We start from the raw sequence: 286,706 nt of genomic DNA on the forward strand, positions 1-286,706 counted from the left end.
CTCATTATTCAGAATTTGGAAAACTACAATTCATCCATGTGTCAACAGATACCTTTTCAGGATTTATTATGCCTCTGCTCACACTGGAGAAAAAACCAAAGATGTAATAACACACTGTTTACATTCTTTCTCCATCCTAGGGGGTCCCCAAACAAATTAAAACAGATAATGGTCCTGGATAAACATCCCAGGCCTTTAAACAATTTTGTTCCACCTTTGGTATTCAACATGTCACAGGAATTCCCTATAATCCTACTGGACAAAGTGTTGTTGAGTGAGCCCATTTAACACTTAAAAACATGCTTTATAAACAAAAAGGGGGAATAGGGGCATCATACAGATCCCCAAAAGACAAATTACCTGTTGCCTTGTTCATTTTAAATTTTTTAAATCTCGATTCTGAGGGCTGATTGGCTGCTGACCGTCATTCGGAGCCTAATAAAAAAACCTCTACCTCAAGTGCTCTGGAAGGATATTCTATCGGGACAATGGAAAGGCCCGGATCCGGTATTAATCTGTACCAGAGGATCTGTTTGTGTTTTCCTGCAGGCCACACAATCGCCAATTTGGGTGCCTGAAAGATTGGTCAAGGCTTCCTCAATAGAAAATCATGAACAACAAGAAGATGTGGAAGTTCCCCCAACTGCTGTTGTTGATGATCCCTCAATATCCAATCTATATCCTCCTATTCTTACCACTAATTCCACATTAGGGTTACCTACTGTACCCTTTTCTCCTGACTTAGCACCCTTCCCAAATGGCTCCTACGACTTAGCAGATTATGTGGGAACCTCCCCCCAAGTTTGGCTATGCTAGACCAGTAGTCAGAGACGGGTAAGATTTGTGAAGAGCTCTTACCAACCTAAGACAGGGAATGAAGATATAAGCTTCATTTTCCGATGACGGGTAAGGATGTTGCTCTGTCATGGACAACCTAAGACAGGCACGGTCTTTTTATAAACAAACGGGGAAATGTGGGCTGGCAGGGAGCCAAAGGGCATGCTTGGTATGCCTGGAGAAAAACAGGAAGCTATTACAATTGGCTACATGTATGCTTGAGCTCGTGATTGCTTGACCTTTAACAGGATTGGGTGGACATATCTGATCGAAATTGCTTATGCATGAGACTGCATATATATTGAGGGTGAGACTGCTTTTTAGGGATTATTGTTGGGATCTGAATAAAGAAGAAGTTGCTTCATGACAATCTGAGGTGTATGTGTCTTTATGTCCCGCTGGACAGCGACACAATTGTACACTTAGCCTTTAAAGTATGGAGCAGGGCGCAGGAGAAAATAAAGTCACACCTGTAAACTTAAAAGAGGAAACACAGGAGAAAAAGACTTTATATACCCTTAAGCGACTCAGGGCACAGCTTCAGGAGGAAACTCTGGAATTTTCAGCAAAGCTATAAACAGTTAAGACTTTGGGCACTCTTCTTTTAAAAATTTTCTTTAGTTGTAGATGGACACAATATCTTTATTTATTTTTATGTGGTGCTGAGGATCGAACCCAGTGCCTTACGTGTGTGAGGCAAGTGCATTACCACTGAGTTACAGCACCAGCCCCAACTTTGTGCACTCTTGGAGATGTACTAAATATATTTTGCACTGTGACATGTACATGAACCTCTGGGGCCGAGGTAGATGCTGTAGTTTGGATCTGGATGTCCCCCGAAGGCTCATGTGCTATGCAGGCTTGGTCTTCAGTTTGGTTCTATTAGAAGGTGGTGTAATCTATAGGAGGTGGGACCTAGTAGAAGTTAGGCCATGGTGAGCAAGTTCTTGAAGGAAATTTGGGACCCTGCCCCCTTTCTATTGCTCTTTGCTTACTGGCTATACCATGATGTGAACAGGCTTCCTCTACCATACACTCCTGCCACAAAATATCATGCTTCCACAGGCCCAAAGCAACAGGGCCAAGTGACCCTAGATTGAACCCTCTAAAACTGTGAGCCAAAATAAACCTTCCTTTTTTTTTTTTTAAATTTATTTTTATTGTAAACAAATGGGATACATGTTGTTTCAGTTTGTACATGGAGTAATAGCATACCATTTGCATATTCATATATTTACATAGAGTAATGATGTTTGATTCATTCCATTATTTTTTTCCTCCCCCCCCACCTCTCTTTTCCCTCTATACAGTCCTTCCTTCCTCCATTCTTGTCCCACTCCCACCCCCCATTAAGTGTCATCATCCGCTTATCAGTGAGATCATTTCTCTTTTGGATTTTTGAGATTGGCTTATCTCACTTAGCATGATATTCTCCAATTTCATCCATTTGCCTGCAAATGCCATAATTTTATTATCCTTTATAGCTGAGTAATATTCCATTGTATATATATACCACAGTTTCTTTATCCATTCATCAATTGAAGGGCATCTAGGTTGGTTCCATAGTCTGGCTATTGTGAATTGAGCTGCTATGAACATTGATGTGGCTGTATCTCTGTAGTGTGCTGATTTTAAGTCCTTTGGGTATAGGCCGAGGAGTGGGATAGCTGGGTCAAATGATAGGTCCATTCCAAGTTTTCTAAGGAATCTCCACACTGCTTTCCAGAGTGGCTGCACTAATTTGCAGTCCCACCAAAAATGTATGAGTGTACCTTTTTCCCCACATCCTCTCCAACACCTATTGTTGCTTGTATTCTTGATAATCGCCATTCTAATTGGGGTGAGATGGAATCTTAGTGTAGTTTTGATTTGCATTTCTCTTATTACTAAAGATGTTGAACATTTTTTCATATATCTGTTGATTGCTTGTACATTTTCTTCTGTGAAGTGTCTGTTCATTTCCTTAGCCCATTTGTTGATTGGGTTATTTGTATTCTTGGTGTAGAGTTTTTTGAGTTCTTTATATATTCTGGAAATTAGTGCTCTATCTGAAGTATGAGTGGCAAAGATATTCTCCCACTCTGTAGGCTCTCTCTTTGCATTGCTGATAGTTTCCTTTGCTGAGAAAAAGCTATTTAGTTTGAATCTATCCCAGTTATTGATTCTTGCTTTTATTTCTTGTGCTATGGGAGTCCTGTTAAGGAAGTCTGATCCTAAGCCAACAAGGTGAAGGTTTGGACCTACTTTTTCTTCTATAAGATGCAGGGTCTCTGGTCTGATTTCAAGGTCCTTGATCCATTGTGAGTTGAGTTTTGTGCAGGGTGAGAGATAGGGGTTTAGTTTCATTCTGTTGCATATGGATTTCCAGTTTTCCCAGCACCATTTGTTGAAGAGGCTCTTTTCTCCATTGCATATTTTTGGCACCTTTGTCTAGTATTAGAAAATTGAACCTTCCTTCTTTTAAGCTGATTATCTTAGGCATCTTGTCACAGTAATGGATTGCTAACTAACACAGAAGTCCTTGCCATTATACTCCTTATTTCCCTTGGAGTTGTAGACATCACTGGTAGAAACCAAGTCACACATTTCAGTCCTTAGAATATACACTACTGGACTCTTGAGAAGACATTCACTACATCTTTCATGTCTCTGATAGGTCCCACTTAATCATTTTGGTAAACATAATTCAAACAATTCCTTTTCAAATTACTCTCCAACAAACAAACCCCTAAAGGTCTCTTTCTTGCCTTAGACTTTAATCTATACTTATAAGTTTTTGCTTTTGCTCTCATTTTATAAAGAGTGGAGTTTAAATTAAGGGCTTTTGCTTTCCTATGACACCTATACTATAAATTCCCACAGGCTAGGCATCTGCTCATCTGATATGGGACTCATTTGAACCTAAACATACACCAAAACCCAAAAATCTCATCAGGTTCAGCTGCACACCACTCTGTTGACAGTTGATCTTATTCCCACTGGTCTAGGTGCTTTCTTGGGTTTATGATCCTTAGCTCCAAAATCTCCAACTAAGCCATGGCGAAAACTCATGGCAAGTGCTGAGGCCCACATCAATCGGAGTGGGCATCCACCTGGAAAAGATACCGCAGCCTCACAACCCAGATGACGTCACCCAAGCCCAGAAGCTCACTGTAGGAGAGAGGACTAGTGCCTCAGATGACAATCGCACCTACTCAGAACAATACCTTTGGAGATAAGTTCATCCTCTGCTGGAAGTAACTTCAGAAACTAAAACCTCTGCCCTACAAATGCCCAAGGCTGCAACTTCTAAGGCAATATTCCTCTGCCCTCATTAGAGGATCCAGTGCCAGCAAGTTGGGACTGTGCCTGTATCTCAAAACCCATCAAAATTATTCTCCCAAGCCTGTCCTAAAGTGTTGATCCTGACTGCTTCACCTTTCCCTGGAAACACAGTAGAGTCAGTGGCTTAAACCTCATCCTAGCTCCTATTTTCTGAATCTCAATTCCCATGTGTCTTTCCCATGTGTCCCTGCATGACGTGACATGTCTTCTGTCTCTAGAAGTCATGAGTATAATAAACTTTGTTTTTTCTCGAGTCTCTCCCATTTCTTTTATGGCCACACCTGACTAATCATCTCATAAAAATACAAAACACAAGTTGATACATAAAATTTACCATGAGAACAGCACACATATGACGTAAAACACAAGCTGTATGTCACAGAGGACAAAAATCAGACAAACAAATGTTAAATAAATACAAGTGTGCTGTGGCAGAGGGCTTTGGAAATATGACTGAGTTTAAAGTGGCAGAAGCTTCTGAGAATGAGACCAAACTAGTGTTGCTCCAAAATCTGACAGACAACACAGCCTCAAAAGATACACCAGAGGAACCTCTCATGCTGGTTATTCTTGCAGGAGCAGTTCCAGAATAGCAGAGAGCCACCAAAAGAGTGCCCTATTTCCTGCTCAGTGGTTGTGGCCCTCAGTCACCACTGGGTGAAGGTAGTGCAGAGCCCCACATACCATTGTCCTTCTCCAGTCCAGGTGGACGAAAACACAGGAGAAGCAGTTCAGGGGGCAGGGAGACCCCCTCTCCAGTTCCTAAAACCTTAAAACTAGATTCTGGAAAGCTCTATTTTCTCCTAAGGGCCAAACATGGAATAGGGTATGGCTCTTCTTAGGCTCAGTCTGTTGCTGTGTAGCAAAGAAGTGCTGAGATGGGCAAATTCTTTCACCAGCTATAAAATAAAAGTCAAAATAGTTACAGAATGGTCAAACAGAAAGCAAAAGAACCTTTTAAGCCTTAGGAATAGTGGGCAGGATAAGTTCCAGCATAGACCCTGTGTTAAGAACTGAAAAGGAAACAGTTTTTCAGTTCTGTATCAATACCTGGCAGGCCTTGAAAGATCTCAGAACACCAGTCCCTGGTCTTAAAAATTTGTGACCACCTGCATTTCCATCAGTTTCCCACCACCTGGCTTTTTCAATATTTGCTTATCTCCAAAGAATGCATATTCCTGTTTGCCATCAATGCTGCAGCCCTGCTTCATTATATTGGGACACTCAATTCTAACATGAATGTATACATTTCAATTTGCAAATCTATTCTGCATCCAAGTAAAATTATTTTTACTTTCCTTTCAACCTTATGTTATTTTCAGTTCACATTAGTAACAAAGGATCTAGGGATTTATTATTAAAAAAAAAAAACGCAACAATATATATACAAGGATATTATTTACATTTTAAGTAAAAATTAGAGAAAAAAGCAAATATTCATCATAGGGAGATCAACTTAAATCTGTTGATGTTATGATTTGTAATGCAGAATACCATAGACGTTTTCACGTACTTGTTAAAAAAATGATACCTTTCTTTGACTGTGTTAGCATGTTAAGCCTCTTTCTGTGTGTGGACAGCATGAACTATATTATATTCTTTTTCTTAGAACTTTGCAAGTGCTCATTAAGCTTTGCTTTAAAAAAAAAAACATTTTTCATCCATTGACTTATTTTCCCAAATGAACATACATATTGGGGTTCACCTCTCCTGAGCCATTTGTTAAAAAAGAGAAATGAAAAATTAATAGGAGAAAATTAAGCTTCCTACCTAGTAAGTCCCATGAAATATTCTTGGGTTTAAGGTCTAAATGAAATTTCTTCTAATAGAAGTAAAGCAAGGCTCATGCCAATTCCTTCCTGATCCCAAAGGGAGGAAACAGGAAAGAAAAAGAATGAAATGGCACAGACAGAGCCTCTAGCGCCAACCCTCAAAGTTTTCAGGGAACCCAGTCAACTGACCAAACAATGGCTGCACACAGTCAATTATATGTGTACTGATGCATTCTATGGAGTTCATCCTTCAGTCTCTTGTCCCTATTTTCTTTCTCAAAGGCCTGTCATATTTGTTTATTTAGGTCTACGAGTTTCCATTCTACCTGCTCCTGAATTTCTCTTTCTCAGTCTCTTAATCAGAATGTTCTATCCTTTCTGTTAATAATACAAGTCATAGAGCATTCACATGCCAGTGGTTTAGTTTTACAGTAACTTTAAGAGCTGGCCTGCTACTGAAATAAAAGGACTAGTCCTCTAGTTAAATTTCTTCTCACCTCTATCCCCAGTCACATCTAGTCCTTTAATGTTAACCCTTTCTTCTGTCATGAGTTTAATTCATGTTTCAAATATTTGGGGAATCATAAGGGAAGTCTACATATTTCTGCCAGGAAGCTTGAAAGGGAAAAGTAGCAACGTGAAGAATCCCTAAGTAAGGTTTTCTGGATGGACTGGGTAGGGACCTTATGTCTTAAAGTGGTTCCAGAGTATTAGTAATACAGATCTTGTCTGAAAATACAATTATCTAATCTCTAGCAGAGAAAGGCACTTTTATCCAAGGATATGGGGAAGGCACATATTTCAAGAAGAGATTTAAAAAAAATGAAAACTGTGATTAAAAAAAAACCTACAACAAAATAAGTAATAAGAGGGAAAAATAAGCCTACAAAGGAATCCACAAAATCTTCAATTATTTTTATTTTTTGGTCATATTTGAAGCAACCGTATCAACCATGTTAAAAATATCTTTGAAAAATCCAAATAAAAATATCTTCTGGAGAGAGAATTATGAATGGCAGATAGAGCAGAATAAATTACACAGACTGCAACAGAGACTTGAAAGATGGAAATTACAGAGGATGGAGAGTAAAAAGACCTGTTTTACAACTAATTGGAGTTCACAAGGGAGAGACAGAATGAGGCAAAAGTAATTTAAGAGAGTAAAAGTTTGCTGAGCCTGGGAGGATGGCACGTCACAGATTTAAGTGGCTTACCAAATCCCAAACAGGAAAAAAAAAAAATAAAGAATTTCATAACCAGAAACATGCAAAATTGCAGAAATTACTGAATGCACTTCCAAGTTCAGTATCCTAACCTGTGTGTGCGGGGCGGGAATCCTGATATTATCTCTGCACTCCTTCCTTAAAATCTTGAACTTTTCTATATAACTTGCATTTTAACATTAAAAAGATCATCATTTTAAAAAGAACATGACCAGAACACATGCAATTCTCAGAGAGAAATAAACACTAGATCAATAAACAAATGAAAAGATTCTCAATCTAACAACAAACAAATGCAAATTTAAATCACAATGAGTTACAATTTCACAAGTAGTAGAGTGTCATATTTTGGAAGTTTCACAAAATTGAGCACTGACACTAATGGTTGGCAACCAAAATACAAACTTTGGTAGGAGAGTAAATCAGTACAATCTTGAAAACCAATTTGTCATTGTAAAAGTTACGGATGGGAACGTGCTTTGCACTGGCCAATGTTGCTCCTTACTACATACTCTAAGCCTTGAGAGGAAGCCAGCTGAAGCCAGTGTTTCAGTGTTTTTTTTTTTTTTTTTTTTTTTTTTTTTTTAACTCCAGCCCTTACAGTAATTAAATATCACATCCACAAGATATACCAACAAAACGTTGTTTGATTAATATCATACGCATAAGTACAAGAAAATTCATGGCCACACTATAAAAGTAAGTCAAAATTTAAAATTGAAAAAGAAAGCAAAGAACCCAAATACACACCAGTACTAGATTGCTCTGGCTCGTCCATCGCCCCTTTAGGCGGGTTGGACAAAGCCTGACAAACCAAAGCAGCACGTCAGGGGACAGACACGAGTCAGGCTGAGGGTTGGGCGGAGAAGTGAATCTGCCCAGGATAACGGTTACTGTCACCAAGACGCTCGCTGCAGTTCATTATTTCCAGGTTTGGGGGGGTGGGTGGGTGTAAAGCACACCTGAATGGCGGTCATTAGAGTCACAGATGCCTCGTCCTCATGACTTCCGGAAATGTCTCGGGTAGGTGGACTACGCGGGCTGTTGAGACGGTCCGGCCACTGGGCATCCTGGAGGTATACAGTCCAGCGCCAGCGGACGCCAAGTATCCCACACAGGGTGACGGCAATAGTCTGGATGAGAGGACACCCTTCGCGGGTGCCAGCTAGGCATGCCCTTTCCCCGAGAGAAGAGTGCATTCGCTAGCTCACCGATGACCGGGAAGCCGGGGTCGCTGCGCGTGGCTTTCTGGGAAGTGTAGTTTCGCGGTCTGAACGCCGACGCAAGGAGAGCGTCGCCTTTGTTTCTGGGAAGGACAGTACGCCAGACGACGCTGTGTTCTGGTCCCGCTGCGCGTGTGTCCGGGTTGGTCCGCTTTGGGGCAAAATCTCTGGGCGGTACAATTTCCTAGAAAGCCGAGATCGTTTTCCTCGCGGCGCGCCAAGGCCGCAGAGGCTCCCGGGAAGTGTGGCACGGAGGTCCGCGGTTCTCAGTGTCCAGAGCGCCTGTTCCGGACGCGGAGGAGTCTGGACAGGTCGCCGGACTGCGGCGCCAGCTCTCTGCTAGTCTCGCGGCACTGTCCGGCCTGGCTCTGGTTTTCTGGAGTCGGCTGGGAGACTGGGCGGGCTGTTCCCGGGAGGTGGCGGCCTGTGGCGGCCGATGCCGACTCGCGGGCGTCCGGAGCGTCAGGTACGAGGAGATGCTGGCTGCGGACGCCTGGCGGCTTCGGCGCGCGTGAAATGCTGCTGAGGACTCCGGCAGGTGTGGGTCCCGGGAGGGCGGCGGCGGCTCGGGCCCGCGGAACCCGGTGCCGCGCACGACCTCCGGAACTGGCCGACTGCAGGGTCTTCCCGGTGCGGGTCCCCGAGGGCGGCCTTCGCGTCCTTCCCCGGCCTCCACGCTCCGCTCTGTAGAGAGGGAGTGAGACGGCGCTGACCCCCTGGAGCTGCTGGGGAAACGGAATGGGCGAGTTGTGTGCAGTCCGGGCTCAAAACAAATGCCATCTACAGTGGTTTAAATTATTCAGCCATGGCCCTGACGCCTTCCAGTTTTGTCACCCTGATCAAATGTTTTAAATATCTCTGAGTTTCTGTTTTGACATTGTTTAAAAAGTAAATCTAGAATAACGTGAATGCCTACCGTGCGTGACTGTGAAGATTGAACGTGGCGATATTCCACATTATTATTATTGCTTTATGCATCTGTCTCTTACGTGCAAAATAGTTTATTTTCCTCACCGGTGGCAACTGGTAAAGGTTTACTTCCTGTCAGGAAGCACCCCGTTAGTTCTCAGGGACAGATGAGCCCAAGAGAGTGGTACCAGTGTGCTTTTCCATTTTGGTGTGTCACAGAACTCCAAGAAAAGCCTGATTTTTTTTTTTCTTCTTCTTCCCTGCCCTTGCTGTGCTTCTCAGGACACTACCCATCCATAACCCACGAGGCTAGAAAAGGAACTGTGTGGACTATTGGAAATTGTAATGTCTCAGGTAAGTCAGCAGATCCCCAAATCTTTCTAAAACGCTTTTTTTTACCAGTCCTGTAGTGTTCCCTTTGCTGCTTCTGCCAGTTCCCACCTAACAAAGCCCACTTAGGGATTGGGTTTATGGTTCCTTCCATTATAGGAAAGGGTAGAGCCCACAGGAGAGTTCCAAAGTACTGTTCTCTTTCAGCCCTTCCCTGTTCAACCATTTTATGCTAGAAGAATCTCTAGAGTTGTTGGCCAAAAATTTAAAATTACAATTCAAAACTCAAGTTTGGAGTTTTAGGTTGTTTGCTTTATGGTTGTCAGAGCTGTGTTGTGTAGTCTCAGTGGTGTCAGTCCTGCCCATTGCTCAATTCAGGAGATGCCTGGAGTTGTCCTTGATTCTTTTCACTTATTGCTCACATTCAGATACTTTTGTTCGAACTAAAATATAAACAATATACATAAAGTCTGATTTGGTTATCCCACCACTGCCTCGCTGGTCCAAGCTGCCTGGATTATTGCAGTAGCCTTCTAGCTTGATTCCTTGCTTCTGTCTTTACCCTCTTCAGTCTTTTCTCAATAGAGCTGTCACAATGGATCCTGTGAAATCCTGTCTTAAAATCCTGACTTAAAAATTTCCAGTGGCCCCAACTCCTAACGAAAGTCAGTTTTGCAATGATGTATGAAGTTTATACAATTAGTCTCTGATCCCATCTTCTTCTCTGCCTTCTTGTCCCTATGGATGCCAGTTGTTGCCTCCAGGCCTTAGAAGTTACTGTACCATCTTCTTGGAATATTCTTCTCCCAGATATGTAGGAGCTTGCATGACCTTTTTTGTGTCTTTGCCTAATGGTTACATTCTCAGAAAAATTTTAAATCGTAGCCACCTTCCCTAACCTCTTACTTCTGCCTTCATCACTGTCTGGTGTTATGTATGTTCACTGTAGGAATCTGCTCATTGTTTGTCTCTTCCTGGCAGGAATACCTTGTCTTTTTTATTGACTGTTAGATTTTTCAGTATCCAGAGTAATACCTGGCACAGAGTGGAGGCTTAGTAAATATTTGTAGAGTGAATAAAATGAGTGACAAAAAAAAAAAAAAAAAAAAAAAAAAGGTGGGGAAGAATTATGGGGTGGAAGGTGAAACCTTGAGAAAATTAGATTATTAGGAAAACTTTTTGCAGTACTGGGGATCAAACCCAGGGTCTCCTGCATGCTAGGCAAACACTCTACCACTTGAGCTACATTCCTAGTCCTCTTATTATTTTTTTTAATACAAGGAAATGAATGCCAAAGTCATTTATTGATTTATCTTCTAAACAATATGAAGTACTTTTTAGGAAAAAATTGTACCTCAGTTTGGGTGTACACTGACAGTACTTCCTGATGTGGTATAGTACTGTCTAAACTTTTTACATTGGTGGAAGTGTTCTGTATATGTGCTGTCTAGTAGAACAACCACCAACCTCCTGTGACCACTCAGTATAATTTTTAATCTAAATTTTAATTTATATAGCCAAAGTGGTTAGTGGCTACTATACAGAGCAGTGCAGAACTGGGAGAAAGATAAGAAAGCATAAGATATTAAGATAAGTGCTGGGACAAATCTCCTGAGTTCTTTCAGGGACAAAGATAGTGAATACCCAGGCTGCCCAGGCCATTGAAGGGGAAGGAAGGGTTGAGCCACCTCTGGGGAAATAAGGGTACATTGGTTGTGGTGGCTCATGGCATCAAGGAGGAAGCTGTGGAAGTGAAGTTATATTGAAAACACCTGAGTATGGGTACAGAGGCCTAAGCAGGTCTTTCAAGGAGCTACACAAATTTTCTAAAGTGGTGGTTCTCAAGCCAGTGATTTCACCCTGCTCTGACTCTACTCAGGAGACATTTGGTAATGTTTAGACATTTTTGTTTTTTTCTAGTTGTCACAGCTAGGATGGCGGTGAGATGGTATTCCTACTGGCATCTAGTGGGTAGAGGCCAGGGATGCTGTTAAATGTCCTATAATGCACAGGAGGGCCTCCCCACAACAAAGAATTATCCAGCTCAAAAGGTCAATAGTGTCAAGGTTGAGAAACACTGCACTAAATAAAGAAGAGAGACTGTTGTTGAGATTATGTGGATTTTCTTCTTTAAACTATTAGTATAGTGACATTAATATAAATTCAAAACAAAACATGAAATATCTTTGCATTTGTGGAATGAAATGTAATGTTTTATGCATCTGTTATAGTGTTGAATTTTTTATTAGGCTTAACAGATCAGCTTTGTAAAAGCTAATAATTTAAAAACTATTGTGGAAAGTAGGAAAAGATAGAAAACATTCAGTTCCTATATGACTTAATCCTGTAGTGCCCTGGTAAGTGTGAACACAGGTTTAAAAAATAATAATAATTTAAAGAAAAGAATTTCCTCTAATGCCAAAAGGGAGACTCCCCTACTCTTTTCTAGAGTATTTCCTTGTGAAAAATGTATAATTATAAAACCATTCCCCATCCCTTTGAGTATATAAATCTTTTTAAAAGTTAAAAGCCTCTTGCCAGTTTTACTAGTCTTGAAAGTCTTGGAGTCATCATTTTGAAATGTAGACATTAAGGAAGTTAGTGTCCATTTCTGATGTATGTGAGTATTTAGCCTAGGTCCTGGCTCCAATAAAGACCTATTTGTCATTAAATATGAGAAATTTTATTTTTCTTTGGGATAAGTGCAGTTAACTAACCCATGGCCACTCAAATTAACAGGTGAATTTAGGATGAACTATAAGGTACATGTTATTCTGACAAGTCCTCTTAGATGAGGATGAATTACCATTTATTTGAAAACGTGTATAATGGATTGTATCTGCCTGGCTTTGCAAAAGGGTGGGATTTCTTTCTGTCCTTGCAGTCTCATTAGTGGGATGTTTTTGTAAGTGCTTCAGTTTGCTTTACTGCTTATTCAAGAATGAAACTGTTTTCTTTCTTTCTACATTTGTGGAGAGGATCTTCTGCATTGGCAGAAGATTTGATTTTTAATTATATTCTCAGCATTTGTCAAGGGTAAATTCCCCCTTTTAAAACCAAAGATCAGCCACTGGTGAACATTCATATAAAATACTGTACTAGAGTAGTAGAATATTGAATCAGCCACTCTTAGAATGAAAAATTTACCACTGCCAAACCATGTCATTTCATAAGTGAAAGACAGTAACAGTGCCATTTTAAATGAATATATTATAATTTGAATAACCAATAATATGTTATTGAACATTTAAACTTTTTCTAAAGTTTTAAAATATAGAAAAAATTTCTAAACACATCTATGAGCATTCCTTTAGAATATTTTCCCTGATATGTGTCCTTTCTTTTGTTTTTTTCCCCCTTACTTTAAGATCCTATTCAGGTACTACCTATTGGCATGAAGCTGTCCTTCGGTCTTCTCTTCCAGGGGTCTCAAATTATTTTAATTGTCTGGTGACTGTCAATTCAGGGCTTAAGTATATACCATAAATATACTTTCATTTTTTGTTCACAAATTATTTATGCATGTGTCAGTACATTTGTGCTTCTATACAGAATATCACAGACTTAAATAATTTATAAACAGCAGAAATTTATTTCTCACATTTCTGGCAGCTGAGAAGTTGAAGATTAAGGGGCTAGCATCTGGCAAGGGCCTCCTTGCTGCATCATCCCATGGCAGAAGGACAAAGAAACAAGGTGTAGAACTCATCCTTTTATAATGAACTCCCTCCCATCATATCAGTTATCCATTCATGAGGACAGAGCCCTTGTGACCTAATCACCTTTTCAAGGTCCCAACTTTTAATATTGTAACAATAGGAGTTAAGTTTGTAGAACGTGCCTTTTGGGGGTCGTGTTCAAACCATAGCAGTGTGTTTATTGCTCTTTGGTAGAAATATACCTTTTGTCTGAATCCATTGGATCATTCTTTTTTCCTTGAACTTCAACGAATTATCTTTAGTATCCCATGTGAGAGAAATTGCTTTGGCCTTATTTTTCATTACTTATATAGCACTTGAAATACATAAGATTTAACTAAGTACTTTAATACATACTGTCAAACGTTGAATGCTGATTATTAAAATTTTGTATAATTTTATTCTCTTTGATGAAATTAACTCTTCTGAAGCAAAGTTCTCATTTGTGCCTCTCATTCTTACTATATGACAATGCTGAGCATGTAATTATCTAGTTATCATGTAACTGAGATTGGATTCCTGATCATTGTCACAAGTCCTGAATCTTGTTTGCTATATTCCACAACCAGGATAATTTTACCCTTTGTACAGTGCCAGAAGAGGCCTGGGCTGTCATTGAACCTAAATATCTTGCTGTTTTAGGTGACATTTAGTGATGTGGCTATAGACTTCTCTCATGAAGAGTGGGCATGGTTAGATTCTGCGCAGAAGGATTTATACAAGGATGTGATGGTGCAGAATTATAAGAATCTGGTTTCTCTAGGTAAGATATTTCCCCCTTCACTGCAGTAGGGGAAATCTTTCTTTTGTCACTCCAATTGCTGAAGCTCCTCCTAAGTAAATGGCTAAATTTCTGTTCCATGTTCCTAAGGGAATGTGCAGCTCTTTTGTGCCTGAAGCCATCTTCTCATTTCAGTGAACATCCTTTTCAACCCTTCCTTTGGTTGCTCTTGTGATGGCCTCTCATCCTTGAGGAGCACAGCTTTTAAAAGTTCTGTATTCTTCCTATAAGCAGGTCTTTCCATAGCTAAGCCATATGTGATCACTTTATTGGAGGATGGAAAAGAACCCTGGATGGTGGAGAAAAACCTGTCAAAAGGTAAGTTTCTAGGTGATTCAAGTGACTCAAGCAAAGGGAGGTCTTTGTTAATGATGCTTGTTGTGTGAGTGTGGAGGTGTTTTAGGGACACTAAAATGAAATCCCAGAGGCAAACAAAATGGAGGTATCCTTAGCTTAGATTCAAAACAATCACTCCACTCCCAGATTACTCTGTTACTCATTCCATCTAATCAGAGGTAAAGGATTTTGCCATTATAATAATTAAGTTCCTATTCTGTTCATAACATAATAAGACAAATTATTTTTTCTTAAGTCCATTTAAGGAAATGGACTTATGGATTGCTTTAAGCTAAGAAAACTTGTCAGTTAGATGAAAAATCACTTTGTCTTTAACACTGAATGCCCCAGGACATATATGAACATAAATGTTAGTGGAAATAAGAAATGTATTAGACTATATTTCTAAGAATAATATTTTCTAATGTCCAGTAAGTTATATGATTTCACACATACTACATAAACTCAGAAAGTCTAAATCTTTATCACCAATAAGGAGCACATATATATATTTTGTTGTCATTGTAACTGTTTAATGTAGTAGCATAAATTCTATATTTTAAGCATGTTAATCTGGCAGCAAATTGAGATTAACTGAACGTTGCCGAAGAAAACTGTAAAATAGAATGTGATCTTTCATATGAATCTAGGCACAAAATGATGACAGAATGCCTTCTACATTTTCTTCCTAATAGCTTCATATTTTTTCAAATAGTGGTTGCCTACATTTTACCTCTTTCCCTGTTATACTCTGTTCCTACTTCTGTGAGCTGTCTGTATTCTCTGTGCCTCACTTGAGGATTGTTCAGAAATCATTGAAATATATGAATTGTTAGAGCCATCTGTTTTCTAGAAGCTTCTTATCTAATTCTCCTATTTCCACCCTAGAAGTGTCTTCTCAAAAGTATAGGAAAAGTGGGCTGGGGTTGTGGCTCAGTGGTGGAGCACTCGCCTAGCACATGTGAGTCACTGCCTTCAATCCTCAGCACCAGATAAAAATAAATAAGTAAAATAAAGGAATTGTGTCCATCTTTAAAAAAAGTAGAAAAAGCATTGCTGTGCTTTTTTGATATATTTCAGATTGGGAATCAAGATGGAAAAATAAGGAATTATCAACAAAGGATATTTATGACGAAGATTCATCCCAAACAGAAATAATAGAAAAAAACATAAAGCAGCATTGTGAATTTTCAGATTTTAACAAGAATGGGAAATATAAAGAGAAGTTGGAGGGCAAGCATGGACATCAGGTAGAACATTGCAGACCAGTGAACCTCCCCTTCAGTGAAGGCCCCTCTGGGGAAAGTGTTGACAAATACAGTACATCATTTAGAAGCATCTTCCGCATAAAGCCTACTGTTTCTGGACCACAGAGAATTTCTGCTGAAGGGACATCACATAAGCATGATATGTTGAAGAAGAATTTACCAAAAAGGTCAGTTATAAAAAATGAAAAGATAAGTGGCAGAAAGAAAGTTTTGAGTTCTAATGAAAGTGTGCAGCTTTAACCAGAGCAAATCTCATACCCTCACCAGACTTATAGTAGAGAGAAGATTCTATCATGCAGTGAATGTGGGAAAGCCTTTGGCAAACAATCAAATCCTTAATCGTCACTGGAGATTCATACAGGAGAGAACCTTACATTGTCGTGAATGTGGGAAGACTTTTTAGCCATGGTTCATCCCTTACTCGACATCAATAAGCCATAGTGGGAGAGAAGCCTTACAAGTGTATTGAATGTGGGAGAGGCCTTTAGTCATGTCTCTTTCTCTTACTAACCATCAAAGCACTCATACTGGAGAAAACCATATGAAAGGTATGAACTGGGGTGGAAAGTCTTTTAGTCGTGTTTCACATCTCATTGAACATCTAAGGATTCACACTCAAGAAAACCTTTATGAGTGCCAAATATGTGAGAAGGCCCTTCATTCTAGGTCATCTCTTATCCCCATCAGAAAATTCATACTGGAGAGAAGCCTTATGAATGTAGTGGATGTGGAAAGCTTTTTGCTGTAGCTCACACCTTACTCGACATCAAAGAATTCACACTATCGAGAAACAATATGAATGTAACAAATGTCTGAAAGTCTTTAGTAGCCTCTCATTTCTTATTCAACATCAGAGTATTCATACTGAAGAAAAACCCTTTGAATGTCAGAAATGTAGGAAATCTTTCAACCAGCTTGAATCACTGAATATGCATTTGAGAAATCACATTAGATTGAAACCTTATGAATGCAGTATATGTGGGAAAGCCTTCAGTCACAGGTCATCCCTGCTTCAACATCACAGAATTCACACTGGAGAAAAACCTTATGAATGTATTAAATGTGGGAAGACTTTCAGCTGTAGTTCAAACCTTACTGTACATCAGAGAATTCATACTGGAGAAAAGCCATATAAATGTGATGAATGTGGAAAAGCTTTTAGCAAAGGTTCAAATCTTACTGCCCACCAGAGAACACATAATGGAGAGAAATCCAGTAATGCAGTAAATATGGAAAAGTCTGTAGACCATATGAATCAGTATGTATATGAGAAATGTTACAAGAGTGAAACTATATGAAGCAGCATTTGTCAATAAATTTCAGCCACAAACTCTTAATTCAATATCAGAAAAAATTTTGAGAGTAGTCTTAAACAAGTGTAATGTTTATGGGAAGAGCTTTAGTAATGATGCAACCTTTATTGTCTGATACGGTCATGCTGTAGAAAACTAAGAAGATAACAGATGTGGGAAAGCCTTTGTCAGTATTAACCCCTTAACTGACGTAAGTCAAAAATAAGGGAAAAACAAAACAAAAAAACAACCCTATACATGTAGCAGATATGGCCAAGGCTTTGCCATATGAATCTCTTACAAACCCAACAGGGGAAAAGCTAAAGGATTATAGAAAATTTAGAAATTGTGGGTAGTCTTTCATTCAGTGCATCCCTCGTACATCAAAGAATTCACATTGGAGAGAAATCTGATGTAAGAAAGGCAGTATTTGCTAAGGGTTAACTTGCTTGACATCAGGACATTAATCAGAACAACTTGAAGAATGTAGGAATTATGTATGAATCATTGCAGTAATACTATTTGTAAACAATCCTACAGAAGAACAGACAAGCATATTATAAATGAGTATGCATTTCATAGCAGTAGCTTGCAATTTGAGACCTACATAGAAATTATTTTTAGCTAATGGGCATGTGAAGCCAATAAATGTTGAAAATCAAAGATGCAAAAGAATGGTGTTAAAGTTTTTGGTCTATAATAAAATCATTTTATACATAAGAAACTTTCACTGTTGGCTCTATTTCCTGTAGGTTTTTTGTTGTTACTACTTAAAGTTGATTTTAGCCATACCTTAATGGGAGACTGGCAAACTTAGGGAAAAAAGGCCTGGTCTCTGTGCTAAGAATATCATTATTTTGGTGAAGAAAATTTATAGTCCACTCCTTGTTGGCTTTATTTAATTCACATGTTTCGAGATAATTTTTTGAGCATCACTCATGTATTACAGGGCCATAGGCCAGGAGGTTTAGTGAACTTTAGAGATATGTCAAAATCACCAGGAGAGCTCATTCACTTATTGCCAAGCTCCACCTCCAGAGTTTCTGTATCAGTTTAAGGTGAAGCTAAGAATTTGCATTTCACAAATTCCAGGTGACATTAATGCTGCTTGCCAAGAAAAGTACCTTTTGATAACCACTGTAACAATTAACAAATGTATTCTCTTCTTAGATATTATGGCTGTCAAAAGAGAATAGCTAATTTGAAATAACTCAAGTGCTGTGAGAACAATTAAGAAGCAATATTACCAGAGATTAAATTAGATGTGGCTTTGCTGTGGTGTGGTTTTTAATCTGGTGTGGTTTTTAATCTGAATCCTAAAGGATGAGTTACTAATTTTGTAACCAGGCATCCTGGGGGTGTCATGTGCTGGTGGTATTCTAGGTAAAGCAGGCAAGCAAATTCTGTCTTACATTGTAAGGCTGGGCTCTGTTCAAGTGTCTAGTTTCAATTTTTGTTACTTTGAAGTGTTACTGCTGCCCACAGCATTGATAATAGCAGTCATTTTCCCATCCTTGGGTCAAGTTATGGGGGTTTACCTTGAAATCAGTAGTCTAGAAATAGTCCTCATTACTTTTGCCAGCCTGCCAAATTTTGAAAGTATTAACATCCTGTTTTCTTGAAATATTTGAGTATTTGTTTTCTGTACTGAGATCATTATAGTATGTAAGGTGAATGGCTTGACCTATTCTAAGTTCTTGGTAAGAAATGGGATAGTCTTGGTGACTCTGTGGTTTCCTATTTTGTGACTAGAAAGAGCACAGATTAATGTGATTAGGAGTGTATGGAAACCTGCAAGGAAAGGGCAGTTATGTAGCTTATGTTTCAGATTTTGTTCTTTATGGCATTTGGGAGTTATAAGTAAAATATGTTGTTTTAAAAATGAACATTTTATTGATATGACTCAAGTGTGGAATGAGTGGTAGGGTTTCTGATTTTAGGCAAAGTGCTCTCTAATACTGTGCAATTTTAAATGAAAGCCAAAGCAGGGAGCATAGTCCAATAAGCAATGCCCAGTGCTCAATAGAGATGATGGGTTTCAATGGGATGGTAGATTTTTTAAGTGGTTGGTGTTCTTTCTTTTGTGTGTTGGGGGTCAAACAGAGTTTGTTGCATACCAGGCAAGTACTTTGCTGCTAAGCCATAATGGGGTGGTGAATTTTTAATATTCACCAAGGATGTATCTTTGACTTATTTTTAGTCACAAGATTTATTTTGAAATGCTGTGGAATTCTGAAGGATCTTTGAGTTATAACTAAGGAAGTGAGTGAGTGTGTGTGTGTGTGTGTGTGTGTGTGTGTGTGTGTGTGTAGTAAGGGCAGTACCTATCTTTCTCTCATTTTATTTCTTCTACCCTCCCAAACAACTTGCAAAGATGATGTAGTTCTGTGATCATTCAATCCATAGGTTTTATTTTCTTTCACCACACATAATTTTATACCACTTTGACACTTTGTTATGAGAGGAATCATTTAAGTACCAGTGCATACTCATGATAATGTTTCACAATTCCTGAGTTAAAGTGCCTTCACAATGACTCAAAACTAGGGGGACAAGTGGCCAAATATTAAAATAAAGATAGGGTTTTAGAAAAGCAATGAAATGATGTTACCTTATTTTGATAAAAGATTAGGCTAAGATCATGCTGATATGACATAATTGATAGCATCATATTGTTCCCTCAGGTCTGTTAACCACTTCTTGAACATCTGCTGTGGGATAGATAAATAAGACACTATACCCTTCAAGAGCTGAAAGCTCTGTATGTTGTATGTGAGGAACACAAACTCCAGGGTCCTGTTACCTGGGTTTTAGTCCAGGTTCCATGTTTACTGGCTTTGTGTGACCTTGGACAAATTATTCCAGTGTGTCCTGCCTTAGTTTTTCCATCTATACAATGATTAATTATTATGAAGATTAAATAAGTTAATTGGTATAAAATACATCAGTGGCACATCAAAAACATTCAGAATCAATAGCTGTATTCAATAATTTTTCATGACTGCTTCATCATTCTAGTATCAAATGTCACATCTAGTGTGTTTTCCTAATCATTTTTCACTCTTCTACTTACTGTTTCACTTTTTTTGGGGAGAAACCTTATAAAACAACTTCATTTCCTTCTAATGAATTTTCTTTTGGTATCTGAACCATTTTGAGGGGGAACATATTTCTTGCCCCAAATAATCCAAGGACACAAAGAGACCAGGCAGGAGGTGAAACAAGAATGCAGCGGGGATGTGGGAAGAAAAGGGTATCCTACAGATCTGGATAAAGCAAAGAACAAAGAGGGTTCGGTTCCCTGCAGTGAGAAGAGGTAAAGCTTTACCTCGTGATGCCTGAAGCCTGCAAATCTTCAGCATCATTCCCGTACAGGGTCCCCTGGGCTGCATGCAACTGCTTTCTTCCTGAATGATGGTTACAACCGTGTCACTGCACACGGATGCCTGGTGAGTCAAATAGTCGTGTTATTAGATGTGGGCTAGTCAGTTGTGATTACAACCTGTTGCTGAGTCATTAGTAAAGATTCAGAAAGAGGCACATATCTTGTCACTTTCTGGGAGCCTATCTCTGTGATGGGCTCTAAGGGGGAGTCAGACATTCTTTAAACAGGCTGCAATTGTATTGAAGAAAAAAGGTTATGTAGAGAAGTCACTGATGGAAGAAAACAGTGACAAGGCCACAGGACCTAAGAGGTGCAGAACATAAGTGTTACAGAAATAAGGTGAATAGGGAGAAATTACAATAATAATACAATGTTGTTAACAACTGAATCTCCTGAGTTACTATGTGATGGAGGCTTTGGGGGCAGCATTCAAGAAATTAAATATTCCTCCTTCTCTCATATCCCCAACATCTTTGAAACCAAGTACTTTTCATGCATCAGGCTACTGAGGACTGGGACGTTTGGAAAGTATATTATAGCTTTGTATATTCTTTTATTTTTACATTTTTCTTTTTTTTTTTTACTCTTTTTCTACCTTTCTCTCACCTGTTTCTCCAGTCTCTTTCTCTCTTCTCCTACTAATAGCCAACTTATTTGATTCCTGTTTCACTCTTTGTATGATCTAATACCAGTATATTCTCACCTCCTGCCTCATAAACATCACATTATACATCACCCCCAACCTGGTTCTCTGTCTACCATTAGAAATTGTAGGCCCTATTGCAGACCTATTGTTTATACTGTAGATAATAATTGAACACATCATATCTGTTTATTGTGAAAAAAACTGGTAACATCTTAATAGGGGCTATTTGGTTTAAGGCTGCATATTTGCATTAGGTGCTGTTAATATTGATCTTCCCCTTAAAGGCGAGGTATTGGAAACCAGCAAAGACACTATAAATCTATAGGGTAGAAACTGTAATACTTTGAATCCACACTGCTGTAGGGGAAGACACATGAAAAACATGAAAAAAAAAACAAGGGAAGAAAGTGCCCCAAACAAACCAAGATGCTACAATAATAGAATCCATTGACAGCACAGTAGAAGAAATGTCAGAGAAGTTCAGAATTACATAATTAAAATGATCTGTGAAGTAAAGGATCGTATAAGAGAGCAAATGCAAGCAACAAAAGATCATTTCAATAAAGAGAGAAGAGCAAATGCAGGTAGAAAAGCTTACTTCAATAAAGATAGAGATTCTAGGAAAAAAAAATTCTTAAAATGAAGGAAACAAACCAAATTAAAAACTCAATAGAAAGCATCACCAACAGACTAGATCACTTGGAAGACAGAACCTCAGGTAATGAAGACAAAATATATAATCTTGAAAATAAAGTTGAACACACAGTGAAGATGTTAAGAAACCATGAACAGAACTTCCAAGAATTATGGGATAATATGAAAAGACCAAATTTAAGAATTATCAGGATAAAGGCACAGAGATACAAGCCAAAGGAATTTATAATCTTTTCAATGAAATAATATCAGAAAATTTCCCAAACCTAAAGAATGAAATGGAAAAATCAAACATGAGGCTTACAGGACACCAAATGTTCATAGTTACAACAGACCCACACCAAGGCACATTATAATGAAAATGCCTAGCATGCAAAATAAGGATAGAATTTTTAAAGGCTGCAAGAGAAAAGTATCAGATTACATGTAGGGGAAAACCAATTCGGATCTCAGCAGATTTCTCAACCCAGACCCTCAAAACTGAGAGGTCCTGGAAAACATATACCAAATTCTGAAAGAAAATGGATGCCAACCAAGAATTTTTTTTTTTTTTTCAGTACTGGGGATTGACCCAAGGGCCTTGGGCCTTGTGCTTGCGAGGCAAGCACTCTACCAACTGAGCTATATCCCCAGCCCCTGAATCTTATATCCAGCAAAATCAAGCTTCATACTTGAAGATGAAATAAAAACCTTCCATGATAAACAAAAGTTAAAAGAATTTACAACTAGAAAGCCTGCACTACATAACATTCTCAGCAAAATATTCCATGAGGAGGAAATAAAAACCAGCAAAGGGAGGAACTACACTAAAGGAAAAGGCAATCAAAGGAGTATTCAAGTCAAGTTAGAAACCAAAAATAAACCAAAATGACCAGGAATACAAATCATTTCTCAAAAATAATGGTGAATGTTAATGCTCTAAACTCATTAATCAAAAGACACAGACTGACAGATTGGATTTTTAAAAAGACCCAACAAAATGCTGCCTTCAAGAGACCCATCTCATAGAGAAAGACATCCACAGACTGAAAGTGAAAGGATGGGAAAAAACATATCACTCACATGGGCTGCCTAAAGAAGCCAGGGTTTTTATCCTCATATCAGATAAAGTGGACTTCTAACTAATGTTAGAAGGGATAAAGAAAGACATTTCATACTGCTTGAGGTAATTATACATCAACAAGACAAAATAATCATAACCAAACAATGAAGCATCTATGTACATCAAACAAATCTTTCTCAATTTCAGGAATCAAATAGACCACAACACAATAATACTGGGTGACTTTAACATACTTCTCTCACCACTGGATAGATCTTCCAAACAAAAACTAAACAAGAAACTATAGAACTCAATAATAAAATCAATAATTTAGATTCAGCAGACATATAGAGTATTCCATCCATCAATGAGTGAATACACTTTTTTCTCAGCAGCACATGGTGGATCCTTTCCTAAAGTAGAACATGTTATGCTACAAAGCAACTCCTAGCAAATACACAAAATAGAGATACTACCCTGCATTTTATCAGATCATAATGGAATGAAATTAGAAATTAATGATAAAATAAAAATAGAAGCTACTCCAACTCCTGGAGACTAAATAATGTGCAATTGAATGATGCATAGATAGCAGAAGACATCAGGAAGGAGATAAAAAAAATTCTTAGAGGTAAATGAGAATACAGATACAACATATCAAAATCTCTGGGATGCTATGAAGGCAGTGCTAAGAGGAAAGTTCATTGCATTGAGCTCATTCATTAAAAGAATGAAAAGTCAACAAATAAATGACCTCAATTACATCTCAAAGCCCTAGAAAAAGAAGAACAAACTGTCTCGTCCAGCGAGTACAATGAAGACTCGGCTCTCAGATGAAGTTTTAAGGTCTTTATTTTTATGGGAGAGCTTCTGGGCCGAGTGCCTGGTTCTCTTCCTCCACCACCGCTGTCTTCTTTTTCTTCTTCTCGCCACGCAGCTCTCTCTCTTCTTCTTCTCTCTCACGCAGCTGCTCTTTCTTCTTCTTCTCTTGTCGTGCAGCTGCTGCCCCTCCCCACCCCGAAAAGTACGCAGCTTTATGGGATGTAACAACCAATTACCTAACGGGTCAGGCGTTTGGCTCGTGGAGACTTAATGGTGGGTAATGAGGACATGTACTGATCACGAGCTAAGCACAGACGCGGAGGAGATCAGTCAGCCAGTAGAAAGCACTTCCTTAAAGTTGTTTTTCTTTGCAGTTAGGCTTCTTGGCGCCATCTTAGGGTGAAGCCAGCTACCACTGTGGGCCCTACAGGGCAGCAGCCTCCAACAACAAACAAACACCAAAAGTAGGAGAAGATAGGGAATAATTAAAATCAGAGCTGAAATCAGTGAAGTAGAAACAATTGAAAAAACAAAACAAAAAGTTGGTTCTTTGAAAAAAAATAAATAAAATTGATAACCCCTTCGCCACACTAAGAGAGAGAAAACTCAGATTACTAAAATTCATGATGATAAAGGAAATATCATGACAGACGTTATTGAAATACAGAAGATAGTTAGAAACTATTTTGAAAATTTATACTCCAACAAAACAAAATCTTGAAGACATCGACAAGCTTCTAGAGATATATGATCTACCCAAACTGAAGCAGGAGGACATACACAATTTAAACAGATCAATTTCAAGCAATGAAATAGAAGAAGCCATCAAAATCCTACTAACCAAGAAAAACCCAGGACCAGATGGATTCTCAGCCAAGTTCTACAAGACCTTCAAAGAAGAATTAACACCAATATTCCTCAAAGTATTCCATTCAATAGAAAAGGAGGCAAACCTTCCAAACTCATTATACGAAGCTAGTATCACCCTGACACCAAAACCAGACAAAGATGCATCAAGGAAAGAAAACTTCAGACCAATATTCCTGATGAACATAGATGCAAAAATTCTTAATAAAATTCTGACAAATCACATACAATAACATATTAAAAAGATAGTGTGCCATGATCAAATGAGGTTCATCCCAGGGATGCAAGGTTGGTTCAACCTATGGAAATTAATAAATGCAATTCATCACATCAATAGACTTAAAGACAAGAATCATATGATCATCTCAATAGATGCAGAAAAGGCATTTCACAAAATACAGCACCCCTTCATGTTCAAAACACTAGGGATAGTAGAAACATACCTCAACATTGTAAAAGCTATCTATGCTAAGCCCAAGGCCAACATCATTCCAAATGGAGAAAAATTGAAAGCATTCCCTCTAAAAACTGAAACAAGACAGGGTGCCCTCTCTCCACTTCTAGTCAACGTAGTCCTTGAACCTCTAGCCAGAGCAATTAGACAAAAGAAATTAAAGGGATATGAATAGGAAAAGAAGAACTCAAACTATCACTATTTGCCAATGACAAGATTCTATACTTAGAGGATCCAAATAATTCCAACAGAAAATTTCTAAAACTAATAAATGAATTCAGAGAAGCAGGATATAATATCAACACTCATAAAACTAATGCATTTCTGTACATCAGAGATGAGTCAACTGAAAGAGAAATTAGGAAAACTACTCCATTCACAATAGCCTCAAAAAATAAAATACTTGAGAATCAAATCTAACAAAAGAGGTAAAAGACCTCTACAATGAAAACCATAGAACACTAAAGAAAGAAATTGAAGAAGACCTTAGAAGAAGGAAAGATCTCCCATGCTCTTGGATAGGCAGAATTAGTATTGTCAAAATGGCCATACTACCACAAGCATTATACAGATTCAGTGCAATTCCAATTAAAATCTCAGTATCTTTCCTCATAGAAATAGAGAAAGTAATCATGAAATTCATTTGGAAAAATAAGAGACTCAGAATAGCCAAAGCAGGCCGCTGGGCGCGCCCCGGCCCGACGCGCCGGGGCGGAGGCGAGCGGGAGGCGGGACGGGGCGGGGAGAGCGGCGGGGCCGGCGGGAGGACGCGCGGCGCACCGGGAGGACGCCGCAGGTCCCATGCCGGGCCGCGACCCCCGCGCCCCTGCCGCCCGCACCCGCGGCCGCCCCCCGCCGCCCGCCGCCCCGGCTCGCCGCGCCGCGCCCGCGCGTCCTTAGCGGGGCCACCAAGCGATGCCCGCTGGGCGCCCGCGAAAGTTTGTCGGCTCCGCTGAAGGGCAGCGGCGCCCCCGCGCCCCCGTGCCCTGCTCCGGCCAGGAGCCTTCACGTAAATGGGTCCAGTCATGCCTGCCAGTAAGAAGCCAGAAAGCTCAGGAATTAGTGTGTCCAGTGGACTGAGTCAGTGTTACCGGGGCAGTGGTTTCTCCAAGGCCCTTCAGGAAGACGATGACCTCGACTTTTCTCTGCCTGACATCAGATTAGAAGAGGGGACCATGGAAGATGAAGAGCTGACCAACCTGAACTGGCTGCATGAGAGCAAGAACTTGCTGAAGAGCTTTGGGGAGTCGGTCCTCAGGAGTGTCAGCCCCGTCCAGGACCTGGACGATGACACCCCTCCATCCCCAGCCCACTCTGACATGCCCTACGATGCCAGGCAGAACCCCAACTGCAAGCCCCACTACTCCTTTAGCTGCCTCATATTTATGGCCATTGAGGACTCTCCAACCAAGCGCCTGCCAGTGAAGTATATCTACAACTGGATCTTGGAACATTTTCCGTATTTTGCGAATGCACCTACTGGGTGGAAAAACTCCGTGAGACATAATTTGTCATTGAATAAGTGTTTTAAGAAAGTGGACAAAGAGAGGAGTCAGGTAAGGCTCTTGTGTCTGGAACCAGCTTATTGCATATTTTTCTCCACCAAAAATGAACTTATATCCACCACATGCCCAGCTCAGCATGACTTTTAAAACAGTTGAATTCTGACTTTAAATTCTTAGTTTGCGTTTCATGGTTGGCTAAAAGAAGACGATTTTAATAAGTTGCTTTACTTGTGTGTTAAGGAATATAATAGGTGCACCAGAGATAGGAGCTCTGGAAAGCAGTGTTTCCACGGTTAAAATAAATTGCCAGAAAAAGCTCCAAAAAAAAAAAAAAAAAAAAAAAAAAAAAAAAAAAAAAAAAAAGAATAGCCAAAGCAATCCTTAGCAAGAAGAGTGAAGCAGGAATCACCACAATACGAGAACTTAGACTATACTACAGAGTGACAATAACAAAAATGGCATGGTATTGGCACCTAAATAGACAGGTAGACCAAAGGTACAGAATAGAACACAGAGACAAACTCACATAAATACAGCTATCTCATACTAGACAAAGGTGCCCAAAACATACACTGGAGAAAATATAGACTTTTCAATAAATGGTGCTGGGAAAACTGGAACTCCATATTAGAGTAGAAAGTAAAAAAGAATGAAGATAGTGAACAAAGTCTGAGTTTTATGGGAAACCATCCATGGACCAATATATGGAAGTTCCAGGAGAACAGAAAGAGAAGGGACAGAAAAATTACTTGAAGAAATATTTGTTGAAAATCTCCCCAAATTGAGGAAATATATGGATCTACAGATCAAAGTTTGATAAACCCAAAGTAAGATAAATCTGCAGAGATCCATATGAAGACATAGTCAAATGCTAAATGCCAAAGATGAAGAGAAAAACAACAAAAAAATTTTTTTTGTGGTACTGGTGATTAAACCCAGGAGCACTTACTACTGAGCTATATCCTCAACCCTTTTTGTTTTGAGACAGGTTCTTGCTACATTGCCAAGGTTAGGTCCTCAAATTTTCAATTTGCTTCCCTCAGCCTCCTGAGTCTCTGGGATTATAGGCCTCAAACTCCTCAGCTCAAATGATTCTCCTGCCTCAAGTTCCCAAGAAACTGGAACTATAAGCATGCACCACTCTGTCAAGCTTACAAAGGAATAATCTCAAAAACAACAAAAGAAAGGTGACTTGTCACCTACAAGGGATCTTAGTAAGATCATCAGGTCTTTTGCAGCAGAAACCCTGCATGTCAGAAGGCAGAAGTATGATATGTTTAAAATATTATAGCTGTCATGGTAGTGCATGCCTGTAATCCCAGATAAAGCAGGAGGAACTCAAGTTCAAGGCCAGCCTTAGCAACTGAGTGAGACCTTATCTCAAAATTAAAAAATAAAATAAAAATGGTTGAAGATGAAGCTTAGTGGCAGAGCACTCCTGGGTTCAATCCTCAGTACTGATGAATAAGTAAATAAATAAATAAATGTGTTGTGTGGAAAAAAACCCTGTTAATCAAGAATCCTGTATCTAGCACAACTGTCCTTTGAAATGAGGGTAAGTTAGGACATTCTGAGCTAAACAAAAGAATATTCCTTATGAATAGATAGCCCCTTGAGAAATATTAAGGTCCTTCAGATTGAAATGAAAGGAAGCTAGAGAAGTCACATGAAGAAATAAAGATCTCTGGCAAATATGTGAGCAAATATACAAGGCCGTATTTTATAATTGTGGTTTGTAACTCCAGTTTTTATTTTCTAAACAACTTGAAAGAAAAATGCATAAAATAATTATAAACCACAAAAAGGAAAACGCTGTTTGATTTCATTTATGTGGAATTTATAAAAGTTGAACTCAGAAGTAGAGTGTAAAATTGTGGTTAGGAGGTAATGGGGGTGGGTGGTTTGGGGAGATGTTGGCTAAAGTACACATAATTTCAGTTAGAGAGGATAAGTTTAAGATATCTATTGTATAATATGACAATATAGTTTCATGAACCAATAAACCATTTCATTTTTATTGAAGCCATTTAGAGAAGCTTTTATGTCACCCAGAAGTGAGAGCGTTCTACCTGACACACAACATTTTTCCTCAGTGTTTTTGCCTGATACTACTGGATTCAGGAACAGCTACACCCATGCTTTAATCATGTTAAGGAAATTATGTCACCAAAGTACAGCTCTGTTTTCCACCAAGATTGGTTCATAGAGAGACCTCTCCATTAAGAAGCAAGATGACTTCCAGCCTCCTGGCTAATCAAACCTAAGCAAAAAGCCCCTCCTTCCTTGCTATTTGAGATTCTATGTCCAATTGCCTTGCAATTCTAGCAAAAATTCTTAATGCTCATAGATTTGGCTCAGGGAACATGAGCAATTCCTAAACCAGTTGTTGTAGCTGCAGTTAAAATGCTCTGATTGGCCAGGTTTGAGGCATGTGTTCAATAAATATCTGATGAATGAGAGTGTGAATAAATGAGCTGCTGCATGGATATATTTTTCCTTCACTGTTAGCAACAAAGTCCTCTTTGGATATTTCTCCATGTCTATCAGGTCTGCTTAGGACTTTTGAGGCTAAATGATTGTGAGCACCAGAGCCTGATGTGTTAGTGCAAATCTCAAATAAGACAAGAAAATGAAAAAAGAGACCAAAATGGACCCTGTTGCTGACATCCACAAAGCAAGACAACACCTTACATGATGAGTTACTTCAAAGAGTCTGATCAAAGTATCCAGCTGAGGAATATTCTAAAGAGGGTCAACATTGTTCTCCAGGGTAATATGGAAAATTCTGAGTATTCATAACTATTGCAATTTTTTGAGAAAATAATGACTGACTTGATGCCATGAGGACTAAACACATATACCACAGTTAGAAAAGTGCTTTGCTTCCTCAGGTATCCTTTAAGAAGACAAAACCCCTAAACAATAAATCATTGAGCCATTTTCTTTATGTCTGGGTCCCTAAAACAAATACTTCTCTGCACTTTGGAACTGACAGGTACAGCTGTTCTTAGAAACTTCAAGGTGCAGAGGACCAGAGTTCAGCCTGAGGTTCAGACATCAAGAACAAAGAAGTAGGAAGACAATGATGTCAGTTTAAATAAAGGGGATTCAAGTGGTTTATGAAGAAGAGGACATTTCATATAAACTGTTGAAAGGATGGCACTGAGATGTGTAGGTCTGGGGAAGGTGTCCCATTCTGGTTGAGGAAACAGGTAAATGTGTGCTACCACAGCGAGAGGAGAAGCAGAATCTAAGGGCAGTCGGGATTCAGCCTAAAACAAAGGTTAATAGAGCTTTCCTGTCTGTCCATAACATGCACAGTACAAATGGTCAGCACACATGGGGACTTTTTGGAAAACATCTCCCCAAGCCCTAAAGTTAGCTTCTGAGTTAAAAATCCCAGAGATGACCAGGGGCCAAGGTAGTGGAAAGAGTAAAAGGGCTTTTCACTGATTTAATGAAGGCTCTTTTACAAGAACTAACCATGGCTGACCACACAAAGGATTTGAGCTCTGATGATCTATGTTTATCTATATTTATGCGCTTAAGTGTGTGAAACCTATGTCGTTCTTGTAGACTTTTTCTCTGATTCCAGGCAGATCCTCCATGTTGTTTGAAGTCAGGAGTCATACTTAGGAAAAGAGGACCTGAGACCAGGTGCCCAAATACAACTCAGAGTGGAAGAGAGAATTTCATTAGAACTGTAGCACCAATGGCTGGTCAGAAACCTATGTGCAATTCTGTCCCTGGAGATGCAAATAGGTATACTTTCCCCACCACATTGCTCTTAGAATCTAAGATTCCTTCTTTCTTCCCAGAAAGGCCACCTAGGAGTGGTTCTATTCTTATCTGGAGGTCACAACTATTGGCTTAGGGAAGTACCTTCAGCCAGTATATAGATTTTGCCAAATCAACTGTCTTCAAATTTTTATTTTAAAATTAATTTCCTATGTTAAAAATTTTTTTCCAAAGTCAAAAAATTCCATGTACAACTTTGGTTTCTGGTCAAGTTGGAGAAATAGGAACTAGATTTACTCTCCTGCCTCAAAAAGCTATAAAGGCACACACAAGATATGAAAAATAGTTCTCAATATATTGTGTGCCAAGTGAAGGACAATGATCCCTGAGAAATGGGCAACAAAGTAACTGAGCCCTACCACTGTCACACCTTTCTGCTGGAGAACATATTGATGGGCAGGCAGTCCAGATGGAACCTGGAAATCCCCTAAGGTGAATGGATGGATTTACAAATATGGGGAGGGCTGAGGCACATGAAGCTCACAGCCAGAACCTCAAAGAGGAGAAAACTATACATAGTAAGCATCTCAGAGAACTGCAAAGGGTATCTTCCTTTCTTTTCGAGTACCAATGAGTATGAGGAAACTACTACAGAGCAGATAAGTGAGAGTGGGGAGTGGCGGCACATGTCTATAATCCCAGTGACTCAGGAGGCTCAGGGAGGAAGTCACAAGTTTAATATCATCCTGGGCAACTTTGTGAGATTCTATGTCCAAAAAAAAAAAAAAAAAAAAAAAAAAAAAAAAAGGCGAGAAAAATTTCCAGGTAGCACAAATGCCCCCAATTAGTGTCTGTTCTACTATCAAAATAAAAAAACCTCATAATTCATATAGCATCATCATGTTTCCAGAAGAATTTCATCACAGCAATCGGAAAATTAGCCCTAGATGAAACACTTCTCTGGTTTTCCCTAAATGAGCTTAAGTTCAAATCCCAGAAGAATGAAACTCTCCTAATTGCTTAACTGTGGTTCATAACAAATTTCAAGAGTATTTGCAAGCATACAAAAACTCTCAAACCACAATGTCTGACATGTAATAAAAAATAGAGGTATACAGAAACAGGAAAATGTAATCCAAAATGAGATGAAAAAGCAAGCAATCAAAATAGGCTTAGAGTGACAAAGACAGTAAAAAAAGAAAACATTAAAGCAAAAATGTAAAGTGCCCCTGGGTTCAATTCCCCAGTATTGAGGGGAAAAAAAAAGATGAAACTTGCAGATCAGAAAGCTGTAGAAATATTTAAACAATCAGTTCTACACAGGAAAAGGCTTACATGTAAAAGTAGGTATCAATGTTGATCAATACCATTGGCAAATCAACCAAATGGCCTCTGAAGTCCTTGATTTTTATTATTCAAAGATGGTGCAATCTTGGTATTGTGTCAATACCAATGGTGACTCTCAGGTGCAAATCTCTAATGGTGTGTAGAACTCCAAACTCCAAGGAGTTTAAAGGAAAAAATTTGAACTGCACTCCAGTCCATTTTAAGTGGAACAAAAATGTATGAGTGATCTCAAAAATATTCTGTGATTGCTTCTACAACAGTTTCACTCAAGAAGTTAAATGCTGTCTTCAAAGCAAAAACCTTACCTTCAAGGTTTTAATTTTGGATAATGCCCTGTTCCATTGCCATCGAGAACTTGAAAATTCTTACCCCAAACTAGATGTTCTTATCATGCCTGCTAATGCTATATTTGTTATCTAACCTCTTAATCAGCTTCCAACGTATTCCAACATGAGGGAGCTTTATAGTAAGGCTCTCATCACCTTGGAAACCACCCTGACAGACTAATGGAAGTCAGTTACTATGTGTAGTTATTGTGCTGGCAAAGCCTGAGGTTGGCTCAAGCAAGCCACTATCTCTGGTTGTTGGAAAATATTTGACTAATTGGACACATGATACATTTTGAAGGCTTTGAAAGAATTATGAAAAAGTAGGAAGAACAGTTTCAAACAGAATGCACATTGCAAGGCAAGTAAGTAGAAAAGGCCTCAGTGGCATGAAGACATGGAGACATTTTGACAGGAAAGGCTCTAGAACCCATCGATGAAGACATGGATGAGATGTAGATTGAGGCACTGAAGTCAGTGATGACAGGAAAGTGAAAAAGTAGGCCTGATTCCATGAATCTTCTCACAGCAGTTGAAATAACAGAACAAAATTCTGCCTTGGAAAAATGTTCAATGACATATAAGAATATGACCCTATGCTTGAATGCAGCTTCAAATGTGTGTCTGGACTTCACTTGTGTGGAATGCTTAAAGATTTGAGGTGAAAAGCCAAACCTGGCTGATGCAGTTTCAAGCCAGTTTGGGAGGGAAAATTGGTGATAGTGTTAACAAGAGGTGAGTCAAGCTCTTGAGGTAGCACTACCAGATATTATCATGTCAGCCTCAAAAATGTGATCCTCTTCTGCAGAATGCCTTTCATCAACCTCTTTTCTTGGGGCAAGCCAGTTGAGTGAAGGTCATGAGGTCTAACCACACCAAGTGCTATCCCATCACACATCCTGCAGCTCCACTATAAGTACAATTTATATCTTGAATGGATTTCTTCCTAGGACTGTCTTTATTTGCATGGTTGTATAGACCATATACTCAAAGTACCTTTTCCTATGCATACTAGAGTGAACATGTATATTACACACACATATGTATATAATTGAAAGAGTTAAAGTAGTACACTAGTAATACTGCAGTGTATTATACCAAAATACCATAATTAAAATATTTATTGTAAAGAAATTATAAATTTGTACAAAATATATATTAGATTCAAAGCCAGCCTTAGCAACTTAGCAAGCCCTGTCTTAAGATAAAATAATAAAAAAAAAGGGGCTGGGATGTGGCTCAGTTGTTAAGTGCCCCTGGGTTCAATCTCTGGTACCAAATACATATACACATATATGTATTTTTTAAATTAATATGTAAGCTGTCTTTAAATTAAAAATGAAAACTATTATGAATATATTGGTTGATGAAAATGTTTGGACCAGAGGCTTATAAGAATCTAATCCTATATTTTCCCTAACAACAATGGTTTCATATTCACTAATTCAGTGTATTGCAAATTCACAGGACACAACTACTATGAATAACAAGAATTCACTGCAAACAGAGAAGTGTGCATGTGAGTATTTCATGACTCAAGCCTGTGTTTTTCACAAAATTGTATAATACGTGAAGGTAGAAATAAACAATGCTTTTGATAAGTGTTGGCAAAGTCACCCTTAATGCTCCAACTCTCCTGACAGAGGATGAGGCCTTTTTAATCTCTCATCTCCCTTCCTCATGACAAATTATCAGAGATGGAGAGGAAAACTGGAAAAGAATTGTGTCTGCATTTCTTTTTTGTTCTATTCTTTTCCTCCATCTCTTCTTGTTTCTTTAAAATATCCACATTAGACTCATGGTATAAGGAAGAGGAAATTTGTTGCTGACATTTTACCTAAATGCATCATAATCTCCTTGTGGCTTAGGCTGGGCCAATTTCTAGTATAATTCTTTATATGACGACTAATGTCACAGGTATGACAGTTATGGTATTTCTTTTCAGTAAGAATTCTCAGATATTGAGTAAGAAATTTCTATGGCCAAAAGATTTTCCTCAATAATCACATTCAAAAGGAAATGTATTCCACCAGTATTTGTTCCCCCAAGTTGGCTGAGGTGAATGCATGTGCAAAATACCTCCTATCTATTTTTATCAAGTCCCAAGTTTCCAATTCTGTGAATATTTTAATGAAATTGACACAGGTACATTAAAATGGGTTGGAAACCATAATTTAGCGCTTATATTACACACGCACATACACTATTTACATATATGTATGTGTATGGATATATGTGTATGTATATATATGAATGTAAACATATATTTTTCAAATGCTCAAATAATTCACCTATTATTTTTCTCAAAAGAATAAAACCCTAAAAACAATACTTCAGAGTGACCACAGTGGTTGTTCCTCAGTTTGAGTTACTAGGGGCGTTCCACATCTGGGTTGATGATGTTAAAGATGGGTTAAACTCTGGTATGAATCTTACGATGGTGAGTGAAGGATGAACTGTGGCTAAAGGTCTTTCCACACTCACTGCATTCAAAGGGTTTCTCTCCAGTGTGAGTTCTCATGTGCTGAGTTAAGGCAAAGTTGTCACAAAAGGCCTTCTCACACTCTTTGCACTCAAAGGGTTTTTCTCCAGTGTGGATCCTATTATGCCGAACAAAATTTGCAGGTTGGGTAAAGGCCTTTCCACATTCTCTGCAAACATAGGGTTTTTCTCCAGTGTGAATCCTCATGTGTCGAATGAAGGAAGAGCTATAGTAAAAGGCTTTTGCACATTCTTTACACTCCAACGGTTTTACTCCACTGTGGGTCCTATTATGTCGGATAAAAACAGAGTGGTGTGTAAAGGCCTTTCCACATTCTCTGCAAACATAGGGCTTCTCACCAGTGTGCATCCTCATGTGTTGAATTAAGGAAGAGCTGTCACAAAAGGCCTTCCCACATTCTTTGCACTCAAAGGGCTTCTCTCCAGTATGGGTCCTCTTATGCCTGATAAAAGTGGACCGATGGGTAAAGGCCTTTCCACATTCGGTGCACTCATAGGGCTTCTCGCCAGTGTGAATCCTCATGTGTTGAGTGTAGGATGAGTTGAGACAAAAAGCTTTTCCACATTCTTTACACAAAAAGGGTTTTTCTCCCGTGTGGGTCATATTATGCTGGATAAAAGTGGAGCGGTGAGTAAAGGCCTTTCTACATTCATGACACTCATACAGCTTCTTTCCAGTGTGAATCCTCATGTGTTGAGCGAATGAAGAGCTGTAGTAAAAAGCTTTCCCACATTCTTTGCACAAAAAGGGCTTTTCTTTAGTGTGGGTCATATTGTGCTGCATGAAAGAAGAGCGGTGGGTGAAAGCTTTACCACATTCTTTGCATCCGTAGGGCTTATCTCCAGTGTGAACACGCTGGTGCTCTGTGAGGTGAGACCTGCGTTTGAAGGCCTTCCCACACTCAATACACTTGTATGGTTTTTCCCCAGTATGAAACCTCATATGTCGAATGAAGTCAGCCATATAACGACAGGCTTTCCCACATTCATTGCATTCATAAGGTTTTACTCCAGTATGAATCTGTTGATGTCGAACAAGCGCCCAATTCTTGCTAAATCCTTTCCCACATTCTTCGCATTTATATGAACTGTTCCTTTCGTCAACTCCAGTGTCTTTTCCTGGTCTTTTGGAGTCATGTTCATGGACAGCATCTTGTGGAGTGACTCGCTCCTGTAAAACTCTTAAACATACATTATCATCTGTTTCCAAAGCATCATGTTTATGGCACAACTTTCCAGAGCATGTTTCCTTGTAGGGATCTGCTCCTGGTCTCCAGTTCCTTTCCTGCATTTCTGACAGCCTTTCCTCATCTCTGGTTTGCCCCAATCTGGAATCCTTTGAGAACCTCTGTGCCACTTGTTCTTGGAAAGAGGATTTCTCACAAAAGGTCTGTTGAGAAGCAGCAGGCACTGTGGTGTTGGGTTCTGCTTTTTCACCTGAGGGAAATCCAAGATAAAAAGGTGTCTTAGTGATATACACAAACAAAATCACCACTTTAGTGGAAGAATGAAGATGAAAATAGAGCCTCTGATGCCTTTTGCATTTGTACACCTCTTAAAACTAGGTTTGCAATTTCTTTCTTTTCCAAACCTTGGGCTCTTGACATCTTCTAAGGGAAAAAAAATAAGGAAAAGTAGGTGGAGGGGACAGAGAACATGGAGTGGGGATTCTGCCTCACTCTTCAGAAGGGGGGAGGGTGGGCAGAGAGTAATGACACCGTGTGTGATTAATGTGCTCCAAGAGAAGAAGCCTCATGGCACCACAACAAACAGGGAACATGCCTCTAGCTTGGCCCAGGTGGGAGAAAGGGATTAGTGGAGGCTACCCAGAAAAGGAGCTATGTTAGATTACTTCTAAAGAGGAGTAAGAGTTACCAGATGAGGAACTGGGAGAGAATGCACATAAAGTCACATGATTTACTACAGTATATTGTTATAATTGTTCTGTTTTATTATAACACTATAACTATTATAGAGAAGAACAGAGTATCATCTGTTTAAGTTCTTCTTTTGATCACCTTATAATCCCCAAACTCCAAGTCTGATGAACATTACTAAGAGAAACTTTATACATGTACAATGAGGACACATGTATATGAATTTTCATGGCAGCACTGTGAGAACAAAAAACTAAAGTAAATGCCCCTGAAAATGGATGAATAGATTGTGCTATATTCATGCAATCGACTATAGCAGAAAAAAGTGAAAACTGCTACACACATCATGAATCTTAGTAACATCCTGTTGAATAGACTGAAGATATCATTAGACAATACAAACTATGATACACTTAAGAGCAAAATATATAGACACACACAAAAAGTATGAAACAATCTTCTCAATTTTTTTGAGAATGTTGGTCAGTTTTTAATTGTATTATAAAAATATCTATACATCTTAAATTTATTTTTTTGTTTTTTATTTAATTTTTTTTTTCGGTGCTGGGGATTAAACCCAGGGCCTTGTGCTTGCAAGGCGAGCACTCTACCAACTGAGCTATATCCCCAGCCCTAAAAATTTTTTTCATACATGTATATAGAATAATAATGTCTGGCTCATTCTACTGTCTTTCCCATCCCCACCTGCCCCACCCCTTCCCTCACTCCCCTTTGCATAATCCAAAGTTCCTTCATTCCCCCTACCCCCTTCCCACTATGGATCAGCATCTGCTTATCAGAGAAAACATTTGACCTTTGGATTTTGGGGATTGGCTTATTTCACTTAGCATGCCATTCTCTAGTTCCATCCATTTACCTACAATAATTTCATTCGCCTTTAAGGCTAAGTAATATTCCATTGTGCATAGGTACTACATTTTCTTTATCCATTCATCTGTTGAAGGGCATCTATGTTGGTTCCATAGTTTAGCTATTGTGAACTAAGCTGCTATAAACATTGATGTGGCTGCATCACTGCAGTATACTGATTTTAAGTCCTTTGCATATAAACAGAAGAGTGGGATAGATGGGTCAAATGGTGGTTCCATTCCAAGTTTTCTTAGGAATGTCCATAGTGCTTTTCAAAGGGTTGCACCAATCTGTGGTTCCACTAACAATGTATGAGTGTATATTTTTCTCCACATCCTCGCCAACACTTATTATTGCTTGTATTCTTGATAACTGCCATTCTGACTGGAGTGAGATGAAATCTTAGAGCTGATGTAATTTATTTATTTGTTGACTTTTAATTCTTTTAATGTATGAGCTCAATGCAATGAACATTCCTCTTAGCACTGCCTTCATAGCATCCTATATCCCTGATATGTTTTATCAGTATTCTCATTTACCTCTAAGTATTTTTTAAATTTCCTCCTTGATTTACTCTTTTATCCATTCATAATTCAATAGCATGCTATTTAGTCTCCAGGTGTTGGAGTAGTTTCTATTTTTTATTTTATTGTTGTTTTCTAGTTTCATTCCATTATGATCTAACATAATGTAGGGTAGTATTTCTATTTTTGTATTTGATGAGAGTTGCTTTGTGGCATAACATATGGTCTGTTTTAGAGAAGGATCCATGTGCTGCTGAGAAGAAAGTGTATTCAGTCAATGATGGATGAAATACTCTATATATTTCTGTTAAGTCTAAATCATTGATTGTATTATTTAATTCTATAGTTTTTTGTTTAGTTTTTGTTTGGAAGATCTATATAGTGGTGAGAGAGGTGTGTTAAAGTCACCCAGTATTATTGTGGAATGTTTGATTCTTGGAATTGAGAAGGATTTGTTTGATGTATGTAGACGCTCCATTGTTTGGGTCATATGCATTTATAATTGTTATGTCTTGTGGGTGTATGATTCCCTTAAGCTGTATGAAATGTCCTTCTTTATCCCTTCTAACTTTGGTTTGAAGTCCACTTTGTCTTATATGAGGATGGAAATCCCTGCTTGTTTATGTAATCCATGTGAATGACATGTTTTTTTTTTCCCAACCTTTCACCTTCAGTCTGTGGATGTCTTTTACTAAGAGGTGAGTCTCTTGAAGACAGCATATTTTTGGGTCTTTTTAAAAAAATACAATCTTCAAGTCTATGTCCTTTTTTTTTTCTTTGGGTGCTGGGGATTGAACCCAGGGCCTTGTGCTTACAAGGCAAGCACTCTACCAACTGAGCTATCTCCCCAGCCCCAAGTCTATGTCTTTTGATTAATGAGTTTAGGCCATTAACATTCAGCATTATTATTGAGATATGATTTGTATTCCTGATCATTTTGGTTTATTTTTGGTTTTTAACTTGACTTAGGTTTTCCTTTGATTGATCTTTCCTTTAGTGTAGTTCCTTCCTTTGCTGGTTTTCGTAGTTTTTTTTTTTTTTTTTTTTTCATTTCCTCCTCATGGAATATTTTGCTGAGAATGTTATGTAGTGTAGGCTTTCTACACTACAAAGTTAAATTCTTTTAACTTTTGTTCATCATGGAAGGTTTTTATTTCATCTTCAAATCTGAAGCTAAATTTTGCTGGATATTAAATTCTCTGTGCATTCATTTTCTTTCAGAGCTTGATATATGTTATTCTGGGTTAAGAAATCAGCTGAGATCCAAATTGGTTTTCCCCTATATATAACTTGATTTTTTTCTCTTGCAGCCTTTAAAATTTTATCTTTATTCCCTGTGTTAGTCATTCACATTATAATATGCCTTGTTGTGGGTCTGCTGTAATTTTGTACGTTTGGGATCCTGTAAGCCTCTTGTATTTGATCTTCCATTTCATTCTTTAGATTTAGGAAGTTTTCTGATATTATGTCATTGAAAAGACTGTGCATTTCTTTGATTTGTATCGCCACACCTTCATCTATTCCAATAAATCTTAAATTTGGTGTTTTCATGTTATCCCATATTTCTTGGAAGTTATGTTCATGGTTTCTTATCATCTTCACAATGTGTTCAACTTTATTTTCAAGAGTATATATTTTGTCTTGTCTGAGGTTCTTTCTTCCAAATGGTCTAGTCTGGAGATGATATTTTCCATTGAATTTTTAATTTGGTTTATTGTTTCCTTCATTTCGAGGATTTCTGCTTGATTCCTTTTTATAATCTCTGCCCTGTTTTTGAAGTGATCTTTCACTTCCTTTATTTTCTTTCCAATAACATCCTTTATTTTGAAGATCAATCTATGTATTTTCTAAATGCTTTCTCTGATATTTCTTCTACTGTGTTGTCTATGGATTCTATTGTTGGAACATCTTGGTTTGAGGTGCTTTGTTCCCTTGTTTTCTCATGTTGTTTGTGTGTTTTCTCATCTAGCAGTATGGAGATGAGGCAGTATAGATTCTACCCTGCAGTCTTATAATGTCCCTGAAGGCTTCCAGTACCTTACCTTTAATGGGGAGACCAATATTAACAGCACTCAATGCAAATGATATGCCATCTTAAACCAAATGGTTTCTATTCAGGCACTTACAGGTTTGTCACAATAGACAGAAATGAGGTGTTCAATTATAGTCTACAATATAAACATTAAGTTTGCTAAAAGTGTTTACCATTTCAAATGATGGACAGTTAGAGAAAAGAAGTAGTATAAGATGTGATGTTTATGAGGGAGAAGGAGAGAAGACAGAGTTAAAAATTTATAGTAAGAGTGAGGGAGGAATTAATAGCAGTTGGCTGTTAGTATGAGAGAAGTGAGAAAAGGAATCCAGGGAGACAGGTAGTTGAGAGAAAAAAAAATGTACATTTAAAAAAAAAATAAAAATATAAGAATACACAACAAAACTGTCATATACTATTCAGACATCCCATTCCTCAATAAAAATGCATGAAAAACATTTGGATTCAAAGATGGTAGAGGTGTGACAGAGAGTGCAAAAAAAGAAAAGAAAGGAGGAAGGTCTCAACAGAAAATTGAATGATTGCTTCCATTGGCTTTCAAAAATTTTCTCAGCTTCCCTTCTCCACCTGTAGGTGGGGTTGTCTTAAGTTTGATGTTAGCTCTAACCAGTGCTGGACTGACTGGGTGTGTGAGCTGATAGCAAGATGCCCTCACACCCTTTGACAGTCTTCCCACCCATTGTAGCTGGCCCCTTCCATTCCTGCACATGTCAGGACTCACTGAGCTGGAGAGAGCCCAGTTTTCTCCAGTTTCTTCAACCTCTGCTCTGCCCAGGGAACTGCCCCTAGACTCAGCTTTCCACAGGCTTGCCAGACTCAGGCTGATTCACACAAACCCAGCTGCAATCTGATGAACCTGGGCTTCAGTTTCCCCAGGCCCTGTCTTGCTGCAGTCCCAAGATCTCAGTGCCCTTTCAACTTGCAGAGAGACCACCAGGGATGTGCGCATACAAAGGAGGGACCCTGCAAAGAGGTAGCTAGATGGCAGCCACTACTATACCGACCAGAAAGACTCAGGAGCAACCAGACCTGCAGGTACACCAATATATCTCCAGGCCCTGGCCTGAGTTCCCAGGTGGACATGCCCTGAGATGGCTGCAGTCATGGTGGCAAACCTGCAGGCCCTGACTGTTGTCCCAAGATGGAGGCAGCTGAATGTAACCAAACCTGCGGTACTGTGACAATGGACTTCTGGGTAACAGCAGGCAGCAGGTGATCTGGTGGTGGTGTGGGGATGGCCTGAAGACTAACAGTGGATGATTGGCAAGTGGACGTCAGGTGGTGGGCAATGGGTAGGCGAAAGGCTGATGATGGGCAGGCAAGAGGCAGGCAAATGGGAAAATGGCAGATGAAAGGTGGCCGTCAGTGAGTGATCCAAACTCAAAAGGCAGGCCATATGCTAGCCGACAGTGGGTGATTGTGGCAGACGAATGGGCAACAAGGACTGCCTTGAATAGAAACAGTATTTCCTCTGCTTTAATCCCCAGTTACAGAGCAACAAGGAATGCAGTCTCTTTCTAGTCTGCCATCTTGGATCTCCTAAATTTATTTTTTTATTGTGGAACATATGTAACTTGAAATTCACTGTTTTAATTAAGATAAATAATCTGAAAAAGTAATGGGTAAACAAATTAGATAATGTAGACAAATCCCTGAGATGACTCAAATTACTAAAACTGATACAAAAAACAACAAAATATCTGAATAGCCTATATTTATCCAAAACAATGTATTTTCCCATAGAACAAGCATGGGAATAACAAATCCACAATAAAGTGGCATCTAAGCAAGGAAAGAAGTGCAGGACTGGGAAAGGAAGAAGCATATAAACAGAGGTAGGAAGTAGGTAACCTTCTTGTACTTGAGTAAAGGGTTCTTATTTGTTTATTACAATCTTTAAAAAAGGGAATAAATAAATACCTTAACAAAATAAAATAAACGATATTAAGTAGAAAGCTAGGATATGAATTGACCAATGATGATGGTGTGTCATAAATCATGATTTCATAAGTTTTCTAAATCTGCACATCTTAAGACAATTATAAAAGTCAGAAGGTCTACAGAGTATTAGAGCTAACTTTGTGAACTCTGAGTTCCCCAGTTTGAATTTACAGCAATACCCCACACAAGCTCTATCACCTTTAGTGACCCACTTGAATTCCTAAAGTTTCAATGAAAGGGCTGTTGTGAGGATGAAGTGAAATAGCATATATACAGTACTTAGCAAGGCACAGGCACTGGGACAGCATCAGTGTAGATTCACCATCATGTCTGTGTTGAGGGGCCGACCACACTCGGGTTAAAGTTGATGGTAAATGTGAATAAGTATGCCTAGAGAAAGTGTATAGAATAAAAAGAAAGGGCTGTGAATCCAGCGTTGAAGAATGGATGAGAGTCAGAAAACAACAGTGGAGGTCAAGTTAGAAAAGGGAAAGAAGAAACAAAAACAGAATGCACGGGGCTGGGACTGTAGCTCAGTGGCAGAGCACTTGCCTAGCACATGAGACGCATTGGGTTCGATCCTTGGCATCATATAAAAATATAAAAACAAAATAAAGGCATGCTGTCCATCTACAGCTCCAAAAAGAAATGCATGATGTTCATCTACAACTCCAAAAAGAAATTAAAAAAAAAGAGAACAGAATGCTACAAAGCTCTAGCATGATAATGTAGGGAAAGTTTCTAGGGGAACTGAGAAGCAGTACAGCATCATTAGAGTATGAAGCCAGAACAATTCAGCCTCTACCAAGCTAGGTGTTCCTGGAAAATTACCTTTTTGTTAGGAACTGAATGTTTGTATTCTTCCAAAATTCCTGTGTTGAAATCCTAGCTCCCAATGTGATTGCATCTGGAGATAGGGCATTTATGGAAGTAACTAAGGTTATGTGAGGTCATAAGGATAGGGCCCTGATCCATTAGGATTAGTGTTCCTATAAGAAGAGATTGTAGAGAGATTGCACTGTCTCTCTGCATGCATGTACCAGGGAAAGACCTTATGAAAACACAACAAGAAGGCAGCCATCTGCAAACCAGGAAGACAGCCCTTTGCATAATCCAACCATGCTGGCATCCTGACCTTGAATTTGCAGTCTCCAGGGAGAAAAAAAAATTCTATTGGCTATAGTTTTTTGTTACAGCAGTTGAAGCAGACTAACATATTTCTAAGACTCAATCTCCTCATCTGAAAAACTGGAAAATTCTCAGTTCCTGCTTTACAAGTTGTTATGAGTATCACGTGAGAAAAAAACATTCATTTGTATGTCGAGTAAACGTCCAGTAAATTGCAGACCACTACCTATTATCATTATTATAGTTGTTATATTTGGCAACAGTGACCTGAATAAGAACATGTTCTATGCTGTGGTGCTGAGAAACACCACTACTGGGTCTTAGAGTAAAGAGGAAGACACCAACTGCTCAGGTGTATGTGGTGCAATGAAGACTCACAAAGGGCTTGTAGAAATGTGAAATGGTTCAGTTACTCTAAAACTGATGGTTTCAATTACACTAATCATATGGTGACGCATAACTCAGTCCACTCATATTTACATCCCAAATAAAACTGTAGGCTTATATACAATAAAGCTATGATCAAGAATATTGATAGTATTCTTCATAATTTTTCAAAAATAGAGACTGAGTCAAATATCCTTCAATAGGAAAATGGATAGATGTAGTCTATTCATTCAATAAGATATTGTGAGTAATGAACTAACTCCAACTATATGCAACCATATGAATGAGTCTGAGTTGTAAAAGATTTTGAAAGAACAGAGCAAGAGAGTATGTGCTGAGGGTTCTATCTATGTGTCTTTTCAAAACTAAAACATGGTGATAGAGTCTAAATGTTAGTTATTTTGCAAAAGGGACTATTGACAAAGAGGAAGCACAAAAAGCCTGTGAATTGCTGAAAATAGTCTATTTCTTGATCTGTGTGGTAGTTTCTCTAATTTATACATATGTAAAGTTTCAGATATGAACCTTTAAGATTTGTGCATTCACTATATATAAATTATACCTCAGTACAAAAATAAAAGGGAAAAAATAATAAAGGCTAGATCTTGTATAGATGTCTCTTCTAAGAATGAGAAAACTTCAAAAAGCTTGGTTGTTCAGATGAAGTAGAATTAATAATATTTAGATGTTATTGGAAAACCAAGAGCATTTTAAATTTGTTTTGCTTCTCCTAAGTGTCAAAAACTTCATTTTTTTTTTTTTTTTAGGTTGAATAGAGAGGAGGATAGAAGGATAGTAAATAAGAGAAGCCCGTTCCCTGCCGCAGCTCTCAAGATTGTGTAGGGCTTCCCCGATGCCCACCTCATGGTGTTCACACCTATTACACCCTTTTATGATCCCCTCCATTTGAAGATTGGCAGGACTTTGCTTCTACAGAATAGACTGTGCAAAGGTGAAGGAATGTATGTGATAAAATACATCTGATTTTACAAGATTGCAGCATCAGTCCTGCTGGAGTCTCATAGTTGCTTGATTTGAAGAAGTGAGCTGATGTTGGTGAGCCACCTACAACTGTGGCCTTGCCGAGGACCCAGCTAAGTGTGCCTGGACTCCTAAACCACAGATGAGAGATAAAAACTAGTGATACTAAGGCTGCAACGTACTATTATGTGCAGATAATAGTCTGGTGTACCATTACACAGCAATAGATTAGAGAAGGCAGGAGAGGTGTGATCTGGCCTCTGTGGGGGAATGAACCATGCTGGGGTTGAGACTGCCTCCACAAGGTGAGAGGGAAGCTGCAGGGTCAACTCAGTGAGGATGAAGGAGCAAGAAAGACAAGCACGTGGGCTTTGTTTTCATCTTGAAGTAGGTCATAATGCTGAGACATCAACGTCTAGGAAGGTGGTGACGTGTGCAACAGTATGTGAGTGGATGGGGAAGCAAAAATAACACACTGAGCTGAGGTACACAGCAGATGTATGAAAACCAGTTTGGGATCTGTTAGCATCATGCAGGTTAAGTGGCAAAAATAGCTTAGCCTAGAGTGCCACCACTGGAGCTGATGGGATGGGTGAAGGCGATGGATTAGGAGCTATGTACGCTATAAAATGGTCATGATTCAGGGATGGCCGAATGTTGGGTTTGGTGGAGGTTGAGGTGTTTATAGGTTTCCTATGTTTGTTTTTGATCTTATCCACTGATTAAAACTCCAAAAAGCTTGGCTGTTCACTAACTGAAAATGAGAAGGGAGAAATGGACAACATCATGAGGTTCTTTTTAAGCATGATGAATGTAGGTGCCTTTGAGACATTCAAGTGAAGATGTGGAATGGGGGAGAGGGCTGAAGCTGGCCGAGCAGCCTGAAAGAACACTAGAGGGGAGAGACCATGAATCTGCAGTGGTGGCAATCCACACACCTGAAAGTTCCAGCTGCTCTTAGACTGGCAAGGGCAAACACGTCACCCTGAGGTTTTAACAAGACAGCAGGGAAAGAGGACAACAGGACTAGGAGATGCTTCTGAGCATCTGATTGACAAATGAAAGGACAGGCACATACATGGATGGATAGGTCAAGAAATGATTGGCTGGAGAAGGGAAAACAGGAGGGATGCAGAGTACAGCTGGAGCTAGTCAAATGCAGAAAAAGATGAACCATTTTATGAATATGGAAGGAAGATCGAGATGTCACTATTCACTATAACTAATCAAGCATAAATATTAATATAACAGGGAATTTTTGTTGAGTCACTCTGGGTCAGGCTGTGTGTTAAATCATTTCCTGTTATATAGTTCCATTCTCAAACAAGCCAAGGATGCAGAAACTATTATCACTAGCTTTTCCAAATGCAGACCAAGTTTAGCAGGCCAAGTATACTCCTGGGCTCTTTTCCCTGGGCACACAGCTAAACTGCATTTCCCAGCCTGAATGAACATGGAGCCTAGTACTCAGTTGTCATTAATGAGATGTAAACGAAGTGACATATATATGCTAGTGAATATGAGTGCTACCCTTCTCACCTATTTCTCTTGGCCAGGGAAAATTGAAAGACACACGTTGACAACAGAATACAACTAGATCCCTAAATAAATATGTGGTACAAGCTCTCCTGCTGATCCACAATAGACGATGAAAGAATGGCATGAGTGAGAAAAAAAAAATCTGTTGAGCCACCAGTATTTTGGAGTTTATCTTTAGGAGTAGGTAGAATTAACTCAGGCACAGTGAGGTCATGCATCTTCCACAGGATCAAGAGCCCAGTAATTTAGAGCCCAGAGTCTATCTCCTACCTAAGTGTATGTGAAGTTGGTGGGACAGTTCCAAGTGCTCCTTGACCACCCACCCCAGCAAGGCCACAAAAAGAAGCTGTTCATCGATTTCAGATACAGTGATCCTTTGGTTGCCATGATACCCAGAGTGCCAGACTCTTAATCACCTACCTACACAGGTGCTTTGGGAGAGGCCTCTCTTCTCTGTGCATAGTCCCTTCCCATGATCCAATAGGTAAATCAGCTCTGGTTTGGAAACAGGATGCCCTGGTATGAGAAATAAATAGAGCATGGGTATACAGGTAAAGATGAAAGGAAAAGTTTCAAGTTTATAGGAGTATATACCTTTAACATGCCTAAGGACAGAGCACTAGTAGTTTTTAAAGCTTCCCAGGTCATTCTGGTGCCCAGGGATGATTGGAAACACGGGGCCAAATCAACTGATGAATGGCATCTACTATAGTCAATTGTCTGAGGCAGGAAGGTGACCTAAGCCAGCTGCCCATTCTGAAGAAGAAGCTCTTAATTCACATTTGGAGGGGAGAACCCCCGTGGCAGCCTCCTGCTTTACTTGCTTTGGCATCGTCCTGTGGCCCCTAGAAAGGTGCTGGCCTGATGACCTAACCAGGAGAGGAAACAGATGGACAGAGGGCCAGGAACCAGCACCACCTCGGGTTTCTCGTTTGATGAGGTGGTTTTTTTCTTCAGGATGAAACCAGTGTGAGGTGGTCTTCTGTCATACTCAGTCACACACACTTAGCCAAATGTGAAGGCTAAAAGAACACTCTGGAGAGAAGTCAAAGACTGAGGCAAAAGAACACAGAAATATCAACTGGAAAACCTTGGACAGCAGGTCAGAATACATCAGTTGTCACTTAGCCAAGGTTCACTGATGTCTGCTGTTTGCCTGGCACTGAGCTCAGTGATGGTGCAGTGGGAATCAGCCCTTTATGTCTATTAAGGAATCGAGCCCCCTCGCCCCTCAGGGACTCTGCTCAGGTTGTTCCCTCCACCTAGAATGCTGTTCTCCACACCTTCTTTCAATGACTAATCACAACTGTCATAAAATCACAAGAATGTTATTTTATCCTTGTTATTTAACAGGATAACAGTCCTGAGGATGGCAAGACTGGTAGAAGCCTGGCAGAGTTAACCATTTGAACATCTGGGAAAATGGAGACCTTGGGTCTTATTCAGTTCTACTCAGACCAATTTCTGTGTAAAGTGGCCATTATCAAAAGTTTAGATGGGAGAACACTTTGGATTTATTCATTTGTTACACACAACGACCACATGTGTAGAACTTGCTACATTCCCATTTCTCTTCTGAGCACTTTGCTTACTTGCTTTTAGATATTGGTTAAAAGTTACCATAAAAATTATAAAATTAAAATAATGGTATTAAGTCCCAGCAAGCTCATGCTGCCTGCTCAAGGTTGGGAGTTTGAGACTACTTCTTTTTGCTGAGGGAGAAAGTAGGCAATAACCATGGGAATGCAAGAAAGGACCGCTTTCTCAGATGCCCATCAATGCCATTTGATAACCTGTCCATACATCCTCTAAAATCATCTCCTAGACAAGCAGAGAAGCAAGGCGCACACCTTAGGAAATAAGGGTCAGCTGTTTGTACTAGGGATCAAAGAAACCCTTTTTTCTTTTTTTGGCCTGGGGACTGAAACCATGAGTACTTTACTACACAACTAAATTCCTGATTCTTTTTTATTTTGAAACAGGGTCTCACTAAGTTGCAGAGGTTGGGCTCAAACTTGTGATTCTCATGCCTCATTCTTCTGAGTTGCTGGGATTACAAGTGTGTACCACTGTGCCTGGCCCCAAAGAAGCCTTTCGGCTGAGACCGTTGCTTAGAAAGATACCAGTAGCACTGAAGACAAACACCTTCTCATTGCCTGTCTGAATAAGACAGTAAGAACCACCCTTTCTCTGTTAATCCCACCAGCCAGACTGGGGCACTTGATTCAACTATGCTGGGCCAATCACCTTGCTTCATGTGAGATTATGGAATAAGGATGTCAGACTGCATTCAGCTTGTACTAGACACTGAAAGCATTGAGAAGGACATGTCTCCTACACAGCAATCCCTAATGGAGATGCACAGACATCAAGCAAGAGGAAATCAGACCATAAAATGTGAGGCTGCAGGGAGGAGGGAAGTGGGCTCCTGAGGCCTTCTCACCCAGTCATGCCTAGAGAGAGAGGGAGTGGACTGAAAGAGGCTTCCGGTTCCCACCTGAAGATAATGAAGGCTTACCCAGTGAGACCAGGAGCCCACAAGTCTCCAGCATCACCTCCTGGTAGAGTGTCCTCTGGGCCAGGTTCAGATGCTTCCATTCCTCCCCAGTGAAGGTCACAACTACATCTTCTAATGATACCAATGCCTGGAAAGCCAAACAGAGGTGGTGGGATGGTTGTGTAGTTAACAAATGAGATTAAAACCTATTGTTCATTACTGTCAAGAATCTAGAGAGACCCACTGAGCATATCCAGAGAACCTAGCTTGGTACTGGGCCGAGGATGAGGTTGATGGTGCCTTTGACAAAATACAAAGGTGTGGGAGAGAAAAGCTTCCTATATAAGAAGTCACAGACAATGATAATCCCATGTGGACTGTGAGGAGCAGATAATAAGTGCACTGGGACATTGGAAGAGTGAGGAAAAACAATAATTCAAACAGTGTTTACGGTAGCAGCATCTGAGTCCTGTTTGCCTGCCCTTGAGGACTGGGCATGCTGGTTACAGAAACTAAGACTCCAGGTCCCCTGGGGTTTAAATCCAGGCTTTTGAACCAATAATTGCCAGATGTGTGACCTTGGGGAAGTCTCTTAATTTCTCTGAACTTCAATTTCCACATGAATACAACAATAGTTCCTACTTCACTAGACTGTTGTGGGAATAAAAAAGAAAATGTTCATAAAGCAAACATGGCAGAGTCTGTCACATGTCACAGGGATAGATTTGTGTGTTTGCAAATTTTATGATCATCCTATAGCCCATAAGATAAATGCCATCATCCTCTCCATGTCACAATCAGCAAATGGAGGCTGAGTCAAGTCACTCAGAACTGTACATGTAATAAAAAGAGACAGGACTTGAACCCAGATCCTTCTGGTCCAGTGTCAAAGAGTATAATCCTCTCCTCAATTACCAAAGTGAATCCACAGTATCAAGGACAAGAAACATTTCCAACAAAATTTACATTTAAAAGCATTTCAGCCACTCCTGAAAATATATCTATAGATATGGAAGAGCAGAGCCCTTGTCATGTGCCTCACAGAAGAGACACCTGAGCAGGTGCCAACTGCCTGGGGCTTGGCAGGGCTCAAACAAGCTCTCTCTGCCCTCAAGCTATAGCTGGGACTTGCAGGCTCCCTGAAAGATTCCATAGGAATCACCAGTCTATTTTTTGTCTCTCTCAGCCACTGAGAGCACACTTCCCTATGGTGTTGCTCCTGAAGTACCAGGTAACACAAGTGACTAAAAATACTGCAGGTTATGTATCTCAGAACAGGGGCAGCAGCCTTTAGAGCGAGGTCTACCTTGGTTGAGGTTGGAATGATGGGATGTGGATCCAGCGGTCACACAATCTCACCTTTCTGAGACACATTCCATAGCTTATGAGAGCTCTTGACAATCCCCAGGCCCTTTCAAGCCTCCTTGAACAAAACCTGCTTTTGTCATTGTAGCTCTCTTTGCCTGGAAATTTCCCAAAGTCCCCTTTGTTCCCATGGCCACTTGTCAGAGAAAGGCCTGTACTTTTTCTCCTTGCAACGTTTACTTTAGGTGTCACCACAATTTCCAAACCACTGTGGGTGAAGTATTTGTTAAAAATTTTTCCTACTTGTTTCTTAGCACCCTGGGAAAACTCAATGCAGCAAACCTCGAAGGGGCAGTCTCGCAGAGATCTGGTGACAACGTGACAGAGGAAAGGGCAACCAAAGAGACAAAACACTCCCATACACTGTCATGAATCAATACTGTAATGGATTTGCTTTGCCAATACAGATAAATGTGTTAAACAGGAAAACGGATTTACTGAGTCAAGTGGAAAGCAAAATTCACTTGTAACAAATACATGGTATCTGCAAAGATAAATCAAATGATCTTGTCTTATAGCCTGTTGGGGTACTTTCTACTCCTGTCAAAGAGCAGCAATTCCAAAAACGCAGCTCCCAACTCACCACTGTCCTTGAGATTCTCATCCTGTCTCCCAGCTTTCAGTTAGACAGAAGCCTTAGGCGGGGAGGCCAGGGGGCCTCTAAGATAACAGCAGGATCTGAGAAGTTCTTTCCCAGAAATGGCAGTAATGCTTTCTGGGTTGTACCGAGCAATGAAGGGCACGAATCACGAGCTTATCGTCTCCAGTTCCCTCAAAAAACAGAATTAATATTCAGACCCGAGGGAACAGAGGCCAAGGGCAGCGAGGTGACAAGCACAAGGTTAGCGCCAGAAATGGGGAACTCTCCTTACAAACCCCACCTTGATTGAGAATCCTGGGTTGGGAGTGCTTGGTACCCCTGCCCCTTGATGCCCCTCTCCTCCCCCAGGATCTCCAGATCCAAGAACATCAAAACGGAGGGGCTGGCGTTCCAGGATCACCTCCTTCACCGCGGGCCGCGGACCGAGCGCTGCGATCCCGGAGCGCGTGGGCCTGAGGAACCCTCCACTCACCCGCGCGGGCGCAGCCATGGGACCCAGCGGGTGGAGCGAGGCCGTGGGTGGAGGCTACAGAGCTGGTCCTGCGGCCTCCGATGATCCCTCTCTCCAGACCGAGGCAGCCCAGAACCTCCGTCTCTGCGATGTGGAAGGAGCACAAAGCTCCGCGAGCCGCCTCCGGGTGCTGTGGAGACCGGTGATGGCCAGGTCCTGGAAAGCGCTCAGCGGGAACCCTACTGAGGGGCGGGCAGGGGCGGGCAGCTGTTCGCTCAGAAGGTGGAAGTGGGTCTTATTCTCCTCACGGTCCTTCTCCGTTTGGTGTTGAAAGCGGCTTCTTCCCAGCGCGGGTAAGGACAGATCACTCACAACCCAACGACATCCCAAGACAGGACGCCAGCAGCCCCGCCCACGCGGCCCCAGGAAACGCCCCCTTCGTGTTTCCCTCTTCGCGTTACGTCATTGGCTCAGCGCCTACCTGCCTCCGACTCCTGGAGCACTGCCTTCTGGGTAATGTAGTTTCTAACCTGAGCCGGTGGAACTTGGAGCACACTTTCAGTTCTCCGTGAAACTGCAACCTAGGGTTCCAAAGGGAGGGCGTGACTGCGTCTTGTCTTAAAAGGTGATGCACTCACATTCCTGTGCCAACTTGAAGATATGATCTTCAAGAGTCTTTAACAGGTGACCCATGCCTTAACTTTCCTCCCCGTGTATCTCTGCACCAACACTTAATATCGTTGAGCCTTGAAATCGAGATTTACAAGAAAAACATAATTCTTTAACATCATAATATTAAATGTTCCATTATTTAGTGGTTTTCATCATGTCAGTATTACCTGGGCATTTGTTACAAATGCAAGTTCTCAGACACCAGCTGAGACTCACTACATCAGGCATTGTTTCCTCTAGGAGTTTTGATGCTCCGAGTTTTTATTTATAAAAACCTCAGTGGTAGAGTGCTCCTGGGTTCAAACCCAGTAACAAACAAACAAACAAAAAACCCAAAAACAAACAACAACAACAACAAAAACCCAAGACAACAACAAACAACTCCAACCCCTTGAACACTAGTTGTGAGAGTGCTAATTCCAAATGGCTACAATTTGTTATCTCTGTCTACCTACTCCCCATGACCATCCTCATATTGGCTTGAATAAACTCTTAGTTCTCGTAGGTGGTGTGCCTCAACTTGCCTTTTAGGTTGACAATCTCTAATCATGGCATTCATGGCCTCATCCCTTTCCTGCTGCCCTTCCAGCCCACTGGGCATCCAGGACCAGGCACAAATTAGTGACTGTGAGATAGTCCAGCTAATGTCCAATAGTTCAGGGTCAATGAGTCTTGTTCTTATCAAGGCATTGTCAACTCATCACCCAAACAGAGAGCTGGAAATATAGCTCAGTGGCAGAACACTTGTCTAGCATGTGTGAGGCCCTGAGTTCAATCTCCAGTACCATAAAAACAAACAAACAAATAAACATCACCTGAACAGAGCCCATTAAGAAGATAGCAATAATCCTGGGTATTATGATTTGGATTTGGAAGTCTACCAAAACCTCATGTGTTGAAAGCTTGGTCTCCAACGCAGCAATGTTTAGATCATGAAGTGATTAGATCATGGGAGTTCTGACCTCATCAGTGGATTAATCCACTGATGGATTCATAATTTGATAACTTTATTGGGAGGTGGTGGAAATAGGAGATAAGGTCTAGTTGGTGGAAGTAGGTCACTGGGAACATGCCCTAGAAGTGTATGTCTTGTCTCTGCCCCCTTTTCCCCTATCTATTTCCTGATTTCCAAGAGCACATCTGCTCCACCACTCCTTCTGCCATGATACACAGCCTCATCGTAGGCCCCCAAAGCAGTGATTAGCCGAAATCTCTGAAATTGTGAGCCCAAATAAATCTTTCTTCCTCTAAGTTGATTTTCCCAGGTATTTTGTCCCAGTGACAAAAAGCTGACTAGCACATTGGGCATTGTGAAAAGTGAAACCAACAAGTTCAAAGAGACATCTCCAGGATGGAACAGAAATAGAGGGAACAGCAAAGACACAATTTCATAGTCATTTCTGCTCTTATTCCATTGTCCAGAACTCATTCACATAGTCTCCCAATCCAGGGACATGCTGTCCTCCAGAGCAGCAGAAAGAGAAAATGGAACTTATAAGCACCCATTCATTTTCTAGCCTAATGCATTAACGTAACCATTGATATCTGTTTTATTACATAGTCTCCACCTTCTGCACTCTCATTTCCTCCTTACTATGACAAATCAAAACTCCCACCCAGACTCCCACTCTGACTTCATCTAAGTATTAGAATCTCAAGGTGGAGTGTTATGTTATGCCTCCAGTTTAGATTTTGTTCCTCTAAGATTAGAAAGCTCTAAACAGAGCTAAAAATTACCTCTAGCATACCTGATATGGTGAACATAATGGAAAGACTATTCAAACTGCTGGAAGAAAAAAAAAAATCAATCAACCTAACAACAGTCAACTGCCAAACTAGATTATTATTTTCACAGTAAAAATGTCTTCTAAGAACAATGTGAAATAAGACTACTAAAGGCCCCAAACGTGAAATATGATGACAAATAATCACATAAAATGACATCCTAAAAATCTCTTTAAGGTCAAAACAAAGTGATTCTAATTGAAAAACCTATAATGATAGAAAGAATGAGGATACAGGTAGAGATAAAATGGCAGATTTAAACGATCATTAATTAGCTATATAAAATAATTTTATTTCCTGTCAAAGTTAGAATGATGGAATTACTGTGTATATCTTCAATAACTCATAAACTAATATGGGGAAAATGGTTCTAAATCCCCTATATTGTCCAAGTGGAAGATCAAAGAGTTTATAAGTACATTATTTACTGTGTTTTTAAAATCAAATAAATGGAAGATATTTTGTGTTAATGATTTGGAGGACTCAACATAGTCAAAATGTCAATTCTCTTTCAATTGACATATGGGTTTACAGAAATTCCTATCAAAATAACAACTTTTTTTGTAAATATAGACAAGAACATTCTAAAATTTTTGTGGAAAGAAGCTAGAATAGATAAAACAACTTCTGAAAAAGAAAAATGATGTGGGAAGGATCACTCTAATTTTCAAGATTTATTAAATAGCTATAGTAATCAATCCTGTGAGGTACAGCCAGAGAAACTAACACTTGATCAATGGAATAGAACAGAGAACCCAGAAATAGCCCCATGCAAGTATAGAAAACTAATTGGAATTCAGTGGAGGATGGATAGTTGTTTCAATCAATGATGCTGGAGCAACTGGATTTTCAGAGCCTAAAAAAAAAAAAATAGGAATCTTAACAAGATGGGTGTACACTAGACCCTGTTATTGGGGAGGCTGAGGCAGGAAGATTTCTTTTCCCAGAAATTCAAGGTCAGCCTAGGTAACATAGTGAGACCCTCTTTCAAAGCAAAAACAACCTAAAACAAAACCTAAACTAAACCTCACATCTTATACAAAATATATTGCAAAATTAATCACAAACTGATGTAAAATGAAAAACCATAAAACTTTAGCATAAAGGAAGAAATGTTTGGGACATAGGTCTTGAGGAGGAATCTTAGAGATGACACCAAAAGTATAATACAAAGAATGTAATACAGAAAAGAAAAAAATCAATAAACTAGTCTACAGCAAAATTTTTAAAAATTTTGCTCTAAAAAGACCGTATTAAGAGAATGAAAAGATAAGGTATGGACCAAGAGAAAATAATTTCAAGCCACCTGACTGAGTCCTCATAACTTAAAATATATAAATAACATTCAACATTTAAAAACTAGACAATCCAATTAGAAAAACAGGCAAAAGCCAAGAGATATTTCATCAAAGAGGATATACATATAAGCACACAAAAAGATGTTCTCCATCACCAGCTATTAATATTAGGCTAATACAAACTAAGTTCACAATTAAGTGTCACTAGAATGGCTAAAAAGAAAAAAAAAATCCAATAAACTAACAACACAGAATACTGGTGAGATTGAGGAGAAATTACAGCTCTCATTCATAGTTGGTAGGAATGTAAAATGGTATAGTCACTCTAGAAATTAGTTAAGCAGTGTCTTAGAAAACCTAGCAATTGTCTTCCCGAGCAGTTATCCCAAGAAAAAGAAAACTTATTGTAATGGTTAATTAGAATTGTCAACTTGATTGGATTAAGAGATGCCGATGATTAAGAGGCCTCTGGGTGTGTCCATGGGGGCGTGTCTAGGAATGACCGCAATGTGGGATAGTGAACTGAAGCTGAGACCCTCCCTAAGCGTGGGCAGCATCGCCCAGTAGGATGGTGGCTTGGTTGGAATGAGAGTTGGAAGACAAGGAAGCAGAAGCAGATGCAGCTCGGCTCTTCTTGAACGGGTTCTTGATCGCTGCTTCGATCGTCTGAGGATATGGGACTCTCGCTTCTTCACTCTTCCAAAGCGGACTCTGCCAGTGATTCTCCAGGGAGTTTCCAGAAGCCTTGGTCTTGGACTAGGACAGCAGTGTTGATCCTCTTGTTCTGGGGCTTCTGCCTCCTGGACTGTGCAGCTACTGGTTCTTCCGGCTCTCTAACCTGCAGACAGCCATTGTGGACTGTCCAGCTTCTGGTTGCGTAAGCCAATCTAATAAGTCCCCTTTCTATAATCATACTCCCTGTTGATTCTGTTCCTCTAGAGAACTCTGACTGATACACTTATATTCACACAGAAATATTCACACAACTGTCCATAGCAACCTTAGTCATTGTAACCTCAACCTGAAAATGACCAAAATGTCCCTTGATAAGTGAATGGCTAAATAAAGCGTGGTACATTCATACCACTGAATAAAACCCAGCCATAAAAAAGAACAAGTTATTGATACAACTTAAATCGCTCTCAAGGGCATTATGCTGGGTGAAAAAAAGTCAATCTGAAAATGCCCACTTTCTGCTGGGAGTGTGACTCAGTGGTAGAGTTCCTGCTCAGCACAAACACTGCAACCAACAAACAAATCAAAATAGCCAAAAGTCACTTCCTCTTTTATTCTATTCACAAAACATTCTCAAAAGGACAACAGTAAAGATGTAGGAGAAAGGATTCCTGGGTTGCCAGTGTGAGGGGTAATAGGAGGAGATTATCAAGGAGTATAAAGTAAGGAGATTTTCATTTTTTTTTTAGTTGTCAATGGACTTTATTTTATTCATTTTTATGTGGTGCTGAGTCTCGAACCCAGCACCTCACATGTGCTAGGCCTTGCTCTACCACTGAGCCACGACCCCAGCCCCTGAAGGAGGTGTTTGTGGGGATGAAATTCCTATCCCCAGGTGGTTCTGCATCTTCAGTGCAGTTGGTGGTCACCTGACCCTACACATTCTGATGCCATGAGGTGGCTTCACGCACAACCAGACTGCACCCAGGTTAAACTCCTGGTTTTTATAGTATCTCTTAGTTATCTGAGCAGTGATCACTGGGGAGAAACCAAGTGAAGGGGTAAATATGACCTTTCTGCTGTATTTACAACTTCTTGTGAATCTATAGTTACTGCAAAAACAGGTAATATCTCTGAGAAGAGAAAATATGAAATCTGGAAATAGGAATATATCTAAAGGAAGAGAATCAGATTTAGGGTTCAAGAGAAACTCATGAAATATATAAATGAAATTAGTTTTATGCTAAAAATTGAGGTAATATTTTAGACATTTTTTCTCAGTGTTTAAAAAATATTTGTATGACAGGAAATTAGATAAAATACATATTTAATAGGTGAATATCCAAAGTAAGAATACATTTGATTATCTTCATTTTCTATCTTAAGTAATGAAATTTATTTTTTGCATGTTTTTATTTAATAATAATAAAGTGCTGTATTGCCATTAATTATATTTCCACGTCTTTCTTTAACACATCTAAATGTAACTATTGTAAATTGTTTTTATGTAAATTGTGACTTTTTTGAACTTCTTTCATTTGTTCTTTTTAGTTGTGCATGACAGTAGAAAGCATTTTCACATATCATACATACGTGGAGTATAACTTCCCATTTGTTTGGAGTTACATGGGTTGTGTATTCATATGTGAATATAGGAAAATTATGTCTGATTCATTCCACTGTCTTGCCCATTCCCATCCACCCACCCTTTTCCCCCATTGCGCCTGTCTACTCTGGTGAACCTCCCACCCCTCCACCTATTGTGAGTCAGCATCTCTATATCAGAGAGAACAGTCCGCCTTTGGTTCTTTGGGATTGGCTTATTTCACTTAGCATGATAGTCCCCAACTCCATGCATTTACTGGCAAATGCCATAATTTCATTCTTCTTTATGACTGAGTAATATTCCCTTCTGTATATGTACCACATTTTCTTTATCCATTCATCTATTGAATGGCATCTGTTTTGGTTTCGGTAGCTTAGCTATTGTGAATTGAGCTATTATGAACATTGATGTAGCTGTGTCACTATAGAATGCTGATTTTAAGTCCTTTGGGGATGTACTGAGAAGTGAGTAACTGGGTCAAATGGTGGTTCCATTCCAAGTTTTCTGAGGAATCTCCATACTACTTTCCAGAGTGGTTGCACCAATTTGCAGTCCCATCAGTAATGTATGAGGGACCTTCTCCCCCACATCCTTGCCAACATTTATTGTTATTTGTATTCTTGATAATTGCCATTCTGACTGCAGCAAGATGAAATTTCAGTGTAGTTTTAACTTGCATTTCTATAATTGATGACGATATTGATCATTTCTTTAAATGTTTGTTGACCACTCATACTTTTTCTGTGAAGTGTCTGTTCAGTTCTTTTTTCCATTTATTGTTTGGGTTATTTGTTTTTTTTTTATGTTAAGTTTTTTGAGTTCTTTATATATCCTGGAGATTCATGCTCTCTCTGAGATGCAGTTGGCAAAGTGTTTTTTCCATTCTGTAGGCTTTCTCTCCATGTTTCTTGATCATTTGCTTTGCTTTTAGTTTGATACAGTCCCATTTATTGATTCTTGATTTTATTTCTTGCGCTTTAGAAGTCTTGTTAAGGATGTCAGGTCCTAAGCCAACATGATAGAGAGTTGGACCTACTTTTTCTTCTAGTAGGTGCAGGGTTTCTGGTCCAATGCCTAGGTCCTTGATCCACTTTGGGTTGAGTTTTGTTCAGAATGAGAGGTAGGGGTCTAATTTCATTTTATTAATATGTATTTCCAGTTTTCCCAACACCATTTGTTGAAAAGGCTATTTTTTCTCCAGTGTATGGTTATGGTACCTTTGTTTAGTATGAGATAACTGTATTTGCGTGCGTTTGTCTCTGTGTCTTCTATTCTGTTCCATAGGTCTTCATGTATGCTTTGGTGCCAATATGATGCCGCTTTTGTTACTACAGCTCTGTAGTATAATTAAAGAGCTGGTATTGTGATACCTCCTGCTTCACTTTTCTGGCTGAGGATTGCTTTGGCTCTTCTGGACCTCTTATTTTTCCAAATGAATTTCATGACTGCCTTTTCTATTTCTATGAATTCACGCAGTAAACATATATGTTATATAAGTATACATATAAGTATGATACAGGTATGCACTTCATAAGGTTCTGAAGTGCACTTCATATAAGACAGAGACCAAATTAAAGTTAATGGTTTTTGATTATTATTTTCCCATATCAAATAACAATTTTTTAAATTTACTATAGCCATACAATAGGCCACTGTTGTCAATACAAAGCAATAAAGTACTGATACATGTTACAACATGCATAAACCTTGAAACATGCTCAGTGAAAGAAACCAAATACAAAAGATCACATATGATTCATTTACATGTTATATGAAGAGGCAAATTTATAGAGAAGGAAAGTAGACTAGTGGTTGCTTAGGGCTGGGGAGGCCAGGAGTGGGGAATGTGGGAATGGGCTATGACTAAGTGTATGGGTTTCTTTTTGGCAAGATGAAAATGTTCTAAAATGGATTATGGTGATAGTTGTACAGCTCTGTGAACATAATAAAAGCCATTGAATTGAATACATTAAAATAGTAAACCATATGGTATATGAATTATACCTCAATAAAGTTGTTTAAAAAAGAAAAAAAAATAACAATTTTTTGATACTGTGAGTGCATATACCTCAAGAGAATTCCTAGAATTTTAAGAATCAGCTTGATTTTTTTTCAGCTCTTGAATCAGTACAAAAGTTCTGGAGTTTTATGTCCTAATAATCAAAGCAGAGACTGTTTCAACTGGATAATTTACTTTTATTTTTGTGATTCTAGTAGATGAATACAAATTCATCTACCAACCAAATTCCTTAAATTTGATAAGCTGGTCTTGAATTCCTGGGGACAAGCACTCCTCCTGCCTCAGCCTCCAGAGTAGCTGGGACTATTGCTACAGCAAATTCCTCAAAAAATGAATAGAATGACTTATAGTCATTTGTAACTATCATTTTTACATATCATAATACTATACCAACTTGGGAAAATTAAACTGAAAAGTAACTACTAAAATAACACAACAAAGAGCTTTTTTTTAATTAACAGAGGAGATAAAAGGGCATTATAAAAAACAATTACTCCAGAGAAGGCAAAAAACTAGAAAATGGAACAAAAAGTGGCTAGGACAAATGTAAAATAAATAGCAAGATGGCAAATTAAAACCAAATTATTTATAATTATATTAAAAGCAATTGGTATAAACATCCCAATTAAAAAGGGAGACTGTCATATTGGATATTAAAGCAATATCCATCTACATGGTGCCTGCAAAAAACCTAATTTAATATAAAGACACAAATAAAATAAAAAAGTAAACCTTGCTATAGCTAAGCACAGCAGTGCATGCCTACAGTCTCAGCTACTGAGAAGGCTGAGGTAGGAGGGTTTCTTGAGACCAGGAGTTTGAGGTCAGCCTGGGCAACACAGTGAGACCCTACTTCAAACACAACACAACAAATAGACAAGCAAAATATCCCAACAACAAAAAATATACCTTGCTAACAGTAATCAAAAGCAAGCTAGGATGGCTACATCGATATCAGACAAGGTAGATTTTGGAGCAGAGAATGTACCAGAGAAAAGAAGATCTTTTCATTATGATACAGGAATCAACTCATTAAAAGTACATAAGAATTAGGGCTGGGGTTGTGGCTCAGTGGTAGAGAACTCAACTAGCACATGAGAGGCACTGGGTTCAATCCTCAGCTCCACATAAAAATGAGGAAATAAAGGTATTGTGTCTATCTACAACTAAAAATGTTTTTTAAAAAGAACATAAGAATTAAAAATGTTTATTCCCCTCATAACGTAATTTCTGAATATATGAAGCAAAGTCTGAAAGAACTGCATGGAGAATCCAAATGTGGGAGTACATGCCTGTAATCTCAGTAGCTCAGGAGGCTGAGCAGGAGGATTTCAAATTCAAGACACCTCTGCAAAATAAACAAACAAACAAACAAACAAAAAACAAAACAAAAAAACCCGCATATTCAAATCCTCTTCCTTATTCAGATATTTCAACAATCCTCCAAATAATAGATAAATAAATTGATAATCAGTAAGAGTATACAAAACTTAGAGAATACTATTGACAAATTCAGAATCCCACAATCAACAATAGCAGCGTACACATTTGTTTCAGGTGAACATGGAACATATTACCAATGTAATCCATACACAAAGGCTACAAGGTAAGTCTGAGTAAATTTCAAAAAATTAAGTCATAAGGTTTGTCTTCTAACCATAATGGAATTCAATAAAAGTGAAAAATACATGGTATCTTGAAAACTTCCAAACATATGGAATCTAAATAATATAAATTATCCATGGATCAAAGAAATGTTAAAATGGAAATTAGAATATATTTTCAACATCTATTCATGATAAAAATTTTTAGATTAACTAAAAATAGAAAGTCCTCCAACTTCATAAGGAATGTCTACTGAAAAAGTCTATAGGCAACATCAATTTTAATGGCAAAAGAGTAAATGTTTGCCTCCTAACGTTGGGAAAACGGCAAGGATATCTGATCGCACTACTCATTCTTATTACAACTGGAATTCTGGCCATGGCAATAAAGTATGGCAGGAAATAAAATACAAATGAAGAGGAAGAAAAGAAAGAAAACCGTCTACATTTGCAGATCATGGTAATCTATGTAGAAAACCCATGTGATCTGCAATAAAACTATTAAACAAAGTAAGTGAAGGGCTGGGGTTGTAGCTCTGTGGCAGAGCACTTGTCTGGCATGTGGGAAGCACTGGGTTTGATCCTTAGCACCACATAAAAACACACAAATAAAATAAAGGCATGATGTCCACTTACAACCACAAAAAATAATAAAATAATAAAAAGTAAGTGAACTCAGTAAGATTGCAGAGCCTAAGGTCAACACCCAAAACTTGGTTGCATTTCAATGTACTAGCAACAGACATGGAGACACTTGAAAGTAAAAGCACACAATGATTTACGATCATTCTAGAGATATGAATACTTATGTGCAAAATGTGTATTGAATATGTTCGTGAAAAATGACAAAACACAAAGCATGATATCAAAGATCTAAAGGAATGGACAGATACCACTGTCCATGGATTTTTATGCGTCAACACAGTAACAATGTTGATTATGTCCAAAGTGATCTGTAGCTTTAAAAAATGCCCATCAAAATCACTGAAATAATACCAACTCACTTTTCCTTAAATATATCTGGAAAGGTAAAGGATCTAGAATAGTTAAAACAATTTGACAAAGTAGAATAAAACAGGAGGAATCACTCAACCTGATGTTAAGCTCACCATGTAGCTATAGCAACCCAATAATGTGGGGTTGGCTAAGTGACATACACACAGTCAAACTGTGAAACAGACCCCAAAGGACAATCAACTGATTTTAAATAAATGAACAAAAGCAATTAAATAGAGGCAGGACAGTTTTTTTCAACAAAGAGTGCGGGAGTAATTGGGGGACAGAGCTCCACCTAAACCTCATATCTTATATAAAAATTAACTCAAAGTGGAGCACAGACTGAATTGTAAAATATATGACTATACAAGGTTTATGAGAAAGTACAAGAGAAAATGATCAGAACCAAGGCCTAGGCAAAGACTTCTTGGACAAGATACAAAAGCATGAAAGGGGAAAATTCTGATAAATTAAACCTTACCAACTAAAAAATTTTGCTCTTATATGTAAAAGGAATATTATTTGGCCTTAAAGAGAGGGGTTTTCTGCCATGTGCAAGAACAGGGATGAACCCAGAGGGCAGTATAACAAATGCAATAAGCCAGTCACAGAAAGACAGAACTGCATGGTTTCACCCACACAGGATATCTAAAATATTCAAACTCAGAAGCAGAGGGTAGAAAGATGGGTACCAGGAACCAGGAAAAGGGAAAATGAGGAGCTGCTGTGCAATAGATTTTGTTATGGTTTGGATGGATCCTGTTAATTTTGGAATGTCCAGAGGTGAAATGATTAGATTGTGAGAGCTATAACGTATAATGAATGGATTAATCCATTTGGTAGATTTGAAGACAGGTGGGGCATGACTGGAGAATGTGGATCACCAGGAGTGTCCTAATTTGCTTCTCTCTCTCTCTCTCTCTCTCTCTCTGTGCCACACTCTTCTGCGATGATGTTCAGCCTCACCTCAGGCCCAGAGCAATGGAGTTGGCCAATTATGGACTGAGACCTCTGAAACGATGAAGCAAAATAAACCTTTCCTCTTCTGGGTTGTTTTTGTCTGGTTACTTGGTCACAGTAACAAAAAGCTGACTAACAGAGATAAAATTTTAGTTATGCAAGATGAATAAGTTCTAGATCTGCTGCGTGACATAGTACTAGTAGTTAACACTATTGTATTGCATACTTTAAAAATATGTTGAAAGAGTAGATCTTAAGTTAGGTGTTCTTATTGCAAAAGAGTAGGAGGATTCCTGAGGTGGTGGGTATGCTTACCACTTAATTGTGATGCTGGTTTCACAGGTGTGTGTGTGTATGCTCTAAACTTTCAAATTATATACATTAATTGAATGAAATTCCTTTGTTTATCAAGAACACCTCGTAAAGCGTTAAAAAGCATGGGACACAGCTACACCACATTTAAAGGGAAATCTGAAACATTAAACATTCATGAGAAAAAAGTAAGTTCTCAGATCATGGATGTTAGTTCCACATTAAGAAATTAGAAAAAGAAAAGAAACACAGAGAATCAGAAAAAGGATGTAGAGTGTCTCGCTTCCAGCACTTGTGGCTCCGGCTGGTGTTGCTGCAGCTGATTGTGTACTGTGTCTTACCTCCCTCTCTAGACTGTGAGCTCCTTGCGGGCAGGGACTGACTGTGTTCCCTCTTTGTATTTCCAGTGGCACCTAGCACAGTGCCTTGCAGTTAATAGGTGCTCAATAAATGTCTGCTCTAGTGAAAAAAAATTGCTGTGCACAGCAATTCAGAGAAAGTCGGTAAAAGCAACGACAATCTCATCCTGTCCAAGACGTACATGGGTTTCCTGGCACTGCTGTAACAAAGTACCATAAACTGGGTGGCTTAAAACAGCAGATTTTTTTTTGGTCTCACAGTTCTGGAGGCCAGAAGACTGAAATCAAAGTGTTGGCAGGACCATGCTCTCTCCAATGGCTTTGGGGAGAATCCTTCCTTGCCTCTTCTAACTTCTGATGTTGGGTGCCATCATCTTTGGTGTCTTTTGGTTGAAGAGGTGTCACTTCAGTCACAGGGCTGTCTTTTCTCTGTCTTTTTTTAATGATCATTTTTAATTTTTTTTAGATATATATGATGAGTGTATTTTGACACTTTATACATCCTTGGAATATAACTTATTCTAATTAGGATCCATTCTCATGGTTGGACATGATGTGCAGTTACGCTGGTCATATGTTCACGTGTGAACATAGGAAAGTCATGTCCAATCATTCTACTGTCTTTCCTATTCCCATCTCCATCCCTTCCCCTCATCCGTTTTTGTCTAATCCAATGGATTTCTGTTCTTCCCTCCACCCCCTTATTGTGTGTTATCTGCGTATCAAAGAGAACATTTGGCCTTTGGTTCTTTGGGATTGGCTTATTCCATTTAGCATGATAGTCTCCAGTTCCATCCACCTATGGGCAAATGCCATAATTTCATTCTTCTTTATCACTGAATAATATTCCAGTGAGTGTGTGTGTGTGTGTGTGTGTGTGTGTGTGTGTGTGTGTGTGTACCACATTTTCTTTATCCAGTCATCTGCTGAAGGGCACCTAGGTTGATCCATACCTTGGCTATTGTTAATTGAGCTGCTGTAAACATTGATGTGGGTATATCTCTGTAGTATGCTGATTTTAAGTCCTTTGGGTGTATACTGAGGAGTGGGATAATTGAGTCAAACTGTGGTCCCATTCCAGGTTTTCTGAGGTCTCTGTATATCTTCCTGTTTTCTTCCCTCTCTGTCTATCTTGGTGTCCAAATTCCCTCTTTTCATACAGATACTAGTCATATTGGATGAAGGGTCACCCTAATGACCTAATTTCAACTTGCTTACCTCTATAAAGAACGTATTTCCAAGCAAGGTCACATTCTGAGGTACTGAGTATTAAGACTTCAACATCTGTTTTTTTTTTTTTTTTTTTGGTGGGGAGAGGGACATAATCCAACACGATACACCTTTGGTGGTTCCCTCTGACAAGGACAGCACCAACCCGACGCTGAAGACCTTCTTACCTGGCCATGTGGGGCTTCAGCCTTTCAGAACATGCACACGGCTAACATCCTCAGACCCTCTTTCTCCTGTTTCCCATTCTGTCTCTTCTAGTGTCCAGTCACCACCAAGTCCTGACGGAGCCACATGAGGGTGAATAAGCTCCATCATGGGTCATATTGTAATTTGACCTCCATTTCTGCTAAGCCTTAGCACCCCTCTCAAACTGACCCTCCCTGGGACAATCTGGCACTTCGCCACACCCTGACCTTCCCTATGTGCACCCTCTCACCGTTGCTGTCTTCCTGCTATGTGATGCCTGCTACCCCACCAGTTTGCCCAAGCAAATGGCCCCTTTATTTCTACATACTAGCATTGCCACCATTACCAGAAAATTCCTCTTCCTAAATCTACCACACGCGGGCCGGGGGAAAGGCTCAGGGCAACACCGTTCTTTATGTCTTGGCACAAAGAAGTTGGTAGTGGGAGTCTGTGAACGCCTGAGGGCCTGATCTTCTACTCACTCACTGGGCCTGTCAGCACCATGACCACCTGGGAACCAAGTGGATGCAGCAGGGTCGTGACAGGGGAGAGATGGGTGTGTCTCCCAGGCTCAACCCGCTCCCCACCTCGTTCTGAGGCTGATGGGGTGTGCTGCTGGGCACAAGGCCTGTGGCATCGTGGGGATGAAGGGTGGGCGCAGACCTCTGGAGGATCCCAGAAGAACTCCTGTCTTAGGGAATCATGGCTCATACAAAGGTGCTGAGGGAGGACCTTCCCTTGGCACTGTTTCCCTGCTTAGTCCTGACAAAGATTCTCTACTTGACCGGACTCTAGCATGTTCTTCTAAACTCTATTCTCAGTTAGAACTTGACTTTTGGACTTCCATGTTGTCTCTTCAATTTTAGCAAGAATCCTCAATCACTTTAACCTGAATGCCCCCTTATTTCTGATGCTTCCTTTTAGAAATTTTCCATGCACCTACCAGCACCCTTCTCCTTGGCTATAAATCCCCACTTTTCCTTGTCATATTTGGAGTTGAGCCTAATCTCTCTACCCCACTGCAAAACCCCATGACCAAGTGGTCTCTACACCTCCTGCAGTAGTCTCCCTGAATGAAATCTGGTTTATTTTTCCTTCTAAGTACTATGAAATTTTTTAAACTCCTGAAGACCTGCCTGGGAATCAGCTTGACCTCTGTGGAGTGACCCAGCACTGCCAAATGAACATCCCTAACAGCATCTCCAGAAAGCCACTGCCACCTTTGTGGGGTACAGGAAATGCCCTCTTCCAGTGGAGGCAAAGAAACCCTTTTGTACAATGAAGTTCCTGTCCCATATCTGTTTCCCTTGGCAATGGTCAGCCAGCACCCCAAGGGTCTCTGGGAAATAGTGTTGCAAGGTTTTACTGATAAGTCAGGATTTTCCTTCTTTTTAAGGGGTCACATCCTGCTATGCATGACCACCTAGACTAATGTCCCACCCTCAGGTTCTAAAAATAGATGAATTCCTTAACTTTTCTGCCTCTGAGTCCCGAGGTCAGTCTCCTCACCTGTTGGATACTTGGGGAAAAATGAAGAAAATCCTATGCTTTTGGAGTCTTTGTGTGCTAACATTAGGTATTGCTCTAATTCAGTCATCATCAAATCTTTAACAAGAGAACCACCTGATAATTTGTTAAAAATGCAAATTCTACTCAAATTTAGTGAATTGGAAACTCTGGGAGTAGGCCCAGTTATCTGTGCTTCCATGAGTCCTCCAGGGAATTTTGATGCTGGATTCAGTTTGAGAAAAGACACACTTATTAAAACCCAGTGAATAACATAGGTAAAATAATACTACACACTTCGTGGGAAGGGATATAAAAAGTGCTTTCCACGTGGCCTGGCACACATGTAGTATACCATGTTACAGTGCACTACTCACTGGATACGCAATGGCTGTGTCCATGAACCATCATGAGGCGTCCAGGTATACCACAGGTCAGAGACATCTTTGTATAGCATTTGGGATATTTGTTGAAATGTGAAATATAGTCACTGTAATTAAGCAAGTAGCCTCAGTAATCATTCAAAGTTTTGCATGAAAGCACATCTTTGTAACATGTGGCTCCTTTTAAAATTTTATTTTTAAAAACAGATCATGCATGAAGCATAGAAAGGCCTCCTGCCTGTGATGAATTCTTACAGGCTGTGTGATTCAACGCTTGACAACATCCTGGCTAACTGCCCACAGGCCAAAGTGGAGGGTGGAGATGACATGATTTCAAGTATCTGACATCAGTTGACAAGTCTCTAATTCTCAGGAACTTCACCTCCCTCCTGCCTCCTGTCTGGCCTTCAGGGCAGCCAGACGAGGCACAAAAGTTTTGACTGAGAGATTGCAGAGTCTGATGTTCCGTGGTTCAGAGTCACCTGGTATCACCCTCATCAAGATTTAATTATTCCATTACCTGAACTTGCAGTCCTTAAGTGAGAACCAATTTAAGTGTAAGGGAAGCCAGGTCCAGGAAGGGAAAAAGGGACGGTGAGCACCTAGTCAATCCCAAGCACAGCACAATGATTTGGTCAGCAGATAGCCATGTTATTTTCCCTACACACTTAATACTCTCATTCCCTCTTTACTGGCCATGACCATCCTAAGTCCCTCCAATCATACTGCTGTCTCAGTGTTAGGGTCTTCTGCTCCCATCCTAACCGAATATTGAAGGCTGCGAATAAAATAAGTTACCTATCACCACTCTCTCCCAATATATAATTATGATTCAAGGACACAGGAGGGATCAGTTGAAACTACTGAAGAAAGAACCATGAACCTAAATTTCTATACATAGCCAGAATGTCTTTGAAGAAAGCATGAAATGAAACTACTTCAGGCTGAAACAGAAGTTTAATGGAAAATTAATTGCATGAGATGAAATTCTTATTTAGGAAAATTCTACTTCAGGAAATTCTATTTAAGGATGATAAAAAGTGATCTCAGGTGAAATAGCTTCAACAATTGATGAAATGAAGATCTGAGACAGAAGTGCATCTGTGAATTAAAAGCATTGCTCATCAGCTGTATAATATGACTAATATTCCACTGTGAAGTTAGAAAGATGCCATGATATAGTCAATGTACTGAGATGGGACCAATCAACTCATGGGGCTGAAAGAATAGATCAAAGGGCTCCATGGCCTCCCAAGCCCCCAGGGAAGTCACAAGTCCCTTTCCTCTTCCCCAAAAGAGGTCCCCAACTAAGGCGATCAAAGGGGTACAAGAATCTCCCACTTGCCTGGCTCTCAGACACTCACCTGAACAGTAACTTTAGGAGTGGCCTGTCTTCACCATGCAGAGATTTTGCTCATTTTCCGGCAGGCAGATCAGTTCTGGTTTGGGAACAGGATAACCTGATTATGGAGAAATAGGACAGCAGTGTTTTGGTAAAGACAAAACTGAACCTCTATATTCACTACTGTATTCAATATAAGAGCAAGATCTTAGAATGAGGCTACTTCTTCCATCCATGCAAAGAAAATGCTGACCTGTAACCTAGAAACCAAGAGCACAAACAGCATCCTTGTGTCAAAAGTCTGCAAAGGGTAGTGATGGCCCTCTCCATTACACCCACATCCCCGGATCTCCTGAAGAATCTGACTGTTCAGGAACAGCCTTCCTCAGTTACACAAATCATGGGACACCAGGAATGAGACCTTTCATTCAAGAAACTATTTTTCCCCACATTTTTAGAACTGTTGCATGAGAGTTGTATGTACTGATGGGATTTGTTGTCACATATTCACACATGCACACCGTACACAATATAACAACACAATTTGGCCAATATCACTCCCCAGCACTTTATCCTTCCCTCTCCACCTCCCACCCTCGGGACCTTTTCTCTACTGATATCTCTTTGATTTATATGAGATTGGTCCAATATTTCTTTTCCTTTTTCCTTTCTGGAAGAAGCTATTTTCTAATTAACCTACCTGGAAATGTCTGTTTTGGATCATGAATCAAATGGAACAAAATCTCTGGGGATTAGACCTGGACATTAGTGGCTCTAAAAGCTCTCCCAGTGTGCAGGGAGGATTGAAAAGCATAGTTCAAACTATCTATGTCTGACTCTGTTCTTTTTTCTGTTTTATTCGGGGAAGCAGCTATTCTGAAGCTATGGTTTATAAGGATGCAGAGTGAAGTAAAGGAAAAATGTATAAACCAGGGAACATCTGCATCAGTGATCTCAGAAAAGAAAGTAATCTCTGTGCTATGAATTTCTCAAACAGGATGATGAACAAGAGACCCAGCACACAAAGCAGTATACTTTATGTGAATCCATTCATATAATGTTCAAGAAGGGGCCACTCTAATCTGTAGGGACAGAAGTCACTGGAGTGGTGCCTTTGTGGGGAACTGACTAGGAGAGAGTAGGGGAAATCTGTGGTGGGATGAGAATGTTCCAAGCTTGATCCAGGTGGAAATCACATGAATGGATGCCACAGATGAGATGTGCATCCAGCTGGACACTTAGGATCATACATTTTACCAAATATTAGGTATACCTCAAATAAGAATGATAGTAGAGTGAAACAGACATTACCTCAGGTACATGTATGATTGCATGACTGATGTGATCCTACAGTTTGTATAATCAGAAAAATTAGAGATTATACTTCATTTATGTATGACCTATAAAAAAGTATAAATGCATTCTACCGTTCATGTACAACTAATTAGAACAAATAAAAATTAAAAAAATTTTTAAAAAGAAAGCATATTAAAAAAAAAAAACTAATGATAAAAATGTCTTGTCTTGGGCGGCAGATTTTTACAGGGGCGAGAACTGGGTGCAGAGTCCGTAGCTTTAAACAACAACAAAAGGCCACATTTCACAAGGGGTGTTGTGAGGATTAAATCAGTGGGGTGGGGGAGTGACTGGAACAGGGCTTGACACGGCGTTAGTGATCTAGGGACATTAGGGTGGCCATTGCTACAAACTATTTTTCTTTAATCTGATGCACATTTGGTTTACTTAAATAGATTTCTTCAGAAAGGGAATCTTGTATGGCTTATAAATGGGAAAACTAGTTTCACTTTTCATAATTATGTTGCCATCACAATACAACAATGAGATAAAACTAATGCTATAAATTCCAGTAAGCTTATGTGGCCTGTCTTGTGCTATAAGTTAGTGCTACTTCCTCTGTTGAAAAAGAAAATTAGCAAAAGGTAGGCATCAGAGACTCATCACTAAACCAAGACTTTCTCCTTACAACAATCAGAAAGAAGCCTAAAGGTATCCATTCAATGCCATCGATGATATATTGATAATATATTTGTGCACCTTTTAAAATCATATTAACCTAAGTGACACAGGCCTTGTGAATCAAGGATAATTATGTAGACATCAGGTAAAAATAAGTTTAATGGAGACTGTGTAGTATAGAAAGTTGCCAGTTGGCCTGATGGATTCATGGACTCTTTTGAGAACGGACCATCATCTGCGGTCCAAGCAAACTGGGTTGTGGGAACACCTAACCAACAAAGCTTGCCCATTCAGCCTCCCTCTGGTGAGAATCAGGACTAAGGACCTGAGACCAAGGCCAGCCTGAGATAGATATTAGAAATGAGTGGGCTTAGTTCTTGATTTCAATTCCTGTATTCGGCCCCTCACGGTGCCTGAGTAGACAGGGATACTAAGGTAGAGGAAGTGAAACAAAAACAGCAGGAATTTGGGGCAGGAGGGAGAGTGGGCTCCAGAGGCCTTTCCTACCAGCCAGACCTGAAGTAAGAGTGGAAAATGAAGAAGCTGTCCACACATGGGAGAGAGACGAGCCTTACCTAATGAGACCAGGTGCCCACAGGTCTCCAGAATTACCTCCTGGTACAGGGTCCTCTGGGCCAGGTCCAGTTTCCCCCACTCCTCCCAGGTGAAGATCATGGCTAAATACTGGAAGGCCATGGACAACTGAAAAGTCAAAGACAGACATATTGTCCTTGAGCAGGATGAGATCAGAGTCTACTGCCTGACCACTGGTAAAGGTGTAGAGAGACACAAGGCTTGAAACATCAAGCATATCTAGTGCGTGAGCTGAGCTCTGTGACATGCACGTGGAGGCAGATGCTGCCTTTGAATCTTGTGGGGAAGCTGTGGGAGAAATCATTGACACAGGGAACTTCAAGGTGCAGTTATTCTCTGGTATGTCAGAGAATGAGGAAATATTGACAAAAATTCCAACGAAGATAATGGCAGCAGCAGCAACAGATGCTCAGTGTCCCTGGTATGTGTTAGCACCTTGCTGAGGGATTCATGTGTTTGAGCTCTGAAGCCAAACTCCCGGTTTCAGTCCAGTTTCTAGAAACCAAGATTTACTGGGTGCATGATTTGGGGAAAGTCATCACATTTGAGCCTTAACTTCTCCATTGACACAATAATAGTTTCCACATCGCAGGTTGCTAGAGAATTAAAGAGGAAATGTTTCAAAAAACAAATACTGAATTGACTGGCTTATGTAAGAATTTTCTCAGAGTTTCAAAATTTCTTTTTTTTTTTTTAATTGGTAGACTTTATTTTTTATAACAGTTTCATATTTATAGAAAACTTCTGGAGATAATACAGAGATCTTATATTAACACCCTTCCACAATACAATTTCACTTATTGTTAGCATCTGACATTAGTGTGGTACATTTGTTACAGTTAAGAGATCAATATCGAATCATTATTATTAACTAAAGTCCACAGTTTATTCAGATTTTCTTAGTTATCTATTGAATATAACTTTCCTATTTCAAGAGCCCATCCAGAATATATACTGCATTAGTTATGTCTCCTAGCTATTACAGTTTCTCAGATTTTGTTTGTTGTTTTAAATATATATTTGTATATATTTAGGTGTGATATAAATACAGTGAAATTGTTGCTGTAGTCAAGCAAATTAATGTATTCATAATATCACAGTTACCCACTATTTTGCAACAAGCACCTAAAATCTAAATTTTGGGCAAAAAAACAGTATTATTAACAGCAGACCTCACATTGTTTATTAGATCTCTAGATGTCTCATTCTACATATGTACTATGTGTCCTTTGACCTATAGCTCCATATTTCCTCCTTTACTGAATTCTGTGTGGATTGGTGCAGCCATATGGAAAACTGTCTGGTGATTCCTAAACAAATTAAAAATAGAACTACCATATGACCCAGCAATGTTTCTTCTCATTATACCCCCAGAGGAAATACAGTCACCATCTTGTAAAGGTATCTGCACTTGCATGTCCATTGTTGCATTATTTGTAACAGACATGATATGGAAACCACTGAAGTGTTTGTTGACAGATGAGTGGATAAACACTGATACACACATATGCATACACAAAGAAATATTGCTCAGACTTAAAAAAGAATGAGATCCTGCTATTTGCCACAACATGGATGGACTTGGAGGACATTATGTTGAGTGAGATAAGACAGACACAGAAATAAAACTTCTGCATGAGCTGGACATGGTGGCATATGGCTGCCATCCCAGCTGCTTGGATGGCTAAGGCAGGAGGATCACAAATTCAAGGCCAGCCTGGGCAAATCAGTGAGACCCTGTTGCAGAATGAAAGAACAGGGACCGAGGCTGTAGCTCAGTGGCACAGTGCTTTGCCTAGCATGCAGAAGGCCCTGTGTCCACCCCCAGAACAATGGAAACCGCCCCCAATATGATCAACCAACCAACCAAAAAAAGTACTGTAAAATTACTGCATGATTTTCCTTGTATGTGAAATCTAAAAAAGTTAAATACACAGAGATAGAAGGAAAAGAATGATGGTTATCTTGGAGGTAGTGAGGAGATGGAAAGATGGAGACCTTGCTTGATTTTGGTGACTGACAGTTTTGAGGAGTACTGGTCAGGTGTATCGTAGTATGTCCTTCTGCTGGAAATTGTTAGATGATTTTCTCATGATTACAGGTTTTCCTCAATAAGTTATGGATTTTTTTTGATGGGGGGAAGAAGATCACAGATGAAGAGTTCCACTGTTATTACATCATATTAAGGATGCATATATACCAGCAATGTGACTTAATCACCTGGCTGAAACAGTATTCCTCAAATTTCTCTGCTGTGAAGTTACTTTGCCCCCATTGTCCATACTGTACCTTTGAAAGGAAGTCATTGTGTATAGCCCATATTTAAGGAGTGGAGAGTTATAGTTCCCTTACTCTCCTTCATAGAGTTTCTACCTAATTTATTTGGAATTCTGCACAGGAGATTTGTCTCTTCTTGCTGTGAGAAACACACTTACCTGTCCAAATCCAAAAATGAACTAAGAGACACAAGGTACAGTAAAAAGGGTAGCTTTACTTTAATGATATTCTTGCAAGATTGGGTGTCTAGATGGTGGTCAGGGGCACATGGCTTGGCTAAAACCAGCATTTTATTCCCTAGACAGCAAGATCCCTCCCCTGGTTCCTCATTGACTGAGTACTATGGGATGCATAATCTTTACCTAAGTTTTACTGTTGCCTATTGGGTTAAGAAATGTACCTTTAGTTGTTCCCCTTGGATTGAGTGTCTTTTGGCACACAGTTGAGCTCTGTTGGTCAGGTCAGGTCCCTTCTTTCTCACCTCCTGTTTGTCAGGGGCTGTGAATTTTTACACCCTGGTGTTAACTGCTTGTAACTTTCCAGTTGCCTTTCTTACCTCCCAAGTCATTTTACATTTAAAGCTAAATACTGTGTTCTGAAAGTGAACCACCAGACTTTCTGTTTTTCACATTGCTCCTGCGTTAACTTACTTGATCATTATTTATACCTTTATGTACTGATATGCTTTTATATTTTACTCTTTGGGTTATAATGCATTCACACACATAGATACATAACATTAAGTAATATATATATATATATCTGTATCTATTTATATATGCATGCACATACACAGACGCTTATTTATTTATTCTCAAATTATTCCAGTTTTGGTCACAGGAACATTTGGTCCAGTGTCCCATTGACATTTCCCTGTTGTGTATGTAAGTATTTTTAATTTTTGCTTTTTTTGAATTCTTTTTCTGGCATTACAAGATGTTCCACGGTTATGTTGTAGATTTCCTGTCCCAGTCCTAGAATCAGCCATTTTTTCAAGGAACTCTGGTTTATTTTATTAGAGAACTGCATTAAAAATGAAGATTTAGGCACTAGGTGTGCTCATTGCTATTGGGGTGCAATTTCTTTTAGGTCTCCTCAGTTGACAGAGCAAAGAAACATCTATGTATATACTATAATATCATCCATACCATAATTGTGTTATCTGTACTAAATTAAACGTGAGTTCTTACTGATGTTTCTGACTCTAATTCACTAACACATAGATCATTCTAGCATCATCCCCTTGCTTGTCTATAAATTCCTACTCCAATGCTGAGAAACCTTGTTTCCACTATCCACCATCCATTTATTTAATAGTTGAATTAAGTTCCAGCAGTTAACTTGAACTTAAGAGTTCACTCAGTACCAGGATTAGTAACTTGTACCTTCATGGGAACAACTTTGTCAATTAAAATGCATATTTGTAATTCATTTTGCCTTTAGTAAAACAGACTCTACCATTTCCAAAGTTACCTAGGTCACTACATCTAGATTAAAACATGCAGGTAAAAAGACCGTGCCAGCTGTGACATTCTAGGGACCGCCCATAAAGATGACTGATGTGGTTGCTGCATGCCAGAACTGTCTTGCCTGCTCTCAGTGATGACTGGGTGCCGCTAAGGAGCACGTCAAAAGAAGTGATGTCTCTCTTCAGCAATGCCAGAATACAGTGGCCCTTAAGGAACTGAGCAGACACTTCACAGAAGATAGACATTTGATCAACAAATACTTGAAAAACTGTTTAACTTCTCTAGCAATTAGAGAAATGCAAACCAAAACTACTGTAAGATTTCATCTCACTCCAGTCAGAATGGCAATTATCAAGAACACAAGAAGTGTTGGTGAGGATGTGGGGGGAAAGGTACACTTATTCATTGCTGGTGGGACTGCAAATTGGTTCAACCACTCTGGAAAGTGGTATGGAGATTCCCTAGAATATTTGGACTGGGACCGCCATTTGACCCAGCTATCTCACTCTTTGGTCTATACCCAAAGGACTTAAAATCAGCATACTATAGTGATGTAGCCACATCACTGTACATAACAGCTCAATTCACCATAGTTATTGGTTCCATAGCTTAGAACCAATGTACATGCCCTTCAATAGATGAATGGATAAAGAAACCATGGTATGTGTACATGATGGAACATTAGTCAGCCTTAAAAAAAAAAGAATGAAATTATGGCATTTGCAGGCAGATGGATGGAGTTGGAGAATATCATGCAAAGTGAAGTAAGCCAATCCCCAAAAACCAAAGGCCAAAAGTTTTCTCTGATACGTGGATGTTGATCCATAATGTGGGCTGCAAGGGGAGAATGGAGGAATTTTGGATTGGGCAGAGGAGAAGGAGGGGAGCAGAGGTATGGGGGTGGGAAAGATGGTGGAGTGAGATGGACATCATTACCCTTTGTAGTGTATGACTGCACGAATGGTGGGCTCTGCCTTGTGTGCAACCAGAGAAATGAAAAGTCGTGCTCCATTTGTGTACAATGAGTAGAAATGCATTCCACTGTGGTGTATGACTAGTCAGAACAACAATAAAAAGAAGACAGTGCCCCTGTCATGTTATCGGAAGGGGTCAAACATGCATTGATTGATGTGGACACAATTACAGACTTGATGCAAGCCTTCCCAGCAAAAGAGCACATCAAAAGGCAACCATTGTAGGGCAGATCTGGGGCTGGGGGTGTGGCTCAGTGTTGGAGTGCTTGTCTAGCATGTGTGAGGCACTGAGTTTGAGTCTCAGTACTACATATAATAAATAAAGTCCATTGACAACTAAAAGAATTTAAAATATAAAAAATAAAGAACAGATCTGGCTGAGTGCTGTGGAACAGAGTGGTCTGGGGACAGAGGACACGGCTGAGGTTATTGTGCAGCAGATGAACAGAATCTCAAGGTAATCTTTGAGGCTGTCCTTTACCTGATATCTATGGGTAACACAGGGGTATCCCCAGGTCATGTGGCCAATTATATATCTGAGACAGACCACCAAAGGGAAGAAGGGCAAATATATTCCTGGGTCTTCACTCATGACCTGACAGCCATTAAAAGATAACGTAAGTTGTGTTCTCTGCTCTCTCACCTTAACTCACAGCTTATTAGATACAAAAAGCTTGGTATGTGCCTTACTCACCCCCTTATTGGCTGCAGAGACCAGGTACATCGCTAGGGCCAGGATGTTCTTGCCAAGACTCTCCAAGGACAAACAACATAAAGGATAAAAATTGTTGAGGAGCCATTGAAACAGCCAGTGGGTCCCAGGGCCCTTCACTCGCTCTTGCCATGGTTTGTTTTCTTCCATTTCCACCTCTGTGTTCTTTTAACAGCTGCAACAGTCCATCTTTCTCAGAGCATGGTATCATGGTATCAACATGAAAAACTAACATTTGGCTCCAGGATGACCAACTGACCGTGTCTTCCTCAGTGAAGGTGTCCTCATAGGAAAAGAAAAGCATCTTTGGAATGTACCTGAAGACAACCAACATTCCTAAACCTCTGCCTCAAATAGCCCTCTCACAGGAAGAGAACCAGCTCCCCCCTCTGTCTGGGGAGACAGCTTGACACTCTGGCCAGGGCTGCATCTTCCTTCTCTTAGGAGGAGGCCTAATAAAAAGGCTGGCCTGACTGATTTTTGTTTCTGCTGTCACCAAGTCCAAGTCCAGTGGCCTGAACTGGGTTGAAATGGAGGAAAGAACATGGTGCGGGTGGGGTGGGAGATCTGCAGACCCCAGAGTACAGGAGCTGTAAATGTCCATCTGTCTTCAAGATGCTGTTTCCCTCACCTAGGTTGGGCCTCCCAAACTCCAAGCTTAGACTGCCTGCTGAGCCCCTGATCAACTAACCACATCCTAACATCTCTACTGGGGCGGTGACATCAACTGGGGGACAGTCCCCAGCCTTCCTCCCTGAGTGTATACAGCTTTCCTCCAAAACTTTCTACTCTGACTGGAATGCTAGTGTGAATGGCAACACCACCTCCAGGAATCCCTCGCAGGATCACAAGATATCCCTGGCCGTCACTGCCACATGGGATTCCTCCCCAAGGTCTTGCTGGTCATCCTCTAAATACTTCAGGGTCTTCTCTCTTGTGTCTCAATATTCAGCTGTCACGTTATCACAGTTATTATTGTGGACACTGGGGGAGATCTTTAAGGACTGAGTTTCCCGAGTCATCCTGTAGGTCCTGGTGCCTGTGACTGTTCTTCCATATACCCTCTTGCATGTAACCTTATCCCGATGGCTCATCCTCATGCCTCTGGGAAAAATGCAAATAGCTCAACAATGGTTACTAATCTGTAAGAGCACTTCCTATCTCCTGGAACTCTGACCAATCATTCCCCAACTGCAGGCCCACAGGCTAACTTACTCCGTAAAACTTGGATAAGCCCTGCCACTCTGCCCCAGTCAGACCACGCTTCCAGGCCTTCTCGGCCAGCATTTTCAAGGAAAGCTTCCTCTACCCAACTCTGTTTCTTCCCGCAAGTCCTCTTGTGCTCACATTTGATCATTAACTATGGGTGGATCTCTAGGTTTGCTGAGATGTGCGTCCCAGCTTCCTGTTCTCACACCAAGCAGTGAATCATCAGACTTATAAGGATGAATGGCATGTTCTCTTCAAGCCAGAGTCCTGCCTCATCAAATGTGGTCTGTGGGGACTATGTGATGGGTTTGTATGTGATCTACACGCCAGGTTTTGGGACCTCCCTATCACATGCCTGTCTCACAAGTCTCCACAGTATTTGTGTCACCCTACTTGCTGGTGTCAGTTCCTCTCTCCTGCTTCATGCCTCCCTGATACGTTTTGAATATGTCATTTGTTTTGTACTGTTTAATGTCTGTCCTGTTTTCTCTTGTGGATGTGTATGGGTGTCCTGGTTGTTTGGAGGAGTGTTACTGTTTCAATACCTGTCACACAATGTCCCAAGCATGTAAGCTGGGGAACCCTAGCTTGGACACCTAGGTTGTAGTTAGGTATATCACAGACCTATCACCTGGGTCCCCTGATACACATGCATGATGGGAGATTTTGCTGCATGCAGTATTGTCATCACATACCTAGTGCACTGAGTACTTGAAATACTTGTTTCCAGACTGTTCTGCAGTGCACTAACAAAAAATACTGTCACACCATGTGTTTCCAGGTGTGCCATCATCACATACCTGTCAGCCCAGAGCAGACCTCAATTATGCATTTCATCAATACTTGTGAAAGATGGAAGAAAGGTCAGGATGTTAATCAGCATCAGGGAGCTGCAAAAACCCAAATCCAGAATGCAGCAAATTCTAATAGACAAATGACCAAGCAACTGAAATAAGTAAGTAGTGGCTACAAGGTAAGGCACACGAGAGGCATGCCCACCAATAGCAATGTGGGTGCATTTTAGATGTTGACTGCAATGCATCTACCTTAAAAAACAACATTTTGGGGGCTGGAGTTGTGGCTCAGTGGTAGAGCACTTGCCTCACACGTATGAGGCACTGGGTTTGATCCTTAACACCATATAAAAACAAACAAAATAAAGGTATATATTTTTAAAAAGCAATGTTTTGAAACAGTTGAGAAAAATGGGCTCTGATGTCATTTTGACAGGAAGTACATTTATTTCATGTTTTATGTGGCATTCGCATTAGAAATGCATTATGAAGACTTTACAAATTAAGTGACATGATGTTCATGATCGTAAATAATCCAGTAATTACATATATACATAGATGAATAAAGAATGGCCATGAAATGACCAATACTGGAAGACTGGGGAATAGTTTGTGGGGGCTTTGTCCTTTTTTTCAGTTTTATCTATAATTGAAAATACCTATTACAAAAGGAACACTATGTCCTTGTATCAATAATTTTGTGTTAAAAATGTTTAAAAAGAATAGGAGGAATATTTTTGTTTCAGGAGTATAAGCGTGTATCGAAACATCAAACTGTAGGCCTTAAATGTGTTCAGCTTAAGTTCATTTTAACTCAATAAAGCTGTTATAAAGTTCAATCAAGTTATTACTAAAACTGAATAGTTGTCCCTTTGTAATTTTTTACTCTTACCTATATTCTGGGGTTGATTTATGGCTACTTTATCTGTACAGTGGAAACAAAATACAATGTGCTACTATACGTCTCTTCTTAATTGTATGTTCAGTGACATCATATTGGCAGCTTGAAACTGGGCACAGTGGGGACCTGTGGGCAGAGATGAGATGGCTTCTACAATAGTGATATAGGTCTGCTGGGATATTATAACATAATGTAGTTTCATTTCTGTCCATGGTTCCTGCTTCATAACTCCATCCTCAACGTGGATCAGAGAAACTAATTTTCCCCTGCCTCTAGCTGGCCATAAAGAATTTCTCTGACTAACCTTGTCTGATAGAAGGTCATAGGCCCTCAATACAGAGGGTCCTGCCCCACCCCCTGGAGTAAGGGATGCTCAGAGATCAAGAAGAATCTGAATAGACAAGCTTTGTAATAGATAGGACTTGTTTGGTTTTCTCACAGTATATTGGCCTATGCAACGAAAGTTCCATGAAAACCCAAAAGAACAGGTTTTGGAAAGCTTCAGGTAGCTGAACCCACAGAGGCTCCTGTAGGGCATGGGAGCTCTGCAGCCCTTTTCTTACACCTTGTCCTGTGCAAATCTTTATCTGTATCATTTGTGATATCCTTTGCAATAAACCAGTAACCAGAAGCATGGATTTCTCTGGGTTCTGTGAACTGATCAAATTAATCAAGCCTGAGGAGGGGGTTGTGGGATTCCTGATTTTATAGCTAGTTGGTCAGAATAATAGATTAAACCATCTGGGACTTCTGATTGACACTCTGTGGGTGGAGGGGAGAGTCTTGGGGACTGAGCCCTCCATCTGTGGGATCTGACATTACTTCCAGGTGGACAGAACTGAATTTGCTTAGGCACCCACCAGTTGTCCACTGCAGAACTGATTGATGGGGGAAGAAAACCCCATATCTTTGAGGACCATAGAAGTCTTCTGTGCTGACTATAGTCAGAGTAGATGAAAAACGAGCAGTTTGCTTTTGCCAACACAACTAGCAAGGGTTCAGGGCAGGGTTGAAGTTGCAAGGCAGCTCTTGAAAGCTTTCCACAAACTTGAAACTTGTGGGGATCCATCCAGCTGCTGTGCATGTTGAGATGTGTAAGGTTTATTGGGGCAGATTCGTTCTTCACAAAGGCCTTTCTCCAGTGTCATTAATATTAAGGCGACTGCATTCCCTGTACATCCAAGGCATCTCTCATATGTGAACTTTCTGGTGCTCAATGAGGTTAAGAACTTCAGCTGGGAACTTTCCCACATTTACTAAACTCATAAAGTCTTACTGTGTGGACTGTTCTGGTGCCAAATGAAATTAAAGCTCTGGGTGAAGACTTGGCTAATTCACTTGCACTCAGAAATCTTATCCGAGTGAATATTTTGTTCTAAATCAGAACATCTTTGCAGGTTTTACTACATTCATGGGACTTGTCATTTCTTTCTTCATCAGGGATTTTCTTGTGCTGGTGTTTGGCTGAAGGTTTCCCACATTAGCTGCAGATGTACTTTCAGAGGCGACTCAAGAAAATTTGAAGAAAGCTTATCCGCATTTTCTATACATCAGGTTTATAAGACTGGAGCTTGAATTAAGAATTTTGCACTTTTGTTGCATTTACAAGGCCTTATCCAACTGTGAACTCCCTGGTATCAAATGAGTCTGAGCTTGTGGTTAAAGGGTTTCACACATTTGCTGCATTTGTGAGGCCTTTCTGCAGTGTGAACTCTGTTGGTCAATGAAGTTGGAGCCTTAGCTTTGTAATTTCCCGCCGTTTCAATGAACTCCTAAGGCTTTTCACCAATACGAATTCACTGGTGAGGAGCAAGTCTGTGTTTGCAGTGGAAGGCTTTTCCACATTCATGGAACTTCAAAGTCCCTTCTCCAGTTTGGCCCCTTTGGTGTTGAAAAGTAAGGCTTTATCGTTGATGGTTTTTGCATATTTGCCGCATTTGTGAAATCCTGGTCTGCTGTGGACTCTTTGGTGCTGACCAAATGTGTTTGCAATTGAAGGCTTTTCTGCATTCACTGAATTTCTAATGATTTTTTTTTTTTTTTTCACTGTGAGAGGCTGTCGTCCTCAGCGATGCTGTGTGGGGCTTCTGTTGTAAGTGGCCTGGTTCTAGAGAAGGCCTGAAATGATCAGGACATATTTTCCAGTGTCCCCTCAAGTCAAGGATGTCCCTGGTACATGAAATCTGTAGCTCTTTATAAATAAGAACCTACCCACATCCCTTCTGAGGGGTTTCTCTTTGCTGTGATATAGTTGCTGAAGGTTTATATTAAATAATCAATTCCCACATGCCCCATAAGTGTATGGTGTCTGCCTGGGACGTGTTTCCATGTTCTCTGCAAAGGGCAAAATGTCTTTCAAGGCCAAGATGCATATCTCACAGGGGTAGGATTTCTGGGGAAAGGGACTTTCTTTGGGAGTTCTGACCTGTGACACTTCTTCTATAGAAACGTTCTTCTCAGAAGATGGTTCCTCATCTTTCACTCCATGCCAGGGACCTGAAGGTGAAGAAATGCCAATGAAGTGCATGTTGATTTTGGTGAGAAGGGGCAACACATCACAAATATGATTTTAACACCAATGAAAGAAGTCTATGCAAATTCATAGGACCTATGAAAACAGGTCAGGTGGAGAAATCAGCTGCTGTACAGTAATGACCTTCTAAAGGTCACAGCATGACCTTTAGAAAGGCTTCTAAAGCCTCTTCAGGGAAAGGACACAAGGATGGGGTGTGGTACAAAGAGAGGCAGGGCCTAAAATTCTCTCTCTGCTAATGTTTTCCAACACTTCTTATCTGCTGATGACATGTGTGTGCTGCGCAGAAGGGCGTGTCCAGTTCCCAAATGTCCTATTCCAATAAGAAAGCTCACGTTCAAAGTCCATCTAAGAATATGTGCTTGTGGTATCTGTGGGCCAAGGTGGAAGAATACTCAAAGAGGTAGGAGTGCGTAGGAGTAGCTAAGATGTGGATTCCACAGATTTGGGGAGTATCCCTGTGTCAAAAGTCAGAGAAGGAGCAGCAATCTGGCAAAATGTCAAGAAAGGAAAAAGACAGAAATGAGGTGTGGCCACTGGTACTGGCACCAAAACAGTAGTGGAAATAAGACAGGTTCATGGGATGATATGAACACAGACCCAATGCCGTGTCCTCTAACCTGCCACTCAGTAGGACCAGGGCCTTTCTGAGCTCAACTGGTATAGCTGGAATTACGTTCACTCTGAGAAAGACTAAGCTTTTCCCTCCACCCCCAAGTTGAGCATTTACCTGCGTGGTACAAATCCCATGGAAAGGCTGATCAGAGAAGGGCTCAGAGTGACTCAGAGCAACAGACCACAGGGAAGAAAACCAAATATTACAAAAAGAACCACAGAGGATGACATAAATAGTGATCACATCAGTGACTGAAATTCCTGGCTCAGGCAGACACAGGAATATGTCAGCTAGAGGAAGGAGCAAATCTGTGACAGTGAGGTCACCCGGTCAGGGACAAAGAAAGGTGGGATCTCATTGACTTGTGACACTCTGGAGTCCCTTCTCTGGAAGGCTCTGAGGTGACAGGTATTGGGACTTCTTGGGAAGAAAATACGGTAATGCAATAGCTCAGTTCTATTAATCGGTGAACCTACCCAGAAAACCGGGGAGGGAAGCAGTGTCCACTGTCCCAATGTGAAAAGGATGATGCTGGCCCTGGGGGAAGAGAAGAAGGAATCCTGCCCGAGGCATTGGGTGAGTGTGAGAATCTTACCCAGAGAGACCATAAGTGCACAGTTCTCCAGCATCACATCACAGTATAGGAGTTTCTGAGCCTCATCAAGGAGACACCATTCTTCCCAGGAGAAGTACACAGCCACATCCTCAAAAGTCACATTGTTCTGCCATGATTGGAACAGATGAAACCATGAGAGCCTCCTCTCTTCCAACAGTCCCCCTCTTTCTAAATGTCCACCTCATGCTCATACTCTTCCCAACTTCCACACCCAAGAGGAGATATCAGACTCTGGTGCCAGTTGCACTTTTTCTGCCTCATGCCTCCATTAGTCACTGTGCCTAGCCCTCAGCAACAATGAGCAGGTGGGCAGAAGCTGCCACTTAATTTCTGGGCTGTCATGCAGGGGCCCAGAAAATGACTGGGAAATCCTACAGATGGTACCTCCAAACATGATCAAACTTGGGTTTATCCTTTATCCTTAATTCCCTAATAATAAGGTTTTGGGAAGTTCAGTTCACACCCTCTCTCCATGCGCTCATTGTTCTTTACACTGAATGTCTCTCATAACTCAGTTCCCACTGTTACTACGTCCCTGACCCATACAAGATCTCTCCCTGGCCTTATCAAGTGCTATTTATTACATTATTCAGAGAGCACCTGGAAAATTCAGTCAGGCCTTACTACTACCCCAGACCTCCAAAGGCTCCACTGCCAGGGCAACCCTAAATCCTACTATGAAAACAGGACTCCTGGCTCTGTTTCTTGCATCAACTTCAACTATCTATAAGAATATTCAGACTGGAGATCCAGACACCCCTTCCTGCCTGCCTAGTGACTACACCAGATGACCGCATTTGCCCTTGAGCTAAACTACCAGCTTGAGTAAAAAACTCCAGGGTCATCAACAAGTCTTGATGAGTCCATAAAGCTGTGAACAAGCCCCAGCCTCAGCATCGCCTTCCCTCCATTATGCCTGTACTTCTAAATCCATATGAATGTCTAATATTCCCTTAGAAGCCTTGACTGCCCTGCCAGGCTATCCTTTCTCCACGTCCACCCTTCTCAGTCATTTCTCTCTCTCAATTGTGCTTGTGAGGCCTACCACTCTCAACCTGGTGCCCTAGCAAAGACCCAAGCTTTGGGCCACCATCCTCCCCTTCTTGGTCAACTTATAGCATTACCACCATGACCTGAAGATTCCTTCCATCAAATGTGATCCATAGTTTCACCTCAGTCCATAAAATGGCCATCGCCTTTTGGATGTCTCTACCCTGAACCACAACCTAATGTTTCAGACCTTTGTGTCTAGCTGCCCACTTGATGCCTTTTCTCTGGTGTCTGAAACATCTAAAACTCTTAAGAAGGCCAAAATAAAACTGCACACCCTTTCAAATGATTTCTACTACTAATTCCCCCTTGCTTCCATCATAAACCTTGGGGTAATCTCTGATTCTTACCTTTTTCTCTCTCACCCCCAATATTAGAAAATCTGGCAGTTGAACCTACTTAAAAATCAGATCCAGAATCCAACTACTTTTCCCATCTCCAGATGTCACCAGCAGTCCCCTGGATTACCGCAGCAGCCTATCCCTGTCCTACCTCTCCTCCTTTACTTTCAAAGGAGGGAGGCTGCTGGGACCTGGGTCACATCACATCATTGCTTCTATGCCTCCGCTCCCATTATGTCTGGAAAAAACACCCAACTGTTCAGTCATTCTAGGTCTGACTCCTACTCTTACCAGAAGGAAAGGAGAGACTGTGGTTCTCTGAACACTTCATGAGTCACTGTCACCTTCAAATATTTGGACCTGCTGATAACTGTGCATGGGTAACCTTTCACACCTCATTCCATTGGTGGTTAGACACAGAAACTATTCCCTATAAACCCTTTGTTCCAGAACCCTGGGCTTAGTGTTTTTCAGGAGTCCCTAAGCACAAGGACTACAAGAGTGGAAGGCCTTGAGTTCCAAGGCACCACAATCCCAGAAAGATGTGTGTGTGTGTGTGTGCTGTGGGGGAGTTGGGGTGAATGAGGGCACACTCACTCGCATAGGGTCCATAAGCACTTCCATGGATCCTGGAACCTGTGGGAAGAGGGAGACCATAAGAAGCATGCAAAGTAGAAGGGCTCAGGCCTTCAATGTACCTCTGCCCAACTCTGAATCTGTCAGGCTAACTCTGTATCCCCTGGATTGCAGTCCTAATACCTCTTACCTGCTTTGTGACTTTGATCAAGGACTCAGTCTCCTTGTGTCTCACTATTCTCCTCGCTCCTCTTCCAGGCTTCAGTTTTTGGAAAACTTTAAAACTCCTAACTCAGACAGTATTTGTCCCTTGTTTCCACCCCTCCATGGCTCTAACCACCATGAAAGAAGGTACACCTCCTTGCTTGCCATTCCAGGTGTGACTTGGCTTCTCTTCAAACTCTGTTCCATGTAGACACACCATGAGCCCAAGGTTTCCCAAATGCTCCTGACTTGGCTGCTCCTCTGAGCCTTTGCACATGCTGATTCATCTGTCTATAACACTCTTCACACTAGCTTTCAGAAATGGGGCCTATCCCATGACCCTCCCAAGCTACCACATGGTGCTGGACACTAGGGCCTAGGCTGCAGTGACCTGAACAGTCTCCCATAATTTAGAACTTTCTGATTCAAAAGGAGGTGGAAGTGGGTGACAGTCTAAAGGACACAGTACCAACTCGTGCCAGGGCAAACAGCAATGCCTCTACAATTTGAGCCCATGGTGGATTGATGCTCAGAAATGCGGTTGACCAGAACGCTAGCCCTGCCCTGACCCGACCGGGGTCACTGTGGGCAGCTTCTCAGAACCTCTGACTCACCTTTGTGCAATGGGAACGTTTCCTCTCTAATTTTCTGCCGCTGCCTTACCGTTGCCAGTGCTCTTTTCTTGTGATCACGCGAACCAACCTCAAAGCACTCAAAATGACTGCCAAAAAGCAGGACCGTAAGCCCCACCCCTATTTTTCTGCAGCCAATATCAAAATCGCTCTCTCTTGTCTTCTCATTGGATGAGCGCTACTTCACTCCCAGGGCAGAGCATTCTGGGTAGGAGTAGTGTACTTTCCACGACTCCACCTACAGGTGGTGAGGGGCACTGCACGCTATCCCTTCCGTATGGATGAGAAAGCTGTGTTTAGGCTGAGAGAGAAGAAGGAACAGGATTTCTGGACACTGTTGTAAGTAGTTGATCACCAAAAGCGTGGAAACGTCAGTACAGAATCCATCAAGTTCAGCATGCTTGCAGACCAAACGTTATTTTTGATGCTCCCAAAGGCTAAAAACCCAAATGGGATGATCATTCCATAAAAATTCAAATGGATTGATAATTTTTATAGTATCACTGACACTGAAAGTGTGCCCACTTATAACTGGGAATTGGTAAACATTAACTTATTGCTCTTCACATGAATGTAGCATGAACAGTGAATTTCAGTTTGTTGGGTCAGGGATGAGAGAAAGAGTCTCCAGAAAGAGCCATGACAGGGAAGACAGAAGAAAGATGTTGGGTTGCCCTGAAGCAAGTGGATAAGTGTGACACTCAGCCTCTGGTTCTCCAAAAATCATATTCTCTGCCTCTGTAGTGAATAATTGTGTCTGACCCAGTGAGCAGCACCATTTTATCTATATAGTATTTTTCTCTTATATTCTGAAATATGCAAATCCTTTTGGAAATGTGACACTTAAGTCAAACTGAATGACTTCCCCAAAACTATCTAAAGATGGAACATTGGCTACAATGTTCACAATTACAGCATGTATTCAAAGGAGGTATATGAACTCTGAGAGAAAGGTTTGGGACACCAGGACATTTGTTAGAGTTCGGATCTGAAATATCCCTCAAAGGCTCACGTGTTAAAGGTTTGGGCCCTAGATGATGGCAGTATTGGGGGGTGGTGGTGAAAACTTTAAAACGAAGGGCCTAGTTGGAAAAGGTGGGTCACTGTAGGTGTGCTGTTGAAGGGTATATTTTGTTCCCGCAACCTCCCTTTGCCCCCTTTGTCTTTCTTTGCTTCCTGGCTGCTATGAGGTGCATAACCTCCTCTGTCACTTGCTTCTGCCACCATGATGTTCTGCCTCACCTCAGAACCGAAGCAATAGAGCCAGTCAACTATGAACTGGAACCTCCGAAACTATGGGACAAAATAAATCTTTCTTCCTTGAAGCTGAATTTCTCTGGCATTTTGTTATGTGACAAAACTCTAACAGAAAGATTGGTACCGGGAAATGGGATGGTTGCTGTGACTATAGCTGACCTTGTAGTTCAGAAGCATCTGGAACTGGTTTTTCAGGAGGAGTTTAGAAATTTTTGGAGATTCAGGTTAGAGAAAGTTTAGAATATTGTGAGTGTAACCTAATGGATGATTCTGGTGTGAGCAGGAAAAATTAGAATGCCAGTAGGAATGTGGACAGTAAAGAGGTTTCAGAAGGGAATGTAAACTCTATTTGGAACTGAACTGGAGGCCATTCATGTTACATTCTGGCAAACAACTTGTCTACATTTTGTCCATGCCCTGAAACTTTGTGGGAGGTTAAATTTAAAGATGACACACTAATTAATCTGAAGAGAGGAATTTCAAGGCATCACAGCATTTAAACTGTGGTATATCTGACTGCTTTTAGATGGATTTACAGTGAGAACAAAGAGAAAAAATCAGAATGGAAAGATGAAAAAAAACTGAAGTTTGACTAGAAAAGCAGCACATGAAAAGTTGGGGCCAAGGAAGATGTGGCTACTAGAGAGATTAGCATCATTAAAAAGAAGCCAAGTACTTTGAACCAGGACAATAGAAAAAATTCCTTGAAGACAGCTCAGAAAATAGCCAGACCCGACTCATTGCAAGCTCAAGAGTGTAGAAACATAAACTCATTTGAAAGACCTTGAGTACTGACACTCAAGGTTTTTGCTTGAACAAGGCCACCTAGGAAGTTGTTTTCCAGGATTAATTTCACCATATGCAGTCATCCAGGGACTCAGCAGTCACTGAAGCTGTGATCCAAGTGGGCTACTGCTTAAGCTGGAAGCAGACCTAAGCTTCATACACATGATGTTGGTTGTGTAGACAGCAGATTGCAAAAGTTATGGGATCATGAAGGCTTCCACTGAGATTTCAAAGGAAGTCCTGGGAAGCCAGGGCAATGTGTGGACGTGTCAGAATCCTTATGGAAAGTCCCTGTGGGGCCAATGCACGAAACTGTGAGAGTGAAGTCAAAGCTGCAATGGAGACCCCAGGAAGTTAGAGATGGCAGGAACATGGAATGTGTGCCAAGGAAAGTTGCAAGCAATGAGCAAAGTTAATCCAAGAGAATGGCCACGTGGGCTTCAGTAGGCAAGTTTTAGGCAGTGCTGTGGAGCTAACATCATGCCACCATGTGCCCCAGATACCAGACATAGAACTAAAGGTTTAATGTTTGCACTTCTCAGTTTTTATCTTCTTTTGATCCAGGCCTTCCTTGGTATTCTCTTATTCCTTCCTTTTGGAACAGGAATGTTTATCCTGTGCCACTGTATTTTGGCTGTAAAATTAAAATAATACACCAGGAGACAGGTGGTTGGGAAATCAGCTAAATGTTCAAAGACTATGTAGTCAGCAGAGATATTAGGAAGTCAGAGTCAAGAAAAACAAGATCATTAAATCAAACCACTGAGGACAGGGATCTATCCTGCTCCAAAATCAAATTAGGGACTTTCTCAGGTGATAAGAAGCAAATTCCAGTGTGTAAGGGGCAAGTACATGCACAGACCAGTCACTAAAATATCCTACAGTAACCTCTGCCTTGTTAGCATGGTAAAAAATCAACACCCCAGGGCAGAGACCAATGAGAACATGATATTGAGACACAGTTTGCATGAAGAGACCTGATGAGGAAAAGCACAGGTGCAACTGAAACCTCACCTCTGCCTGTGACGACAAGAAGAAGACAGGCTCCCTGTCTATTGTGTAGATGGCATGAAAGCTCATTGCATCTTTCTCCTTTGCTTGAGTCAGCCTGGGATTTCTGCTTTCCTGTGCTGCCTCCCTTGCACTCAAGCTTAAGGACAAAAAGCCACGTTCCCGTGCTGCTCTGCCTCTGTTCCATTCTTCTGACAGCACACGAGCCCATGGAATCAGTAACAAAGGGGTGAGGAGTGAGGTCTGAGGGCTTGGCAGAGGTCAGCCGATGCCCCTTCCCTCGTCTCAGACCAGTTCCATTTCTAACCCATGGGTGTCACATTCAGTTCCAGGCCTGCCATGGAGTCTAGCATCCTGGCTGCACCTGGGTACTGGCAGGTGTTTCGAGATTGTATCCGAAGGTTTGAGGGTATCAGAGGTAAACAAAAATTAGAGATGAATCTCCATGCAAAAAAGAGTTGAGATTTATTCAGAAAAGCAAACAACAGAGCAGGATACAAACTCAAAGAGAGAGGGAGTGTAGGCACTCAACGGTGGGACAAGTTTTGGAGGTCTTTAGGCTTCTTCTTTGAAAGGAGACCTTGTAGGCCAGGTGTGGTGGTGCGTGACTGTAACCTCAGTGGCTTGGGAGGCTGAAGCAGGAAGATCACAAGTTCAAAACCAGCCTCAGTAACCTTGAGTTCAATCCCTGATTCAAAAAAAGAAGGAAAGAAAAAGAAAAAGAAAACCTTGTAAATGGTGAACATGAGAAGCATAAGAGGTGGTGTTAGCCTAATGACCTGGATATCTAAAAGGATATTCTGTAAACCAACAAAGTCACTAGGCAGTAATTAACTGGACTTAAGTACTCTGGGATCTATCAGAACTTTTTAATTTGGCCTGGAGAAAACCAGGCCATAGGGGTGAAAGCTAGGGTGTTCATGGAGTTTTTTGACTTAAACTTACAGTCCCTCTTTCCTTCCCTATTTGTCTCCTTTCTATCCATCCTCATGTCTTATATCCTACCTCAAACCCAGGACCTCATGCAAGCTAGGCATGTGCTCTACCACTGAGCTACATTCTCAATCACTAAATTTATTTAACAAATACTATCAAGATTTCCTCAACTTTTAATGCTGATTTATTTTTAATACATTTTATTTTTCCATTCATTATCTTTTAGATATTTGGGTTGTGTCTACCCTTTGGCTTTTGCAAATAATGCTGTTAGGAACATGAGTGTACAAATATCTGTTAGAATCCCAACTTCCAATTCTTTTGGATACATATCTAAACTGGAAGTGCTGGAAGTATGGTAATTATTTGCAAATTTCAAGAGCCTGCAATGTTTTCTACAATGACTGTAGTGTGTCACATTGTCACTAGCAGTGCACAAGGGTTTCAGTTTCTCCACATACTTGCCTACCACTTTTATTGCCTATTGTTTTGTTGGTTTTTTTTTTTTTACAATAGAAATCTTTTTTTTAATTTTATTTTTTAGTTGTCAATGGACATTTATTTTATATATTTATATGTGGTGCTGAGAATCGAACTCAGTGCTTCACGCATGCTAGGCAAGTGCTCTACCACTGAGCCACAACCCCAGCCTCTACAATAGGCATCTTAATGGGCATCCTAGTGGGTATGAAGTGGTACCTCATTGTGGCTTTGATTTTCATTTTCTTAACAATAAGTGGGATGTTGAGCATCTTTTCAGGTGTTTCTTGACCATTTCTATGTTTTCATCTCTTTTAATTTCTTTGTCCATTTATCAGTCAGTTTTCAGTATAGATATTGTTGAATTCTAGGGGTTCATCATACTCCAAATATTCTGGATATAAACCCATAAATCAGATATATGGTTTGCAAATATTACCCCCCATTCCATAAGATACCTTTTTTACTCTCTCAATAGTGTCCTTCAATAAAAGTCTTAAATTTTGATGTGATTCAACTTTTCAGTTTTTAATTTCATTACCTGTACTTTTATTATCATCCAAGAAACTATTACCTAAATCCCATGCCATGAAGTTTTCCCTGATTTTATTCTAAGAGTTTTAGCTTTTAGGTTTGTGTCTTGGATCCATTTTGAGCTAATTTTTGTATATAATGCAAGTTAAAATTTTACTTCATTCTTTGCATTTGGCTATCCAGTTTTTATGGAGCCATAAAGACCCTGAAGAGATAAAGAGACCTTGAGAAAGAAAAACCAAGCAGGAGACATCACACTCTCTGACTTCAAGTAATATGACAAAGTTATTGAAATTAAACAGTACAGTGCTGGCATAAGACAGACACAAGGCCAACGGAACATAACAGAGACCCCAGGTTTCCTGTGAGGGTTGAACAAGGTAATGAACATTAAGCTGGGCAGCCCAATCCCAGCAGTACAAGTGCTGGAGGTTTACAGGCTTACGGAAAAGGCTCAGCAGGGGCTGGGGCTGTAGCTCAGTGGCAGAGCGCTTGCCTAGCACCTGTGAGGCACTGGGTTCGAGGCTTAGCACCACATAAAAGTGAAAACGAACAAATTAAAGGCATGCTGTCCATCTACAACTACAAAAAACTTAAAAAATGTTCCCTGGATTTTAAGTGCTTATTAGGAGAACAACGGAAAACAAATATTGCTATGTAGATCATCCTCTCCACCATGGTTGCTAAATCAACCAGCCAACCTGGGCATGACCTTGAAGACAGACTGGTCTGAACTTTATGGGTTTTTTCCAGGAAACTTCATGCTCTGCTAAAGGTTTTACAACTAAAACAGGCCAGAGCATAAACACTCTTACCTGTTGGTTACACTCTCTTATGGTTTCTTCCCTGCCTTGCTTTCATCACAATTTCTGCTCTTGATTTGCTTAGCAACCTCCTTTGAGCCAATCTCCTTGGTCTATTTCAGGAACTCTGACTTCTCTCTCTCACATTGGTCCTTAAGTTCTAGTTGTCTGTTGATTTAATCTGCCCACTGGTTGCTTGGACAGCATTTCAAACCCAAACTAAGTTTATTGGAGTTCTGCTGTGTCTCCAAGTTCTTCACCACTGGACCCAACTGGTGCCTAGTACCAGGGCTGACCTCAGGGAGTTTGGAGGGTTGCTGGATGAGTAGGCTGTGAGTCGGGGGACTTGGACACCTCAAGGCCTCAGATTTGGTTTCATCCCACCCAGGAGAATTTGCTCTCTTGTAATAAGGAAGACACAAAGAACCATGGTTCAGCAGAAACTTTCTGGGAGATCAAAATACCACTTCCTTTATCATGTAACATTATTTTTCCTACTGACTCTCATTTTGGTCTTAAGCTATAACTCTCTGATCCTGAGAAACCAAAAACTAGAAAACATGCTAGTTGGGGAAAGCATAGGTGTTGGACAAATGAACCACATGCAAGTTGTGACTGTATCAAGGATAGTGCATTACGAGTTAAACATGTTAACACCCTTTAAGTACGATATCCTTGTTGAGACTCCGTGGATGGTTCCCATTGTGTGGGAGGGGACCTTCAACATTGAGCTACTACATGAGCACTTCCAGCTCCGGAATGTCACCATTGGATTAGCTGTGTTTGCTATCAAAGAACTCCTGATCTTCCTGAAGCTATTTCTGGAGACTGCGGAGGAATACTTCATGGAGGGATACAGGATGAAATACTACATCTTCACTGACAAACCAGAGAGTGTTCCACTCATCCAGCTCAAAAGAGGAAGGCAAATGGTCATCCTGGAGATCCAGAGTCACGCCCACTGGCAGAACCTCTCCATGTACCGCATGGAGAGAATCAGCACTTTTTCCAGGCTGCGCTTTATCAGGGAGGTGGATTACTTGGTGTGCGCAGATGTGGACATAAAATTTTGGAACCATGTGAATGTGGAGATCCTCTCCTCCTTGTTTGGCACCCTTCATCCTGGCTTCATTGGGCACAGAAGGGACTCCTATGATTATGAACGCCTGCCTCAGTCACAAGCCCATATTCCTGTGAATGAGGGAGACTTTTACTACACAGGAGCCTTTTTTGGGGGGTCAGTGCTGGAAGTTTACAAGCTTACCAAGTTTTGTCACCAGGCAATGATGGTGGACCAAGCTCATAACATAAAGAGCATGTGGCATGATGAGAGCTATTTGAATAAGTACTTGCTTTACCACAAACCCACCAAGGTCCTCTCCCCTGAGTACATGTGGGATAAGAATCTATTGAAATTGCCTGTCTTTGCAAAAATGGATGCAGGAAGGGAATTGGTCCAAAAAATCACCAAGCAATCATTGAAGGATAAAGACTTCTAGCAAGAGTTCAACGAGGGACAATGGCCAGGTAGTGTGAGTCTTCCTCCTAACATACTATCTGAAATCGGAGCCAGTTTTAGTAGTAAGGGTACAACCCATCTCCTTTTCCTGTCTAGTTGAAGAAATTGCTGAAGCCTAGGCACACGCCACCTTCATCTCCACTCTGTCTTCAATTTAGTTAGATCTAGAAACCACCCCGCCTCCAACATGCACATTTAGGCAGGCATGATTCCTGGGTGGAGGCGCAGATTCCTTCAGTCACCATTCCCTTGAACGTCTCTTAACATCCCTTCAGGATGGATGACCCTGCTGGTCTCACCCTGTCCTGACACACAAACTATTACAGGCAAGGAGGCTCCCAAACACACAGTTTCCTGCCTCGTGTGGCACTCACAGAAGGGCTTGCTGTGGTCCTAGGTCAAGGAGATGCATGTGTCTTCAGCTTTAAACCAAATTAATTTCTCTTTGGATTCATTGTAAAAACTGAAAGTTTCCTTTAGTGTGCAATCAGGAAAATCATGATACCAAATCAAAACTCTCCTTGCTTATCGCTGGCTTCTTGTCCCTACCAAACCATCGCCCGTTGAGAGCTTTGAAGGTTAATCAACACCACACACCCACTGACTGCTTCCAGAACATTTTCAATTCTTCATGATTTGCCAGATCCCTACTGACTTGATGAAAAATATTTCTAGATGACAACAGGGAACTTGTTTTTGTCATGAAGACCTATCTCTTTTACTTAGAAATGATTTCTGTGCCCTTCAAAGAGGCCATTCAGTGTCCAGAAATCCTGTCGTCTTGGCTGTTTTATTCCTTTTTCTTTTCCCATCTCATGTGCAAAGAGAGAAAGAAGTCACACAGAGCAATCTTTAGCTTTTGTCTGTGGCTGAAAAATGTTCATAATTACTGGGGCCCTTCCTTTCCAAGTGTAATAGACTCCAACTATAAGTTACTTATTTTCTATGTCAATGTTGAGCAGCCACTTTTTACACAAGAACTATTCAGAAAAATATTTTTTCCTAATGCAAAATGAAAATATCTTTGTGGGTCTTGCAGAGGGCTGACTACCAGCCATAGCAGCAGAGCAGGTCCTGAAGTCCAGGTCTTCTCCCTGTCCACACTACCCCATAACCATGGCTGTCCCCTCAAACTTGTAGTTGTCTGTCCCACAGGGGACTTCCCCACCCTTTTTACCCTTCAGTTCAGTTAAAAGGGGACATGGGTGCTGTATATGTCATTTCTTACATGCCGATTTTTCCGTGTTATACTTCTGTGGTGGTCATCGTAAAGTGTGGAAATATCCCATGGATAATCTTCACTATCTGTGTGAGTTGCCTGCACTGTTTCTCATGAGACTTGTTTTAATTTTTGAAGAACATTCTGTATACATTTGCCATTGTCGGTTATGCCAAAGTCGTGTTAAAATTTCCATAACAGGAGAGTGAGAGGTGGGCTGAGGAATTATAGTTATACTTCTTAGGGGATAGAGAAGCCCACCATGGGCCCAGCACCTACCCACAAGAGGCCTCCAGTCCTCATTTTACTCTCTTCCTAGGGCACTGTCACCACCAGCAAGGAAAGCATTCTCCAAGTAACGCTCCTGTTAAGTTGTATGTTAAGAAAGTCCATCTGAAGCTAAACCCTTTGGGGAGATGAATCTTTACTATTGATGATTCTGCCATCACCTGAGCTCTATCTTCCTTCCTTCCACAAATCTACAGCTAGAACCCAGACACCTGACTAATCGAGTCTAATAAAGTAAACTTGACTCTACTTTTCATGCCCTAGGTCTGTTGCACTGTGCAGAGTATATGATGCGTGGCAGGAGATCTCAGGGGCTGGTGGGGAGAAGTGACATGTGGTTATTCAAAGTATGAAGTCAGGTAAAACCAGGATAAATCTAGGCCCTTCTACTTACCAGCTATATGATCCTGGCTATGATTCTGGGGCTATTTCCTCATTTATAAAACGGGGTTTTGAGCATTCAATTAGATAACATACACGTAATCCAAGGTTTCATTAATCCAGGAGCTTAAAAATAGTGTTAACAGCCTTTTCCCTGGCTCTATCCTTTGTCATCTCCCAGGTCACTCTAGCTGTTTACAAGGACTCTGGAGATGACCTTGGTGGTCTTATCTCAAATCTCTCAGTCGAGGGGTGGGTCTCACTATTTTCTGCTTACTTTTTTTGCATGGAAACTCTAACACTGCTACTCCTTCAAGATCAGGAGGGAAGAAGAAAGGAAGTGGAGGCAGAAACTCACCCTCGGGGTCACCAGTATCATGGTAGGAGCCCAGGCCTTGAATTCAGGCTGGCGAGGAATGCTGCCTGAAGCAAGTAATCTCTCTAAGCCAACTTTCAAAAGTTTCAAACAGGTAGATAATTATATTTACCAGGAGGTGAGCTGTATGACAAGGATTAGGTTAGGCAAATTTGAGGTTAAAAGGCAGGCACTGACTTAAGCCAATCGTAAACTAAAATGGGACAAATGGGGTTTTTTCTCCTTCAAAGGTTTAAAATGTTTGTGTCCCTTTGACAGTTTGTGTTGAAACCTCACTCCTAATGCAACAGTATTCAGAGATGCAGTCTTTAGGAGATGGATAGGCCATGAGGGCTCTACCTTCATGGATGGAATTAGCAATCCTATAAAAGGACTGGAGAGAACTAGCTAGACCTTTGGTCCTTCTGTCTCCTCTTCCATGTGAGGATCCTGAATGGTACCATTTATAAGGAACATGTTTCCACCAGACACTCAACCTGCTGTGTCTTCATATTGGACTTTTCAGCCTCAAGACTGTGAGAAGTAAATTTGTAATGTTTATAAATAATTCAGTCCTTGGTATTTGATTATAGCAGCACAAACATCTAAGATATTGCCCTTTTTCTAGAGACCAGAAAAATGCTAGTCTCCAGTGAGCATGTTCCACAAAAACATGGGACAGGGAGTGATGTCTCTTATTCTTAGCTAGGCTGGTAAAATAAGGTCACATGCAGAGAACCGAGTTGGTCTTGGGGCTTGAGCTAAAAGGGTTTTAGTCCCAGTCCTCCTCTGACCTGCTGGACAATTAGGCATTTTAGATCACTTGTTTGGTTATTCTAAACCTATATTTTGCATCTATCAAAATGCTGGTCACTGCCATACTTAACATTAAAGGTGCAGGTCAGACTAACATCCATAAAATTTAACTAAGAAGTAGAAAAATTTGAACAGATGAAGGACTAAATCATGCTCTTGTATGGGATGAATAGACATTGTATGAATACCAACTACTTCAAAATTAATCTAAAGTAATTTTTGTTCCTCTGAAGATCAATCTAAAGGTCATCCTAAGGAATAAATGCTTGTGGGGTTGGGGTTGTGGCCCAGCACTTGCCGAGCATGTATGAAGCACTGGGTTTGATTTTTAGCACTGCATGTAAATAAATAAATAAAATAAAGGTCCATCAACATCTCAAAAAAAAAAAAAAACAGAAGAAATGCTTGTGATCAGACAAGAAATTTATTGTCAAGAATTTACATCAGGAAAAAGTGAAATTGTGGGTCAGAAGGGAAATACTTAGAATCATATGGATGTCAACATGGACAATAAAAACATAATCAATAACTAATAATAATAATTATTATAATAAATGTAAGGGGTCCCATGGAAACCACGCCGGACACAGGAAATCACATAAGGGAGTTTATTAAGCAAACAGAGTGTCTCCCTGCAGGGTAAAAGAGAAAATGAGAGGAAAAGAGAAAGGAAAAGAAAGGGTGCACGCTAGAGAGTGTGAAAGCCAGGAGGATAGAGAAAGTGAGGAGGAGTGACAGAAGAATGAGAAAAGATGGCGGGGTAGCTGCAGTAAACAGTTGAATTCCTCCGGGCTAACAGGGGACCAATATCAAAGAAGGATACTTGCAAGCTGACTGATGAACCAATAGCTAGCTAGGATGTTCACAGATTGACAAGTGGTTGGGAGGCGGGGAAAATGGCTGCAATGGAAAGGGTGGGGGAGCAGCTTTGTATTACGATAAATATTAAAGACACAAGAGATATAAATTTCTCCTGTAAAATTGGAAGAAGATTAAAATTGACATTGGATACAGGATTATACAAGTAAGAGTACAGAAAGCCTTGCATTCTCATTTACTCTTTGGGGTTGAAAATTAGTATAATTATTCTTAAAAGAAATATTTCTAAGCTTTAAAATTTTTGATCTTATGGCCAAGTAATTTTTCAAAACTACATGATTTCTAAAATTATTTTATAGATAAATTTCAAAAAACAATCAAATGAAGCAAAATAGTCACTTAAAAATGAAGCAAGAATGGTGAACTATATTTGTAGCAATTGAAACAATGGGTTTTGCACTTTTGTGTATTATGTTTTTATTTGGTTTTCTCTATCACTCCTTTTTAAAAAAATGTTTTATTAGTGCATTGTAGTTATACTTAATAGTGGTGTTCATTTTGACATATTCATAAATGCATGTAATAGTTTGCTCCATGTCAGTTCCCAGTACTTCTCTTCCCTTCCCCCTGATCCCTTTCCTCTATTCTATTCATCTTCCTTCTATTTATTTATGTTTAGTTGGTGGATTATAATTATACATAAAAGTGGGGTGCATCATGATATATTTATAAATGCACATAGCACAATTTGGCCAACTTCATTTCCCAGTTCTTCTCCTTTACCTTCCCTCCTTCCTCCTGGTACCCAATTCTACTGATCTCCCTTCTATCTCTCTTAACTTTATTTTAATGTGGTGCTGAGGATCCAACCCAATATCTCACACGTGCTGGGCAAGTGCTCTACCACTGAGCCAGTTCCCCAGCCCAAGAGATGCTCCCCTTTATTATTCCTTTTTTATTTTTTCTATCTTCTGCATATGAAAGAAAACATTTGGCCCTTGAATTTCTGAGTTTGGCTTATTTCACTTAACATGATGTTCTCCAATTCCATCCATTTACCAGCAAATGACATTATTTCATTCTTCTTTATGGCTGAATAAACCTCCATTGTGTGTATATATCACATTTTCTTCATCTATTTATCTGTTGATGGGCACCTAGGCTGATTTCATAACTTGGCCATAGTATGCTGATTTTAGTTCTTTTGGATAGATACCAAAGAGTGGGATAACCAGGTCATATGATGGTTTCATTCTTAATCTTTTGAGGAATCCCCATACTGCTTTTCTAAGTTGTACTAATTTGTAGTTCCACCAACAATGTATGAGTGTACATTTCCCCCCACATCCCTTACATCAATTGCTGTCATTTGCATACTTGATGATTTGCCATTCCAAGTGGGGTGAGATGAAATCAAAATGTAGTTTTGATATACATCTGCCTAATCACTAAGACTGTTGAAAAAAATAATGTTTCGGAAGGGCATTTAAATGTTAAACATGTTTATGTAAAATAAAAATCTGAATATGATTATTATTACATTAGTATTACAATAAAAAATAGAAATGCACATTAAGAAAGATAAAGAACTTAGATTAAAAAGAAACAGTGCTGTTATCCTGACAATGGGGAATTCCCCCTTCTTTTTACACTTCTATACTTCTATGCTTCAATACTTCAAAGTGGCTTATGAAGTATTCTGTCATGTTTTATATGAAAAAGTCCTTTTAATATGGAAATAAATGTCTTTTAAAGATCTCTTAGTTATTTTTTCCAGAAATTTATTTTAGGCTTATTGCAATTGGGATTTTGTCTGTTGAGATTATGACCCTAAACCTATCTCACACCTGTTAGGATGGTATCATAAAAACAAAAACAAAAACAAGTGATAACAAGTGTTTTCTGAGGAGGTGCTAAAAGTGACCACTTATACAGTGTCAGTGTAAATTTCAACTGGTGCAGACATTATGGAAAACACTATGGAGATTCTTCAAAAAATTAAAAATAGAACTATCACAAGACCCAGCAATCCCTCTTTTGAGCACATACCCAAAGGAAATGAAATCAACACCCCAGAGAGATACCTGTGCATCCATGTTACTATAATATTGTTTATAATGGTCAAGACATGGAAAGAGCTTCAGTGCCCACAAAAGGATGATTGGAGGATGAAAATTTAATATACGTATGTAGTGGGATACCATTTATCTTTAAAAAAGAAGGAAATCTTGTTATTCGCAATGCCATCAATGAACCTGGAGTGCAGTATGCTAAGTGAAATAAATTAGATGCAAAAATAAAAATACTGTGATCTGACTTCTACGTGGAGTCTGAAATAGTCAAACTCATAGAAGTACAAAGTAGAAGGGTGGCTGCCGGAGGCTGGAAGGAGGGGAAATGTGATATTTAGAGTGCAAAGTTTCAGCTCCACAGATGAGTTCTGTACAGCATAATGTCTGTAGCTGAAAATATTGTATATTTAAAATTTGCTAGAAGGGTAGATCTTATATGTTTGTACCATAAAAACAACAAGGTAGGAGAAAACTCTGGGAGGTGATGGATATGTTTATGGCCTTCATGGCAGTAATGGTTTCAGAGTATATACTTGTCCCCAAAGTTAAATAAGAACACTAATTCTGAAAGGAAAAAATGTAAATGTGAATGAAGCACTAGCAACCTAAAAAAACCCTCCATGGTGGCTATCCTCTTTAAGGCTGAGTTGGTGGGAGGGGATGACTACACTAATTTGGTTCCTTCCTCAAATTAGATCCTGACATGGCAATATACATGTAATGGCACTTAACCAGCACAAACAAGGTGGGCACCGTTACAAAAATAAACCATATAGATAGACCGGTGGTATGTTGGGTCACAGGGGATCCAAAGCGAAGTCTTGCCAGTTACTGGGCATATGAATACCCAGGGGTGAGAGATGTGAGCAACTTATTAAGGTGTTTCTTGACCTACATATGGTCAGTCGGGTTTTGAGAAAGATGCCAAGAACAAACAACAGGGAGGGAACAGTCTTTTCAATAAATGGTATTGGAAAAAACAGGCTGTCCATCTACAAAAGAATAAAAATTGACTATTTATTATTAACTTTTGATATATGGATTATAATGGATTGTAATTTGTCTCTGTGCAGGTTTCTTTGCATTCATGTTGTTTGGTGTTCTATGGGCTTTTGGGATCTGGACTTATTTTTCCCCCCACTTAGGGAAGTTTTCAGTCATTATATCTTAAATAAGCTTTCTGTTCTTCCTTTCTTCCTCATCTTCTGTCACTCTTATATGAGTGTTGTTCTGCTTGATTGTACCCGTGGAAAGAAATTTGAAGGCATGCTAGGATACAAAGTCTGATAGTATCACTTAAATTCTATACCACTGGACTAAGTGAGGATTTTCAATTCTTTCATGGTAAGGCTAATGGGTTCATGAACCTGTTAAATCCAAGATAAAGCAGAAGAAGAATGAGTTACATAGACTGAATTAAATGATGTTAGATGATTATTATGGTTTTTGTTTGAAACATTGCTGTTTACTGTTGGTTCTTTACTGTTCTATTTAATGTTCTATTTTCTAGATATAAGAAATACTTCTCTTTTCTCTTTAGCTATTTACAACCCACTGGAAATTAGTAGTTTATATATTTTAAAACAAAAATCAAATAGTGTCCTTTTTTTTCCTGCCTAATATCTCCAATATTCAGGAACTCTTACTGAGTATTCTTTTTTCTCATTTCAATATAAACATTTACATAGTAAGGTCAATCAGAATCTGTCTTCCTTGGAAGGTGACTGTGTTGGTCAGCTTTCTGTTGCTGTTACAAAATACTAGAGAATAACAACTTAAGAGGAGGAAAGATTTATTTTGGCTTATGATTTCAGAGGTTTCAGTTCATGGTCACTTGGCTGTATCACTGTGGACTTGTCATGAGGCAGAACATCATAGTGGAAGGTCAGGATGGAAGAGGCTGATCAGCACATGGCAGCCAGGAAGGAGAAAGAAAGGGAGACAAGATATCCCCAGGGGTACCCCCAAAAGGACTCATTCCCTTCAACTAAGTCCTGCCTCTTACAGTATCTATCTCCCAATAGTCCATTTAAATTTTGAATTCATCAATTAAATTGAATCGTTTAGACCCCTTGTGACGCAGTCACTGCCCAAAGGCCCACCTCTGAACATTGCTGCATTGGGAACCAAACCTTTAGCACATGAGCCTTTGGGGACAATCCAGATTGAAACCATAGCAATGACATAATCAGAACATTGAATACAGCCTAATGTAAACTATTAGTTTTAGTCAATAATACAGTGTCAATATTTGCTCATCAATTGTAACAGGTAGGTCACAATAATGCTAGAGGTTAATTATAAGGGAAAAGAGCACACATAGGGAAAGTCAGGAATAGTTTTAGAAACTCTTTGTACTTGCCACATATTTTTTGGTAAATAATAACTGTGCTGAAAAGGGAAGTCTTTTTTTTTAAATAAATCAAAGGAAACAAGAAATTACACATTATGCTTTCGTTTTAAACCAGAATGAAGAACCAAGAATCAGCCACAAGACCTCTGGTAGAACAAGGGACTGAAAGATGGAGAGGACATCTCTGGGATATCTTAACACTGAAGCCATGTGTTAGGCTATCAGTGCAGTGTGGATGGAGGGGGGCAGACCTGGACTACAGGGGCTGTTCCAGTGCCACAGTTGGTGGTCAAGACTCTGGGAGTCCCACTGTGATATTTGTGTGTTACATTGGACAGAAGTTATTTTCCCTGGATCATTTATGTATAAAAATTATTGGTCATCAGTGGTAGAGAAAGGCATGCAACTTAGAGTCAAAGCCTTTAGCTAGAAAGGGCTCTGAAACTATTGAATTTACCAGTCACCTAAGAGAAATAAAGGCTGCTAACTCTCGACTCCCCTATCTGTTTTGCAAGGCCAACATAATGCCAGATTCAAGACATAAAGGGTCTTACATAAAAATCACCCTTGAGAGACAGGTTTTCATCGAATACAAACTTCCTATTTACCATTCACAAATAAGATTTTTCTATGGATAGGAAACTGAGAAGTCACTAATCAACTGAAACCCCACCAGAAGCAATCATCAAAGTCTGGCCGAACACAGGGGACCTACTTTGCTCTAAGTGGACAGCTGGTAATATACTGGGACAGAGGAGAAACTAAGAATCAGGAAGAGTGTCTTCATTTGGAATGATGATTTTTCTGCACGCTAATGGGACCTTTTGACTTTTACAAGGAATCTGAAAACAAGGCATGTGTTCACCTGCTTGTTTGAGGATCCAGGCGGGCCACTGTGTGTGGCACAGGAGGCAAGAGGTTGTGTGTGCAGCAACCTCATTCCTTGTTAGGTCAAATATCTCATCTCCGACACCTTGTATGTTAGGACAGGTTGAATCCACTCTTCTCATCCATCTTAGGGTGGTGGAAGTTCATGAACGTGTGTCTGAGCATGGTGTGTGCCCTTCCTGAAGGTGTGTGTGAGAGATGACCGGCCAGAGGACTATGGTGCTATACTTGACTAAATTGGGAGGCATCGGCAATTTTCCTCATTCACACAGATAAAAGAGGTGGAGTTATATTTTTTACATAACACTAATTTTAAATTAGAATGGCATGCTAGGAGGAAGAGTAGGGCTGACTACCGTTACCCTTCTCTGAACCTGTCTGAGCGCTTCCCTCATCAGTCCTAATGTAACTCATATTCTTTTGCAAGGTCACAAACCTCACCCGTTTTACGATGGTGGACAAGCCTCGCTTGTTCTGAAACCATATGCATTCCTCTGCTGTGTGACACATGTACTCTGGGGAGAGGACTTTGGTGGGTTTGTGGTAAAGCAGGTACTTGTTCAAGTGGCTCTCGTCATGCCACACGGCCTCGATATGATTGGCTTGATCCATCATTATGGCCTGGTGACAGGCTTTGGTAAGCCTATAAACCTCTGGCACAGAACCCCCAAAAAAGGCCGCTGTATAATAGAAGTCCCCTTCATTCTCTAGGATAGAGGCCTGCGACTGAGGGTTGCGTTCATAGGGGAAGAACTGCTTGCCGATCGCATAGTAGCCAGGATGAAGAGTGCCGAACAAGGAGGAGAGGATCTCCACGCCCACGTGGTCCCTGAACTTCATGTCCACATCTACACAGACAAGGTAATTCACCTCTCTGTGGAAGCGCTCCTGAGAGAAAATGCTGATGGTTTCCATGCGGCGCATGGAGATGTCCTGCCAGCGGGCATAGCTCTGGACTTTGAGGATGACCATCTGCCTTCCTTTCTGGAGCAGGATTCGAGGAACATTGTCAGGTTGGTCAGTGAAGACGTAGTAGTTCACCCTGTGACCCACCATGAAGTGTATCTCTGCCGTCTGCAGGAACATCGTCAAGTAGCAGATGTATCTTTTTACTGCAAATACAGTTAACCCAATGGTAACATTCTGGCTTTGGAAATGTTCATCCAACAGGTCAATGTTGAAAGTTCCCTCCCACACAATGGGGGCAAGCCAAGGGGTCAAAACAGGGACATCTGGCCTAGGGGCTTTTAGCACATCTGGCTGTGGATATACCACTCTTGATAATTTCATGGCTTGTGGGCCACGACCTTCTCTAACTGCCAGGCTTGCCCCAGCTTGCCTGCTTTGAAGATTCTGGCTCTTCAGGTTCAAGTAATTGTAACCAAAGAAGTCCACGGCAAGAGCTATCAGGAGAAGAAAAGTCACCAGATGCACCGAGCAGCACTGCCAGTGAGGTGTCCCCAACAGCTTGGCCATGGCTCCACTTCTGACTGTTGCGGCCTGGATATCTCAGGTGCTGCCAGCCACCCACTGCTCCTTGACCATCTGCCCTCAGTGGCTTCTTGGGTGAGATGAGGCAGAATATGTGGATCCCAAGGCATCCATGCCCCCTGCTGCTCCTCCTGAGACTCTACCACAGTGCAAGGAGCACCTGAGAGCAGGCTGGTCAGTGCCTCCCAGTGAAGGAAGGCTCTGGGGCTGTCAGAGAACTGGTAGACTCAGGTCTGGCTTGAGGTTCGTGACAAGGAACCAGGCTGCGGGCCTCGGATCACCTGCGAATGGAACTTCTGGGCCAGAATGTAGACAGAAGTCAGGGCTCCCCAAACAGGCTGAGGAGGCTACTGAGCAGGTGAAAGACAGATTGTGATGAAACAGAAAAGGGTAGGTGCCATCAGAGAGCCTCACTGAGTGTCAGAAGGCTCGTGCTCTGGCCTGTCTTTGACACTAGCTGTGAAACTCTTTCATTTGCACTGTGATTTTTGGAAATCCTATGCTGTCAAGACCCCGACTGTCTTCAGGGTACATCCATTTATGACAGCTGTTGTGGTCCATCATTTAAGAAGCCTGATCTGGGAGCCATGGTAGAAGAGACCCTGGTTTTAGAGCTAGGATTACTTTCACTTATTCCCCTGTTAGGCACTCAAAATTTCACTGAGAATTCACTCACTAGGCCTTGCATTGAGCTTAGGACTGGGTACATAAACTTAATGTGCATTATCTTGTTGACTCCTCAGAACAAGGCTGAGCATAATAATCCTCCCTCAAAGAGTTGGGTGACTGGGACATGACCACATGGAAGCTGGTAATGCCGAAGGCCCGTAACCAGCCAGACCCCCAAAGTGGAATCTTGACACACAGTATTCTGATATGCTGTCTCACTGGTGTATCCTTTGGGTTCTTTTTTTTTCCTAGGTCAGATTTTTTTTTTTTTATATGTGCCTTAGGGTTCCATGTCAGCTGATTCTCAGAGCTCTTGAGATAGGGAATGAAATCTAGGTCTTCATTAATTTCGGACTTACCATATTGTCTACAAACAAATCCTCTTTCCACAGATCCAGGCACTTCCAAGCATGTGCCTCCTGGAAGATGAAGCCTTTGACATAGACCTTTTCCCACTGTAAGACCAGCAACACGTAAACGGGAGTCCCACAGTGGATAGAAAACACCTGTCTCTTGTACAATGAAGCTGCTTTGTCAAGTCTTGTTTCTGGCCTCCTACGGGGGAGGAGCTGGAGACGTGGTTTTTTCCTGGAATTCTGAAAACTCATTAAGGAAGTTATGAGCATGACAGGAAAGGGAAGGATGAATATGCTTTCATAAGTGTGCTTTAAAGCACTGCCATTTTTATCTTTGTGGTCAGGGTTGTGACATTTTCCCACTTGTGGATACGAATATTAGTATAATCATCCCTCGTCAATATGCTAATGTAGTAGCAAAATACCATACAATTGCTATGGTTTGGATATGGTTGGAATGCCCCTCAAGGGTCCATTTTGATTGGAGGCTTGGTCTCTCAAGTGGCTCTATTGGAAGGTGGGGCCCGGTGGGAGGTCCTTTAGTCATTGAGGGTGTACTCTTGGAAGGAAGTTCTCTTGCAACAACTTGAGTTCCAGAGAAAGGATTGTCATAAAAGGACAAAGTCTGATCCCAGATATAATCTTATTGCTCCTGTGTATGTTCCTACCATTGCTATCTGTCACGAAGCGATATATCCAAGGGATGGCCCTTGTTAGGGTCCCATTCCGACTAATCCCCGGAGAGTCAAAGTGAACACACGGTAATGCAAATCACACAACGAGGTTTTATTAAAGCAAGCTCGAGCCTGGACCGCAACCAGCCCCTCAGACCAATACAATGGCTGGGGGAAGGGGCCCCGAGGGGCGAGAAAGCCCTCTATTTAAGAGATTTCCAAGCATTCACACACAAAGACCTGTACGTTATTGGTTAACATTTGAACAGCTAAACATTAGTCCTCCTCTGGTTGGGTCCCGCCAATTTATTTGATTCTCATTGGGTCCCGCCAGAACTGAACGGTCCTAGAAGAAGAAGGGAGGAGGGAAGGGGTGAACTGTGCAGGAGATGGGTCAGGTTTAGGACCCCCTGTCCTTGATAGATAAGGTTTATAGGCAACTGCACATTCCTCAGACAAATATCTCTTAACAACCTCGGTAAGCACGGGGGCCCAGCAGTCCTGTTTGCACTGTATTGGCTCTTGAGGGTGCAGTCGCAACTGCCTGCATCCTGGTGATTAAGACAGTTAGCTGCACAGATATCACCCTGTTCCCAACACCCTCACCACGGAGCTGATGTTATGTCATTTGGACTTTGAATCTCCCAAACTGTGAATTAAAAATCCTCTTTACTTCATAAGTATCCTACATCAGGCATTTTGTTATAGTGATGAAAATATGATTAATATAATAACGTGTCATATTGCAAATGCCAGTGAACCAAAGAATTTCTTTGATGGGAAGATCATGTCAGAGAATAAAGAGTACACACTCAATGTGATTTGTATCTCACTGTGTGTACCTGTGCCTCTGTGCCTCGGGTGACTGTCTCGGGATTCTACACATCCTAGGAGAGTGGAGGGGAGGACTGATTGCCTTTCTCATAAAAAAAAAAGAACAAGGAGTGGGTTGGGATCCCACAATTCCCTCAAGGGTATGCCTCCAACAGTGTCATCCTAGGGATCAAGTCTTCAACACACGCACTTTAGGAGCTATTGGAGGATATTTGAGATCTAAACCATAGCATGGGGTACAACGTCATTCTTTATCATGTAGACATCCAATTTCCTTAGCACCATTTGTTGATTTTTTTTTCCTCACCGAATGCCCTTTTTATAGTTGTTGAAAATCATTTGTGGAACTGGGCACAGTGGTGCACCTATAATCCCAGTGGCTGAGGAAGCTGAGGCAGGAGGATCACAAGTTCAAGGCCAGCCTCAACAACTTAGCAAGGCCCTAAGCAACCTGGAGAGATCCTGTCTCAAAATAAAATATAAAAATTCTGGGGGTGTGGCTCAGTGGTTGAGTACCCACTAGGTTCAACTTCTAGTGTCCTGTCCCCCCAAGAACAACAACCAAAAAAAGTGTGGGATTATTCCTGGATTCTCAATTCTACCTCATCAGCCTACATGTTTGTCTTTATATCATTATCACACTCTTTAGTAAGTTTGAAATTGGCAGTGTGAGACCCTTCAACTTTGTTCTTTTTTTCCAAAACTGTTTTGGCCATTTGAGATTCCTTAAGATTTCATATGAATTTTAGGGTAATTTTTTTTCTATTTTGGCAAAAAATGTGGTTGAGGTTTTTATAGGGATTGCATTGAATGGATATATTTTCATTTATTTGTGTTTTCTTTAACCAAGTTTATGCATTTCACTATATAAGTCCTCTAAGTATTTAAGTATTTTTTGGTCCTATGGTAAATAAAATTATTTTCTTGGATAACATATTGAATCGTACATTGGTAGTGTTTAAAAATGCAACCGATATTAAATTTTTTTTATTTGTTCTAATTAGTTATACATAACAGTAGAATGCATTTTGACACATCATACATAAATGTTGTATAACTTCTCATTCATCTGGTTGTTCATGATGTAATTACACAGGTCACATAATCGTATATGCACACAGGGTAATAGTGTTCAATTCATTCTATCATTCCTACCCCCATGCCCCCTACCCTCCCTTTACTCCCCTCTATCTAATCTAAAGTACCTATATTCCCCTCCACTGTGAATTAGCATCCACATACCAGAGAAAACATTTGGCCTTTGGTTATTTGTATTAGCTTATTCCGCTTATCACAATATTCTCCAGTTCCATCCATTTACCAGCAAATGCCATAATTTCATTCTTCTTTAAGGCTGAGTAATATTCAATTGTGTATATATACCATAGTTTCTTTATCCATCCATCTGTTGAAGGGTGGCTAGGCTGTTTCCATAGTTTAGCTATTGTGAATTGAGCTGCTATAAATGTTGATGTGGCTGCTTCACTGTAGTATGCTGATTTTAAGTCCTTTAGGTATAAAACTAGGAGTGGGATGACTGGGTCAAATGGTGGTTGCATTCCAAGTTTTCTGAGGAATCTCCATACTGCTTTCCATAGTGGTTGCACCAATTAGAAATGCAACTGATTTTATGTTTTGATTTTGTATCATGCAACTTTTTATTAGTTCATTTTAATTATATATAATATCAGGGTTCATTTTGATATGATTATACATGCGTGGAATATAATTTGCTTTAATTAAGTCCCCAGTGCTTCTCCTTTCTCTCCTCTCCTCTCTCCCCATTGCCTTACCTCTACTGTACTGATCTTTCTTCTATTTATTTATAATTTTTAAAACTTAGAGCCTTGTGGAATACCTGAAGGTGGAGATTTGCTGTGATGTATTCATATATGTACATGGAAATTCACGGCAGATTCATAGTCCTTTCCTTTTTCCATCCCTCCTCCTTCCCCCTCAATTCCCTTGCTCTACTTCACTGATCTCTCTTCTCTTTTCATGGAATTCCCACACATACACACACGCATTTTCTTTCTCTCTTCTTTTTTTCCCCATTTTTTTGGTCTAGCTTCCAAATATCAGAGAAAACCTTTGCCCTTTGACTTTCTGGGTCTGGCTTATTTCACTTAGCAAATGCCATGATGTCATTCTTCTTTATGGCCAAGCAATACTCCATCGTGTATATGTACCACATTTTTGTTATCCATTCCTTTGTTGACAAGCATGTAAGCTAGTTCCATAGCTTGGCTACTGTGAATTATGTTGCTATAAATATCGATGTGGCAGTGACATTGTAGTAGGTTGATTTAAGTCCTTTGGGTATATACCGAGGAGTGGGATAACTGGGTCAAATGGTGGCTCCATTCCAAGTTTTCCAAGGAAACTCCACACTGCTTTCCAGAGTGGTTGTACTAATTTTCATGCAAATTTTCTTATTTGTGTGTGTGTAATCATTATAGTTTGGCATATAAAATCACATCATCTATGAGTAGTGATAATTTTACTTCTTTCTGAATTAGATGTTTTTTAAAATTTGTCTTTCCTAGTTGTTCTTGCTAGGATTTCCTGTAGTTGAATAGAAGTGTTGATAGTGGGCATGCACGCCTTATTCTTAGATTTTAGAGGAAAAGCTCTTTCACATTACACATATGAAGAAACAAATATCTCTAATAATGGTAACTACGCAAGCAAATATAAAAGCCAATTTTAGTGCATTTTTGGCTTGGAAGTTCACTTTTAAAATTTCTTACATAATATAAAAGTCAAATGCATAAAAATTAATCAAAAATATACATTACAGGGCCCACAATGCATAAAGATGTAATAACAACAATAAAATAAAAAGGACAGGGGTATATAGTAGATATTTTATATGCCACTGAAATTAACTTGTACTAAATTCAAACTAAACTATAAATTTAGGATGTTAAATGTAATTCCCATGGAGACCGCAAGGAAATGAAACTAGAATAAAAGTAGTTCATCAAAAAAAATCAATTAAACACAAAAACGTCAGAAATGGAGGAAAAGAAAGACAAAAGAGGTATAGGACATACACAAAACAAATGGAAAAATGGTAGAAGTTCTTCCTTATCAGTTTATTATTCGAAATTTAAATGAACTAAACCCTTCATTTAAAAAGCAGACTGGAAAAATGCATTTAAAAAAAAAAAAAAACCCAGGGTATAACTACATATCTAAAAGAGACTCATTTAGATCCAAGACACAGATTGACAAAAACCATTATAAGAGCAAAGGAAAGATACTGAATACTGAAGAATCAGTTATAACAATTATAAAAAGACATGATCTAATACAGCCAACTCAAGAATGCAAAGTTGGTTTAAATATTTAAAAGTCAATATAATGTATTGATTATCACTCTGTGCCCCATATGTATTTATGATTAAAATAATAATTTAAAAGCCAAGGTAGTTCACATATTAGGGAAAAAAGTCATATGATAATCTCAAATCTGTGTGTAGAGTAATTGACAAAAATTTAATATCCTTTTCCAAAAAAATGTCTTACCAAATAGGAATTGAGGGTAGTTTCTTTTATCTGATAAAGTACATTTACAAAACAAAACAAAACACCCAACAACTTTGGTTAACAGCATGCTGAACACTTTCCCCCTATGTAACCTGAAAAGCATGTCCATTGTTTCCACTTGTAATCAATATTTACTGAAGGTCTAAGCAAATGTGATGATAAGAAAAAGAAATGAAAGGCATAAATACATATTAAACAGGAATATGTAAAACTAACTTTATTCATAGGGAACATGAATATGTATGTAGAAAATCCTAAGAAATCTACAAAAAAAAAAACCAAATAGAATAAATTTAGTAATAATAAATAAATTAAATAATAATAAATCAATAATTAAAAATAAATAAATTTAGCTTACAAAATTAACATATAAAAGCCATCTATACTCTCTAGGCTACTAGTAAACAAACAATTAAAATGATATTTGAAAGATTACATTTATAATAGCATTAAAGTAGCAAATGCCATACAAGACCTATACACCAAAAACTATAGAACAGGAGTTAGTAAACTTTTTCTATCAAGGATCACAGGAAATATTCTAGGATTTGCAATTTATGTATATCCACATTTCTTTTCTCTTATTTTCACAAGCTTTTAAAGATTTCAACACCATTCTAACCTCATTTTTATCATAAGAACAGGTTATGGGTCAAGTTTTTTTTCCTGTGGGCTTTAATTTATGAAATCATGCTACAAAACATTATCTGAGTGGAAAATTTTTTAAAGACCTAAATATAATAAATATAAGAAAAGTTGTATCATGCTTGTAGACTAGAAAAGTTAAACTTGGTGGTTGTTAATATTGGCATCAAATCTACTATTTTGCTGCTGCCATTTTCTCCCTCCCCACACCACTTTACAACCTAGATTGCTAGCCCAGGAACTTGCTAGTGAAGTCATTGGTCCAGATTGTTAGCCCTCTAACCTCCTCGCCAGCCACTGCTCCATTGCTATTAGCCCATGATATTCTATTACTTAAGAATAGCTCCACTGCCATTCTCTCTCTCTCTCTCTCTCTCACCCTGCAGGCAGACACTCTGACTTTCCACTTGATAAAATCTCTTGTGAGTTTCCAAGTCCAGAGTGGTTTTCCTGGGTGTTTTTCAGCTAATCTTGGATACGACACTGAAAGCAGACTTTTGGGATTCTATCAGAGATCTTGGTGCAAATCCTGCCCAAGTGATGTCTATATCCTAGTTGGAGGGAAGAACATCAACAAACATGATAAAGAAGTAAATTATTTTGTAGGCAAGCTGATAATGACTGCTACAGAGAACAAAACATTTTGTGGAGAACTGAGTTTGTAGATAGGGAGAAGCATAGATTGTTTTCTATTTTTACATGAGAAAGATAAGGTGTCCCTCACTAGAGAAATGAGTGATTCTCAAAGGTAATAAAGGGAAGAAAAATCCAAATAGCAGGAACAGCCATTGCAAAGATTCCCTAAAAGACTGCCTGGTGTCCTGGGGAGTAGTTATTAAGATGAAATAAAGTCAACAAGCATGAGAGTAGGAGAAGAGCGTAGACAGGACAGCACACGGTCTATGAGGGCCTTGCAGGAAGTCATAAGAAAGCTGCCTTTTACTCAAGATGGGAGTAATTAAAGTGTTAGAGGAAAGGATGGCCTGACCTGATTTCATTTTTGACAGTACTGTTCTTTACCTGGGAGTGAGCATGGAAGCAACAATAGTCAGGAGGTTGAAGCGGTAATCTAGGTGGGAGATAATGATGGCATGGATTCAGCAATAGTGATGGAATATGATTTCTGGCCTGTCTCTATTTCTTTTTCATCTGATACTCTCATTAGGTTCATGTTTGTATGCTTAACATCATCTCACAATTCATCATAGAAGTGACCCAGTTTGGGCTTATCTTCGTATGGAGGTTTTGATTGCTGATTTAATCTCTTTAAATCTGTTATGATCTATTCAGATTTTCTATTTTTACTTGAGTCCATTTTGGAAGTGTTTCCAACAATATGTCTATTTTACTGAATACATATGCAATATAGGCTGTTTTTTGTATTCATCTTTTACACAGGAATATGATCGTTCTTCTCCCTATCTGTCAAATAAAAGATATACAGAAGAATTTGAATATGGTAAGGAGTTTATGATACAGATAAAAGATACTGAGAAAAGAGTTAATCTGCTTACTGGGTTACATGTGATTGCCAGGAAGGAGCAAAAATGGTATAAGAACCTCATAGAATAATCTTGACAGAACAAGGGGTTACATAAAAATTTAAAAGTGGAAGAAATGTTATTTTACTTTTAAAGAAAAATGAAAGTTTATATTTTAAAGTTATTTCTTACTTATAGAATTTTAGATTTATTAACCAAATAAATTAAGTACCATCCAAGGACATGGGGTAATTCTGCATGACCTCTGATACTATGTTCAAAAAGGAGAAGAAAAATCTATACTATAACAGTCATATAGTAATGAAACCTCCCAGTTTTCAGTAGCCTGATGCATGAGAGGTACCTGACAATGAGCTTCCAGTCTCCAGCAGGCGTCTCAGGATGGGATTTGCCCCACCTAAAGATGGCAGCTTCTGCTTCCAGCATAATCCAAGATGGCTGCACTGGCTTCCAAACGTGTTGGCAAATGGGGATCTGCAGTGCAGGGTGTGGGCGTTGAGTCTGCATGGGGTGAGGTTTGTCAGGCCGGGGGTCCTGGAGGCTGGGCACGGCTGGTCGGGCCAGGGGTCCTCCAAGTCATGGCTGTCGTCCCAAAATGGTGGCAGCCATGTGTAACCAAACCTGTGGATACTGTGACAATAGACTTCCAGTCAACAGTGTGCAGCAGGTGATCTGCTTGGGGTCTGTGGGTGGTCTGCAGGCAGATGATCAGCAGGTGAACCTTGGGCAGTGGGTGATGGGTAGGTGTAATGAGACAAGGAAATAACAGGAATTGCTGTAGTTGTGTATCATGTAGTATTAATAAGCTGTATTTGGTATTTGCCTGAACTTGTAAAATTAAATAAAGGCACCTGTGACCAACTTGCTGTGTGGCAGGATGACACTCCTGAACAATGCTGATAGGAACCTTTATCTATGATTTGAGCGGGGGCTCCTAGTATAGTTGTGTTCTGGTCTTTATAATGAAGACCAGAGCATGACTGGGCTGAAAATCACTACTTAAACCCCTGGACTTTTGGAGCAAACTGTCAGCAGCACCATGACCAGAGGACTCCATGTTGCTCTGTCTCTTGACTGCCTCGGTTGCTGTCCACTCCATCACTGATTGCTGATTGACCGTTGTCACCGAGGCCAGATGACTGCCACCCAGCCTCCAGCTTATTGGACACCCAAGGACAGCCCAAGACATCTGAGGAGCTGAGAGAGGCTACGGCTGAGAAGAATCCCCTCGGTCTTGCTGACTGACTTCTTGGCTAAGAGATGTTGCATTGAGTAAGTCCATGGGGACTGGACTCTAGGTGAACAAGGGAGTGAATCTTCAATGTATTTGTGACTTGCTATTATTAGGAATGTTAAGTTGAGTGTGCATTGCATGAATAAAATCTACTTGTTGGAACCAAACTTGATTCCTCTCTTACTCACTGCTTATTACAGTAGGTGAAAGACAGGAGATGGGCAGGCAAGAGGCAGGCAATCAGGCAAATGGCAGATGATAGGCAGCAGTCAGTGAGAGATCTGCACTCAAAAAGTAGGTGATATGCTGGCAGATGGTGGGGATTGCGGTGGACGAATGGGTAAACATCAGGGGATTGATGAGCAGCAAAGACTGCCTCACAGAGAAACAGATTTTTCTCTGCTTGAAACCCAAGTTATGCAGCGACAAGGAATGCAGCCTCCCTCTAGTCCACCATCTTGGATCTCCCCTGGTATTGTGTTTTGTTCCAAAATTAGATTTCATTTATATCTTGTTTTGCTAGATTTTTCCTATGCAGACACCAGGACTGGGAAAATACATTCATCCTACTTTACAGAAAGTATATGGTAAACTTGCAAACACTACCTCTGTACCTCTGTACCCATTGTCCACAGCTACTCACCAACTTTTAAAAATAAAAATATTTAAAGACAGAAGGCCAAGACAGAAAGATGGGGGACCTAGCTGATTACTACTACTGGACTGAATATTTTCATTTTCTCTCTGAATTTTCCTGTCACCGTATAAAAGAATTTCCAAAAACTCAAGGAGAATGGTCTGAGGGATTTAACCTTGATAATGCCTTCATTTCTATTAGTTTATGCAAATAATGTGATGGACAGTTTCCTTTATGGGTAAAGGAATGAAGTTCATTTTCATAATGTAGCTTCATTTTTTGCTGTGCTCTTTATTTTCATATTTGGTTAGGAGAGATATATACATGAAACCATTATCTGTGCCATATTAATGACATAACCAATTGAGGAGTGATATGAGATATGGGAAAGATTCATATGTGAAGTGATGAATCATGATTGGATATTGTAGGGATGTTTCTTGGTGCTGGCGAACATTATTTGGGACGCTCAAGCAGTGGACGTAAGATAGCATAAAGGCCCTTCTCCATGTTTCTTCCAGTCCCCCTGAATTCACCTGCAACTGAAAAAACAATTTTGTCTATAGCAACAGGTTCCTATCTTAAGTGCCTGCAGCTCTTTGGAAAAGACTAAAAGTCCACTTAAATGCAATAATAAAAATGATTATAGTAATATCATTCAAAGAGGAAAAGAAGTATACTAATAATATAAAAGATCTAAAGGAAACATTAATCATAAAATACAGTCAGTTATATAAAAAAAAAACTCAGATGATGTGGTAAAAGCAAAATGGAAACAGATGAAATATGAACCAGAGAACAAAAAGTGAACTAGAAAATCTCCAAATACCTGGAAAATAAACAGGACTCCTCTAAACAACCCTGCAGTCAATGGGGAGGTCACAAGGTAAATTTGAAAATATTTAATTGAAAATAAATTTGAACACAACATGTCAAAATTTGTGGGATGCAACTAAAGCAGTGTTCTGAGAGGTGTTTTAAGCATTAGACACTTACAGGAGAAAAACCTATGATCTATGCTTCCACCTTAAGAAAGTAGAAAAAGAAGAGCAAATTAAACCCAACACAATTCAAAGGAAGGGAAAAAACACAAAAAAGAACTGAAATCAATCAACTGAAAACAGAAAGAATAGATGAAAAGAATGCTAAAAGCAGCTGGAAAATAAGACATAATAAAGATTAAAGAAATAGAAAATATACAAAAATTCTAGGGGTTGAAGAATTAAAGTGGGAGTATGGGGCTGGGTTGTGGCTCAGTGGTAGAGCACTTGCCTAGCATGTGTGAGGCACTGGGTTCGAGTCTCAGCATCACATATAAATAAACAAATTAAATAAAGGTTCATAAACAACTAAAAAACACTTTAAAAAATAATAAAGTGGAAGTACAAAATCTGGGGAAAAAACCTACAAAGGAGAGAAAATACCATGCAGAGAAAAGATAAAATATTATATAAGGAAATACAATAGCTAGATCATACTTGAATAAAAGAAAGTGTGTTGTGTGTGTGTGTGTGTGTGTGTGTGTGTGTGTGTGTGTGTATGCCTGTATGTTTCCCTGAGATCTTTCTCCAGGACCTGGGAGTTTCCTTAGCCACCTCCAGATGCTAACCAAACTACAAGGGGTACTCTCTCCAGGAACATCCCAACCAGTGAGGATGGGAATTGATAGATACATACCCTAGGTCCCCCACCCTGAGGATGCTCCACTACATTTCTCACAGTATCTTCAGCATGTGGGGCTGTCATGGTTTGTTTCTGGAATGTCCTCCAAAGTCTCACATGTTCAGAGTGGGACTTTTAGGAAATGATTGGATCATAAGAGATCTAATCCCATCAGCTGATTGATTTATCTGAAGGATTAATAATTTGGATTATTGGGAGGTGGTGAAAAATGTAGGAGGCGGGGCCTAGTTGGAGGGAGTAGGTCACTGAGGGTGTGCACTGCAAGGGTGTGTTTTGTCTCTGACCCCTACTCTCCCTTCTCTCTCTGTATCTCTCTCTCTGCTTCCTGGCTTCCATGAAATAAGCAGGTTTCCTTCACCACAACTCTCTGTTTATGTCAGGTATTTTGGTCACAGGGACATAATGTTGACTAACACAGGGGCCAAAGTTTCTCACGGTGTTATCTACCTTTTCTTAAAGAATTGCATTTTTTTTGGGGGGGGGTGCTGGGGATCGAACCCAGGGCCTTGTGCTTACAAGGCAAGCACTCTACCGACTGAGCTATCTTCCCAGTCCCTAAGAATTGCATTTTTACATTACAGTTTTCCTTGCTGCTTTTTGGGACTGTTTGTGAATGTTTAGTGATTCATATCTCCAAAATTCTCATTTCACAGAATAAAATCATTTTTTCTAAAATGATAATTTTAGCTTATAATAAATTTTACATTCTAGTAGTATATACAAATCAGATTATTTTCCCTTTTGGTTTTTTTTTTTTTTTTTTTTTTTTGCAGTGCTGGGGATTTGAACCCTTGTGCTTATGAGGCAAGCACTCTACCTTATTTTCCCTTTTGAAGATCTTCGATCTTCATTTGACTTGTGATCCATAAGATTATGTTGCCAGAAATATTCTCAGGAATATGTGTTTTATATTATAATATTTAATGAAAATTTCCAACTGGTATATTTTCTGTTGAGTATAAGGAGATGAGATGAGCCCTAGACACCACAACCTAATGTTGGATTCACCCACTTCCCGCTTCCATTGGGTGTTAGTGGCCTAATGCTAGTGGTAAACAGAGCCTCAGAGGAAAAAAAAAACTTCCCCAAGTCCTAAATCACTGGACTTGGGGTTTTGGAAGAACAAAGCTAGAGAAATTGGTGCCCAAATGCAGCTTGCAGATTAATTGTCTATACCAACAATAGCCAAACAGAAAATATAGTTTAATATCTAACAAAGAATATCATTATCTCTATGAGAAGACATCAAACTGATAAAAACTGCTTGGTTTAGATAAGTGTTCCCCAAAGGCCCATGTGCTAAAGAACTGATCATCGGTCTGTGCCCCTACTGGGAGGTGAAAGAAACTTTAGGAGGTGAGGTCGAGTGGAAGGAGGTTAGGTCATTGAGGAAATGCCAATGAAGGCAGTGGGACCCCCAACTCCTTTCTCTCTCTTTGTCTCTCTCGCTTTTATTTTTATTATTATGTTTTGCTTCCTCCCTTCTATGGGCCTCTGCCGCCTGCTCCTGTCATGATGTATTATGCCACCACAGATCCAATACATCAGGGTCAAACAACCATGGACTGACACCACAAGTGATAATGAACCTTTCCTCCTTTGCCGTTGATAATGTCAGGTATTTCATAACAGTGATGGAAAGCTAACACATAAATAAAAAATTCAGTCTAAAACAGAAATTTATCACATTCTTTGGAATAGATGACTTAATGTTAAACAATGTCGGTTTCCCAGAATAATTAAATTTTCTTGAGGGAATAATGGTGAATTTGAAAATATGTTGTAAAATTTACAAAAAAGAAAAAGCTCCATAAAGAGATAAGTCAGCATTGATTAAGGTGTGCAAGTAGAAGTGATTGGCTCTTCTATGTATTTAAAAAATAATAAACAAGCAAACAAAAACAAAGGCATCAAATAATAAAACTATAGACATGACTGTAAAATCCTGACATGGGAATAAATCAATAAGTTTACAAAACATAACTCAGTGACATTCTCTTGCATTTGTTGAAACTTAATCTGATAAATGTAATCAATAAAATGGATGCAGTATTAAAATCACTTTCTTCCAGCTCACTCTACTCCAGACACATTGCTGTTGCTCTCACATACTAACATAATGTGTAGGGCTTCATCCTGTTGCTTTCTTAAAACACAACCTCAGGTGTTCATGTGGCTGCTTCTGCACACCCACCCCACGAGTGACTTTTTTTGTCACCTTACTGAAAACTGCAACTCCATGACTATTTCTGTTTCATTGTTCTACTTTATATTTTTATGGCACTCATCACAAATGTTATATATTTTACTTAGTAAACAAATGAAGATACAACATAAAGAAGCAGATAAAATTAATGTTATGACCTCTAAGGTTATGACCATAAGCCTAGGGCCATGAGGAAGTCAAAAATGTAGCCATTATATATTTTATTAGGACCTCAGATTGGAAATGTGGTGTGTCTCCCATTAAATATTTTTCATTAGAAAAAACAGCTTAGGGAAAAGACCAAGTGCATGGTCCCACAGTGTCCTGACAAGTTCTAAGTGCCACTGATTAAGTCTAAGGTAAGTATCATTTAGAGGGTGGCAATGCAATTAGCCCAGAAGCTTAATGAAATCAAGTGAATTAAAAAAAAAATCCATCAAGTCTTATGAGAGAATTAAATTGCCAAACATATTGTGAGTGTGGATTTTTAAAAGACTGACTGAGTCTTTGGGAATGCCCCCAAAGTCCTCACGCTGAGGAGGAAGTTAGAACAGTCCTTGGCTCATGGTAAATACCCATTGGAGAGCCAGTAATTTTTCAGTGAGAGCCTCAGCTCTGCAGTCTTCCTCTGTAGCATCTCTGGCCATTTTCTTCTTCACCTCTTTAGTCACGTTTATGTCTCTTTCATGTTGCTATCAGAATCACCTTCCAAAATGTCACCCCCTGCCTCGATTCAACCCCACTTTTCTACCACATTGGACACTGATGATTGCCTTCCTGAATATATCTCCTGTTTCAGCTTGGGTGACTTTTTTTAAAGCTCATTTTCCATTTTGGTTTCATTACATATTCTTTCTACTCCTCTTCCCAAGTCTTCCTTTGACCTTGACATCCATTTCTCTTCTGTTTATGGACGAACAGTGTCCAAGCTCTCATTGATTCCAAAATCAGTTGCACTGTTCATCATGCTGGTTCCCACTGGGCCTCTTTATCCCTGAGGAATTATATGTGCTCCAGGGCTTATGTGTCTACCTACAGCTCCACTAGGAGGCTCCACTCATTTCATTCTCAGTATTCAGGAAATAAGACTCACTGTCTTTCCTACTAAATGAGAACCCCTGTTACACTTCACGTCTTCTTTTTAATCAAGAACTTTTGGGTATTTATAAGGCCCTTGCCTCATAAATGTAGAGTCATTGATACTTCCTATGGACATCATTCCTAACATTTCTTTATAACTTTGCAATTGTTGCTACTTTCAATCATGAAGTATCTTTTGGATGCTCTATTATCTTGGTTTTCACAAATATTATCCCATTTTATCACTTTCCCTTTGACATAGACCAAAACCAGACCCAGATCTCCTACAACAGATTTAAAAGGATGCATGTATATGGTATTTAGCTACTGATTTGGCAAAGGTGTCCTTTTCTATTCTGATCAGAAAAGAGGCAGCAGTTCACATTTATATGGAATAGGAAACAAAATTAATGTATGGTTTTGCCCCAGAACTCCATTAATTCTCCTGCTCTCTGTTAAAATACAGTTAGAAGAGACCTGAACCACCTAGATAGCCCACAGCATGTCTCATTGATCAATTATATCATGACATCATGATGACTGGAAAGGAAGGACAAGAGGAGGCCAGGATGCTAGAGGCCTAGAAGAACACATTTTCCATAGGGTTACAGATAAACTCTATGAAGATTCAGAACCTTGCTGCTTCAATAATATTTTAGAATGTAGTAGTGAGGGGCAGGCCAGAACATTCACTCCAAAGTAAAAGACAGATTACTGCCTCTTAAATCCCATTCCATAAAATTCTAGAAGAACACATTTTCCATAGGGTTACAGATAAACTCTATGAAGATTCAGAACCTTTCTGCTCCAATAATATTTTAGAATAGAGTAGTGAGGGGCAGGCCAGAACATTCACTCCAAAGTAAAAGACAGATTACTGCCTCTTAAATCCCATTCCATAAAATAGAAAGCACAGTACCTGGTATATCTCTTTAAACATTACATTGGCCTACTATATGCTGAGATGTGCAAAAGGTTTCCCGATCGGAATGGGACCTATCGCAGGAAAGTGGTCAGAAGATCCAGATTGTGGCAGATCCTGCTGGAGATGTCAGTGCTGGGAAACAATGTAGTCTGGGTTTTATGCCAAGGACCAGTGAAAGAATCACAATTCAGTTTCCTGAATTTGGAGCAAGGCCATGCCATCTACAACAGAGAATTAAAAGTAGTTTTAGAAATAGTTCCTCTTGTGTTACTAAGCCCTAGTAAATATGTGTTATTTACTAGATAACCATACATCTGGAACTTCCTTTTATGAGCTGGGCCCTTTTGTTCTAACCAAGTCATAAAGTTGAAGAGGCCCAGAAGGAATTCATTATAAAATAGAAATGACATGTCCAGGATCAAGCCTGAGCAGGGTCAGAACACAACAAGTTATATAAGCAGATTAGTCCACATGTACATATAATCCACCATCCGTGTTGTGTCCCTAACTCATAACTCTGGAAGTTATGAGTGGGCCTCTATGTTAAGCTGAAGGATGTGGGATGAATCATTTCAGTGTGCATGCATGTTCAAGTCATGTTCTGGAATAGGCTTGATAGTGGACAGAAGCATTCTCATGGAGCTGACCTGAGAACACAGCCCTTGGTCAGCTATTTTATGCAGAAGAAATGGCCTGATGTAAGAATATATGTAAATTCCTAGGCAGTGGCCAGTGACCCAGGTCAGAGACATTGATGGAAAAGGACTGGATGATTGGATATAAAGAGATTTGGAATAAAGATATGTGGCTGACTTGGAAAGTAGATGTAAAGTGTGATTATTTTATATAACAGGTTGACATTCATCACAGAGCATTCACTGCAGAACAGGCAATTGTGGGGTGATATCACACACATTTCTGTTTTACTGTACTCCTCTCCTCCATACTCATTGTCAATGCATTTCCAAATTAGAGAAAAGCACTTTCTTGTACCACACTTTGAAAATATGGTTTTATGGCAGGTCAACCTTGTAACATCTTTTGTTTGACTAACAACGACTCCTGTGTTGTAAGTACATGTCTAGACACATGTATTCTTCCATTTCTACAAAGTTAAAATACTTTTCCATGTTTTGAGGAAACTGAAGTGGCCAAAAACTTGTAAAGTCTTCAGTATCACAGGTAAGCAAATTACATCACTGTTAGTCATGTTGGGTATAGGTTGTGCAGAACAATTAGCAAATAGATCTTATTTTCTTTAGTGAGAAATTTATGGATTGGAAGAATTTTTGCCAAAAATTTCCACCTTCTTTGCTTACTGAAGATGCAGATAAATGAGTAGTTTTGTTTGTATTTGGATATCAACAATCTTTTATTTCATTTTTATGTGGTTCATTACAATCTTCATAGAAATATCATTTGAAACTCCATTTTTCAAATGTCTCCTTTTGTTCAACCATGGGATATTTTAGTTGCAATCTCTAGATCAGGAAATATAACTCTACTTAGTTTCATAAATCAAAGGAATGATAGAACACACGTTTGTTCATGTGGTATGTAAAAGTTAATTTAACAATTTATTGTTTTTGACAAACATCGGTGTCTTTTTAAATGTAGATCTAGAAGTATTTCCCTGTCTCATCCTGAACGTGAAAAGGCCCATCTCCAACAACACTATCACGCTGTTTTCCATCATGCCCAACATTAAGATCTTTCCTTTATGTTGTGCAGCATGCTGTTTAATTTACCTAAGTCAATTGTATGTCTTCTTCCATCTGTCATTAAAACAATAGTTATCAAGGATTCTCTTTTGGTGATTTCTGGGTTAGATAGCACTGACATTGTAATCATTCTCATTTGGATGGAATTTTTGGAGACCCAGAAATTAATTCCTACAAATCCCAAAAAACCCTGCTGTTGCTAGGAAGTAAAATCCTAGTTATTCCACACTCAAACGCTACTACTGAAAGGATATTTAGCTTGAGGTCATCATATGGACGGGCAACAAGAATTAGGGTCATATGGGCCTGACTCGAGCAGAACTGCAAGTCAAAGTGATTTTTACATCTGTCCAGTACTGTTTTAAACTACACAATGTCCAGTCTGGATTTAAGCAGCTGCGTGGGAGAGAACAAAACAGCTAGCAACCCACTGCAAGCGCGGAGAACTGGGGCATCAAGCAGTCCACGCGCCAAAGGACAACCAATCAGACGCCAACAGATAAACTTTAGCGGCGTCCTGCAACCACCCGTCAATCAACGGAGTCTCCAGGCAACCCCAGGGGACACTAAACCCTCAAGCCTTCCCCCGCCTATTCCGGCCTGTAAAGACCCTGGGCAGCCTGGCCACTTGCGATTTTCTCTAGCTCTCCACACTGATCTGTACCCCCCCCAGGGCTGAAAATTTCGACAGAGAGCCAAATTCCAATAAAGCTTGCTTCTGCCATTTTTGTCCGACTTTTGTTTGGCCACCAGCCCACGCCCTCGAGCTTACACACAAGAAGAATGCCATAAAGGCTAGAGGCAGAAGTAGTTATTATTGGAAAAAGAAGCAGAAAGGGTAAAAATATCCTAATATATATATAGGACATATATATAACATGTCTTTTAAATATAGGGAATACTTAGTCATTTCATAATTACGTTCTCCTTTTGAATGATCTTACATTTATGTCTCTTATGAATACACAGTAATCTAGCTTACACAATTTAATTGTCTAATAAAAAGTTAAATAGCTGTACCAGTGGAAACATTGTCCTCCAATGTAATTAGTCTTATTAATCATCACTATAAATTAGTCCTATTAATGGTTTATTAAATAATAGCATTCCTGTAGCAGAAAAGTAGATACAGAAAAATCATTCCAAACACCTGTTTTTCATAGGTTTGAGATAATAAACCATTTTGGTATATACTGTGGGGGTTTTGTTGTTTGTTTCGTCTGGTGTTGTCTGGGTAGAAAGTTGAGCACCTACTCCGGATCGCAGACGCCGAGCAATCTAGAACTCCTGGTGCGGCCAGGCCCTAGTCTCTGGGCGATGACCACAGACCCCTCAAACCCGCCCAGTAGCTCTGAAGCGGGCATTGTCCCCTTGGGGGTGACCAATGTGAATGATTGAGTCTGCGACGGCGCCCGCGAGGCCCCAGCACCTACAGGAGCTCCCACAAGCCTCCGGGGCACAGGGTGGGAGGTTCTCGTGGGCGGGCGGTCACGCTTGTTTTCGGTTTTACGACTCCGAACTACATGTCCCATAGGCCACTGCGGTTCGACCAATTTAGCCTAGAACTACGCTTCCCAGAGGCCCCCGGGGCAACTTCGCCTAGTGCTCTGGCTGTCTGCTGTGCTGTGGTTTTTTAGCCTGGTAAGGAGCTTTGGATTTCTGTGAGGAAGAAATCGCGCCCAGTCTCGGGGCGAGGGCTTGCAGACTCGGGCGAGCCCCACGGGGTAAGTTGGATTTCTATGAAGGGAAAAAGTGTGGGGAGTTGCGCGGGTGGGGCAGTTTGCGGCCGTGGAGTGGACGGGGCACGCAGGACGCCGACAGGGCTGATCCAGACCGGATCCCAAGCCTGTGTGTAGGAGCAGCGGGAGTTGGGGAGGAAAGGGGTCACTGTGAATGTCCGCGCATGTGACCGGGACCGTGTACCCCCAGGAAGACTGGGCGCGTGACCTCTGTGAACCTGGATTCTTTCAGCTGCGGGAATTTAGGCTCCTTTTGCCTTCTGCACCCTTTTCCCGAACAGCCACAAGGTCTGCCCCAAACCGGTGGTCCCCAGAGTGAGCTCAGTTCTTGAATGAAGTTTCCCAGCAAGAAGGCTCGGAATTGATCTTCAGATGGGAATTTTAGAACTTGAAATGTTCTCGAGAAAAACTCCTGAGAAGCTTGGTTGGGAAATCTCCCGGAGTAGAACTCCCCGGTCCCGGTTGCGGGCTCTGTGAGTGCCTGTTCCGCGTTTGAGAAGCGCAGCATTCCCACGGCACTGCCTCCAGACGCCGCCTCCCACTCACTTCCATCTGGTTATATGGGTGAGGAAGGGTTGAGTGTGGTCTGGAGGGTGTTTTCTGAGCCCCGCAAGGCCTTTTGTCTCCTTTATTCTGTCATTCTCCAAAGACCCTAAAGCAAAGAAATAATTGCTACATTAACTAGAATTAAGATTTAGGAAAATTTGTGTGTCTCTTTTGTACATCAAATTATTTTCAGAATATGAGAACATTTATTTTCCTTAGCCTGAAATATTCTTCGAAATAGTGACCTACCCAGATCTTGTGAATGAGGTCCTGGGAGATTGCATCCCCCTTCCCTGTGACAGCTCATTTTCTTTCTCTTAGTTAACATCTGGTTCCCTTTGAACAAATCATTCAGATCCTCTTCTGTGCGCTCTTTCTAAGCATTGTGACAGTATGGTAGAGAAATACAACTCTGAAGTTTGCTAAAACTGTATTTTAGATTCTGATTTGGTAAGGGGGACACTTAGTATTTATGTTGCATTGCATGCTAGGTAATATTTTGCCTGAGGCATCATTATCAGAGCTTAGCAAGATAGAAATCAGTTTAATGATTTTAGTAAACATGACAAAGTCATTTTCTGGGTGAAGCTTTTATGAGTGGGAATGTGATTGTAGATTTGAGCATATATAGGTTGCTCTGTGTCCTCAGAAACTTATTAGGTCTTGTATGAGGTTTGACTGCAAGTCTATTTCAGACCTCGTTAGACTGTGAGATGCAGTGTGGTGTGCAGTTGAAGAGTATGAGTTCTGAATTTTAAATATCTGACTTTTGAATATTAGTTCTGCCACTTACTTGATGTTTGAGTTTGAATAGTCTATTTATGTACTCTTGTCTACATCTCCAAAATAGGATTGATAATAGTTTCTACTTCATGGGGATATAAGGATAAGATTTTTTTTGTTTTGTTTTGTCTTGTTTTTTGGTACCAGGGATTGAACCCAGGGATGCTTAACCACTGAGCCACATCCCAGCCCTTTTTTAATGTTTTATTTAGGGACAGGGTCTTGCTGAGTTGCTTGGGGCCTTGCTAAATTGCTGAGGCTGGCTTTGAACTTGTGTCTCTCCTGCCTCAGCCTATGGGCCCACCGGGATTACAGGCATGAGCCACCTTTCCCACCAGGATAAGATGATTTACTATGTGTAAAGTCCATTAAAACCGTGCCTGGAACATGGTACATGTTTAGGAAATAGTAGCTATTTATTATTTGGTAATTCTGGGTTATTCTTCAGAATTCAGTAGCAATAGAAATAAATTCATTGGCTAAAAAAAGAAATTCTTAAAAATGAAGATATTTGACATTATTTAGAGTCTTTCAGGCAACCACAGCCCACCTGTAACTACATGCAGAATTGTATGTAGAAAATAAACACAGTGGGCCGGGTTTGTGGCTCAGTGGTAGAATGTTTGCCTAGCATGCATGAGGCCCTGGGTTCAATCCTCAGTACCACATAAAAATAAAATAAAGGTATTGTGTTTACTTACAACTAAAAAACAAAATTTTTAAAAAATTTTTATAAAGAAAGAAATAAACACACACGTAATTTTCTGGGGAGAAACATTGTGATTTTATTCTATTAACAAAGGTGCTATGCATTATAAAGATACTTAAAACCATTGATGTGCAAATAATTTAATATACAGTAATGATCTTGTATCAGTTCAATGTAATGTAAATGGTTGGATAGATTCATGTGATGGAATTAGAGTCTGCCTTCATCACTGTTCTGCATCCAGGAATGGCTTGGTTCACTTGAGTTCAAATCCTCCTGTTTTTCCTCAAAAATTTGTTCAATGGTAGTTGTAGCATAGTTTGGAAAATAAATGAAGGGACAAAATTTATCAATTTATGTCCTTGGGAATACTAAAGCTTCCTTTTCTTCTCTCAGCTCTGAGAACTTCTCTGGAAGAGGAACCCCATATTTCTAAAAGCATGGCCTGTGTAAGTTGGCATTTCTTCTTGAAATAGTGGGATTTTTAGATTACGTAGCTATTTTCATTAATGAACCTCAATTGTTCTGCCTAAGAGAACACCATCTAATTGCTTATTGATTCTTCATTGAAAGGATGATGCCAAATAACTGTTTCCTCCTTATGAGGTCCTCTGTTGTAAACAGTGTTTATGAATTCATTGAGTAAATAACTGAACAGGTACTATGTGATAAGTCTTTGTGGAAGGGCTGTGATAGAATACTGAAGGAGTGATGTCCATGAGAGAATTATTTGAGCTTCCTCTGTCTGTGGTTTGGTGAGTTAGAGCTGTTGGCTTTATTAGATCCTACATCAGAAGATTAGAAGTTTTCCAGAATCCTGATAAGATGGAGTTTTGTATTGATTGATCATAATATTAGTATGAAGAGATCACATGCTCTTAAGGTTGACTAGGAGCTTCATTGTGACATGAAAACCTCCATATGATTTTGCCAGGGAATCCTTGAGAGTGATGCGAGGTCAGTCTGTGGAATGGGTAGCATACATATGATTCTGAATCATCTTCATTATAATCCACTGATTCAAGAACAGCAAAAAGGGTCAAGCAAGGGATCTTGCATAACAATACAAGTATCTTATCCAAAGTAGTAGATTAACAGATTACAGAACTGGGGAAACCTGAGATAGTCCAATATACATTTATAAATATAAAATAATTTGCTAACTCTTATCTATATCCTTAAGATGACTTTTATGTCCTCATGGAAAAAAATTTATTTCAACAGAAGGAAAAGTGCTTATGATTTGACAGAATGATATTAAAGCTTGTAGAATTAACAAATTTTGTTATGCCTACTTTTTTAAATAGAAATTTATTTGAAAGAAAAAACCATAGCTTTTTTCTCTTAAAGGGAAAATAATGTAGAGACTAATAGTTCTTGAGATTTTGTTAGTTGGGTACGTAGCAAGCACTGTCTTTGTATGTGCTATTTTATAAAACAGGGGAAATGATATTATTTTATTCATTTCCCTATAGGTCTAGAGAATTGAAGTATCCCACAACATATAGGAAATTTTGTCTGTGGCAATAAGATTCTTCTACAACATACAGATACTAAGCTTCCCATTCAATCCCCATGTCATAGGCTTTCAGCCTACTTGATTACTATATTATTACTCTCTTAGTACACTGAAACTTGAAATACCTTCTTTAATTTCACCAGATATATGTGGGTTTACAGTTTCAGGGATCAGTGACATTCAGGGATGTGGCTATCACCTTCTCTCAGCAAGAGTGGCAAAGCCTAGAATCTGCTCAGAGAGACTTGTACAGAGATGTGATGTTGGAGAACTATAGGAATTTAGTCTCACTGGGTAAGTTTACCTCTCTCAAATAACTTAAAATCCACTCCCTGAAACTTTGTCCATTATAAATTTTATGACTGTCTTAAGTGAATGCAATTAATTCTCCATGATCCCAAAGAGTTTCTAGCTTTGTTAGGCTAGAAAGGATGAAACAAGAAGATTAGAATTTCATTATTGCATAAACATTGACAGAGAGGCCAGATTTCCATTGTGTTTAAGCTCAAGATTGATATAAATGCTCTATGAAAATCTGACCCATATATAGGCAGAACAGCTCCACAGAGAGTCTGAATTTTTTCAAATACCTGAAAAGCCTATACAAATGGTGGTTTGTGTAAACAAATCATTTAAAGCTAATTTACCTCATTTTATTTCCTACGACATAGTTAATCTGATTTTATAGTTAAAATATATAATTCCTGAACTTTGCATTTAAGATTAAATGAATATCCTATAAATAGAGGTGACTCAGGAAAACTTCTTGGTTTTTTTCCTAAGCAAAGTAACAATTGTAATGTGAATAGTTTATGTTGGGCTTATCATGTATGAGTCACTATTCTCGAATCTTTATAGATATTTATATTAACTGATTTTTATCCTCAGAATCACCCTATAAGATAGGTACTATTTTTACAACCATTTTATATGACAGGGCTGTTTAAGTAGATTAGACCCTAGTTAATCAGATCATATGACTGATAAGTGGCAGAAGTAAAATCAAACCCAGGCACTTTGCTTCTGCATTCTGTGTTCTCAGTTACAATGTTATATTTTCTATTAAGACACAGAAGATAAGTATGTAGGTAGGTACACAGATGGATACATAGATTTCATTTAAAATACAACCCTGTTTCCCTACCAATCTGGTTACTTGAATTCCTTTTCCCTTCTCTGACGTATTTATCAAAATTGTTTTGATCTTTATTGCAAATTAACCAGAGCTCAAGGTACTTTTGAATTAATATTTTTCTTTGCTTTATTGTGTGGCATGCTTGTTTGTAAGCAGGGTATTCCCTTTCTAAACCACATGTGATTACCTTATTGGAACAAGGGAAGGATCCATGGGAGACAGTGAGGAAAGATAAAAGAAGACACTGTGCAGGTAAGAGTGAGTCAGGTGTGGAAACCATCACTGCTGGAAACTGCTCAGGTGGTCAGGGAGAATACATATTCCTAAGACTATTTATATTGCTTTGAGATTTTTTGTTTTGTGTACATACTGTATTTATATCTCTTATATGGGAATATTAAAAAAAATATAAGGGAATATTACACCATTCTTAAAGGTGTAGGTTTTTGGTTTGTTTTAGCATTTTGCCAACTGAATTAAAAACTACATAAAAGGTGAAAGAATAATGTAATGACCATCCTTAATATCTTCACCTAGATTCACCGGTGCTTAATATTTTACCACTTTGCTCTATACCTATATGCATATAAAACTTTAGCTATACTATTTAGGTAAGCTGCACAGATTATAACTCTTTATCCTTAAATACTTTAGAATCTACTAATAAAAAGGATATTATTTTCCATAATCCCCCCACCTCCCCCTACACACACACAATATTTCACTGGCAGTACCCACCGAAGTATCTTAGGCTCAACTAAGCATTCAGACTGAGACAGCCTTTGGTATTTTGGCTCATTCCTCTAGATTATCACACAAGAGGAACTCCAGCTTGCCAGCACAGCAGCATCAGCCGTTCCTTTCAGTGTGAGTCCTCACAGTGGTTCATGTAAGATGCACAGTCGTCCACAACATAAGGTGCAAGAAATGAGATACCCATTAGGCAGGTTTGGGAGTTGCCATGACTTAAAGAAGGTGCATTTCACAGAATTTAGTACTTGTAACAATGCCACGGGTATAGTCTCCAGGGCCCTCACAAAAGGCATGTTATTTAAAAGAAAGCCACATTCAGAGAAGCTCAGGATGTGGAGTTCCCATAAGGTTTTTGTAATTCTTCCCTTCAAGAATCATTATATATTCATCTTTCATTGTTACTTATTTTATAGTTCAAAATAATTATTTGCATACTACTTTTGTCATTAGTTTTTTGTCATTGTTTTTACCAGAGCTCCAAATTGAGTGACTTTTTTTTTTATTTTGGACAAACTCATGAATCACAATTTTTGTACTACTTTATTGAGATATGATTGGCATACAAAAACTTATACATATTTACTATAACTCGATTGAGTTTGGGAACCCATCAATCTTTGAAATTATCCTTCCTTTTTTGGTACAAGATATCAGAGTCTCACTTTGTACCTCTGCCTCATTCTGGAAAATATCTATTCCATCACATATTCCCTGATTCATATTAATGGATTATCAGTAATTGTTATTATAATACTCTTTTAATATTATTATAATTTCATTTCTTTTGTCCAGAGATTTGTTTGTAATCAGCTAATTACTACTGTGTGCTTATAGTTCAGTACTGAATGAAAGAATTGTTGGGCCTGAAATGAGGAATGTATTATTAGTTGTTTATTAATGTATTATTAGTTGCAAGTCAGAAATCAGCACAAGTTGGCTAAATCAAGGTATCAGTCATAGCTGCAATCCTTTGGTGCTCAGGGTTCTCTTCCAGGGTCACTGGTTGTTGGCAGAATTTATTTCCTTGTGCCCCTTCCACCTTTAAGCCAAGAGCTAACAAGGCTTATCCTTTTTACGCTTTCAATATTTCTGACTTCCCCTTCTGCTGAACCTCTCTGAGCCTCATCTGTCCTCAGCCAGGAGAAAACTCTGCTTTTGAGGTCCTGTCCAGACAGTTCAGGATAATATCCCTATCTTAAATCAGTTGATTAATAGCTTATATAGAAAGTTTTACCATGTGACACAATATATTCAAGGGCATGATGAGCAGACAAAGATCATGAGGGCCAAGATATTGTTTACTACAGGAGGTTTGGAAAAAATAAATTAAAATCATAACAAAAATTTTAATTATATAATTAAATTGGAAACAAGTAGGAAGTCAAGGAATGAAGTGTTGGAATAGAAAAAGACATGAACCTCCCTAGACAAGGTCAGCAGTTTTATAGTATTCCTGGTAAAGTGACATTTTACCTTAGACATATGTAGGATGAGAAAGATCCAGTCTGCAAATGACACATGCCAAAGGATTTTGGGGAGTTGGTGCCACCTGCACATGGAACCAAAAGATGAGAAAATTAAATTTGTGGCACATTCTAGGTGCTGAAAGTGGGAAGTGAGGTAAATAGGGAACATAGGGAGCTGTGGCTTGATAGGAGGCCTGACGGGTAAACAGGGACTGTATCATTTGTAAAAAGGCATGTGGGTTTAATCTAACTGTAGGAAGAAACCATGAGGGGATGAAGTATGGGTTACGAAAGTTTCATCTGAATAAGAAACATTTGTTAGAAATGTTAAAAATATTGATGCCCAGGAACTTCCCTGTGTATACTGACTCAGGGCTCTAGATAGTGCTTGAACATTAGTTTTGTTTTTTTAAAACAAGCCCTTTGAAGATTTTGCTCTACACCTAAATATCAGAAATGAAACCTATTTCACTAATCACCAATCTTACTATTTTACATAAACTCCCATTAGTCTCTGCATTTATTTTTGAATTTTATAACAATTTATCTTTATTCAAGCCATTTATTTCTAATTTACACTTTTTCAATTTGTCTTTTTTTTCTTCCATAGAAATTATTTTTTCTCATTTGGAAAACAAACTTTTTGGCTTTTTAAATTTTCTTTCAGATTTGCAGTTGGAGGATGAAGTAATTAGCCATGAAGAAATTTCCACTTATGAAAAATGTACATCTTTTGCTCTACATCAAAGAGTTCTTAATAGAGAGAAGCCATGTCAAGAATTTGGGAAGACTTTCTGTCAAGGCTTAAAGTCTGTTCCACACAAGAAAATGCATGCTAGTGAAAACCCCCACAAATGTAAAGAATATGGAAAGAGCTTTAGTAATGGACATCAGCGTTCTATACATCAGGGACTGCATGTTGGGGAGAAACCCTATGAATGTAAGGAATGTGGGAAGGCTTTCACTAGGGAATCAGCCTGTGTTAAACATGGCAGAATTCACACTGCTGAGAAACCTTGTAAATGTAAGGAATGTGGAAAGACCTTTAACAGTAGCCATCAATTTCCTGTACATCAGCGCATCCATACTGGGAAGAAACCACATGAATGTATGTCATGTGGAAAGGCTTTTTACAGTGGCTCATATCTTGTTCAACATCAAAGAATCCATAATGGTGAGAAACCCTATGAATGTGAGAAATGTGGGAAAGTTTTTACAGTGTATGGAAAACTTATTAGGCATCAGAATATTCACACTGGTGAAAAACCTTTTGTATGTAAGGAGTGTGGAAAAGCCTTTAGGCTTAGTTCTTTTCTTAATGCACATCAGCGAATTCATGCAGACGTAAAGCCCTATGAGTGTAAGGACTGTGGGAAAGCCTTTAGTCTTGCCTCATACCTTGTTCAACATAAAAGACTTCATACTGGTGAGAAGCCCTATGCATGTAAGGAATGTGGGAAGGCCTTTAGTACCTTTTCATACCTTGTTCAACATCAGCGAATTCATACAGGTGAAAAACCTTATGAATGTAAAGAATGTGGGAAGAACTTTACCACTAGCTCATCCCTTGTTCAGCATCAGCGAATTCATACTGGTGAAAAACCCTATGAATGTAAGGAATGTGGAAAGGCCTTTACTGTGCATGGACAGCTTACTCGACATCAGAGTACTCACACTGGTGAGAAACCCTTTGAATGTAAGGAGTGTGGAAAGACCTTTAGGCTTAGTTCTTTTCTTAATGCACATCAGCGATTTCATGCAGGGATAAAGCCCTATGAGTGTAAGGAGTGTGGGAAGGCCTTTAGTCGTGCCTCATATCTTGTTCAACATGGAAGACTTCATACTGGTGAGAAGCCCTATGAGTGTAAGGAGTGTGGGAAAGCCTTTAGTTCTAGCTCATACCTCATTAAACATCAAAGAATTCATACTGGTGAGAAACCTTATGAATGTAACAAATGTGGGAAAGCCTTTACTGCTTATGCTCAACTTGTTGGACATCAGAGTGTTCATACTGGTGAGAAACCCTTTGAATGTAAGGAGTGTGGAAAGACCTTTAGGCTTAGTTCTTTTCTTAATGCACATCAGCGATTTCATGCAGGGGTGAAGCCCTATGAGTGTAAAGAGTGTGGGAAGGCCTTTAGTCGTGCCTCATATCTTGTTCAACATCAAAGGATTCATACTGGTGAAAAGCCCTATGAGTGTAAGGAATGTGGCAAGGCCTACAGTACCGGCTCATATCTTGTTCAGCATCAGAGAATCCATGCTGTTGAGAAACCCTTTGAATGTAATGAATGTGGCAAGGTCTTGATTAGTCGCCATCAACTCACTGTACATCAAAGGGTTCATACTGGTGAGAAACCCTATGAATGTAAGGAATGTGGCAAGGCCTTTAGAGTGCATGTACATCTTACACAGCATCAGAAAATTCATACTGATATGAAGCCCTATGAATGTAAGGAGTGTGGAAAGACTTTTAGTCGGGCCTCATATCTCATACAACATGGGAGAACTCATACCGGTGAGAAGCCCTATGTGTGTAAGGAATGTGGGAAGGCCTTTAGTACCTTTTCATACCTTGTTCAACATCAGCGAATTCATACGGGTGAAAAACCTTATGAATGTAAAGAATGTGGGAAGAATTTTACCACTAGCTCATCCCTTGTTAAACATCAGAGAATTCATACTGGTGAAAAACCCTATGAATGTAAGGAATGTGGAAGGGCCTTTGCTGTGTATGGACAGCTTACTCGACATCAGAGTGTTCATACTGGTGAGAAACCCTTTGAATGTAGGGAATGTGGTAAGGCCTTCAGATTGAATTCATTCCTTACTGAACATCAGAGGATACATACTGGTGAGAAGCCCTTTAAATGTAAAACATGTGGGAAGACCTTTAGATATAGTTCAGCCCTTAAAGCACATCAGAGAAAACATATGGATGTACAACTCTAAGATTTCAGAAATGTGGGAAGTCTTTTTTTATATATGGTTCAAACATTGTTCATTATACCTGTAAGAAACTTTTGAATGCTAGGAATGTTGGTAGACCTTTTGGAAATGTTCTCATCTTACTTAACTCATGCTCTCTTACAATGAGATTATGTCCCAATAAACAGATAGAAAATACATTTAATGCAGTACAACTAACTACCTACCAAACATCACAGTTTAACCAAAACTACCTTAACCTTTCTTGAAACACATTAACTTGTAGGCTAAATCATCTAACACCAAACCTACGTGATAATAAAATGTTGAGTGTATCAGTAATTTATTGAAAAAAAATCAGAATCTGAAGTACAATTTCTACTGAATACAGAGCATTTTTGCATCATCTAGAAGTCAAGATTGTTAAGTCAGGAACCGTCTGTTTTAGAGAATTCATAATTTAATTCAGAAAACGTAAGAAAGCCTCCCTAGGTCTTTCTTGCGTTCACAGCATCAGACTCGGTGGACACTTGAGGAAAGGTGGGAAACATTAGAAACTTGATTCTCACAGCTCGGACAGGATGAAATTAGGTATGCTGTATTCTAATGCCCCCGAATGAAGAAGTGAGGAAAGTCTCCCTGTACCTCTTAAATCGTCGTCGGACTTCAGTTGATTCACCTTGGTTTTTAAAGACTATTTAATGTAATGCAGTGAAAGCTTTAGCTGCTGCCCATGTTAACATCATGTCATTCCACTATGGTACAGGCTTGTTGATGATACAACTCATACTTATTACCTCAGGGCATTGTTTTAAAATGGTGACAATAAAACCTACATTCTTGTAAAAAACCTATGTTCAATAATTTTTTCTTTTGTTTTCTTTCTTTCTTTTTTTTTTTTTTTTGGCGCCAGGGATTGAACTCAGGGGAGGTTAACCACTGAGACACATCCACAGCCCTTTTTATTTTTTTTTGTTGAGACAGGGTCTTGCTCAGTTGATTAGGGCCTCACCAACTTGCTGAGGCCGGCTTGGGATTTGCAATCCTCCTGTCTCAGCCTCCTGAGCTGCCGGGGTTATAGGCATGTACCACTGCATCTGGTTCTTTTTTTTTTTTTTTTTTTTTTTTTAATAAATAGTGTGAAATTTTGAGGGACAGTCCCTACAGATATAATTAATCTAGAACTGCCTCTGTATCCACTCATCCATTTTAGAATTTCAGATAAATCCTTCTAGATAAAACTTTGTAAAAAGAAAGGAACATGAGAGATGATTCATGTAGAGATCATTTCATAAGGTGAGTCAAAATTCTTGAAAGATCCACTGTTATATTGTGTATCAAAATGTTCACACTAAAATTGACAAAACAAAAAGTTGGTTCTTTGAGAAAGTAAACAAAATAGACAAACCTTTAGCCACACTAACAAAGAGAAGGAGAGAGAAGACTCAAATTACTAAAATTCATGATGCAAAAGGAAATATCACAACAGACACCACTGAGATACAGAACATAATGAGAAGCTACTTTCAAAATCTATATTCCAACAAAATAGGAACTACCGAAGACATTGACAAATTTCTAGAGACATATGCTCCTCCCAAACTGAACTGGGAGGACATACACGATTTAAACAGATCAATATCAAGCAATGAAACAGAAGAAGCCATTAAAAATCTACCATCCAAGAAAAGCCCAGGACCACACGGATTCTCAGCTGAGTTCTACAAGACCCTCAAAGAAGAACTCATTCCAATACTTCTCAAAGTATTCCAGGAAATAGAAAAGGAGGGTACCCTACCAAACTCATTCTATGAAGCTAATATCACCCTCATACCCAAACCAGGAAAAGACACATCAAGGAAAGAAAATTTTAGACCAATATTCTTTTTTTTAAATTTATTTTTATTGTAAACAAATGGGATCCATGTTGTTTCAGTTTGTACATGGAGTAACAGCATACCATTTGCATATTCATATATTTACATAGAGTAATGATGTTTGATTCATTCCGGTTTTTTTTCCTTCCCCCCACCCTTCCCCCCCTCTCTTTTCCCTCTATACAGTCCCTCCTTCCTCCATTCTTGTCCCCCTCCCACCCCCCATTAAGTGTCATTATCCGCTTATCAGTGAGATCATTCGTCTTTTGGATTTTTGAGATTAGTTTATCTCACTTAGCATGATATTCTCCAATTTCATCCATTTGCCTGCAAATGCCATAGTTTTATTACTCTTTATAGCTGAGTAATATTCCATTGTATATATATACCATAGTTTCTTTATCCATTCATCAATTGAAGGGCATCTAGGTTGGTTCCACAGTCTGCCTATTGTGAATTGAGCCGCTATGAACATTGATGTGGCTGTATCTCTGTAGTGTGCTGATTTTAAGTCCTTTGGGTATAGGCCAAGGAGTGGGATAGCTGGGTCAAATGGTAGGTCCACTTCCACGTTTTCTAAGGAATCTCCACACTGCTTTCCAGAGTGGCTGCACTAATTTGCAGTCCCACCAGCAATGTATGAGTGTACCTTTCTCCCCACATCCTCTCCAACACCTATTGTTGCTTGTATTCTTGATAATCGCCATTCTAATTGGGGTGAGATGGAATCTTAGTGTAGTTTTGATTTGCATTTCTCTTATTACTAAAGATGGTGAACATTTTTTATATATCTGTTGATTGCTTGTAGATCTTCTTCTGTGAAGTGTCTGTTCATTTCCTTAGCCCATTTGTTGATTGGGTTATTTGTATTCTTTATATATTCTGGAAATTAGTGCTCTATCTGAAGTATGAGTGGCAAAGATATTCTCCACTCCGCTAGGCTCTCTCTTTGCATTGCTGATAGTTTCCTTTGCTGAGAGAAAGCTGTTTAGTTTGAATCTATCCCAGTTATTGATTCTTACTTTTATTTCTTGTGCTATGGGAGTCCTGTTAAGGAAGTCTGATCCTAAGCCAACAAGGTGAAGATTTGGGGACCTACTTTTTCTTCTATAAGATGCAGGGTCTCTGGTCTGATTTCAAGGTCCTTGATCCATTGTGAGTTGATTTTTGTGCAGGGTGAGAGATAGGGATTTAGTTTCATTCTGTTGCATATGGATTTCCAGTTTTCCCAGCACCCATTTGTTGAAGAGGCTATCTTTTCTCCATTGCATATTTTTGGCACCTTTGTCTAGTATTAGAAAATTGTATTTATTTGGGTTTGTGTCCGTGTCCTCCATTCTGTACTATTGATCTACCTGTCTATTTTGGTGCCAAGATCATGCTGTTTTTGTTACTATTGCTTTGTAGTATAGTTGAAGTTCTGGTATTTCGATACCCCCTGTTTCATTCTTCCTGCTAAGGATTGCTTTAGCTATTCTGGGTTTCTTATTCTTCCATATGAATTTCATGATTGCTTGCTCTATTTCTGTGAGGTACGTCATTGGGATTTTAATTGGAATTGCATTGAATCTGTATAGCACTTTTGGTAGTATGGCCATTTTGACAATATTAATTCTGCCTATCCAAGAACATGGGAGATCTTTCCATCTTCTAAGGTCTTCCTTAATTCCTTTCTTCAGTGTTTTGTAGTTTTCATTGTAGAGATCTTTTACCTCTTTGGTTAGATTGATTCCCAAGTATTTTATTTTATTTTTTTGAGGCTATTGCAAATGGAGTTGTTTTCCTCATTTCCCTTTCAGCTGTTTCATCGCTTGCGTATAAAAATGCTGTAGATTTATGTGTGTTGATTTTATAGCCTGCTATTTTGCTGAATTCATTGATGAGGTCTAGAAGTTTTCTGGAGGAGGTTTTTCAATCCTCTAAATATAGAATCATGTCATCTGCAAATAGTGACAGCTTAAGTTCCCCTTTTCCTATTCATATCCCTTTAATTTCTTTGGTCTGCCTAATTGCTCTGGCTAGAGTTTCGAGGACAATGTTGAATAGAGGTGGTGAAAGAGGACATCCTGTCTTTTTCCCAGTTTTAAAGGGAATGGTTTCAGTTTTTTCTCCATTAAGAATGATGTTGGCCATGGGCTTAGCATAAATAGCCTTTAAAATGTTCAGGTATGTTCCTACTATCCCTATGTTTTCTAGTGTTTTGAGCATGAAGGGGTGTTGTATTTTGTCAAATGCTTTTTCTGCATCAATTGAGATAACCATATGATTCTTATCCTTAAGTCTATTGATATGATGGATTACGTTTATTGATTTACAAATATTGAACCATCCTTGCATTCCAGGAATGAACCCCACTTGATCGTGGTGCACGATTTTCTTAATATGTTTTTGGATGCAGTTTGCCAATATTTTGTTAAGGATCTTTGCATCTATATTCATCAAGGATATTGGTCTAAAATTTTCTTTCCTTGATGTGTCTTTTCCTGGTTTGGGTATGAGGGTGATATTAGCTTCATAGAATGAGTTTGGTAGTGTACCCTCCTTTTCTATTTCCTGGAATACTTTGAGAAGTATTGGAATGAGTTCTTCTTTGAAGGTCTTGTAGAACTCGGCTGAGAATCCGTCTGGTCCTGGGCTTTTCTTGGATGGTAGATTTTTAATGGCTTCTTCTATTTCATTGCTTGATATTGATCTATTTAAATCGTGTATGTCCTCCTGGTTCAGCTTGGGAGGAGCATATGTCTCTAGAAATTTGTCAATGTCTTCGATATTTTCTATTGTGTTGGAATATAGATTTTGAAAGTAGCTTCTCATTATGTTCTGTATCTCAGTGGTGTCTGTTGTGATATTTCCTTTTGCATCATATATTTTACTAATTTGAGTCTTCTCTCTCCTTCTCTTTGTTAGTGTGGCTAAGGGTTTGTCTATTTTGTTTACTTTCTCAAAGAACCAACTTTTTGTTATGTCAATTTTTTGAATAGTTTCTTTTGTTTCAATTTCATTGATTTCAGCTCTGATTTTAATTATTTCCTGTCTTCTACTACTTTTGCTTTTATTCTGTTCTTCTTTTTCTAGGGCTTTGGGCTGTAATGTTAGGTCATTTAATTGTTGACTTTTCATTCTTTTCTGGAATGTGCTCCATGCAATGAATTTTCCTCTTAGTACCACTTTCATAGTGTCCGAGAGATTTTGATATGTTGTATCATCATTCTCATTGACCTCTAAGAATTTTTTAATCTCCTCCCTGATGTTTTTTGTTATCCATGTTTCATTCAATAGCATATTATTTAGTCTCCATGTGTTGGAGTAATTTCCTTTTTTTACTTTGTCATTGAGTTTTACTCTCAGTCTATTATGATCTGATAGAACACAAGGCAGAATCTCTATTTTTTTGCATTTCCTAAGGGCTGCTTTGTGGCATAACATATGGTCTATTTTTGAGAAGGTTCCATGTGCTGCTGAGAAGAAAGTGTATCCGCTCGTTGATGGATGGAATATTCTATATTTGTCTATTAAGTCTAGTTATTGATTGTGTTATTGAGTTCTATGGTTTCTTTGGTTAGATTTTGTTTGGAAGATCTATCTAGTGGTGACAGCAGTGCATTAAAGTCACCCAGAATTATTATGTTGTGGTCTATGTGATTCTTGAAATTGAGAAGGATTTATTTGATGTACAGGGATGCACCATTGTTTGGGGCATAAATATTTACTATCGTTATGTCTTCCTGATTTATGGTTCCCTTAAGCAGTATGAAATGTCCTTCTTTATCCCTTCTGACTGAACTTTGGCTTGAAGTCCACTTTATCTGATATAAGGATGGCAACCCCTGCTTTTTGACTGAGTCCATGTGCATGGTAGGTTTTTTCCCATCCTTTCACCTTTAGTCTGTGGGTGTCTTTTTCTATGAGATGAGTCTCTTGCAGGCAGCATATTGTTGGGTCTTTCTTTTTAATCCATTCTGCCAGTCTATGTCTTGATTGAGGAGTTTAGGCCATTAACGTTTAGGGTTATTATTGAGAAATGATTTGTATTCCCAGTCATTTGGCTTATTTTTGGTTTTTAAGTTGGCTTGGTTTCTCCTCTGAGTGGTTTTTCTCTAAGGTAGTTCCTCCCTTTGCTGACCTCCATTGTTGTTTTTCATTTCCTCCTCATGGAATATTTTGTTGAGAACATTCTGTAGTGCTTTCTATTTGTAAATTCTTTTAACTTTTGGTTATCATGGAAGGATTTTATTTCATCTTCAAATCTGAAGGTTAGTTTTGCTGGGTATAGGATTCTTGGTTGGCAACCATGATCTTTCAGAGCTTGAAATATGTTGGTCCAGGCCCTTCTAGCTTTTAGAGTCTGGGTTGAGAAGTCAGCTGCCATCCGTATTGGTCTCCCCCTATATGTAATCTGATGCTTTTCTCTCATGGCTTTCAAAATCCTATCTTTATTTTGAATGTTGGGCATTTTCGTTATAATGTGCCTTGGTGTGGACCTGTTGTGATTTTGTGCATTTGGTGTTCTGTAAGCCTCTTGTATTTGATTTTCCATTTCATTCATCAGGTTTGAGAAATTTTCTGATATTATTTCATTGAATAGGTTGTTCATTCCTTTGGTTTGTATCTCTGTGCCTTCCTCAATCCCAATAATTCTTAAATTTGGTCTTTTCATGATGTCCCACAGTTCTTGGAGATTCTGTTCATGATTTCTTACCATCCTCTCTGTTTGGGAGACTTTATTTTCAAGATTAAATATTTTGTCTTCATTGTCTGAGGTTCTGTCTTCCAAGTGGTCTAGTCTGTTGGTGATGCTTTCCATTGAGTTTTTTATTTGGTTTATTGTCTCCTTCATTTCAAGGATTTCCATTTGGTTTTTTTTTTTTTTGAGAATCTCTATCTCTTTGTTGAAATGATCTTTTGCTTCCTGCAGGTGCTCTTTCAGCTTATTGGTATTATCATTCATTAACTGCATTTGCTCTCTTATCTCATCCTTTGCTTCACGAATCATCTTAATCGTGTATAATCTGAAGTCCTTTTCTGACATTTCTTCTAACATACTGTCATAGGATTCTATTACTATAGAATCTAGATTTGTTTGGATCATTTTCTTCCCTTGTTTTTTCATGTTGTTCATGTATCTTCCCCTCTAGCAGTGCAGATCTGGGGTATTGCATATTTCCCCCTATAGGCTTATAGTGGTCCTATAGGTTTCCAAAACCCTTTCTTTAAGGGGGAGACCAATATTAGCAGTGCCCAAATCAGACACTATGCAATCCTAGACCAAATAGCCCCTATGGGGACAATAACAAAATTGTCATAATAAACAAAATGAGTTCAAAGGTTATCTTCAGTAAAACAAACAGGTTTACAATAATGTCTGAAGTTTCTAATGGAGGACAAAGAGGATGCAGAGGGATGAAGAATATGGCTGTTAATGAGATAATAAAAGAATATACAGAAGTTCTAGAAAATAGAAAGGGTGAGAGTGTAATCAAAAGAAATCAGATGTTAGCATGTAAATAAGGGAGAAAGCGACTCTGAGGGAACAGGTAAACAGAAGGAAAAGAAAGCAAGAAATGTAAAGAAATAAAAACAAATATTTTTTTTAAAAAGGAGAAAAAAGAAAATCTACTGTATAACAGTCATATACTAATGAAACCTCCCAGTGTTCAGTAGCTTGATGCATGAGAGGTACCTGACAATGAGCTTCAAGCCTCCAGCAGATGTCTCAGGATGGAATTTGCCCCACCCGAAGATCGGAGCTACGGCTTCCAGGATTATCCAAGATAGCTGCTCTTGCTTCGAAATGTGTTGGCAAATGGGGAGCTGCAGCTCAGGGGTGGACGTGGTCAGCTGGAGGTCCTGGAGACAGGATGCAGTTGGTCTGGCAGGGGTCCTGGAGGTCCCGTGTGTTTGGTGTGGTTGTGGGATCCAGGAGGCCGGGTGCAATCAGTCGGTCTGGGTTCCCGGTGATAGGGCGCTGTCAGTTGGTCTGGGGGTCCTGGCGGCAGGGAGCAGTCAGTTGATGTGAGGGCCCCAGAGGCAGGGAGTGATCTGTCGGGCTGAGGGATCCTGGAGACGGGACTCAGTCAGTCCGGCCAGGTGTCCTACAGGGCCTGGCTGTTGTCTCAAAATGGCGGCAGCCACATGTAATCAAACCTGCAGGTACTGTCACAGTGAACTTCCAGGCAGCAGCAGGCAGCTGGTTCTCCACTGGCGGTCTGCGGTCAGTCTGCTGGTACCTGTCGGACAATCAGGAGGTGAACCTTTAGTGTTGAGTGATGGATAGGGGTAAGGCAGACGATGGACAGGCGAGAGGCAGGCAAATGGCAGACGATAGATGCCTGACAGTGAGCAATCTGCTCTCAAAAAAGGTGTCGATATGCTGGCAGATTGCAGGTGATCACAGCAGACAAATGGGGTAAAGAGCAGGGGATCGATAAGCAGCAAAAACTGCCTCACAGAGAAACAGATATCCTCTGCTAGAATCCAGCATTGCGGAGCGACAAGGAATGCTGCCTCCCTGTAGTCCGCCATCTTGGATCCTCTAGACCAATATTCTTGATGAATATAGATGCAGAGATCCTTAACAAAATATTGGCAAACCGTATCCAAAAACATATTAAGAAAATTGTGCACCACGATCAAGGGGGGGGGGGTTCATCCCTGGAATGCAAGGATGGTTTAACATCCATAAATCAATAAACGTAATCCATCATGTCAATAGACTTAAGGATAAGAATCATATGGTTATTTCAATTGACACAGAAAAAGCATTTGACAAAATACAACACCCCTTCATGCTCAAAACACTAGAAAAAATAGGGATGGTGGGAACATACCTGAACCTTTTAAAGCCTATTTATGCTAAGCCCATGGCCAACATCATTCTTAATGGAGAAAAAACTGAAACCATTCCCTTTAAAAACGGGAACAAGACAGGGATGTCCTCTTTCACCACTTCTATTCAACATTGTCCTCGAAACTCTAGCCAGAGCAATTAGGCAGACCAAAGAAATTAAAGGGATACGAATAGGAAAAGAGGAACTTAAGCTGTCACTATTTGCAGATGACATGATTCTATATTTAGAGGATTGAAAAACCTCCTCCAGAAAACTTCTAGACCTCATCAATGAATTCAGCAAAATAGCAGGCTATAAAATCAACACACATAAATCTACAGCATTTTTATACGCAAGCGATGAAACAGCTGAAAGGGAAATGAGGAAAACAACTCCATTTGCAATAGCCTCAAAAAAATAAAATAAAATACTTGGGAATCAATCTAACCAAAGAGGTAAAAGATCTCTACAATGAAAACTACAAAACACTGAAGAAAGGAATTAAGGAAGACCTTAGAAGATGGAAAGATCTCCCATGTTCTTGGATAGGCAGAATTAATATTGTCAAAATGGCCATACTGGGGAGGGTCACTTCGACTCGGAGTGATTGATTGCCCAGGGCTACGGGTGGTTGGTGGGAGGAGGAAACACGAAGTGAGTTTCTTGGACTCCTAGAGACCGCACCGGAATACTGAGCGGCTGACTGGAGGAAGAGGCGTGTGGCGGGTCTCTGGGACTCAGAGCGATTGTTCGGGGCCCCAGGTGGCTGCTCAGAGGAGGGGCCGCATAGCCAGGCGATTAGGTGCAGAGCAGGGTCCCAGGATCTAGGAGGCTTTTTGGTGGAAGAGCCGCACAGAGACAGGCTTAGGGCGGAGCAAAGGTTCCAGGCCTGCGGGCAGATTCTCTGAGGAGGGGCAGCCTAAGGAGATTCATCTGCGAAGGGTGAGGCTCCCAGGCCCAGGAGGTAGGGCCGGGCCCCTGGGAACTTTGCAGAGGAAGGCAGCCCAGCCCAGGCGGTAGCTGTAAATTGAGGGGAACCTCTAGGAGGGAACTGACCAGCGAGACCTCCCCACCGGGTGAGTCTTCCCTGCTGGGTGAGGTTTCCCCACAAGGACGGTAAAACCAGAGACTCAGGCCCAAACAGGCCTTGCCTCAGCCCACAGCCTAGGTCCCCTTTGGATGACCATTGGTCAACAAGTGGAGGCACCTCTGCCCACTAGCAAGGAATATACCCCACCGGAAGGCCACCACTCCTAGAGAGACAGCTTCCTTGTGGAGCACCGCATTATCAACTTCCTCCAAGACTTCAGCCTACTGAAGGCTAAGGGGGGATATATATATAGAAATCTTCAGGGACATTGTAAGTCAATAGAGGAAATCTGCAATATCTCAGCAGTCCACTGATACCTGAACAATATGAGAAAACAAGGAAAGAAAATGCTGCAAACAAATCTAGATGTTACATCAATAAAACACAATGACAGCATGGCAGAAGAAATGACAGAAAAGGAGTTCAGAATGTACATAATTAAAATGATCAGAGAAGCAAACGATGAGATGAAAGAGCAAATGCAAGCATTGAATGATTGCACCAATCGACAGTTAAAAGAGCAAATACAGGAAGCAAAAGATCATTTTAATAAAGAGTTAGAGATATTGAAAAAAAACCAAACAGAAATCCTTGACATGAAGGAAACAATAAACCAAATTAAGAACTCCATAGAAAGCATATCCAATAGGATAGAACACCTGGAAGACAGAACCTCAGACATTGAAGACAAATATTTAACCTTGAAAACAAAGTTGAACAAACAGAAAAGATGGTAAGAAATCATGAACAGAATCTACAAGAACTATGGGATATCATGAAAAGGCCAAATTTAAGAATTATTGGGATTGAGGAAGGCCTAGAGAAACAAGCCAAAGGAATGAACAATTTATTCAATGAAATAATATCAGAAAATTTCCCAAATCTGAAGAATGAAATGGAAAATCAAGTTCAAGAGGCTTATAGGACTCCAAATACACAAAATTACAACAGAGCCACACCAAGGCACATTATAATGAAAATACCTAACATACAAAATAAAGACAGAATTTTAAAGGCTGTGAGAGAAAAGAACCAAATTACATTCAGGGGGAAACCAATACGGATATCAGCAGATTTTTCAATCCAGACCCTAAAAGCTAGAAGGGCCTGGAACAACATTTTTCAAGCCCTGAAAGAAAATAGATGCCAACCAAGAATCTTATACCCTGCAAAACTTACCTTCAAATTTGATGATGAAATAAAATCCTTCCATGATAAACAAAAGCTAAAAGAATTTACAAAAAGAAAGCCAGCATTACAGAACATTCTCAGCAAAATATTCCATGAGGAAGAGATGAAAAACAAAGAAGCAAATCAGCAAAGGGAGGAATTATCCTAAAGGAATTGTCAAATAAAGGAGGAAACAAGTTGTGTCAAACAAATAAATAAATAAAATTTAAAAAATGAACCAAATGACCGGGAAACCAAATCATATCTCTATAATAACCCTGAATGTTAATGGCCTGAATTCATCAATCAAAAGACATAGACTGGCAGATTGGATTAAAAAGAAAGATCCAACAATATGTTGCCTGCAAGAGACTCACCTCATAGAAAAAGATACCCATAGACTAAAGGTGAAAGGATGGGGAAAAAAATACCATGCACATGGACTCAGCAAAAAAGCTGGAGTATCCATCCTCATTTCCGATAATGTGGACTTCAAGCCAAAGTTAGTCAGAAGGGATAAAGAAGGTCATTTCATACTGCTTAAGGGAAGCATAAATCAGCAAGATATAACAATCATAAACATCTATGCCCCAAACAGTGGCTCATCCATGTATGTCAAACAAATCCTTCTCAATTTCAGAAACCAAATAGACCATAACACAATAATACTAGGTGATTTTAACACGCCTCTCTCACCACTGGACAGATCTTCCAGACAAAAATTGAACAAAGAAACCATAGATCTCAATAACACTATCAATAATTTAGACTTAACGGACATTTATAGAATATACCATCCAACCAAGAGCGAATACACTTTCTTCTCAGCAGCACATGGACCCTTCTCTAAAATAGACCATATATTATGCCACAAAGCTAATGTTAGCAAATACAAGAAGATAGAGACACTACCATGTATTCTATCAGATCATAATGGATTGAAGTTAGAAATAAATGAAAGAGTAAAACACAGAAACTATTCCAACATCTGGAGATTAAACAATATGCTATTATATGATGAATGGATAACAGAAGATATTAGGAAGGAAATTAAAAAATTCTTAGAGGTAAATGAGAACAAAGAAACATCATATCAAAATCTCTGGGACACTATGAAAGCAGTACTTAGAGGGAAATTTATTTCATGGAGCGCATTTAATAAAAGAAGTAAAACTCAACAAATAAACAACCTAACACTACAGCTCAAAGCCCTAGAAAAAGAACAGAATAGCACCAAAAGTAGTAGAAGACAGGAAATAGTTAAACTCAGAGCTGAAATCAATGAAATTGAAACAAAAGAAACAATACAAAAAATTGACAAAATAAATAGTTGGTTCTTCGAAAAAATAAACAAAATTGATAAACCTTTAGCCACACTAACAAAGAGAAGACGAGAGAAAACCCAAATCACTAAAATTCGGAATGAACAAGGAAATATCACAACAGACAGGATTGAAATACAAAACATAATTAGAAGCTATTTTGAAAATCTATACTCCAACAAAATAGAAAATTTCGAAGACATCAACAGGTTTCTAGAGACATATGAATTGCCTAAACTGAACGAGGAGGACATAAACAATTTAAATAGACCAATTTCAAGTACTGAAATAGAAGAAGTCATCAAAAGCCTACCAACAAAGAAAAGTCCGGGACCAGATGGGTTCTCAGCCGAGTTCTACAAAACCTTTAAAGAAGAGCTCATTCCAATACTTCTCAAAGTATTCCATAAAATAGAAGAGGAGGGAACCCTCCCAAACTCATTCTATGAAGCCAATATCACCCTGATACCTAAACCAGACAGAGACTCATCAAGGAAAGAAAATTTCAGACCAATATCCTTAATGAACATCGACGCAAAAATTCTCAACAAAATTTTAGCAAATCGCATACAAAAACATTAAAAAGATAGTGCACCATGATCAAGTGGGTTTCATCCCAGGGATGCAAGATTGGTTCAACATCAGGAAATCAATAAACGTAATTCATCATATTAATAGACTTAAAGTCAAGAATCACATGATTATTTCAATAGATGCAGAAAAAGCATTTGATAAAATACAGCACCCCTTCATGCTCAAAACACTAGAAAAAATAGGGATAGTGGGAACATTCCTTAACATTGTAAAGGCCATTTATGCTAAGCCCATGGCTAATATCATTCTAAATGGTGAAAAACTGAAAGCATTCCCCCTAAAAAGTGGAACAAGGCAGGGATGCCCTCTTTCACCACTTCTATTCAACATCGTTCTTGAGACTCTGGCCAGAGCAATTAGACAAACCAAAGAAATTAAAGGGATACGAATTGGAAAAGAAGAACTCAAACTATCCCTGTTCGCTGATGACGTGATTATATATTTAGAGGAACCTGGAAATTCCACCAGAAAACTCTTAGAACTCATAAGTGAATTCAGTAAAGTAGCAGGTTACAAGATCAATGCCCATAAATCCAACGCATTTTTATACATAAGTGATGAATCTTCAGAAAGAGAAATTAGGAAAACTACCCCATTCACAGTAGCCTCGAAAAAAATAAAATACTTGGGAATCAATCTCACAAAAGAGGTGAAAGACCTCTACAATGAGAACTATACAACACTAAAGAAAGAAATTAAAGAACACCTTAGAAGATGGAAAGATCTTCCATGTTCTTGGATAGGAAGAATTAATATTGTCAAAATGGCCATACTACCTAAAGTGCTATACAAATTCAATGCAATTCCAATTAAAATCCCAATGACGTACCTTACAGAAATAGAGCAAGCAATTATGAAATTCATCTGGAAGAATAAGAAACCCAGAATAGCTAAAGCAATCCTTAGCAGGAAGAGTGAAACGGGGGGCATTGCAATACCAGATCTTCAACTCTATTACAAAGCAATAGTAACAAAAACAGCATGGTATTGGTACCAAAATAGAAAGGTAGATCAATGGTACAGAATAGAGGACACGGACACAAACCCAAATAAATACAACTTTCTCATACTAGACAAAGGTGCCAAAAATATGCAATGGAGAAAAGATAGCCTCTTCAACAAATGGTGCTGGGAGAATTGGAAATCCATATGCAACAGAATGAAACTAAACCCATATCTCTCACCATGCACGAAACTAAACTCAAAATGGATTAAGGACCTCGGAATCAGACCAGAGACCCTGCAGATTATAGAAGAAAAAGTAGGTCCAAATCTTCACCTTGTTGGCTTAGGATCAGACTTCCTTAACAGGACTCCCATAGCACAAGAAATAAAAGCTAGAATCAACCACTGGGATAGATTCAAACTAAAAAGCTTTCTCTCAGCAAAGGAAACTATCAGCAATGCGAAGAAAGAGCCTACAGAGTGGGAGAATATCTTTGCCAATCATACTTCAGATAGAGCACTAATCTCCAGAATCTATAAAGAACTCACAAAACTCTACTCCAAGAATTCAAATAATCCAGTCGACAAATGGGCTAAGGAAATGAATAGACACTTCACAGAAGAAGATCTACAAGCAATCAACAAACATATAGAAAAATGTTCAACATCTCTAGTAATAAGAGAAATGCAAATCAAAACCACCCTAAGATTCCATCTCACCCCAATTAGAATGGCGATTATCAAGAATACGAGCAACAACAGGTGTTGGCGAGGATGTGGGGAGAAAGGTACACTCATACATTGCTGGTGGGGCTGCAAATTAGTGCAGCCACTCTGGAAAGCAGATTGGAGATTCCTTAGAAAACTTGGAATGGACCCTCCATTTGACCCAGCTATCCCACTCCTTGGCCTATACCCAAAGGACTTAAAATCAGCATACTACAGAGATACAGCCACATCAATGTTCATAGCTGCTCAATTCACAATAGCCAGACTGTGGAACCAACCTAGATGTCCTTCAATTGATGAATGGATAAAGAAACTGTGGTATATATATACAATGGAATATTACTCAGCCATAAAGAATGATAAAATTATGGCATTTGCAGGCAAATGGATGAAATTGGAGAATATCATGCTAAGTGAGATAAGCCAATCTCAAAAAGCCAAAGGACGAATGATATCGCTAATAAGTGGAGGATGACACATAATGGGGGGGAGGGAAGGGTTAGTGTTAAGGTTAGAGTTAGGGTTAGGGAGGGGGGCAAGTATGGAAGAAGGAAGTACTGTATAGAGGGTAAAGAAGGGTGGGAGGGGTGGGGAGAAGGGAAAAAAATAACAGAATGAATCAAACAACATTACCCTATGTAAATTTATGATGACACAAATGGTATGCCTTTACGCCATGTACAGAGAAACAACATGTATCCCATTTGTTTACAATAAAAAAAAAAATGGCCATACTACCTAAAGTGCTATACAGATTCAATGCAATTCCAATTAAAATCCCAATGACGTACCTCACAGAAATAGAGCAAGCAATCATGAAATTCATCTGGAAGAATAAGAAACCCAGAATAGCTAAAGCAATCCTTAGCAGGAAGAGTGAAGCAGGGGGTATCGAAATACCAGAACTTCAACTATACTACAAAGCAATAGTAACAAAAACGGCATGATCTTGGCACCAAAATAGACAGGTAGATCAATGGTACAGAATAGAGGACACGGACACAAAACCCGAATAAATACAATTTTCTAATACTAGACAAAGGGGCCAAAAATATGCAATGGAGAAAAGATAGCCTCTTCAACAAATGGGTGCTGGGAAACCTGGAAATCCATATGCAACAGAATGAAACTAAACCCCTATCCCTCACCCTGCACAAAAATCAACTCACAATGGATCAAGGACCTTGAAATCAGACCAAAGACCCTGCATCTTATAGAAGAAAAAGTAGGTCCCCATATCTTCACCTTGTTGGCTTAGGATCAGACTTCTTTAACAGGACTCCCATAGCACAAGAAATAAAAGCAAGAATCAATAACTGGGATAGATTCAAACTAAATAGCTTTCTCTCAGCAAAGGAAACTATCAGCAATGCAAAGAGAGTCTGCGGAGTGGAAGAATATCTTTGCCACTCATACTTCAGATAGAGCACTAATTTCCAGAATATATAAAGAACTCAAAAAACTCTACACCAAGAATACAAATAACCCAATCAACAAATGGGCTAAGGATATGAACAGACGCAAGCAATCAACAAACATATGAAAAAGTGTTCACCATCTTTAGTAATAAGAGAAATGCAAATCAAAACTACACTAAGATTCCATCTCACCCCAATCAGAATGGCGATTATCAAGAATACAAGCAACAATAGGTGTTGGAGAGGATGCAGGGAAGAAGGTACACTCATACATTGCTGGTGGGGCTGCAAATTAGTGCAGCCACTCTAAAAAGCAGTGTGGAGATTCCTTAGAAAACTTGGGATGGACCCACCATTTGAGTCAGCTATCCCACTCCTTGGCTTACACCCAAAGGACTTAAAATCAGCATACTGCAGAGATACAGCCACATCAATGTTCATAGCAGCTGAATTCACAATAGGCAGACTGTGGAACCAACCTAGATGTCCTTCAATTGATGAATGGATAAAGAAACTGTGGTATATATATATATATATATATATATATATATATATATATATATACATATATATATATATACAATGGAATATTACTCAGCTATAAAAACTAATAAAATTATGGCATTTGCAGGCAAATGGATGAAATTGGAGAATATCATGCTAAGTGAGATAAGCCAATCTCAAAAATCCAAAAGACGAATGATCTCACTGATAAGCAGATGATGACACATAATGGGGGGTAAGAGGGGGGCAAGAATGGAGGAAGGAGGGACTGTATAGAGGGAAAAGAGGGGTGGGAGGGGTGGGGGGAAGGAAAAAATAACAGACTGAATCACACATCATTACCCTATGTAAATGTATGATTACGCAAATGGTATGCTGTTACTCCAAGTACAAACAGAAACAACATGTATTCCATTTGTTTACAATAAAAATAAATTTTAAAAAAATGTTCATACTAGCTGATGATCCACATTATTTGTCCAAAATTCAAGATAAGTTAGAAATCAATAATAGCAAAAAATAAATGATCCATTTGAAAATTTCTTTTAGAAATTTAAGATGAAAACTTCAACAGAGAAAAGCAGAGAGAAGTAAAATTGCAGCCCTAGTTAATAACATTTTGCCATATTTATTTTATCTGTCACTTGATCTCTCTCTACTTGTACACAGTCTTTTCTACATTTGAGAAAACCACAGATTTCACCCCTAAATATCAGTCTCTTATTTTTGAGTACCACCATTTCACATAATTTTGAGCTTTTTTTGGAAGAGCTCAAGGAAGTTGTAAAATGCCTTGCATTCTGCATTTGATTGATTGTTCATGCTGTCCTTTAACTGGTTCCTCATTACTTTTTTAATATATATTATGAAGATTTCATTGGGTTCTGAAGAATACTTCCAAACTGATGCTGCCTATGTCTAGAAATACATAATACCAGACTTTCCAAAATTAGTAAAACTTAGAACTTGGTAGACATCGTTGGAGTTTTCTGTGATAAGATTCCCTTACACAGTTAGTAATCTGAATCATATTTTCTTGCATCTTCATTTGGAAAGTGATTCTATTGTATATATTAGGAGTAAAGAGAAAACCAAATTTTGAAATTTTGGTCTATTTAGAAAAGAGCGATGTGAGATGCCTAATGTATCAAAACCATTTTAATTTATTTTATTGTGTTTTACCTATTTATTTTATGTTGGAGTCTTGTTTTGTTGTCAAGGCTGGCCTTGACCTTCTCCTCCTGCCTAAGCCTCCCAAGTAGCTGGAACTATAGGCACAGACCTCCACACCTGACTATATTAGAATTTGAGGCCAAAGATATACTTGGAACATTTATTTATATATAATAGTTAATTAGAAAATTAATACCAACAGGAAACCATTTTGTTTATCCTTCCACCAATGTAATAATTGTCACAGTGTATGTAATTACTTAAGTTGTTAAAAGAAGGAATAATCATATTCAGTTGTTCTGGGGCTGGCTTTTGAAAAGAATCACCTTTCTCACTGAGTTGCTCTGTTGAAAATCAATAGACCACAACCTTGATTTAATCACTTTGTAATGTGCACATACATGAAATCTCTTCTGTGTACTCTCCTATACCATTAGCTGTGGTCTGAATGTTTATGCCTCCCCCAAATTCTTATATTGGAATCCTCATTCCCACAGAGATGGTTTTAGGAGGTGAGGCCTTGAGAATTTATTAGTCCTGAGAGGGGAGCCCTCATGAGTGGATGACTGTCCTTAAAAAGAGGCCAAGAGAGACCCCCCACCACCCTTTCTGTCTTGTGAGGTTGAAGTGAGAAGACAGTCGTTTATGAAAAAACAGGCCCTTATCAGACATCAGATCTGCTGTCCCCTTGACCTTGGAGTCCCTAGCCTTCAGAAGAGTTGAAGGGAATTGTCCATAAGCCAGCTAGTCTAGGTGTTTTGTTATGGTAGTCCAAGTGGACTGATCCCACTGGGCCATGTGTGTGTATGTTTTTTTTTTTATTCCTTCAATATCAAAGAATATTGATTATGACAACTCAAAATTTTTTGATCGTTGTAGGTACTTTTCACTTGCATATTTTTAAATCAACTTGTCAATTTCTGGGGAGAAGAAAAGGCTTCTGGGATTATAAAGTGGATTGCTTTGACTCTATTGGTTAAAATGGAAATAATTCACATTTTAACATTATGAAGTCCACCAACCCATGGTTGGTATTTCTTCTTTTATTTAGGTCTCTTAATTTCAGCAATATTTTGTAATATTCAGAGTTCAGATCCTCTACATATTTTGTTAAATTTATCCCTAATTAGTAATTCTGTTATGTAAGTACTCAATAAACAATTGGGAAAGGATCTTAACTACTGTAGGAGTAAAGTGTTTTTGCATCTTAACTTTCCTACTACCTAATTGAGTTCTGGTAGCTTTTTGTAGATTTCTTAGGATTTTCTGTACACAAAATCGAGACACTTCTTTCTATTGGGTCTGAATAGTCATCTCTTACTGTGTTTTCTGGGGCACTCAGTTCAATGCTGAAAGTTTAAGTGTAGACATTCTTGGCTTTTGTCTAATCTTGGTGTGGGGAGAACATTCAGTTCTTTACTATTAAAGTTAGCTTTTGATCTTTCGTTAATGTCTTTTTGTAAAAGTAAGGGAGTCCCCATTTATCTATAATTGAATTTCACCTTATCAAGTACTTTCTTCTCCAGATGAGATCAACCTATGATTTTTTTCTTGCTCATTTTCTTTATATGGTGATTTACATTGACTTTTAAATGTTAATTCACCTTTTTATTCCTAAATTCCTCTCTCTTCTTGTCATACACTTCTGCATTTTTGCTATTGTTTGTTAAAGAATATTCAGGTCTATGCTATTAAGAAAATTTTATTTTAGAATTATTGGGTTGTAATTTACATAGAGAAAAATCCACCATTTTAGGTATATGATTCTTTGGGCTTTGACAAACATATAACCATAACCACAATCAAGATAGAGAATATTTCTTTCCCAAAAAGTCTCTTATGCCTCTGGGTAGTCATTTCCTTTCCCCGAGCCTGAGCTCATCCATTCACCCACAAGGAGATGGTTTTAGGGAGAGTGACCCTGGGAAGTGATCTTCAGTTTTGTCATTTTCCAGAAGGTCATGTAAATACAATCAATATGGTAGGTAGACTTTTGTTCCTGATTTATTTTTTTCACTTAGCAAAATGTATTTGTGGGTCATCCATGTTATTGTATCTGTTGCTCATTCATTTGTATTGTTGATTAGTATCCCATTGTATGGATGAGCCATGATTTTTTATCCATTCATCATATGGTAGAAATTTGGATTATTTTCAAGTTGGAGCAATCATAAATAAAGGTATTATTTGCACTCTTGTGTAAACATTTCATTTCTTTAGGAAGTACCTGTGAGAAGATGGGTTGAGTCATATGGTATGTGTATGTTTAACTTTATAAGAAGTTGATAAGCTTTTCCAAATCGTGTGTACCATTTTATATTCTCAGCATCAATGTGCAATAGTTTCAGTTTCAGTTATTTATCCTCATCTGCAATTGGTATTATCAGTTATTTTTGTTGTTGACCATTCTAATAGTAATTGATAGAATCTTATTGTAGCTTTTATTTGCATTCCCCTAAAAGCTTATGATAGTCACTATTTTGGGGTCGTGTCGGTGGGGGTACTGGGGATTAAACCAGGAGTGCTTTACCACCATGGTTCTTCTCCAGCCCTTTTATTTTCTGTTTTGAGATAGGCTCTCACTAAGTTGTCCAGGCTGGTCTTGAACTTGTGATCCTCTTGCCTCAACCTCCCAAGTCACTGGGATTACAGTCATGTGCCACCACACCTAGCCAATGTTCACTAATTTTTAAAGGTTTATTTGACATCCAAATATCTTTGGTGGAATGTTTATTTTTTTCCATTTTTAATTAGGCCTTTTTTTCCGCACTGTTAAGTATTAAAGAACTCTGTACATTCTGGATACAAGTTCTTTGTTGTAAAATATGTGTTAGTAAATATTTTTCACAGTTTAGTTTGTCTTTTCAGTAACTTTCTATTGGTGTTATATCTAAGAACTCTGCTTATCTCAAGGTCATGAAGATTTTTTTTCCTTCTCAAAGTTTTATGTTTAGATCTATGATCCATTTTGAATGTTTTGTGTATAAGCTGTGAAGTTACAGGCCTTCATATTTTTGCAATACCGTTGTCCATTTGTTCCAACATGATTTGTTGAAAAGGTTATCCTATTTTTATTGTATTACTTTTACACCCTTGTTAAAAAAGGAGTCTTCTGTCTTCTGATAGATATCACTGTGCCTATCACTGATCCAAGGAAGAATAGATGTACTAGAAAAAAGTATTTGGTTAATGTTGGAAACTCTTCAAGTTCTGGTGCATTTATAACAGTACTCTCTGAATTTCTGGTTTCCTTCTTTGATGCTAGCTGTTTGAACCCCACAGACTTGGTGTTTACCCTACACAGGCAAAAGCAGCACAAGTCCAGCATATTCACAGAACCAGCTTTCCCCCCAGGCACTACCCTGAGATGTTAGCCAATCACACCATCACATGAGTTTTATTTCTCTTATTCAATTTTTTGTCACTTTATAGAACTTATTTTGATGGAGTTTAAATGATCTTTCCAGGGCAACTATAAAAACATGCCTGTGGATACTAACATTTCATATTATTCAAATGAAATGACAGGATTCAAATCACAGCCCCAATCCACAATCTGTCTAAGCACACAGTGTTTCAAATCAGCTATTGTAGTACCTTACTTTTAAATATAAACAGTTATGGATCAATAGGAATTTGAAAGATAAAAAAAAATAAATATGGGGTAAAAACTGCAAGGATAAAAGAAAACTTCAAAATTTATAATATCAGAAAATATGAGAATACATTGTATCCATGAAATAAGGTTCTGTTGAACATATTAGCATGAAAAGCATTCTGAACATTAAAACTATAATAAAAATTATAAATAGAGAGGTTGAAAGATAGCACTGGGGAAATAGCACTAAAATGGAGATACATAGGAAAAATGAAAACGAATGCTTACAAAATTAAGAGAAAATTTTCCAGGAAATGAAAATCTGAGTTGTAGCTGTCACCAAAAGGGAGTAGAGAAAATAAGGGACAATTTGACCAAATAAATTATAAAAATTATTTGAAGGAGAATAAAAGATTGAAAGGGCTCATCAACCTCCCAACAAAATGAATAAAAATGGACATACATCAGGACATACCATCATAATACTTAAAATACTGTGGTGAGAAAAGATAACTTACAGCCTCCAGAAAGAAACAAAGATCACAAATAAAGGAAAGAAAATCAGAATTACATCAGATATCTCAGTGGAAACACTGAATGCTATAAGATAATGGTGCAAGATCTTCACAGTTGGAGGCCTAATATTTACTAAGCCAGAATTCTATACCTAGCCAAACTAACAAAAGATTGTGAAGCTAGAAGAAAAATATTTTCAAGCATTTAAGCTCTCAGTATAGTTTCTTCCATTAATGTTTTTATAGGAATGTTCTAAAGGTAGTGTGTCACAGTGAAAGTGAACCAAGAAAGGAATACATGGGATCCAAGACAAGTTACTCAACCCATCAAAAATCACAAAGTAAATCTCAGGATAACAGGTGTTCAATAGACCCAGAAAACACCATTTTTTTTTTTTTTTTTTTTTTTGCGGTATTGGGGATCGAACTCGGGCCTTGTGCTTGCAAGGCAAGCACTCTACCAGCTGAGCTATCTCCCCAGCCCAGAAAACACCATTTTGGAGCAGAAAGACCAGCCCATAATGGAATTGTCCACAGAAGAAACACAAAGATTATGCAAAGTGTTTTTACAGTTCTGTAAGTGTTTGGGGATGAACTAATATGATGTGCTGAAAAACAAATGACTATAAATCCATGGCCAAATTAATTCCTCACTGACACAAAGACCAACATGACTGAAATGAGGAAGACACTGGGGAGAGTATAAGTAATGAGATCAGAGGGATAGAATAAAGATAGCATAGAAGTCATTTTAAACCACTCAGGTCATTCTAAGGATTTCGACATTTTGTGAGTTCACCAGTGCAATCAGAAGCTTAAATTTTTATTACGAACAGTTCCTTTGTATTTGCTGAAAAATATAAAAAATAATAAAAATATATTTCTATTTACCTCTATATTTGGCAACTATTAACTTTGATAGCTCCTTATGTTGTATTTAAATATACATTTATTCGTTATAAAAGAGAATGTTACAGATAATTTAAAATTTTTCCTTTATCTGGAACCCTGGTCATGTATTCTGCCACCCCCCAAGCATCAACTGACATTAATTTGGCACGTATCCCCCAGGTCACTTTTTAGTAATTTTATCTATTTATTTATCCTTGAACAATGTATGGCATTGTTTCATTGGAGTTTACTTTAATGCATATAAAGTTTTATACTTAATTATTCTGCAATGTTATACAGATGGTGACATATTTTTCTGCTTACCATTTGTTAGGACATATCATTATGAACTTGTTGGTTTTTATTTATTCAATGTATTTCAATACACATTCTTTCTGATGCTGAAACTGTGATAATTTTGCTGGGCATGGAGGCACACACTTTTAATCTCAGCAACTCAGGAAGCAGAGGCAGGAGAAATGTGAGTTCAAGGTCAGCTTCAGCAATTCAGTGAGGCCCTGTGTGACTTAGCAAGACCCTGTCTCAAAAACTCAACAAACAAACACACACAGTGGTAAAGCACCTCTGGGTCCAATCCCCTATACCAAAAACTAAACCAAAAAAAAATTTTTTTTTGTAATTTTGGCCATAAGTGTGCCTTCAAGTACACTTCTGTATGTCTGGAAATAAATTTAGTAATATTCAAACCTTCTTTATTTATTAAGACTTTTAAACACAAAGTTTTTCAAATTATTGGAAAACACTGCCATGCCACTTATATTTAATAGCTGTTAACATTCTGCAGTATTTATTTAGCGAAATGTTTTTGTTGAATCAAAGATCTAGACATCATAATAATTGAAACTAAATAGCTTGGCATGCAGATAACTTTGTCTTTTAAATATTATTTATGAATTCCAGTATTCCCTAATCCATTCTTTAAATTTATAGACAAAGGTCAGTAAACTTATCCTGTAAAATACTATGCAGCAAATATTTTAGGCATTGCAAGTCATATGGTCTCTATTCCAATTTCTCAACTCCACTGTTGTAGCACAAAAACAGCCATTGGCAATACATCAATGAATAAATATGGCTTTGTTCCAATAAAACTTTATTTATAAAACCAGGAATGGGCCAGGATTGGTCTGCAGGCCATGATTTACTAAGCCTTTCACTAAAATCACAATTTATTTTCATGCTCAAATTATCACAACTCATGTCAGTAGTAATCCTTTCAAGCTGGCTACTGTGTATTTTATAAAACATCCCAATTAGTCATTGCTTTTGGGATCAAGCTATCCCAAGATTACCTTACAATTCCCCTGTGCCATTCCTGGAAGTAGTCCCTTCTCTGAGAAATCTTGACTGATGTTGTGTGGAGTGATATTAAAGACGGAATGTTGTAGACTGAATGTTTGTGTTCCCCCAAAATGCATATGTTAAAGCCCTGATCAACAATGTGATATTTGGAGGTGAGGGAGATAAATAGGTTAGATGAAGTCATGAGGGTGGAGTCCCCATAATGAGATTATAGTCCATATAAGAATAAGAAGATTATAGTCCATATAAGAATAAGACCTGTGTCACACAGTGAGAAGACAATTATCTGCAAGCCAGGAAGTGTGTCCTCACCAAGAACTCAACAACCGGTATCCTGACCTCAGACTTTTTCATCCTCCAGAACTATGAGAAATAAATGTCTATTGTTCAAGCCACCCAATCTTTGGTATTTTGTGAGAGCAGCCCGAGCTGACTTAAGACAGCTCTTGGTACTAGGAATGGGTTCTGGTAATCACTCCCTAAAAAATATGGAAGTGGCTGTGGAACTAAGTGAAAGGTCTAGGCATGAGGAATTTGGGGGTACATGCAAGACACATGCTAGGCTAGGAAAAACCAAGATTATTGTAAAAGGACTTACAAAGATGATTCTGGTTAGGGCCCAGAAAGAAAAGAGAGTTGTAGAGAAAGTTTCCAACTTCTTTGAGAATACATAAATAATCAAGAACAGTGCCATGACCACCATGGCCAAACTCACAGTTCCACCCAATGGCGAAAGGAGATTAGAAAATAAAGACTCAGGAACACAGATTTTGAAAAGTAAGCTGGAATCAGGTGAAGCTCTGCTCCCTGATGGAGATGCAGATCTAAAGAGTTATGCCAGCAATCTTTATTTATATATGTCTTGTTATCAGGTAAAAGACTATGCAACCATTATTCTTTGTATTCAGGAAAGTTACAGAAACTAGGACATCCTATGTAGCTTTTCCACAAGTGCAATCCACAGTTGCAAAGTGCAATGTTAGGAATTTTGTGTAGCTCCCAAGAAAGTCCATTGTTTAAAGTTACTGCACGGCGGGCAGGAACTGGAGAAACATTGTGGTTGTCTAGCAGAATTCCTTCCTTCCCGAGAGCTGGGTGCCTGAGATCAAGGTCAGAGCTGACAGGACCCTTGCACAGAGCCTCCTCACGCAGGGCATTGCTACAGTAGCTAGGCATCCTGTGCCCTTGCACAGAACATTCCCAGGCACCAGGCATGCCACAGCCATGAGGGCATCAGAGACCTCTGATCTCAGTCACTGCTCTCCCATCCTCCATCACCACTCTCCACAGAACAGAATTTTGAGAAATATGGATGGTAAAGGTCATTTTGATGAGGTTTCTGAAGGAAATGCAGAAAACGTATTAGACAATGGAGAAAAGGCAATCCCTGGTATAAAGTGGCAAAGAATTTAGCTGAATTTTGTTCATGTTGTGTTTTGTAGAAAGTAGAATTGGATATTTAGCTTAGGAGAGTTCTAAGTGTAGTGTTGAAGGAGCAGCTTGGGTCCTACTGATTACTTGTAGTAACATATGAGAAGAGTGAAGTGAATTGAAGAATTAACTGTTCAACAAACAAACCAACCAACAAAAAAGAAACTAAAACAGATTGTCTACGTATCACAAAAGAGAAAGTAAAAACCAAGGTTATGGCCAGGCACCACTGGTAAGATTAGTGTGAGTGTGAACCACAGACACATTCATCCCTCAGTAAAAGCTTTGCCAGTTCGAACTGAAGGGAATGGAGACAGGAAAATATGAAGGAAGGCTGTTAATTTCTTGGATAGCGCAGGACTGAATTATAGAGCTATTCAGGGCATACCTGGGCTGTTCTTCAAGACAGGAAAGGATGATCCTCAGGGTGGATCCATAAATCGTTAGGGCTGCACCTCAGTTTCCAGGGATGCCAACAGCTCAGTTTCAATAGGCCAGACTGCAGCTGCCCGGAGCTTAGGGAAGGGACTGCCTGGAGTCTTGGGGGCATAACTCCCACCCAGCAGAGTCTGGGTAGAGCACCACTCAGGGTGAGACCCTACCGGGAAGGCTCACAGAGTCACAGAGAGCAAAGCACTGAATCAAGAAGGATTATTTTAAGAACTTACGATGTTGTGGTATTTGCTGTGCTAGGTTTTGGAGCTGGCTGGTTTCCACCTTCCCAACCACTTTAATTTCTCCTTTTGAACTGGATTGTCTATTCTACCATTGTGTTTTGGAAGAACATAGTTTGTCGAATTTCCTGGGTTCACAGGTAGAGCAGAATTTTGCCTCAAGTTAAATCATATTCCAGTCTCACCCATGTTTGATTTAAATGATATTCAGTTGAGACTTGGGACTTTAGGATTAAGAGTCAATGCTGGAGTGAGCTAAGACCTTTGGGGGTAATATGGAATGGATTTATTGTGCATGTGAAAGGGACATGAATTTCAGGGGAATAAGGGGCAAAATGTTATGGATTGAATATTTGTGCCCCCCCCCCCAAATTCATAGGTGTGAAGCTCCAATTACCAGGGAGATGGTATTTGGAGGTTAAGTTTTAGGTAATTAATTAATTTCAGATAAGTTCAAGAGAGTGGAGCCCTCATGATAAGATTAGTGCCCTTAAAAGAAGAGTTGGAAGGCTGGGGGTGTGGCTCAGTGGTAGAGCACGTGAGGCACTGGGTTCAATCCTCAGCACCACATAAAAATAAATAAAAGTATTGGGTCCATCTACAAAAAGAAGGAAGAGGAGAAGGAGGAGAAGAGGAGGAGTAGAAAAAGGAGGAGGAGGAGGAGGAGGAGAAGGAGGTGGAAAAGGAGGAGGAGGAGGAGGGAAGAAGGAGAAGGGGAGGAGGAGGAGGAGGAGGAGGAGGAGGAGGAGGAGGAGGAGAGCTGGTAGTCTCTCTCCCTGCCATGTGTATGCATCATGGTAAGACCATGGAACACACAGTGAGAAAGCAGATCTGCAAACTAGGAAGAAAGCTGTCATCAAGAGCCCAGTCACACTGGTACCCTGATTTCAGACTTCCAGCATCCAGAATTGTGAGAAATAACTGTCTACTGTTTAAACTCCAGTCTATGGTGCTTTGCTACAGCAACTTGAACTAAGATAAAAGTAAAAACCTGGACATGCTGCTTACTACGTTTTAGGTTACGTTTCTTCTAAACCAATTCAGTTCATAGTGCTAAAAATATTTTTACTGAATTTCTCTCTTTTACGTATAGAAAGTGTCCATTTAAAAAATAATAACCATTAGGTTTGTAATTTTTTTTTCTCTTGGACTAAATGTCTTCATTCCCAGTTAACAAAGTTCCTCATCTACTTGTTATAATGGTAAACAAAATATTTTCAGAACAACAGTACTAAGGTTACTACAGAAATAAAAGTGCTGAGTGCTTTTAATTTAAATATTTAGAAATAATTAACATGTCTGACACCATATTAAAAAAATATATAGAAAGTTATGTTTTAGCCACCTTATAAGATAGGGTGGACCCTTCGACCTGAACTTTAGTTCATATATGGAAACTGATGAACATACACACACACAGAGGAATGAAAGGGTTATTCTACTTATGTGAGGTCCCTGGGGACGCAGGCCAGCCATGTCAAGCAGTTCCTAAAGAAAATGTCTTAGGAGGGCAGGGAAAGGAAGATGGCATGGGCTTTTATTGTGGTTAGGGCGTGGGATGGCTTTCTTACCAGCTTGACCGGATATGAGGCATAAGAAAGAGGTGAGACTTAAAAGCTAAGAACAAACATCAAAAACTGGAGTCAGACACTTTATTACGGTTCACCCCTGAAGTTTGGTTGATGACTCACACATGCCATGTTTTGTTTAACTGAATTTGAACTTGTTAACAATAGCCATTGTAGCACTCTATGAAGCCTGAAGTCAGTTAGGAAGGTGAACTTTCCACTGAGAGCCTTGTGCAAGCACCCAGCAGGTGCATTCCGAGAAGTGAGACAAGTACTTGCCAGAAATGTCTGGAATTCTGAAAGGGACAAGTGCCTCGTTGAGGCCTGCTCTCCTGGCTTAGTATATGCAGAGGTATATGTAACCCTGATAAATACTTTGGTATGTAGGTAGGATATTCCCCAAAGGAAACCCTCTGGACAATGGCCCGAGAGTCTATAAAAATTTCTAACCTGAAGCCAAGTATGACCTCAACACTACTGAGACCAGGGGTGGGGACCATGCTGTGCACATCACCCTTGTGCCACCATCTACCTCATTCTCTTTTATTACCCAGTGCTAGCTGACGTCCACACGGGCAACTGCTAGTTCCTCCAGACTAATTTCTGAAGTTGCTTCTGGCTGCACATCAGCAGAGCAGACTTCAGCAGCCCTGGGCCACGCCATTTCTCTCCAGGGCTCTCCCTGTGCATCCCATGAGCGAACCTGCAGACATGATAGATGCCAAACCCATGAAGCGCTTTGCAAGTGAAGAACAAAAGGATATTTACAAAGTATTTCCCAAATCCAATCGTGATTTTAAAATAATTAAAAACCTCAGCTACCTTGTCAGTCAGCGCCGCGTTCAGGCGGGCGGCTGTGTGGCAGCGACAGTGATTAGTCTCCAGCACCATGAGCAGCTTCAGCAGTGAGAAGCGCACCACGCCCTTCACCCTCGAGTACCGAGTTTTACTCAAAAATGAAAAAGGACTATATATATCTATATCTCCATTTCATGATATTCCAATTTATGCAGATAAGGATGTCTTCCACATGGTAGTTGAAGTTCCACGCTGGTCTAATGCAAAAATGGACCCTTTAAACCCAATTAAGCAAGATGTGAAAAAAGGGAAACTCTATTATGTTGCGAATTTGTTCCCCTACAAGGGGTATATCTGGAACTACGGTGCCATCCCTCAGACTTGGGAAGACCCAGGACTATTGGGACTAATGACACGTTAACTAACTCAGGCTGACTCCTTACTCCCTGGCGAGTGAACAAGATCAAGGCCTCAAAGGTGGTTTCAATAGTTAATGATGATGAATCGGACCACTGTCAGGGATTGGTTAACAGTAGTTCCCCGAATGTGATCAGCTTGTGCTTGCCATATAGTCCTATTGGGACTCTTGCCTGCTTGAACACCCCATGCCTTGCTGACCTTTAAGCTGATTGGTCCCGCCTAGCCCCCCACCCTACATAAAAGCTGTGTGATTTCCTCAATAAATGAGTTCCTGCTGTGACGGGTCTCCCTGACGCGTCTGATTGTCCTCCACATGGAGGGCTGGGAGCGGGCGGTCAGTCGGCCTTACCTATCCTGGTCTGACCTGTTGGGGAGTGTCCCCTTCCCTTGCCGCTGGTTGAGAAGGAGCAAGGGGGGCTTAAGACCTCAACACAGGACACAGTGATAAACATACTGGTTGTTGTGGTGACAATGACCCAATTGATGTTTGTGAACATTGGAAGCAAGGTATGTTCAAGAGGTGAAATAATCAGGGTGAAAGTTCTGGGCATATTGGCTATGATTGATGAAGGAGAAACCGACTGGAAAGTCATTGCCATTAACGTGGATGATCCTGATGCAGCAAATTATAATGATATCAATGATGTCAAACGGCTGAAACTCGGCTACCTAGAAGCTACTGTGGATGGGTTTAGAAGGTACAAGGTTCCTGATGGAAAACCAGAAAATGAATTTGCTTTCAATGCTGAATTTAAAGATAAGGACTTTGCAATTGATACTATTAAAAGTACTCATGACTATTGGAAAGCACTAGTGACTAAGAAAACGGATGGAAAGAGAATCAGTTGCATGAATACAGCGGTGTCTGAGAGCCCCTTCAAGTGTGATCCTGATGCTGCCAAAGCCATTGTGGGATGCTTCACCACGCACCATGTGAATCTGCCTGCACACAATACCAACAGATGTGTGATAAGTGGTTCCATCACCAGAAAAAACGGACGGGATTTACTCTGGAATACAAGCTGATACCGCTGCATCCTATTCATCTGGAAGTAATATTGCAAAGTAGTAGCTTTTCAAAGCTTTAAATTTATAGAACTCATCTAACTAAAGCAAATTCTTCTGTGACCAATTCAATATATTCAGAATGTTACCTGTCCAAAAGCATTTTTCATATTTCAGCTAAGACAACTTTTGTACATGCTTAAATGTCAAAGCAGTTGTGATTTGGAAGTCATTTGTGAATAGATGTGCAAGATGAACACATATTGGATGTATATGTTTACCATGTGATAGGAAATAAAATTATTTTGCTGGGAAAAAAAAATCCTCAGCTAACTAGATAGAAATAGAAGGGAATTTCCTCAACTTGATAAAGGACAACTACTAATAAACCTGACCAGCAAACTCAATCATAATGGTGAAAGATGGAAAGCTTTCCACCTAAAATCAGGAACCAAGTATGGGTTTCTGATTATACCACTGTTACTGTAACTTGAATTCTAGCCACTGAATCAAGGAAAGACAGGAAATGTGTACAGGTTAGAATGGAAGAAATAAAACTATCTTGTTTTCAGGTGACAAGATGATCTATGTATTAATTAATTGTTTGCTAGGGCTGCCATAACATAATACCACAGACTGGGTTGCTTAAGCAACATAAACTTATTGTCTTACTGTTCTGGAAGCTGAAAGTCCAAATTAAGGTGTTGACAGTTTTAATTTTTCCTGAGGTGTCTCTCCTTGACTTATAGATGGTCACTTTCTTGCTGGGTCCTCTTATGGCCTTTCCTCGGCATGCACACATCCCTGTGTTCTTCTCTCTCCAACCAAGAAGTCTTAGTCCAGTAAAAGTATCCTTCAGAAGTGATGAAGAAATCAATGCATTTCCACCTAAGTGAGCTCATCATCAACAGACCTGTTCTACAAGAAATGCTAAAGGATGCCCTTCAGGTTAAAATGAAAGGATACTTGACAATAACTCAAAACTACGTGAAGAAATAAAGATCTTTGGCATAGGTTCATACAGAGGAAACTTTAAAAGCTTGTATTGTAGCTCCACTTTGTTTTCTATATGACTTAAGAGAATGATATATATAAAAAATTAGTAATCTATGTTTTTGGACATAAAATGCAAAAAGAAGTAATTTTGTGACATCAATAACTGAAGGTGGTAGAAATGGAGTTCCATAAGCACAGAGTTTTCTGTGTTATTGAACTAAGCTGGCATAAGTTCAAATGAAAGTACTATGACTTTAGGATATTAAGTGTAATCACAAAGAAAGTGGTCATAAAATAAATACAAAAGAAAATCAAAATGTTTTACATTTTAAAAATCAAACACAGAAGAAAATTGTAATGCAGAAAATAAAGGACATAAAACTTAGAAGGAACATCAAAAACAAGTAGCTGAATGATAGAACTAAATCTTGTTAGTAATGACTTTAAATATAAATTACTAAACTCTTAAAGCAAACCCAGAAATTGGCAGAAGGACTTAAAAAACAAAACAAACAATAAAAAAAATCCATGATACAATGATATGCTGTCTGCGGAAGACTCATTTTAGACTTAACACACAAATAGGTTGAAAGTGAAAGGATGGAAGAATATTCCATATGAATAGTAATCAAAAGAGGGCAGGGGTGGCAATGCAGGCATCAAACAAAATATACTTTAAAAAAAATGAAAAAAGGGCAAAGGGCATTATGTATTAAGATTCAACACAACAAGAACATATAATAAGTAAAAACATTTATGCACTGCCATGGCTTGGATAAGGTTTAAATGGTATCTCTCAAAAGTTCACACACTGGAGGCTTGGTTGCCATTGGGATGGTGTTGAGGTGGTAGAACCTTTAAGAGGCAGGACCTAGTGTAAGGTGGTTAGGTCATGGAAGCACTGATTCAAAAAGGGTGCATGCTGGTCTCAAAGAGTGGCATAGTTTTCACAAAAATGAGTTTTTATGAAGCAAGTTCATGGGTCTCTACTGTCTCTTACTTTGTCTTGTCATGTGATCTCTCCCTCTCACATGTGCTCCCATGATGCTATCCACCATGTCGTGATGCAGCCAGAAGGCCCTCACTAGAACCAAGAAGATGCACTTGAATAGCCAGAATTTAAATCTTTTTTCTTAATAAAGCATTCAGTCTCAGGTATTCTGTTGTAGCAATACAAAATGAACTAATAGATACCTATCGACAGGCAATCAAAATACATGAAGCAAAATTGGACAGAAATGAAGGAAGAAATAGACAGTTCTACAATACTAGTTGAAGAATTCAATACCCTGTTCTCAATAAATGGGTAGAACAACTACACTCAGATCAACAAAGAAACAGGGGACATAAACAAATATAACAAATCAGTTAGATCTAACACATATATAGAACACTCTACCCAACAGTAACAGAATATACATCCTTTTCAAGTATTCATGGGACATCCTCCATGTTAGACCATATATTAGGCCACAAATAAAGATTCAGTATATTTTAAAAGAGAGATATCATATAAAGTATCTCCCCTGGTCACAAAAGGATAAAATTAGATTGTCAACAGCAAAAGAAAAAATAGAATTCATGAATTTATGGAAATCAAAGAACACACTCTTAAACATTCAGCATATCAAAGAAATCACAAAGGAAGTTATACTTAGAGATGAAATAAAATGAAAACCCAACATACCAAAACTTATGGGATACAGCAAAAGCACTGCTAAGAGGGAAATTTACAGCTATAAAGCTTACATTAAAAAAGAAAAAATTAAATTAAAAAAGCTCAAATTAAAAAAATCAAACTTTTTAACATAGGGAACTAGTAAAATAAATACAAACTAAACCTAAAACTAGAAGATGGAAGAAAATAATAAAGATTAGAGCAGAGATAACTAGAGAATGGAAAATGATAGAGAAAATCAACAGAACCAAAAGGTGAATGTTCAAAGAGGTTTTAAGACTTGACAAATCTTTAGCTAGATTAACTTAAAAAAAAAAAGGTGGAAGATTCAAATTACTAAAATCAGAAATGAAAGTGGAGATGTTACTATTGATCCTACAGAAATAAAAACATTGCAATAGAGTACTATGAACAACTATATGTTAAAAAATTGGATAACTTAGACACAGGGACAAATCCCTAGAAATGGAAAACCTACCAAGACTGTGTCATGAAAATACAGAAAATCTAAATAGAACAATAAGTAGTAAAGAGAATGAATAAAAAACATACACCCCCTCAAAAAAGCCCGGAACCTGAAAGTTTAATTGAGTTCTACCATTTAAAGAATTAACAAAAATCTTTCTCAAACTTTTCCATAAAATTGAAAAGAGGGGGAATAGTTCTTACCTCATTCCATGAGGCCAGCGCTGCCCTGACACCAAACAAACACCACTACAAAAAAACTACCAATCAATATCCCTCATGAACAATGATGTGAAAAACACAGTAACCAAAGCCCACCATGTCCAGTGGATTTCTGAAATGCAAGAATGTAAGACATATGAAAATTTATCAGTGCAACACATTGATAAATACAGGGATAAAATACACATCATCTTATTTGATGCTTAAAAAGCATCTGACAAAATTCAACACCATCTCACGATTTTAAAAAAACACAGAATAAATTATGAACAGAAGGAAATTCTCTCAACATGATAAAAGCCAATTATGAAAATTCACAGCTATAATCATTCTCAATAAAATACTTAAAGCCTTTTGATCAGTAACCAGAATGCTCCCTTTTTCTACTTCCATACAGTACTAGAAGTTCTAGTCAGCATCATTAGGCAAGAAAAATAAATATAAGGGCACTAAAATATAAAGGAAAAAAACAAAACTATCTGTTTGCAGATGATATTATCTTATATGTAGAACATACTGAAGCAACACACACACATACACACACACATACACACACACACACACACACACAATTAGAACTAATAAATTCAGCAAAGTAGCAGGATAAAAAAAAAATCAGTGCAGGAAAATGGGTTGCTCCTACTCTACACTAATAATAAAAAAATCCAAAAAGAAAATTATGGAAACAGTTTTATTCATAATAGCATCAAAAATAAAATACTTAGGAATTAAGCTGGAATTCTTTCAGTCTTAAAAAGAGAGGAAATTCTGATACATGCAATGACACAGATGAACCCTCGAGACATTGTACTAAGGGAAATAAGCTAACCACAAAAAGATAAATGCTTATGATTCCACTTACTTGAGGACTTACAGTAGTCAAATTCACCCAAACGGAAAGCTAATGGTGGTTTCCAGGGCCTGGGAAGGTGGGGAAGGAGTGTGTTAGTTATTATTTAGTTGGAAAAGATTTTGGTTTTGCAAATTGAAAAAAATTCTGGAAATAGATCAAAGTAACAGATGTACAACAAGGTGACTATACTTAATTCTATTGAACTATATACTTAAAAATGATTAAGATGGCAAATTTTGTTATGTGTATTTTAAAAAATTAAAAAAAAATTGTGGTGTACTCATCCAGTTGTGCACTGCTCAGCAGTAAAATGAATTAATTGTACATGTCCATAGTACAGATTCTCAAAATAATTATGCTTTCATATATAATCATTCTCTCCTGTTGAAATCTAAAATATCTTAGTCCACATAATTGTTAAAAAAATAATTGTGCTGTATGAAATAAATCAGACCAAAAAAAAGAGTCTAAGTATTTTATGATTCCAATTATATGCAATTCTAGAAAAGACAACAAATCTATAGTGAAAAAAAGAATAAACCAGTGGCTTTCCTGGGACAGCAAGAAGGGATTATAAAGTTGTACGAGGTAGCTCTGTGGGTGAGGGATATGTTTATCATGATTATGGTTTGATTCCGAGTAATATATTTCAAAATTTATCAAATTGTGTGCATGTACACTCAATTATTGTGTGACAATTATGTTTTAACAAGGCATTAAAATAATTTGTTGCACATAAAAACATGACCACCCATTTTAGAAAACTAGAAGATTCAACAACATTTATATTAACTCTGCCCTCTCTCTCCTTATGCCTTGGCAGCAAAGAATGTGACATCCATGGAGAACAGGATCCTTTCTCTTAGTAGAAAGGCCAGCAATGGCCTTGAGATGAATTGTGCATAGAGCCTGCAGTATTCCATAAAATCTTTAGCTTATTTGCTCTGGCAGGAAACTTATTTGTAGGACAGACATGGTAAGATTCTGAGCATTTCAGTAAACCCTGAATTCTGCACGGCCACATTCAAAGGAAGCTTTTAGAGTAGATCCATTCCTGCTGGTTTGTGATAATCTCACCTATACCCTATAATCATGCTCCATGTTTCTGCACAAATTATGGGTCCACCTGGGCTGGGTCCATCTTGATATACAGAGACATTTGCATAGTGGATGTTGAACCTCAGGTACCAGTTAAACAACAACTACTTGACAGTGCAAGAGGGAAAAGGATGCAATTCATACTGCTCCTAGCTGCCCCAGAGCTTGTCACCATTGCCCCCTCCTTAGGATAACACAGTCATACTATGAAAATTCATATCATTCAGACTGCAATAATGGGCCCACCAAGCCATATGCTCTTTCCTTAAAACCCTGGGTAGCAATGTGCAAGGCTAAATCTGGACTGACTTGTTCTTTACCGTCTAACTGTCCCTTCCGAGGCAGTATATTTGGAGGCACACACAAGAACAATTCACCCCTTTGGTTTAGCAGACCTTTGCTCTGTTCTCATCCCGCTCCTCACAGTGACCAGAACACAGAAGATTAAAGGCGGCTTTATCAAAAAGGCCCTCATTATCACACAAAACACAGCAACGGGTAGTAGGTAGTTGGGTCAGGTAAAACAGACTGGATAAGTCTATCTCAACAGTCACATTAGACCAAGGTCCCTGAAGTAGGGAGACCTCTACAAGCTGCCAGTAGAACCCCACTCAGGTCTTCATGGCCAAAGACGCGTCATGTCCACAGACGAAAAAGGTCATCTTCCCATGGCCTCAGGCTACTGATGATTCTCTCCAGTGAGCAGAAAAAGGTCTGCCTTCCCTGAGTGCTGTGGAGAGGCCAACATGCACTCTGGAGGTCTGCCAGTGGTAGAGCTTCTGTCACAAATCCTCACAGTGACAAAACTCTGATAACATTCACCATCAGAAAAAGTGACTTAGCTCCTGAAAGCTTCCACCATGTCCAGCATTCATAGGAAATTTACCCAGTGGAGATTACTGGGTGAACGACATTCAACATCTGGCTGATAGCTCCTCACTCTCAGAGCTTCGCTCTGGTGTGCGCTGCTGTGTTGAACATGGAGGGAGCACATTCTCTACACTCCTTTCTCTGGTGTGAATTTTCTGATGCCGAATGAGGGTAGGCCTTTGGCTGAAGGCTTTCCCACATTCGTGGCACCCGTAAGGCCTGTCTGGTTTGTGAACTTTCTGGTGCTGCCTCAGATTTGACCTTTGTCTGAAGGTTTTCCCACATTCACTGCACTCGTAAGGCCGTTCACCAGTGTGAAGCCTCCGGTGGTTATTGAGGCTGGAGCTCTGGTTAAAGAATTTCCCACATTCACTGCACTGATAAGGCCGTTCACCAGTGTGAAGTCTCCGATGGCTATTAAGACTGGAGCTTTGACTAAACAATTTCCCACATTCGTGGCACTCATAAGGCCGTTCACCAGTGTGAACTCTCTGATGTTTCATGAGGTCAGAGCTTCGGCTGAAGGCTTTCCCACATTCACTGCACCTGAAAGGTCGTTCACCCGTGTGAACTATCTGGTGTTGAATGAGACTGGCGATGTGGCTAAAGAATTTTCCACATTCATTGCACTTGTAAGGTCTTTCTCCAGTGTGGACTCTCCAGTGTTTAATCAGGCTGGAGTTGCAGTTGAAGGATTTCCCACATTCCCTGCACTCATGAGCGCTTCTGCCAGTGTGAACCCTCTTATGATGAATGAGGTTGGAGCGCTGGCTAAAGAATTTCCCACACTCACCACACTCAAATGGCTTTTCACCAGTGTGAACCCTCTTATGCTGAATAAGGTTGGAGCTTCGGCTAAAAAATTTCCCACAGTCGCTGCACACGTGAGGGCTCTCACCAGTGTGAACTCTCTGATGCTTTATGAGACTGGAGTTTTGGCTAAAGAATTTGCCGCATTCGCAGCACTCATAAGGTCTTCCTCTGTTGTGAGCTCTCTGGTGCTGAACGAGGCTGGTGACACAGCTAAAGAATATCCCACACTTGCTGCATTCATAAGGCCTTTCTTCAGCATGGATTCTCTGGTACTGAACCAGTGTGGATGTGTCACTCAAAAATTCACTGTCCCTAGATTCAGTGCTCTTCTTATATCCTTGCATAGTTTGAACATCCACTGTAACTTCAGTGCTCCTGTGTGGCTCCTGCAGGCTGGGAGTGACCTGATGCTGTGGAAAGCCTGATGTGGCCACAAAATCCTTCCTGCTCTCTCCACACGTGAAAGGCTTCTCTGACGTATGGTCTCTGCAGGTCTTCATAGGAGGGGCCTTGCCTTCCACCCTTCTGACAGGCTTGTCTGCATTCTGCCGTTCCTGTGGCTGGAGAGGCTTTGCATTGAACTTGAACCCTCTCCCATTCACCGCATACGTGGATGGCTTCTGCCTGGGATATGTTGCCTGGTAGTCTTTCAACTGTAGGCCACATGTGTCACTAGGGAAGGTCTTTTGGGTAGATAGAGCTGCCTTGGAATTCCTGTCCTGTGACACTCCTTCTGCAGAAACATTTTGCTCAGAAGGTGGCTCCTTATCCTCTCCTCCATGGCAAAAATCTGCAAGCAGAGAAATGCCAGTGAAGTTCATATAAACTTTGATGTGAACACCCCATTATATATCCTTGTCTGACTCTGGAATGAGTCCATAGTCTCATAGTCTCGGTGAGGTGAGGAGCCTTAGGACAGGGTAAAAAGTGGTATGCTCTGCAGTATTGTGACTGGCCAAGTCACAAGACAAGGGAGGCCTTATCAGAACCAAGAACACAAGAATGGGGTACAATACAGGGTGGAGAGGCAGCATCTCCAACTCACTTCTCTCCAAAGGCTTTTTGAATGGGCCTTCATTGCTGCAAACCTTTGAAGGTTATGCAACAGGCCAGGCCTGGGAAAATCTAATTCCAACTGAATTTTCAAGCACTTAAAGGAAATGTGCATATTTTAGGACTTACTAAATGGAGTCCAACACTAGAGTGTGCTGCAGAGAAAGCTGTAGCAAGAAGGAGACGTGGGGACTAGAAAGGTGGGATCCAGCTAGGGACCCAAAGTCAGAGCAGAGATGCCAAGTGGGCAATGGGGAAGGAAAGGTATGAGCGTGGCCACTGGCTCTGGCACCAATGATGGATACAAGAAAAGATGCTGGTGTGTTCTGAACACAGTACTGACATCATATCCTCCCCAGCTACCACTTACCAGAACCAGGCCTGCCATAAGCCCCTCTTGCCATGGCCGATGTCATATCCACTCTGTCAGGCACCCAGGGCTCTTTCCCCATATTCAGTTGGGCAACTATGTAGGACCTGAAAGATGTAAGTCCTAAGGAAAAGACAGGGTAGGTCAGTGCCAGCACCTATCTGGGGAACTAACCCACATCGGATTACAGAAAACTCAATATTACAAAAAGGACATACAAAGGAAGTCTGGCAGGAATATCCCAGTGAGAAAGTAGCAACCACACGAGTATGTGGAATTTCTAGCACTCAAGCACAGGAAATGTCAGCAAAGGAGAGTAGAACCTAAATCACTGTCAGGGATCTAGACGACCATCCAGGTGAGTAGTAGCCAAAGTGGATGGACTCTACCAGTCTGACTGCAAGGCTCCCTCTGCCTGAACCCTTCTCTGCAAGGCTTTAGGTAGCAGGTGTGGGGCTGACTGGGGAGAGGAGATATTGCACCCAGCTCCACCCTGGAACCCACAATACATGGACTGAGAAAATGGAAGCAGTACCCGTGGTCTGGCTGTGAGAAGGAAAGAGCTGTCTCTTGGGCAAAGGGGACAGGCAGAGACAAGCTCAGGACACCAGGGAGGGTACAGTGGCCTTACCCAGTGAGGCTGTGAGTGCAAAGTTCTCCAGCATCACATCACAGTACAGGAGCCTCTGAGCCTCATCCAGCAGCCCCCACTCCTCCTGAGAGAAGTAAATGGTCACGTCCTCAAAGGTCACACAGCCCTGCCATGATAAGGACAGTTCATTCCATGATGGGTCTCTCCTTGGCATGCCTTACCCATTCCCTGCTCACCCTCCTCCCTCACTCTGCCCCCCAGCTCCAAGAAGATACCAGGCCCAGTTCCTGCTTGCTCATTTCTCATGTTACACATGGCCACTGTTTCAGCCTCAGACAGCCACAGAGCGGTGGGCACAGGGAACCATCTAAGCTCTGGGCCTGACCTGTAGGGCCTAAAGCCCTCTTCAATCAGCCTCCTCCCCTAGTGCCATCAAGGTCATGCTTCTCAGGCACAAACAAAAGAGGGCTCAGTCTTCCCCCTCAATCCCCAGTGAGGAGCCCTGGGGCCAAGAGCTCACTCCCAGGTACCTCACTCCTTGAACAACTGTGGACCTCGCCACTCCATCCTGGTTGTCATGGTTACCCTCTCCATATCTCTGCCTATATAACAGCCATCTCCCACATGTCACTCTGCACGTGGCACCCAGAGAGTGCTTGACAAATACAACCATGATCCCATTCAGCCCTGGGCCTTTGATGGTGCTCACTGCCAAGGGCCACCTCAGCCCCTGCTTTAGACTCCCGGCCTGGTCCTGGCTTCGACATAAGCCACCCAGAGCACACACACTCAAAGTCAATCCCTCAGGTCTTCCTACTCCCTTACCATAGTCTAGATCTTGAATGTTCCCAAAGTCCCACATGATGAAGGCTTGATCCACAGCCTGTGGTGCTACTGGGAGGTGGTGAAACCATTAGGAGGTGTGGCCTACTGGAAGGAAATTAGGTCCTTAAAGGGGACATTGGGATCCTAGTTCCTCCTTTGTCTTTGCTTCCTAGTCATATGAGATGATCTTGCCTCCTCTTTCACAGGGACCTGCCATGATGTACTATGTACGTGCCCAAAGCAACAGGGCTAAACCATCATGGACTGAAACCTCTAAAACCATGAGCTACAACAAACCTTTCTTCCTTTTAAGCTGATCATCCCAGGATTTTGTCCCAGCAATGGAAAGCTAACTAATACATTCTACCACCCCACAGCAACAATTGTTGCTGGAAACCATTCCGACTAATCTCATTTATCCCTGAGCTCATTCCCCAGCCTGACTGAAAATCCCCAGGCTCCATCAAGGGTCACTATAAAAGCCTGGTAAGAACAGAGGGTGGATATGCACAGCCCAAACCGCACTGTAGCATTACCTCCCTGACTGCCTATGCCCCTAGGAAGATCTGGCCACTGGCCAAACCCTCTTGTCCCCACATGGCACCCTCCACCATGACCACCACTCTTCCTCATCCATTTTTATGATGCCAAACAAGCCAACCCTGGAGCAAGACATCCTGCTCTCAATTCTCCAGCCACACCCTCCTCTTACCAGCATTGTCACCATGACCTGAAAATTCACCCTTTTAATCTGACACTCAGCTACACTCTTGCCCACACTCAGATGCCACAATATGGGTGTTTTGTGGGCATTAAAAAAAAAAAAAAAGACCAAATGAGAAAAGCCAAGGTATTTCTTCAGAGCTGGTTGTAGCAAGGGAGTCAGCCTCCATTGCAGAGGGTTTGGCAGAGACCCTACGGAAAGCATTATAATGGAGAAAAGGGAGAGCTGCAGGTGTGCCCTGATTGGAGGTGGAGGGCTGGGCAGAGGGATCCTGTGTGTAAGAGGGCTAACTAGAAGCAGGGTAGCCTGTATGATTGGTCAGGGAAGTATATTTGTTTATTTGCATTTGGTCCTAAGTTGGACACAGGAACGAAAATTAGAGCTGTCAGTTATTAATCAAGCCCAGCTCAAACAAGTGGCCAGTCTTTACTGATGTTGCCATTTAACTAGCTGGATTGTCACTGGAGATAGCAATCTGGCTTCCTGCAAGTCTAACTTGCAGCAGGCTGACTTCCTGACATGACAGGGGTGGTTTCCTGGACAGGTTGTGGGTCAGAGCTCCACTTTTACATATAGTCTGGCCACTGTCCAGTTTGCATATTGTCTCTCATGACCTTAATTAACACCTCCCTTTCCCAGAGCATGCAACTGTTTGTGATCCACCCACTCTGCAAATCTACTCAGAATCTCTGGAACATCAGAGATTCAACATGGCTAAAACCTAACCCGTTATTTCCACTGAAAATTTCCACTGAAATCAACAACCTCTCTCAGTTAATGTATCGCCCATCCTTCCTGCAGCTAAAACCCCAAACCATGGAGTCACGCCTCCTCTCTTTCACCTGCCCATAAGAAAGCCCGCTCAGCCTGATTTAAAAGATAGATCCAGAATCCACCTGCAGTTCTTCTACTGACCTGGACTACTCCTTGGCCTGCCTGATCCTCACCACACATTCAAGTTTCCACTCTGCGTCTATAGGGTGTCTGGTTAAGACCTGAGTCCTATCACCCTTCTCCTCTACTCTAAATCCTCCACGGCTTCCAGCACCTTCAGAGAATAAGTTTTCCAGTTTCTCAGTCTGTCATTCCGGGTGGGCTGCCTGATTCCACCAAAGTAGGAACAGTGACTTGGTGTTTCCAGAACACTCCCAATTCACTGCACACAAACACACGCACGCCACACCTCACAAACATTTGTACCTGCAAGTTCCTTGCGCAGGAGACCCTTTCTCCCCCGACCCTTAAGAGCGCAGAAATGGAAACCGCTCTATATAATTCCTGGCCTGCATTCAGGACCCCAGGTCTGGAATGACTCCCCCGCCAACCCAAGGTTCTCTGACTCAAGCAGGGGGAAGAGCGCCACCTGTTCTACCTTGGCGCCAGGACCAAAGGGATGGGGATCCCACCGCACACGGTCTGAGGCCCACCCACTCACCTTCCCAGGATCCATCAACGCTGCTACAGCCATCGCGGCCTGGGAAAGAGCGGAGGGGTCAAGAGTGGGTGACAGAGGTGGCTCAAAGAGCGGAGGGGTCAAGAGTGGGTGACAGAGGTGGCTCTCAGGAGCTCAGCCCACCACCCATTCTGCCATGCCCCGGGTGAGGCGTGACCCCGGGCTGAGGGTGGCGCTGCTGCCCTCACTGCCCGCTCCTCACACGGTGTAAAATGCGTGCACCGCCCAGGCCCGCCTCCCGGGTGCGGAGAGCGCGCGGACCTCCCAGTCCCCAGCGGACACCCCAGGTCCAGAGGGTCACGGCTGGTGCAGAAGCGGGGCGGAGGATCGGAGCTTCACTGTTCTCCCTGAGCGATCCCGAAAAGCCCCCCTGGGCAGGGTGAGCGGCAGGCCACACCCTCCCACCCGGTCCAGGGTCTCCGAGTGCGGGGACTCAGCGCAGCCACCGGGAAATGACTTGCCCGCTGTAGCGCAGGAAGTTCCGGCCTCCGCCTCCGCGGCCAGAAGTAAAGCCGCTCTCCTGCAGCCGGTGGCCGGGAGCCAGGCGCTGACGAACCGGCTCAGCCTCGGGGACCGAGTCTCTGTCGCCCCCGCGGCAGGGCAGAGGAGGGCGGGGCGGGGCCTATAACGTCTCCGCCCCCTCGGCCACGCCGCCCCCCGCCCGGAGTTTTCCTCTTAAAGGGACCGTTCCCAGCGCTAAGTGACCGCCCGGGCCAGGGCGCTGCCCGCGCCGCCAGCCCCATCCTGCTGGTGTGGGTATGGGTGAGCCCCCTTCACCTCACTCAGCGACCTAGATTCATTGACGTTACTACCTGATCGGCGGGATCTTTGTGTACGAATATTATTCTAATTCAGTACTTCCCAAACCAAAGCATTGGCATCGCCTGGGAATTTATTAAAATGCAAGTTGGAGGCAACAACCCAAATTTAAGGACTCAGAAATTCTGGGGGTGGGGTTCAACTTTCAATGCCTTAACAAGCCTTCTGGGGGGACTCCATGATTGCAGCAATTTGAGAACAGGAACTTTCTAAAATCCAGTATATAAAACGGGGAAAACAACACTACTCACAATCTCCTGGGTCACAGAGTACATAGAAGGCACATGTTTTGGTTTCTACTTATGTAAAAGTTATTGCTACCATAATCATCATCTCAAGACTCACAGACAGGGCTGTCAGAGGGCAGGAAGAGACACTTCTCAGCAAGGTCCTTTGGGGTATCTGTCAACATATAAAATACAATGTTCTCTAACTTAGTAAATACCTTTATAAGTAATGATCATAATTTTTACATGAAGGCACATGCTTGTACCCTTTGGCTCCTTTTATACTACTTTCTCTTTTTTTATAAGATGCATTAATTTTTTATTTTTAATTGATAAAAATGGCATGTGTTTATCATGTACAGCATGATATTTTGGAAAACATGCATTGTAGCTTATTAGCATATGAGTTACCTCTAAGAAAAAAGAGCTTTGGGCTTCATGCAGTCCAGTCACTCTAAATGGTTTTTCTGGGTGCTGAGAGGGAGCTACCCTGCCATGCCATGGGTGCAAAGGCCCATCTTATGGAGATTTGAGAGGAGCTGACATTGCCTGGGCTTCATCCGGCACCTTAACCATCCTGGTGTCCCTAGCTCTTCCCACCACCTCCTACACTACCACCCTGGGCCAGTTCACTATCTATGTACTTCTGAACAGTGGAGTGGACACCTCCCTGGGACCCCACGTCAATTCTTGTGTTCTTCATACAGCATCCAGAATAAGATTTAATCAGATTATGTCACTGGTTAGAACCCTCCCTTGGCCTCCAAATAGAGGTAGAATAAATCCAAATTTCTCATTGTGATCCACAAAGCCCTGTGATCTGGTCCTGCCCTTCCTTCTGGACACACTGATGTTCACCTGGATCTTGCAACAGACTAAGTTGTCACCTGCCTCTGCATCTTGGAGCACATCCTGTCCTTTGCGAGGGACATTTTCTCTTCGAGACCATCTACTTCAGGCATTATATCACCTCATTTACTGTCCATTCTGTATCCTCTATGGTACAATTTAATTTTTCATCTTTGTTCTTATTTTGTGGTGCTATAACAAAATACACTAGGCTAGGTACTTCATAAAGAAAAGAAATTTATTTGGCTCATTATTCTGGTGGCAGGAAAATTCAAATAGTATGGCATCAGCATCTAGCAAGGGCCTGCCTGACAATGTCACAACATGGTAAAGAAGCCAAAAGGGAAGCACCCATGTGCAGAAGGTGCCAAGCCCATGGAGTGGCCTCGCTTTATAACAACCTACTCTCTCAAAAACTAATTCACATATGTGAGACCCAACCTACTTCAGAAGACAGCACTAATCCTCTTCAAGGTTGGCACCCCCATGACCTAACCTTCCACTGGGCTCCACCTCTTAAAGATTTACCATCTCTCAGTACCATTACAATGAGGACCAAGCTTCCAACACACGAACCTTTGAGGAACCAATCATATGCAAACCATAGCACCACATTTATTTATTTATTTTTATTTTAGTATGGGAGATTGAACTAAGGAGCACTCAGCCACTGAGCCACATCCCCAGCCCTATTTTGTATTTTATTTCGAGACAGGGCCTCACTGAGTTGCTTAGTGTGTCACTTTTGCTGAGGCTGGCTTTGAACTCGTGATCCTCCTGCCTCAGTCTCCCAAGCTGCTGGGATTACAGGTGCACGCCACCTCCACTGACCAAAGCACCACTTTTTGACACACAAGGACACCGAGACCTAGAGAGAAGTGGCGTGCATGAGGTCATCCAGCTGTAACCGGGCGGGGCTCGTGGTTTACCCCCTGGGTATAAGTTCTTTCCCACTCTGCCCTCTGCACCTGCCCTTCCTTACTCAAGCTTCAGTTCTCCTGTCCTCTGTATTTCTGAAGGTGTTTCAGTTAGGACAAGGATGAAGGATTTAGACTTCTTGGGGTACGTAAATTTCAGGCTAAGCCAAGGTTAGTTTGAATCACCTTTGCTGTTGTTTCCGTTACTAGTACACAGGCTTCAGCTACAGGGCCTTGAGAGAGACTAAAACGTCCAAGGGCCCTCTGGATTCCATGAGGCCTCGGAGATAGGGCGTCCTTTTCTCTTATAAATGAATAGGGAGCTGGGGAAGGAATCACTTGGGAGCCTCAAGGAGGGAGTAGAGGAAATAGGTAGAGGTTTTTAAATGCCACTGTGGAAGGTGAATCCCATCGTGGGTGTTCAAGCACAGTGGAGGCGTTAAGAACACGCATCCCAAAATATGCCAATTGGGCAGATTGATGATTTCAAGCTGAAAGCGCTTGAAAAATAGAGTAGCTTTAGAAAGAGCAATCGGACTTTCCCTGGAGCAAAACACACTGAAGCAAGCCTTCTCCCTACCCAGATGCGAAAATAACCCTTATCACCAGAGACCGCAAATAGATGTCGCAATGGGTTTGTATAAATAAACTTAACTAAAATAACACTTCTTCCAGGAGCTTTACATCTCCACCCGCTCCCCATATATATTCTAGTGGTTTCCTCACTATTTAATGCCCCTAGTCCCAGCCCCTTTGTCTTTGTCTTCTTCAATTTATTATTTCTTTGTTTAAAAGGTATAAAATCTTTTTTGTTTTGGCCATTTCTTTGGGTCTTCACTCCCATGTGAGGGTCCCCAGGTACATGTAAAAATGTATTAAACTTGTATGTTTTTCTCCTGTTCATCTGTCTTGTGTCAATTTGGTTTTCAGACTCAGCTGAGGTTCCCAAGTAAGAGCTAAGATGGGTAAAGAGGATATTTAATCTCCCTTACAATAAAAAGGCAGGGGATGTAACTCAGTGGTAGAGAGAACCTGGGGATTCAATTCCCAATCCTTGGTACCACAAAAAAAGAAAAGAAAAAAAGAAAGAAAGAAAGAAAGAAAGAAAGAAAGAAAGAAAGAAAGAAAGAAAGAAAGAAAGAAAGAAAGAAGGAAGAAACAAAATACCTGGGAGAATCAACTTAAAAAGAGGAAAAGTTTATTTTGAATCACAGTTTTAGAGATTTCAGTCCATGATCAGTGGGCCCCTTTACTTTTGGGCCTGTGGCCAGGCAACATGTCATGGTGGGGAGCATTGGAAAAGCAAACTACTCACCTTGTAGTAGCCAGGAAGTGAAAGCAAAGAAAGAAGAAGAGGCCAAACACCTACGGTCCCCTTCAAGGACACATCCCCAATGACCTTCGACCTTTGACTGGACCCCATCTGTAAGGTTCTACCACCTCCCACTAGCAACCCATTGGGGAATAAGCTTTTAACATGTGGCCCTCTGGGGAACATTCCAGATCCAAACCATAAGCAGAAGATCAGCCACCTACTGGATGAGGGTTGAATGACAGAAGAACAAATTCTTTAGGCTTGTACTTAATGTCAAGACCCAGTAAGCGGGGACTTCTGAAAACGGTGGTGTGTGATGGCCAGTGTAGTGCTGATGTTCCCATGCAGGAGAGGAGTGCGACGCAGAGGTTTGCTGGAAAGAGCAGAGCTTGTGAATATGATAACATGCTGACACAAGTGTTGTTGGAGGTCTGAATGAAAAAAAAAAAAAAAAAATATATATATATATATATATATATATGTATATATATATGTTGGTTGGATTTGGGGAATACAAAAAACCACCTGGTAACCCTTTCCATTAGGTGTCTTTTCCTTTTCTTCTGTGTGTGTGCATGTGCATGTGATAAGCTGGGGATTGAACCCCGGGCCTGGCAACATGGTCGGCCAGTACCAAGATGCCTCCCCAGCCTCTCCATTAGGTAGAAAAGATGTGTTTAGAAGATAGAGGTGGAAATGAGAAGTCTCTCCAGTCTGACACCCTAAAGCACCTCAGATTTAAAGGACTTCTGTGTTAGTTTAGGGATGGGGTAGTGAGGTCTGTACTCATCTGTCAAGTCCCTGCTTCTCAGATGCACCCTGTGCCTGTCATTCCATTAGCCCCAGAGGAGTCAGGAATGTGGACAAGCGTGTCCTGAAGGGGGATTATCAAGGGCCTGGAGAGTTGGGAGGGATCATGGAAACATGGGTGACCTACTAGAGCGGCACACATGAGTGAGGGAGGAGTCTGGGACTTCAGGAGTTAGTCCCTTGAATAGGCATTCCAATCAGAAGTGAAATAAATGAAAAGAACTTAACAAAAAAGCAATTGTGGGGTCTGAGAGATACAGGAAGGGGACCTGAAAGGGACAAATCCTATGGTAAATGATCTGGCCCCTCTAAAGAAGGTTTGTGTACTTGAGGACTGTAACAGGGAATTGCAAGGTATGGGGTGATGGTCAGGTGGCCCTGGCATTCATCAGAAAGGAAGTGGGGTACTCATTGACCGAGAGCATGATTCCACCCTGTGAATTGAAGGGCATCGGACACCTTTACAAATTAGTCCAAGAAGGGTGCCCACACTGGAGAACGTAACCCTGAGACTATTCTGAATTATGTAAAAAAAAAACCAAAAAACCCTCCTTTTTTTTCTTTCTTTTTCATGGAACAGAAAAGTCTTTTAATATAGCAGGTAAGTCAAAGTGAAACCAAAGCTGAGGTCTGATTACTAGGTGAGTTCATTAGTCTGTCGGGAACAGATTCCTCAAAAGGTAATCAATGGGACTCCTACAAGACCATTACAACTGTCCTTTAATGTCTTTTATAATTCACAATCTTTAGCCCAAAGTCCCTCTGCCCTGCAGTATATCTGCAAGTGTATCTCTATTAAAGATTTTGGTGAAGTTGAGTCTAGTCTGAAGGCCTAGGAACAATTTCCCTTTAGTTTGCCTAAGCCAGAAGTTCGCATTGTGTAAATTTATTTTATTGGCCCAGGCAACCTCATGAATCTGTGCACAGATCTCAGAAATAAGGACATTTTGCTAATTAACATGATGGTTTTGAATAACCTCTTGCAGTTCCACAGGAACCTATTAGCAAAGTGAATATTTAAAGCAAACACCATGTGGTCACCAAGACTTAGAATCAAGTCATAGTTCCAGAAGGTTTTAGACAGGTGCCTATAAGTCAGAAGCCAGTTCTTCTCTTGTCTGTACTCTCGAATCTTTGACCAATCTATTTTAAATGGAAAGATCCTAGGGATGGAATCCAAGAGCTATTCTCCAATTTCCTTAGCTCTGGGATAGGATTTGGGTGTATTTTTATTCCATTGTAATCCTTCAGTGACTCTGACCCATTGGCCTTTCCAAACTATAAGGAGGTATCTCCAGGATTCACAAGAAGTTGGACTAATTGATAAAGGTAATAAGCACCAGAGAACATGACCCTGAGGTTATTCTGAGTTTGTAGAAAATTTCTCCTTTTCCCCATTTTTTTTCATGGGGCCAAGAAAGTCACTTATCTTCAATTGAGATGAAGGCTTTAAAATGACTTTTTGGGAAATTGAAGTCCTTTACTTTCCCCTCTGGGGTTTGGCTACTAGGTGAGTGAATGCCTCTGGTCCTCTCTCATCAGAGCTCATACATTCCTCTTGACTTTAAATACCACACATTTCCTACTGGTTTCCAAAGTTATAGTGCTGGCTCCCTTCTCTGCCCTCTTGGCCCGTATTTCCACTAGATATCTCATAGTCCTCTCCAACTGAACACCTCCCCTCCAAATGTCGTCCTTCTGCAATGTTTTCCACTAGTTACCAAGAGAAAGGTAAAAAGAGAGTGAGACCAAGGGTAAGACACACACACACACACACACACACACACACACACACACACACACATACTCTCTCTCTGGGGGAGGGAGGGAGGGGGAGAGAGAGAGAGAGAGAGAGAGAGAGAGAGAAATAGACTTTGAACCTCAGAAAATGACTTAGAGGGAGCAGTCCTGACCCAGTCCTACAAAGGACAACCTCAGCAATCCAGGAGCCTGATTCCAAGTACTAGAAAGGAGGTCCCAAGTTCTAAGTGCTTTCCTAGCTAGGATTGAGCCCTATGGAACACCACATTTAAATGTCAAGTGCCACACACACAAAGGTACCCTGCAGCCTGGGGATTCAGGTGCAATTGCCTGAGTCATTGTCCTCACCCAAAGGTGCACTTGATCCACCATCCCTCCAACCCCTTTCCCTCCATTGCCAATGACACACAGTGCTCACGTAGTGCTTGTAAGGTTCTACATCACTCACTGTCTATGGTAGTCCAGGCTTCCAGAACGTCCTGAAGGAATTCCTGAACCAGCCACCTCCCTAATTCCTTACTCAGCCTCCCGGCTCTCTCTTCTTCCATTAACAGCTTGCAACTATTCACGACCTGACTGAGATTAACCCAGCATGAGTCTCCCATGCATGCCCTGTCTTGAATTCCAACAAGGGAAGGACCTGGGATACTTAGTCCAGGTCTCATCTCTCATGAGAAGGTCTTTCCCTTGGGCCTTCTGGTCCTCCCAGGCACAATGATCTCACAGGCTCCTTAGCTGGCAAACCCAAGACCCAGTGCCATTTTCCTCTGCCTCCCACAGCCATTGAGAGTAATGGCACCAACATTGTCCCAGTGTTCCTCTCCCCAGAACCTTAGGGCTGAAGACCCAGACAACAGAGACCTTCAGGCTGAAAGCAAATTGACTTTATCAACTCAAGGGCCACCCCCAAGTCCCCTCTCCTTCAGTGGTAGGAGTCTGATGTGGGGAAAGTGGAGATGAGGTCTAACCTTTTCCTGTACGTTTACTGTGCGCCTGAGCCTATAATGAAAGTGGACGCAGGGGAAATTCATTATTTACAAAGGAAACATAGTAACTTTGCAGTGAGAAGCCCAACAGACACCACTTAACCAGGTGATCAGGCTCACCACCACGGGTGAGGTCATGCTGGCGTCATGGAGTCCTTTCTCTGCTGCATCTATGAGGTCCCATCACTCTGCTCCCAAGGCATCAGAACCTCCCCATCGAATCAAAAGAAAACATCGGACAAGCCCAAATGAAGGAGCAGGCTACAAAATACTTAACCGAATAATTCTACGTCGTTTACAACTGGAGAAATAGAAAGATGGACTCAAAAACAAACAAACCAACCAACCCAACTTAACCTATACTCTTCAAACGTCAAGGTCGTGAAAAACAAGGAACATCTGAGGAACTACCACAGACTGGGGAAGACTGAAGCAACAAGGACAAGAACAGGCAACATGGGGTCCTAAACGGGACATGAGCTGGGAAATCCACATGCAGCCTAGAGGTTAATTAATCGTGTGACAATAATGTGAATTCTTCCGTTTTGATGAACATTTTTGTAGTCTGGCATGATGAGGGAAGTGGAGTGAAGGGTAGATAGGAACTCTCAGGATTCTTTTTGTTCTTTTTCTCTAGGTCTAGAATTATCTTCAAATAAAGTGAGAGATGGGAAGACAGCCTTTCAAGAAAATGTGCTTGTGGGCGTGAGGAGGAGAGATGGGGCCATATAAAACAGGAATAATGAGGCGGAATCATGAGAAAATCTGCCAAAAAAAAATCTTCACTTGCTGAAGGTGAACAGGCTGCAAGAAATCCTGGGAAGCCCCCCCCCTCCCCCCAGGAGGCAGATGGATTCTGGAGCTCTGAGGACCGGGCTGAAGACGGAGATGTGGGAGTCCTTGGTCTCTACCCCATAAACACCAGGAGTGAGAGAGGTGAACCGGGAAGGTGCGTGGAGAGAGGAGCCAGGGCAGCCAGACTGAGCCATGAGGAATAATATTATTTAAACACAGGGTGCATTTAGTGTTTTAGAAAATAAGAATCTGTATTCATATTTGCTTGCAGACGACAAAGTATCCAAATATACAAATGAGTGCTCTTCCCCCAGAGAGAGCCCACTGTGTACCACGGTGTGTGCTGCATGGAGTTCATTTATCTCGCCCCCATTAGTAATCAGGTACACTTTTTTCAATCTTTTGTACCATGGGTGGGGGTGGGGACATGGAAGTGAATGACAATACCTAGGTTATATCTCACATCTGTGAGTATCTCTACGGGAGAAATCTCTAGCACCTGAATTCCTAGTTAAAATCTAAATGTATGTATGAGTCAGCCTTTCTTTTTCTTTTTCTTTCTTTTTTTCTTATCAAATACAAGAAAAACAACTTATAATGTGATGGCAAAATCAGACTTGGTAGTGAAACGAAATTATAAAAACGTTATAGTAGGAAACCAAGGCCCAGACTTGACTCCCTCTTGAAATGTAACAGATGCCTCTGTTCTGTGAGCGTGCTTTATGTTAGAGGCGCTGCGCAGGCCTTCAGCCACGAAGATTAAGACTTTTTTTTTTTTTTTTTTTTTTTGCAGTACTGGGGATCGAACTCAGGGCCTTGTGCTTTCGAGGCAAGCACTCTACCAGCTGAGCTATCTCCCCAGCCCAAGCCCCCCAATGATAGGATGGGTCTAAGATGACCTATTAATGTTGTGAGAAACTGTGGATCAGGACTCAGAATTTGGAGATTTGTTTTCTTCTGGGCCCGCCAGTGTAAAATAAAGGTTGGAGTTCTCCTCTCCTCCTCTCCTCTGCTTGCTGCTACTCCTCCAGTCTGTTTCCCACAACAATAGGAGGAAAGGTTTATTTTGGCTTATGGTTTCAGAGGTTTCAGTCCATGGTCAACCAACTCCATTGCTCTGAGCCTCAGGTGAGGCAGAACATCATGGTGGCAGGGACATGTAGCGGAGGAAGCTACCCAGTTCATGACATCCAGGGAACCGAGAGAAAGAAAGAGACAGCAGAAAGGGCTAGGGAGAAGATGAACTCTTCCAGAACATGGCCCCAGTGACCTACTTCCTTCACCTAGCTCTCAGCCAGTAGTTCCATCAGCTATAGACAGATGAATCCATCAAGTGGATTGATCCATGAGATTCAGTCCTCATGGTCCATGCCTAGAAGCCCTACCCTGAACCTATCTGCACTGGGGATCATACTTTCAACTCAAGACTTTGGGGGACATTCCAGATGCAAACCAAAACACTGAATTTCTAAATATTTCCGCACAGCTTTCTATGGAGGTACTGGCAAAGTGATGTTCCTATCAGCGATCTACAGTGATGCCTGTGTGCCCACACCCTTACCAGCAGATGTTATCAAACATTTTTTTAATCACAGCCAATCTGATTCATGAAGAATCATGTTTTGTAGAAGTTTTCTTTTTTTTCTTTCTTTTTCTTTTTGTTCTTTGGAGATATACAGGACAGTAGAGTGTATTTTGACATATCGTGCAAACATGGGGCATAGCTTCCCATTCGTGTGGCCGTACATGATGTGGAGTTTTGCTGGTCGTGTATGTAATCATATATGAACATGGAAAAGTCATGTCCGATTTATTCCACTGTCTTTCCTAATCCCATCCCTCTCCCTTCCCTTCATTCCCTTGTGTTTAATCCAATGAACTTCTACACTCCACCCTCCCTTGTGACTCAATATCCACATATTAGAGAGACTATTTGGCCTTTAGTTTTTAGGAATTGGCTTATTTCACTTAGCATGACAGTTTCCAGATCCGTCCACTTACCGACACATGCCATAATTTCATTATTCCTTATGACTGAGTAATAAATTTGCTTTTCTCTTAAGATGAGTTAAGGCAAGTGGCTTTTCTTATGTTGAAGAAACATTAGATTTTCTTTTTCTGTGGATGATTTCATCCTATTCTTTGCCCATTTTATAACTGGATTGGTGTGTTTTTTTCTGGTTAATTTTTAGAAGCTCTTTGTAAATGTGGAAAATTTAACTCTTGATGATGTGAGTAGCAAATAGGTTTATGAAGGTCATTTGCGTTTTATTTTGTTTATGGTGTTTTTTCAATATGAATAATTTTATGGTATCATGCTTAGGCCACTCCAAAGCTGAGATTAACTTAAAAAAAATTCTTCCATATTTGTTTATACTCTTTTGTAGTTTCCATGTCTGATGGCCAGATATTTGCAACATTTGGAATGGATCCTAATGTGACCTGATGGTATCCATATGTCTTGTCGACTCTTTTACATCACTTCCTAAGACAATGCCTGAAACATAGTAGTTAACTCAGTAAATACTTGAGTGTATGAAAAATTAGCACTCAGACCTGCTGATACATTGTCTCCTGAAGCCATTCATCTCAGACTGTGTTGCTTTACTGTATCTCAGGGACCCCCAGACTGTGTCTCCCATTTCTCATAAGAAGACTCAGTCAGAGTATTTCCCAGAGAGCTCTGAAATCTCTCAGAGAGTGAGACAACTGTGGGAGAGCCTGCCTTCACTCAAAGGCCTCCTGCTGAGAAGACCACCAAGACTCCCAGGGTAGCTCTCTGCAGTTGGGCTGCTGCCTGTGTACTGGTTCCTCCGGTGTCTCAAGCCTTGCTGAACCCTTTTGCATAATAGGGCGTGACAACTAAGGCATGCCTAGCTTCAGATGATAAAAAACATCCTCTTCTGTTTGGCCATGGAAACCACTGGACACACGAAGTCCATGTCATGGAAAATTTTCGTCTAGAGAGCCAAAGCAGGGCTGTCTTTCTTGGTGTGCAGTGCTTGCCTTGATTCACATTTACAGAATGTAAAATTAAAACGTAATGTGTGAAGACAAAAGGAAAGACAGATGGTTTGAAGGCAACTTTTGTGGGGAAAACAACTTGCATTGTTACATAATACAAGGGGGTGGGGGCGGTAGAGAGGGGATGTGAGGAGACCAAGCAGAAACACTCAGGTGGCCTCAGCTGTGCTCTGCTTCAGAGTGTTCTCCCTCCAGTAAAACTGAGCCCGGATGTCCACCTGTGCTCCTTCTGCTTGGCCTTCCCCAAGCTCCTCGGTGGTTTCTGCTGGGCAAGACTTCTCGGATTTCCAAAGCTGAGCCGCCTAAATGGCCCCTACCAGGGGGTCGTAGTCCAAACTGCCAGAAGAGAAAAGGCAGGAACTCCAACCAGAAAAGGTTCCTGATTGGGAGGAAATGGCTTTTCCTGCCACAGGAAGAGCCAGTACATCCTGAGGAAGCCACAAGTTCTGCAGAGCCTGAGCTCAGCTGGGCTCAGAGGGCAGTTCAGTGGATTTGTGACATTCAGGCATAGAGAGTGGGGTGGAGGCTTTAACTGACTCAGAAAGAACCAGCCACAAGCTCCAGGGGAGAAGATTCTGTAAGGATGAGGAAAGGACTCCGTGTTTCACAGTAGGTTCAGCAAACACAGGTACAGACACGCGGACAGAAGCCATCGGGTCCAGGGAGTAACAGAAATACGTAATTCACGTGGGTACAGGATGGCACACGTGGTGAGAAACCCGGTGTGTGGGGGTGGGCGGCAGGCACGGGCATATTTAGTCTGAGCATGACCGGGGATTTGACAAAGAAATTATTCAAAGGTGGACAGAGGAGAGGTGAGGTGTTATTTATCTATTACTGCAAAAAAAAAAAAAAAAAAAAAAAAAAAATCCTAAAACATAGTTGTTTTAAAAACACACATTTGTTATCTCTCAGTTTCTCTGGATCAGGAAGCCAGGCAGGGCTTTGGGGTATCCTCTGCCTCTGTCAAGCCGGGACTGATGTCTCATCTCATGGATTAATGGGAAAGGAATCGTTTCCAAGTTCTTTTGCTGTCTTGTGCACTGTTGGGCCTAGGGCGCCTGTTCTTCACCAGCTTTGGGGCAGAGGCTGGCTTTGGTTCCTTGCCGTGTGGACCTCACCAAGATGGCAGCTTGCTTCATCAAAGCAGGAAAGTCAAGAAGACAATGGAAAGTCTGCCAACAAGAGGGAAGTCACCGTCTGCTGTTGCCTGATCATGAAATTGACATTCCATCACCTTTGGGTTAGAAACAAGTCACAAAGCCAGGCCCACACAGAAGGGACAGAAATTACATAAGGGTCCCAGGAACAGGAGGTGGGGATCAGAGGAGGCCTTCTTAGAAGTCTGCCTACCACAGAGGAGGAAGCACCTGGGGAAAATACCTAAAGCTATACTCTCCCCTGGGCCTGGACTGTTCTTGAGAATTGTTTAAGGAGACAACCTTTTAAGTGAGTAGAAAGGCAAAAATAAAGGAAAGTTACAAAAATGTTAATCTTCCTAAAACTTTCTAGGGTTGATTTCCTAGTATTTTATACTAACTGGGATTGACTTCTTATAAAACAACCTTTTAAAAAAATAATTAATGAAACATAAGCAATTCGCCTTGGTATGGTTTGGATGTGGTTTAGGCACATTCCTGAAAGGTTCACGTGTGGCGATTTTGGTCCCTAGTGTGGTGGTGGTGGAAGTTGGTGGGACCTTTAAGAGATGAGTCCTAGCCAGGCAAGATGGCGCACACCTGTCATCCGAGTGGATTGGGAGGCTGAGACAGGAGGATCTCCAGTTCGAAGCCAGCCTCAGCAATGGTGAGTGCTAAGCAACTCAGTAAGACCCTGTTTCTAAATAAAGTACAAAATAGGACTGCAAATGTGGCTCAGTGGTCCAGTGCCCCTGAGTTTAATCCCTGGTACCCCAAAATGAATAAATAAACAAAAAGACATGAGCCCTAGTTGGAGATAATTAGGTCGTTGGGCAATGAGAGGCAATTTGTTCACACAAGAGCAAGACCAGCCCCTGGATCACTCTCTGGTTCCCTATCTCATGGTATGATCTCTTGCTTTTTCTGTTGTGATGCCATCTGCCATGAGGTCCCACTGCAGTGGAGCCATTGCCAAGGGCCATGTACCTGGACCTCGGGAAGTGAGCTAAATAAGCCTCTTGTCTTTACAAGTACCCAGCCTCAGGTATTGAAGTACAAAGACTTTGGCCTTACCTCCTGTTGGAGTAGGAAACTGGGAACAGATCCGTCTGGCCAGCCTAGAAAGAAGTCACTGTGCAAGGTCACTGGCCAAACCTGTGCATTTGTGATTCTCAACTTTCCTGTTATTGTAAAGCCTGTAAAACTCTTCATTTTCTACTGCTGTATAACAAAGGACCACAAGTCTAGCAGCTTAAAAGAACACCCATTTATTATCTCTGTTTTGTGGGTCAAGAGTCCAGGCGGGCTTGGCAGGGCACTGCTCAGTTTATTGGAAGGCCAAAGTCAAGGTGTCAGCTGGCTGGACTTGGAGGGAAGAAATCTGTGAAGACTCCAGAAATTATATCTGTATTAGAAAGGACGTCCAGCCTCAGATCTTCGCTGCAAGGTGCTGCTAGGAAGGTTCTGACCACCAGAGGGCACCAGAACCACAATCCTGGGGCAGCTGCCTGTGTTTCTGCATTTTTTGCCCAGCATGGTCGGCAGGTTACCAGTGGCATCTGCAGAACCTGGGAGCTTGTTAGAAATGCAGAACCTCAGGCCCTAAAACTAGACCTGCTGAATCAAAATCTGCATTTTATCAAGACTCCCAGGCATCCATGCACACAGGTAAAGGACACTGGAGTTCTGTAGTTCCCAACCTTAGCTACATGTTAGAATCACCTGAAGAACTTTTACAATGCCTAATTCAAGCCATCGCCCTCTAGAGATTTATTAGCCTGGAATGTGACCAATTGATAAAAGTTTCCCTGGGGATTCTAATGTGCAGACGAGGCTGAGAACGGCTGCCAGTCTAGCTTAGTGAGCGCTGACAGAACTTTGTGTACAGGTGGGACAGAACATGGGTGTATAGGCCCAGGAGGACAGAAAGCCCCATCCTCAGCGATCTCCCAGAATGTAATGCCCCAGACCTCAGGGATGCCCAGGCTACTGTGAAGTCAGGGCAAATGTGAAATGCTGCCCACGTGTTGTCTCAGATTCCAAGTGCTTCGAAGATTCAAGGCAAATGCCAACTGCTCAGCAGGAATTCCATTTCTGGGCGATGGTGCTGACTACGGTATCCTGTTTGCTTCTCCAGCCTCCTGATCTCCACTTTGGGTTCCTTGAGAGCAGGAAACGTGTAGATTCTCCTGCATTGCCATGTTTGCTCAATGAAACCCCACCCACGACTGCTATGTGACCTGGTCAGACCCTGGCTGGTTTGTGGAATTGGTGAGTTGAGTGTCAAGAAAGAATGTGCCTGGAAGACAGCTGTGGAATGTGAGGAGGGACTTCAAAAAACCTTTGTTCTTCCCCAATCATATAGCTCTTTCCCAGTACACGATTTTGTACATTATTTCATTTTCCTGTACCCATCTGCATTCGATTAGAGTAAGGTAGCAACAGATGAGGAAGACTGAGCCACAGGGAGGTGAATGGAGGTACTGGAATTTTCAGGATGAGTCAGGCAGAAATAAATAGAACAAGAAATCACTTCCCTGAATTTCTTAATTTTCTACATGCTATTTCCAAGATACAGCAATAGCCAACTTCTGACCTCTCTTTCCCCATCACTGGGGAGAATTTTTGGGTATTTTGTCTTTGTTTTTCCTTTTCCATTCTCCTCCGGCAAGCTGAGGGTTTTTCTTATCATTCTGGAATGCTCAGTTGACCTCTCAGCAAATGTCCACTGACTTATTTGAGTTCTCATTTTCCATAGCAGACTCACCAGGTATGGAGCACATTCTCAGCCTGTGCTAGCAATAATGATAAAAGACTCACTTCAAGTTTCTCGAATGTGTCCTTAATGTGCAATTCCCATTTCATCTCTAGCACCGGACACACCTTTGGAGTGAATGAATAGCAAGTCTAGTAAAGGGATTTGCTAAGTTAAATCTGAGGGAGGTAGCAGATGCAGAAATTTTATCTGCAGCAAGTCCGCAGGTGCTAACGTGGGCCACATCTCTAACCTCTGAACCAAGAGCTGATGCAAGAAGAAATACTGTCGGCACAGGGGATGGTTGCTTTTATCTTCTCCAATAAAGGTCGACTCTTCTGCATCCCTCCCCAGGATATAATTCCTGCTCACATGGAATGCCGTTATGTTCTGTGTAGTCCTCAGTGAGACTCTGCCTATGATTCTCTCAATAAGGGCTTCGCTTGCTCCCCGTTTTCTTCTGTCAATTCTCCTCCTCCTTCCGGGGCCCCCAAACAACTCTCCTCCCCCAACACTTTTGGTGTAGAAAGGGTGTGAGTGACATACTCCGACTTCCACCACCAGTTCCTGCCTTGGCCAATGCTCTTGGGCTCCCCACCTGCCCCTCGCCCACCGCCTACCCTTCTTCTTCCTGCTGCCCTCCTCCATTGTCTCCCACTTTCCTTGAGAATTGACTTTGGGGGCTTGCAGGGTTTGTCCAAGGTGGTGCTGAGGCCAAGAGTATGGCTCCTTCTCAGCCCCATCTGCCCCTGGCGCCAGCACGGGTGTCTGGCATCCACAGTGTACAGGCCGTGGGCCTATATTTAGGGCCTGTGAGCAGCAGGTGAGGACAGACGAAAGAGGCTACCGCTGGTAGACACTTGTGATTGGTGATAAGAAGGCCGAAGAAAGAGTCATGACTCTGGCTGGCCTGCTTCAGGAGCTGCACCCCACTGTACAGGTTTAATGTCTCTATTTTCAGATCACAAGAGAAGAAATTTCCATGAGGGCATGGACAAAAAGTATTCTGACTAGATTGAATTGAGATAGATTTGGGGTTGAGTCCCAGGAAAATAAGGAGGCCCAAAGAGCCCAAATTTTTACTTTTATGTGGCCCTAGGGTATTTAACATCTGTTTCTTCAAAATTCAAGCCCTGTCCCTCATCTTGTCTTGGAGTACATCTGAATGAGGTGCAAATATTTACTAAGAATTTTTAGACATTCTTTACTAAGAATTATTTGCCACAAGGGAATTTTGGGGGTTATGGGTAGACGTATTTTTTAAAAGTATATACTCAGAATGGGGTACATTTTATAGCATATAAATTATACCCCAATAAGTTGTATTAAAAGATTGGCAAGTGGGGTGCAGTGACTCATGCCTGTAATCCCAGTGGCTTGGCTCGGGAGGCTGAGGCAGGAGGACCACAAGTTCAAAACCAGCTTCAGAAAAAGTGAGGTGCTAAGCAACTCAGTGAGACCCTGTCTCTAAATAAAATACAAAATAGGGGATGTGGTTCATTGGCCAAGTACCCCTGAGGTCAATCCCTGGTACCAAAAAAAAGGTTGTCAAGAATATCGATAACTGTCAAAGATGGATAATGTACACATGATAAGTCATCATGTTTTTCTCTGTACTTCTGGTAGTGTTTGAAAATTTGTATAATGAAATGTGGAAAGAATTTACTCTAGCTAGTAAATTTAGTTTGGGGAAGCCACGTATCATTGGCATTTAAGATTCACTCTTGAACTTTTCTATTTACCAAGCAATGCACTGAACACCAACTCTGTGCTAAACATTTTGCCAGGCACACAGGGAGTGGCGCCCTGCCCCTGTCCTTATGGTGTGCATAGGCCAGTGGAAAAGATAGCATTTAACAAATAATTGCCCAGGTAAATGATGACTTCATGATCAATATGAAGAAGCAGGATGCCATGAGATTGTAGGACCCACCTTGTCCCGAGTAGTCGGAAAGGTTCCTAGAGGAGGAGAGAGCTGAATGCTGAAGGATGAGTAGGAGTGCTAAGAGACAACGATTTGAGCATACTAATTCAGTAAACTCTCATGACATTTTATCATCATTAGAGGAAAGGGGGATGGTAAAGCCCCATGTCCCTGAATGCCCTCTTTCTGTACCCAAAAACCTAGCCTAGTTAAGTGAACAAAGAGCCAGCCTGGGCTGGAATGTTATCTCGAAGGACATGGGCTTTGCCTTGGTAATTTGTATTATCTGTAGAAAGCTACTTTCTTGCATTTCTGCCAGGACAGTTGCTTCTTAGGATGCTGAGGAAGCTGTGCTGATGATGTCATTCCTTCTGCACCGTGACATCTAAAACTCTTCTCAGTGGTGACTGGTGTGGAACTGAGGACAACGGGAGGGTAGGGGGTCTCTCGTCCAGCCTGCTGCCACCAGGAGAGGGTGGAGGCGCAGGTTGGCGCACACGGAGAGAGAAGCAGGTGCCGTCTGTTTGACCTGTCACCCCTGAACGCTTCCTGGAGCAGCCACTGATCTCTTGTAAACTTTCCCCCCAAAATCATCTGTCTCCCACGCTGCCTCCAGGCCCTCTCTCTGCCTTTCAGCAACTGGGCTGTGAGCATGGCAGGCATTGACACTATGTGACTAATACCAAGGATGTTCTCCTGGGGAACTCGTATCAGGAGATTTCAAATGGCACCAGGTATTTTATTATGACTCAAGATGATTCGTCCTCCGACACAAAAACTTATTTCTTTAGGAGCTAAGGAGAGAGATATCTTGGAGAGAAGTATTGCTGAAGTATTTGCAGTGGCTGGCACCGGTCATCAGGTGTGAAAACAGAGTGGATGTCCACTAGGTACATTCAAAGGGTTTGCATGAAGCAGAAATCCTCCAGCCATTCAAAAAAAAAAAAAAGAGAGAGTGCTTTTGGGAATGGAAAGCAGGAGGTGAATCTGAAACTGGACTTTGAAAAGTGGGCGGATTTTGTACAGGAACAAAGAGTACTCAAGGCAGAGTGGATCACACAGGTTTGGAAGAGGAGCTGGCAGCGATGTGTGTGGGAGACAGTGTGAGTTTTCTCCCACACCAAAGACCAGGGGGAGAGATGGCTGGGTATTCAGATAGGGTGGGGTTGGCAAGGCAAGGCAGTAGGAGTTCACTGCCAATTGCATCTCCCTCTCACTGACCCAGCTTTGGGTGTGTGAATGAGCAGGACCTGGGAGCCTTTCAGTACCAAGAATCCCTTCTTTTAAGCGTGCTAAGGATCAGGTCTGGCTGGGAAACCGTAGTCTGGCCGGAGAAGAACATGGTCTGAGCGTCGGATGAAAACAGTGTTCACAGCACAGGGAAGCCAGTATGCTCCGGTTTGCAGGACTCTGTTTCTTTCTGGAGGAATCTTCAAGTTCTTGCCTGCTTGTGCCACAAGCTCACAGAGTCCCTGCCGGTAAGGAACAGGTTCCAACATCTGCCTTCGCCCAGAAGCAGCTCATGAGTATCTGGACGTGGTACTTAGAATCCACAGTGACAGACACAAAAGGAAACAATGTCATCCACCATGAGCTGTTATTGCTCCCATCTTCTCAAAATAAGGGCTGCCAGGCACAGAGCGTTGAACTTGTATTTTTTTTAATGAGGAACCCACCCCCAAGACACCTAACCCACTCCAGGGATAATGGCATTAATGCATTTCTTCAAAGTGTCACAATGGCGATTAGATTTCTCATGGGTTTTGAAGGGGACCTACACATCATAGCGTAATTCCTCTCCCACACACCTATTTCCTTCCCCTCATCCATCTTTCCTAAAGGAAGGGCATCATCCTATGTTATTTCATGACTTTTATTAAATCAATATTCAGTGATCTATTTATTTACTTAGCGGTCCTGGGGACCAAACCCAGGGCCTTATGCTTGTGAGGCAAGCACTCTACCAACTGAGCTAAATCCCCAGCCCTCAGTGATCTTCTTATGCTTAGGGAAATGGTAGAGTTGAGCCATGTAGGGTGCTACCCTATTTCTTTTTCATGCAACCTTTTTGTCTTTCTTTACAACCGGAGTGAAAATGTGCCCTTCCCCCACTCCCTTAAAGAACCGAACCTCCGAGATCTCTGCTATTCTGTTCTCCTCTCTGAACCCCTTAATTTATCACTCTAGGACTTTCTTTGCCATCTCGTCAGATTAGCCTTTGTTTTATGTCTTGTTTTGATGGAAGTATCTTCTAGGAGCTTCCTGAGAAAGAAAGAGTGCTTGGAAGCAATTTTTTGAGACACTGTTTGCCTGAAAACAATCTTATTTCCTCTTGATTGACAGTTTGATAGAAGTATAAGTTAAATAGCATCCCCCCCCCCCCCCCCCCCAGAGCATCCAATATCCTTCCAACCTTGATCCTTTCTCTGTGATCTATTTTTCCTTCTCTGGAAACTTATAGAATGAGTGTTCTGAAATATTATTAACATAATTTGACAAGTGTGCTGACTACTCCGTAGGTCTCTTCTAATCCTGTTTAGTTGTAGGGAGTTTTCTTGTAGTATTTCTTTAATACTTTCTTCACTACTATATTTTCTGTTTTCCAATTTTTTTTTTTTTTTTTTTTTTTTTTTTTGTAATTTCTGAAGTTAGCCTCTAATTTTCCCATTGTTTTTCTTGTCTATTTTTGTTTTTATTATTTTGGGGAGTTTTCCTTTTTGTTTAACACTTGTAGTTTAAGGAAGCGCTCTTGTCTTCCTAGTTTGCTAGGAGATTATAATCATGGATCAATGCTGAATTTTCTAGAATGCTTTTTTGCATCTTTCAATCTATTAATGGGTTGATTTACTTTTTTTGATTTTCTGTGTTAAACCATCCTTACAAACCCACCTGCAAAGTTCAGTCTGCTAAAATGTTGTTTAGTGTTTGCATGTATGTTTATGAGTACAGTTCTCTTTCCCACAATGAAAATTGATAGATTTGTCAGATTTTGATATCAAGGTAATATTAGTCTCATAAAATGAGTTAGAAAATCTTTCCTCACTTTTCTTTCTGGGAAACAATATGTTTTAGACTGGAATTGCTATTTTCTTTAATGTCTGGTGAAATATCCCATTAAAAACTTTTTGGCCTGTGTTTTTACGTGTCTGGTTTCATGGGGTGGTTGGGTGGAGGGGGAAGAATTTTTAACCAGTAGCTCAGTTTATTTAATTTACTTGTTACCTAACTATTGCTATTTTGTGCTTTTTCTTGAATCCATTTTGGTAAATTCCTAGGAATTGGTCCGCTGCCCTAAGTTCTCAAATATATTCACAAGAAGTTGATCATAATCTAATTGTAAGGTGAAATAGGTATCTTTGTCCCTTTTATTCACTTTTAATTTGGTTTATTTATGCTTATTTTCTCTTCTCCATCAATCTGTCCCAAGTTTTGTCAATTTTTAAAAATATTCTATGTATAATAAAAAGAATACATTCTTTCCTTGTTGGGTGAAATTTGTTCATTAGCTTAGAATTGTTATCTCTTCCCGTGAACTGAACTTCTATGTTGTTAGGTAAAGACTGTCTTTATCTTTAAAAATGTTCTTTTGCAGGCTGAGGTTGTATCTCAGTGATAGAGCGCTTGCTTGTTAGGCAGTGGGTTCAATTCTCTGCACCACATATAAATAAAGTAAAATAAAAGTCCATTGAAAACTTAAAAAAAAAGTTTAAAAAATGTTCTTTTGCTTCAGCATCTTTTTGTTTGATATTATAGCTTTACAACCTTTGTTGTTAATATTTTGCTGATAAATCTTTTTCCTTCTTTTTACTTTCAACCTTCCTTTGTCCTAATGTGTCAGCGATTTGTAAAAAGCACAAGACTAGTTTTTTAAAAAATATTTTTTAGATGTTAATAGACCTTTATTTTATTTATTTATTTATATGTGGTGCTGAGGATCAAGCCCAGTGCCTCACACATGCTAGGCAAGTGCCCTACCACTGAGCCACAACCCCAGCCCTGGCTAGTTTTATTTCTGCTTCTGGTTTGGGAATGTTTGTCTTTTAACTCAATGGCTACTCCATTTACTCATATTCTAATTGCTGATATGTTTTTTGCATTTCAGTCACAATATTTTATGCACTTTCTCTTTATTCCATTTCCCCCCAGATTTCTTATTTCACTATTTTTTTTTTTTTTTTCTTTATGTGGTGCTGGGATCAAACCCAGGGCCTCATGCATGCTATGCAAGCCCTTTGCCACTCAACCGCTAGCCCAGCTTATTTCACCTTTTGTGACTTCTTCTCAATTCCTGTCCATCTTTCTCCCTCTATGAGTTTAGAAGTTACGCCTTCTCTTATTTTAGATGCACGTTTTGCGTATCAGTGTCTCATTAGTACTTTGGCCTCTTTGAACAACACAAGGACTTTTAACTTATCATTATCATGCATTTTAGTTCTAGCCTTTTTTTTTTTTTAACCTGAAATGTGTTCTAGTGCCATCACAACCCACCTAGATCCGCGCACACATTAGTCATTTTCATTGCTCATTTTTCCATTCTGTCTCTCATATTTTCCCCTCAGATACGTCTTTCTTTCTGTTGAAGTCAATTCTTTAAAATTTCCTTTAACAAGTATATATGTCTAGCAAAAGGTTTTCAGTTTTTATTCCTAAAAATGTGTGTATTTCCATTTTCATCTTTGAAGGACTGACAGGAATGTAGTTCTAGACTGACAGTTGTTTTCTCTCACTACAGTGAGGGAAAGTATTGTCTTCATTCCATTTTTGCTATTGAGAAATCCACAGTAAGTCTAATTTCATTGGGTAATGTGTCTTTTATTTCCAGCTACTTTTAAGATCATATCATTGGTTTTGGTGTTCCGTGGTTTCTAGGTGTGCTTTTTTATTCTTTTTATTTTCTATTTTAATGATTCTATTCTTTTTATTCTCATTCATTTCATTTATTAACTTTTTTAATTTAATTGGGCTTCCTGGTCAATAGTACTTTTCTTTTTTCTTTTTTTTTTTTTTGCGGGGGGAGGAGTGTGAATTGAACCCAGGGATGCTTTATCACTGAGCCATATCCCAGCCCTTTTTATTTTTTGAGACAAGGTCATGTTGTTGCTGAGGGCCTCACTAAGTCTCCAAGACTGGCCTTGAACTCACGATCCTCCTGCTTCAGCCTCCCAAGTTGCTGGGTTTACAGGAGTGCACCACGGCGCCTGGGCCAACAGTGCTTTTCAATGAAGTACTCTTCATCTACAATTTAATTTTTTCCTTTAATTTTTTTTCCCCTTTTGTTCAGTTCCTGTGTGTATCCTTCCTTCTCCATCTTTTTAGTGAGAAAATCCAAACACATAAAAGCTGAACGAACTGTTCAGTGAACACTACTGGATTCTGCCAGTGACACTTTAGTGTACTTGCTGTGTCTGATTTTTTAAGCATCTGAAGTCGGTTGCAGACATCAATTCCCTACCCCTAAATCCATCACTTAGGAATTACTCTTTTAGTTTCCTCTGGTTCATGAATGAAGGAAGCTCTTCTTGTACCCACTAATTGAAAAGCTCTGTGCTAGGCAGAGGGGAGTTTTTGTTTTTGTCCAGCAGGAAACCTCCCTGGTTCCAGTAAATACCCAATTCCAGGGAACATGTGTATGTGAGTTGTTTAACCTGCTGTTGCCACAGCTGGCAACAGAAGGTCACTCACAATTCAGTGGCTCACCCCAGCCCCCTCCCTGGCAGGTATTCTGCTTCCTGTTCAGGCAAGTGTGTGATGACTCCTCCTCCTGAACAGTCTCCCTGGCCCCAGGCCTTGATGCTAGCCGGTTCCAGAAGGTTCCAGGCTGCCAGGTTGCATATCCTACTCTTCTTATTCCAAATAAGTGACTGCTGATTTGACCATGAGGATGAGCCCTATGAGCTTTGCAGGCTTAGTCTGAGATCTTAACTGCTGACATTTTTTCTTGGCTTCTTCTTGGACTTGAGTTTCATTGCCTTGTTAGTCCTTCCTGGTAGGCCATAGTGTGGTCTTTTGGAAACTCCCTGTTAGGCCACAAGTGGAGAATGCATAGCATGTAGGCTTCAGAGTTCTCCTTCATGGGCTGGTGTGATTCCTCAAAGAAAGCATACGGTGGTAATTTATTTGCAAAAAATAATAATAATAATAGCATAAAACTTTTAAGGTACTGGGATGGAGGAATGGGAGGTCAGGAGGAAACTTTTGGGAGTAATGAATGTATTGGTTAGCTCAACTATGGTGATGGTTTCATGTGTCAAAGTCACATATCAAACTATATAATTTAAATGTGTGCAGTTCATCACACATCAACTGTACTTCAATAAAGTAATTAAAATAGTTTTAACTTTGTTATTAAATTTTTAATTACTTTTAACTATTGAGGTAGGACATACATACAGTAAGAGGCACAAGTCTTAATGTACAGTGTAATTAGATTTTCATATGGATACCAGCAATACTCAGATTAAAATGTAGAATTCTTCCAACACCTCAGAAACTTCCCTGTGTCCTCCTGAAACACCATAGATCAGATTTTCCCCATTCTCAAAGTTTGTATGAATTCTAAGGTTTAGTTCAATAGTTGGCTCATTTTTACTGCCATGAAGCATTCCATTTTCTGAATTTGTCACAATTTATTGACTCATTTTATTAACGATAGACATTGTTTGAAGTTTGGGGCTATTATGAACAAGATTGCCAACGTCATTTTCATTCATGTCTTCTAGTGACTTTTTACGGTCTTTTCACTTGGTTGTTGTAAATGTGGTCCCAGAAGAAATGTCAACATCCTAGCCCTCGGAAACTATGACTCTGACCTTGTTTGGGAAAAGAATCTTTGTAGATTTAATTTATGATCTTGCCTATCTTGGGTTATCCCAGTGGACTTAAATCCAACAACAAGTGTGCTTGTAAGAGACACAGGGAAGAGGAAAGGTCATGTGGAGACAGACAGATTTATATGGTCACAAACTGAGGAAGACGACAGAAGCTGGAAGAGGTCTATGATGGAGCCCAACCCTGCTGACCCCTTGACTTGAGATTCCCAGCCTCCGAAAATCTGAGATAATAAACTTCTGTTGTTTTAAGCCACCAAGTTTGTGGTAATTAGTTATGGTAGGCCTAGGAAACAAATACAGATGTCATTTAAAATTTACTAACAGCCATTTTATTTGTTTTTAATGTGTACTACACTCAAACCAAAAAAAATATTTTTGCATGAAGTGCTCTTTTTTCCCATTTTATAGTCAAAGAAACAGAGGCACAGTGCTACATGGTCTTGATGGTGAAAGTGGATTTCTTTCAAGAGCCTAATTATTACTCTCAGTATCCTCTCCGATGTGATGTCCATGCTTGTATTTTGCTCAATTCTGGGTCAAACTCAAGATAAGTACACATTAATTTTATTTTCAAGTGAAATGAGATTTCTGGCCCTGTTCTTGATACAGTTCTGGATACTGGAAGTCCAAGAGTGTCTGATAAGGGCCTTCTTGCTGCATCATTACATGGCAGAGGGTGGTCACATGGGGAAACAGGGAGTGTACTCTCAAACTGAAGTTTTAAAAGTATTTCCAATGCCAGATGAACTTTTTCTTCTATTTCTGGGAACAAGGGATGTTTTTCTCAATATACAAAAGTGTTGAGAGTAGCTCTGTCTTAGTTCATTGTGTGCTGCTAACAGAATACCTGAGACTGGGTAATTTTTATGGAACAGAAATTTATTTGGTAATTAGTTATGGTAGGCCTAGGAAACAAACCTAGGTTCTAGGGTCTGGGAAGTCCAAGATCTAGAGGTTCCATATAGCAAGGACCTTCTTGATACCTTATCCCATGGAAGAAGCTGGAAACTTCCTAAGTTTCTAACCCATTCAAGCTGTAGCAGGCCTCAGCGCATTTGTTAGCCTAGCTGCAAACCTTGTGAATGACAGCGTGAGACTCTGAGAGCCGTGTTCTGCCCAGAGGGGTCTATTCCTTAGGTAGCCTGTGCGGCTTCTGCTAGGGCGGTCAGGGCTCCATTTCTGTCTTTTTTCAAACCTGCAAGGGCAAGACCAGTTGTTTCCTATTAAAATTAGCCATCCTAGAATTTCTAAAGATTTTTCTTTTCAAAAAGCAGAACCAAATATTCGTAATTCCAATACATAAAGCAGAAAAACAACCAACCAACTAACCGACCAACCAGCAAACAATGACAGCAAAATATCCCAAAAAGATACCCAACGAAATCTGCCCTGTTTCGAAGGCTTTTCTAATAACCTGATTGTGGAACAAAATGGAATCCTTTCAGTTCCCCATCCCTTGTTCCCATTCCAAACACACACGCATCCCCTCATTTTCAGAGTTTTCCTGGGGCTGGGTTGTAGCTCAGTGATAAAGTGCTTGCCTAGCATGTGCAAGGCACTGGATTCGAGTCTCAGCACCACATGCAAATAAATAAGAAAAAGATTCATTGACAACAAAAACAATATTTCAAAAAGAAAGTTTTCCTAATAAGCAGTATGGAAAAGCACCCAGAGCTAAACAAAGCCAATATAGAGAAGTGACAAGCCTTCTGGAATTCCCGTGTTTCTCCTAGTTTTATTTCCCCAGCATCTGGTTCCCAGCAGCTTGTATAATGTGGTTGCTGAAATCATGAACCACGGGCGCTTATTCAAACACCCTCTCGGGAACATAAAATGGTAGCTTCCACCGTGATTGGGTACTTACTGTGTTCTCAAAGCCAAGGTGAAGCATTTTACTTATATGATCTCATTACAGTCTCTCAAAACCCCTTGAGGTGGCTAATAAACTCCATGCTTTATAGATGAGGGCTGTAAGCTCACTGACTCCAGGGACCAGATCTATATATCCGTGGCTTCGTTCCCATTTTCTAGGAGAGCAGCTGACAATGTGTTTGTCATTGGGAGAGGAGAAAGTCTAGAAAATCATTGTAATTGATCAAAAGACCCTCCAACACTCACTGCTGAAATGGACCCTCTGCTGTGTTGGAGATTCCTGGAACAGGGCCCAGCTAGGATGACGGGTGGGATGGAAGTCCCACTGGGCAAAATCAATCCCTTCAAAACAGGAAACTTTATGTTTAATCCTGACAACTCCTTGTAGACTTCAGTGGTCAGAAAAATAATTTTTAGATTTGAGAAGCAGAGCGAGTCATGCCGTTTAAAACTATATCTGGGGCTTCTCAGACTTTTTAAGGTAGCAATAAAATATGTACAATAAGAAAAAGTAGAAAAGTAGTTTCTGGGAGGAAAGATGGGGAAAAAGAAGAAATCCATTCAGTTCAAACTTTAGTACTCTGGTTTAAAAAAGAAAAGAAAAAAAAAAAAAAAACTTCATTCCTGACCAGGTGCTAGGTTCTTGGGCAACTCAGGGTACACCAAACTTCCTCTCCAAGTTAAAGGACAGGAAATAGCCTTGAACCTGGAATCCCTGCTGTGAGAGTAGCATCACTTCTGTTCAAGACAACAGAAGACAAAGCAGACGTTCAAGAGAAGCAAAAATGCAATAATACAAGAGAGGTCACTCTAGAGGATAGCTAGGAGGGAACCGTCCGGTTTACCCTGTAGGAACACATCAGTTTTGTGGAAATGGAGCTCAGTGTAGCCCAAAGGGTCAGATGTGAACCACACGTGGAGAACAGGGCATTAGAGGAGCTGGGACTTTCCAGGGTGGAGAGCCCAGGAAGGGGTTTGGTCAACATCAGACACACTTGGCGAAGAAACCTTAAGTAGACAGAGAATGTGGGCGGGATTTGATAAGACCGTGGGTACTGAGTGGGTACATTCATGGAACAAACCAGAAGTCACAGTTCATTGGAAACAAATAGACACAGATGTCAAGGCAGCAAATCTCGATGTATCTAAGGAGTGAAAACGTTACATCACTGCTTATTATTTGTCAGAAATACACAAACCCACACTCTGTTGAGTACCCACGAAGGAGCGAAAATGGTCCAATCAACACAGGTCCCATCTGTGCATCAACTCTTCATGTGGGAAATTCTATAGAACTAGCACAAAATCTGGACCATTCAACACCCCCGCCACCTCAGGCGGACTCTGATGGGCAACCTTATGATCCTCCGACTCCCCTGAATTGAGAAAGGCAGAGATAATGGAATGGGAGGGTGCTGTAGTTTGGATCTTAAAGACCCATGTGTTAAAGGCTTAGTTAGTCCCCAGCTTGCTGTTGAAAGGTGGCAGACACTTTAAGAGGTGGGGTCTAGTGGGGTCATCGGGTCATTGGAGATATGCCCTCGAAGCAAATAGTGGGATCCCAGCTCCTCTTCTTCCTCTTTTATTTTGCAAGCCAGCCAAGAAGTGAATGGCTTTGCACCCCTTAAGCTTCTGCCATGAGGTACCGCCTCACCTCACCCTGACCCAAAGCAAGAGGTCAATCAATCAGGGACTGGAACCTTCAAAACTGTGAGCCAAAACAAACATTTTCTCTTCATCCACTGCTTCTCTCAGGTATTTGTTACAGTAATGGGAAGCTGACTAACATAGAAGGGGATGTTTTTCAACTCACAGAGCTTTTAGGGTAAGGAAGCAAAAGGACATTCTTAGGGAACCCTGCTCTATTCGAGATTTCATTTTGACACAGGAGTGCTTTCCCGCGCTTCCAAGATCACCGGGTTCAAATGAGTTTTCTTCTTTCTGTTGTCTCCACTCAAGCCCTGAACTTTATTCAGAAATCTGCCTGCCAATGCAGAAGCTCAGGAGAGGTAAAGAGAACACCGATTAGAAGTCCAGTTTAACCCCTAAGAAAAAATCTTGAGTCAACCTTGATGTTATCTGAAGGTGCTAATCTTGGGCAAGGACAGAGGAGTGGGTCTTGAGAAAGGATGTGCCAGTTGAGATAAGGGAAATTAGACAGCTCCACACTTGGGGCTGGGTGATTACCCTCTGCCTGCTACAGACTCCCAGGGCCAGTTGAAGGTTTGTTTGACTATGTTGCTCAGACGTCCCATGGACATCTCTATCTCGAACAAGTTTTCCAGATAGAACTCTTGATGTATTTCTTGCAAAACAGTCTTATCCCAATTCTCTGCTGCCTTTTCAGTTGCTAAACCACAGGCTGGGTGATTTAGCCGGGACCCACTCCTAAGTATGAACTGACAGGCAAGGACCAAGCACCTATGAAGAAAGCTAACCAAAATACATGGACAGTGACCCCATGTGGGCACTTTGGAGAACTCAGTACGGTTGAGTATGGCTTATCCAAAATGCCTGGGAGCAGAAGAGCCTTAAATTTGGATATTTAGGGATTTTGAAAAATTTGGGGGGAATTTCTAGGAAACAGCCAGCAGGCTATGCGGCGACTTAACTTGGGTGTCCTTGACCGAGGAGGACATCAGGAGGTGGACATTGGGCCAGCTGGTGAAATCAGGCTGGAAGGACCCTCCCAGGCACACCCACTCACCACAGGCCACAAGATGTCTCCAGGGCGGCACGGGGATGCCACAAAGCCATGGCGCTGGCATTCCTGAGCATGGCGCCCCAGCAGGATGCACAATGTCTCCCTTGGTCTCCAGCTGGCACGGAGGCCGTGGACCCAGTTCTCCACGTGCACCTGAGTCTCCATGTCTCTACTGCAGGCCCTGTGGGGCCCTCCACGGGCACCCAGCCACCCACAGAAGGTCCAGTGAAGGACTGCCTTGTCCAGTGGGCACAGAGGAGCGAGGCCCATGGGCAAGCTGCAAGCCCTGGACATCAGAGAGCCAAGTGCTCGGAGACATGGAAGCCATCCTGAGGACCCATGCTGAGGTCCCTGCCCAGGTGGCAGAGGGTATTCATGTAGGTCTCAGGCACAGTCACCCGAAGGGCCTGGAATTCATGGACGGGCAGAGGGGCCAGAGGCAGGCTGGACTGTGACCACTGAGGATATGGAGAGGCCCTGAGTGTTCCTCCAGCCAGGGACAGGTCAGGCCGACCTGGGTCCCATTCACCTGAACACAGACATCCAGTGTCAGGCAGCCCCACCCAGACACCAGCCTGCTGGTCCCTGCTCTCCACTCTCCACAGAGCACCCAATGGATTTCTTTTTTTCTTTCTTTTGTTTTTTTTGGTACCAGGGATGCTTAACCACCAAGCCACATCCACCCTCCACCCTCCACAACCACCGCCCCCCTCCACCCTCTTTGAGACAGAGTCTCACTAAGTTGCTTAGGGCCTTGCTAAGTTACTGAGGCTAGCTTTGAATTTGTGATTCTCCTTCCTTAGCCTCCAAAATGATGAGATATCTGGAGGGTGGGACCCAACTCTACACACAAAATTCATTTATGGTTTCATATACATCTTTTACACATAGACTGAAGGCAATTTTATATATTTTAAAAATAATTTTGGGCATGAAACAAAGTTTTGTGTATATTGGACGTGGGGCATCATGTCAGTACTCAAAAATTTTCAGATTTGGAACATTTTGGTTTTCAGATTTTCAGATTAGGGATGTTCAACTTATATTGTGAAGATATCAATTGTTGGTTATAATAGCCAAACTCTCGTTATTGGGTTTTTTCCTCCTTTTGGAACTTGATAAACTGACTCTGGTGTAAGAAGAAAATAAGATTTACCTTATCTGATGTCAAGACTTACTATGGGGCTTAAGTAATTGAGGTAGTTTATAATGCAGGGCTGGACAGTAGATCAATGGTACCAACTTGAGCACCTAGAGACAGACTCATATGGAGGAAGCAGAGGCCGGGCAATTAGTGCATTACACAGGAGCATTCACGTCAACTCCATTTCTCATAGCAGAAAACCAGAAACAAGTCAGTGTCCGTGGGCAGGAAAAATGGATAAATTGTGAAGTTCCACAGTGGAATGTTGGACTTCAGTAAAAATAGATGAAGTATAGTTAACCCGCAGCCACACAGATGCATCTTAGAAATACACTAGTCCCTCCTCATCTGCAGTTTTGCTTTCCAGGGTTTTAGTTACCTTCAGTCCAAAAATATTAAAAGGAAAAATACCAGAAATAAACATTTCACAAATTTTAAGTCATGCAGGAACAGCATGATGAAATCTTACAGTCTTGCTCTTCCTACCCAGGAGGTGAATTATGGCTTCACCCAGTGTATCCATGTATGTGACCCATCCATTAGTCACTTAGTAGCCATAATCATTATCAGAACCACTGTTGAAAAATTGGTCCTTGTGTATAGGGTTCGGAATGCAAGATTCAGAGTTTCCAGGCATCCAATGGGGGCCTTGCAATGTATCCCCAGAGGATAAGGGGCACTATCTGTAATGTTGAATGAGAACATCACGTCATAGAAGATGACACAAGATCTATCTTCGTATATGAATACATGACCAGTGTAACTCCACATCATGTACAGTCACAAAAATAGGAAGTTATATTCCATGTATGTACAATATGTCAAAATACATTCTACTGTCATGTATAACTAAAAAGAGCAAATAAAAATTTTTTTAAAATATGACTCATGATAATGTTTTATTTGATTGATTGATTGATTTTTGGTACTGGGGATTGAACTCAGGGATGCTTAACCCCTGAGATACATCCCCAACAGGTTTTATATTTTTATTTTGAGGCAGGGTCTTGCTAAGTTGCTCAGAGCCTTGCTAAGCTGCCAAGACTGACCTTGAACTTGTGATCCTCGTGCCTCAGACTCCCTAGTCACTGGCATTACAGGGTGTGCCACCATGTCTGGCATATGATTATTTTATAAAACACAAAAACAAGCAAAACTTAAAACATATGTTATTTAGAAATACATACTGATGTGATAAAATTTACTAGAAATATAGTGGAATGACCTGGGCATGGTGGTGCACGCCTGTAATTCTAGTGACTCGGGAGGTGGAGGGAGGAGGATGGCAAGTTCAAAGCCAGCCTCAGCAATTTAATGAGGCCCTACGCAACTTAGTGAGGCTCTGTCTCAAAATAAAATATAAAAAGGGCTGAGGATGTGGCTCAGTGGCTAAGCGCCACTGGTTTCAATACCTGGTATTAAAAAAAAAATAGAATGATAACTTTCAGATGAAGGGTAATGAAGACTTCTGGAAGGGAGGCAAAGTGATATGGGAAGTGGCCTAAGGCAGTCACAGGTTTAAACCAGGAATGGGACATGGGGTCATTTTATTGTTATATATGATGCAGATACCCCTGCATGTGTCAATTATTATGTAATAAAAATGGAAAGGGAGGAGAAAGGCGCCCAGCCTAAGCCATGGGTAACGCCAATGATTATAGGCCAGGTGGAGGAGAAGGAGGTGTACGCTGAAGTGAGATGGGAATCTCAGAGATGCAGGAGGGGACCCAGAAATCATGGCAGCACAGAGGCCAAGAGCTTCCCAGAGGGAAGAGGAATCTCCTAGGTTCGCGGCTTCTAAAAGCAAAGCAGGAAGACGAGGGCTGGCAAATGTGTTAATTTGACCACCAGCATAGTCCCTGAACTTGGAGGCACTGTTCTGGGGAGCAGAGGGCAGAAGCTACGTTAGCTACAGTGTGGCGGGCCACAGGCCAACTCGAGGGGTGGACCACTACAGGCCCAGGATAAGGAGAACCCTTTCATCAATGGGAGAGTCAAGAAGGGAAGGATGAGGTGGCCTTCCTCAGCCTCCTCTGTAGTATGAGCACCCCGCCCCCACCCCATTCTCTCCTTTCTCTCAGGAACAGCTGGCCAGAGGGTAACACGACTCCAGACGGACATGCTATTCCAGCCTGAAGGTCATGACTCTCTGGCCCAACCAGCACTCTGAGATAAAAGGAAGGGCCAGGTCTCCTACCCTTATCCTAGAAGTCTGAACCCTGTGAAAGGAGAAGAAGGAAGAGCCCATAAGGTAGGAGTAATGGGGTCCTAGGGTACCTGGTGAGGTCCAGGCCTGACCTCTAAAGGTCAATGTCTTCCCCAAACCAGGAAGAATCCTTGCTGAGTTCCACCGGCCCTCCTTCCCCATTCCTTGGGAGGTTAGATTCCAAGAAACCTTTACTGTGTTCTGCTAAGAGGACAGGCAGGCTCTTGTCTGGCCTCCCCAGACCTAGGTGGTGTCCAACATCATAGCCACGGCGGCGGGAACTGGCCAGGCTTCCTCCCTGGCTTTGGAGGCTGAAGCAGCCACCTTCCCTTTGTTTGTCTTGGGAGGGGCAATTGCTGGGCAAACAGGGAAGGGAAATCCTGGATTCTGCCCCCTCTCTCCCATTAATCAGCCATTACACAGGCCTGAGGCCTCTGGGGCCCACTCAGGACTGATTCTTTCTTGGCCCTGTATATGGAAAGGAGTTTGGCCTGCAGTGTGCAGAATACCCAGGACCTGGTTTTAGTGATGACTTAGAAAACTCCCAGCCCAGGGGTAGCAACACATGTTTGCTGAGCACCTACTTCATGGGAGCCCTGGGCTGGGTGCTCTGCGTGGCCAAGTTCTCTGACACTGTTTACTCATCCTCGGATGTTGTACCAAGACCTTCAGTGTCCAGAGGAAGGAACTGAGGCTCAGGGTTACCAGGGGAGAGTATCGGAGGAGACAAGAATCCCACCCAGATCTCTGTGACCCCCGAGAACTCATTTCTCAGAGTGGAACAGGAGGGGACAGTGCTTGGGGCTTGCTGGACAGGGGCTCCTCCCTTCACCTCTCTCTTTTCTCCCCCAGAGGCCACAGTGCTGTCCACGACCCTCCTCATGGCTGAGCTCCTACCCCTGCTGTCTTGGGTGCCCCCAGGTTCCCAGGGTGGTGCCCAGGACTCTCCTGTTCCTCCAGCTGAGCATCAGGCACGAGATGAGAGGGCCCAGGGCCTGGCCCCTGAGTCATGGAGGTTCTTGGAGGTGCCCACCATTCACATAACACCATCTAGTGATGGAGAGTCACCTCCCTCCACCCCAACCACTCCACGCTTGCAGCGGCCGAGGACCCCAGACCTGGAAAGTCTGTCTCAGGACAGGTCAGACCTGGGCAGTGGAATGGATAGGGGGTTTTTTTTTTTTCCCCCCCCCCCCTCTCTCTCTCTCTCTCCTCATGTTCAAAGGTGGGTTTCTGGTGGACTGTCATTGCTTAGGTGGAGGTGGGAGGACCGCAGGTCAGTGAGGGTGGCCCACAGGGACCTGACTGGAAATTATGAAATAGTCGTAGTGGAAAGTACATTGGGACAACTGAACGCTGCCAGCAAGACGAGAGTGGAAGCCCCACCACCATTTGATACACTCAGTGTTTTTCAAACTATGGGTCAGACCCACGTAAGGGTCCTGAAACTAAGATGGTCAGTTGTGATCACACTTTGTTCCCAGACTGAAATAACATAGAATTGAAAGAAATGCCACGTATGAGGCTGAGCAAGGCTAAGTGTGGTTTCCTGCGACTTCTGTGACATGACATATATTCCTAAGTGCGTGCCGGAGGCAAATGTAAGAGGTATTTCCTGCTGTAGCTCACAGGCCAAAAAAAAAAAAAAAAGTTTTAAACAAAACCTCTGCAAAGAAACACTACCTCTAGCCCAAGGAGACAGGAACTGGGAGGTTCAAGGGCACAAGGGGAAAAGAAGGAAAGAACTTCACTGCCCTAAATAGAAATATGCAATGTGGTTTCTTCCAACAATGGACACTCGATAAGAGCTCAAGTTTATGAAGCAGAGCTCTGTGTACGGGTGTGTAGAAACCTCAGAAATAATGGGATGAGAAAAAGCAAGTTGCAAAATGGTACATTAGGAGCCCAATTGTGTATCTTTTTAAGAGACACTGAATAACAGGCCATGTTGTTAGGGATGCATCCTGATGTAGAAAAGGGATAGAAAATCACATGGGAAGGACTCACACTGACTTGGAGGCATAGCAGGTGGGGATGGGGAGCTGGGTCTTTGGCTATAACTTTAATAGATAATTTTTCTCCTTCTCCTTCTTCTTCTTTTGTAAGGATCTGAAATAAAGGGGTCAAATGTCCACAAATATTGGATAGGGGTGAGGGGGGCATACATGACTATCATATTTTTTCCTGTTGGAAATAAATGCTACTTACAAAGGTGAAAGTATTTCAAAAGAAGAGACAGACAAGGAGAAATGTAAAGAGAGCCACGGGACACAGGGAAAGGGTGGAAGGAAGACCTGCCTGATATTTAAGGAAGAGAGGCAGCCATGGAAGAAAGGGGAAGAGCTTTCCTAGGCAGAAGGGATAGCAGGAGGAAGTCCTGAGGCAGGAATGTGCCTGGAGAGAGAGACAGCAGGGAGGTGGGGTGGCTGGGGGAAGGAGCAAAAGGGAGACCTAGGAGGAGGTGGTGAAGTCCAGAGGTGAGAGAGGCCCAAGCACTAGGACCTTATGGCCAACTGAGCTCTTCTTGGCTTTTACCTGGAATAACGTGTATGTTGGGGTGGGGTGGGGGGGTGAGACGTCCCTGAGCCAGGACAGGAAGGGAACAGGAGAGCAGGGATGGATGAGGCCAGTGTGATAGTCCAGGTGGGAATAGGGGAGGGGAGTTTAGATTCTGGATAAACTTTGTAGGTGGAGCTGACAAAGGTTTGTGATCTTTTGGGTATGGGTGTTGATGAAAGAGAGGGGTGAAGAAAGACTCAGAGGTTTGGGGCTGACCATCTACCAAAATATAGGAGACAGATGGTTGGTTTTGTTTTGTTTTGGGTGGGAGTTGGAGCGGGGGAAGGGGGAAGGGCTGGGAAGGGATGTGAATGGAGTTTTTTCAAAAGAGGTAGGGGTAGCCCACCCTGGAGAGCAGTGGGGAGTAAGTCCTCATGCTGGGGCCTGAGCCAAGGAGCTGGGGGGTGGGGTTCATGTTCTGTGTTTTTGGTCAAGGAGCTCAGGACACCTTGCAGAGATGGGTGCAGGCCGTGGTGGCAGAGCAAGAGCCTGTCCCGCTTCGCAGCTGGGTGGCTTGCAAATCACTTCCCATTTTTGAGGTCGGGCTTCCCCATCTCTAAAAGCACTGTTCAGGGGAAAGCCCTTACCACGGAGTGAGTGGGATGCCCAGGCCTGGGGCAACTTGCCCAGGGCCACAGCACAGTCAAGAGACAGAGGGTGACAGGATTCTGACTTAGACTGGAGGACCAGGACTGCGAAGCCCCCAGAGACCAAGGTCCTGGAACCTCCGGGAGCCAGAACTGAGGCTGAGAGACTCGGGGTGCTTCCAGCTCTCTTCAGTTCCCCCCCAAACCACCTACGCACCTCGTCTTCCCCGCACTTCTGTGCCACCCCCACCTCGCCCCACCTCTCCTGTTCTTCCCCGGGGTGGCGGGGAGCTCCCTGCTAGATGCCTGAGTGGAGCTGAGGGCCCTTTCCTGGGCGCCCCAGTCGGTCCCTAGCAGCTGCCAGGCCGGTGTCCAGTGTTAACGCAACCTCGGTGGCCCTTCCTCTCGCCGTCTTCCTGCCCACCTCCGCTGTCCTCCCGCGCCCCTCGGGCGGCGGGGCCCTCCCAGCTTCTCGTCCTCTCCTAGGCCGCGGCGGGTCCCTCCCGCCCTCCCCACCCGGCCGGGGGCGGCGCCGTGACGCGCGGGGCGGGGGCAGGAAGGGGGTGTCGCTGACGCCGCGGCGGCCTCCGGCGGCTCCGGCCTTTTGTGCGGGCGGCGGGGTCGGGTGGGGGCGGCGGCCGAGGCAGGCGAGGCCGGTGCCCCGCGGGGTCGCCCAGCTCAGCCAGCCCCGCTCAGCCGAGCCCTGCCCTGCCCTGCCCTGCGGCCGGGCGCGCCGCCGCGCCGCATCCATGTTCGAGTAAGGAGCTGGCCGCGGGGGTCGGGGCGCGGGGACCCGAGGCTGCCGCCGAGGGGGTGCGGGGTCGGGGAGCGGCGCACGTGGGCCGGCCGGGCCGGCGGCGGGGAGCTCCGGGCACGGGTGCAGCCGGGGATGCAGCGCGGACGGCGGGGAGGCCCGCGGGCTGGTCGTCGCTGCTGGCCCGCGACGCGCCGGCTTGCGGGGTTTTGCTGGGGCCCGGGGCCCTTCTTGCAGGGAGCGTCCCCGGGCCTGCATCGCCCTGGCTCTCGGGAGCCGGGGGCAGGCGCGAGGCCGGCCCGGGTCTGTGGGCCCGGGATGGAGGGAGGACCGTGGCCAGCCCCCGCCAGCCGGGCCCACAGGCCGCGGAGCCCTGGCAGGCCCGGGACAGGCCCTCCTGGCCGCGCCCCCTCCCACCGACCTCGGCTGCTGCGGGGTGCGGCTTCTGCGTGGCCCGAGGACCGAGCACCCGAGGTCCTCTGGGGTGGTGTGAGCGCGGAATTCACCTCCTACGGGTGCCTGGCCCGGGTGTGCGACTGTGTGTATGAATCGCGTCTTCCAAGTGTCTGTCGGTCTGCCTGGGGCTCTTGGTGTGTGTGAAGCAGCTGTGGCCCTTTTCGGGGTGTCTCTGTGTGTAATTCACCATAAATTCTGTCGGTGGCCCTGGGTGTTACCATAAGTTACCTATGTGTGTCGGATTGTGACTGTGTAGTGTGTGTCTGGGGCTCTTCACCTGCTGCTGGGACCCATCGTTGTGTGTACCGTGCTATGTGTTTCCTTCCATCTGCAACTCCAGGAGCAAAAAAGATTACCTGCTAGTGACTTTGGAGTGTTTACCTGCGTCTGGGGCTCCTAATGTCCTCCTTGTCTGTTTGTACAGGAATTTACCATTAATTCCATCTTGGCTCCAAGTGTCACTATAAGTTACTGATGTGTGTCCCATAATGACTCTGTAGTGTGTGTCCATGTGTCTGGGTCTCTCTGTTCCTCCGTGACCTTCTGTGCTCCTGTATGCCTGTAATCTCCCTCTGAAACTCTTATTTAGCTTTGTATGCAAATGTAAATTACCTGGATGTGTCCATTTATGACATTGTGCCCCTGGGGGTCCCGGTCTTGTGGCTACGACCCTCTGTTTGTGTCTGTAATTTACCTCTGATTCCATCTTTGGAATGTATCCATTTGTGACATTGTTGTATATTGAGTGGGGTTTTCTGTGTGCCACTGAGACCCTTTGTGGCTTTGTCTGTGCGAAGAGAAAAAGAGAGAGACCCCTGGTGGCTCTCTGTGGGCCTGGGACCCTCCTTCCTGAGACCTTGGGTGTAACCTTGACTCTCTGGAGGCAGTAACTATGACAACTACTTGTCCCCCTTTTTGTTTGTAAAGCATATCCTACACATTATTGCAGAATCTGGCCACTGTGTCATCCTGGTGTGTCCACAGTCCCCTGGACTGTGTTATTCCCGCGTCCTTCCTGGCTGTGTGAGTGTCATAGTTGTCTGCCATATCTACAGCAGCTGACAGTCTATCCCTTGTCACTTTAGAACTGGCCTTTGCTTTGTCTTTCCTGTTAGACAGTGAATACCGTGAGGACAGGATGTGCAGGCTGACTGAGTGACTCCATTTACCTAGACTGTGTGTGTTAGCTGGGGCCCCTGTGACTGTTTTCTCACCACGTGGCTTTCTTTGTGATTATGTGAACGGTTTTTCCTTTTGACGCTTTGCTGAGACTTTCTTGTGGCTGTGTGTGAATGTCATTTATCTGGGATCGTCTGTGGCTCTCTATGTGTTTCTGTGACCCTCTGTAGTGCTGTGTATGTGCAAGCACATGAAAGTGTGTGTGTGTGTGTGTGTGTGTGTGAGAGAGAGAGAGCGAGAGAGAGAGAGAGAGAGAGAGAGACTTTTTTCCAGAACTTTGTGTGTGCTGTCGCATATTTACAATGCTACAGTTGTGTGTGTTTGAATTTATTCTGGGACTCTGTGGCTCTGTGTGTGACACTACCATTGTACGCACGCGCGTGCACGTGTGTGCGCGCGCGCGGATGACAGTGACTTCACAGTTTGCCTAGGACACTGGCTGTGTGTAACCCTGTGCGTTTTTCCGCTGATGCACACCTGTCTGTGCATCTGCCTCACTCTGATCAGCAGCAACTCTGGGCCTCTTGAGGCCCCGGAAGTCTGAGGTGAAGTGTCTGCAGTGGCAAAACCCCACACTTCTGAGTCCCCGCCCCCATAACGGTCCTCCTGCCCCTTGGGCTCCTCCCTTCACTCTCTACAGCCAGCTGAGTTGGGCAGACCCTGGGTCGGGCCTGCCCTTGGGCACTTCCTCCTTGCTCTGCCCGGAGCAAGAACTGGGGTGTGGGCCCTGCCCTGTCTGTGTGTCTTGAACCTGTCCCCAGCCAGCCCTGCCTCTACTCCTGGGCTCTGAGAGAGCAGGGCAGGGCTGCTTCAGGACAGAGAGGTGAGTAGATGAGGTGAGGGAGGTGTATGGTCTCCCCCTCCCCAGATCCCCTCCCTCCTCCCCAGCACTCTCAGGGTGAACCCCAAACTCCTGACCAGGGTCCATAGGCCTGTGGCCTGGGCCTGGGCCCTCCGCTCCTGCCCCAGCCCGCTGGCACCTCATCTTCCTCGGACTTGCCGAGCTCAGCCCTGCGCCTGAGCTTGATGTTCCTGCACCCAGAACTGTCTTCTCCCAGTTCTACCACGCTGCCAAATCTGGCCTTTGTCCCGTGGCTCAGCCTCGCCCAGCAAGGCCTTTGCAGACTCTCTCGCTGAGGAAACCATCCCCGCTCCTGGTTGTCTGTCCTGTGACTCTGTGGTCCTCACACTTGAATGTGTAGCATGATCTCCTGGGCCCCACCCCGGTTTCTGATTCTGGAGCTTAGGAGTGGGTCCTGGGATCTGCATTTCCAACAGCTTCCGGGCGCTGCTGGTGCTGCCAGTCTGGGGGCTGTGCTGAGCAGGGCTGCTCTGGAGCACCGGCCAGCATCTGAGGTCATCATCTCATTTATGTTTTCTTACTGATTGACGGGTTCCTCAGCCAGCACATAGTCCCTGCAGACTGGGGACGGATGTGTGTGGCCCCCTGTGTGGCTGCAGTGCCCAGTACAGGGTAGGAGCGAATGACTGGAGGCTCCTGCCAGCCCAGGTGCATGGGAGATACTGTCAGGGTTGGTGCAGCATCTTGGACAGAGGGGCTCCATTTCAGTCTGCCAGAGGGAGAACAGTCAGATCAAATTGTCCCTATGTGCTAGATTTTAGGTATTGCTTTTTGTCCTCCAGGCAACCCTACAAGGTGGGTACTATTGCTATTCCCATTATATAGCAGAGGAAACTGAGGCTCAGAAAGGTCCAGACACTAGCCCAAAGTCACACAGGAAATGGCAGCACTGAGACCGGAAGACCCTAGATCTACAAGTCCAAGTTCTGCAACTTACCCACCAGGTTGAATTCAAGTTCTCAGGGGAAGGTTGTGGATCATTTAGTCCACAGTGACAGATGTGCACAGGGCACCTACTGTGTGCCAGGCCGAGGCCACATGGTGGGGATGAGAATCCAGGGGAGATACAGAGTCTGCTGCTGAGAGGAAAGAGGAAGCAGGGAAGGAGGACCAGGGTGGGCAGTGTGATTTCAAATTGGGCATGGGGGGTGGTGCCCTGAGATGTGTCCACTGAGGAGGACCTAGGGGGTGACATCTGGCAGGAAGAGCTTTTGGGGCAGAGGGAAGAGCCAAGGCAGGGGCCTCAGGGGAGGGAGTGCAGGTGACAAGGGTCAAGAGGGACCACCCTAGGCTTTCCTGGGGTGAGAGGTGGCCTGAGTCAGGTTGCGCGGGTTGTCTCTGGCTGCAGGTGGGAACAGGCTGGATGCAGGCACAGGAGCAGGAGACCAGCGAGGAGGCTGGTGTGATGGTGCAGGGAGAGTGGCCATGGCCAGGCCACATCTGCTTAATTCATGTATATATCCCACAGTTTTATTTCACAAGTCTGTGAATGTTTCACTGTGCTCCATCCTGGGCAGGGCTGGGATCAGAGCAGCCCCAAGGATTGCCATCAGGAAGCCTATAGATCTATGGGGAAAATGAACTGTCATCAGACAGTGACAGTCCAGGCTAGGGACGAGAGCTGCCCAGGGGCACCGGCTCGGGGAGAGGGCATGTGAGCAAGAGGCTTGAAGGATGCATAGGAATTTGCTGGGCACAGAAGGGCAAGGATGGTCTGGACAGAGGGAAGGGTATGTGCAGGTGGCAGGAGAGACAAGTCGGAAGAGCCCCTCCTGGGAGGGAATCCACCTGCATCCCACAGTGGATCCCTGCCCCCAGCGGGAATCTGGTCCTGAAATAAGCCAGCTGCACGACTGAGGCCAGTGGTTTGTGCTTGGAGCCTCAGTCGCCTCCTCTGTGTAGCAGGAGTGGCGAGGGATCAGGTGTACAGGGTTGTTTGAGCTGGACATAGCTACTGATAAGGAGTCAACAGTGAAGGTCCCTTTAAAGTCCCCGACGCTTACACACAGCCTTTATTAGTCTGTGTTTGCGCAGTCACCTGGGCCTTCTGTTTGTCTGACGTCCGCCTCCCCCAGAAGGTGAACTCTCCAGGGCAGGAGCCGCAGCCCACGGTCTCTGCTCCTGCCAGCTCCAGCCAGCCCAGGATTAGTTACTCAGTCACCCGTGTTTATTGAGAGTTATGTGTCCCATACAGTTTGGGGTGCTAGGGTCACAGGTAGCAACCAGGACCTCCCAAAGTTTACCAGTGAGCAGGCAGTAAACAAACTGAACACCTGAACCAGGATAAGTGTAGATGGCGTGGGGTGTGACCAGGGAGGTGCCCATGTTAGGCAGAGTGACCAGGTGAGGAGGAGCGTTTGAGATGAGTACGAGGGAGCGGTTGTGTGGGAGCTGTGGATGGACATTCTAGGTGGACACAACCGCAACTGCGGACGCCTCGTCGTGGAATGAAGTTTGAGAGCTTAAGGAACAGGAGGAGGCTGGACTGGCTGGGACAGCCAGGAGCCGGGCATGAGGTCTGGGAGTGCAGGACCAGTCACCGGGGCTTTGGGCCTCAGGGTGAGGACTCTGCTTTAACCTGAAGTGAGGTGCAGTCAGGGCAGGGCAGGGCTTGGAGCCAGGAGGACCCTGAGCCGACGCAGGCGGTCACAGGTTCCTTGTGGCTGCAGTGAGAACAGACTGGAGGCAAGAGACTGGAGCAGGAGACTGGGAAGGAGGCCGCTGGGGTGCCCAGGCAGTAGGGGATGGAGGCTGGAATAGGGCGAAGTGGGTAGAAACAATGGGTACCTGTAATCCCAGCAGCTCCGGAGGCTGAGGCCAGAGGATCACAAGTTCAGAGCCAGCCTCAGCAACTTTAGTGAGGCTGCATGCAACCTAGTGAGACCCTGTCTCTGAATAAAAAAATAAAAAGACCTGGGGATGTGGCTCAGTGGTTAAGTGCCCCTGGGTTCAATCCCGGGTACTCCCCCAAAAAAAGATGGAAGTAGTTTTACTGTTTTTTTTTTTTTTTTTTTGGTGCTGGGATTGGAACTCAGGGCCTTGGGAATGGTAGGCAAGTGCTCTACCCCTGAGCTACATCCCCGACCCTGGAAACACAGCGTGGTGGTGGAATGAGTGGAATTTGCTGACGGATTGGAAACGAGTTTTGGGGGAAGAAAGAAATTAAGAAAGGGTCTGAGGTTTTCAGCTTGAGCAACTAAGTGGAAAGTCACTGTTCGATAAATATTTGTAGTATGAATGAATTAGAATGTTTAAAAAAATAGGCGGGTACCCTGGTACAGCCTATGATCCCAGCTACTCGGGAGGCCGAGGCGGGGATGACAAAGTCAAAGCCAGCCCGGACAATTTAGCGAGACCCTGTCTCAAATAAAATAAAAAGGGCTGGGGTTGGGGATGGAACTGGGTGGTCAAGCACTTTCCTGCTCAGGCCCTGGATTCCACCCCTAGCACTCGGAGGGGGAGGTAAAAAGCAGGTGTTCTTGAGAGCTTGCCTGTGCCTGGCTGTTGGAAGGACTGAGTACTTTCCACACACTGATTTGTTTAACCCTCTGAACAGCAAGACGAGAGTGTGTGTTTATCACTTCTGGATTTCAAAGAAGGTACCCGAGGCACAAATGGACAGATGACTAGATGGACGGCTGGGTGGGTGGGCGGAGGGGCGGTAATGGGCCAATAGCTGGGCCTTCAAGAGCAAGCCTGGCCCGTCTCCCTCAACGCTTCTCCCTACCCCCAGCACTACACCCCACTCTGGCCGGAGCACACCCAGCAGCTCCCCATCTCTCCGTAAGCGGCTGCAGCTCTTGCCCCCAAGCCGACCCCCTCCTGAGCCAGAACCAGGCACCATGGTGGAGAAGGGGTCAGATAGCTCCTCGGAAAAGGGTGGAGTGTCCGGGACCCCCAGCACCCAGAGCCTGGGCAGCCGAAACTTCATCCGCAACAGCAAGGTCGGTGTAAAAACCAGTTGAGGGGACAGAGGGTGGCAGGGTGGAAGGCCAAGGCCTCATCCTGACTCCTCTCTTCTCTTGCAGAAGATGCAGAGCTGGTACAGTGTAAGTATCTGGGCAAGGGGTCTTGCTAGAGTGCTGGGAGGGGGCCATCAGCTGACACCGCAGCCCCAGGCTGAAGCAGTCAAGGAACAGGGGCTGCGACTGACAGACCAGTTACACCCCCGTGCTAGTAACGTGCTGTGCGATCAGGGGTGTCGCGTAACTTCTCTGGGCCTCTCTCGCTCTCCTTAAGAAACAGCCCTACCTTACAAGGGGGAAGGGAACAGTCGGTAAGAGTTGGTGATGCTGGTGGCACTCGACACAGGGTCTGGCTTATCTAAGAAATCAGTAAATGACAGGCATCATGAAAGGGATCCTCGTGTGATGAGCCACAGAAGGCAGAAGCACGTTAGATACTGACATTTCAGAGATCCTCAAGCTGAGAAGACCGAAGGGGCTCTGGAAGCTCTGTGGGGCAGAACCGGGGCTGCTTAGCCCCATCCAGGTTCTTTGACTTCCCATAGATGCTGAGCCCCACCTACAAACAGCGCAATGAGGACTTCCGGAAACTGTTCAGCAAACTCCCTGAAGCTGAGCGCCTCATCGTGGGTGAGTCCCTGACCTGAGTTCCCAGCCTCTAGGCTGCAGAACAGCCAGCCAGGTGACTCCGGCATCTCCCGTCTCCTCTCCCCGCTCTCAGATTACTCCTGCGCCCTGCAGCGGGAGATCCTCCTTCAGGGGCGCCTCTACCTTTCCGAGAACTGGATCTGCTTCTACAGCAACATCTTCCGCTGGGAGACCACGGTGAGCTGATGGGAGGGGAGGTGCCCTGCGGGCAGCAGGGCCCTGGCCCCTTCTGACCCTCCTGCCATCTTCAGATTTCCATCCAGTTGAAGGAAGTGACGTGTCTGAAGAAGGAAAAGACAGCCAAGCTGATCCCCAATGCCATTCAGATCTGTACAGAGAGCGAGAAGGTGAGCCCAGGAACCCAGTGATGGGGACACATAGTTACTGATCTCAGCAGTCTCTCTGCTCCCCTGACCCAAAGCCAGTCAAAGCCAAGCTCTGTTTCTTCTGCACCCCAAACCTCTCTCAGATCCGTCACTTGCTCTTTATTCCCCCAGCCCCTGCCATGGCCTGACTCTCATCCTTTCTGACCTGGGTCCCCACCTCAACTTCCTGTCAGATCCTTTCCTCACACAGCTGCTCAGGGACATAGTGGAACCCTTCCCTCCCATGTCTCTGGCAGCTCAGATGCCCTTGCCCCTGGGACACCCCTCTGGGGCTCCATTCCGACCTCTTCACCATTGCCTCATGCCCAGTTCATTGAAAGATGGCTAGTCCAACCCCTGGCAAGACAGGAAGCGGGAAGGGCAGGGGAAGACTTCACAGCAGACTTGCTTTTATGTTTTGAGGATCAGGTGACCACCCCAGACAACAAGGGGGCTAGGAGAGTGCCCTGGGCTTCCCCCTTGCAGCCCCAGCCACCCTGAGCTGAGCCTGTCTAGAGAAGGGTCTGTCTCCCACCTGGACTGTGGGCCCTGCAAGTCTGGGCACAGGATAAGCATTTTGTGGAATGAAGGCAGGGACAAGTGCGTAGCAGGGACAGCCCTGCAGAGGATGGGGCTTCCCGGGCTCCACCCGCCTCTCCCCTACCCCTCACACGCCCTTCTATTCTGCAGCACTTCTTCACTTCCTTCGGGGCCCGTGACCGCTGCTTCCTCCTTATCTTCCGCCTCTGGCAGAATGCACTGCTTGAAAAGGTGAGCCTGGGTGTGCAGGGGAGAAGCAGGGCGTCAGGTGACCATGGAGCCAGGGGTACCAGACCTCAGGGAACAGGAGGAACCCCAGCTCTTCTCCATGGACACCAGGCCTCTTACACAGCGCATAGGTCCAGCTGGGGACAGTCAGGGGTTCCTGCGCTTGACTCTGAAGCTGAGTCTCCAGCAAAAGAGAGGGGTTGGTGTCAATCATTCATGACTTCATCCCTGGGCTGGGGAAGATTTTCACACTGAGAAACATCAAGGTTCTGCTGGTAGGAATGCGGGGTATTCCTCACACGAAGTCTGCTGCTGGGGCCACAGCATCTCAACATCCAGACCCTCTCCTCCAGCTGTGCTGTGAGTGCCCTGTCATCTGAGGACCTCTTATCCCCCGGGGCAGCTCCAGCTGTGGTCATTTCCAGAAGCAAGAGTGCTCAAAGAATCCACCGAGGAGCCTGAGAAAGGGACAGGGGAGAGGACAGTCACAGCTCAGGCCCTGCAGTTCCAGCCCCATTACTGAGCAGAGATGCCTGGGGCAAGTCATTGAACCCATCTGCCCTGTGGGCACATCCCTACCTCATAGCACCCAAAACTGGGCCCCCAATAAGCACTCAGTAATGTCTGCTTGTGTGATGTTGGGTAGGCTGGTGGCTAGCTCCCAGGCTCTCTGCAGCCTCCTGGGACCTCATCCAACACTGTCACTTCCCAGTCAGATGCACCTGCCTATAAATGGGTGCGGCTTTGAAGACCTGGTGGATTAGCAGGACGCCTGGCTCCTCAGCCCAGCAGTGATGCCAGCTGCTGCTACCACTGTTATTATTTCATCATTGTCATCCAGCCACTCTGAGCATGGGCAGCTGAAACTTGGGGCGACTGAGGACACCTGGAGAAAGAGTAGGGGGCACTATAGCCATGGCCTGTGGGAACATGGGCTCTGGAGACTGGCTGGCTGGACTTGAATCCCAGAGTTGCTTCTGGTCACTAAGTGACCTCAAGGATATAACTTCCCTTTCCCTTTCCTCCTGGCCCTCTGTAGTCTCCTCTGTAACAGCGGAACTTTAACTGGCCAGAGCCTGCAGGGACTTGGGAGGTCTGAGGTGTAGAGAGAGCCCCAGGAACAGGGCCTGGTGGGCTGTAGGCTTCCTGGAAGATGGGTTTCCTGCCCAGGGGGCGGGGCCTGACTCATGAGGCCATGCTGCCCCCTTGTGGATGTCTGGGGAACTGGAGGCTGAGGGCTGAGGGGAAACCTAGTAGGGAGGGCTCTGGCCCCAGGTGAGGTCAACCCCATTCCTGCCTGCCCAGACGCTGAGTCCCCGCGAGCTCTGGCACCTGGTGCATCAATGCTACGGCTCTGAGCTGGGCCTCACCAGTGAGGACGAGGACTACGTCTGCCCCTTGCAGCTGAATGGTCTGGGGTGAGTTAGAGGTGGAGGGGGCTCCAGGGTTCGGAGGAGACCAGATGGGGCTATGTGCAGAGTTCCAGGAGTGCCAGGTGGATGGACTGAGGTGGATGTGCAGGAAGGTGAATGGAGGCTGGAGGATCCAGTGGTCCCACTTTTCCCCTCCCGCTACAGGAGCCCCAAAGATGTGGGAGATGTAATTGCCCTGAGCGACATCACCCCCTCTGGGGCTGCCGACCACAGCCAGGAGCCAAGCCCTGTGGGCTCACGCCGAGGCCGCATCACCCCCAACCTGTCCCGGGCCAGCAGCGATGCAGACCATGGGGTGAGTAGGAGGGTACAGGAGAGAGGAGGGTGCTGATGGCCAGGGACAAAGGAAGGATGGGGGAGAGGGACAGACTAAGAGACAGGGGTGAGGGAGGGGACAGATGGAGATGGGAAGATGGTCAAGGAAAACAGGGCCAGAGACGGGGGAGAGAGACAAATGGAAGGGGGGCATAGACAAGTGGAAAGGGCGAGAAGCAGAAGGGGCAAGATGGATGGGTGGATGGACGGAACAGGAGACAGCTAGATGACCAGGAAGGCAAGAAAGCCTATGGTCCAGGCATCCCCACACACCTGGTCGGAGCTAAGAGGAGCCCTCATCTGGGTGTCCGCAGGGCCTCTCTCAGCTCAGCCTGAGCCCCAGGTATGCATACCACCTCGCCAGCACTGGTTTCACTACCTGAGCAGGGTCTCAAATCCTTGCAGCCAGTGTGGACCCAGGCAGGTCCCCAGGCTGGGATGGTGGTGGGGCAAGGCTGTACAAAGCCTTTCTCTGCAGGCAGAGGAGGACAAGGAGGAGCAGACGGACAGCCAGCCAGATGCCTCCTCCAGCCAAACAGTGACCCCAGTGGCAGAACCCCTGAGTACAGAGCCCACCCCGCCTGATGAGCCCACTTCCCTGGGCCCCTTGGACTTGCTGCCCAGGGAGGAGCTGTTGACCGACACGAGTAACTCCTCTTCATCCACCGGGGAGGAAGGTGAGGTGGGAGGGCTCAAGTTCATTCCCTTCCTCACACACAACCTTTTAAGGAACTAAGCAAGAGGGGATGTATTGGCTCATTGGAATAAAAATGCAGAAAGTCGGCAGAGATGGCATTCAAATGGTGTTGTCAAAAGTCTGTCTGTCTTGAGCTCAGCTTGGAAGGCTGCATGGCAGGATGAATAACAGCACGGTCTTGGAAAGTAGGTTGCTGGGGTCCAAATCCTGGTTGAGCTGCTTTCAAACCAGCATTATGTAATGTGGGTACATTGTTTAACCTCCCTGAGCCTCGATTCTCCCATCTGGAAAATGGGGATAGCACTAATAATGCGCACTTCATAGGGTTGTCGTTAACATTAATTAAATGTTAGTACGTGTTAAAGTGCTTAGGCCAGTTATTATGTTCATTTTCTCAGTGCCAACAAATTTTCAGGTATCCTTTATTCTCGTGGGGTCAGACAGAGCCCCCGCCAAGCCTAGTGTTAGAAATAACAAGTCCCGCAAGAAATCAAAAGGCAAACCTTTGCTTCTGGGAGAAGGCGTGCTACTGGAACCTGGCTAGCAAGCGCTCCTGGGCGTGCAGACAGCCTGTTTTTATCTCTACCTAACGCAGGGCTGCCCTTCACTCTGATTGGAGGAGTTCGGGTTGCAATCTATGCGATTGGTTGATTTTAGAATTAGGGCTGGAAAAAGTAAGGGCTACAATGGTACCCACTTAAGGCTTTACCACGTTTTGAAAAAGGACCACCAGACTTTTACTTCTCAGTAGCAGAAAGGGAAGGGAGCATGCTTTTCCCGGTAGCTACAAGCAAGAACCTTAAGGTTGGCTTTGATTGGTTCAGCCTGACGAGTGAACCCGCCCCCGAACCAGTCACTGTGGCTGATTGGCTGGACTGGATAACACACACGCCCCTGGACCAATCCTGGCTGATGCGCCTGGGTGCCCAAGCCCACCTTCAGCTAACCGCTGTGGCAGAGGGGGCTGAGTAGTGCCCCAGGCCTGAGCTCTCCAGGAGGATAGATCTGCATCCAGCCCCCGAGGGAGGCCTGAGGTGGGGAGGAGCAGTCACCCAGAAGGAGGGAAGGATGGGACCCACATCATCCGGCCCTTCTCTGTCTCCTAGCCGACCTGGCCGCCCTGCTTCCCGACCTCTCTGGCCGCCTCCTCATCAACTCAGTCTTCCACGTGGGTGCCGAGCGGCTGCAGCAGATGCTCTTCTCAGACTCGCCCTTCCTCCAGGGATTCCTGCAGCAGTGCAAGTTCACAGGTCAGGGGCGGGCCAGAGAAGATGCCGAGGTCACCCAGGTGTAGGAGAAGGGCGAGGAAGGGTCAGCCAGGAGAGGGACGGTTAAAACAGGTCTGCGGCACTGGGCACCGTGGCACACTGTAATACCAGCGACCCGAGGCAGAGGCAGGAGCATCTCCAGATTTGAGGTCAGCTTCCACAACTTAGTGAGACCCCGTCTCGAGAAATAAAATAAAATAGTGTCTGTGAGAGCAGAAGTGTATCAGCCTCAAACCAACTGAGTAGCCTTGAGCAGGGTTCCAAGCCACTTTGTACCCCGGTTTCTTTTTCTGTTTAATGTTCACAGCACGTGCCTTTCCGGGCTCCCATTAGAACTAGATGTGCCTAGGAATGTGCCTGAATGGCAGTATATAGTAAGTGTTTAATAGATACAAGTTAATGATCACAGTCAGCGTCTACTCTGCAGGGCTTGGAGACCAGGAGAGACCAGGGTCGGTAGACTCCTGTTCTCAGTGCCCGGGATCTAGTGGGAGCAGCAGGAAAAACACAAATAAGTACCACCTGCTGCAGGTGTGATGGGAGTTAGGGTCTGTGGGCGTTGGGGCGGCTGTGTTTTGAGGGCACCGTGAAGGCTGCTAGGAGGACCCGAAGTGGAAACTAAGGCTGGAAGGAGGAACTGAGGAAGGTGGGAAAGGGCGAGGGTCAGGGGAGAGGCCAGCAAGGTCATGCAAAGCCCTCTAAGACTGGAGGCAGACATGGGGTCAGGGATAAGGAGGGCTTGCGGTGAGACCCGCTGAGGGAGGCTGTGGTAGAGGTTCAGGCAGGGCAGCAGCTAGTCAGATGGTTATATTCCTTTGTTTCTTTTTTCCTCTGTTGAAAGTGAACAATGTAGGTTCCCCTGAAGTCACAAAGACAGTGCCCTGTGTTGGGTTAGACAGGCCTCGCAGTGCTATGCTTACATCTTGGGAACTGGCACATCAGGCAGAAAAACTCAGATTGCCCTAGGGGCACTGGGGAGCAATGGAATGTCTTAGGCAGATAGAGGTTACAGTCAAGCTCGGCTTTAACAAAGTATCCCTGGACCAGAAATGGAGTCTAAGGGCAGGTGCCGAGCGGGAGGCTGGGCAGGAACCCTGGGCGGGTGAGAATGGGCCAAACCAGGAAGGATGCTCAGTGGCACTGAACAGGTGGTGGAGCTGACCTTAGGGGGGTGAGGTCCGGGACTCCAGTGGGGGCCTGGAGGACCCCGGGATGGGGACCCAGGCAGGCGGGATTGAGGAGGTGCTGAAGCCGCGGGGCTCCACAGGTGAGGAGTCCAGAGGCTTCCAGGGAAGGTGCTCAGAAGGCAGGTGCTTACACCTGATGCCAGGAGAGAAGCCAGTCCAGGTACAGAGGGGAAACCGAGGCTGCAGGTGTAGACGAGATGGCCCCAGGAGGGGTCAGAAGTCCCAGCCGTGACCATCACTGACTCCTGAAAGAAAGGCAAGGGTAGGCGGCAAGGCAGGGACTTGCAGGAAGGGTAGGGTTGGGGACAAGTCTGCAGAGGACTGAGACCCTTCAGAAAGACTGAGTCTCCTAAGCCTGGGGGCAGAGGACGGGAGGGTGGTGCCCTCATTCTTTTCTTGTGTCCTCTAGATGTGACCTTGAGCCCCTGGAGTGGGGACAGCAAGTGCCACCAGCGCCGCGTGCTGACTTACACCATTCCCATCAGCAACCCGCTGGGCCCCAAGAGCGCCTCTGTGGTGGAGACACAGGTGGGCCCGTGGGCAGCCGGGCGGGGAGCCTGGCTGGGTGGGCCGGCCCTGACCGCTCCTCCCTGTCCTCGCAGACGCTGTTCCGGCGCGGCCCACAGGCGGGCGGGTGCGTGGTGGACTCGGAGGTGCTGACGCAGGGCATCCCGTACCAGGACTACTTCTACACCGCCCACCGCTACTGCATCCTGGGCCTCGCCCGGAACAAGGCCCGGCTCCGGTGAGCCACCCCTCGCCCTGGTGGTCCCAGGGACCCTACTTCATATCCCCACCCTGAGTCAGCTGCAGAATGTTGGATCCCACCTTGGCAGAGGAGCATAAGCATTGGGTCCCTGAGATCCCAGGTCTCTGAATAGCAGAAGGTAGACAGGTGGCCCTGGGGACAACTAGTCCCATCTACAGGGGGTGTGTGAGCAATGAGAGGGCGAGTGAGTGTGCGAGGGAACAACGCATTTGTTCATCTGTTTATCGAGCATCTACTGTGTGCCCAGCCCATTCGAGACTGTGGGGTACAGCACAATTAAACAAAGGCCCCTGTCTCAGGGAGCTCATGTTCTGTGGGGGCTTGGTCAGTAAAAATGATGAATGAGCCTGCAGAATATTCACTAGTGATACAGGCCTTAGAGAATAGCACAGTGGGCTAAAGAGCCTGGGAGGCACTGGACCAGTAGAGCATTTTACCCTGAACGTCCTCTAAGAAAGGAATATTTTACAAGAACGTGAAGGAGGTAAGACCTGATGGCAGTGCAAAGGCCCTGAGGCAGATGCGTGGGACTGGCTAGAGTGGAGTAAGTGGAGGAAGGGTAGGCAGTGGCTTCGCGGTTCTGGCGAGGACTTGGCGATTAGCTGTGGTGAGGTGCACCGGGTCCGGGCTCTGAGCTGGGGACCCTGACCTGACTCAGGTGTTCACAGGCTCCTTCTGGTTGTGGGTGGGAACAGATAACAAGGGCAGGGATGGAGCAGGAGACCAGGAAGGAGGCTGCCTGGTGTTCAGGCAGGAGGAGAGAGGCTGGGCCCGGGGAGACAGCACAGAGGAGGACAGTTTAGATCCTGGACAGTGTTGGTGGGAGGGGTTGGCAGGGTTGGCTGAGGCTGGGTCCACGTGTGCATGGGAAGGAAGGGGCAGGGCCACTGGGAACGCCCCCCGGGTGTCCGACCAGAGCCAAGAAGGATGGAGCTGCCATTGACCGAGATGGGGAAGGCAGCAGAGGGTCCAGCGCTAGCCGAGGACACGCTGAGCTGAGCTGAGCTGCTCAGACCGGTGTGTGGGTGGGGTGCGCAGCCAGGTGGAGAGGCTCATCCGGGGAGGTCCAGGCCAGGACGTCAGCGTGAGTGGACGGTGCTCGGGCAGCTGGAAGCTGTGGTAGCCGGCATGGACCGAGACGGGGTCGAGGCTGGGTTAGCCAACTTGGGGCCAGGGGGCCCGGGAAGGTCGTGGGTGGGGAGCACATTGTCTTGTCTGAGTGACAGAAGGCCCTCTCTGAATTAGGGGGCGGGACTGCCTACCCTTCCTCCACTTACTCCACTCTAGCCAGTCCCACGCGTCTGCCTCAGGGCCTTTGCACTGCCATCAGCTCTTACCTCCTTCATGTTCCTGTCCCATCCCTGGGGGACGGGACCACAGCCCTGAAGCCACACTCTGACCCTCTTCCCCTCTGTCTGCCCCAGGGTGTCCTCAGAGATCCGCTACCGGAAGCAGCCGTGGAGCCTGGTGAAGTCCCTGATTGAGAAGAACTCCTGGAGTGGCATCGAGGATTACTTCCATCACCTGGGTAGGGGCGGAGGGCCAGCCGGGCTCGGGCGGGGTGCAGCCTAGCTGGGTAAGCGTTCAGAACCCCCTCTTCCTTCCACAGAGCGAGAGCTCGCTAAGGCTGAGAAGCTGTCCCTGGAGGAAGGCGGGAAGGATGCCCGGGGGCTGCTCTCAGGTCTGCGGAGGCGAAAGCGGCCCCTCAGCTGGAGGGGTCATGGAGACGGGCCCCAGCACCCAGATCCGGACCCCTGCACCCGGGCTGGCATGCACACCTCGGGTGCGTCCTCAGGACCTGCTCAGGGAGGCGGAGGAGCCGGGGGGCCGGGTGGGGTGGCCGCGTGTGCCGTTACCTGACCCCGTGTCGCTGTCCCGCAGGCTCCCTCAGCTCCCGCTTCTCGGAACCGTCCATGGATCAGGGCCCTGGGGCAGGCATCCCCAGTGCCCTGGTCCTCATCAGCATCGTGTGAGTAAGAGACAGGCCTGGCTCTACAGCCTGGCTGTGTGGCCTTGAGCAAGTGCTTGGCCTCTCTGGGCTTCTCTTAGCGCTCCTTTCACAGTGTAGATGCTCCGTTTGTCATGGAGAAGGCTTCCCTGCTGGGAAAGCAGAGGCCCAGGGGGCTGTGGGAGATCAGAGTAACTTGACCTTGACCAGGGGGCAGGGAGGGCTTTCTGGAAGGTCAGGCACCAAAGGCTAAAGAATCAGCCGGGTGGGCAGGGAGAGGTGTCAGAGCTAAGGGCCTGGTGCTTTTCACTCCTTGTTCCTGCCCCGCTCTCTGCTGGGTGGGGGCTGGGACACAGCGGTGACCTGCAGCCCTTGGTGGAGACAGACCTGACGAGAGACCAGAGGGACCAGGCCTGGGGTGGGAGGCTGTGGGAGGACAGGACCTGCTTCCTCCAGGCCCCACACAGGGGCGGTTGGGGTGACTTTCCTAGGCGAGCACAGGATGTCCGCGCTGCGACCTGAGCAGGCAAGCCCCGATCCAGGGGCGGGTGGGACAAGGTGCTCCGGGAGGGAAAATCAGACCAGTTCAGGAGCGGCCACGTGGCAGCCTGGCCCAGCTCTACCCAGGGTGGGGACGGGGGCGGCATCACAGGCTCATGCTCTCACCTTGCCCCCCTTACTGCTGCGCAGGATCTGTGTGAGGTAGGGTCCCACGCTTCCACCTGCCCTCCCCTCCCCTGTCTCAGCCCCCTGCTGCCTCCTCTCCGTATTCCAGGCCTCCCTGGGTCCCCCAGGGAAGTGGCCTCGGGTGGTGGTCAAGGGCATGGGTATCACTCAGGCCTGGCTTTGAACCCTGACTTTTTTACTTACATACTGTGCATCCCTAGGCCTGTCTCTCACCCTCTCTGAGTCTCAGTTTCATCCTTTGAAAAGGTGGGGGTATAATCTTGGTGCCCCTGCATGGTGTGATTGGGGGGGCACTGACCCCTGACCCCTGTCCCCAGCCTCGTCGTCCTCGTCGCCCTCAACGCCCTCCTCTTTTACCGCCTCTGGTCCCTGGAGAGGACCGCCCACACCTTCGAGTCCTGGCACAGTCTGGCCCTGGCCAAGGGGTAAGCGGGTGGCGTGCGGAGGGTGGGGGACCCGACGGGCTGGGCCTCAGCCCTACCCAGGCCCCGTGTCTCTGCAGCAAGTTCCCCCAGACGGCCACGGAGTGGGCTGAGATCCTGGCCCTGCAGAAGCAGTTCCACAGCGTGGAGGTGCACAAGTGGAGGCAGATCCTGCGGGCCTCTGTGGAGCTCCTGGACGAGGTGGGCCTCCTCCCCGCCAGGGCTGGGCGGGGCTGTGGGGTGGACACCCTCCCCTCTCTGGGCCTGAGTTTCCTCCTCTGCAAAATGAAGAAGCCACTCCTAGTCCCCACCTCTCAGGGTTGCTGGGGGTCAATGGGATGAAAGAAGGAATTTATCTGTTCTCATCCTGGAAAAAAGTCCAGGGGTCTCACTTCAGGCATGGCTGGATCCAGCCCCTGGGTAGGAATAAGAATCCATCCCTTCTAGCTTCTCTTGACTGTGCCGATGCTCAGGGATAGCTTTGTTTTGGGGCATCCTTTACTGCAGGATGACCAATGACCAACGTGGTACCTGCCACTCCAGGTTGGCATCCAATGGAGAGTGCGCTGTCACTGCCTGCTGGGGTCATATGGCCACCCCTGAAACCCTCACCACAGTCAGGGCTGGGCTAGGCTTCATTCCCTTTTGGGCGAAGGGGTGACAGGGTCTGCAGGCAGAAGAGAGGTTCTCCAAAGGACACTGCAGTCTCCTCTCCAAAACGGGGGCCGACCTAACTCCCCGTGTAGTTCAAGGGCAGCATCTGTTCAGAATGTGACAGGATTCAAGTTCTACCATGTGATCCTGTGCCTGTGTCTTTACTGTTTGAGCCTTGGCCGCCGCCTCTGAACATGGATGATAATTGATGTCACCTCTTGTGAGGGTGGAAGAGGTTAGCGTTTGGAACAATGGTGGGCAAACAGTTAACACTTGATAGAGGTGTGCTGTCAGTCAAGCGAGGGAGTACCCAGCACACAGTAGGAGCTCAGCCAACATGCTGTCCCCGTGTGGTGATGCCCCTGGCCCCAGTGGACTCCAGCAGGCAGCTGTAGGGGGTGCTGGGGTAGGTGCCCAAGGTAGGTGCCCACAGTATGTGCGGGGTCGATGGGAAACAGGGAGAGTCCATCACTGGCTGGGTTTCCAAAGTGGTCAGAGCTGAAGCTGCAGGTGATGGTGACCTCCCTGTCTGGTAAGACCCTTCCATCACCCTGGATACTTTTTTTTATATATGTATTTAGATATATTTTTAGCTGTAGATGGATACAATATCTTTATTTTTTTATGTGGTGCTGAGAATTGAAGCCAGTGCCTCACACATGCTAGGCAAGCGCTCTACCACTGAGCCACAACCCCAGCCCCTGTGGCCCATTTTGGGGGCCTTATTGCACCCCAAAATCATGCTCCTGGGGAGATGCCCCACAGGGCGTGCAGGACATGATGGGGAGGAAATTAAGGCTGGGACCCCATCGCTCAAAGAGAAGGAGGGCAGAACTCCTCCACTCTGTGTTAAATTTTTGATGATTTTTCTCTCTCTCAAATTGCCGGGAGTACAGAGTTGACTTTGCAGATTAATTGTAGCAGCAGATGCAGACAGAGCACTTACAGAGCCGGCTGCTCTAAGTGTCGAGCATGATTGACGGCCTCATGCTCCTGGCCAGCCTTGTCCGGGTGATCAGTTTATCCCCATTTGTAGCAAGTTAGGAGGCGTGCGATGTCCTGAGGTTTGGGGAAGTCAGGAGCTTGCCCAGGGTCACGGGGTAAGAATCATAGCTGCATGCACTGGCTCCAGGCTTCATCCATCCCTGAAATCGTCCCACGAAGCAGGGATGTTACTGCCCCACATTTCAGATGAGAGATATGGGCTCAGGGAGGTGACAGCAAAGTCAAGATGGAAACCCAGGCCACACTCACACTGAAGCGGTCTCTTCCCACAGCATGACCTGTCGGGGTGGGGGCGGCCTCCCAGCTGCAGGACGGGGCTGACCTCACCCTCACGGTGCTCACCCTCCCTGCCTCCTCCTGGCAGATGAAGTTCTCGCTGGAGAAGCTACACCAGGGGATCACAGTCTCGGACCCTCCCTTTGACACCCAGCCACAGTCTGAAGACAGCTTCTCCTGAGACCGCCTGGCCACCCGGCTGTCCTCTCAAGTGGACAGAAGGACACAAAGAGCCCCGGCGGCCACTGCTGGCACGGTGTGAACGCCGGAAACCTCCCGCCTGCCCCTCCCGGTGGGCCTGCCGAGGGCCACGCAGACGTGGGGACCACAGAAGCAAGAAGCACTTTAGACCAGCGTGTGCAAGTCCAGCTGCCATTGCCCGCCCAGCCAGGGAGCTGGCCTGGCCTTTGGCGGCCCCGCACTAACTTATTTCGCCTGGCTGGGGTTGTGGGGGGTACCCCCTGGGGTGCACGCTTCCCTCAGCTCTGGGTTTAATGTATTATATTTATTGGGGGCCGACAAAGCCCTAATAAAGGGTTGGAAGCGGCTGTGCCTGTGCCTGTGGGGGCCCTGGAATGGGTGGGGGCTTCCTGTTGCACTCAGATCCCACTGTGGTGGGGAGGGCCGCCTCTGTCCATTGCCTGGACAGGTACTGAAGTCATCCAGGGACCCTCTGTCCCCAGCATCTTACATCATCCACACTCAGAGCAGGGGCACTGAGGATGGACTCGTACCTGGTGGCTGGGTTCAACTCCTGCTTCTTGGTAGTCATGTCACCTGGAGCAGGTCAGTGGCTTTGGGCCAGTTTTCTTTTTGTAAAATGGGTATATAACAGCACTTTCTCTCAGGATTGTTAGAAGTCATTGGATCTCAAACTTTAACCACATGAGAATCTCCTGGAGAGCTTCTACAGAATGAGAGTTTCTGGCTCAGTGGGTCCCGGCAAGGCCAATCTGCATTTCTAACACAGTCCCAGGTAGTGCTGATGGTGTTCCTCCAGGGACCATGCTTTGAGAACCACGATTATGAGAATCCAAGGAGTTAATCAGTGTGACTCTATTACAGGGCCTGGCATGGAGGAAGTATTCAATGAATGTTATCTTCTTGCAGAAAAATTGAGAGGAAAAAAAGTAACTGGCGTAGAGAACACCAGACACGTACCACGCTCTGTGCCGGGAACTGATGCTCATTTTTTTCTCGCTCTGACTCCTTGTGGTGGAGGCAAATGAAGATTTACATGCCTGAGGCCACCCAGCAGGGAGGCAGACTCCAAGCCCCTCTAGAGTCTCCATATTTACAGGCAAGGTGCTGACTCCTTCAGGATCTGCCCCCAGCAGCCCACCCAGGTTGGACACCTGTCTCATAGAGAAGGAAAGGACTTGCAGGCAAAGTCCCCTGGGCAGTCAGAACCCAGATCTGTCTCATCAGACCCGTGCTGGTGCTGGTGCTGGTTTCAGAGTGAGGAAGGTCCCTTTGCTGTCCTGGGGGTTAAACCCAGGGCCTTGCACATGTTAAGCAAGCACTCTACCACTAAGCTACATCCCCAACTCCAAGAATCATCTTAACCAAAAACTCCGGGCAGGAGAGTGGAGGAGGGATTGCATAGAAGCAGGATGGGTTGCAGGTTGCCAAGGGCAGAGTCAGCCCTTCCTGTCTTCTAGTTCTGTAATTATGGCCAGTCACCCACTCTGCACCTCAGTTTCCAACACCTGTAAATTGGGCATAATGATAATACCCCCCTTGAAGGAAGAATTACTAGTGAAGTGCTGAGGTCAGCACCAAGCCCATAACAGGTGCTCAGCAAACCACAGCTTACCAGGATTTTAGGAGGTGCCCTTGTCCATTGCTAAGGTCTGTCCTTACTGTGCCTCCACCTACCATCCCCCACCAGAGCAAGGGCCTGGAACAGCAGGAGAGTTATTTTTTGCAGGGGAATTTCACAGCTCGGGATGCTGGCGTAAAAGCCCAGACCACAAAGGTGTCCGGTATCCCTGGCTCCCTGCCCCTCTGCCCTGGACCTGTCCCACACCCTGCTTCCTCTTGCCCCGGCAAGGTTGGACCAGGGGAATTCTGGGACTTCACCCCAACGGGAGCTGGAAGGCAGGACCTAGGAAGTCACCTGCCACCAAGAGTCTCACTCCCACCATGGCCTTACAGCGCAGAGCTCCATCCCTGTCCTCTCCCTTTGGCAAAACCTACTAGTAGCACAGGCCACTCATTATTGCCGGAGCAGGATTCCAGGTCCACTTTAGACCAGCTGCACGCCCCTGGGCAAGGCAGTGAAGCTTCGCCAGCCTCAACTTCCTCATAAGTGAGGGTAACAGAACTTGCTGCAAAAGTTTGGGGAGGCAGAAGTGGTTCAGTGAATCAGAAGGATCAAATAAGCACTGGTGTTTATTCATGTGACAGATAATGAGTACCTACAGTGTACAGTTCAAAGTGCTGGAAACGCACATAGGACCGTGTCCTCACTCTGGGGAATTTTATTACATGGTTGGAGGGACAGGCAGTGAACATATCAACTGTATAAAAGAACATAGGTAGAGACAACAGTGAGGAAAAAGAAGAGTAAAGAAGGTCAAGTAAGTAGGGAGAAAAGTAGAGAGAGAGATGGTTTATCTTGAACCGACACAGGAGACTTGAGAAGGGGACACTGCTGCCAAGAGCTTCAGGAGTTGGGAGAGTGAGCCTTTTGGTCACCTGGAGGAGAGTGTTCCGTCCAGGCAGAGGGAAGAACTAGGGCAAAGGCAGGAATGAGCTCTGCTGTGCTAGGGGTGAGGGGGGGCCTGGATAGCCGGAATGGAGTGGGAGGAGAGCGGAGTAGATGACGTCAGAAACATACCGAGAGGGGCGAGGGATCATGAGAATGGTCCTCCAAAAAGGAAAAAAAAAAAGGCACCTCCAAACTCCCAAGTTGCTTTTCCGGTTTGGACTCCAGGGTGCCCGGGGTCTGAATTCCAGGGTGTCCCTCCGGTATATTACATGTAGCCCTACCCTGAACCTGCCCCCGCTCCACGTCCATTTGGGTCCTTGCATGGTGACCTCCGGATTTGGATATTAGGGATCTCAGGGCCAAGTCACTTGGATGCTCCAGCCAGAACCCCCTCGAATTCATGAGGATGACCTCCATCCATATTTTGGAGAAGTGAGTCCATCTGTCTCCCAAACTGCCCGCTAAGTCCTCTTGTGTGTCCGGGGGTGACCTTTCTCAGACTCAGAAGATGAGGGATCCCCAGAGTCTGGCGGGGTCGGAGACACACAGACCACCCTCCCCGCCGCCCAGCGGCTGCGGTCCCTGCGCCACCGGAGAGGCCAGCGCAGCGGGCGCCTCCCGGGCCGCTGCGGCAAAGGCTGGGCGGCCGCGCCCTCCCCCCGCGGTGATTCATCCCGCCCCCTCCCTCTCCCTCTCCTCCCTCCTCCCTCTCGGGCCGCCGCCGCCGCCGCCGCCGCTGCAGTGCGCAGGAGACCGCTGTCCGCGCCCCAGCGCGCCCGAGTCCGAGCCGGGCCGGGGTCGGTGCACCTGGCGGATGCGCCCGGCTGTGCGCGCCCGCGCAGCAGCCCGAGCAGCGGCCGCCGCCCGCGCGGCGGGGATGCCCGGACGCCGGGCTCCGGGGCTGGGCCCCCGGCGGTAACCGGAGCGGGGGGGCCGCGCCCCCCCTCCTCCCCCTCGCCGGTCCCAGAGCCGCAGCTGCTGCGCCCGCGCGCTCCCGGGGACATTCGAACCGCCGCCCGGGCCCGCCGCCGCTCGCCCCGCTATTAATACCGGCGGCCCGGGAGGGGGGCGCAGCGCGCGCAGCGCAGCGATGGGGACGCTGCTGGCCTTCCTGGTCGGCGCGGCACTGGGTGAGTGCGCGGGGGGCGCGCGGCGAGAGGTGCAGCCCGGGCACTGGCGGGATTGCGGGAGTCGCGCTCGGGACGCCGGGCGGACGCGCCAGGGCCGCCCCCTGCCCATCCCCCGGCCCCGCGAACTCCGCTTCAGAAGTTGTGCGCGCGGGGAGCGGGGCCCCGAGGGCGGTGGAAGTGCGGTGGGCAAGAGCCGGCGGGGACCCGGTTGGCACGGCCTCGCCGCTGCGGGCGCCCAGCCGGGGGCGAGGAAACGCGGAGTCAGCTGCTCCCAGAGCCCCGCAGGCAGCAATGTGACACCCACAGCCGCGGGAGGGGTGGGGGAGGAGGCGGCGCCCGGAGACTGGGACAGGAGACTGAGAGACTGGGAGAGATGGAGACGGGAGGGAGGAGGCGAGAGAGACCTAGAAGGACATGGAGTGCTCCGCTGGGAGGCTGGGATGTGGGGCTAGAGTGGGAGACAGAGAGGGATGAGAGAGAGAGAGAGAGAGAGAAACTTGGGGAGAGGCAGAAAGAGATGGGGAGATGAGGAGAGATGGAGTCAGACCCAAGGAGGGAACGCGGGACAAGTTTAAAAAGGGAGATGCGGAAAGGTGGATAGATAGTCTGAGCCTGCAAAGACGAGAAAAAGTCATGAAGGCGAGACCTTCAGGGAGACCCCAAAGAGAGAGAAAGATGGGGGAGGCAGAGCCAGAGGAGCCTGGGAAACAGAGAGACATCAGGGGAGCTGGACAGGAAGCCCTGAAGATAAAGAGAGGAGATTCAAGGACCAGAAAAAGACCCAGACCTGAAGCTGGGGACATAGCATTAACTGGAGACACTGGGAGGCAGGAAGGAGGTGGCAGGTTAAGAGGGGAAGAAGAACCCAAGGAAAGATCCTGGAATAGAGTGGAGGTGCAAAGGCCCTGCGGGAGGAAACGAATTGATGGGGTGGAGGTCTGGATGGGAGGAAGCCTGGGGCAGAGGGGACCCAGGCCAGAGAAGTGGGGGAGGGGCTGGATCACACAGGGGCTTGTGGGAGGAGGGAACAGAGCTGGAGTGTGGGTCCGCCTCCTTGAAGCCGGACTGGTTTCATTCAGCAGTTTAATGGCGGAAATGGCTTTGCCATCTTGAACTTCTAAAGCAGCTGGAATTCTAGTCCTGCCACTTAGATGTTTTGGTGCCTTGGGCACCAAAGTATCCCTTCTGAGCACGGGATACTTGGGTAGCAAAGACTGAGTTACTAACCACATTGACAGAAGTGCTTACTGGGCCTCCCGTGTGCTTAGGGGTTCTGTACAACTGCTGGAAACAAAGATGGTCAGTTCTTTTACTAAACAGAGAGGTAAACTGAGGCTCAGAGACGAGTGACTTGCCAAGGTCACACAGAGAGGCAGAACTGGGCTTGGCACATGGTTCCGTCAATCTGTGATCATTATCGAGGGGAAACAGATGGTTTCCGAAGGGCCTGGGAGTCAGCAGCCAGTGAGCCTGGCATCGCCTGGGGTGACTGCTGCCTCTGCTCGACTTGAGCCTGCTGTCCCTGCAGTGTCCTCAGCCTGGGGGGGCTGTGTGGAGGTGGACTCAGAGACTGAGGCTGTATATGGGATGACCTTCAAAATACTATGCATCTCGTGCAAGCGTCGCAGTGAGACCACCGCAGAGACCTTCACCGAGTGGACCTTCCGCCAGAAGGGCACTGAGGAGTTTGTCAAGGTGTGTGGGTGCTGGTCTGGGCACGGGAGGGCAAGCGACCGTGTGGGGGAGTTGGTGGGGCTGGATCTCAAGGCGGGGGGTGTTTGTTGGCTTCTTTTCGTAATAAGAATGTGGCTGTGAATGACCCCCCATCCCTGACCAGCTGGTGCCTCGGGGAAGTTACTGGTCATCTCCGAGCCTCCGTTTCCAACTCTGTAATGACGGGGTGGCAGTGGTCTCATGCCCACAGGGTTGTGTGAGGGGTGAATGAGTTGATGCACCTGGCACATGCCTGGCTGGCATGAAATGAAGGTCACTGGAAATATTTGGCACCAGCAAAAATGTTGCAGATAGTCATCAGGGAGGAAAAACAGAACTTTTTTTTTTTTTTTTTTGACACTTTATACTTTGTGCTTGGAATCGCATGTGGTGGGGGCTCGGGATACCAGTGGAGAACTGGGTCTGTGGTAGCTGGGATCAGGCTGCCCTGTCCCTGTCTGGGCAAGAGTGGCAGACGGCGAGGGCCAGGAGGGTCACCAGGGTCCTGGGCGGATGGCTGAGGATGCATGTGACTCAGGGCTGGAGGCAAAATCCAGGTCTCAGAGGGTCGCAGGATGATCTCAGCGCCTCTGTGCCCACCTGGCCCGGTTGAAGGCGACTGAGTCCGTGCATGTGCCGCCTGTGTCAGGGCAGGGGACGGAATCGGGGGTCGGGGCTGGGGGAGACAGGCCCCGGCAGTGACCTCCCCGCCACCCGGCTGCCCCAAGATCCTGCGCTATGAGAATGAGGTGCTGCAGCTGGAGGAGGACGAGCGCTTCGAGGGCCGTGTGGTGTGGAACGGCAGCCGGGGCACCAAGGACCTGCAGGACCTGTCCATCTTCATCACCAATGTCACCTACAACCACTCAGGTGACTACGAATGCCACGTCTACCGCCTGCTGTTCTTCGAGAATTATGAGCACAACACCAGCGTTGTCAAAAAGATCCACCTAGAGGTGGTGGACAAAGGTGAGCTGAGCCCTTCCTGCCCCTTTGCCCCTGTGCCCACCAGCGAGCCAGATGGAGGGACAGATGGCAGGTAGGGGCCAGGCTGGCTCCGTGCCTGGGCCAGCTAACCGCCCACAGCAATAGAGGAAGCTTCACCCGTCCCCCATTCCAGCTCTGGTCTCCATTGCCCCTCAACCCACAGAAGAGGTCACTGCAGGCTTCTCCCCACAGGCATTGTGAGTACAAAACCTAGCTCAGTTGCCTGTGCTGTGTGACCTCCTGCAGGTTCCTTCTTGTCTCTGAGCTGCAGGGTGGTCTCTGAGATGATAGCATTACCTGCCGTTGAGGGTGTCCTTTGAGCCTTTCCGATGTCTTGGGAGTCATGAGGGTCAAGCACAGTCCACCAAGCACAACCACCAGGGGCCTGCTCACCTGCACAGTCTGACTCAGCAGATCTGGGTGGGCCCATGAGCCATTTCTAACAAGTTTTGGAGTGGGGCCAGGGGCTAGGGGCTGGGGGCCACAGTGTGAGCCGCAGGGTCTGAAGTATTTGTAAACTGTCTCAGCAGCTGAGCTTCAGCCACCTCAGACCCCTTCTCTGGCCCATCTTCTGATTGGCATAGGTTGGAATTTTCCAGAGCCTGGTGGCTCCCTGGCATAGCGAGTCAGGAAGCTCCTTTAGGCCTTGAGCCAGCAAAGAGCCACGGCAAGTCCTCCCCTTGGGACCGTAGCACACACAGCATCACGGACATCACGCATGGCTGTCCCTTTCCACAAGACAGCGCTGGCCTTAGTGCCTCTCAGGAAGTCCCTCAGTGAACCCTCCCACCCACCCTCTGGGGCAGGGTTCTTTCTGTCCTCCTTCTGCAGATGAGAAAGCAGAAGCCCAGGGAGGTAAGCTCTCGGGGCCAAGGTTGCAGAGTGGGGATCTGAATCTGAGCCCCACTGCCCCTGGGTGGCGACGTTTCTGTTGCTGGCATGAATCACTGCACTCTTGTCAGCCGGAGCCCGTGGGATTCTTTTTATAATTAGCATTTTTTACGTTTCTTATCCAAGTGGATCAGCAGAAGGCAATTCAGAAGACGTGTGTGAGCCACTCAGTGGCCCACGTCACCCTGCTGGGTGGGTGGTTGGCCCCAGATATAGAAGATGGAGCCACCAGTGGAACTGGATAGAGCAGAGAGGCTGTAACAAAGATGCCCAGCCTCCTGGCCTCTACAAAGCCTGGCTTCTTTCTCTATCACAAATCAGTGCCGAGGAGAGGGTGAGGCAGGCGGAGAGGCTCCAGGAAATGCCCCCTGGTTTTTTCCATCTTAACAGGGGGGGGTCCTTGCTCAGGGACCAGTCCTCATCTGCTTAGTACAGGCCCACCCTGACCTGGGAGCCGAGACTTTCCTCACATGATCTAAGCTATTGTGCTGCCGTTTTTAACAGCATTTACATAGAGTGGTCATGCTGTCTTCCCAGGGTCCATGTTTTCAGCATTAACACCATATTCTAGTATTTTCTACCCACCATATTATAGTATGGCCTTTTGCATTTCCTAGTATTTTACATTGTACTGTCTATACTGTTTTCGGGGGAGTTTGTTTGCTTTCTTTCTTTCTTTTTTTTTTTTTTTTTTGGTACTGGCAATTGAACCAGTACTTACTGCTTCTCTATATCCCCAGTCCTTTTTTATTTTATTTTTTATTTTTTTAGTTTGAGACAGGGTCTTGCTCAATTGCTGAAGGTCTTGCTCAATTGCTGAATCTGGCCTTGAACTTGGGATCTTCCCGCCTCAGCCTTCTAAGTTGCTGAACCTACAGGCAGGCAGCACCATGCCCAGTTAGAGGGCCGTGTTTCTTATCATCATCTGTCATGCCAGAGTGTTCCAACATTCCCCACCGTGAGCGCATGCTGCGTGGTTGCCCACCATGCTCTGCTCCAGTATTTAAAAACCGTCTGGATTACATGGGAGTATTGTTTTGTATTACCTGGGCTCAGCATGACCCATGGGACTAGGATATTTTCAGCATGATTTATCAAGCTGTAGGATTTCTTCATTACTGACAGTATTACGGTATCGTTAGCACTGCTGGCTGGACCGTATTTTAAAAATGATTCCTACTTTCCGTCTTGCTGCACTTTCAGGGTTAGCCATCAACCTCTATTGCCTCCTAGTAGTGGCCCCCAGTCAGGTCCAAAGGAGGGGCTGTGCGTCAGGCACGGTGGCTCGGGAGGCTGAGGTAGGAGGATCACAAATTCAAAGCCAGCCTCAGTAACTTGGCAAGGCCCTTAGCAACTTAGTGAGACCCTGTCTCAACATAAAATATAAAAAGGCCTGGGGATGTGGCTCCGTGGTTAAGTGCCCCTGGGATTCCATCCCTGGTACCAAAACTGAAACAGAACTGAGGGCTGTCTGGCCTGCAGAGTTGCATCCGGGCTTCAGGTCTGGGGCTGCCTGGGTGGGCAAGGCAGGCAAAGCTCTCAGGAAGTTTGGGGTGTTTTAAGAAATCTAAGGTCTCACCGGAGAAGTGCTTCTGACCCTGCGTGTGACTCCCCTGCCTTGTGGCAGTCCCACCTTCTCTGAGATGTCTGCGGAGTCTCGTGGAGACTGTGTTCGTGCACAGCAGCTCTCAGCCCCTCTTTGGTGGCGGAAGGTTTATGGAGCAGAGAGGAGCCCTGGCCTTGCGTTGGATTCCACTTCAGGTTGGCTCCGAGCCCAGTCATGGCTGTGTGTCCTTGGTCTAGCACCTGTCCTTCTCTGTGCCTCAGTTGCCTTGCCTGGAAAATGGGCTATAGACTTGGACCTTTCACGGTCCTAAGCTGACTGGGAGAGGGAAGGTTCCTTGTTAACCTAAATCTCTGTGGGTACCGAGTCTCAGGAGCAGGGCTGAGCATTCCAGCGACTGAGAGGTGTTCCCGCAGTATGGGGCTCAGTGTGGCTCCTGGTCACGAAGAGCCAGGGAGATGCTCAGGTGGAAACCGCGCTGCCTGCAGAACCAGTGAGTGAATGAATGCGTCTCAGAAGCCTAGCCAGGCGCCCCCCCCCCCCTGCCCCCTCCCTCATGCTGGCCCAGAAAGCCTCAGTGCAGCAGCAGAAAGAGCCAGGCTCCCAGGGGAGGAAGACCACAGGAGGACAGCAGCAGGGGGGAAGAGATCCCAGTCCCCAGGAGGGGACCAGGGACCGGGGATGGACACCTGTGATATCCGGCTGAGGATGCCAAAGTGGCCTGCGACTCTGGTCCCCTGGCTGAGTGTGTTCTCTTTACAGTTTAATTTTAGGCTCAATGAAAGGAAGCTGGCAGTGGCAAGGGCCAGCGCTGCAGAAAGGATGTGGGGCTTCCGGAAAGCAGCCAACACTTCTGCAGTGCTTTTGTGAGCTCCATCAAGCACGCTAGGGCTGGAGGGTAACTCGGTTCCTCTTCCCGGCACCCCTGTGAAGGGGTGTTACGATCATCCTCGTTTTACAGAGTGGGCATTGAGACTCAGAGAGGTAGAGTCATTGGCCTAAGGTTGCACAACCAGTAGGAGACAGGATTTGCACTCTGGCGGTCTGGGTCTGTAATCTCTGCTCCTAAACATTACGCTGTACTGCCCCAATTATAACAGTAATAATAATACTGAACGTTTGTTGGGTGTTTGTTGTAGGACAAGGACTATTCTAAGAGTCTGTAAAGCTTATTTAATTCTCACAGCACTTCTATGGAGGTATCACGGTTATCGACTTTTCACAGATGGGGAAATAGATGTCCAGAGAGGTTGAGTCACTTACCCAAGGTCACACAGCTGACAAGTGACCAAGCCAAGGTTTGAACCCAAGCCTTTTGAGTGATGGATGCTCCCTCAAGTTCCACAGAGAGTCAGTTGAGCGTGATCCCCAGGCCCACCTGAGGCTGGTTGTTAATCAGAGTAACAGCCAGGACTCTGGGAAAGCAGCAGGATGGTCCTGTTTGAGGCGGTCCAGGCCCAGGAAGGTCAAGCCACTCGCTCAAGCCCACACAGCAAGTGCACTGGGCACTTAAGGTGCCCGTCTCCCGAGCTTGGCCTCCGCCCCCTGACCCTGCCCGGCCCCTCAGCCAACAGAGACATGGCGTCCATCGTGTCTGAGATCATGATGTACGTGCTCATCGTGGTCCTGACGATATGGCTCGTGGCAGAGATGGTGTACTGCTATAAGAAGATTGCTGCTGCCACTGAGGCTGCTGCGCAGGAGAATGCGTGAGTGGGGGGCGGGGGGGGGGCGCCAAGGCCACCCGGGCACCTTCCGTGTTCTCAGGCGGCTGCGAGTAGTGGGGAGGGGTGGGGAGCAGGACACCCAGGTGCCACCCATCTGCCCTCCCCAGAGCTGGAGTAGACCGCCAGGTTCCAGATCCTTCTTCCCTTGGCTTGAGAGCCAGCCCATGGCCCCCTGCCCTCTCACTCGGGAGCCCTGGCTACCTGGAGCGAAGACCTCGACCTTCCCCATTCTCCTGGGGCGGGGCCGCCTGGTGATCGGGTCACTGTACATTTGGTCTTTCCCCACCAATAGCTCGGAGTACCTGGCCATCACCTCTGAAAGCAAAGAGAACTGCACGGGCGTCCAGGTGGCCGAATAGCCCTGGTAAGGCGGGTGGGCAGGGACTCAGGGGTCTGGGAGAGTTTCAGCCTCCTGGGTCCCTAATTCCCTGTCTCTCCCTCCCCTTTAGGCCCTGGGCTCCGCCTCGAGGAAGAGCCAGCCCTAATGGGGAACATCCAGGCACAGCCTGCCCCCAATGGGGGTTGGTCATTCCTGGGCCTGCACTTGCCTCAGAGTCCTGCCAGCAGAGCTGCCAGGGAGGGAGGGGGCAGGGGGGTTGGCTCGGCTCATACCCCAACCCAGCCTTCCCTGGCCCTGTCGCCCACCCACCGCCATGCATGACGGGTAAAGCAATACTGCCGCTGCCCCACCCCTGCTTCTGCTGCCTGTTTGGGGAGGGGTCAGTGAGGCGGGGGCAGCGGCTCCGCACCCCTTCTTCTTGCTGATTTGCACACTTTGGCCGCTTCGGACACGCACTGCTGGGGCCAGCCCGTTCCTGCCCCGTCCCTGCCCGGCCTGGGGGGAGGGGTTGTGAGGGGCTGGAACAGTTTGGGGCAGGTGGTTCTGGTACCCACTGGACCCCAGCATCATTTCCCCTGCCTCCTCCGGCTGGACCTGGGGTCTCCTCTCCCTGTGATGCACTCTCGCCCCAGCCCCACCCGCCCTCTCTCACCAGCCTTGGATCGTGGCCACTTAGAAAGGGGCCCATTCTGCCTCGTCTCTCTTTACAGAAGTAGTTTTGTTCATGAAATAAAGATTCTTGGACTTGATTCCCCATCTGTCTCGTGAGTGAGCCTGGCCCCCAAAACCAAGAGCTTCCATTTGCCCAAGGATCCTCCCTCCCAGCAGGCAGTGGGGCCTGTGCCACTCGAGTTAGGGATTCATTGGAAGGGGAGCAAATGAAGCCACTTAGTACTTGATTAATGTCTGGCTGAGGGGAGTCATTAGCTCAGTGGGGGTTGAGAGGCAGGGGAGGGGGGGGGAGGGAGCCCATCCAACAGGGAGGAGGCTTTGAGCTTGGGGGTGCAGGCAAAGGGAGGCAGAGCTGAAGCTAGGGTGCAGGTACCCTGTGGGGTCTGCGCGTTCCTCTCCAGAGAGGCAGGAGTTGCGGGGAGAGCCGGGGAGGACAGGACAGTAGGGAGAGAGATGAGGGGCCAGCTCCAGGCAGGCTAACCCGGTGCACCCCTCTGGGCAGGGCTGGGGCTGGGGCCTGCGGGTTGGACTGGACACAGAGGGCATGCGTGGGTGAGCAGGTGGTCTGACTGTTCGGGGCGAGTCCGACCTCAGGCAGGTGGCTGCGGGCGACCCGGGCCTGTCCGGGTGTTTATCTGGCCCTGGGGTCTGACGTGGACGGCTCCTGGCTGCTGGCGGGACAGCGTGTATCTGCCTCTGGACACTTCCGGCCACTTGGCCTGGCCTCAGCACTCAGTGCTGCTTTTCCGGGCTAAGCCCCATCCCCCTATCTAGGACTTTCCCGGCTCCAGAGGTCACCGCGGCAGGCGGCAGAGAGGCTGCCAAAGCAAACCAGCCCCCGTGACTTTAGGAAAGCAGCTGGGGGGAGGGGGCTGGCGGGAGGATGAGCAGGGCCATGCCCGCGGAGGGAAGGGGCCGGGGTGGACAGGTGTGAGGGCAGCGGAAGGGACAGGGCTGGAGCTGAGGCTGGGACTGGGGTGAGGGGCAGGGATGGGCAGGGCAGGGTGGGCTTGGGACAGCCAGGGCCCTCCATCTGGTTCCTTTGGATCTGGGTCGCCGTCCTTGGTCCTCTAACCGCCCCAGCCGGCTCACACGGGCCACCTGCGCCCCGCTGGAAAGGAGTCCAGGCGGGGCTGGGCTGCCTGGTCCAGCCCCTGTCAGCCGGCCCCTCCAGCCAGGTGGCCTCTGGGGCTGCCAATCCCTTGGCCCGGCCCCGCCCCGCCCCTGCCCCCGCCTCCTGCCCAGCCCCCTCCTCCTCAGGTGAGGCCGCCCGGCCTAGCAGGCCCCACCGCTGCCGCCGCCGCCACCGCCGCCTGTGCCTCCCAGGCCGCCCGCTGCGCTGCAGGGCCACCATGCCGCTGCCCAGGCCTGGAGACTGACCCTAAGCCGCACCATCTCGAGGCTCTTCCCCCACCTGGTGGACCCCAGGGTAAGGACCAGGGACCCCAGACTCTGTTCCAATCCTGAGGACATGGGTTCCCTCACCCCTACCCAATCTGATGCCCACCTCCCAATACAGGGGCTCCCGGCGACCCCAAGTGTGGACTGTCTTACTTCTTCCCAAGCACCCGTTCCAGCCCACGCTCCCTTCAGACTTAGAGATTGGACCCCAGTTTTCTCCATGTGCAGACTAGGAGTCCAGGCCCCCAAATTCCCGCTTCCCCAGGGCTGGAGATTCAGGCCCCTGGCCCTCTCCTCCCTCAGACCCAGGGGTTCAAGTCCTCATCGTCCAACCCAGGCTCAGGCCTGGGGGTCCTCAGCCCTGCAAATCCAGGAGTCCGCCTGGCACTAGTCAGATGCTGACCGCATCCTTGAACCCAGCCCAGCCTGAGTCCGTGATCATGGCGTGCTCTGGCCAGGGCCCAGTCCCTCCAGCCTCCCTGGATGAACGCCTGGGACTGGGGGCACCAGGACTGGACTGGGTTGGGCTCCCCCAGGTCCTGCCTCCCTGTTCATCTCCCCACAGGTCCCACCCCGGCCCAGGAGGTCAGCCGGGGAATCATTAACAAGAGGCTGGGACATGGCCCAGAAGGAGGGTGAGTCCCCCTTTCCCTGAGCCACCACTTGGCTCTGCCCGATGCCCTTCTGCTGTGCTCTCTCTTCAACCCTCCCCCCTCCGGGAAGCCCCCATCTCTGGTCCCCCTCCCAGACCCATTCCCACCCCCTCCTGCAGCCTCGTCCACCTGATTGACCATTAACTGTGTCCTGTGTACTTGTACCACCCTCTTAGCTTCCTGCTACCTGGGATGACCTTCCTGGCACCTTGCCTCAGTTTCCCCTCACACCCAGGGATTTCTCAGCTCACCCTGAGCCTGTCCTTTACTGGGGAGGGGGCTGAGGTGGGGACAGGACACTGCTCTTCTGCCGTGTTTAAGGGCGCAGATGTTAAGGTCAAACACACAGACCTTGCACTTGAATTTGCTCCTGCCACTTTTTTGCTGTGTGATCTTGTGCAACTGAACGCATTTCTCTGGGCTTCGGTCCCCCTCTTCCCTCCTCCCCCTGAGCCCTGGTCAAGTGTGGATCCAATACTCCCTCCCTGAGGTCACTGGGAGCGTGAAACACATAAGGCACCGGCATGGGGGATCAGGATGGACCACGTGCCATGAATGGCAGCTGTCCTGACAGAGGTTGGCAGACTTCAGAGTCCCAGGGAGTCAGGACCCCCACTGAGTCCACACTTTCCTCCCACCTCCTGGCTCTGTGGGCAAAAGAGCAGAGGAAGGACTTTGGACTCAGCCCAGATGGGTAGAGAGAGAAGAGGAGCAGAGAAGCCACCCTGGGGATGCTGGAGAGAAGCCACCGATAGAGCGGTTGGCATTCAAGGGCTCTAGGCAGCTGGCCTCCCTCTCAGCCTCTTCCATACTTGGGGACCCAGCTGGAAGGGCATTCTTTTCTCCCAACCCTACCCCAGCTGGGGTTGACATCTTCTTCCTGGAACCAGCATTCAGTCCCAGACAGCAGTGCTTTCTAGCTGTGTGGCCCTGGGCAAATAGCTTCCCCTGTCTGGGCCTCAGTTTCCTCTGTAAAATGGAGATGGTGATGGTGTGCCTCAGCATGGCGTGAGGAAGCACTGGGTGTACTGGCCGATGTGACCAGCACAGACCTCTGGCCTCCTTGGGTCTCAGTGTCAGTGTAGATAGCATCTCAGACCCTCAGACCCGAACCATTCAGCTGCGGTTCAGAGTGAACCCAGGTTCCTTGTCACTCTGGAGAAGGTGCCATGCACCCCGGCTGAGCAGGTGGACAACAGAGCCTGGCTCCTTTGAGACAGTGTCTCTTCTGGATCTGATGGAAGGGAGCTACCAGGGCTGGGTGAGTGAACCAGGTAGGAAAAACACAAAGTACCCAGTGGACAGAGTGGACGGAGGTGGGTCTGGCTAGGAGAGAGTCGCGGGGCATGGTGGTCAAGTCTGGACACAGCTGCTGAAGGGTTCTGATGCTGTCCTGCTTGTTGGGTCACTGGGGTTGGTGTCCGCGCCTCTTTGGGCCTCCTCTCCTGGTCTATAAACAGGATGACAGTGACCTTCCTTGTTACCAGCGGCAAGGACTTAGGACATGCGGGACAGGACAGGGCTGCGGTAGAGTGGGATTCTGAGAGCCCTGGCTGCTGCCGAGGCCCCGGCCCTCAGTGCTTCTGGGGATTTGGAATCAGAGGAGGTGACTTCTGAGTTGAGACTCAAAGGATGAGGAGGGGTAGGTCGTGTCTGCCAGCAGGGGAAGAGGTGGCTGAAGCTGTGGGTAGCAGACTGCCCGGGCAGCTAGTGCTGGTGTTTCTAGAGGTGATGGAAGGAAGCTGGGAGAGAGGTGAGTCGGCAGGACCAGCTTGTCCCCTGCGGTGGAGCCCTGGATTCCTTGGCAGTGCGGGGTCTCACCACAAGATGGCGCCGGAGGTCATGGTTCCTTCCTCTAACTGGTAGTGCGAGTTCTATGGTTCCAGCGGCTTTTAGAAGCTCTGTGAGGTGTCTGATGGGGAACCGCACTCTGTCTGGGAGTTTGGGAAACACGTCCAACCCTCGAATCGCTAAAAGTCACACTTACATCCTCCAGGGCTGGACATGTCTGGCTGCGGGCCTTAGCCTCCATCCTGGGGGGCGCTAGGGAGTCATGGATGGTTCTAGGTTAAGAAGGGACAGGTGGGTTCCCTGGGCTTCCCTGTGGAGGGAGACCAGAAGGAAGACAGAACTCAGTGGTTGGATGGGGCTGAACTGAGGCAGGACCAAGGGAAGGGAAAGAAGGGTAACAGGAGGGTCACTTAGGAAGCCAGGCTGAGGGAGCTGGCAAACTTTAGGGAGAAAGAAATGTCCTGCAGTCGAGGGACAATCTTGGGGATGAGGCCTCGGAGTCCTGGGGAGGACCTGCGAGGAAGAACAGATCTAGGGACACCTTGAAGCCAGTATGGGACCTGGCAGGTGAGAAGAGACTAGGAGACTTCAGGGGAAGACATCTAAGAGGCTGCCGGGCTTCGATCTGGGACTCAGAGCAAAGTCCAGGGCTGGGGACAGAGAGTGGAAACCGAGGCCACAGAGGCAGGTGAGGTGGATGGAGGAGCGAGCAGGAGAGTTGGGGAGGAACTCACAGCCATCTTATGAACTTGGGATTTCCGGGGGCGTGTGGAGAGCCTGGCATGGGGCCTGATGAGCAGAGACCCTGGAGGGGTCAGAGGAACATGGATGTGTGTGTGGTGTCTCTAAGGAGCGGTCAGTCTCACACGGGAAGTTTGGGTCACGTAAGAGAAGGACACGGAGCTACCGAGAGGGCTTTGAGAGACTCAGATTCAAAGATGTCACCTTTGATAGCAGCAGGACCTTCCTGTGAGAAGCTGGGGGACGTCCCGAGAAATGGAGTGGAGAGTCTCAGGGAGAAGTGGGGGTCAGGGGAGGCCTGCCCGCTGAGCACAAGGCCCCTGTTGCTTCCAGGGGTCATGATGTTGAGGGTGCCCTCTCTCACTTGGCAAGAGAATTCTTCTTGTCCCAGCAGACGTACCCAGGAAGGATGTCTGTCACACTAGGGGACCAGGTGAGGACTCATCCTGATCCACCAGAGGGGCCTGACCCACCAGAGGGGTCCTGGAGGTATTCAAGGTCCTGGCGTGGAAGGAGGTGCTTTCTTGTCACCCTAGGAGACACAGGTGGCTTTGCTTCCTGTTCCCCAGATGCACCAGAGCCTCCAGGCTGGGTCCTGTGCAGCCTCTGCCCCTGGCAGGCATATCCGAACTTATAGGCTGCTGGAGGCCAGGATGCCCACCCCTGCCTTGGAACCAGGAAGATGGTCAGCAGCAGAGCTCAGAGTGGGCACAGCCCTCCCCTCCCCGAAGGCAGGCAGGGTCAACCAGCAGGGCCTGGGCCGGGCTCCCGGGCCTCTTGGAGGGATGGAGTGTCCTGATGCCTGGAGGGGAGCCACGGGCTCTCAGATTCTTGAGCTACCCGAACAGGAAGGTCCTGGACCACTCCCTGCTTGGATCCGGGTACTGACCTGGCCCTCTGCTCACCAGCCATGCTGCCCCGGACATGGGAGCTCCTGCAGCCCTGGGAGCACTTTCAGGCAGCCCCATGGAAGGCCATTAGTGGTCTTTTTTCTTTGGTCCTCCTATAATCTCCAGAAGACAAGTTGGCATTTAATCTCCAGGACCTCTGTTGCACTGGAAATAAAATTCCTCTTTCCTCTGGGACCACCAGACCTTCCTGGCTGTCCCCAGCCTTGGTTCCTACTGCCCTCTCCAAGCTTGTGCCCTTCTGCCACCTCCAGGACCTGTCTAGCCCTCGAATGCAGTGAGCTTGCTCTTGCCTCTTGGCTTTGCCCGTGCTGTTCCCTCTACCCATCATGCTGTTCCTTGGTGCCTTTGCATGGCTGCCTTTGCATTCTGGTCCTAGCTGCGGAGGTTCTTCTTAGGGAGCCCCTTCCCCCTTGGGAAGTCCCCCCACCTGTATTATTTTCTTCACAGCCTTTGCCACATCTGGAAATGATCAGGTTCACGTTTATTTGTGGCCAGCCCCTATTCCCCGCTCACACGCATGAGAGTGGCGTCCTGTGAGAGCTGTTCTCTCGTCTGTCTGTCTTGACCTCTGCTCCCAGAGCCTAGAACGGTGCCAGGGATACAGAGGATGCTCAGTAAGACAGAAGAGGAATCAAGCTCCATTTTACTGATGAAAACACAGAGGCTCAGAGAGGTGAAGGGAGTTGCAAGGTCCACACAATTCTGATGATCTCTGAAGCATGTATAGAGCACTTGCTGTATGCCAGGCCTGGTGGCTCAGTGAGAGGCTTCATGGCTATAGACTTTAGACCTGGACCCAAGTCTGCCCAGGGTTCAGATCTCAGCTCTCTCTGCCTCTTGCAGGCTGAGTCACGTTGGGCCTGTGAGTCTCCTCTGAGCCGTAGGAAAAGTGGGCATCATGACGCGTGGCTGATACGCAGGCTGAATAGTTAATTCGTTTAGAACCGTGCTTGACACATGGTGTAAAATGTGTGGTTGGTAAGATTTAAAAGAACTTCAGAGTGTTATTTTTAGAAGTGGATGCAGGTGGATTCCCACTGAACAGACGAGGACACTGGGTCTCAGGGAAACGGCGCCTCGGCCCACAAGCCCAGCCGGGAAAGAGTAAGGCTGGCAAATTTCCAAACTTGGGTTCTTAACTTCCAGGGGGCGAATTCGATTTTGGAGCTGGGTCCTGTGAGAGAGGTCTGGTCTCGGGGATGCCCAGGGGCAGAGCCCCAAACTTCCAGGCAACAGGGAAGAGGGGAGACATCAGAGTCCTGACCCCAAGATGCTCCAGGAACCCCTGGGACAGTCAGCAGGAGCGAGAGGTCCAAGAACAGTTGGCACAAAGTGACGAAAGAAGTGGCAAAGCTCAGTGTCACCTGGGAGGAGGAGTCCCTTAAGAGCCAGGAAAGGGCCAGGGTAAAGGCAGGGTCATGGCAACCGGCCCAGCCGTGGCCCCTTCCCAGCCGGAGCCCTTGGGGAGCTGGACACCTGGTTGTCCACCTGGCCGGGGAGGGACCGCCCTGCCCACTGCTCAGCCCTGGGAAACCGGGCCCAGGGCACAGCAGGCTCGGGCACGATAAGTGAGCCCTGGGGGCGGGGCAGTGCTGGCCCGGTGCCTGGACCCTGCGGCAGTGAGGGCAGGCCTGGCACTGGCCCCAGCATGGTGTCTGTTGCAGGTGGCCGGACTGTGCCAGGCTGCTCCGGACCCAAGGTGGCAGCTGTCACTGTGGGGACCCTGCTGCTTGTGACTGGCATCGGAGCAGTGTCCTGGGCCATCGGTGAGAGCTGTCCCTGTGCCTTTAACCTCCCCTGGCCCTCAGCCCACAGCGTGCCTGCCCTCACCTCTACCTTCTCTGCAGTGACCGTTCTACTCAGGAGTGACCAGGAGCCACTGTACCCGGGTGAGTATAGCAGGCTGGGACCCTCTGGGGAGCCCTGGAGGAGACTGTGGGCAGCAGGGAGCCCCGTAAAAGTATTTCTGAATGAACGTACCCATGCACGCGGAAACGCTAATAATGAGTGCGTTTGTACCGAGCGCCAGCTGTGGCACCAGCCACTGTTTTAATAAGTACGTCACTTGTCTAACCCAGTGTCTTTCGGACTCCAAACGAGTTACCCATTAGCGCATGAGGGAATTAAATTACGAAGTTGGAAACTCCCTTTTTAAAAAGAGATTAGAAAATATCAGAGTGCAGCTCTCCCAGGAAGAAAAAAGTGGTGCTGGCTTTTTTTTGGGTTTTATTATTCACATACGTGCCGTTCCACCACCTCTTCCCGCAGCCCTGTGAGGGGTTATTCTCCCCAATTTGTAGATGGGGAAATTGAGGCTCAGCCACGTAGTTTGCACCAGATCACAGAGCTCCCTTGGGCTGCACTGCGTTGCACAGATGTGCTCTGTGCCCTGGGGCACGGTGGGAACTCAGTGGCTCCTTCCTGCTCTCCTGGGAGGTGGGAGAACCAGGTTCGCCAGGCTACTATTTGCCCATTTCTCAGATGTGGAAAATGAGGACCAGAGAGGATGCACAGCTGGTAAATGACGGGGCCAGGAGTGGCTCACCCTCGCCTGATGCAGACGGGTCTGCAGGCCGCAGGGTGAAGGGCCACAGCACTGAACAGATGCAGGAACAAACTGTGGGGTGAGGAGTGAATCCACCCTGATGCCAACTTCAGGCCATCCTCCTGTGACCTCAGGGCAGCAGAAAGAAAGGGGGACTTGCCTGGGGAGGTGTCTTTTCACATCCCGGGCCTCCTTGAGTTCCTTAAAGGATTCAGTTCACACCAAGAGCAACGACGGAGTTCCAGGCACAAAAAGCCACTTAGGTGGCATGCTCCTGGTGAGCATTTAGGTGGCACCTCCTGGCGAGCACTTAGGTGGCACGCTCCTGGTGAGCACTTAAGTGGCACCTCCTGGTGAGCACTTAGTGACGTCTGTCCGTGCCAGGCGCAGGCCTCGTGCTTGATGGAATTTTCTCTCAGTCCTCCCAAGTGCCCGTGTTTGTATGGAACCAACTGCACAGAAAGGCCAAGGGACCTACCCTAGGTCACAGAGCTAGTAGGTGGCAGGGCTGCCCCTTGCACCCAGGCAGCCTGGGTGGCCGCTGTGTGTCACTCCCACCCTCTATTGTGTGTCAAGGAACTGCCGAATTCGTTGCCATGGTAAAGGGTAACATATGCCAGGTCCCGACCGCACCTTTGCTCAACAAGCCCGTGGCGTGGGAGCCACTGTGGGCCAGCTGGCAGAGCAGTGAGGTCGGGCCCTTGCGGAAAGCCCCCCGGGGTCGCAGGGTGAGGTCCCCACCCGCACGGGCTCATGGGCTCCTGGGACGTGGGCCTCAGTCCACCCCACCTCGCCCGGCCTCCGGCAGTCTCTGGGCTCCAGCCTATGGGGGCTCCCCTGCTCCCTGACGCCTGCTTCCTGCCACCCCCAGGGTCCTCCCGTGCTCACACCTGGCACACAGTAGGCACTCAGGACACCTTTGCTTAATAAATAAGTGCAAGGATAAGTCACCGAGATGGGCTAGGCTGTCCTGGGTCTTCAGCGGGAGAGTCACCGGTCACCACCCAGACCTGGCTCTGGCCAGTGTGCCCTTGCCCTTCGGTTGTACTTGGGTGTGTCCAAGGCCCTGGGAAATCACAAAACAAACAAACAAACAAACAAACAACAAAAGGACCCCTCCACCGTAGCCCTACCTGGTTTTCTGGGATGTTCACCCCTCTGTCAGACCACGTAGGAGGCACACCAGGTGACCCGGAGCATGCTTTTGGCCTTGCTTAAAATAACATAAACAAGAAGAAAGCTTTTAAAAGTGAGAAAGTGGCTTTAAAAATAACCCGAAGAGGCATTTGGTATTCTCATCCCCTCCCCCACGTCCCACACCTCCTGCGACACACATCCGGGAAGTCATTCCTTTTTCTAAAGCCCCACACTTGCTGGAAATTTCTGGAACAGTTAGGAGTCATTTAAAAGTAAGACTCCGCCCCCACTCCACCGCCCCTGCCTCTCCGTCCCCAACTCCGTTCTGGTCTTGCAGCTCGGGGAGTGGCGGGCACCACCCAGAGGAGAGGGGCAGGAGGCCATGATCACACCAGACCGTCCAGGAAGCTTCTCAGTGCTGGCCATGGGCGAGGGCAGCCAGGGCAGGGACAGGCCTGGTCCACATGGAGCAGGGAGTCAGAGGGTCGGTGTGCCTGGGGTTCAAATCCCCGCTTCTTAGCTGTGTGTCCCCGGGCACATGTAGCCCTCCTCGGCTCAGTGCCCTGACCTGTGGGATGGACACAGACATGGTCACTAGGCTGGCCTGGTTTCACCTCCTGTCCTTGCCTCTCACTGGCTCGGTGATGTTGGGTACCGCAGCTCACCTCTCTCCGCCTCGGCTTCTCCATCTGGAAAACGGGGGTGATCTTTGTGGCTGTAAGGCCGTGGTTGATGGTGGGGCAGGGAGAGTGTGTGGCCTAAGGCCAGGCACACAGTAGGTCCTCAGCAGGGCAGGGTGCTTGGAAAGCCCTGCCTCCCCTGGTCTAGGCCGGGCGTGGGTGTGGGCTCACCAGGCTCCTCTTGGAGGAAGGCCAGACTGGGTCTCCCAGAAGGTGCCATCAGGCCGTGCCGGGGGCTCCCGAGAGCGTGCAGAGGCTCACAGCTGGTCCTTTCACAAACCTGTCCCCTCGGTGGCCGGTCCCCACCTCCGCTGGTGAGCAGCTCCATCCTTCCTGTGGCTCAGGCCCAACACCTGTGGGCTGGTCCTTGACCGCTCTCCTGCCTTCCCATTCGGGAGTGAATCCCAAAGCAGGCTCTGTCCAATCCACCTGCAAAACCTGTCCAGCCCTGAACTCTTCTCCAGTCCACTGCGCCCGCCCTGGCCCAGCCCCCACGCCCCTGCCCAGGCGTGTCCCCACCTGCAGTCGGAGGAACCTGCGCCCAGGCCAGGGCCCTCTAGCTCCAAGTGGCCCTGCTCCTGGCCCCATCCCGTCTCCTGCTGCCCCTGCCCCGCCTGCACCCGGGGCTCTCTGGCTTGCGGTTTCCTTGGCCTGATTTGCTGTTTCCTTGTCTCTCTTTCTCACCTCCCTCAGATCTTTAGATGCCACCTTCTCGGCAAAGCTGTCCCTGCCCACCTAGTGAAATGCACCACCTCACCCCCGCCCTGTCCCCTCCTGTCAGCTTCCTTTGTCTCCGTGACCCCTTCTTCTGTTGTGACACATGACATATTTTACTTCTTTGTCCTGTTTATTATCTCTCCCCCCTACTGGGCCTTGAGCACCACCAGGGCAAGGGTTTTTATCTGATTTGTCCGTGGCCTAAAATAGATCCTGGCACGTACAGAGTGTTGGGTAAACAGAAAGGAAGACGCCTGAGGACGTGACCCCACTTAGGTGTTATCAGGGGTCCCCTGACTGCATGGGGTGAGGCAGATCGATGGACCCCTGGGGACATCAGTGCTCAGCACAGACTGCCCTCCCCCGCAGCCCAGAACTGAACAACCGCCCCAGAGCTCGCTCCAGCCTTCCTGTGTGGCTCAGCGGTGCCTTGTGTCAGGGCTTCTGGTGACGTGTTGGTTGGGCCACTTTTCTATTCCTGTATCTCCAGACTTGGTGGCTTGGTGATGGCAGAGCCCAGGGCGCTGTCTCTCGGTCATCCTTGTTTCACATCATCACTGGGTATGGAGCACGTGTCTGGTTAAGGCCTGTGGAGTGAATGCACGTTGCCTGGATGGAGAATGAGGCGTGTTAGCCTTCAAGGCTCTGACAAGTCCCGCAGAAGACACGACTGTTCTTTTCTTCTTTTTTAAACCATTGGATAGTTTTTTAGACGTTTTATGAATTTGGTGTATCAAGCAAGGGCCTTCACACTGTAAAAGACAAAATGAAATATTGGCTAAAGAAAAGGGAAATTGTTAACTTACCTGATTCTGGAGATTCTTCGGGGCCTTTAAAAATGTTACCAGAAATCTCTCAGCTTTCCTCCACATGAGCTTATCTTTTGCCTCATGGGGGCAAAGGAGGCCCTAACTTCTGAGCGAAGGGTGCAGCCACTTTGGAAAACTGAGGACCTCGCTTGATAGGCTGTCCCTCTTCCTGAATGCTCAGGTTTCAGTAGCCAGCTTAGGAGTCCCAGGGCCCCGGCCACCCGCCCCCTAGCCTCTGGCCCTTCGGCGCCCTGGGCATGCTCATGGGCCCTGTGGGGCTGGGGCTGGAACCCCATGACCAAACAGGCCAGGGGGCTGCTTCCAGGGAGGCGGGTCAGGAGCGCGACCCTGGGACCCAGGCGGCCGGCCCTGTCGCCCTGCAGTGCAGGCCAGCCCCGTGGACGCCCGGCTCACCGTGTTTGACCAGACGGAGGGGACCTGGCGGCTGCTGTGCTCCTCGCGTTCCAACGCCAGGGTGGCGGGGCTCGGCTGCGAGGAGATGGGCTTCCTCAGGTAGCGGGAGCCCCGGGTGGGGTGTGCGGGTGGGGCGGGAGGAGCAGGCCTGACCGCTGCCCTGCCCAGGGCGCTGGCCCACTCCGAGCTGGACGTGCGGACGGCGGGTGCCAACGGCACATCGGGCTTCTTCTGCGTGGACGAGGGCAGGCTGCCGCAGGCCCGGAGGCTGCTGGACGTCCTCTCCGTCTGGTGAGGAGGGCGGCGGCTGGGGGAGGCCTGGTCCTCGGCCTCGTGATCCTCAGGTCCGCCCTGACTGGCGTCGTGTTGTGCTTCTGTGTCTCCGTCCCACAGTGACTGTCCCAGGGGCCGTTTTCTGGCCACCGTCTGCCAAGGTGAGACCCTGAAGCTCATGACTGTCTGTGCTTGTCTCTGTGGCTCCTCAGATTCCCCAGGGCAGGGCTCTGGCCCTCTAGGTCCCCCCAGGGTGGGGCCCTCTCCCCTCAACCGTCCAGGGTGTGGGCACATCCCTCCGACCGCCCAGGGTGGGGCTCTGTCCCCTCTGTCCACCAGGGCGGGTCTGCCTGTCCTCAGACTCCCCAGTGTGGGCGGTGGGCTCTCAGGTCCCCAGGGCCAGACCCCTGTTGGGGGAGCTGGTTCCCGTCTCACCCTGCTGCCCCAACTGCTCCTCCCACAGACTGTGGCCGCAGGAAGCTGCCCGTGGACCGCATCGTGGGCGGCCAGGACACCAGCCTGGGCAGGTGGCCCTGGCAAGTCAGTCTGCGCTATGATGGCGCGCACCTCTGTGGTGGGTCCCTGCTCTCCGGGGACTGGGTGTTGACGGCTGCCCACTGCTTCCCAGAGTGAGTGCCCCCCACAGCACCCACCGGGGGAGAGGCCCCGAGGCCGCACCTGGCTGGCCACCACCCTGCCCTCCCGTTTCCCGGCAGGAGGAACCGCGTCCTGTCTCGATGGCGAGTGTTTGCGGGTGCAGTGGCCCAGGCCTCGCCCCAGGGCCTGCAGCTGGGGGTGCAGGCTGTGGTCTACCACGGGGGCTATCTGCCTTTCCGAGACCCCAACAGTGAGGAGAACAGCAATGACATTGCCCTGGTCCATCTCTCCAGCCCCCTGCCCCTCACAGGTACATCTGGGTGGGCAGCTGAGCCTTGACTTCGGGTCTCCAGGGACAGAAGCAGGGGAGGGGACAGGAGCAGGGGAGAGTGAATTCGTGATCCAGGTGTTGGTGGGGATCGGGGGATGAGCCTCACCTCTGGGCGACGGGGGCAGCCACTTGTGAAGACTCTGGAAGTTCCTAGAAAAGTGGAGAGTTGAGCGTTGGGCCCGAGTTCCGTGCCTGGGGCAGGCGCCCAGGAGGCGCGGCTACACACACGCCCACACCAACATGATTCGCAGAAGCCCACAGATGGAAACAACCCACACGTGTGTCATCTGACAGACGGATAAACACAACAGGGTACGGCCCTGCGGTGGACAGACCTCTCGCCATAAAAAGGAAAAAAAAGTGACTGATTCACACCGCGGCGAGGAGACGCTGGGGAGCCAGTTGTGCATGAGTCCGTCCCTATGAAGGGCCCGGAAGAGGCAGATCCGTAGAGATCAGAGTGGGTTAGGGGTTGCCAGGGTTGGGCGGGGGGAATCTGGGGCCGGGAGGATCGGCGAAGGATCCCAGGCTTCCTTGGGGGTGAGGAAGTGTTCTGAAGTCCATGGTGGTCATGGGTGCACATCTGTGAATGTGCTCAAAGCCATGGACTTGCACCTGCCAAGTGGGTGGTCAGTGCGGCCTGTGAGCCCTTAGCTCACTGGTGCGGCTGCCTCAGATAGTGAAATGAAATGTAAGATTTAAGAATGCATGAACGGTCAGGGAAAGGACAGCTAGGAGTCCTTTTACAGTCCTCTGGAGTGTTTTCTTGTCTCGGTGAGAAAGACTCACTCATTTACCTCCCTGGATTAAGAACAGGCCTCTGGCCAGGTGTGGTGGCACATGCCTGTAAACCTGGTGACTCTGGAGGCTGAGGCAGGAGGATCACAAGTTCAAAGCTAGCCTCAGTAACTTAATGAGGCCCTGAGCAACTTAGCAAGATCCAGTCTCAAAATAAAATATAAAAAAGGGCTGGGGATGTGACTCAGTGGCTAAGCACCCCTGGATTCAATCCCTGGTACCAAAAAAAAAAAAAAAAAAAAAAAACCAACCCCCCAAAAAAAACAAAAAACAGACCTCAGGTTCCAGCTTTCTCAGGAGCCTAAAGATAGCTGTGTGCCACCTAAGATCATTTTGGTCAAGGGTGGACTGTACACAGGACAGTGGATCTGTGAGGTCGTGGCCTCAAGCATCTTAGTTTGCATTAGCGACATTCTGTGTTCTTTGCACGTGACAAAGTCACCCGAGGATCCCTTTCTCAGAAGTGGACCCCTCCTTACACGATGCCTGGCTGTAAAGCGATGGATGACCCCCGTGGCGACGAGCATCCGCACTGGCCCAGACTCCGTCCTCAGCATGTGTGCAAACTCACCCATTCCTCTGGCCGGAGGAGCGTCTCACAGAGACAGTTTCCCACCTGTGGACGGCCCCAGCCCTGGCCGGCAAACCCAGAGAAGAGCGCAGGCCACTCTGCAGGCACGGCAGTCTGCAGGGAACGCAGGCTGTGCCGCCAGGGAGTTCAGCCCCGTTCTGTGGTCCGCTTACCTTTTTCATGGTCTATGAGCCTCGTTTTTCATTTAAGGGAGGGATATCCATCTTTTCTTCCACTCTTCCTGGCGAAAAGAGTGGGGCAGTTTAAATACTGAAATGAGGACATGTCTGTGAGGATGCAGGGGAGGGGTGGGAGCAGCTGGGTTTGAGGGGACACGGGGCTTTGGGGACAGATGCGGGTACTTACCAACTCTGGGATCTGGGGCACCACACTGTGCCGGTTTCCTCATCTATAAAACAACTTCTTAAGGTTGGCGAGGTGATCGAAAGGGTTAATGTGAGCAAAGAGCTTCGGGAATTACCAGCACGCAGCAAACACTGCATAAATGCTAGCAGTCATTGCTGCTCTTGTCACTGACTACTGTGACTAGTACTTGCTGTTTCCAGGCATGCTGCTCAATGCTTCAGCAAATTTTTGCTGCAACTTCTGGTGGGAAGTGATTATTATTTTGATTTTACAGCCAAGACCTCTGAGGCTCAGGCAGGAAAAGTCACCAAGCAGGCAAGAGTCAGGGCTGCCAGGACCACTTGTGTAGGTTGTGCACTGCACAAGGGCACCACATCTCAGGGTCGGGGGGCATTCATGGCATAGACCTATGTATTCATCGTTTTGACGGGTGGAAGTTAAGCATCTCAACACAGGATTCTTCACAAAGGCACCCTTTGGGCTGGGGGTACCGCCATGGTCATGGTTAATAACACAGGCTTAGAAACTGGGCCAAGCTAGGTTCAGATTCTGACTCTGCCATTGATTCATTGTGAAACTTCGGTCAAGTGCCTTGGCCTGGCTTCCCTCCTCTGGGGTAAAGTGACCCTACCTCTTGGGGCTGATGGGAGATTAAAGGAAGTGAGCACCTAGCAGGTTGGGAGCTCTCATGGATGGCGGGTCACTGTGGATGCTGTAGATGGTCAGAGGAAAGGGTCTGTGTGCCAGGGGACATGGAGGCAGCTGAACAGGTTTGTGCTGGGCTGGGCAGGCCAGGCCGGCAGGGGCTGGACCGGTGTGGCCTCTCTCACAGAATACATCCAGCCCGTGTGTCTCCCAGCCGCTGACCAGGCCCTGGTGGACGGCAAGATCTGCACCGTGACCGGCTGGGGCAACACGCAGTACTACGGTGAGTCGTACACTGTGCCGGGGACACTGTCACCAGGGAGACTGAGCCCGTGGGGCGGGCAGTCTGGTTGGCTGGATGGCTCCAGGCCCTGGTGTGCGGGGCCCTGGGGGTCATGGGGTGGGTGCCCCGCGGGGGGTGTGCCTGCCCCTCAGCTCTGGCCAGCCGTGCCCACACCCCCCAGGCCAGCAGGCGGGGGTACTCCAGGAGGCCCGCGTCCCCATAATCAGCAATGATGTCTGCAACGGCCCCGACTTCTACGGGAACCAGATCAAGCCCAAGATGTTCTGTGCTGGCTACCCCGAGGGTGGCATTGACGCCTGCCAGGTGAGGGACTGTGTGGGGCAGCCCCTGGCCCCTGCTGCCCGCCCCAGGGATGGAGACACAGGCGGTGGGCACTGGGGCTCCCGGCCTCAGCATGAGGGCCTCCTGGCCAGGCCTCCTGGCCTGCAACCGGCTTGCCCTTCCCTCTCCAGGGTGACAGTGGCGGTCCCTTCGTGTGCGAGGACAGCATCTCTCGGACGCCACGTTGGCGGCTCTGTGGCATCGTGAGCTGGGGCACTGGCTGCGCCCTGGCCCAGAAGCCGGGCGTCTACACCAAAGTCAGTGACTTCCGGGAGTGGATCTTCCAGGCCATAAAGGTGAGGCGGCCCGTGGGGCACCTGCGTGGGACTCCGCGGGAGGCCGGGGGGAGGCCAAACTTCGGGGAACTGCGGCCGGGCACCTAGAAGAGGCCCCCTGGGGGGCAAGCAGGCATCCCCAGCCTTCAGGGATGGGAGACGACTCGTGGAATGTGGGGAGAGCCTCTCAGACCTCAGAGGCGCCTGGCTGCTCTCCCCAGACTCACTCCGAGGCCAGCGGCATGGTGACCCAGCTCTGACCACGGTGGCTCCTGGCCACGCAGCTGTCCAGGGCCCAAGGTCGGGTGGCTTACGCCCCACGTGGCAGGGTCCTGCTGAGCCCAGGATGTAGCGCTTTTCCTCTGGGACCCAGTCCACAGGCCCAAGGACGCCTCCTCCACGGTCCTGCCTTCACCGTGGGGGCCACTCTGCCTGGGTCCACCGAGCCTCACCCTCCCGCCCGTGTAAATATTGTCCTGCCCTCTGGGGACTCCTTTCTGGATGCCCCTGATGACAGGATGCTGTTTAAATAATAAAGATGGTTTTGATTAATGCGGCCTCTGAGTTTGCAAGTATCAGCAGCAATGAGGACATTTTGGGGTGAGGGAAGAGAGGAATCAGGGCCTGGCGCTCGTAAGGCAGGGAGTTCGATGCCCCCGTTCCCTCCAAATTGAGATTGTCTTTCAGACACAGCGGCACCCACCTTTAATGCCAGGGACTTGGGAGGCTGAGGCAGAAGGATTGCCAATTCAAGGCCAGCCTCAATGACTTAGGGAGACCCTATGTCAAAATAAAATAAAAATAGGTCCTGGGATGTAGCTTGTGGTAGAGCGCTTGCTGAGCATGCTCAGGGTCCCAAATTCAATCCCTGATATGGCAAAAAGGAGAGAAGATTTTGACCAGTTCACTTAAATGTAAATACCCTGGGGGCATTCTGACTTCAGGTACTGCTGGATCCAGTTGCTCTCAGATCTACTTTAATTGGATCAGCTTCATTTCCAAGCAGTCTCCCCTACACAGAGACAGAGACCTCCATATAAACTCCAGACGATACTTTGTGGCTCTACTTGGAAAGAAATGCTTCTTTCCCAATAACTCCAGCAAAACAAAAAGTCCCAATGAGGCCCAGGTCTCATTGGACAGATTTGGGTGGTATGTTCGTCTCTCATCGAATCACTGTGCACCTGATGCAGGGGTGGGACTGGGGGGGGGCTAGTCCACGTGAGCTGAGCATGGGAAATTCTCTAAGGGGAAATGAAGAGATGTTTCCAGGAAAAGTGGACATCAATGCCCAGAGAGCAAAAACACATCTACCTTGGACCAACACAAAACAGGGTCCTGTAGGAGGGAGGTGGGGTGCCGGGCCTTGTGGTTACGGCCTGAAGCCCTGGCCTCTTCATCCATCTGGGCTGGGGTCAGGTCACGCCTTTTCTTGGAATGGGACAACCCTGCCCCACTTTGAGCACATGATATTCTCTCTCTCTCTCTCTCTCTCTCACACACACACACACACACAAAATCACCCCCCCCCCACACACACACGCACACTTCTCTGGAGCATCTGCAGATCTTTGTGGTGGCCCAGATGGCCACCAGGGGGCGCTGCTGCCCGTACATGGTGAGACGACGAGAGTTGCTAAAACCCAGCAGAAATAATGCGTCCACTGGGTGCCTATTTCTCATGACTTTAAAAGATAAAAATTACAAGTCATCACCCATCAACCTCAAGCTCCCAGGAAACTTCCTAAAGTATAAATGGACCCAAGAAATGTCCTTGGAGGGACTACCAGAACCTCTGTTTGGGAAATGCTCCAGCCAGCCCTGACCCCCAAGCCTCAGCGAGGTTGTTTCCCAGCATGGCTTTGCCTGTGGAGTCTCCTGCCCTGTATCTCAGCTCACAGAGCCCGCACACCGTCTTTCCAAACGATTTCACGTGGCTGCACTGTCCCAGCCATGGTATTCGGAGTGTGACTTGAGATTTGACTTGCACATTGGTTTGTTAGAAATGTATAGAGTTAGAGCAGATGACCGAAATTTTTCAGCTGAAAAATGTGCTGTACATGAAGTCTGGGGACTCTGGGGTCCTGTGACCCGCACTGGGGTGGTGGTCTAAACAGATACATCTATGTCCTAGTTGGGGGAGTGGGTCTGAGCAGTAGAGGGCACTGAGGAAGAGGTCATGGACCTGCCCTGGTGGATCTGAGGGGATGTGGCCCTATTTTAGGGGATTTGACAGAAAGTGGGGCATGTATTAGTCTGTTTTCTATTGCTATAACAAAATACTCAAGATGAGGTACTTTACAAAGAAAAGAAGGTTATTTAGCTCACAGTTTTGGAGCTCAAAGTCCAAATTTGGGCAACCCCTTCAATGTAGGCTCTGGTGAGGGCCTCATGATGGATGGCATCACAATGACAGGAAAAGATCACGGGGTGAGATGGTAAGAGACCAGGAAGGGTCCAGTCTCGTTCTTTTTATAATAACCCACTCCGGGGTCTCATGAGAGCTTCTTAATCTCTTCCTAGGGCGCCACCCCCATGGCCTAACCCTCTTAAAGGTTTCACCACCTCTTAATCCCGCCATCTTGGGAACCAAGTTTCTGATACGTGAATCTCCAGGGGATGAGCCATAGCCAAACGGGAGCAGGGCATTAAAAGCCAACAGACAGTGTGTGGCAGAATAGAAGCCCAGGGCCAATCTGGGTCCCGCCAGCATCGTTACTTTCTCGGAGCAGAGTGGGAAGGCGGGCGGGGACTCCACCAAGGCCCACTCACTAGTTTTCTTTGTACGCCAGGAGTCTGTGGGACTCAGTTCTCCTCTGGCTCTCAACCTTGCCACCAGTCCCAAGGAGCCCAGAAAACATGAAAATAATTATAATGACAACCTCAAGTTTGCTTTAAGGTTCTGCTGGGATCCCGGATTTCAAAAGGCTGGATTTTAAAACTCTTGCTTCTGTGTCGTGCTGTGCCTCCTGAGTCAGGTGTGTTGATCCATCTACAGAAGGAGTGTAGCCACACCAGGCCACAAACAAGACCTGGCAATCATCTTTGGCATTTATATCTGACTGTCCTCCTTACAAATACAGAGAAGGCTTCTGAGTGTAGCTTGAAACGGAAAGCCCCGTATGTGGTTGGTTCAGGTTGCAGTCGAGTCAAAGGAGAAATGTGTAGTTACTCTCCCGTAATGGTTATTTAACAGTGGAAACGCTGCATGATTAACCGTGGTTGTCAAGGCCAGTAATTTTATATTCAGAAATAACCGTTTTGAATGTTCAAATAGTAGTGTAAGTAGGGCAATGGATTTCAGTTTCTGCATGAGAGGTAATGCTCTGTCAATTATTCAGTTCTTAAATGAGCTGTTGCTCTGGCTCTATTACAGCAAAACAAACCACCCCAAACCTAGCGGTGAAAAGTCACAACCATTGTATCACACTCATGGACTCCATGACACAGTGTTGGACAGGGAGTGGAAGGGACAGCTTATCTCTGCTCCATGATCTCTGCTCCATGGTCCTCAGTAGGAAACCTAAAAGAAGGAGTCACTTGGTGAACAGGGACTGGACCGTGGAGGTTTCTTTACTCACAAATCTGGTGCCTGGGCTAGAATGGCTAAGAGGCTGGAGTCCACTGGTACTCCCAGCTCTTTGTCTGTCCAAGTGATTTGGGCTTCCTGCTACTATGGCTGCCTGAGGACCTTTCTCACAAGGCAGCCCAGGGCTCGAGAGCAAACCTCTGCATTTTACATCTTCTTCACTGTCACAAACCCTCCCAGACTCTAGGGTAGGGGTGAAGACTCCACTTTTCAGTAAGTGACACATCAAAAAATTCAGGGTCATTTCTTAGAACTGCCATGGGAGCCGACAGACTGGAGGAGCCAGTTGACAGCTGACAAAATAGAGAAATGATCCCTCACTAAAGGATCAGCCTGAAACAATTTGCCTACCAAAGTTGCAGATAAGAAAATGATATTCTTTGTAAAGGAAGCCTGTCTTGGGTATTTTGTCATAGCAATGGAAAACACACTGATGCATGACCAGCTTAATAAGACACTGTCCCATTTATTTGTACATTTTAGAGTTTCCTTCTGTGTGTGATGGGAATGTTCAGCTTTGGGCAGATCTTGATTTGAGCACTTAGTCAGCATTTGGCCACAGTGTCTATTTGTTGTCCCATTCATAATAGTTTTCACATTAACAAACATGCCCTTGAGTATTTTTGAGCACCTCTTGTGTACCAGGCACTGTACTGGGAGCTTCTTGTATGTTACTTCAGTATCTCCTCAAATCCAGATGTTTGAAGGTGGCTATTTTAGTTTTGCTATTTATTCATTCACTCATGCAATTAATATTCATCAAGCACCTATTATGCACCAGGCACGGTCCTGGGTGGTGGTGTTTTATCTCGATCCCCTCTTTCCCCTTCTCTTCCTTCTCGTATTTCGCACCTCGACTCTGACAGTGACATTCACGCAACTATGGGCTTCCTATGGTAGTGGCAGATGACCATAGACACCGTCCTCCCGGGCTCTCCTGGGTTCCTGCACCCAGGTGCGCCGCGATCCGGAGGAGGGGGCAGTGGGGCTCAGCCTCCCTCGGGGGCTTCGTCATCTGTCCCAGGTGCAGCCGGGCGCAGAGCTGAGCCTGGGCCTGTGAGGAGAGCTCTGCCCAGGGCGCCGCCAGCCCCTGCCACGCGCTGTCCGGCCAGCTGGAGAAGGCTGACCCCCAGGTCTTCAGACACTAGACTGAACCCAAGGCTTCCCCTGCATGGGCAGGAAGGGAGGGCCCTGCGGGGTCACGACGGGGCCAGAGGGATCCCACAAATAGCCTGGCCTGGGTGCACCTCCATCCCGCCCGGTGTGGCCCTGTGCGGGGCCGGCTGGGGCTGGGGGAGCCGGAACAGTGGCCCTGGGACATCTGCTTTGAGGACCGAGTCCCCACGGCCTACCTGTGCGTGTCTTCTGCCAGGAGAACCTCCGCCAATCTCCACAGGTGCGCAGACCCGAGCCCCCTCCTGTGCCCCGCTCACCCCTCCAGGTGAATCTCCTTCTGCCTCTGAGGGTGCCCAGCACCAGGCCTCGGATGGCCTGTCCCCCTTCATCTCCCTGGGCGCCCCTCTTGGTCTCCTCTCCCCACACGCTCACCCTGTTCCGGGAGTCTGTGAAGGAATCTTGAACCTGCGGGAGGGAGACCCAGCAGGGCCCCAGGAAAGGGGGTGCTGGCGACGTCAATCTCCCACCATCCCCTTGGCCAAGTGATGCCTCGCTGCTCCCACGTGGCTGGGCTGACCGCTGACCGGGCGTGGAGCCCCGCCTGGCCCTGGGTGCCTGTGGCGACCCTGCTGCTGGGAAGGCCCTGAAGCCTCTGTTCCCTGCCTCCCCGCAGCTGCAGCTGTCACCCCCCCGCCGTCCCAGCCTTGGCAGGACAGGGTGGGGACCAGGGTGCTCAGGAGCCTCCACCTTGGCCTCTCCTGGGCCCGCTCAGCCCAGGGATACGCCAGTCCGGCCACCCAGGACCCGGGTCCACCTCGAGGATGCTCCGGCCGCTGCTGGTGGCGAGTGGAGGTTCTGGTTGGGGGCGGGCTGGTGGCGGATCCCCTGATCCCCTCCTCTCAGTGACTTGGAGCAAGGGGACTGAGGTGAAGCCAGACGCGCTTCCTTACCTGGAGGGGTGACCCGGGGGCAGGGGACGAGGGCCCTAGGAGTTTGAAGGGACATGGCCCCACCCAGGGAACCTGACCCTGCACCTGAGGACGAGAGAACACAGTCTACCCTGGGGGCCGGGAGGGTGGGCTGGGGCTGGAGGAGCCTCAGTAGCCTTGGCGTCCCCAGCCTCATTCCTGGTCCCTTATGGGACGGAGCGGGCATGAGGCCCCGCCTGCAGAGGACGATGGCTTCCCTGAGCTGCCGCTGCTGGAGCCCTTGGCACACACAGGGTGGCCTCTGTGAGTCCCTGGCCATGGTGTCCCTGGGCTCTCTTGTCCCCAGCCCCACACCTGACCTCGTGCCTGCCTGTGTGTTGCTCCCTCCTTGGTCTTCATCCTCGGCCCTCTGGGGTGGGCCGGTCCCTCCTCTGTCCCCTGACCTGATGACACCCTCTGCCAGGCTTGTCCTCCCCCACCGGCCCCAGGTCTGCACCAACGGCTGGTGTCCTCTGGAGAGCCTGTGGCCCTGTTCACACAGAGGCCTTTCCGCTGGAGACTGGCCAGGTCAGCGTGGCCCCGTCCAGGGCAGATGGGTCCATGCGTGGCGAGGGTCCGGCCTCAAGCCAGGGTGCTGGGGCGGGCAGCTGAAGACTGGCCTTCCTTCCTCCCGTCCCCCCCGAGTCTTCAGGCCTTGCTGGTGGCCACCTGGGACCGAATTGCTTTTGCTGGGGCCCTTGGCCCCCAGGTGAGGAAGGGGGTGGTGGGGAAGGGCAAGGCGGAAGGACTCGGGGCCAAACACCGAAGAAGGTCCTGGGTCCTGGACAGCGGGAGACTGTGGAGGAGAGAAATGGAGATGGAGCAGGAGGGAAAGGCAACACAGGGAGGAGGAGAGGCAGGGAAACGGAAAGGAATGGAGGCGGGGGACAGCGGAGGGAGGCCCCTGGGCTCTGAGGGGTGACAGACAGGGGGCCGGGAAGCAGCCGGCTCCGGCAGACGGAACCCAGCTCAGAACCGGGCCATGAGGGGTGTGGTGGCTGCTCCTGGCCAGCCCGTAACTCCCCAACTCCTGCCCTCGGCCCCGCGGTGAACGCCTCCAGGTGGCGCTGGCCACGGGCACGGCACCTCCAGTGGACCACTGGGGGGACCAGTGGCGGGAGTCCCCACAATGGCTGGGGGCACTGTAGCCCAGGTAGATGGAGGGGAGACCCCACAAAGGCTGCCATCGAGTCTTCAGGAGGGGTGACCAGAGGGCACGGCTGGTCCTATCCTGAATCATCTCCCCAGGTGGCCTCAACAGCAGTTAGCAGAGGGACCACTGTACCAGTCCTGTGGGCATGCGGAGTTCTGGCCTCTGCATGGACACCTTCCGGGTCCCCCTGGCTGTGCCTACAGTGTGAGGTGGTGGGGACCCTGCTCCAGACCCAGTGGCTCCTGGGTCCAAGTCCTCAGAGACCCCAGCCTCTCCTCTGGGACCAGGGAGTTCCCGTCCCAGCCTTAGACCCTCCTCAGACCCAGGTGATGAACCCCAGTCCCCTCCGTCCTCAAACCCAAGACCTGGATCAGCCAGCCCCTCTCCCTCTGCTGCCCAGTTCCTGCCCCTTGGAGTGCCTTCCTGGAACAGCGGTGCCTGCAGCCTCCGGTGCCGCTGTGGCCGGGAGGCCCGTCCAGTGCTGGCCGGAGGCTGCAGGGTGGGCTAGCAGGCACAGCCCCGTCCCACACTGCCAGGCCCTCGCAGAGCCTCCTGTCACCCGCCCAAGGCCACCTGCACCCACTGTCAGCTGCACTCCAGTCCTGCCACTTCATTCTGGCCCTGCTTCCTGGGGTCCACGTGGAGGGGGAGCCGGGCAGGGGGGCCTCCCAAGGAGCAGGAGAGACCAAGGCCCAATAAGGGGGGCTGGGGGCGGGGCCGGGGCGGGGCCAGAGGAGTGGCCAGGGGCAGGCACACTAAGATGAGTGGAAGAAGGAGCCAGTGACAGACGGACAGACAGCAGGCAGAGAGACTGACAAGGTGACAGATCGCCAGGCAGACGGTCAGGAAGACAGGAGGGCCTGCGGAAGGGCAAGCAGACTCATCTGGGATGAGCGGACAGGTGGTGAGGCAGAAGGCAGGGAGGGAGAGGGACAGGTGGACAAATGGCAGGCAGATGGCAAACCACGCGGCGGACTGGCCAAGGCAAACAGATGGCCACAGGCCGATGAAACCACCCAGGGTCACATCAATGCATCACCACCTGTGCCTGGCTCTGGGTCCTGCTCTCAAGTACCCGGACGCCAGTCATCAGTGACCTCGCTGGCGGAGGCCATGTCCCTCCCCAAGCCCCCTGGCCTTCTCCTTCCAACACTCTTGAGTAGCTCAGCTGGTGCCCTCAGGTGGCCGAACACACTCGGCCAGTGTCATTCTCAAGACCGTGAACTTGGTGGACTGGACGGGCCACCTCGACAACCCCTGGTACCCTCACTGGCTGTTTCCCGGTGACCCATTCCCACCTTCGCTCCCCATCCCCTGCTGCGGTCTGCACTCCTGCCCGGCTCAGGGCTGCCCGTCAGGTCCTGGGCCTCCGGCAGTTCCTCCTGCTCCACCTTCCTCCCCGCCGCTGCCCCTCCCGGCGTGGCCCCCTGACCAGCAGCAGCAGCCCGAGGCTGTGGAAGCCGCATTCCAGGGTCCAGCCGGGGCAGCGTGGTGGCCGGGCAGACTGAGTTGCCCGGCCTCCCGGGGACTGGGTGCTCTCGAGTTTGAGCCTGCGGATCTGAGTCCACACCACCGTTAGCCCTTTCCTGGTGGATTCTTCACACCCGTTCCAACAGGTTGTGATTTGTCCCATCTTAAAACGCCCTCAAGCCCTCTGGCTATTATTGCCCATTTCTCAGACACCCGATGTGGCCAAAGCCCACAGGAGTCATTATCGGCTCCCTCCAGGTCCTCCCTTCTCATTCCCTTTCAAATCCTCTTCGGCCCACGTTATGTCAGCCTCCGACCTTTCTTTCTTTCTTTCTTTTCTTTTGGTACTAGGGATTGAACCCAGGAGTGCTTGACCGCTGAGCCACACCCCCAGACCTTTTTATTTTGAGACAGGTTCTCGCTAAATTGCTTAGGCCTCCCTAAATTGCTGAGGCTGGCCTTGAACTTGGGATCCTCCTTCCTCAGCCTCTGAAGTTGCTGAGATGACCGGCCAGCCCACCAGAACCTTTCTTCATGAGGTCCCCCACCCAGCAGTCCATCCTCAGTCTCCATCCTGCTGGGTCAGCTATGGATTCTGACGCAGATCTGTCCCTCCCTCCTCCCTGAAACCCCTTCCTCCACTCCCATCTCCCCTTGCCCTGACCGCCTGAGCGCCTGGGCCAGCCCACTCTCCACGCCCCCTTCCCTCGCCCTGGAGCACCTCAGGTGGGTTTTCGGCAGTGCCTGGGCCATCAGCTTCCTGCAGCCCTCAGGAGCGTCACCACACTGGGGCCTGGTCCTCTCCTGGCTCCCAACACACGTCTTGCTATCCCACATCCTAAGATGAGCGCACAGAGGGTCCAGTGACAGATGGGCAGATGGAAAGAACAAAAGGCCATCAGGTGGAGGGACAGGAGGACAGGAGGCTCCCCTCGCCCACCTGAACCCGTGCCAGGGCCTCCAGCACAGTCTCCTGCAGGTGGCTGGGAATCTATGTGCTCTGCCCATCTCCAACCCTGAGGCTGTACCTGATGTCCACTCAGGGGATGCAGCCACGTGCCTGGCCATGGACGCAGGCCTTGAACTGGCATCTGGAACAGATGGCACCAGGGGCCTGTGTGGCCTGAGGCCTTGATCCCTCTGGGAACACCCCAGATGGAACCGGGATTGTTCCAAGAGGCTGGCAGGAGGCAAGGTCCTGTGGATCAGGATGGCCGCACTGCCTGGCCCACATAAAGGGCAGGTATGTGAGCCCAGAGCCTGTGGGCAGCTCTTAGATCTGAATGACTCTTTTGTAGTCTGTACCTGGACCTTCACTGTGGGCCTGTTGTGGATCGATGTGTCGAGGAGCTGTATGCGGCCAATGGGAGGCTATCTGTCCTGTGGGGCACTGGCCACCTTTGCATGGGCCTGTCAAGCTGCTGACATTCCTGTGGGCACCTGGCGTGGTCCTGGTTGAGGTGAGCTGGAGGAATGGAGGTAGCAAAAAGATCAATGAGAGCTGGATCCAAGACCACTACATACAGTTGCACAGGTTGTGAACTGCACAAAAATATCTAGCCCTACCTTGGGCTCTGACAGGAGGAGGTGGGTTTTGAAAGAAGACAGCTCTGGGGTTCTGGGGCCATGATCCCAATCTAGGGGGGCAGTGGTCTTGATGCTGAACTCCCTCTCTCCCTCCGTCTCCTTGCTCCAGATCCACCCTGATCCGAAAACAGGCACTGGGAGGCATGAGTTGACACCTGCAGGGCCAGCTGTCCACATGAGGAGGTGCCTCTGGTCTGCCATAGCCCTCGTTGTGGGGCTGCGTCTGCGACACGGGCTCTCTGTTCAGCGGTGGCCCTCTGCGGCTGCCCCTGGCAGGGCGGTGTCCTGCCTCTGGGGTGCAGGAGCTGAGCCCTGACTGCCCCCCACCGCAGGAGTACAAGGGAGCTGGGCCCGGGGGGCAGCGGCTGGGTGTCAGGTGACCCCCGACCGCAGCTGTGACGGGCAGCCTCCTGGCCCTGGGAGCCTGCTGCTGCCTGCTGAGCCACACTGTCCAGCTGGCCCAAGGGCTGGGCTTCACCGCGGGGCCGACAACGAGTGCCTAAGCCCGGTGGCCAGCAGTGCACAGTCGAGAGGTGGGTGTCTGTGGGTGAAGGTCACCACGGAGGACCAGACTCCTGGGAGGGTTCGGGTGAACTCGTGGGGGCTCTGAGCCCCAGTCCCAGCAGGGCAGGCTGAGACGTGGACGTCTAAGGGGGACACCCTGAAGGTTCTGAGGGAGTCTTGGAGTCCCATGGGACACGTTCCATCTGTGTCCAGGTGAAGGGGACCCAGGCCCATCTGGCCCTTGCACCTGGCAGGTGGCCTTGTGTGTGTCCACTCCAGGGATTCTGGGCAGTGCCACAGACCTCTGGGGCTCCTGAGACAGGTGCCACCATGTGTCCGTCATGATGCCCAAGACCCGCCTGGGTGGCATCCCCGGGGCTCCCTCCTGCACCCCCGGGGCCTTCAGGAAGGACCCGCCCTCTGCAGCCAGCTGCCCTCCCCCAGCCCACCCTGTGCCCCACCACAGGGGCTGGTTCAGTCGCTGGCCTTCTGTGGGCTGCTCTGGTGGCCCGTGGTGGACGGTTGCAAGCCTGTGACGAGCCAGCAGAGGCAGGGAGAGCCGTGTCTGTGACCTTGGTGCCACGGGGGTGCAGGGAGCTCGGCCAGCACAGCCAGGGCACGGCCTCCCCTGCAGCCCTGGGCAGCTGTCCTGGTTCCCACCACACACGTGGCTGTCCCCTCCCTGCCATCCAGCACCCTCCTGCTTGCTGGCCCTAGAAAGTCACCGTGGCACGTGAGCCAGGGGACTCGCGTGGTCCACGCTGGTCGAGTGGACTTCAGGCTGGGCTCCGCCAGGTACCCCCTGGCCTCACCCTGCCTGGGCCCTCGGCAATGCTGCGCACCACGCTGCGCCACGTCCAGAGGCCCTCCCTGAATACATCTGGCACTGCTCAGGCTTCTGCCCAGGAGGAAGGACAGAGGCTGTGTGTCCCGGAAGTAGCTCGGCGGATTTGATTGGCTCCCTGGGAATTGGTCATGAGGCCGGGAGAGGATCCTCTGGCCAGCCTCCTACTGGCCCAGCCTCTGCCCTGGGGAAACGGCCCGGCTGGGCTGAGGTTAGCAGTGGCGCTGGGTACTGGCTGGTGCCCAAAGGACACATGTCCACTTCCCTCCGGTCCTGCCCTGCTGCCAAGTGATCTTGGTTAAGGCCATTAAGCAGTTTTTCTGATGGAGGCCACGGTACGAAACAGTTGGTTTGAGGACCTAGTGTGAATTTTCTATTTGTTCTGTAACAAATCGCCCCAAACCATTGGCAGCTTCTAACAACTGAGTGTACGAGCCTGCCGTCTGCCGGTCGGAAATCCAACGCCGTTCTCATTGGGGCAAATCAAGCTGTCACCAGGGCTGCGTCCCTTCTGGAGGCTCCGGGGGGGTCACTTCCTCACTCCGTGGCTCAGCGGAACTCGTTCCCTGGCGGTCGTAGAACTCAGGCTCCTAGTTACAGAACTCAGGCTCCTAGTTACAGAACTCAGGCTCCTAGTTATAGAACTCAGGCTCCTAGTTACAGAACTCAGGCTCCTAGTTACAGAACTCAGGCTCCTAGTTCTTTGCTGACTGTAAACTGAGGGCTGTTCTCAGCTTCTAGAGGCCGCCCACATTCCTGGGCATAGGGCCCCTCCCCTTCTTCCAAACTGTTGTGACTTCCAGTCTCCCTCCTCTTTCTGATGCTCTCTGACTCCCCCTTCCACTTTTCTCTTGGTACTGGGGATTGAACCCAGGGGCACTTAACCGCTGAGCCACATCCCCAGCCCTTTTTATATTTTATGTACAGACAGGGTCTCCCTAAGTGGCTTAGAGCCTCACTAAGTTGCTGAGGCTGGCTTTGAACTCACGATCCTCCTGCCTCAGCCTCCTGAGCTACTGGCATTACAGGTGTGCACCACTGTGCCCAAATTTCAGCTTCCATACTGGGCCCGTCTGGACAATCCAGAATAATCTGTCCTTTCAAAGTCTATAACCTCAGTCACAACATTTTTTGCCATTTAACACAACAAATGCACAGCACCTGGCAATCAGGACATCGCTGGGAGGTAGCTATTCCACCGACCACACCAATATCAGCATGTACGTGGTTTAAAGTGTCCCCAGATGGGAATGTGCACCAAAAGCTTTCCCTTGCATTCTTCCTTGTTCTATTTCTCCATTAAAGCAAGGAATCCCCCTCACGTTTAGCATCAAGGATGAGAACACAGATGGTCTTGGTTAGAATCTTGGCATCAGCGCTTTCTAGCTGTGTGGTCTTGGGGGAGTCACATAACCTCTCTGTGCTCAGTTTTCCTTTTAACAATAAGAGTGAGGAGAGTAGAACCCACCCTGTTAGGTGGTTGTGCGACTCGAACAGATCAACAGTTCCTGGCACTATAGTGAAGGCTATGCAAGTCCTGCTGTCATTATTAAATGGATTTTTAAACTTCTCATTTGGGAAAGACACCGTTAACATCCCTGAGCCCCCAGATCAGGACCACAGGCCCTACCCCCCAGAACCCTGAATACGTCCGTCGTGGGAAGGCCTGGGGACAGCCCAGCCCAGCACCTACTGATCCAGGAGGCAGAAGGCCACACAGCCAGCGTGAGGCAGGGAGGGGTCACTTGGGGTCTGACCCCACACTGGGGGACGCTGTGGACATGGTGGTGACAGAGAAAGGCCCCGCCTGTCCTCACGGGGCCACACGCTGTCCTCAGACAGTGACGGCCCAGGACGGTGGGGGCTGTGGCGGGGAAGCTGGGCCGTGTGATCAGGGGTCAGATGAGGGAAACCTGGGATGCACTGGAGCCCAGAGGAGGGGTGGGGAGTCAGGGAAGGCGTCCCAGAGAAGGGACATCTGAGACGAGGCCTGAGGGACAAGTCAGAGTCAGATGGGTACGTGAGAAGCTAATGTTCCGGGAAGGAGGGACGGCGCCCTCGGAAGTCAGAGCCGGGGACAGCCGTGGGAGGGGTGAGGCCCAGACCAGGCCAGGGGGCCTGGGGACTCACTGGCAGGGAAGCAGTGAGGACTGCGGCCCGACTCCTGGGACTCCATTCTCAGGTGCCTCCCGGAGCAGGCAGTTAGCTCTTCGGCCAGGAGGGAGCCGGCCACGGCCACCACCTGCTCCCAAGGCCAGCCGAAAGGGTTGGCGGGGGTGGGTTGGGGGTTCTGTCTTCTCCAAGCCAGCAACGAGCCCTGGGCCCCTTGAGCGCTTTCTGGTAACAAGGACTAACAGGAACTGAACCCCTGCTAAGTGCCAGCCTGTCCTGTAGACACGCCGACGCCACAGTGCCCGACAGACAAAATCCCTGCCTATGGAAACCCAGCGCCGGGCCACCATGCCGGCCGCGAGAGGCTGGGTGGGCAGGGAGGCAGGCCAGGGGCACACGGGATCGGAGAGTGGGGTGCAGGGACGGGTCCCCGGAGGAGGCCGGGGGAGCCGGGCTGGCTGGGACGGGGGTGGGGCTGCCCAGGCAGCGGACACCGGGAATAGGGTGCAGGGGCTCAGACTCCGGGCTCAGACGCACACACAGCCCCTCAGCCATCTCTCCTCCACTAGCTCCTTCCTCTAATCTGTGACAACCCCAAAGCTGGTGGCGGGGTTTGTCCTGGCCACCCCGGTGTCACTGGCACTTGGCCTTTAACATTACGAGCTTGCACTGGACTCCTGACCAAAGCCAACCGTGGCTGCCCACTGCCGCTAGGATGAAACTTGACCTTCCTGCCTCTTCCTCGAGACCCCCGCGGACCCCCTCCCTCCGGCTCTCTCCCTCCACCGCTCCTGGAACATTCCGGATTTCTCCGCTTTGCATTCGCTCTTCCAGCTGCCTGGAGTGACCTTTTCCAGACACCACGCGGCTGGCTCCATGCAGCCTTCGGGACCTGGCACCTCTGAGGGGTGGCCTCCCTGTCCACGGTGGCCAAAGAAGCCCCCTGAGCTGAGTCACTCTTGATTACAGGCCCGTGTCTCCATCCAAAACGCTTTTTCCTTTATCAGTTCATTGCACAACCTCCCTGCCTCTCGAGGAGGGCCAGCTGGCTTTTATTCTGACTCTGCAGGGCCAGGCCATAAATATTTCAGGCGTTCTGGGGCACGCTGTGCTGCCACTGCCCAACTCGGCTGTTGTAACCAAAGCTGCCGTCGACCACGCCTGAGAAAAGGCGCTGGGTTACATCAGAACGTCATTTGTGGTCCTTGACTTTTAAATCTTACATGATTCTCACGCTTCACAGAACATCCTTCTTATGTTGATTTCTTTCCCCCATTTAAACCTGCAAAAGCCATTCTCAGATGGTGGAGTGTGAAGCACAGGCAGCGGACCAGATGTGGCCCTGGGGGAGTAGCTGGTTAGCCTTTGCTCTGAAACAGCTGCTCCCTGAGGTCACAGATTCTTAACAGTCTTGGTCACTGCTGCGTCCCTGTCCCTAGAGTGCTCCTGGCAGGTAGGAGATGCCCAGTCAAAACCGACAAGCCAGGGTGACAGAGAAGGGCTTTGACACATTCATTAATTCTTTCAACAAATATTCATCAGGGGGTCCCGTGTGCCGGGCTCTGGGGACATAGCAGGGGACAGAATTCGATCCTGGGACAGTGCGTTAATGTCCCTGTGGTGAATCCAATTCAGTCCCTCCAGAGCTGCCTGCGTTCCCCACAGTCACTGCGGGCTCCGTGGCTCCTCCTGCCCCAGCTCCTGTGCCCAGCCTGCTGCCTGTCACCCTGCCAGCAGGGCTGCCAGGGTGATGGGCGCTCTATGCTAGCGGCACTGACTGCCTGTCCTGTCCGGTGCTTCTGCTCCACAGAGGGCAGGGCACTGGCCAGAGAGCCTGGGCTGGGGAGCACAGTGGGCAATCCCACTGGGTGAGGCTCCTGCCCACACTGTACACTGCTGCCCTCCTCCAGGAGCCTGGGTGGAGCTGCAGGACCCTCAAGTTCAGGTGCCTCCGGCTCTCCCCTGGCACCTGCCAGGCAACTGGGCACTCGCACATTATCACCCTTGATGGGAGGACATGGAATTCCCAGGCACCTGCCTGCCTGTCCTTACTGAGTCCTGCGGCTCTCTGGCTCAACGCCCTTCTTCAGAGTAGACCAGAGGAAGGCCAGGCCCAGATGCCCTGCCACACCCCTCTCGGAAGCATCTACCTAGGTTAATGCAACCCCAGGGGCAGCCCAGGCATGGCTCAGGTAAGCACCATCTCTGGCCAGTGGGGACAAATGGTTCTTAGGAATCCCAGCCCCTCACCAAACCCACAGCACCAAAGGAAAAGCTTCCATTCTCTCCAGTATTTCCATGTTAACCTCTGTCCTCCAATTACGCATGCTGTCCTGTCTCTATCCCTCAGAGGCATCTAGTTTAAAGTAACAGAAATACCCTTTGGATCAGCTTAAGAAAAAAACAAGGAATTTATTGGTTTACATAATTGAAAAACAACCAACACATCCCTGGATTTGGGCAGAGCTGGATCCAATTGCTTGAATAACATCTGGAAGCTGTGTCCCATATCTGGGCTCTACTTTCTTTCAGTTTAGCCATGGACCAGTCCGCTTTGTGAGAACAAAGATGGCGGCCAGTTTAGCAAATGCCTCTGGAGAAAGAGAATCTTCTCCTGAAAAGTCCCAGGGCCATCCCTCATTGGCTCAGCTTGGGTCATGTGGCCATCTTGTGACCCAGTCTTTGGGGCTGGGTTATGTGCTGGGAGTTAGGGTTGGGTTGACTTACTTCCTGTGAACCACATGGATAGATGTTGGAGGGATAGTTTCTCAAGGAAATCCAGAGGAAAAAAAGAAATGAATGCTGATCAGGAGAGAATAAGAAATGGTTACTATTACAGTGAAAGAATAAAACTACCATGATGTACTCACACCTAACGGAATGAGCAATAATTTCCTGGACGCATGAAAAACCTAGTCCATATGCACATCCTTCTAATTGTTCCCCAAAAGTCTTTCTTTCCTCCCTTGTGCCAGAGTTGTTGCCGGTCTCCGGTGCAGATGTTCCCCCTGCAATAGGGGCAGGGCGGGTTCTCTGGGGACCACTGCTCCTTTGCTCAACCAGGGCACCAAAAGCCTCCGCGGAGACATCTAGGGGGTCAGGACACCCCTAAAGTTATGCCCTGTCCCCGACCAATGTGAACGTCTGACATTCAGGTTTCACCCCTCAAAGACTTTGGAGTTGGGGTACAATGGGCTCAGGCAGTGGGAAAGGTAGACTGGGGGCTCTTCCCGAAACAAGAAGTCAAGTTCACCCAGGCTCTCAGTGTGCCTGGCTCTGCCCAACTCACTTAATTTCAACTTACTTAACCCTCAAAACAGGTTTGAGGTCGGTACTAAAGAGCCCATTTGCCAGATGAGGAGAATAAGCCCTAAGCATCAGGACCAGGTCACAGACAGATCGGGGATTTGAAGCCCTCAGGCAGGGGGCTGAGCACCTGCGCGCAGATCCTTCTTATCCATGCGTTTTCTCCTGTGTGCGCAGCCGCGGAACATCAGCTACCGGCTCTGTGCACCTGGGGCGCTGAGGTGGCCCTGCCTGAGTGGAAAGCTATTCTTGCGATGTTGCTTGCGCCCTGGGCAGTGCGGCTGCACACAAGGTGGCCGCACCCACCACGTGAGCCGAGGGCTGGGCCTTGCTCCAGGGAGTGGGGCTGGCCATCCTGGGGGATCACAGGACATGCTAGGTTGCCCAGTCCAGCAGCAGGTTGCAAACTGACAGCACGCTGTCCTCTCTGTTATTGCCGGCACGACTGATGTACTGCTATTGGTATTCATTAAGCTCATTCCCAGTGCACAGCATCAGGTGCTAAGAGCTTAATACTGTTACTATTGTTAGAAGCCAGCCTCAGCAAACTTAGTGAGGCCCTAAGCAACTCAGTGAGACCCTGTTTCTAAATAAAACGCAAAACAGGGCTGGGGATGTGGCTCAGTGGTCAAGTGCCCTTGAGTTCAATGCCCTGTGCCAAAACCAAAAACAAACAAAACAAAACAACCGAAACTTTTACCCAGAATGAGGTGGTATTTGGGCAAGGCCTCTGGGCTGAGGAGGCATGTGGTCTGACTTGGGTGTTATCAAGAGCCCTCTGGCTTCATGCAGGGGACACTGTGGGGACCTCTGGCTTCACGCAGGGGACACTGTTGGAGACCTCTGACTTCATACAGGGAACCCTGCTGGGGACTCAGGGAGCAGGCAGGCTGGAGCGGAGGCTGATGGAGTAGCTGGGGCAGGACGCAGCAGTGGTTGGAACCCGGGAGGGAACGAACAGAGGAGGGGAGAAGTGGTCAGACTCAGGGACCTTTCCGAGGGCTGCGGAGTGGGACGAGAGGGCAGGTGCCCTCATGACTTGGTGCTTGGCCTCAGCAGGCTGAAGGTTCGAGCTGCCCTGCTGGGGTGGGGAGGTGGGTACGACCCAGAGCTCAGGAGTGGACCGTGGCGTGGAAGGTGCCTCTTTGCCCCTGTCCCTTCCCCAGGAGCAGGGGCACAGGGCAGCATGGCCTTCTGGGCAGGTGGGAGCTGAAGGCAGATGTTTGGGCTCATCAGCAGTGAACGGAGGGGGTCTAAAGTCCCTGCCTGGGATTGGAAAAGCAAAGAAGGCAAATGAAGAGACGCTCAGTGGAGTGGAGGGTGCGGGAGGTGCACGCAGGCCCAGGCCTGGTGGGGCCCATGGCGGGCTTTGGGAGGGCACTGAGCAGCGGGGAAGGCTGTGGGAGGGGACAGACTCTGGATGCCCCCCGCCCCCAGGTGGACCGATGGGTGGTGGAACTCACTGGGTCCCAAGGTCCTTGTGTGGCGGGAGCGGGGCCCCGTGCGCTGCAGGCGGGTACCTGGCTCCAGGTTCAGCCACCTCAACACTCTTCATGTGGGGGGAACCTGAACACAGTGGCCGCCTCTGTGACCTCAGCAGCCACTTCAGTGGTGACTCCAGCGGTGACAAGGAGCTCCGCAGCGGGGTTCCCGCCCTCCGTGACACTGACCTTGGCCGCGCCTGGCAGACCAGGGACCAGCGGCCTGGATGAGTGGCACACAGGGCCACGGAGGGCCTGAGTCGAGAGGAAGCTGGGTTGGGTCAGACAGGCTGGAACAGAGGCCACCAACCCCAGACACGTGACTCTTTAGAGCCTTTAAAAATAGATAAAAATCCTTAGGAGAAAGACAACCAAACATAAGTAAACTTTTGGCATGTCACAATTGTTCTGGAGACAAAATAATGCATAGGTATAGGTGAGAGGGGCGTGAGGGTGCTACACACAAGGCGGGGCATGCAGGAAGCACTGGACGGAGACCAGGAGGAGCTGGGATGGGCGGGTCCAGGCTAAGGACACAGCCAGGGACAGGTCCAGAGGTCGGGATGGTCTTGGGCACTGGAGAAATAGTAGGGAGAGAGTGTAGCCTGAGCAGAGTGGGAGACCAAGTGAGGGCCTGAGAGAGGACGTGAGCACCCAGAGCAACGGAGGCCATTCCCATGGGACTACGTGGTCACACGAGGAGTTTGGCTTATCCAAGTGAACTCGGGAGCCAGGAAGCCATGGGATCCGATTTGTGATTTTTAAAAGACCCTTTGGAGCCGGGAGCAGTGGCTCAGACTCAGGAGGCTGAGGCAGGAGGATTGTGAGTTCAAAGGCAGCCTCAGTAACTGAGTGAGGCCCTGAGCAACTTAACAGGCCCTGTCTCTAAGTAAAATATAAAGACGGGCTGGGGATGTGGCTCAGTGGTTGAGCACCCTGGGTTCACCCCCCTGTGCCAAAAAAAAAAAAAAAGAAAGAAAAGAAAAGGTCCCTGGGCGCTCTGTGGAGAGGGGAGAATGGGGTTCGGGGGGCTGCCTGACACTGGGTGTCTGTGTTCGGGTGAATGGGTCCCAGGTCAGCCTGACCTGTCCCTGGCTGGAGGAACACTCAGGGCCTCTCCATATCCTCAGTGGTCACAGTCCAGCCTGCCTCTGGCCCCTCTGTGCCCGTCCATGAATCCCAGGCCCTTCGGGTGACTGTGCCTGAGACCTACATAAATACCCTCTGCCACCCGGGTGGGGACCTCAGCATGGGTCCTCAGGATGGCTTCCATGTCTCCGAGCACTTGGCTCTCTGATGTCCAGGGCTTGTAGCTTGCCCATGGGCCTCGCTCCTCTGTGCCCACTGGACAAGGCAGCCCTTCAAATGACCTTCTGTGGGTGGCCGGGTGCCCATGGAGGGCCCCACAGGGCCTGCAGTAGAGACATGGAGACTCAGGTGCACATGGAGAACTGGGTCCACGGCCTCTGTGCCAGCTGGGGACCAAGGGAGACTGTGCGTCCTGCTGGGGCGCCATGCTCAGGAATGCCAGCACCATGGCTTTGCGGCATCCCTGTGCCGCCCTGGAGACATCTTGTGGCCTGTGGTGAGTGGGTGTTCCTGGGAGGGTCCTTCCAGCCTGATCTCACCAGCTGGCCCAATGTCCACCTCCTGATGTCCTCCTCGGTCAAGGACACCCAAGTTAAGTCACTGCACACCCTGCTGGTTAGCTGTGCCCCAGACAGTCCCACCGGCTTCAAACCCTTCAATAAAAATGACCTATGACTGAGCGCTGCTGACTCAGTCAGGACGGGCCGGGCTGTGCTGCAGTAACAACTCACCTGCAGGTGTCTTTCCATCGGCAGATCCCACGATATGCACCAGGGCACCCGTCAAGTTCACTTCCCCCTGTGATGCCACCTAGCAACACGCGCACCTCAGCTCTCCAATCCCTCACCTTCGAAGTCCCCCACGTCATTTCTGCTCATGGCCCCAGTCCCAGCTGTCTGCCAGGGTGGGTGAGGGACGGGGAGGCCAGGAGGCTCAGGGGCACTGTGTGGATTCTGAGCGACTCTGCCAGGTGTCCGTTCATTCCATCTCCATAGCCACAGGCCAGAGAAGTGCCATCAGCACTCTTGTTTTACAGTCAGGAAACCGAGGCACGGGGAGGCTCAATGACTTGTGCCAGTTCACCCAGGGTCAGTGGGGAACATGCCACATGACTCCCGCTGTCCCTGGGGTGCGGCCCGAGCCTTCAGCTGAGCAGCAGAGTTGCCTGCTTCCCCACTTTTACCTTTTATACTTGGGACCTTGAGAGGCCTGTGTGATTCCCATGCCCACCAAGCACTTTCTTGCTGCTCTTTAAGGTTCAGAAGCCCATGGCAGGGGGGTGGTGGAGTGGGCTGGGGGAGACGTGGGAGGGTGTCTTGCCTGTGGGGTGGCAAGGTGCCAAGTGGGCACGTGGGCTCAGGGGAGTCCACAGGTGGTTTCTGGTCCCAGCCGCATCACTTCTTGGCTCGATGTCCTCAGGCAAGTCACTTAACCTCTCTGGGTCTCTGCTTTCTCATCTGTAAAGGAGAGGGAGCGATAACATCCTGATCTTACGGGGTTGCTAACATGATGGTGTGAGAAAAGCAGATCCCGGCAACTGCTCCGCTGCAGGTGGTTCTTTGCATTGAGGAAATGATAATGATCTTCCAGAGTTTCCGACTGACTCAGTTTTCTTCAGGGAATTCATGAAGAAAATATTGAGAATTATAAGAATACCTAGCAGGATATAGAGCAGAGCCAGGCATGCAGTTGGTGCTCAAGCAATGTCATCTCACACCCATTATGAACTCCGTCACCACCATCACCGTCACCATCACCACCACCTTCACCATCACCACCACCATCACCACCACCACCATCACCACCACCTTCACCATCACCATCACCATCACCATCACCTTCACCATCACCACCACCATCACCATCACCACCACCATCATCACCATCACCACCACCATCACCATCACCACCATCACCTTCACCATCACCACCACTATCACCATCATCACCATCACCATCACCATCACCACCATCACCACCACCATCACCACCATCACCATCACCTTCACCATCACCACCACCATCACCATCATCACCATCACCATCACCATCACCACCATCACCATCACCATCACCATCACCACCACCACCACCATCACCACCATCACCATCACCATCACCACCACCACCATCACCACCACCATCACCATCACCACCACCATCACCATCACCACCATCACCATCACCATCACCACCACCACCACCATCACCACCATCACCATCACCACCACCACCACCATCACCATCATCACCATCACCATCACCTTCACCATCACCACCACCATCACCACCACCATCACCACCATCACCTTCACCATCACCACCATCACCATCATCACCATCACCATCACCATCACCATCACCACCATCACCATCACCATCACCACCACCACCACCATCACCACCATCACCACCACCTTCACCATCACCACCATCACCACCACCATCACCACCACCATCACCATCACCACCATCACCACCACCATCACCATCACCACCATCACCACCATCACCACCATCACCATCACCATCACCATCACCACCACCACCACCATCACCACCATCACCACCACCTTCACCATCACCACCATCACCACCACCATCACCACCACCATCACCATCACCACCATCACCACCATCACCACCATCACCACCACCTTCACCATCACCACCATCACCACCATCACCATCACCACCACCACCTTCACCATCACCATCACCACCATCACCATCACCACCATCACCATCACCACCACCATCACCATCACCACCATCACCATCACCACCACCATCACCACCATCACCACCACCTTCACCATCACCACCATCACCACCACCATCACCACCACCATCACCATCACCACCACCTTCACCATCACCATCATCAATATCACCACCACACCACTATGTCACCACACTACCCTCCTGATGGCCCTTCCCCTTCCCCCTTGCCCTGTGACCTGCCCCGGCCTCTCAGCCCTCCCTTCCTCCCCTGGTCCTTCGTCCCCTGGTCCCCCCCTCGGGGGGTGGAAATGCCCCCGAGCAGCAGCGCCGCCTACTTACCTACCCCTGTCCTCCTCCCTCCAGAGCTGCCTGTGTTCCCCACAGTCACTGTGGGCTCCATGGCTCCTCCTGCCCCAGCTCCTGTGCCCAGCCTGCTGCCCGTCACCCTGCCAGCAGGGCTGCCAGTGTGACTGGCTCTGTGCTAGTGGCACTGCCTGCCTGTCCCTGTCCAGGGCCGTGGCTCTACGGAGGGCAGGTGCACTGGCCGGTGGGCCTGGGCTGGGGAGCCCTGTTGGGCGTGGCTCCCACCCTCGCTGTGCACTGCCACCCTCCTCCATGAGCCCGGGAGGAGCTGCGGGACCCTCAAGGGCACGTTTGGGTGCCGCCCGCTCTCCCATGGCACCTGCCAGGCAAAGGAGCATTTGCATATTGCCATGTTCGGCAAGAGGACAGCTGCGCTCCCAGGCTCCTGCTCTTCTGTTTTGGCCAAGCCCTGGGGCTCCTCAGCTCACTGCCCTTTCCCAGGGTGGAATTTGGGAAGGAGAACAGGTCCAGCAGCCCCATTGTACTAATTTCAAGGACATCTACCCAAGTTCACAGGGCCTAGGCTTGTCTGTGCACAGAGAGCCTTGGCCTGGCTGAGGTAAACACTCACCAATATCTACAGACTCTTAACCTGGTTTAAGCTAGAAAAAAAAATCACTCAAATTAAGTAAAAATCTTGATATATCCTAGTGGAAATGCAGTGATTCTGGGTCCACAGAATTCCTCTGTATATAGTTCGATTATTTGGGTTACTACAGAAAAACCTTATTGAAACTAAGCTAAACATTTGAGTTCATAACTGAAAATTCCAGAGCAAATATATGATCAGGTATGGTTTGATCAAGGTGCTAACTTGATTTCTCAGCCTTTCTCTTGGTTGGTGGTCTTTTATAGTATTAGCTCTGTAGGATGGCTTTTCTTATGGTGGCAAAACAACGACAGAATTATCAGTCCTCAAATGTATATTCTTCTCTGTCCAAAATCCAAATCTTTTCTTATCCCAAGTGTTGAACGAAGTTCCTGTATTTCACTTTCACTGGACTCCACCGAACCCATCTCTGTAGCCCAGAGATGGCGTTAAGCCCGTCACATCCTATTCTCAGGAGCTGTGGGTGGTAGAGGTCTCCCTAACCCACGCTCACAGATGCTCTTTGCGGGAGGGCAAAATGGGAGCTCCTCTGGTATCCTCATATTCCACACCAGCATTGCTTGTTGTAACCATCTTCAAAGATCGCAAATGCCTTTGCCAACCTTCCCTCTGAGACCTGAAACTTTTGTCTAGGACCCACAGGGGTGGCTGGTTTTCCACGCCTGAGGGCCGCTGCCTACAAGAGTTCCTTTGTTGGCTGTTGGAAAACACACAGCCACACCCCACCCACTCCACCCCCTTCCAGGAAGGGCACCAGCTTTCAGAATTAGTCACGCTGTCAGCCTCCCACACAACAGTCCCATTGAATCCAAAGGGTAGCCCTGTGGGGGGACTGCTATTATTATCTCAACTGTGCAGATGGGGAAACCGAGGCCCAGCGGTTTTTGCCATCATCTTCGGTGAGAAGATACCGAAGCTAGCATGTGTACCCAGATTGTCTGGCTCTGAGTTTCTTTCCTCTCCACCTGTGGGCCTACTGTGTGCCCCTAAAGCTGTTCTAGATTTAAGGAGGGTGGGGCGTATTATGGGGTCTGGGATACAGTAACTTCCAAGGATGGTTTTCACTGATTCGCTCAGTAAACATTTCCTGAGCACCTACTATGCGCCAGGCCCTAGGCTCTGGTGCTGGGGAAACAGCAAGTAGTGGGACCACCGAGGTCCCTCCTGTGAGGAGCTACATTCCAGGGGGAGAGAGATAATAGCATAACGATAAGTGTTTATGCTCAGCACGAGGGGACGTGCCACTTCAGAAAAAAAATAAAATGAGATAAAGGAGAGAATGAGAACGAGGATTGGGGTCCTAGAGAGAAAAGTGGCTTTAAGCTTCATGGCCAAGGACGGCCTCCTTGAGAAGAGGAGGGCGGAGCAAAGCCAGGAAGAGAGATGAGGGACCATGTGCACACTGGGAGCAGGGAATCCGGCGGCTGGGCAGCTACGTGAGGGCCGGGAGGCTGGGTGGCCTCAGCATAAAGGGACGGGCTGGCTGGCCAGTATGGTCACTGAGCGAGGGAGGCTAGGAGTGGAGGACAGGAGGTGGTGAGGTCAGAGAGGGGCTTGGCAGGTCGTGGCTTGGCTGAGGACTCTGCTTTGGCCAGGAGTGAGGTGCTGCCAGGGTGGGGCTCCCACCTGGGAGGACCCTGCACTAACTCAGGAGGTCACAAGCTCCCTGGGAACAGCCCAGGGCAGGGACAGGAGCAGGAGGCCGGGAGGAAAGGATGGAGGCTGGGCCAGAGTGGAGGCAGCCCTTGGTTCTGGCAATCTTCTGTGAGGTCTTATCTGCTCTCGGAACTCTGTCGTCTGTTCTTGGGACCCTGATAGTGACATGCCCCCTGCTGCCCCCATTGTCCCTTTATCACCCTCCACCCCCACCACACGGGATGTGGAGTCAGACCTGGGTTGGAATCCTCACTCTGACCTTTCCTCAAGGGTTTACCCCTGAGCGACAAAGCCCTAAGTGCCACAGTCTCCTCCGCTGGGAGAATAGCGCTGGCCCAGCCAGCCGCCTGGTGCCAGTTGACACCCCAAATAGTTGGTACATCGACGAGGGTCTCTACATGCTTTTGGCTCTCAGGGGGCAGCACCTCTTCGTGCACGCCAAGGCCCCCGGGGGGCAGGGGGTACCCCGAGATGGCCGCCCTGGGCTGCCCGCCGGCCGTGGAGTCAGCGCCTCCCCTGGTGGAGGGTGCCAGCCAGCTTGAGAACTGCAGACTCACGCCCGGCCTCTGCAGCCAGCGGGAGCTGCCAGCCTCGGCCTGAGCCCTTGCCCTTTTAACTGGCTCAGGCCTCAGATCCTCGGGGACCCCAGGAGAACAGTGCTGGGCAGCCCAGAGGGTGTTCGCCCCCAGCAAGGAAGGGGCGGGGCGGGCACCGAGGGGTCACAGCCTGTGATCGGATCCAGGAGGAAATAAGATATGGGGCAGGAGGGGCCAGAAAGGAACACAGCTTTTATGTAGAGGGCCGTGAGCCAGTGTATGACCTCCGTGGTCACATATACAGCGCGCACAGACACGCCATTCCCCGCAGGCAGCGAAATGCTGTGCACCTTTGGGCTACCAGATGCTAAATTTCTCTTCCCTCCCTTCTCTTGGAATTGCTTTTGATCTTGTGACTTGATTATTTGGGGTTTACATCTTTTATTGATTTTTTTCCCCCTCAACTCTTCGTTCGAAGATTTTTGACTATAGAAAACTTAGAGCAGCCAGGCACGAACTTAGAGACCCTTCGTAGATTCGCCAACTCTCAATATCTTGCCTCCCTTGCTTTTCCATTCTTTTTTTGTTTCGATTTGTTTGCTTGTCTGTTTTGAGATTTCTGGTGTCTCAGAAATCTTTTCCTGCCCCTACTGACCCGCCTGCCCATTTACAAAAGACTCGGTCTTTTCTTGTCATCAGTTGACAAGCAGTTTTTTCCGAAGGGGAATCATAAAACATGAGCAACGTGTCCCCAGTTTACCATTTTGCCTCGTGTGGCTGGAGAGACCCTCTCTTCCTCAGGATGACAGCCCTGGGCTCTTTGCTGTGCAAACCTCCCCCAGACTCCCCTGAGGCCAGATCAGACCAGGCGGCCATCCAGGGGCAAGGTGGGTGGTGAAGACTGGCGATGACAGGAGCAATCCTCGGGCCAGAACAACCCTTGAGTTCTCCTCTTCCTTCCTCCCTCTTGGGAAGCCTCAAAGCAAGGAGAGATGGGGCCAGGGTCAACCCAGAGATACAGACCTGTCACTTCAACTACTGCTGCCAAAAACTGTGGGTCCAGTTAGGTCAGGTCTTTTTGAGAAGCAGGAAATGCAGCTCGTTATGTTGAAATAGCCTGGTTTTTAAATGTCGTTCCCTGTCTTTGTTCATGTTCTGCTGCCGTAACAGAACACCTCCAATGGGCTAATTCATAACGAACAGAAATGGGCTCAGCCTACAGTTTTGGAGGCTGGGAAGTCCAAGAGCATGGTACTGGCATCTGGTGAGGGCTTCTTGCAGCATCATGCCATGGCAGGAGGTGGAAGGGCAGGAGAGGGTGAGAACAAGTCAGCAGGGACGAAACCTTGCTTTCAGGATAACTCGCTCTCACAATAACTAACTCACTCTCGTGATGGGGACACGCATCGATCCCTCTTGACCTCATCACCTCTTAAAGTTCTCCCCTCCCAACAAGGCTGCATCAGGGAAGGAATCCCAACTTTATGAACTTTGGGGGGCACATTCAAACCATAGCAACTTGTGAATTATAAGAAGCATAATAATTGGATTCAGCTGCGGGGCCCCTGGTGGGAGACCCTGGTCTCAGGGACTGAGGTCAGCTGGGAGGAGGTCATAGCTCCCTGCCCTGGAAGCCACAGTCCCCATGCCAGGTGTGCAGAGCCCAGGTATGTAGCCTGCCCGTCTCCTGCTTCCTGGCAACTCCTGCTCACACCCAGCACCCCGGCCATCAGCCTAAAGGCCCCCACTGATGAAGAAGAGGCTGGAATTGGCCTTTAGCAAACTTGGTTCTCCAGTGCCCAGCTGTCCCCATTAGCAGCTCTGTCTTCCTGCCAGGCGTCTGGAGGGAGGGAGCTGGAAGAACCCCTTTCTTTCATAATTTAACAAATATTTCATGAGTACTGACTACATGTCAAATTTTGGTGCGTAATTCAGATGAGATTCACCAGGAGGAGCTGACCTGCTAGCAGGGGAGGCAGGTCATCCAAAGGGCCAAAGGAGTTGCCTGCAATGTGCTTCCGGGAGAAGGAAGTTATAGGGGAAGAGAAGGGACTGGCTTGGCTGGGGTGAGGGCTGTAAGGAGGGTGGTCAGAGCAGGGCCCAGGACAAGGTGGCATCGGAGCCTGGAACCGAAGAAGTGATACGGTGAACCAAGCAGACCTGGGGGGAAGAATCCCAGGTGGAGGGAGCAAAAGCGGCAAATCTCTGGGGCAGAAGCACCACAGACATTCTGTGGAATATTCTAGAACTCTCAGGGAAGCCAAGGTGTCTGGAGCAGGATGAGGGACAGTGGGGGAGGGGGATGCTGAGCCGCTCCCCATTTGGCCTACCCCTCAGCTGGGGAGCTCAAAGCGGTGGCCCCAGGGGCCTTTTCTAACCAGAGGACACATTTCATTTGTCCTATTAAGAAAATTCAAAGTCAGCTACCAATATTTAAATCCAGAGATTTTTATCATAAAAATCTACATTTCTGGCTTGTTTCGGCAGGCTCTGATCTCAGAGCACTGCCGCAGGGTGGGACTCAAGGAGGGCACAGATGCTAGGTCACCCCATGGGGCACCTCATGCATGGCTTCCCACAGCCACACCGGCCCCAGGTGGCACGACAGGGCCACCTGGCTCCTGCTCTTCTCCCACAGGTGTTGAATCCTGAGACCACAGGGGGCAGCTGCGTAAAGCCCGAGCAAGCCACATTCACTTGTCCATCCGCTTCTGTGCCCCCTCCCGGCCCAGGAAGTGGGACCTTGGAGTATCACTGGGCCTCTCAGCCTCTGCCTCTCCTGGGCAGGGTCACCTCTGGCTCCACACGTGAGGTTGGTCCCTCTAGGGCCAAGAGCCCACAGAAACAATCAGCCTTAAACAAAGACCCACCAAATTACTGAATGAAAATTAATAAAATTTTGAAATCCACGACTGCCTAACACCATATGACTTTGATTCTGTGCTTTAGTTTAGTCCCCCAAAACTATGTGACATTCCAAAACTACCTGAAGATTTGGTTTTTCTCATATTGCAATAATTCCCAGGATTGTGAGTAAGGACAAGCTATCAAAGTTTCACTAGGTCAGAAATGATTTCAAAAGCAAAATGAAGGGAAACACTTTAAGGCATTTTGTTATCTATACAATATATACCAATATATAAAATATATTATATATACAGTCAGCCCTTCCTATCTGCAGCTCTGTGTCCAAGAATTCAACCAACTACAGAGTGAAAGTATTCAGGAAAAAACTGCATTTGTACCAAATACGTACAGACTTTTTTCTGATTATTATTCCGCAAATGAAACAGTATAACAACTATTTCCGTAGTATTTACACTGTATCAGGTATTGTACGGAATCTAGAGATGATGTAAAGCAGTGCGAGTGGGTTCTATGCAAATACTACTCAATTTTAAATTCGGAACTTGAGCATCTGTGGAGTTTGGTACCCAAAGGGGCTCCTGGCTCATTAGGCGCAGGTGCTGAGGAATGCCTGTGGGCTTATTTAAATATGTCTGAAGTCAAATCAACCTGGAAAGCTCTCTCCAACAGAGATCCAATGCCTGACAGGAGGGAAATGACCACACATAACTCCACTCCCTGGGGCACTTCACCAGGGTCCCGGATACCTGTGTACGCAGGGTCTCAGCAACCTCCTGGTCATAAATCCCAGCTCTGGCCCAATGCACACTTGGATGTGGCATGTTCAAGTCCAGCCTAGGAATAATTTATGATTAACCTGGGTTGAGTAAAAGGCCTATAAACATCTGTGCAACAGAACCTAAGACCATAGCAAAGAAAAATTCAGAATATGCGTTGACAGAAGTCTCTGATGGGTCGGGTTCCCCAGAAGGAAACCTGCTCTTAACTGTGTCTTGTTTGAACGTCATAATTAAAAAAAAAAAAAATCTTAGTTCACTTTAATATTGAGAATTCACCCCAAAGATTCAAATTTCTTTCTTTTTTGGTACCAGGGATTGTACCCAGGGGTGCTTAACCACTGAGCAACATCCCCCAAGCCCTTTTTAAATTTTTATTTAGGGACAGAGTCTCACCAAGTTGCTTAGGGTCTTACTAAGTTGCTGAGGCTGGTCTTGAACTTTCGACCCTTCTGCCTCAGCTTCCTGGATTACGGGTGTGCAACACCACACTCAGCAAAATTTCTCGCATCTGTGGAAAATTTGGCGGTCGTTGGCTGGAGCGGTGTAGATGCAGCTCTTTAATGATTTTAATTAACCTTTTTTTTTTTAGATGGTACATTTCGGAACATAAAATCCAAAAGGTAAAAGGAGCACGTGATGCTGAGTCTCTTCCCCGTCCCCTCCCCAGCAGCAGCCATGGGTGCAAACCTACAGCGATACCTTCTCCATACACAGGAAAACGGTTTTCTCCTTGCCGAGAGCACACTGCCGCGTCCCTGCACCCTGCTTTCTTCCCTAGCAAGGTCCCTGAGAGGTAGCCCTCCACCCACCGCGACTTGCTCCAACCTTTTTGGATATGACAGTGGTTCTCCAGTTTGCCCAGTGGCCAGCGTGCTTTATGGTTACACACCTGTCCTGCCTTCCTCATTCAGGATTTTGCCCTGGCCTCTCTGGCCTCTGCACGGGCAAATAGGTAGAGATG

The 286,706-nt window shown here is 45.1% G+C and overlaps 10 protein-coding genes, 3 long non-coding RNA genes and 1 pseudogene across 28 annotated transcripts; 9 read left to right on the top strand and 5 right to left on the bottom strand.

Annotated features, from left to right (window-relative positions):
- Nucleotides 1-4,026: 4,026 nt before the first annotated feature.
- On the top strand, nt 4,027-15,575 carry LOC306648425. Its single transcript, XR_013760374.1, has 4 exons — nt 4,027-8,845; nt 9,571-9,642; nt 13,959-14,415; nt 15,514-15,575. It is a non-coding gene; the product is annotated as an uncharacterized lncRNA (long non-coding RNA).
- Nucleotides 15,576-25,735: 10,160 nt separating this feature from the next.
- On the top strand, nt 25,736-26,628 carry LOC306647576 (forkhead box protein N3-like). The gene has a single exon (XM_079117056.1). It carries the CDS (start codon nt 25,877-25,879, stop codon nt 26,513-26,515), a length of 639 nt encoding a protein of 212 aa, XP_078973182.1. The 5' UTR covers nt 25,736-25,876; the 3' UTR covers nt 26,516-26,628.
- Nucleotides 26,629-30,928: 4,300 nt separating this feature from the next.
- On the bottom strand, nt 30,929-50,891 carry ZNF599 (zinc finger protein 599). Its single transcript, XM_079118556.1, has 4 exons — nt 50,517-50,891; nt 48,100-48,226; nt 46,002-46,097; nt 30,929-35,718 (listed from the first exon to the last, which is right to left on the bottom strand). Exons 1-4 carry the CDS (start codon nt 50,532-50,534, stop codon nt 34,193-34,195), a joined length of 1,767 nt encoding a protein of 588 aa, XP_078974682.1. The 5' UTR covers nt 50,535-50,891; the 3' UTR covers nt 30,929-34,192.
- On the bottom strand, nt 50,571-122,048 carry LOC306647672 (zinc finger protein 560-like; the record flags this gene model as incomplete). Its single annotated transcript, XM_079117189.1, has 9 exons — nt 121,885-122,048; nt 111,488-111,765; nt 84,090-84,128; nt 82,081-82,207; nt 80,762-80,832; nt 69,982-70,108; nt 67,486-67,547; nt 50,977-51,076; nt 50,571-50,734 (listed from the first exon to the last, which is right to left on the bottom strand). The coding sequence occupies exons 3-9, from the start codon at nt 84,114-84,116 to the stop codon at nt 50,571-50,573; spliced, it is 678 nt and encodes a 225-aa protein (XP_078973315.1). The 5' UTR covers nt 84,117-84,128; nt 111,488-111,765; nt 121,885-122,048.
- On the top strand, nt 91,359-92,210 carry LOC306647673 (histo-blood group ABO system transferase-like; the record flags this gene model as incomplete). The annotated part of the gene is made up of 1 exon (XM_079117190.1): nt 91,359-92,210. The coding sequence occupies one exon, from the start codon at nt 91,359-91,361 to the stop codon at nt 92,208-92,210; it is 852 nt and encodes a 283-aa protein (XP_078973316.1).
- LOC306647674 (histo-blood group ABO system transferase-like) lies at nt 101,752-102,897 on the bottom strand (the record flags this gene model as incomplete). The annotated part of the gene is made up of 1 exon (XM_079117191.1): nt 101,752-102,897. The coding sequence occupies one exon, from the start codon at nt 102,895-102,897 to the stop codon at nt 101,752-101,754; it is 1,146 nt and encodes a 381-aa protein (XP_078973317.1).
- Nucleotides 122,049-122,220: 172 nt separating the features above from the next.
- On the top strand, nt 122,221-133,051 carry ZNF30 (zinc finger protein 30). Of its 5 annotated transcripts, none has more exons than XM_079118542.1 (5): nt 122,221-122,354; nt 124,804-124,856; nt 126,088-126,220; nt 127,215-127,313; nt 129,948-133,051. In XM_079118542.1, the coding sequence occupies exons 2-5, from the start codon at nt 124,848-124,850 to the stop codon at nt 132,230-132,232; spliced, it is 2,526 nt and encodes an 841-aa protein (XP_078974668.1). In that variant the 5' UTR covers nt 122,221-122,354; nt 124,804-124,847; the 3' UTR covers nt 132,233-133,051. The 5 variants fall into 5 exon arrangements, with proteins under 5 accessions (XP_078974668.1, XP_078974669.1, XP_078974670.1 ...); XM_079118543.1 differs by having other exon boundaries at nt 127,218-127,313; XM_079118544.1 differs by lacking the exon at nt 127,215-127,313.
- A 27,872-nt stretch (nt 133,052-160,923) lies between these two features.
- Nucleotides 160,924-162,163, top strand: LOC306648477 (inorganic pyrophosphatase-like; annotated as a pseudogene). Its single transcript has 2 exons — nt 160,924-161,071; nt 161,511-162,163. The product of its transcript is annotated as an inorganic pyrophosphatase-like (transcript).
- A 4,395-nt stretch (nt 162,164-166,558) lies between these two features.
- On the bottom strand, nt 166,559-174,710 carry ZNF792 (zinc finger protein 792). 4 transcript variants are annotated; one of them, XM_079117760.1, is made up of 5 exons: nt 174,354-174,710; nt 174,075-174,113; nt 171,130-171,256; nt 170,499-170,621; nt 166,559-169,865 (listed from the first exon to the last, which is right to left on the bottom strand). In XM_079117760.1, the coding sequence occupies exons 2-5, from the start codon at nt 174,105-174,107 to the stop codon at nt 168,307-168,309; spliced, it is 1,842 nt and encodes a 613-aa protein (XP_078973886.1). In that variant the 5' UTR covers nt 174,108-174,113; nt 174,354-174,710; the 3' UTR covers nt 166,559-168,306. The 4 variants fall into 4 exon arrangements, with proteins under 4 accessions (XP_078973886.1, XP_078973888.1, XP_078973885.1 ...); XM_079117762.1 differs by lacking the exon at nt 174,354-174,710 and adding an exon at nt 171,916-171,981 and having other exon boundaries at nt 174,075-174,129; XM_079117759.1 differs by lacking the exon at nt 174,354-174,710 and having other exon boundaries at nt 174,075-174,152.
- A 35,228-nt stretch (nt 174,711-209,938) lies between these two features.
- GRAMD1A (GRAM domain containing 1A) lies at nt 209,939-229,521 on the top strand. Of its 4 annotated transcripts, none has more exons than XM_079118575.1 (19): nt 209,939-210,072; nt 216,300-216,510; nt 216,595-216,615; nt 217,077-217,161; nt 217,253-217,356; nt 217,431-217,526; nt 218,235-218,315; nt 219,618-219,730; nt 219,890-220,040; nt 220,539-220,737; nt 221,864-222,007; nt 223,622-223,740; nt 223,815-223,957; nt 225,406-225,509; nt 225,591-225,764; nt 225,863-225,950; nt 226,934-227,041; nt 227,119-227,239; nt 229,062-229,521. In XM_079118575.1, exons 1-19 carry the CDS (start codon nt 210,065-210,067, stop codon nt 229,152-229,154), a joined length of 2,163 nt encoding a protein of 720 aa, XP_078974701.1. In that variant the 5' UTR covers nt 209,939-210,064; the 3' UTR covers nt 229,155-229,521. The 4 variants fall into 4 exon arrangements, with proteins under 4 accessions (XP_078974701.1, XP_078974699.1, XP_078974700.1 ...); XM_079118573.1 differs by lacking the exon at nt 209,939-210,072 and adding an exon at nt 210,285-212,527; XM_079118574.1 differs by lacking the exon at nt 209,939-210,072 and adding an exon at nt 214,445-215,125.
- Nucleotides 229,522-229,613: 92 nt separating this feature from the next.
- LOC306648434 lies at nt 229,614-230,246 on the top strand. Its single transcript, XR_013760375.1, has 2 exons — nt 229,614-229,949; nt 230,039-230,246. It is a non-coding gene; the product is annotated as an uncharacterized lncRNA (long non-coding RNA).
- Nucleotides 230,247-232,399: 2,153 nt separating this feature from the next.
- On the top strand, nt 232,400-240,787 carry SCN1B (sodium voltage-gated channel beta subunit 1). Of its 2 annotated transcripts, none has more exons than XM_079118594.1 (6): nt 232,400-232,816; nt 234,345-234,511; nt 235,258-235,498; nt 239,539-239,680; nt 239,991-240,062; nt 240,148-240,787. In XM_079118594.1, the coding sequence occupies exons 1-5, from the start codon at nt 232,777-232,779 to the stop codon at nt 240,055-240,057; spliced, it is 657 nt and encodes a 218-aa protein (XP_078974720.1). In that variant the 5' UTR covers nt 232,400-232,776; the 3' UTR covers nt 240,058-240,062; nt 240,148-240,787. The 2 variants fall into 2 exon arrangements, with proteins under 2 accessions (XP_078974720.1, XP_078974721.1); XM_079118595.1 differs by lacking the exon at nt 232,400-232,816 and adding an exon at nt 233,435-233,661.
- Nucleotides 240,788-241,974: 1,187 nt separating this feature from the next.
- Nucleotides 241,975-257,542, top strand: HPN (hepsin). 4 transcript variants are annotated; one of them, XM_079118586.1, is made up of 13 exons: nt 241,975-242,139; nt 242,677-242,746; nt 247,872-247,973; nt 248,055-248,096; nt 252,479-252,608; nt 252,678-252,800; nt 252,903-252,943; nt 253,246-253,411; nt 253,499-253,689; nt 256,278-256,373; nt 256,555-256,697; nt 256,847-257,011; nt 257,212-257,542. In XM_079118586.1, exons 2-13 carry the CDS (start codon nt 242,731-242,733, stop codon nt 257,248-257,250), a joined length of 1,254 nt encoding a protein of 417 aa, XP_078974712.1. In that variant the 5' UTR covers nt 241,975-242,139; nt 242,677-242,730; the 3' UTR covers nt 257,251-257,542. The 4 variants fall into 4 exon arrangements, with proteins under 4 accessions (XP_078974712.1, XP_078974710.1, XP_078974709.1 ...); XM_079118584.1 differs by lacking the exons at nt 241,975-242,139; nt 242,677-242,746 and adding exons at nt 243,044-244,038; nt 245,691-245,729 and having other exon boundaries at nt 256,305-256,373; XM_079118583.1 differs by lacking the exons at nt 241,975-242,139; nt 242,677-242,746 and adding exons at nt 243,060-244,038; nt 245,691-245,729.
- Nucleotides 257,543-276,950: 19,408 nt separating this feature from the next.
- Nucleotides 276,951-279,358, bottom strand: LOC306647588. The gene is made up of 3 exons (XR_013760131.1): nt 279,273-279,358; nt 277,530-277,666; nt 276,951-277,019 (listed from the first exon to the last, which is right to left on the bottom strand). It is a non-coding gene; the product is annotated as an uncharacterized lncRNA (long non-coding RNA).
- Nucleotides 279,359-286,706: the final 7,348 nt, after the last annotated feature.

The sequence above is a fragment of the Sciurus vulgaris genome, assembly GCF_902686455.1.
Source record: "Sciurus vulgaris genome assembly, chromosome: 17".
Taxonomy (NCBI): Eukaryota; Metazoa; Chordata; class Mammalia; order Rodentia; family Sciuridae; genus Sciurus; species Sciurus vulgaris.

Excerpts from the sequence above, each read along its gene's own strand:
- LOC306647576 (XM_079117056.1), top strand. The coding sequence starts at position 25,877 with ATGGGTCCAGTCATGCCTGCCAGTAAGAAGCCAGAAAGCTCAGGAATT.
- ZNF599 (XM_079118556.1), bottom strand. Across the intron at positions 46,098-48,099 it reads TGGGCTCCTGGTCTCACTGG|GGCATCCTGTTTCCAAACCA; the intron begins GTAAGCCTTCAT and ends TTCTCATACCAG. Across the intron at positions 35,719-46,001 it reads CTCCCAAAGCACCTGTGTAG|GTGAAAAAGCAGAACCCAAC; the intron begins GTAGGTGATTAA and ends GATTTCCCTCAG.
- ZNF30 (XM_079118542.1), top strand. Across the intron at positions 126,221-127,214 it reads TAGGAATTTAGTCTCACTGG|CAGGGTATTCCCTTTCTAAA; the intron begins GTAAGTTTACCT and ends CTTGTTTGTAAG. Across the intron at positions 127,314-129,947 it reads TAAAAGAAGACACTGTGCAG|ATTTGCAGTTGGAGGATGAA; the intron begins GTAAGAGTGAGT and ends ATTTTCTTTCAG.
- ZNF792 (XM_079117760.1), bottom strand. The coding sequence starts at position 174,107 with ATGGCTGTAGCAGCGTTGATGGATCCTGGGAAG. Across the intron at positions 171,257-174,074 it reads CGTTGATGGATCCTGGGAAG|GGCTGTGTGACCTTTGAGGA; the intron begins GTGAGTGGGTGG and ends TTATCATGGCAG. Across the intron at positions 169,866-170,498 it reads TTATGGCAGGCCTGGTTCTG|ATTTTTGCCATGGAGGAGAG; the intron begins GTAAGTGGTAGC and ends CTCTGCTTGCAG.
- GRAMD1A (XM_079118575.1), top strand. Across the intron at positions 220,041-220,538 it reads GCAGCGATGCAGACCATGGG|GCAGAGGAGGACAAGGAGGA; the intron begins GTGAGTAGGAGG and ends CTTTCTCTGCAG. Across the intron at positions 222,008-223,621 it reads GCAGCAGTGCAAGTTCACAG|ATGTGACCTTGAGCCCCTGG; the intron begins GTCAGGGGCGGG and ends TGTGTCCTCTAG.
- SCN1B (XM_079118594.1), top strand. The coding sequence starts at position 232,777 with ATGGGGACGCTGCTGGCCTTCCTGGTCGGCGCGGCACTGG. Across the intron at positions 232,817-234,344 it reads CCTGGTCGGCGCGGCACTGG|TGTCCTCAGCCTGGGGGGGC; the intron begins GTGAGTGCGCGG and ends CTGTCCCTGCAG. Across the intron at positions 235,499-239,538 it reads CCTAGAGGTGGTGGACAAAG|CCAACAGAGACATGGCGTCC; the intron begins GTGAGCTGAGCC and ends CCGGCCCCTCAG.
- HPN (XM_079118583.1), top strand. The coding sequence starts at position 244,002 with ATGGAAGGGAGCTACCAGGGCTGGGTGAGTGAACCAG. Across the intron at positions 245,730-247,871 it reads CTGTCACACTAGGGGACCAG|GTGGCCGGACTGTGCCAGGC; the intron begins GTGAGGACTCAT and ends TGTCTGTTGCAG. Across the intron at positions 252,609-252,677 it reads GAGGAGATGGGCTTCCTCAG|GGCGCTGGCCCACTCCGAGC; the intron begins GTAGCGGGAGCC and ends TGCCCTGCCCAG.